We start from the raw sequence: 261,227 nt of genomic DNA on the forward strand, positions 1-261,227 counted from the left end.
AACAAATAAAAATCAGTAAGGCTGGCACTAACAAGTTTTAGCAGATTGGAGACCAAAGTTCAGACCGAAGGTTGATCAACTAGAGCCCTCAGATTGGGATTTTACATAATGTTTTATAGGCCCACACCCCTCTATTGACCACACCCCTTAATTTACACAACATCTAAGGCCAATAACAGAGTGCGACAGTTACCTGGAAAACCACACTGCCCTGACAGAAAAAGCTGGCTGACCCCAGGGTTGGACAAACACTCTGTCACACACAGTCCTCCCTTGGGGGAGGGTCACCAATCAGAGCCAAGTTTAAGGGCACATGAGTGACAATGCCATAAGAACCTCATCACTTTGTAGGACAGCTTTCTCAGCAAGTGTTGTGACAAATGCTTTTAGTCCCAGCAATCAGGAGGCAGAGGCAGGAGGATCCCTGAGTTTGAGGCCAGCCTGGTCTATAGGGTGAGTTCCAGGACAGGCAGGGCTACACAGAGAAATCCCTTCTTCTGACCCAGGCGTGGCCGTATATGCCTGTCCTCCTAGCACTCAGGACACTGAAGCAGGAAGAGCAGGGGTTCCCTGCCAGATCGGGCTCCAGAGAGACACAATTTCAAAGAAATAAAAATCACAACGATCCTTTTTAAAAAAACAAACAAATCAACACTGTCCGGCTGTGGTGCTGTCTGAATCCGTCCTCTTTAGCAGCATACTTAAAGACCCTGAGATGTTTCATCAGAGAAATTGGCTAAGTTCCACTTTAACTTCATCTTTCATTTTCTTCTGAGTATCCTCCATCTCTACCCAGCACGCATCAACAGGGCACTGCCTTGGGAAACCTACTTCAGAAGAGTTTTTTCCTTACCAATCAGGGATGGGGGGGGGGGGCTCACTGTTCCCAGCTGAGAGTTCCAGAAACACGCCGCAGGCACTTGTGAAGTCTCACAAAAGGCTTCTCAGTAGGGCAGACATGAACCTCCTCTTGGGACATTCAGCAGCATTCCATTTACACGCAGCCCAGCATACAAATCCTGCATGCAGAATTGGGCATCTGGCAGGCTCCAAAGGCCTGGGTATCAACCAGCTAAGGGAGTACTGGCAAGAGGGGGAAGAGGAGAAAAGGCTCCAAATTAGACACACTAGAACTTGAGCCCTACTTTTGGCGATCTGAGCTGCAAGGAGCCCTGTGAGGTTTAAACAAGAATGAAAGAAGGGGGTCTGGGCTTGTTCCAGACACAACGGGACCTGCATGATGGCCACTTTGGCCAGCGCTATCACATTAGCCATGCCACTCCTGGGTCTGTAACCTCTGATAGCTCCTACGGCCCACACCGGAGCTCAAACTTCCCAAACAGCCAAACAAGGGCCTCTACCATAAAGTTTTAAGACCAAGTCTCACTCTATGGCTAGCCTGGAACTCACTATGTAGACCAGGCTGGGCTCAAACTCACAGAGACCCATCTGCCTTTGTCTCCTGAGTACTGGGCTTAAAGATGTGCACCACCATGCCTGGCTACCATAGTGAATTGGTGTGTGGCACAACGCCAGTCATACAAGACCCCCCATCTTGCCCTGATCTCTGTAACTGCTCTCGCCAGTTCACCTCTCCCCCCACCAACACACACCTTGGAAACTCAGGTAAACAAGTTTCCTAGATACCAAGGCAGATATCTAGGCAAATACCAATCCACCAAATCCTCACACCAACAAGATTGCTGTTATTATTACTTCATTTTACAGGTGAGACATCAAGATCCAAGGAGGTTAAGTGACTTCCACTTCCCCCAGATTGTACAGTCTGAAGAGGCTGGGCTGAGATGGACATCCCAGCTGGATAGATGCGGTCCCTGTTCCTACTCCTCTATCCTAGAGCTTCTGGGTTCTATGCCCTGACCATTCTGATGCTTGTTTTTTTTTTTTTTTTTTTTTTTTTTTGGTTTTTCGAGACAGGGTTCCTCTGTGGCTTTGGAGCCTGCCCTGGAACTAGCTCTGTAGACCAGGCTGGTCTCGAACTCACAGAGATCCACCTGCCTCTGCCTCCTGAGTGCTGGGATTAAAGGCGTGCGCCACCACCGCCCGGCTGATGCTTGTTTTCTCTCGGTGCCATTCAGAAGGCTACAGCCACTTTCCCAACCACGTGACTTCACCAAGGCAAGTCATTCACGGGGACAACCATGCTTGGAAAAAGACGCCATGGTGGTGCTTCTAGAACTTTCTGTACCTGGCTGGCCTAGGGCAAGAGCCTCATCAGCTCCAGCACTAACGATCATCTCCAGGCTCCCTGAGCTCTGAGGACGTCATAAACACTCAATAACGTCTCATGGCTTGAGGGTCTCCTTCCAACTCATTTTCCCAGAAATCTCAGCCAACTTCTGAACCTGCTCTGGAACCTGGAACAAAAGGGGGTTGGCGGGCAGAACTTGAGGAGGAAGATAATCCAAAAATAATTGATCCCAGGTCATGGAAAGCATTTTGTTTACTGCACCAGTGACCTTCCCAATTATTGTCCGCTTAGGCTAACGTTACAGCCTGCCCTCCTCAGTGGACCGGATTGCCATGCATGAGCACACAGTCCTTACGGAGTCCTGTCCAGGCTGTCGAGTGGTAACCTTAGGTACGGAGAGCTGGAAGGCAGGCTCCGAAGGACACTGCAAGATGCATATCTACCCTATGTTCAGGTTTATTCTGTATCTTGTAGAGTCTCACCAGCAGACTATACAAGAGCAGGGTACATCATCAGACCCTGAAACTGACCCTCTCCCTTCCGTGGACCCTTGTAGCGAATCTTCATTCACGTCAAGAGACTAGGATCTGCCCACCTCACATGTGAGAAGACTAAGCTCCAGACACCCTCGTCAAGTTACAGGTACCTGGCTGCTCTTCCTATGTGAAGTAAGGGTTGGCTCGATCTCCCCTAGGTGTTTTGGGAGACTCTCCCTCACTTTATGGAGGAAGAGGTGAATCTGGCATTCTAGGCACCCTGGCTGACCCTAAAGAGCAAAGGTCATGTGAGCTCCTCACTCTTCCAGGTTTGTAGGAAGGAAGCCCTCTGGGGACAGGAAGTTAGTTGTGCTGACTCACAAGCCGAGGGAGAGTAATCCAGGAAACTTGTCACTCTGTTACCATGGCATTGGGGAGGCAGGCAACCCTTCCTCTCTTGAGGTTCACTCAGTGGGCAGTGGGGGCAGGGCACAATTAGAGCTCAGACCATGTCTCCAGGGCTCTCAGAAGTCCAGCTTCACAGCAAGAACTTAGCTACCCTCTCAAATCTGCTGCCCAGCATGGAGGCTGTCCTGGGATTCAAACGCCCCCAGTCTGCAGAGTGTAGGAGAAGCCGGCGTGGAGCCGGTGTGGAATTGAGGAGCCTACTCCACCCTGGCTGAGAAAACCAAATTCCCAGACAGTGTGGAGATGCCCACGCCCACTCAGGTTATGAGCTCCGCTCTCAGTCTTCTGAAATCCTCCGCAGTCTTTAGTGGAGGCCTGGCCCCTTGCAGAGTCAAGAATGAGGACAACAGAGTAGGAGAGTATCACCTAAAGAAGGAAAGTGTCACCTGAAGGAAGAGGACACAGTGGTGGCTCACCTCCACAGACTGTAAGACTTTCTCTTTAGCGTCCACAGAAACCTTTTGGCTTAGTTTTTCATTCCCCAGGCCTGGTGCTACCTGCCTTTGGCTGGACACTGATCACAGCACTATGGTGACAGGTGGTACATGTGCCTAAGCAAGAACTAGCTGCCTGTCTGCTGACCTCAGTCAAGTCCTGTTTACCAGACTAGCTCAGCACTCAGGAGGCAGAGGCAGGTGGATCTCTGAGCCTGCCTACAGAGCGAGTTCCAGGACAGTCAGGAATACAGAGAGAAACTCTGTCTGGAAAAGAAGAAACATTTTATCATTTTGCCTGAACCAAAAACTACAGGGCAACTCCTTTATTTTCTCCAGGACAAAGTCTTAATAAGTAGCCCTGGCTTAAAGTCACTAAGCAGAATAGGCTGGCCTTGAACTTGTGGGCAATCCTCCTGCCTCTTCCTCCTGTAATTATAGGTCTCACCCAACTCTCCCTCTTTTCACCACTAAAGGGCCCTTTAACTTCATTTTTAAAGGCAAGAGAACGACTCCCCCCACCTTGAAGACACAGTTTCTCTGTGTGGTCCTAGCTGGTCTGGAACTCAAAGAGATCTGCCTGCCTCAGCCTTCCCACCACCCAGTGGCATCAGAGGAACTTTTAAATAAGTTTTTATTTACCATTTCAGAAATCAAGGTCGAGGGACAGAAGGGTGCGATTGGCCTGAGAGTGATAAGCAGGTGGCATAGCCGGGAGGGGTATTTCCATCACTCCCTCTCCTGGCCTTTTGGCCAGGCCCAGTGCATTGAGAGCCTCTAAAGCAGTCAGGCTCACTGTTGCCCTGACCCAAGACAGGGAGAGACCCAGACACTTGCAACACTCCCTTCCCAAGAAAACACTAAGGGTGCCAGCCACTCCCTTCCTCAAGGCCAAGGTTTAGCTAATTCTCAGGAAGGGGTGGGGGTGGGAGTGCTGGTGAGGGGAGGGAGATAAACTTCGTGGATGCAGGTTGACATCACCGAAAGATAATAATGAAATTGTTATGTGGGGCCCTGCCCCAGGCAAACTCCAAGTTGTCAGGCCTGAAGGTATTCCCAGAGTGAACTTCTCAAGCTTAACTGCAGCCTCCAGGGCACCTCCAGCTGCCGCATCTTGTACCACCGTCTTCTAAGGACCGACCTTCTAATCAACCTCCTAATCAAGCGAGAGCCGTTCAAGGGGAACATGTCCCACCCTCCTCCCCCACACCCCGTGACTCAGAGACAAGTTTCTGGAGAAGAAACTGAGGATGGGGAGTGGCTGTCAAACCTTAGGCTGAGGCTCTTGGAAAATGCGGGGGAGTGTGGGGGTGTGGGGGGAGTGAGAGCTAAGAGCGTGTGGAGTATGGGGAGCGGAAAGCATTAGGAAATCCCCTCCAGTATTTGATAAAGAAGCCATGGTAATACCTTCTGGCCTTAGGTGTGTGGGAGGGCACCGCACAGGGTAGCTCTTCCTCTCCATCCCTTGACACCTGTCCTCAGTGGGTCAGACCTTTTGCATTCTCCCTGTGCCCCTGAACACATACATGCAGAACAGACTTTTTAAAACTATCAACTTCAGGAAAGGAACATTTTTTGTGCCCCTAACCTCTTTGCCGCAACACGGTACCGGTCTGAAAACACCTGTGCCTGGGTATTTCGGGTCGTCTACTTCTCCCTCACAACTCAGTACCTCTTGGCTTTCCACCGGCGCTTACAACGGCTTATCCCAGCTCTTCCCCCTCACCCCAGGCACGCCCAACCCGCTCCCAACTGTGGGCCCCGTCGGGGCTGCGGGGGGGAGCGGCCGAAGCAGGAAGAGGAGAGGAAGGCAGGGCGGCCCGAGCTCACCATGGCGAAGCCGGAGAGAAGAGCCGAGGTCCGGCTGGACGCTTTGAGTTTGGCGCGGCTTAAGTAGAGCTTGCGCCAGGACAGCGCCTGCATCGAGTGCTCGTTGAGGCTCATCACCTCGGAGTAACTCTGGCCGATCCAGTCCGGGTAGCTGACGGCGGGCGGTGGCGGCAGCGGTGGGGCCCCCGAGGGCTCCCCGTCCCCACTGCGGCGGCGACTCCGGCGGCTGCCGCTGGTGCTGCTACCGCCGCTCAAGGGAAGCTCGGGATTGCTGCTGCTCGGGGGCGGGGCAGGCTCCGGATGCATGGAGTAACTCTGCGAAGGCTCGGCTAGCGGCGGGCGCCTGCGAAGGCTGCGGCCCTGGGCCGCGCCGCACCTCCGCCTGCTCCCACTCGAGTTTGTCGCACGCGGCCGGACGGACCCGATCTAGAGGCCGAGGCCGTTGGCCACAGAAGCGCTCCGCAAGTTCCAAGCGGCAGCAACCTGAGCCTGCGCGCCGACGGGCGTCCGGTCCCAGGACGGCACGTCGGCGCGCTCCACGATTGGCCGGCCCCCCGCGATTATTTGCATACACCACACCCTCTCGGATGCCCCGCCCACAAGGAGGTGGGCGGTGTCCTGCGAGTTACGTGCCCCACGCCGCCTCCTACGGCTCCGCCCACAGCCCCTGGCGAGCCTTCCTGGAAGCGCCCCACGCTGACAGGCCTCGCTTCTCATCTCTGCAGCTGCTCCTGTGGCTTTGCTCCCGGAGCTTCTGAGTTGAGCCATTTGAGGTCACCTCTGAGCGCCTCCTGAGGCCTGTTTCCTCCTTGGAACAAGGTGGCAAAAGGTCTGTTGGAAAAAGACCAAGTGGCGGTCTAGAGTTTGGTCAGTGATTATTGAGTGCCTACTGGGTGCCAACACTGTTCCAGGCACTCAGGGCAGGCGTTAAATTTGTGATTAAGAGGGAGAAAATGTCGATCCCAGAGTGGTCATGTTGTCTGTAATCCCAGCACTGGGGAGGCTGAGGCAGGAGCATCACGAGCTTGAAGGAGCAGTGAGTGCCTGCTTCAGAACACAAGAACAAAATTCCATGCTCCCTGCAGCCAACATTCTACTAGAAGAGACGCACAAACACCAACGTGTAAATTATGGTTCAGAAGGCTGTAAATGTATAGGGAAAAATAAAAACTTTTTTTTAAAAAAGTGGATAGTAACACAGGGATAGTCCCGATTTGTTTTTGTTGTTGTTTGTTTGTTTGTTTTGTTTTGTTGAGAACTACATAGCCCTGCCTGACCTGGGACGTGTCCTATAGACCAGGCTGGATTCAAACTACACAGATCCATCTGCCCAGGGCTCCGGAGTGCTTGCATCAAATTTGTGTACTAGCCAGACGGTGGTGACACGTGCTTTTAATCCCAGCACTCAGGAGGCAGAGGCAGGTGGATCTCTGTGAGTTCAAGACCAACCTGGTCTACAGTGTGAGTTCCAGGGCAGCCAAGGCTACACAGAGAAACCCTGTCTCAAAATAAATAAACGAATAAATAAATAGATAAGTAAATAATAGTACCAAATAGTAGTACCATTCCCGGGTCTCTTCATGGGATTTTCTATTCTGTGGGGGCAGACTATAAACTCATTCACACCTCTGGGTCTCATCTGAACTGAGACTAGGGCCAGCAATGTAAAGAGTCAGGACCTAAGGAGAAAGGAAACTAAGCGCGGAGACCACGAGTCAGGGACTTCGGAATACGGGGGTTGAGGGCGGGGCTCAGGAGAGGTGAAGTACGGACTAAGGAACTCGACAATGTTAAATCCAAAGCCACTGCGTTAACAGTGGTTCCGCTGCTCTAACCCCAGAGTTCAGGATGTTTGTGTCTTGGCACACGCTCCACATTGAAGAAATATTTGTTGACTGAATACATGTGGGAAAAAGAACAAGTGACACATTGAGACCCCAGTCAAGTCCTAAGCATGTGGCACTCCAGGTCTATGGTGTGATAGTTCTTGTAAAACCACTAGAGGGCAGCCCTCCACCCAACCACATGGTACAAAGGAGAATGCGTCCAGCCAAGTTTCTAAGATTCCCCTAGGGGCTTTCTTCCCTGGTTTATAAAGACTCGGAACTCTGAGCCTGCAGTGGTATTTGCCTTTAATCTCAGCAAGACAAAGGCAGGGCAAGTGGATCTCTGTGAGTTCTAGGCCAGCCACTGCTACGTGAAAAAGACCAGCTCAATAACAAAATCAAAACGACAAAATAAGATTGAGGACTTAGAATTTGAAATCTCACCCCGCTGAGTTTGTTTTGCAGGGGGCTGGGCTTGAACTCACAGAGATCCACCTGCTTCTGCCTCCCAAGTGCTGGGATTAAAGGCGTGCACCACCACCGCCCCTCTTATGCTTATCACTCTTGATTACCATCTGCATCTGGACTCAAATATCACTTCCAAAAAGACCTCTTTCTGCCTACACAGCCTCTCACCAGGACGTGTGTGGTCGCCCTGATATCTTTCCTTGCATATTTCCGTTTGTGACAGCTTTCGTGCTGGCTCTTTCTTTTTTTTTTTCTTGTCAGCTTGAGACAAGCTAGAATCATCTGAGAAGAACAGCTCTCAATTGAGAAAATGCACCCTTCAGGTTGGCCCGTTGGCCCGTAGGCAAGTCTGTAGGACATTCTCTTGATTGATAATTGACATGGGATGGCCCAGCTGTCCCTGCTAGGTGGGTATTCCTGGTTTCTAAAGAAGGCAGGCTGAGCGCACCAGGAAGCAGTGTTCCTGTCTGGTCTCTGCTTCAGCTTCTGTCCTGACATAGAGTGACCTGGGAAGCGTAAGTCAAATTTCCTCCTGGAGTTGCTTTGGATCTTGGCCTTTATCACAGCAACACTAAGACAGCATCTGAGATTATCTAGCCGATTTGTGTATTGATCTGACCCCCGCTAAAGCGTGAGCACCCTTAGAGTGTGTGTATAGAAACAGGTTGAATGAAGTAACAAATGCCCTTGGTCTAAAGAAAACTCTGCTGAGAGAGGGGCTGAGGTCTGGAGGGAGGAGTCTGGAAACCACAAAGAGCAATGGGTTCTGGCAGAGGTGGCTGCAGAGGGGCCTTTACAGTGGAGATGTTTCCTGGTTGCCACGTGCTAACTCCCCTCCTCTCCTTATCACGCTAATTTTGAATTTGATTTTGAATCAGCCCATCTGTATAACAGAGAAAACAGCTCAGCGTGTAGTTCTGGGTTCAACCCTGGCACCAAAAAGCAAAGCAAAGAAAGAATCCAGCCGCTGACCCTGCAGGATAGAAGGGCCCATAGTAACCTTTGTCTCCCTTCCAGGATTAAGTGGGACCATGAGTGGCCACAAAGGCCACAAAGCCGTCAGGACCCATACTTCAAAAGATAAAGAACTTCAGGAACCAGCGAGAAAGCACCGTGCTAAAAGACATAAAAGTCGCCAACAGAGAACAGAGAGGATTGGAACCCAGAATCCTGATTCATCAGTTTCTCCAAGCCAGCCAGCTACTCCCTCAAGTGACTGGCCCAAGGTACACTTTCACCCTCTGGTGCCGGTATCTCAAAAAAAGCGCTAAATACAACTTTTCTTTTCCAATCAATTTTGTGCCTGACAGTGTAGAGACCTCCTGCAAGGAAAATGGCTCAATTTACTGGGACTAATGGCCATAGCCTGGGGCTGATCAAAGACTGCTGGGTGAGTAGCCTAGGTGGTAGCAACATGCTCATACCGCGGGAAAAACATTAACACCAGCACTCGGGAGGCAGAGGCAGGTGGATCTCTGAGTTCGAGGCCAGCCTGGTCTACACAGCTAGTTCCAGGACAGCCAGGGCCACACAGAGGAACCCTGAGTTGGCTCGGTGGTTAAGAGCGCTAGTAGGAGTATTGCAGTTGGTTCCCCAGAACCCACACGGTGACTCTCAACTGGCATCAGGGGATCCAACACCCTCTTCTCACTACCACAGGCGTTCCTTGTACGTGGTGCACATCCTTGCAGGCAAAACACTCCATACACATTAAAAATATATAAAGTCTTTAAAAAGAAGCCATTCTAGCTAAGCATTCAAATGTTTTGAGTCTATTACATGCTTAAATTTGGTTGTGCTTCTCTCTGCTCAGTTACAATGTGACCTTGGGCAAATTCCTCTGGGAGCTTTGGTTTAAGCAAAACTGAGATGTTAGCTCAGCTTGGTGGTTTATAACTCTGATCCTGGACCTTCACAGGCTGAGGCAGGTGTACCCTTGGTTACAGAATGAGTTCTAGGCCACCCTGGGCTACAAAGTCCTAAAAATACACAGTTAGGCTGGAAAGATAGGTCAGTGGTTAAAGGCACCCATTGTCCTTGCAGAGGACCTGGGTTCAATTCCCAGCATCCACATGATGCCTCACAATCATTTAATTCCAGTTCCAGGGCATCAGACACGTTTTTCTGACCTCCTTGGGCACTGGGCACACCTCTGATGCAAATACATACACACAAAAACACCCACACGTGAAATTAAAACACCCAGCATCTGCACATAGACATGATGAGACACAGGGAAAGACTGCTATCATCTGATGGAGTACATGCAGGACACCAAAGGCAGGGACAAAAAGGCCAAAACAGATCTTCCTCTAAAGCCTTGAGAAGGGTGTCCCTCCTGACACACTGGGGAGACTGGGTGACATCAGAGTTATATGGCTGTAGTTCTTGGCTGCCCTCTGACCTCCAGAACTGAGACAATAAATCCGTTAACTGGGTGTGGTGGGGCACCCCTGTAATCCCAGCACTTGAGAGGTTGTGGTAGGAGATAAGAGTCTGAGACCAGCCTGGGCTATATAATTAGACCCTGTCTCGAGACAATAATAAATGAACAGATCTCTGAGCTCGTAGATTGTAGTGTTTTCTTAATGTTAGCCTGAGAGATTAATCTCAGGACCCTGGAGTGGCCTAAGAGGAGACTTCAGCTGACCAGAGAGGTTGCATCCTTATTTATCAGGGGGCTGGCTGCAAGTACATTCAGAAATAAGGAAAATGGCAGACCACTGAGTGAGGTAGGGACACCTGGATTTGGACTCTGGTTTCATCGGTGCATGGCTCTGCTACTCTGGGCAAACATCCCAACCTGTCTAGGCTCCATCTGTCAAGCGGGAATCACGATGACACCAGGCAGCCAGGGTTGTTACGAGTGTTTTGTGACAGGACATTTGTCTGGCAGTCAGCACAATGCTCAATAAATGGTGGCTATTTTCCGTTTCACGGCTGTGCAGGGATCAAAGAATGAAGGCAGCTCCGCGGCACTGAATGGGCTAATCTGTATTTACCAAGGGCAGTTCATCCTGAGACTCCAAACAGGAAAAACAGGTAGCAGAATAAAGGAACAGATATGGTATGCCCTGAAGGAAGGGAAAGGAAGACACAGTTGCCACCCTCCCTCCCTCCAGGTGGTCCCCCATCCGCTCTTTTCCCTGCCTCCCATTGGTCTGGTCTGTGCAGAAAGCCTGCTGATTGAACGGCCAGAAGGATGGCTCCCAGTGATGCAGGACCAAAGCGGGATAAGAGGATGGGATGAACTTGAGGGTGCAGAGGTCCAGGCCTAGCAGTGGGCTGTGGAATTGCATTGCCCTCTGTTGCCTCAAATACCATGTGTAGAAACCAGGTATAAAGATAATATCGAGGGGCTGGAGAGATGGCTTAGTGGTTAAGAGCACTGACTGTTCTTCCAAAGGTCCTGAGTTCAATTCCTAGCAACCACATGGTGGCTCACAACCATCTGTAATGAGGTTGTGTCCTCTTCTGGCCGGCAGGCATACGTGTAGGCAGAATATTGTATACATAATAAATAAATTAATTTAAAAAAAAGATAATATCGACTCAGGTAGTTGGGTGCACAAACAGAATCCATACCAGTTTCACCCAGTGCCTGGCACACAGTAGGCAGTGCTGACAGACAAAAGGAGTAAGTAAGCTCTCTGCTCTCATAGGATGAAAAGGGAAGATGACTGTGGAGCCTGAAGTAAACTCAAGGTACAAGTCTAGCATTAGTGTGGAGATATTTTTATCCAGACACCCGTCCATCTGTCCTGGGTCCATTCTAAGCTGGTGAGTCTATCTGTCTCCTTTTAGAAATCCTGAGTCAGGCCTGACCACACCGCGTTCAGGGAGCAGGGAGCTTGGTCTCACGGCTCCTCCAGAAAGATCTGAAATCTTCTTGATTTTTCAGTTAGTGTCTTTGCCTTCAGCTGCGGTTGCCAAATTCCCCTTGCCTCCTCCAGTCTGGAGCTGGGCCATCTCCAGGATCTTTCTTTGTATAATTAAAAAGAAAAATAGAACAGTTGATGTTGCCAAACACATATTTAAAGCGACACTCTGAGCCCAGGGAGTGAAGAGTCAAAACATTTTAAGGTTTAGTTTTATAGTCTCCGTACTCCGCAGTCTACTGACCTGGGATTTCTCTGGAGCCTGGCTGCCTTTAATCCTCTGCCCTGGCTCATAAAAACCCTTTAGACTAAGGGCACTTATTTCTCAGAACTATTCCAGGCTAATCACATAAAAATACCCTGCTTCCCAGGAACACCCATCACCTGAGGAGATACTCGAACCCCTTCCTTTATGGTCTCCTTCCCTCACCATCCAGTCCATCAGAAAACCCAGCCAATTCTGGTCCTGAACATTTTCTTAAAGTCAGCTCTTTCCTCCAGCTTCCTCTTGTTCATTGTATCCAGAGTGTCATCACCAGTCACCTGGATGTCAGCTGTCCCTTGCCCAACTCTTCTGTGGCTATTTTTAAAACTCCTGGAGCCCATTCTGTCAGAGCAATCAGAAAATCTTTCTAAAAGGTACAGCTTGCCAGGCAAAACAGCATACACACCCCCTTTTTTGTGCGTATGGGAGTTTGAGACAGGGTTTTTCTGTAGCTTTGTATCCTGTCCTGAAACTTGCTCTGTAGACCAGGCTGGCCTCGAACTCAGAGATCCGCCTGCCTCTGCCTCCCAAGTGCTGGGATTAAAGGAATGTACCATCACCACCTGGCCAACACACCCCTTTAATCCTAGCGCTTGGGGGACAGAAGCAGACAAATCTCCAAATTTGAGGCTAGAATAGCCTACAAAGGGAGTTCAAGACAGCCAGGGCTACCCAGAGAAACCCTATCTCAGAGAGAGAGAGAGAGAGAGAGAGAGAGAGAGAGAGAGAGAGAGAGAGAGAGAGAGAGGAGAGAGAGAGAGAGAAGAGAGAGAGAGAAGAGAGAGAGAGAAGAGAGAGAGAAGAGAGAAGAGAGGAGAGAGGAGAGGAGAAGAGAAAAGAAAAAAAACCCTCTGTAAAGCCTTTCCCATCTAACCCATCTAAGTTCTGTTCACAGGTTCCAGGGGATGTGTATAGAGGGGGCCATTATTTAGCTCGCTACACTGTGCAAGGCAACTCAGTGGCTTTTCAGCTTCCCACTAGGGAAGCTTTATCTGATGGCATTCTATCTTCTCCCTTATGACTGGTATTCATGTCTTCATAAAAGAAGCCCCAAAGAACACTTGTCTCTTTTACTACAAGACATAGCAAGAATATGCCACCACTGAGCCAGGAAGCAGGCTGTCATCAGATACTGAATCTGATGGCTTTGTTTTGAGATAGGGCCACCTCAGGAAGCCCAGACTGGCTGCAGACTCGTAGGTAGCTGAGAATAACCTTCAATTTCTGATCTTGTCTCCACTTGTGGTGCTCGGGAGACAGAGGCAGGTGAATCTCTGAGTTTGAGGTCAGTCTGGGTTACAGAGTGAGTTCCAAGACATCCAGGGCTAGAGAGAATCCCTGTCTCAAAAAATAAAATAAATTTTTAAAAAGGTGCAGGTTCCAATATTTCAGAATCTCCCCAGGCCACGCTTCATAGTATCCCTGCATGCAGTTGCACATTTAGCAGATGCCTACTTGCTAAGCTTGGTGCAAGTGATTTATATTCAGTTAGAGGAGCATTTATTGAGTACCTGTTAGATGCTAGGTCTGAGATCCTCATGGAATGAAATGTACTTTTACCAAACGGCTACTGTGTACTCCGGTCCCCAGTCAGTATCTGGGTTTACTGTACTTCGATAAATGTCTGAAGGAAGGCTCCCTGGTCTTCCTGCTGAAATGCTCCGTAAATAAATAACTCTGACATACAAAGACAAAGCTGTAACGTGGGTGTGTTCACAGTGCAGGAGCCCCTTATCTCCTTGTACTGCCAGGTACCTTTCTCAGAGACTTATCTTCTCCCCTGGGAAACAGACCGGCTCTTTGAAGACGCAGTCAGACAGAGCCTGCTCACCTGCTTCTTGGTCTTTTGTGTCCCAGAAGGACTCTCTGCCAGTGGCCCACTTTCATCAAGGCCTGGGGTCTGATGGCTGCCACCTTCTTCCACAGGCTGTCACTACTTCATTCATCGGGCAAGAGGGTAGCAGCTGGGCTCCAAACCTGGTGCTGCTGGCAGCAAGCCGAAAGCTGTCTGCCCTGTGTCTGGCCTGACTTCCCTGCGCTGGAGGATTAAACTCTTCCTCGTTATAACCCTGTCCCTTGACTTTTGTAATGACCAGTTTAAAAGGCCACTGTGTGTGCGTGCATGCGTGCATATATGTGTGCATGTGTGCGTGTGTGGTGTGCATGTATGGGCACTTACAAGTGGAGGCCAGAGGTTCATGTCATTTATCTTGGTGGATGGCACTCTTCATTTACTGAAGCAGGGTCTCTCCCTGAACCCAGAGCTTATGATATGGCTAGTCTAGCTAGCTTGCTTGCCCCAGGGATCTAGTCTGCCTCACAAACACTTGGATTTCAGGTAATCGACTATGCCAGCAAGGCTTTTTTTTATGTGGGCACTAGGAATCTAAACTCTGGTTCTCTTACTTGCAAGGCAGGGCACCTTATCAGCTGTGCCATCTGCCAAGCCTGGGAAATTAAAATTTTTAATTAGGACTAATACATTAGGTGTACATAGAAATGGCTATGACTGACTGAAATCCTCACCACCACGGTCACAAAGCTCACAAAGCGTTGGCACCATATGAGCACCTCCCTCCTCCCATTTCCCCCGCCCCCGGTGCTCCCATTGGTACTAGAGATAGATGTGTGCTTTACACTGAATCATGCCTTTCTCTGCCTTGAGACAAGGTATCTTAGACTGGCCCGGATTCTCATCACCCCTCACCGCCCCCATCCCGTCTCTCCCTCTCTCCCTGTCTGTCTCTCTAAGGCTGTGGTGTGCACGCCTTTAATCCCAGCACTCAGAAGGCAGAGGTTAGGGCAGATCTTTGTGAGTTCCAACTCAGTTTGTTCTATATAGTGAGTTCTAGACCAACCAGGGAGACAAGATGAGAACCCTGGCTTTTTTGTTTTGATATGATTTTTTTTTCTTCTTTCCCTTCCTTCCTTCCTTCCTTCCTTTCTTTTTGGATTTTGAGACAGTATTTCTCTGTAACTTTGGAGCCTGTCCTGGAACTCACTCTCATTGACCAGGCTGGCCTTGAACTCACAGAGATCACCTGCCTCTGCCTTCTGAGTGCCGGGATTAAAGGTGTGCACCACCACCGCCCAGCCTGATTTGATTTTTCAAGACAGGGTTTCTTTGTGTAGTTTTGGCTGTTCTAGAACTAGCTCTGCACATAGAAACAGTTATGAATCAAATCCTCACCACCGGCTGAGACCCTGTCTTTAAAAAAAAATTTTTTTTGGCCTGGTGGTGGTGGCGTACGCCTCTGATCGCTGCACTTGGAAGGCAGAGGCAGGTAGATCTCTGGGATCTCTATTAGTTCAAGGCCAGCCTGGTCTACAGAGCTAGTTCCAGGATAGCCAAAGTGACACAAAGAAACCCTGTCCTGAAAAACCAAATAATAAATAAAATTTGTGGGTGTGAATGTGGGGGACCTTGCCAAGATTCCTTGTTGTGGAGGTCAGAGGACAGCTTGTGTTCCTCCTTCTACCACCTGGGTCTCAGGGATCGAGCTCAGGTCATCAGATGTGGTGGGAAATGCTCTCGGTTGCTGAGCCAGCTTGGTGGCCCTGGCCTGAAATTCTGAAGTCACCTGCATTGTCTCCCTGAGGGCACAGCTGATGCTTCTGCTGACCTGCCAAGTCTCCCTTCCTTTTATGTACAGCAAGACACACATCATGGGGTTTGAAGAGATGGCTCAGTGGTTAAGAGCACTGGCTGCTCTTCCGGAGGTCCTGAGTTCAATTTCCAACAATGGCATGGCGGCTCACAAATACAGTGGGATCTGATACTCTCTTCTGGCATAAAGTGTACATGCAGATAGAGCACTCATATACATAAAATAAATTTAAAAAATACACATAACATAAAAGGTACTTTTTAAATATTATAAGCATGCACCACCCCACCTCGCTTAACCTTTTCTTTCCTATTTATCTGTTCATCTGGTCACCTATTTATTTTTGCGACAAAGCCTCTTTCTGTAGCCTAGACTGGCTTCAAACTCATGGCGATTGTCCTGCCTGATATGGGCGTGAGTCACCTCACATGGCTAACCTTTTCTTTCTCATTTATTATTCTTAAAGACTTTTTATATATATGGGTGTTTGATTGCATGTATGTATGGGCACCACATGTATGCTTGATGCCCTTGAGGTCAAGAGGACACTGGATCCCTGAGTCTGGAGTTAGTACACAGGGCTATGAATTGCTATGTAGGACCTGAGAAGGAACTCCATCCTCTGTCAGTGTAGCAAGTGCTCTTAACTGCCAAGCCATCTCTCTCTCTCTCTTTTCTTTTCTTTTTTTTTTTTTTTTTGGTTTTTCGAGACAGGGTTTCTCTGTGGTTTCGGAGCCTGTCCTGGAACTAGCTCTTGTAGACCAGGCTGGTCTCGAACTCACAGAGATCCGCCTGCCTCTGCCTCCCAAGTGCTGGGATTAAAGGCGTGCACCACCACCGCCCGGCCTCTCTCTCTTTTCAAATGAAGAAACAAAACCCAAGCCGGGCGGTGGTGGCGCACGCCTTTAATCCCAGCACTCGGGAGGCAGAGGCAGGCGGATCTCTGTGACTTCGAGACCAGCCTGGTCTACAGAGCTAGTTCCAGGACAGGCTCCAAAACCACAGAGAAACCCTGTCTCGAAAAACAAAAAACAAACAAAAAAAAAGAAACAAAACCCACTGCTCACTTCCGCATTGCCATTCACTGTGGTCTTACCCGGAAGATGCCAGTGCAGAGCATAATTTATAAAGATAACCTTAACAATGTCTCAATTATGTTTGCTAAAAACGAAACTGCTAATCAGGATTTAGTCCTGGTCAAACTGGATCAGTGGGTTCCTTTTGAAACCAGACCTAGGGTGCCTGTAGGTAATCCCAGCATGTGGGAAGTAGAGGCTAAAGAAAATTCAAGGTCGTCATTGGCTACTTAGGGGGTTCAAGACCAGTTTCAATTACCTAGGACCTAATCTCTAATAACAGAGGCAGAGCTAACCTGGGAGAGCGCTTGCTCGTAGTGCAGAAAGGCCAGTACTGCAAATCAGGAAAGATTAATGGAAGGCAAACAAACAAAACCCTACTTTGGGGGATCACTGTCAAGCAAAGCAATAAAAATTGCCCAGCCTTGGGCATGTGTGAAAGTGAACACGATGGAGTTCTGAGATGACAGGAGAAACACTCATCGTGTTCCCTTAGGTCCTCTAAAACTATAAAACTGCTGGGACCTCTGATTATCAAGGTGTGGGACTTCCTCCTGAGTCCCAATCAACCTTCAGTTCTCCAGAATCTACAGGTACACTGGCTGGGTGTCCTCTAGCCTACCTCAGTTCTGACACTCTATGGCTGGGTGTCCTCTAGTCTACCTCAGTTCTGACACTCTATGGCTGGGGTGTCCTCTAGCCTACCTCAGTTCTGACACTCTATGGCTGGGGTGTTACTGACGGGTGGAGAGTATGCTTAAAATGGGTAAAGTCCTGGCTAAATCCATTGCACCACAAAAGAGCAAGAATAAAATCACAACAACAAAATGGGTTTGTGGTGGACTATTAGTTATCCCAGCACTTGGGCGGCAGAGCCAGGATTACTACAAGGTTGAAGTCAGACAGGTCTACGTAGCAAGTTGTAGGCCAACTTGTGTACAGAAGAGACCCGTTCTCAACCATGAAGCACAGCATACACACAATTAGACTATCTTTAGTAGTTGGAGATCACGCCAGGCCCCATTGATGAGAACCCAGACCCTGAGACTGGCCGTATGTCTGATGCTAGCTAGCGCAGAGTCCTGGACTGTTTTACTTGTGTTTCTGAAGGACTCACTGCAAACCAGGGGTTTTGTTGTTGTTTTTTTTTTTTTTTGTCTTCTGAGACAGGGTCTCTGTGTAGCCTGGCCGTCCTCAAACTCAGAGTGCTGGGAATTAGGCAGGCGTGTGCCACCACCCAGCTGCAAACCAGGATTCTTACTAATTCACCACAGCTCGGGCAACTCAGGGAGTTTGTGGTTACCAAGGGCATTACATAGATGTAGATCATTTCAAAGGAGGTTCCGGGGGCTGGAGAGATGGCTCAGAGGTTAGGAGCACTGCCTGCTCTTCCAAAGGTCCTGAGTTCAATTCCCAGCAACCACATGGTGGCTCACAACCATCTCTAATGATATCTGGTGCCCTCTTCTGGCCTGCAGGCATACACACAGACAGAATATTGTATACATAATAAATAAATAAATATTTAAAAAAAAAAAAAGGAGGTTCCGAGGCCATGGAACCTAGAGCTTAACATTCCTGTGACCACAGGATGATGCGGGTTTCACGGCACTCCATTTCCCTGAGGAGACAGTGGATGAGGTAGACAACAAATGTTCCAAAGTAATCATCACAGGACAAGGGACACAGATGAAGAGGTTGGCCTTTTTTTTTTTTTAAGATTTATTTATTTATTTATTATGTATACAATATTCTGTCTGTGTGTATGTCTGCAGGCCAGAAGAGGGCACCAGACCTCATTACAGATGGTTGTGAGCCACCATGTGGTTGCTGGGAATTGAACTCAGGACCTTTGGAAGAGCAGGCAATGCTCTTAACCACTGAGCCATCTCTCCAGCTCCCGAGGTTGGCCTTTCTTTGTTTTTGTTTTTTTGTTGTCTGAGACAGGGTTTCTCTGTGTAGCCCTGGCTGTCCTGGACCAGGCTGGCTTCAAACTCAGAGATCGGCTTGCAACTGCCTCCCAAGTGCTGGGATTAAAAGTGTGTGCCACCATTGCCCAGCCTAGGTATGACTTTCTAGTAACTTCATTTTTGGCTTGGTTTTATGATGCTGAGGATGGATCCTAGGGCCTTGAACATTGCAAGCAAGTGCTGTACCCCCTCCTAAGGCCCTCCTGGGTTTTTATGGTGATTTTATTGCATATCCATGATTGAGTAAATCACAGGTCATTGGTGATCAACTTTACCTTCAGCACAAGCCCTGTCCTGAGGTCGCAGTGGGGCTGAAAGTTCCCACCCTTTAATGCCCCTTTAGACATGCTGGTCACCTAGCTCTCATTGGGAGCTACCAGGAGGCTGCCAGGCAGCACTTAATCAACTCATTAGCATATAAAAAAGACAAATCACTTTGGAGTTTCAAAAGCTTTTTGAAGTTGTAAGCCAGGAAACTGGGATGAAGATCACACATATTTCAAAATATCACAAGTGCTAAGCTTTAAAAAATTAGAACATAAACATATGTGTATGGTCTAAAAATAATTTATCTCCATCAATCTAAAAGAAAATATTAATGGTTTGCAATAGCTCCAAGGGTGGAAACACAAGATGTCAGTCAGTGGATGAATTAGAAAATAAAATGGAGTGTACTGCTGACAGGGGGCCAAAGGGCCATGCCGGTAATCTCAGCACTTGAGAAGCTGAAGTAGTAGGATAACTACAAATTCAAAGCTACCCTGAGCTACAGAGTAAATGCAAGGCTAGCCTAGGCTATGTAGTAGAGCGAGAGAGGCTGTCTCAAAAACAGAAACCAAACCACCAAACCAACAAGACAATGGAATATTCAGCACTCGTGAGACCAAGGCAGGAGAATCAGGAGTCTCAGCTATACATTAAGACTATACTGGGGCACCAGGAGGGTGGTGGCTCACGCCTTTAATCCCAGCACTCAGAGGCAGAGGCAGGTGGATCTCTATGAGTTTGAGGCCAGCCTGGTCTACAAAAGCTAGTTCCAGGACAGGCTCTAAAGCTACAGAGAAACCCTGTCTCAAAAAACCAAAAAAAAAAAAAAAAAAAAAAAAAAAAAAAGTATATTGGGGCTAGAGAGATGGCTCAGTGGTCAAGAGGACTGGCTGCTAACACTTCCAGAGGACCTGGGTTTGATTCCCAGCACCCACACGGTGGCTCAGAATTTCTGTATCTTCAATTCTAGGTGGCCTGGTACCTTCACATAGAAATACATGTATCTAAAACCCCAATGCACATAAAATTAAAAAAAAAACTTATGGCTATACATTAAATCGTCCTCAAAAAGCAGATTTGACAGATGTTATAACTAGATGAATCTTGAAGATATGATAAATGAAATAAGCCAGACATAAAAAGATAATGTGGTTCTTATAGTCTCCAAACTAGTCAAATTTAGAGACTGAATGATGGGTACCACTGGGGATGGGGGAAGGGAGAACTTGGGATAGTTTTTGATGAATACAGAGGTAGGGCAATGGGACAAGCCTTTGCTCACGAACCAGGAGGTGAATTCTGTCTTCAAATGTCTCTGTAAATAGGACTTTCTTCAGTAACTCCCCACTGAATTACTCTCCTTCCCTGCCTCATCCCCCTTCACTCACTTCGAACCCCAAGAGCCTATGTTCTACAGTAAGGTAGGCCCGTACAAGCTTAGCGGTTTCTCCTGTTCCACAGCAAGGTAGGCTCACACAAGCTTAGCGGTTTCTCCTCTCCCCGCTTCTTTGAGATGGTCTCATGTAGTCAAGTCTGAACTTGAATTCCTGATCTTCCTTCCACCACATCTAGCATTTAGTCTGTTTTCTGCGGAACCCAGATGAAGACATGCTGGGCAGTTCACACTCTCTCCCACTGATGAGTATTTGAACGGGTTCACATTCTCTTGGGATTGCGGCAGTGGTGTTAGGGTGCACTCTTGTTTGCCAGGATTTCTCCAGAATGTAGGAGCGGAGCAGGTGGCTTGCTAGGCCCCAGGCTACATGCACGTCCAGCTTCACTGGTCACCACTCAGTTCCTAAAGTGCCAACTTAGATTTCACAGCCAACCCCATCCTCGGTTCCCTCTAGCTGGGTCTGATGGGCCCGCTCTCTGCTCTTGTGGTACAAGTGCATCCTCAGCATCTGTGAGGGAGGGCGCTTCCCCAACAAACAACTAAGCTGCTCTCTCGTCAGAGTCCAGCTCTCCACGTCAATTCCTTCAAAGTTTTCCGTTACTCTGGAAACCACAGACTGGGTCAGTCTGCCCTACATTATGTACCTGTAAGAAGCATATAGCAGCACCCCGATAGAGTGATTGCCAAACATTTGAGAGGGGCTACTCTCAATGCTCATGTTTACACACACTCCTTTGCAGTATTTAGTTTGCGATGTTCCATTGATCTATGCAACTATTAGGACCAACTGTCTTCCTGACTACATTGTAAATTCCTGAAAGCAGTAGATACACAGTAGGTAACTGATAACTGTTAAGTCATTCTTTATTCTAACTCACTTGAATTGTAACTTTTTTAGCACCTGCCACTACCACCCACCACAGGTTGGCTTGGAACTTGAATAGCTCAATGGGGCCCCAAAGTCAAGAGATCCACCTGCCTCTGCCTCCAGAGTGCTAGGATTAAAGAAGTGAGCAACCATGCCTGACATTAACATGTTTTTAAATTTTAAAGAAGATTTTATGTGTATAAATGTTTTGTTTGCATTTATGTATGTGAACCATCTGTGTGCCTGGTGCCCTGTGGCTACTAGACGAGAGTGTTAGATTCCATGGAACTGGAGAGATATCCATGAGCTGCCAGGTGGGTGCTGGGAGCCAAATCTCAGTCTGTACAAGAGCAACATGTGCTCTTAACCACTGAACCATCTTTCTAGCCACTCACATGTTGTAACCAGTAGAATTTACTAAGATTGGGATCAGTGGTAGAGCTTGCCTTGGGTTCTAGACCTAACACTGAAGGGAGTAAAAAGCCAAAACATCTATTGGGGTCAAGATAACATTACAGGGGCTGGAGAGATGGCTCAGTGGTTAAGAGCATTGCCTGCTCTTCCAAAGGTCCTGAGTTCAATTCCCAGCAACCACATGGTGGCTCACAACCATCTGTAATGAGGTCTGGTGCCCTCTTCTGGCCTGCAGACGTTCACACAGACAGAACATTGTATACATAATAAATAAATAAATAAATATTTAAAAAAAAAACAAAAAAATAAAAGATAACATTACAGACGTGGTCTGTTTCCTCAGGTACACAGATTCAGCCCAGTAAGTATTAAGGGAGTGTGCTGGACTGTGATGTGTTTTAGGTGCTAAGCAACGCGGTATTGGACTCCCAGGTCCCTTTTAGTTGGAATTTCTCTATAGTGAATAATGCTGACCAGTGTTTGTGGAGTGCTGGACACTCTGCAGCGCATCATCCACGGCTGTGGTCGGCCTGACAGTGTCTCTTGATAGCTCCTGAGTCCCCGTGTGCACAGCTGATGAACCATACAGACAGGACTTCTCAGCCAGTGTTTTCAACCTGGAATTCTCTGTTAGTTTTCAGTTAGATTCCAGAGATTTTTTTTTTTTGACATAAGGTTTTGCTATGTAGCCCAAGCTAGTCATACACTCTTTCTTTAAAATTCATTCATTTATTTTTTTTGTTTTTCAAGACAGTTTCTCTGTAGCTTTGGAGCCTGTCCTGAAACTAGCTCTTGTAGATCAGGCTGGCCTCAAACTCACAGAGATCCTCCTGACTGCCTTCTGAGTGCTGGGATTAAAGGTGTGAGCCACCACCACCCAGCTACTTTTTTATTTTTCAGTTTTTTTGTCTATTTTTATGTGAGCAGGTGTTTAGCCTGCATGAGCAGCATGTCTGAGCACCAGTGTGTGTCTGGTGTCTACAGAGACCAGAAGAGAACATCAGTTCTGTGAGTGACGGTTGTTAGCTGTGCCTCATGGGTGCTGGGAACTGAACCCTGCTCTTCTGGAAGAGGAGGCAATGCTCTTAACACTAAGCCATCCCTCCAGTTTGGAACTTAATGTAGCGCAGGCAGGACCTTAACTTGTGGCAGTCTAACTCAGCCTCCCAGGTGCTGGGATTACAGATGTGCACCCTCACATCTGCCTAACATTTAAATATTGATGACTTATCAACTATTTTTTTTTGTTTGTTTGTTTTCTTTTCCTTTTTTCCCCTGAGACAGAGGTTTCTCTATGTAGCTCTGGCTGCCCTGGAACTCAGTCTGCAGACCAGGCTGACCTCGAACTCACAGAGATACACCAGCCTCTGTTTCCCTAGTGCTGGGATTAGGGGTACACCACCACCGACTGGCTCCACTGGCCCCTTTCTTTTTTTTTTTTTCTTTTTTTTTTGGTTGAGAGAGAGGGTCTCACTGCTGGCCAGAAAGGAACTCATTTTGTCGATCAGATTAGCTTTGAATTTAAAGTGATACACCTGCTTCTGCCTCCTGAGTGGTGGGATTAAATGCCTGCTTCACCATGTCCTGCTAACTTCATTTTTTTCAACAAAATATTTAGCAATAGCCTACAATGTGCCAGATTCTGTTTGAGGAGGAGGATGACTTCTCCTCTGTTGCACTGGCATCCTAGGAGGAAAAGAAGAATTAAAGAAGCCCTGGTGAATGGTGATGCCTACTTCAGAGAAAAGAACAGAAGGCGTCAGGGAACATGGCTATGATTCCTAGGGTGATTTCGCACCCCAACAGTGCTGGTTTCCCACTGTGGAAGAGGTGATATTACTTCCTCAGGCACACCACGGTTCATATTCCGAGGAGAGAGGACCTTAAACCTTGCAAATTATTCTTCCCTGGGTTCCTGCTCTTGGCACTGACGTAGACAAAGCAAGTGTCACGCTTTCTCCCAAGAGCTTAAGATTTGGTGTTTGACATCTGGCAGACAGGTAAGCTTGCCTCATGGCACCTTGGAGTCACAGAGTTCCACTAAGTCATCGCTGCAGAGGGCAGGCATGAAGTGTGATCATGGACAACTTACAGATGGGGATCCTGCCCTACAGATCCATACTGATGAGTCAACTCCAGAGACCAGAAGCAGAACGCAAAGCTCCCCTAGAATGTTCTGCTACCATTGGCTAATTTAAAGCTAACAGCTGTCTCTGTGCCCTCCCCGTTGAGTTCCATCATGAGCTGGTAGGCCAGGCAGGGAGGGGCCAGTTACCTAGTGAGGAGCTCAGGCCTGCAGACAGTACCCACTCTTCTCTCACCCATCACCCTAGACTGGGGTTCCGGAGGAGGATGCGGGGTGCATGTCTGAAGGCTTCAGATGTACAGTGATGTTGGCGCTCTGCCCTCAGTGACCTGTGACTGCTCAGCTTCTGCCCAGTGGATCTCATCAACTGTGGTGGTAGTCTGGAATATCGAGACGGGGAGACACGGAGCACCCCCTGGCACCATCTTCCTCCAATTCTCCACTACAGCATGTTTTCGGTGTGTCAGGAAGGACCCTAAGAACTTCCATAATTCATCTCCCACTCCCCACAAAAAGGTACCCTTTAAAGTTTAGCTGAATGAGCTGAAATTTGGCATATTTCAGGGGGTTGAGAAATTTACTTCTCCATGTAACTTTATTCGTATTTTTTTTTTTTTTTTTTTTTTTTTTTTTTTTTTTGGTTTTTCGAGACAGGGTTTCTCTGTGACTTTGGAGCCTGTCCTGGAACTAGCTCTGTAGACCAGGCTGGTCTCGAACTCACAGAGATCTTTATTCATATTTTTGAGACAAGGTTTCTCAGTGTAGTCCTAGCTGTCTTGGAACTCACTCTGCACAGCAGGCTGGCCTTAAACTTAGAGAGTCACTCCCTGACAGCCCCAGTGCTGGGATTAAAGCAACACCACCACACCCAGCTCCTTGTAACTCTTTATTTTTATTTTGGTTTTTCGAGACAGGGTTTCTCTGTTGTTTTTCTGGAGCAGGCTGGCTTCGAACTCATAGAGATCAGCCTGCCTCTGCCTCCCTAGTGCTGGGATTAAAGGCGAGCAATCATGTGGTTGCTGGGAATTGAACTCAGGACCTCTGGAAGAGCAGTCAGTGCTCTTAACCACTGAGCCATCTCTCCAGCCCCCACCGGCTGAATTTTTAAAAAAGATTTGTAAATAGCCCGGCATAGTGGTACACACCTTTAATCCCAATACTTAGGAAGCAGAGACTGGAGGATCTCTGAGTTTGAGGCCAGCCTGGTCTATACAGTGAGTTCCAGGACAGCCAGGGCAATAGGGATTCTGTCTCAAGAGATTTATTTGTAGGTACTTAAAAATTATTTTTATACTTAAAAAAGGTTTATTTATTTTATATAGTGTTTTGCCTGCGTATTTGCCTGCACGGGAGAGGAAGACAACATATCTCATTATAGATAGTTATGAGCTGCCATGTGATTGCTGGGAATTGAACTCAGGACCTCTAGGAAGAACAGTCAATGCTCTTAACTCTGAGCCATCTCCCCAACCCCTCTTTTTTTATATACTTAATGTGTATGCGTGTTTTTCTTGCATGTATGCATACCTCATACGTGCTTACAGATGCTTGTGAGTCACCATGTTGGTGCTGAGGACTGAACCCAGGTTCTGTGACAAGAACAACCAGTGCTACTTTTGCTGGTAGCTTTTTTTAAAGAAAGGTTTATCTGTGTAACAGCTCTGGCTGTCATTGGAATTCCTGCTGTAGACCAGGTTGGCCTTGAACTCACAGAGATCCACCTCCCTTTCCTTCCTGAAAGCTGGGAATAAAGGTGTGTGCCCTCCCCTCCCCCCAGCTCAACAAGTTCTCTTAACCGCTGAGCCATCTTTCTAGCCCAGGTACTTTATTTTTTTTAAATATAGATTTATTTATTTAGTTATTATGTATATAATATTCTGCCTTCATGTATGCCCGCATGCCAGAAGAGGGCACCAGATCTCATTATTACAGATGGCTGTGAGCCACCATGTGGTTGCTGGGAATTGAACTCAGGACCTCTGGAAGAGCAGAGGTCCCTCCCCCCAGCTCAACAAGTTCTCTTAACCACTGAGCCATCTCTCCAGCCCCTAGCCCAAGTACTTTAAAGGGTCTAGTCTATGAACCAGATCCAAGGGGCTGAAATCAAGATCTGTTTTTGCAAGGAATTTTTACTCATAACAAGAGGCAGATATTAGACAGTTGAGTTTCTCTTGGAGTTGGAGAGAAGAGCCAACTGTCCCTTTAAGAGCATTCCATCTTCCCTAGGGGGAGCCTGTTCTCTGCCAGGAAAAGGTGGCATGGGAAGGAAGGGAGGGGAACGGAGGGTTTCCTGTAAAGGCTGCTGTGCGCGCGTATCAAGTTCATGTCTTTTGAATGATCTGTGAATTGATGTCACCTTGGAAAGGGTTAAAGTCACCGACACCACCTACAAAAGCTACTTATCCAGGGAGAGGAAGCTAAGCACTGTGGGAAGGATAGTGAGGGCACTGGGGAGAATGGTAGGGTTATGGGCTCCATTTGAGCTAGAGTTTTAAAGTAAACAGACGGAGGTGCTGTTGGAGGAGACACACAGGGATGGGGAACGCAGCCAGGTGCTTGCCCATCATGCACAAAGTCACGTTCAATCCGCGTTGAACCTGTGGTCTGTGCCGTAGGTTCAGTCCTCAGTACTAGAAAGCTTGGCACCTGGGGGAGGATCTCCCTGATCTGAAGGCAGTCTGGTGACAGCAGAGGCAGAAAGATACGTGCTACTTTTTCCATTGCCACAGGTTCAGCATTTATGGATCGGGTGATTATTGTATGCGTGTGTTATGGACAGATACTTGGACGCACACACGCACTGAGACCAGAGGAGGACATATGGTGTCCTCATCCTTCATCTCATCCTTTGAGTCAGGGTCTCTCTCTCTCTGAAGTTGAAGCTCATGTTTCCTGATAGGCTAGCAGCCAGTGAGCTGCAACAATCCTGTCTCTAGCCCTGCACAGTAGTGGTGTGTAAGATCAGGCTCAGCTTATGTAGGTGTTAGGAGTCAAAATTCATCGTTGCTCACCAAGCACTCTTAACCACTATGCCGCTTTTCCTGCCCCTATTTATTAGTTTCTTTTTTGTCCTAGGGGTTGAACACGGGAACTCATTCATCCATGCTAAGCACTTTATCTCCAACCTCAGAAAACATAAAGAATTCCACCTGGAGTTAGGTGTTAGTTTATGCTGTAGTTCTGTTATTGATGAGGCTGAGGGCAAGTGCTTCTTTCTGAGTTCAAGGATAGCTTGGTCAACATAGGTCAGCCAAAGCTATACAGGGAGGCTCTGTCTCAAAGCAACAATAAAGAACCAATGAGGGGCGCAAGATGGCTTGGCGAATAAAGATGCCTTCCACCAAGCCCGATGAGCCGATCCAAGAGAATGGGCTCCTTCCTTCGAGTCCTCTGATTTCCATGTGTGCTATGCTGCATCTGCACACACAACAAAAGCAAAGATGTAGAATAAGAAGCATAACATTAACACAAGGAGTCCCATCTGGCTGGGCCCTCGGTCTGTAATTCCAGCCGAGAATGAGGATCACAAGCTGAAGTCTAGCCTGCACAATTTAGGAAGACTGAGTTTCAAAAGAAAATGAGAAAAAGGGTTGGGGAAATAGCTTAATGATAGAGTTTGTCTAGCACTGGGATGTTGTGGGAGGTCCTCCCACTCCTCCAGCCTATAGCTGCTGAGATACCAGCCCATTGGGGCGTGGTCTCTCTCTCTTTAAAAAAGCGGCCACTTCCCTCTCCTCTCTCTCTTCACTTCCTGCTCCGATCTGTAAGTTTTTTCCCCTTTAAATAAATACCACCCTATTAATCATAATTCCAAACTGGTGTGGCATTGTTTGTGACTTATGCCTTCATTTTGGCGCCCAACGTTTGGTTTTAGAACCTCTCCTTTCCCTGCTCGGCTGCGGCCGCGAGTTCGGCTTCGTGGGAGCCCTCCCATCTTCAGTCGCCGCCTGTGTCTTGCAGCAGCGGCCTTGGCCTCCCCATGTGGATTTAAACTCCACAGGCCGGTGTAGTCTCTGTCCGCATGGTTTGCTCTTTTCTGAGTCATTTTTTTTTTAAAAGGTTTATTTATTTATTATGTACAAAGTGTTCAGCCTCCATGCCTGCAGGCCAGAAGAGGGCACCAGATCTCATTACAGATGGTTGTGAGCCACCATGTGGTTGCTGGGAATTGAACTCAGGACCTCCGGAAGAGCAATCTGTGCTCTTAACCTCTGAGCCATCTCTCCAGCCCCTCTGAGTCATTTTTAAATCTCCCTTGCAAGCACAGCTCTTAAGTGGCGCAAACCAGAGCACGCGGTTGCTGAAAGCTGCAACCCCTCAGGGTGACTCTGTCACATGGAGGCATAAGCGGCTTCCAGGTTGCTCTTCTCTACCCCTGGATTCTGGGTTTCTGGTTCCATCTCTGGAATTGATTTAATTACATTTACTTTGTTGAGAAACTTGCATTTTCCAGTTCTTAACATCTACTAAGGCACTGAAAGAGGACCCCATTTTCATCGCGACTCGGCAAACAGCGCCACCTGCTGGATAATAGGTAATATGGCAGTTTTCGTTTCTAACGCAAATTTTACTGCTTTGTTTTCACTAATACAATGGATTAGTAAATTTATATTTACTAATACAATGGATTACGTCATACAAGGTTTATATGATTATGGGGATACCTTGATTTGCTTGTTACTAGGTTTCAGTTTTCTTTTCCATATTCTATCATTAAGGAAGAATATGGCACTCCTAAGAACGATAGAATCTTTACGAACTAATAATGAACAACTAATTGACAGGATTAAAATTATTGAAAATCGGAGGTTATCTGAACAAGTGGATACTATGACAGACAAAATAGACTCCATATCCAAGGGTATTAGAAAGTTACCTGAAAGGGTTCAGGCTGTTGAATTTGACGTTCAGACTTTATCACAAAGTTTTGATAAGGTAACAGACAGAATGTACCTCCAAGATGGGAATCTACATGATATACAAGAAAAGTTTAAGGAGGACATGTTATCTTTAAAGGAAAAAATTAAAGCTTTGGAATCAGAGCTGCAGAATGGGGACCAAAAAATTGATGCCTCAGTGAAATCACTGGAAATATATACAGGTCTGGAGATTCAGGATTTAAGAGAGACAATGATAAAAAGATTTGAAAAGATTGGAGAAATTATTGCAGCTGGTGAACAGAGTAAGGAGGCACAAGGACAGGATACAATGCCTCCACCAGCTATTAGAACTGGCTTACCCAGGGTTCTAGCAACATACCCTATACTTAATTCTGACAAAGCGTCAACTTCTAAAGGCTCAAAGGGAGTCAGAGAAGCTAGATGGACGCCAATAGCAATGAATGATCTGAAAGAAATTAAGCAAGCTGTTGTTAATTTTGGCTTGCACAATGCATATGTAAAGGAAATGATAAGGACTTGGGCTTCTAATGCTAGAGCTACCCCCCATGATTTCCATCGGTTAGTGTTTGCAGTTTTAGATAATGGACCTTCCTTGATGTTTGGAATTTATTTCAGAGAAGAATCCAAACATATGGAACAGCAAGGAAGAGCAAAAGGTGTTGAGGTTTCCCAAGATCAAATTCTTGGTGCAGGAGAATATGCTGATCCACAGGTCCAAGCTCTTTATGACGATGAAGTACTGTGTCTATGTCACCAAGCAGCTTTATTTTTTTATTTTTTATTTTTATTTTTTTTGGTTTTTCGAGACAGGGTTTCTCTGTGGCTTTGGAGCCTGTCCTGGAACTAGCTCTGTAGACCAGGCTGGTCTCGAACTCACAGAGATCCACCTGCCTCTGCCTCCTGAGTGCTGGGATTAAAGGCGTGCGCCACCATCGTCCGGCTACCAAGCAGCTTTAAATGCTTGGAATAGGATACAAGATCCAGCAAAAAGGGTTGAATCATATACCAGAATTAGGCAGGGACAGAGAGAACCCCTTATTGACTTTTTGCAAAGATTAATTAAGGCTTTGGACATAGGGGTAACAGACCCAGAAGCTAGACGAATACTTCTTGAATCTCTATCTTTTGAGAATGCAAACATAGAATGCAAAAAGATAATTGGGCCTTTAAAGTCTAGATCAGCACCTATGGATGAATGGATTCAGCATACGATGAATGTTGAGACGTTTAGCTATAACGATGAATCTTGGGTAGGAGAAGCGATTTCCAAAGCAATGAGGAGACATCAAACTGCCAGGTGTTTTAATTGTGGTAAATTAGGACATTTGCAAAGGGATTGCAGGCAAAGAATTTCTAGGAATAAAATCTCTTTTGGGAATGACAAAAATAGGAGACTTCGGCCTTCAGGTCTATGTAGGAGATGCAGTAAAGGCCGGCATTGGTCCAATGAATGCAGGTCAACAACAGACAGACGGGACAATCCGATATCATCGGGAAACTCCTTGGGGGGCCTCTCGCAGGCCCCCAAGCCAACAGTGGCCCAGTCATTCCCAGTCACAGTGGAGAACGTGCCTCACCAAGAAAATTAAAAGCTCCAATTTCTGCTGTAAAAAGTAATACTGGTCTAAATGATGAATTACGTGTGGAGGATGAGTCAAAAAACCCAGTAGGACAGAGTAAACGTATATTTTGGCAGACTTCTATTAATGATCAAAGACCAAAGCTAAGAGTCTGTATAAATGGCACTTTTATTGAAAGCTTATTAGACACAGGTGCGGATGTAAGTATCATTACCCCAGAATCTTGGCATCCAAATTGGCCTCTTCAAGAGGTAGATGTTCAGTTCCTGGGAATTGAAACCCTATCTTGTGTAAAACAAAGCACAAGATGGGTTGAATGCATAGGGCCCGAAGGGCAAATAGGAAGAATAAGGCCATATATAGCCAATATTTCCATAAATTTATGGGGCCGTGACCTGCTACAGCAATGGAATACCCAGATTAACATTCCTGTAGTTCCAGGAACTCATAATTCTGGGAAGGATATGATGAGGTATTATGGAAAAAGGTCACCAGCCATTCAGGCTGTACAAGAACATACAGCAAATACCAAACCTTTAGAGGTACCAACAGCCCTACCTTTAAAATGGCTAACTGAGAAGCCAATATGGATCAAACAGTGGCCTCTAGCTGAAGATAAACTACAGGCATTGGAACAGCTCGTGCAAGAGCAACTAGATGCTCACCATATTGAAGAATCAACCAGCCCTTGGAATTCTCCTGTGTTTGTTGTAAAAAAGAAATCTGGTAAATGGAGAATGGTGACAGATCTAAGAGCTGTCAACAAAGTAATTCAACCTATGGGCCCACTACAATCTGGAATTCCTTTGCCTTCTCTGTTACCAAAAGGATGGCCTCTTATAGTTATTGATTTGAAAGATTGTTTTTTCACTATACCGGTACAAGAAAAGGATAGAGAAAAATTTGCCTTCACAGTGCCTACTTATAATAATTCTCAGCCTAATAGGAGATATCAATGGATTGTCCTCCCACAGGGTATGCTCAATAGTCCTACATTGTGCCAATATTTTGTAAGTAAGCCATTGGAAATAATTCATAAACAATTCCCCAAGTCCATAATTTATCATTACATGGATGACATCTTGTTATCTGATTCAAATAAAGATACTTTAGAAAGGATGTTTGAAGAAGAAAGTCTTGCCTAGGTGGGGATTACAAATTGCCCCTGAAAAGATTCAAAGAGGAAATTCTATTAATTACCTAGGTTACAGAATAGGGTTAGAGAAAATTAAAACGCAAAAGGCACAAATTAGGAGAGACCGGTTAAAGACTCTTAATGACTTCCAAAGATTGTTAGGAGACATTTCCAGTCTACGACCAGCTGTTGGGATAACACCTGATCTAATAGTTCATTTAAACCAAACCTTAGATGGTGATAAAGATTTGAATAGTCCAAGAAAACTGACAGCTGAAGCAGAAAAGGAACTGACAATGATTGAGGAAAAATTACAGGAGGCACATGTGGATAGGGTGAACCCAAATCTTAGCTGCATCCTAGTCATATTGCCTTCCAGAATTTCTCCTACAGGGATTCTAATGCAGAGGGAAGATATTATTTTAGAGTGGATATTTATACCTAATAAACCAAGTAAAAAATTAAAAACTTATGTGGAAAAAGTCTCTGAATTAATTATAAAAGGTAAGCTGAGACTTCGTCAACTAGCAGAAATTATAGTGCCGTTTACTACTGAAGAAATAAAAAAGTTATGGGAAGACAATGAACTGTGGCAAGGAGCTTGTGCTAATTTTTTGGGAGAAATTAATAGCAACTATCCCAAAAGTGGTAGACTTAACCTCATAAAAAGAACTTCTTGGATTCTTCCTAGAATTGTACGTGATGCTCCAATAACTGGAGCCCGTACGTTCTATACTGATGCAAATAAATCAGGGAAAGCAGGTTACAAGTCAGATGAATTGAGTAAGGTGGAACAAAGCCCTTATAATTCTGTCCAGAAGGCAGAATTATATGCCATTCTTATGGTGCTAAGGGATTTTAAAGAACCTCTTAATATAGTTACAGATTCACAATATGCAGAAAGAGTTATCTTGCATATTGAAACCGCTGAATTTATACCAGATGACACAGAGTTGACTTCATTGTTTATCCAGGTACAAGACATAATCAGGAACAGGCTTTGTCCGATGTACATAACACACATCCGGTCCCATACAGGTCTGCCTGGTCCTCTAGCCCAAGGCAATGCTGAGATTGATCAATTATTGATTGGAAGTGTGTTGCAGGCCTCAGAATTCCATAAGAAGCATCATGTCAATAGTAAAGGGCTAAAGAAAGAATTTTCCATTACTTGGCAACAAGCTAAGGACATTATAAAGAGATGTCCTACTTGGTCTTTCTATAATCAAACACTGTTGCCTGCAGGGAGTAACCCAAAGAGTACTAAGAGAAATGAAATCTGGCAGATGGATGTGTTCCACTTTATGGAATTTGGTAAATTAAAATATGTACACCATACCATAGACACGTATTCAGGTTTTCAATGGGCTACTGCCCTGAGCTCAGAAAAGGCTGATTCAGTAATCACACATTTATTGGAAGTTATGGCCATCATGGGTATACCTGCACAAATAAAGACAGATAATGGTCCAGCATATGTATCTAAGAAAATGAAATGCTTTTTTGATTATTATAATATAAAACACATTACAGGTATACCAAATAATCCTACAGGTCAGGCAGTTATAGAAAGATCAAATTGTACTATAAAGGATATGCTGAACAAACAGAAAGGGACCGAAAATACCCCCAGAAATAGATTACATAATGCTTTATTAACCTTGAATTTTCTTAATGCTAATGAGAAAGGAACAACAGCAGCAGAAAGACATTGGATAATGGAAAAGTCTGCTGAACTAAATCAACGGATTTATTTCAAAGATGTGCTGACCTCTCAATGGAAGCCAGGAGATGTGCTACGTTGGGGAAGGGGTTTTGCTCTTGTTTCCACAGGAGAAGAAAAATTGTGGATACCATCAAAATTAATAAAGTTTCGATTTGAAGAGGAGAAACCTCTTGGAAAGGAGAAATGACAACTCATCCACAATGATGATATTCATACAGGTGGTAAGAAAAACATATAGAATGGGGGCAGGGTTCTGTTCCTATCTCCACAGGAAAACACTCATCTTTGAAAAATTCAAGGGACCCTGGATGTTTGGATACTGACAGATGGAAAAATACCTGCCCAATAGGAAATATCAAGAAAACTGAATGGGTTGTGTAAGTAATATTAAACCATATTTCTAAATTTATAAAGCTGGTTTTGAAGTTGGACTCTGGCTCAGTCCCTCTCCAATTCCAAGCCTGTTAGTAAGAGAAAAACCCAGAGTTTCTGGAGTTTCTGTCTCATGTCAAGAGCCATGATATGGGATAGAAAAAATATGAGTTTAGAAAACATCTTTGCTTTTCTTCATATCTATCATACTTTACATTGAATATATCTATCATGCCTTTCAGTGAATATATACATATATGTCTATATGATTAATGTTTTAAGTTTTTCACAATGAACAATGAGTTTTTCCTGAAGTGACATTTGAAGTTTCCAGGAAGAAGATGGGGCCCCATAACAACAACTCCACCTGGTTGATATGACGTCATGATACTGATAGCACTACTACAAGACCTGCTTTGGGTACCAGCTGCACAAGACAGTTCCCACTTGGTTAGCTGAAATGGTGCACATCTTATACAACATTTTGGCCAGACCTGCAGAAAAATACTCAGAGACTATTTGCAATTTTAAAAGACATTGATCTTGAAATCTAACCATCATTTTACTTTCCCAGGATCCCCCAGAAAGAACGTCGCCCCTATGACAGCTGGAAGTAATTCTAGTGGACGATGTCCCCTCTCCCAGTAAAGTTTGCCCTTGGGTTTAGGGACATCATTTAGGGGTTGATTATAATTAGTATACGATTGAGGGTTGGGGAAGGAATTTTATAAGCTCAGGGATCATTTTGAAAAAAAAAAAGAGGGATGATGGGATAATAGATTTGTAATTGTGAGTTACTGTTTTTAGACAAATATATTGGTATAGATTCTTGTATATTGATACAAAGTTAAATTATATTGACTATTGTATGCATGCATGTTTCTACTTCTGTTTAAAACATTTTTTATGTATTGACATATATTGGATTGATATATATATAGTATATATTTATCATATTGCAGTGTACATTTCTACCTCTGATTAAGATACTTATATAATATGTGCATTGATATATATTTGATATATTGATGTATATTTGTACATTGTTTATATTGGGAGGTCATTGTCCTCATTTGTTTCACAGTCATTTATTTTCTTAGTCTTTAAGTTAGATAGATATTGAGAATTATATAGATTAATAGTCATCTAAGTTTGTCATTTATAATTAGACTAATCAGGTTCTTTAGATATATAGAGATTATACTCAGTATAGATAGATAATCTTCAACTTCTTCAAAGAGCTGTAGAAAATAGCCTTTAATCTAACTCAGAGTTTTGTGGTAGTGAGACACAATTGCTCCTGGCAACACCACTCTATTCCCGAGAGAATGTTGAGCACCAAAGACACTCCACCTGGAGCCTTTCTTTTTGGCAGAACTGGCCTTTGGGCAAAGAAATGCCCATACCTCAACGACTGACAAAGATACAGAGCGTGCATCAATAGATAAAACAGGACTATCATATCCTGCCAAGACAGGGTAAGATAGTTTTGAAAAGTTGCTTGCCTTAGAAAATGGTATGTCAGTTATGTTAGGTCTTAGCCAATGTTGGTTGCTTCAACGCTGCTAATGTGACTTTGGGTGATTGCCCAGGTAGTTAGTTGTCTCTGTGATTTGTTGCATGTTTTAGAAGTTGTTTTACTGAACTTCCTAATTACCCAGGTAACATTATTTCCCTTCTCAGATCTTCGATGGGGTTGAAGACTATATAAATGTAGTTACTTTCTCTCATGACTTGGCCAAGTTATTTATTATACAAGACCAAGCTAGTTAGAACAGGATATTTGTACTTATTGTATATAATTTCATAGTAGGTTTAGAACTCTCTTATTTAAACAAAAGAGGGAGGTGTTGCGGGAGGTCCTCCCACTCCTCTAGCCTATAGCTGCTGAGATACCAGCCCATTGGGGCGTGGTCTCTCTCCCTTTAAAAAAGCGGCCACTTCCCTCTCCTCTCTCTCTTCACTTCCTGCTCCGCTGGCGACTAGACTCCCTTCCTGGTTGCATAGAGGGCTGTTGCCTGGGACAGTGATCTGTAAGTTTTTTCCCCTTTAAATAAATACCACCCTATTAATCATAATTCCAAACTGGTGTGGCATTGTTTGTGACTTACGCCTTCACCGGGAGAACAAAAAAAATTCATAATAGGGTTTTCAAAAAAAATTTTTTCTCCTCTACCACATCTTTTCTGCCAGGTCATTATTCCCTAAACACAACTATATTGTAACAACTATTTACACAGCAATTAAGTATTAGGCATTCAAAATAATCTTGAAATAATTCAAATAATACCTGGAGGATGGGAGTTCTAAGGCAACACCACCATTATAGGACTTGAGTATCCTTGCATTTTGCTATCTGCTAGAGAAACCTCAGGACAACATAATGTGCTTAGCACTAGAAGGTGGCAGCAAATAAGATACCCAAGCAGATTCTAGTAGCCAAATGTTAGAGAGGCAGAGGCTAGCAGGATAAAATGCAGAGGGGAGGAACCAGCAGGTGTAAAGGCCTGCAGGAGACAAGAATGTTTAGTCAAAGGACTCAAAATACATAGAGCAACGAGGTCAGGCTAAGAGGGGCTATGGCTGCGGAAATAGCCACTCCATCCTTTACAGGTGACTCTCCTCTTGAACCTTAAACTTGGAAGAAACCAAAATGGTAGGGTTGTGGTACCCAGAACGTCAGTTTCATTTGAATAGCATCATTGGATGAACCCCTTTCTAACCCTGGCTCAAACAGTACCCATGAGACAAGTGTTTCTACAGCTTCCATTGTACAGGTGAGCAAACAGACTGGCCGGCACCTTGTATCTTGAGGGTTACAGTGTTCCTTTATGTAAATGCTTTTTCGTTCTAGCCTTGCCTTCGAATTGAAATAAGACACAGAAAAGCTTTGTTTCCTTGCTTTCTCTCTTTCTTTTTTAATAGAGCCACTTAGACACGAGGCATTATGAATTTGCTGGACTTGTGGCTCCCTCCAGTTCCGCCTGGACTGTTCAGGAAACCTAGGAAGGGACAATGGTTATTGCCTAAAGGGCAAGTGGCTTCACAAAATTCCCCACGTCTATTCTGGTTCTCCCTCTGGGGCAGCTCTTAGATACCATCTTCTGCCAAATAGAGTTTGCTTCTCAGAAGCTGTAAGAAGTGGGAGGTTAGGGAAAAAAAAAAAAAAACCTGTATCAACCACTGCAAAATCCCCCAGCAGCCTGAGCACAAAGGGTTTGAGTTCTGAACAAAGGGCTGGGTGAGACTGGAAAGAAAATGCTGACACATGCCCTCTCCAGCTGTGAACTGGGGGTCTGAGGGCTGCTGCAAAGGTCATCTGTCTCCACATCTCTGGGCAGGAAATGCAATTCAATCCTTCCAGTGACTGATCACTTTACAAGATTAATGGAAATGTCTCCATGGCTCTGTTCTGACAGCACAAAAAGTGAATCAAACTTCTCCCCTGGCCGCCTACTCAGCGAGGTCAGCTGATTCCTTGTCTTTAAAAGTTCAAAACTTTCCTCCAGGACGTCTTCCCTGACGTTCCTTTGATAGAAGAGATCTGCCTCCAGGGTTGGACCAAAGTCAGCACCTGGAGGTGGGCGGACTTTCTGAGGCTCTTCTGTCTTTGCTTCATCTTTCAAAATAAAAGACATGCAAAGGGTTAACTGCCAGCCTTCTTGTCCATCCCTCAAGGACTGTCAACCAGTGACAACCGAGCATGATGAAGTAATGCATGCCTTTTCATTTCCATTGGCTATCATACACGTCCATCAATCCCAAGATACAACTTTTGAAAGAATCTTTGAACTTTTATGGCTCTCTCCACAGCATTAACCCTTTAACTCACCTGTGGCCTCGAGGGTTCTTCCCATCCGTACACAGAAAGGGAAACAGGACGTAAAGCAGGATTCTATAGAGAACATTAAACTTTCCCCCAAGGATCAGGCCTGAGTCTTTGTACAGTTTTGTTTTTCCTTTTTGACTTCAATCCACAAGAGACTGAGGACTAAAAAACAAACAATCATTTTAACAGAAACAGCTCGGTCTGCTGATATAGTAAAGCAAAGTAGGTTTTAAATTCTAAAAGGGATACAAAGTAGAATAAAACTTGTCTTAGGATTTGCCAGTGCTGGCTCTTGCACACACAAGGTTTTACTGTGTTTAATTTCTCTTCCTGCTCCCTTCTATCCCCTGGCATGCTGTGGACTGAACCCAGAGCCTCTACATGCCAGCAAGCGCTCTCTATTCCTGAGCTACACCGCTAATGTGGCATCCATTTCTGAGGTTGTGCACCTCCATGGTACAGAGGTGGGAAGTCACTACAGCATCTAGAACCAAATTCAATCCTTCAGATCTGGATCAGGCACTATTCATACATATGTGTGGTTAAAGTTTCACAGGGTACCGAAGAATAACTACTTTACTCATTTTTCTTCGCCTATTGTTGTGTCTTTCCAAAGAAAATTCAATTTATATAAATGGTTACATATAGCCAGACTGTGGTGGCACACGCCTTTAATTCAAACTATTGGGAGGCAGAGGCAGGGGGAATCTCTGAGTTGGAGGTCAGCTTGGTTTACACAGTGGATTCCAGGACATCCAGGGCTACACAGAGAAACCCTGTCTTGTTAAAACAAAGAATAAGTATTGATCTTCTTTGATTTACCCAAGTAGTGATCAACATTGAGTATTCTGTATCTTATTTTTACTTAAGGATATCATCAAGTCATTCCATGTAAACATATATTTTCTTCTATTCAATGCTGACCATCAAACCAAGAGCCTCGATTTAATTTTTTTGTGTGTGTGTTTTTGACAGGTCCTGAGTTTATCCATAGGATGCAGATCATCCCTTGGACGTTCATTTTTAAGATGTGGGCAAGTGAGCCAGCCCCACCCAAACTGGTACCTGGCCAGGCTCACAGGCATAGGAGCAAATGCTTTGAAGTCTAAGGCTGCAGAATTCACACTGTACCATATGAGCTCTCCCGTATAACCATTGCTGGGATCTTTGCCTCCATGGGCTCTTCATTCATTCAATTACTGTTTTGGGATAGTTGATTACAGAGATGCTAAGTCAAATGGGACCTTGACTCATGCATAAATAGCTTGGTAGGTACTTTAAGAGCAATAGTGGCAAATACCCTAAGGCGTCATTGTTTTAAGTTTTCTGCTTGCTTGCAGCCCTGGGATTGGATCCGGGGCCTTGCACATTGTGCTAGGCAAGAGCTGTCTCACTGAGCTAGAACTCTAGCCCATTAATCTTTTTTTTTTTTTTTATTTTGAGATAGGTTTTCATTATATTGCTCAAGCATGCACTACCATGCCCGGCTTAAATATGAATATTTTTGCTACAAGTGTATTTTAATAGTAGAGTGAGTTCTTGGTTATCATTATAAGTAGCTGGGTTCTACCCCATGAGCACGTGCGTACGTGTACACACATCAGAGCAACTGTAATTGACAGCATAGGTATATAATATTCCTATCTTTTTTATGTCATAATCCCACAGGCAGGCTTACACAGTGGCCAGTCTTGTGTGCTGTGGATACAAGCTCTTGGTTCAAATCCTATAGCGAGAGTATCATTGTGGTCAAACAACTTAGCATTTCTTTGAGCCTTAGCTACAAATGGGGAGAAATTGGCTAAGATTTAAAGAGATGGCAGATAGGAAAGGCTTTGCCCACAGACACTGTAAGTTCTTAAAAGCCTGGAGCTAGAAAGCTGCGAGAGTCCAGAGGCAGGAGGCTCATGCAGAGTTTGAGATCTGCCTAGTTTACATAACAAGTTCCAGGCTATCTAGGGCTCAGGAGAGACCCTGTTTTACAAAGAGGACAGCCAATGATCTGAGAACGGTTTGTTTTTTTCTCAGTCCAGATGAGTGCTCCATCCAGAATCGCAGTCATCCTGTTAAACCATGTCTGCCTCCTCCCACCCCACAGTGTGTGTGGTGTATGCGTGAGGCTGCTCCGTCCGGGTTTTCTCTCTGTGTGTAACTGAAGCTGTTGCTTCTATGTTTTCTGTCTTTGAGCAGAGGATGGAGGGAACGACTGAATGAGTAGAACATAGACAGGCAGGATTCGACTGGGCCTTTTACAAGACCTAGCAGGAAGATACAGGAAGTCATTATTACTTTGTTTCCAGTGGGGCTGGCTTGGTTTTTCTGCATTAAAAGTTCATCTTTTCTCTTCCTGTCACCTATTCTAAGCTCCTGGGGGGACAATCAGCCAAAGTTACAGCTCAAGGGTCTGGCCCTTCCCCCTCTGGTCCAAAATAACCTCCTCTGCCACTTGGAGCGAATGCTTGGAATTCTTTCAACTGAGGACAGAGCCTTTCATCTGCCAATTACTGATAAAGAGAAAATGCAAATACGCTGGAGAAGGTGATCCATCAAGGGTCCAACGTTTACTGAGTGACCACTTAGACCCAGCAGAGGGGTAGGCATTCTGGAGGAGTCAAAGGGGAACAAACTGCCGGCTGGCCCGTTCTTTTAGGTTTGTGGTTTCCTGGAGGTCTGTAAAGGGAGGGGACTATATCAGGTGACTAGTCAACAACCCCTCCCCACTCTCTACACGCCCGGAGGTGATATGTGGACTTAACTGCTTTTATATGAAGGTGACTAACATTAAACTTTTTCCTAATGCCACTATTTTGGGGGTTTCTAGGAAGCCAAAGGGGGAGAAAGAGCCTTAGGGAGGAAGATGAAGGACGATCAAGTGTCCCATTTGACAGTTTTGCTTTAAGTCTGCACTGATTCTCAATTCAAGCCCTCCTTTAAACCAGGTTTATTTCATTGTGAAGCATAAATGAAGGTGGTGAACATTTTAAAAGGGCCAGCTGTTTGCCGGGCGGTGGTGGCACACGCCTTTAATCCCAGCCCTTGGGAGGCAGAGGCAGGTGGATCTCTATGAGTGTGAGGCCAGCCTGGTCTACAGAGAGCGAGTTCCTCCAAAGTCAAAGAAAAACCCTCTCTCAAAACCCACCCCCCAGCCGGGTGGTGGTGGCGCATACCTTTAATCCCAGCACTTTGGAGGCAGAGGCAGGTGGATCTCTGTGAGTTCCAGGACAGGCTCCAAAACCACAGAGAAACCCTGTCTCGAAAAACCAAAAAAAAAAAAAAAAAAAAAAAAAAAAACAAACCCACCCCCCAAAGGGGCAAGCTGTGGGATTGTGGGTGAATGGTTTTGCCTTTCTGATCTGTTTACAAAACAGACCTACAAGTCAAGAAGACATTTCCTTTAAAAGATTCTCAGAAGAGGGGGCAAATAAAAACGATCCATGTCATTTATTTATTTATTTACTTTTGGTGTTGAAACCAGGGCTTTATAGTTGCTAAGCCAAACTCCATCCCAGTGGTCCCAGGTTTTCAATAGAGGGTTGGTTAGAAAGACTGCCTACTGGGTGCAGCTGAAAGCTATGAAGATGTGATTTCAGTTTGGTGACAAAGTTGGAAGCTTGTTGCCTCATGCCAAGGTAAAAGATTTCTGCTGCTAACATGCGTGGATGGAATTAAACTTCAGAGACTAGCTTTGGGCACAGGCAGAAAAAGGGAAGGACATTCTAACGTGAGGGAGGGAGAAGTATATTGTCTCTGAGGGTGAGTCAGGGCTCACAGCTCAGCTCAGGTGGCAAGGCCACTTCCTCCCCACATCTGTCTGAGCTAACGCTTGTTGACACTGGGACAAGATAAAAAGAACAACTACCCAGATTCATAATTTCTTGCATCGAGGCTTCTCAATGTGCAAACTGACCTGCTTTAACTTGTGTACTGGGCAAGAAGCTGCAATCGGCACCTCCTAGGATCATCTAAGGGGTCTCGGAGTATTCCTGGTGCTATGTTATAGGCCTTGCAGGACACACAGGCTGGGTGGGAACTAAGTTTAGGGCTAGCTTTTCTCATAATTAAAATGGACCTGATTTGTCCATTTTGGTATTTACAGGATCACCCAGGTCCAATTCTGGGAGCAGTCACAAGCACTACTTAAGGTGACGGAGGAGCATGGGGGGGGTCTGATATTCTGTGCATATTCAGAGGGTGCCCCTACCTCCGCTAAGAAACAATATGGCTTAATCAGGGTGTGCTATCTCAGCAAGCCGCGAACATCCTCACCGCTTTACTATTAAATTGCCAAACAAAGAGCTTACCTTTCTCCTACATGTGAGTTGCATTACAGACGCTAACTCGGATTCTCTATTTCCCTCCTGTATATCGATTTATCTCTTCTCAGCGAGTGTAGAGACTTTTTTCTTTTCTTGCCCAACTTCTTATTTCAGGCTCTTCAACTGAGGCTGTCCGAATGAATGAATAAATGAAAGGCTGTCTTCCGGTCAGCTGCAAGCTGAAAAGGCTGTGGACTGGCTGTATTTCCTGTACCTATGCGTGTATGCCCATATTATTATTTCAGTCCGGAGAAAAGTTATGCAGTCTATACGGATACAGAGCTGCGCTAATTTCTTTCTGAGCCCCTTAGATACCTCTTCCATATGGCAGGTTCGCAAATGGATAGGGGTTTGGACAGGCTGGCCCCTCCCCCCTAGACATGCAGTATAAAAGCAAAATCAGAAAAAGAAATTATACGTACAAAATACTTTGAATTTAGGTCGCCAGCACAGGTAATAAGGTGAGGTAGACTCAGGAAGAAAGGGGAGCCGTGGGTAATCCGAGAAAGGGGGCAGGGGCAGAGGTGGGGGGTCGTTTTGGGGGGTGCCAGGCCCCGGGGGCTTTCAAGCCAGCAGGCTCGGCTAGCATTTCCGTGCCTCCCGCTGAGGCCATCCGTGCAAAGCTGCACCTCCCTCTCCACCCCCTCCTCTCTTTCCCTCCCTCCCTGCCCCGCCATCTCTGGGATGCGCCCGCCGCCTGCAACTCAACCCTCCAAAAGTCAGCTCCCGGGCGGCGGCGGCGCCTGCGTGCAGAGGCGCACTCGTGACCCAACAACAAAACAGCGATGCCAAGGCGCTAACGGCGCCGGGTGCGTCCCAGGCTCCCTTCTGGCCCCACACCTCCTACGGCTGTGGTCCCCGACACCCCCAACCCGAGCCCCCCTTCTCCCCAACTAGCCCTGCCGCAAGCTCCGAGCGCGATCTGCAACAATGTTTACGTTCCGGGGATTATGACGTCGACGCCTCCCCCCCACAACTGCTGAAAATGGTTTCCTAGGACTTTGCAAACGGATCTGCTTAAGTGTTGGTGCAAAACTTTGTAGATATCGGCTCTGGCTTGCTCTATTTATTTATTTTTTGGTTTCTTTTCTTTAGTCTTCCCTCCTCTCCCCCTCCGCCAAAATGCAGGGGGCAGGAGTGTTGACAATTAATTGGTGAACTCTCCTAAAAAAATGGAGGCAGAGAAAGACTCTGGAAGAAGATTGGTGTGTAGCTTTTTTTTTTCCCCCAAATCTGTATCTGGTATATGATCGATTATTTATTTATTTTTTTGGTTGTTTCTTGCTGCCTTTTCTTTCCTTTTCTGTATTTTGCAAGAGGACCGGAAAAAAATAATAAATTGCATGCAAAAGGAAGCAAGCAGCTTACTCCTCCAGTCTCTTGTGAGGCTCAGGGTCTCAGACACTTAAGTGGGGAGGAGGTCGCGCCGAAAGGCGTGGAGGGGGCTGAGCGGGCTTGGGGTTCGCCTGTGATCTGGGGGGTTGCGGGGCTCGGGGCTCGGGGCTGGGCGGCGGAGGGAGGAGGAAGAGGGATGCGGGGAGTGGTGGGGGAGACTCCTTAGGAAGTGAGTGTGCGCGCGCGCTTGTGGGGAGATGAGGCAGCTGCTGGTGCGTTTTGGGGTCTCTGATGGAAGCTTTGTGGTGGGCCAGCTGCCTCTCTCTCCCCAAGCTCTTAACCGTCTCCCCTCTCCTCCTCTTCTTGCACTAGCGGTCGGTCGGCGGGGGCGGCTAGGGTCTCAACCCTTCCGTTTCAGCTTTCCAGCTTTTCTGTAGCTCCGGAGCGGCTCCAGCTTTAGAAATGCCGCCGGCCCTGGGTTCCGGCTTCCCGTGTTGGCCGCTGTGGCCGCCGGGGCTGCTGTTACCGCTGAGCCGGGCGCTGCAGCGGCTTCTCTCGGGGCCTACATCTGCCCCGCCAGCTCATGCCCCGAAACCCCTTTAGGGGTTACATAACCAGGCTCCCTGTGGAGCGGGCAAAGCGCTGGACATCACTGGGGTAGGGGCAAAGGAAAGCCCCCAAATAGCATTTCCACGTCTTCAAAAGATGCAGGAAGGGAGTGCTTCGTATATAGACATTTGGGCCTTGGGGGTTTGAGCCCCTTTTTCTGCTTTTCAGCATCTTTGGCATTTGCGCAAAGTTGTTCAGATTGCAATACTGGGGTACAGTGGGCGCGCGGCTCTTGCACCTGTTTGTGGTGGGCCCAGGGTGAGAGGAGACCCCCAAGTCCTCTCAGTAATGTCCCGGGTTCTCTGGTTGGGTCCCGCAGCGTGCGATTGACCGCCAGAGATACGACGAAAACGAGGACTTGTCGGACGTGGAGGAAATCGTCAGCGTCCGTGGCTTCAGCCTGGAGGAGAAGCTACATAGCCAGCTGTACCAGGGGGACTTCGTGCATGCCATGGAGGGCAAAGGTGAGGTGCCCCCTCTCCTGGCTGCAGTCTGTGCAGAGGGCCAGCGCGCACGTGGGGAGGGAGCTGCCTGTGGCTGGGTTCGTATTTCGCGCCCGCGTCCCCCATTCCAGGGGATCCGGTGACGAAACGAGACCGAGCACTGGGGGTGGGGGGGTGGTAAGGGAAGAGGGCAAGCAGGAAGAGGGCTGGGCCTGGCGTGGGCCTAGGCCCTGATTGTACCCATCACTAACATCAGGGTGGTCATTGCCAAGGGGCTAGCCGACTGAGGGACGGGGGACAGACACTGGGACTGAGGGAGGATGTGAGCGCAGCATCCTTTCTCTCCCAAGCCGGTTGCGCTCTCTGCGCTCGCTGCCAGAGGTGCAGCGCCTGGCAGGAACCTTCTGAACGTCCTTGGGACATGGGGTGAGGGCGTATGCTTGGAACCTCCCATACAAACTCCTGTCATCCTGGACTCTGAGGGTTATGAACTGGAATGGGCTTAGGGATTGGAGATAGCAGCATCTTCGGTTAGGGTTACGCCCCTTAGTGGCTTGAGTCTGAGCCTTTGGTCCTTAGTGCCTTTCCCCCTTCGAGGGCCCTGCCCTGCGGCATGGGAGAAGGGACTAAGTGGGCTGTTGGGAGTTGTTGGCACTACACCCTCCTCCCAAGCCTGAGGCCTCTAGCGCTGAGTAGTGGGGTCTAGGTTATATATGTGATGAATTACCCGATCAGGCCTAAAATCCCTGTGCCTTGGCAGTTTGAATGAAGACTTAGGTATCTCTCTGGAAACAGGATTATTTTCCATGCCTGAGATGAGAGCTCTGTGCTCTGACCTTCCCAGTGTGGAGCAGAAGCTGGGTAGGCTCCGGTTTTGTTTTTTTTTTTTTTTTTGCAGAGTGAGGTTGAATATTTATTCAGGGGGTTATGGAGGAGGAAGGGTGAAGGGGGGCAGAGAGAGAAAGTGAGAAAGAGAGGAGAAAGAGACAGAGAAGGGGGGGAAGCAGAGAAGTGGGGAGAGAGGCAGAAGCGAAGCTGCCTCTCTGAGAGGAAGATGGAAAAGAGAGCAGGCTCCGGTTTTGGAGGGACTCCTGGCTTTGGGCTTCTCCCTCTCCTACTGACGGAGTGGGTGTGGCTGAGGATGTTTCTTAGATGTGCTGGGTGATGCTCCTGTTTGAGGCTTGGTTTTAGGAGCCCTGAACCACCCCAGCCAGCGTCCTGGGGTTCCTTTGTGGACCCTGGTCCCAGAACCTATCTTCTTGGCTTTGGGAGCAGCCCTTGCTTACCCAGGCCTTTCTGGAGTGTTTGGATTTTTTTTTTTTTTAAGTTTCCTTTCAATTACTCATTTTCCATTTTGTGTTTCCCATCCCCCTTGGAAACCCCTGTCCTCACAGTGAGCTGACAGCAGGGGCAGTGCCTCCCTCCTCCAGGTTCTGCTTGAGTGGCTGAGGCCTAGAGTTAGCCCTAGAGGAGACTGTCCCGGCTTTGCATTTTTGAAGTTTCTCTTTTGTGCTCATCGCCTCCTGGGGCTCTGGTGGAGTTAGGGAGAAGTGGGGGGAGGGAAGAAGACATTTTTTCCCCCAATAAATTTCACCCAAAAGCAGGGTGCCAGCCCCAACCGCATTTCTATTTTCTCTGTATAAATGGGATTTTAATTTTCCTTTTCTCTCTCCACTTTACTGATCTTGGCAGAGCCTATGAGAATACGGTGTGCAGGCTCTTGGTGGTCATCTGTCAGCAATCCTCCGGCCCATTTGTGGAAGCTGAAACTGTGGGGGTTGGTGGGGAGACAGGGGTATGAGGGCTGGGAACGTTCCATTAGGGAAGGATGGGAAGCATCCTTCTAGCTGCTGTCCTGGCTGCTTTCAAAGGAGAGGGCCTTAGGGTTCTGCTTGTTAATTCAGACCTGGCCCCAAAACTGGAGGGAGGAGTTGAAATGCAGAAGGAACCTTTAGCATGGATTCAAAACAGAAGCTTCTCAGACTTCTCTTCCTTTAAATCCAGAGGAATCCCCATTCACTGGGAGCCCCTGGGGATCTGAGCCTTTGGGGTCAGGGCTTTCCAGGCTCTGGGTTTTGTTCTCTCTCTTCTGAGCCTGTGGCTCTGGCCTCCTCCTCCCCCAGGGCTGCCCTGGTGAACTGTTTCACTGGGACCAAGGCTTCCATGGCTCCAGGACTGTCTTTCTCCTTTCTGACCAGCTTGGAGAGGACCTGTGTTCTTGTTGCCTTGTGTTAGCTGATTTGGGAGAAAGGAGGGTGTGTCTCAGCACCTCTCACCTCCATTGTGAGGGAGATGGTTGGGTCAGAGCCCCTGGCTTGGGAATTGATGAAGGAAAGAAATGAGGCAAAGGCTGAGGGGCTTTGGTTAGGATATTGTGGGTGGGGGCGTCTGTACCATGCAAATAGAAAACTGCCTGGTGAATTTTTTCGGGGAGTGGGGTCTTCCTGTGCTCCATCTTCACAGTTCACTAGCTCATCCCTCCTGGTTATCCAACTGAAGCAAGTATTACGACGGGCTCCAGCAGCATTTCACTATGGGAAGACAACAAAGCTGTGCCCAGTTCCCTAGTTATTTTGGCACCAAATACATAGTTTCCAGGGAAACCGGCTTTTCCCCACTCCCCTTCACTATGCAGGATATTACAATAAGATTTTCCCTGATGTTCAGCTCCAGCGAGAGCCCTCCTCCCTGCTCTCTGTGGGGCTTCAGATCCTCCCAGGTAGCACGCTTCAGTTTTGGTGTCCTCCTGTCCCAACTCTGTTTGGGACCTGTTTGTCTGTCCCTATTTCTCAACAGTAGCTGGTGAGTTTTCAGCACAGAGTTCTTGATTAAGTCTCCTCCGCTGGCCTCGGGCTGTTCATTGACAAGTTGGGACCCGTGGGGCATGCCGAGAATGAGTAGGCAGAAGAGCTGATGGAGGATACAGTTTGGCTTTGCCTTGTCTATCTTATTTCACCACAGGTTTCTTTTGTTTGTTTTATTTTTATTTTGGTTTTATCTTCTAGCTGGTACCTATATCCAGTGTATATGCCTTGTTCTTTATTTATCCCCCCTCACTGATGGGTTGTGGTTCATTTGCTCTTCAATAACTTAACCAAATAATTGTTTTTAATTCAAATATCCAAACAGATTTTAACTATGAGTACGTACAGAGAGAAGCTCTCAGGGTTCCCCTGGTTTTTCGAGACAAGGATGGACTAGGAATCAAGTAAGTTGCTAAATTAACCCCTTCTTCCCTGATCTTCCTCCTCCCTGTCAGAATTTCTAGCTTGGGATGTGTTCTCTCCTGTCTTCTCACACTTCAGCACTTCCAGAAGGACTTTTTCCTAAGACCTGAGAACAGCTTCTCCTTGTTCAAGACCTGCTTGAGGAGAAAAACTGCCAAAAAGTGATCTTTTTCAGGAGCTGGGGAGAGAGGTCCTAGGGCGTTTAAACAGTGATAGACCTCCCCCATTCCTGTCCGGTCTAGCCTGGTCATTTCAGCAGTGTTCGATCTCCCAGCCCTTTCTGGTCTAGCCTGATCCCACATAGCAACTTCTTAGTGAGCATTGTTCCTCGCCTGCTTAAATCAGAGTGAAGGTAGTAAAGGGACCGGCCACCCAGTCTGGGGCAACAGAATGCATGCTTTCTCAACATACTCCCAATATGTGTGGGAAATGGGCCTCTTTCTGTGAAGGGTGTGTGTGTTTTCTCCCCTTTCCCTGCCTGCCTCTGTCTGTCTTATGTTCTGGAGAAGAACTGCCAACATTCTGGGTTGGGGAGAGATTGAGGCAGGCTGGAAGAACAGGTTCCCCTCCTTGGGCAGGGATAGGAAAGGATAGGCTGCCTCCTCCCTCTGCAGCATCTATGACTAGGCTCGTTCATGTATGTTCCTACCAGAGGCACAAGACTTCAGCATCAACTTCACCATGCAGTCCTGGCTAGCCTGGAGCTCATTATGTAGACCAGGCTGCCTCAGACTTAGAGATCTTCCTGCCTCTTTCTGAGTGCTGGAGTTAAAGGTGTGTGATACCATGTCTGCCTTTCAGTAACTCCTTTGTTTTGTTTCTGTTTCCGAGAGGTTAGGCTGGCCTCATACTTAACCGCGTGGTTAAGGACGACCTTGAGGTCCTGTTCCTCCTGCCTTTACTCCCAAGTGCTGGGATTGTAGGCAAAGGCCACAGTCCATAAAGACATGATGTCCCCTTTTCTGACTCTGACTTGATTTATTATTTAGTTAATTTATTTATTTTTGAGATAGTTTATTGCTTTGTAGCCAAGGTTGGCTTGAAACCTTGTTTGAGTCCTCCAAATGTGTTCCCTCTGAGTATAAATGGTCTCCCCTGTTTTCCATACCATACTGTATGGAATCTTTTTTCCCTTCTGTGCAGCCCCTGGTTGTCCTCTGCCTCCCAAGTGCTGGTATTAAAGGTGTGCACCAGCATCGCCCAGCTGGAAAGTATTTTCTTTTCTTTCTTTCTTCCTTTTCTTTTTCTTTCTTTCTTTTTCGTTTTTTTTCGGACAGAGTTTTTCTGTAGCTTTGGAGCTTGTCCTGGAACTTGCTCTTGTAGATCAGGCAGGCTGGCCTTGAACTCACAGAGATCCGCCTGCCTCTGCCTCCTGAATGCTGGGGTTAAAGGCGTGCGCCACCACCGCCTGGCTGAAAGTATTTTCTAAAAGGGAAGGAGACACCCTATTAAAGCAGGTGTTTGGTCCTTGACATCTTTCTTCAGTCTTCTTGCTGTAGAGTTGGCCCATCCTTCCTGAGGCTCAGCTTTGGTCTTTCTTTTACTTTTTATTTTTTTCTTTTATTTATTATGTATACAATATTCTGTCTACATGTATGCCTGCATGCCAGAAGAGGGCACCAGATCTCATTACAGATGGTTGTGAGCCACCATGTGGTTGCTGGGAATTGAACTCAGGACCTCTGGAAGAACAGCCGGTGCTCTTAACCTCTGAGCCATCTCTCCAGCCCTAGTCTTTCTTTTATAATAGAGAGCATACTCCATGATTCTGGGCATCTTCCCTCAAGGTACCTTCCTGCTTTCCCAGGTTTCCCTCTGGGTTATCTCATTCTCAGCATAGAGCAAAGAACCCCTTTTGGAAAAATGGCTTCCCCCTGGATCCAGGGTAGAGTCTAGCTCTGTGGGTTTATTTTATCTATCCAGTTTTTAAATTTATTTTTATTTTCATTTTGTGTTCATTGGTGTTTTGCCTACATATGTCTGTGGGGGAGTGTCAGAAGCCCTGTAGTTGGAGTTGTGGGCTGTGATGTGGGTGCTAGGAATTGAACCTGGGTCCTCTGGAAGAGCAGTTGGTGCTCATAAGTGCAGAGCCATCTCTTCAGCTCCTGTTTATTTATTTTGTAACCAGATATTCATGCCTGTCTCTCTCTAGGATGCCAGACCCTGATTTCACAGTCAGAGACGTCAAACTCCTTGTGGGTAAGTGCTGCCAGTGGGGCAGAAGAAGGGAAGGGGCGGTCTTCGCTACCTGCCCATTTAGAAAGAACCTTCTCTCTGGAGGAGGTTGGAGCAGGTGTTAGCTGCAACCGTCTGATTCTGGAGAACAAGTCGGATCACAAAGTCCTGAGAAGCTGTACGGGGGGGGTGGAGGGGGTGGGGGGGGTGTTTGCCAGCACAGTTTTTATGAGGCGATCTGGACCCAGGCTCTGTCTCGGGCGTCAGCAATGCAATTTCAGATCTCCCTTTGCGTTTGTTTGTGGGTTGCTGGGTAAACACTGGGTGCTTCATGACCCCTAAAAGACTTTGATGCGTTCAAGGGGGAGGGACTGTGCTCCTGCTTCCTCAGGGTTCTGGACAGGCCAAGGGTGGGGCTTCCACTGGGTGTGCAGCAGATGACTGTTAACCCTCTGAGAGCCTGCAGAGCGCACCTGTGGCTTGGCTCTCTCAGCCTTCACCAGAGAGAAGAAAAGTCCTTCAGTACCCCACTCTTTCTAGAAAGCCGTTTCTTACCTACGTGGTAGGCTGAGACTGTAACTGACAAGGCCCCTGCCCTATTTTCTAGGACAGGAGTCTATAAAGAAGTTAACCACATGTCTTTCCAGTGATGGAAAGGACTTTGAAGAAGCAGTGCAGGGTGATGGGTCGAACGTGGTGGGGCTGTAGGCAGGGTCATCAGGGATGATTCCTGAGCTGAAGCAATCAACTCTGGGTGCCTGGAGAGCGGGCTCACTTGCCGCTCTTCCAGAAGGCTTGAGCTTGTTTCTCAGCGCTTACGTCAGGCTGCTCACAACCACCTGTAACCCAGCGCCGGTGGATTTGACACGCTCCTCTGGCCTCTGTAGGCACCAGTATACATACAGAAACACATGAATCGTGGAAAAGAATAGTCTAAGCTGTGAGATGAGCAGAGGAAAAGGCCAGGGGGACAAACTTGGCATTTCAACTTAAATGACAGAGTAGAAAGTGGTAGAAGAGCTGGCAGAGGCCCCAGGACCAGGTCATCAGGGCCCTGGTGGCCCTGGGGAAATTTGGATTTGGCTGTTGAATATGATGAGAAGCCTTGGGGAGATGAAAACTGGGGTGAGGGTGAACCTGTGACTTATTTTCTTTGGGGGTATTGGCACTTTTAAATCAATTTAATTAATCAGGTAATTAATTAATTTGTGGTTTTTAATTAATTTAATTGTGGTTTAATTAAACCAAGGCCCTCATACATGCCAGCCAAGTAAGTTTTCTACAAACTGGGTTATATTCTTTTTTTTTTGAAATTAAAATAAAATCCATGTAACCAAACGCTATTTAAAGTATACAGTTCAGTGGTTTTTTTGTTTTAATATTCATGTTTTAGAGCCGTCACCACTATCTAATTCCAGACTACCACAAACCTGTAGCTCCAAATTGTATTTTCCTTCATTTCCTTTGTATTGAATGACCACGTTTTGTCCGTTTTCCCCCCAGATGGACATTTTGCTGTTACGAATAATGCAATGAATATTTATGCACAAGGTTTTATGAGTATCAGTTTTTCTTGAGTCTTGGGAAGGAAACTGCTGAGTCTTAGGGCATCTTCGTGTGTTTTCTGTTGCTGTGACAGACTGCCCTACACCTAGCAATTTTACAGAGGAGAGGTGGCTTTGGTCCCTGGTCTTGAGACTGTCAAGTCCAACAGCATAGTGTAGAAATGCATGGTAGAAAGAGAGGGGCCAAGCAGGGGTGTGCAGAACCAAAGGAACATCTTGCTGTAGAGCACCTTGTATCATGGTACCTAATTCAGTCCCTGCAGACGTTTATCCATTCCTAAGGGGTCCACCCTGAAGACCTAAATACCTCCCAGTAGGCCTGCTTCCCACCTTCAGTACCGAGATACTGAGTTTCCAACGTGAACTCCTGGGAGTCACTCACACAAAGTATAAGGCAGCTGACTAACCGTTAACTACCAACCTGTTTGCCATCAAGTCTTTATCAGTCGGATCTGTATGAGTGTCCAGATTGCTCCTCCTCTACACTTGTGCTTATTATGGTCTGTTTTGGTTTTGTTTTTTGCTTTTGCCTCCAAGTTAGCTTTGTTTCTTGGGGTTTGTGTTTATTTGTGTTTGAAGCAGGGTCTCATGATAAAGTCCAGACTGGTCTAGATTTGCCATTCTCCTACCTCAGCCTTGTTATTACAGGTGTGTGCTACCAGACCCCATCTCTGTTTTTGATGACCACTGGCCATGCCAGTGGGTATGGACCGGAGTGACTGGATTGAAAACCACACATGTGGGAGATGAAGGCAGCTGGCTAGTGGCATGTCAGACAGTTTGGTTGGAAAAATTAGGGCCGTTGCTCTTTTAGGTTTTGAAGACTGTGTAACCAGGTTTGGTGGTCTTGAATTCACAGTGATCCTCCTGCTTTAGCCTTCCAAGTGTTGAGATTATAGACGTGTGCTACTGTCCGGCTCCAGCTTTCTTAAATAATGTTGCCCACCTGGACTCTGTAATACGCGTTCCAAGCCTTTTGTGGATGTGGTATGCTCTGCTGAGTCCAGGCTGCCTCTCTTTTCCCTTGGTCCTCGTGCATCTCCTGGTGGAAGCAGGAAGACCCCATTAGATAGTTCCAGCATCCTTGCAGACTAGAATTGTATGTTGAGCAGGAAAGCAGGGCCTGCTAACCAGCTTCCGTCTCTGTCAGTATTCTTTTCCCCCCTTTGTTTTCATTTTGAGACAAGGTCTTACCCTATAGCCCAGGCTGGTCTTCAGCTCACATTAATCTTCCTCTGCCTCCTACATGGTGGGATTATGGGTATGAGCCATCATGCCTAGCTCTCTTAGCATGTCTGGGGCCATTCTCTGCATGTATATGCTTTAGGAAGGCACGAGGAGTTTGGACACTGATGTTGGTGGCTGCAGTTCTCCTGGGCTATTACGGTTGTCCATTGTGGTCTCTGACCGCACAGGCCCTGCACGGTGGTGATAGGCGCGTTTATCATAGGTGACAGAGTTGACAGGTGTAACTCAGGCTGGCTTAAACAGAACAGAATAGCTGATTTATGTGTTAGATCTAGGCTGTAACCTTCAGGCACTTACAGACCTAGACTTCCTAAGTGTGTCCTAGAGGAAGTTGTCTCCAGAGATCACCTCTTGCCTCAGGCTCTGCGGAGGGCCCTTATCTTCAGAACCCTCTTTCTCACCCTCGCCTTTCTTTTCTCCACAGTTTCTCTTTGCTCTTTTCTTTTCCTGAGTTGTTTTGGGCAGTGCTGCTCCTTGTGAAGGTAAAGACAGAACCAGGAGCCCCAGGCTGACACTTGGCTACCTCAGGCTCCTCCTTCCTGACTGCCATGTCTCTGGAATGGCAGATAGTTCAGCACCATGCCAAACTTGAAGCTGGTAGCTCGGGACAGTAAGTAAGCCCGAGGGACGGATAAGCCTGGCAGACAGTGAGGAAACGGCAGTTCTCCAGGATGTCTCAGACAGAGATCCTTTCCTAACGTTAACTCAGGCCTTCTACTAGGAGGGCAGTGTTGGGGTGGCTCTCCCACCAACTTCAGGAGGGGGTTGGATGGATGGAGAGCAAAACACTCGCTATGGAAACATGAGGGACCCGAGGCCGCATCCCAGCACCATGTAGTGCTGAGAAGGTGTGGAACCCGTCTGTAATCCCCGGACTCAGGGGTGTTGACCATGTCAGTGCTGAGCAGGCGTGGAACCCGTCTAACACACATACACACACACACACACACACACACACACACACGCTCCCCCCCCCAAAAAAAAAGGAAGAGAAAAGCAGGTTGGGGGAGGCATGACCAGCTGTTCAGGCTGCAGCGCTGGCTGTGACCCCTCTACTGTTTTAAAATCCAGCTTTTGTCTGCTGACCATCTGCTCTCACTTGAGCCCTGTCTTTTATTTATAGAAATGGATCTCAATATGTTTTCCAGGCTGGTCTTGAACTCTTGGGCTCAAGCATTCCCCCTACCTTAGCTTTCCAAGTAACTGTGACTGGAAGCCTGTGTCACTTGCAGTGGCTTGCCTTTAAAACTAATAAAAAATAAAAAGTTTCCGTTTCTACATTATACTGTTGTTCAAATAATAAAAACCCAGAGATTGATACTGGCTCTTCCCTCTACCTCCGACTGAAAATGGGTGATCTTGCCTCCACAAATCCTCAGATTGAGACTGAGACCTACCTCTTCCTGTTTTATATTCCTCTCCAGTGCTAGGATTAAAAGCGTGCACCACTGCCCAGCCTCTGTGGCTAGCTAGTGTAGCTGCTGAGATTAAAGGTGTGTGCCACCACTGCCTGGACTGTGGGGCTGACTAGTGTGAGTACTTTGCACTGATCTTCAGGCAAGCTATATTAAAACACAAATAATATGCCACTCTATTTCCCCTCTTTTGTCTAAAATAAAAGAGACTATCACTGATAAAAGAAAAATTATATACAGTAAGTGTAACTATATAAGGAAAACTATATACAATAAGTATAGTAACTATATACAATATATACAGGCAATAAATACATCAATAATGTCTAGTCCATTTACATTTGACAAATTCAGGGAAAATACTCCATATCTATCCTGTCTTGATGAATCCAAAAGGTTGTACCTAATTCACTTTCTCTTGCAATTTGCATTATTGAATTCTTTTACACTTTTTACCTCTTTAGTGAGTTTCTTTTCTGAGTCTGGTAAACAAGGAAAACTACTATAACCATCTAGTCTTTGACTCCCCAGAGACCCGAGAAGGAAGTAATATTAACTGGGTAGCAGGAAGTGCAAACAAGCAACTTTCAAAAAATGTGAGCCATGACAGAAACAGCTGGCTACCTGACAGTCACCCAAAGTTCCTCTGCAGTGTTGGGGCATGCATCTTTGGCCGACAGGCCTAGAATATCTAACAGACTTTTCTGTGAAGCAAGGTTTTTGAAGGACTTGTCTCGCTTTGTCTGAGCAAGGTTTGACAGTCACTGTCTTTTGTAATCTTCTTGTCCCATTAGGACAGCATACTGCCAGCAGTCGAGGCAAGGGCAATTTCTTGCCCAGTGGCATATTTTTGCTACAAAGAAAGTAAACTCCATGTGGAGTTTCTTCAATGCCCATTGTCTTCTCTGAAGTAGATTGGTGCTTCCAGGAGCAGACATTGTCAGTTAAAAACAAAACAAGCAAACAAAAACTGTTATTAAAACATCTTAAATACCATATTCTATAGATCTCTGAAGTGTTTGATGATGACCTGTCTTTTAAAAATATCTGTTTGACCTTGAAAACATTCCTAATGTGACTACAAGTTCAATTATAACAGGTGACTAATTACTAACCTTCTTTTCCTTATTATCCTAAACAGTTGGTAATAATAACCTTCAAGGACTAGAAATTTGCAATTCCTTGTTAAATGAACTGTATAGGTACCATAGCTTGAACAAGAGTAGAATTGTATGTACAATATGTTCTAACAAAATTAATCTTAAATTTGTATCAATATACAAAATTTGTATACAGTATACAAAAATTAAACCCAATGTAAAACATTTAAAGCTAGTAGTTGTTTTAAAAAAAAGTAGATTCAGTAAGCTACCTTTTTATCTTATCATATCTATATATTATACTTAAGTTTCTTTAAAACTTAAAGTATAGAAATAAGGAAGTTCATATATGTTAATACTGCTGGCTGATTTTTTTTTTTTTTTTTGATTTTTTTTGAGACAGGGTTTCTTCGTAGCTTTTTGGTTCCTGTCCTGGAACTAGCTCTTGTAGACTAGGCTGGCCTCAAACTCACAGAGAGCTGCATGCCTCTGCCTCCTGAGTGCTGGGATTAAAGGCGTGCGCCACCATGGCCTGGCTTGCTGGCTAATTTTTAGCACCCAAACACATGGAGGCCTGCTTTCTTGTCTGTCTTGCCTATTTCCTTTTTTTTTTTTGGTTTTGGTTTTGGTTTTTTTGAGACAGGGTTTCTGTGTAGCTTTGGAGCCTGCACCAGGGTGGCCTCAAACTCAAAGAGATCCTGCTGTCTCCAACCTTCTGAGTGCTGGGATTAAAGATGTGTGCCGCCACCACCACCTGGCTTGCCTGTTTTCTTAGTTTGTGAATGGACTCAGACAGAGTATCCTGTTGCTTTTGGTTTCTTTTACTCAACTTTGTACTTAGGCAGTTCGTAGTATTTATTGTGTGTGATTGATTGATTTCACTGCTGTATAGGTTTCTATTCAATGATTATCTCACAGTTGATTTATTTATGCTATTGATTGAGGGCAGGCTAGTAGCTGCTCTGTTAAAGGTGGTATGTAAACCATGCGTAATGAATGACTCATGCCTACGGTCCTAGCGTTTGGAGTGTTGGTTTAGTTTTGGTCAGTGCTATTCTGGTTTTAGCTGTCCCTCATTTATAGCCAGTCTTTCCCTTCTCATTTCAGCCATGGTAGCACAGGTATGCAAGGCCTTGAACTTGGAATTCCACGTCTTTAGTCTCCTAATTACAGACTTGTGTTTGTATGCCCTGCACAACTTTTAAAATTTCCCTCGCTTGTGTCATTTTGTTTTGTTGACACAGGGGCTCCTGTAGTCTGTGCTGGCTTCACCTTCATGATGCTTCTGTTTCCGCCTCTCAGGTGCTGAGGGTATTAAACAGGTACCATGGAACCCAGGCTGTATTGTCTTTATATGTAGTTAAAACAGTGTTTTGGCTAGGTGTGATGGCACATGCCTTTAAAATCCCAGCGTTCAAGAGGTGTAGGCAGGTGGTTCTCTGAGTTCCAGCTCAGCCTGATGTACATAGTGAGTTCTAGGTCATCCAGGGCTGCAGAGTAAGACCCTGTTTAAAAAACAAAAATGGGGAGGGGAGGGTACAGTTGGTTTTATCTTGTCTTTTTTATTATTATTATTTGAGATGGGATCTTCGGATCTTGCTATATTGCTAAGGCTGTCTGCAGATTCTAGGCTCAAGTGATCCTGTCACCTCACAGGGAACTGGGACTGGAGGCACCGCCACGGAGCCCCACAGTTGTTCTTCATTTTTACAGACACTAGTTAGCTTTGCACATCAGCTCCTCTTGCATCATTTTTTTTTAAACCTTCTCCCAGGTCATGAAGATGCTCATATGTTCCTCCTCCTCCTCCTCCTCCTCCTTCTCCCTCCTCTTCTTCGCTTCTCATTGACTTTTCATTTAAATCTCAACTTCATCTGAAATTGTTTTTTTTTTTTTTTTAAATCCTTGTGGATGAAAGGTAGCCTCTCTCCAGAGCACCGCTGGCATCAGGAACCTGTGCTTTCGTGTTGGGGTCTGTTCCTTTGGCCAGTCTACACTGAAGCTTAACTGTCTTGGTAACTTTGTAAAGGACTTTGTAGTAGGCTTTTTTTTTTTTTGTCCTTTTAATTATTTTACATACACTTTATTTCTTTATTGTGTGTGTTTGGGATTGAGAATGCCCAGGGGAGTGTGTGCATGTCAGGATGACTTGCTGAATCAGTTCTTCCCTTCCACTGTGTGGGTCCTGGGGAGTGAACTAGGGCAGCAAGCTTGGTGGCAAGCCTCTCTGCTCTGAGCCATCTTGCTTACCATTGCTTATCAGCCTGTCCGTGGTTAGGTTTTTTGTTTTTGTTTTTTTCTTCTTCTTTTGCTTTTTTGGGATAAGATCTCACTTTGTGTCCAGGTTGGTCCTCAACTCAGAATCTAGTAGTTCAGGCTGACTTTGAGTTCTTGGTGATCCTCCTGCCTCAATGTAAGTGCTGAGATTACAGGAGTCTGCCGTCACACTCAGCTTATCACCCTTTGCAGTTCATAGTTTTATTTTGCATGTGAGCATCAACCCAGGGCCTCCACATGCTTGGCAACTCTCATGGTTGAGCTGTACACACCCTGACTCTATGACATTTAGAATCATCTGGTTGCAGTTTTGGCAAATCTGAGTTTGGGTGCAGTGATGTGCATTCTGTAACCCTAGCAGTGTAAGAGGCTGAGGATTGATGGAGGTAGGACTGAAAATTCCAGGTCAGGCTAGGCTAACTAAAAACAACAACAACAAAAATGGTTCTATCCAGGGAGTGGTGGTCACTCCTTTAGTCCCAGAACTCGGGAGGCAGATCTCTGAGTTTGAGGGAACTCTGGTTTACAGAGTGATTTCCAGGCCAGCCAAGGCTACACAGTGAGATCCTGCCTCAAAATAAACAAGTAGAAGAAAAGAAACACTGTTATTGTAGAGAAAAATTGGGGGCTAGAGAGACAGCTAGGTGGTTAAGAGTGCTTGCTGCTCTTGCAGAGGACCTGGGTTTGGTTCCCAGCACCTCCTTGGTTGCTCACAACCACCCACAACTCTGGTTCACAAATCTGATGCCCTCTTTTTTATCTCCAAGGCACCAGGCACACATGTGGAAAACATACATACATACATACATACATGCAGGCAAGACACAAAATAACACGAAATACACATCTAAGAGTTCCTTTAAGCAGAAATGGAAAAATGGCTTTTTATCACATTGAATTCTAATCTGTGGATGTAATATAAGTTACTTTTCTGTAACCGTGATTGAACTCTTGAGGGCACAACTCTGGGGGTGGGGGAGAGACTTAGTGTGGTTCAGTCTCCGAGGGTTCGGTCCAGGGCCACATGGACTGGTGTGTTCGGTAGAAAGTGGGTGGGGGTGGTGTATGTGTGGTTGGGAGCTTCTTCAGCGCGTGGTTGACATGAAACAGTGTATTACTGTAACAGGAAGGGGCCATGGCAACATCCAGTTCCCAAGAATGGGCTCTAGTTACCACTTCTTTCAGTCAGGCCCCCTTCCTCAGTTCTTCCTCCTCCCAGTCGTCCGTTCAGGTTTTCTGTGTATTAAATCATTCAGGCCTCCCAGCTCTCAGGATCCAGGGAGTCTGGAAACGTTCTTGCAGGCATACCCAGAGGAACCCATCTCTCACCTCCCCAATGTTTCTCAATCCAATCAAACTGACAAGGAGATTAATCATCACAATAAAAAGAAGGGATTAATCCCACAACCTACATCTCTTACTAGACTTATTCCTAGGTAATCGGCTTTTTCTTTTCTTTTCCTTTTTTTAAATTCTGTGTGTGTGTGTTGCATACACATGTGTGGATGTGAATACCCATGACTGAGTATTCGGAGGCCAGAGCAGGATGGCAGCTACTCTGTCGGGTTTTCCTTGTTAAGACAGATTCTCTTCTGAACTAGCAGCTCCCAATTTTTCTCCAGTCTGGATCAATAGCTAGTTTTCAGGATTTGCCTGTCGGTGATGAGGGCACATGTCTATGCTGACATAACTGGCTTTTCACAAGGGTGCTGGGGTTTTGAACTTAGGTCCTCGCACTTATAGAGCAAGTGTTCTTCCCCACTGAACCATCTCCTCAGTCTCTGACTGTGTGTGTGTGTGTGTGTGTGTGTGTGTATTAGGTTATTTTAAATTAGCCAGTTGTATTATCTGCATTATTGTTTCTTTTTGCAATAGACTTTTACACTGTAACCCAGGCTGGCCTTTGTCTTGTGGCAGCCTCCTGCCGCAGCCTCCTAAGTACTAGAATTGTAGGTGTGAATCCCCACGCATATCTGAGACTATCTATGGTACTTCTTCCATTTGATGCCTTTTAGTTTATTTTCTTTGTCTTGTTGACTCGGCTGGAATCTTGTCTTGGCTTTTCATTGTCTGATGACAGAAGTAAACCAGGCTCTCTTTGAAGAAAATGATTTAGTGCCGTTTCTGACACTTGGCTGCGCTCCAGTGACAGTTCTCAGCTGTGTCACCTCACGGCGCATCACAATGGCTTGAGAACATATGGGTGCAAATAATTGCACCGCCCTCCAAGGAGGTGGCGTGCTGGGTGGAGCCAGGCCAAGGCTTTTGGAAATGCCCTCTCCAAGGACTAGCCAAGATCCCAGAAGAATTAACTAGGCCCTGCCACAGGCTTTCATGTAATCAAAGCTAGCTTCCACCTCCATATGTAGTCAGGGCTGCCTTCGAACTCTTGATCCTTTTGCCACCACTTCTGGCGCTGGGATTTCAAATGTGCACTATTTCGCCTGGCTCTAAGCCTTCAAACCTTTTAACATGTTTCCGTCACCTCCCTCCATTGCCGTTGTAAGCCAAGCCTCTGACCACTTGAGACACCACAAGTGTCTGTCTGTAGGTTCACTTTTTTTTATCATGTATTTAGTTTTTGATGTGTGCCTGGGTTTCCATGTGTGCATTTGTAAGGGAACTTGGAGCCACGGCTCGCATGTGTAGTCAGAGGACATCTTGCAGGAGTTGGCTCTCCTTCCTGAGCCATGTGGACCCTAGGGATTGAACCCAGGCTGTTAGGCTTGACAGTAAGTGCTTCCATGCATTCGGCGGTTTATTTTTAAAAGCTCACTCTGGGGGGCTGGAGAGATGGCTCAGAGGTTAAGAGCATTGCCTGCTCTTCCAAAGGTCCTGAGTTCAATTCCCAGCAACCACATGGTGGCTCACAGCCATCTGTAATGGGGTCTGGTGCCCTCTTCTGGGCTGCAGGCATACACACAGACAGAATATTGTATACATAATAAATAAATAAATAAATATATTTAAAAAAAAAAGCTCACTCTGTTATTTTATTTTATACTGTGAGTATTTGCCTGCTTGTGTGTCTGCGTACCACATGCACGCCTGGTACCTGCTGAGGCCAGAAGAGAGATCCGATCCTCCGGAGCTAGAGTTACAGATAGTTGTGAGCTATTGTGTGTGTGCTGGGGATATTATTAGGATCCTTTGCAAGAGTACCAGCAAATGTTCTTCACTCCTGAGCCATCTCGCAGGGCCCCGTACCCCCTCCCAGCTGATGGTGCTGAGAATGAGATCCAGGGACATCAGGCATGCAGTTAAGTGACCCAGGGACATCAGGCATGCAGTTAAGTGACCTCTGTCACTGGATGGACCGCCTTAGCTCCCTTTGTTTCTCAGTGTTTACAAAGGACATTTTAAGGTGGGTGGAAGATAGTAAATTTTTTTATCCCGAAAAATTTTGAACTTCAGAATAAGCATTCTTCTGCATAAACATGGACACACACATACTCTGCTTTGCTGCTTGAGAACTGGTTAACATCGTGACCTGTCACTGCTAAGTACTCCAGTAGAGGTCTCCTAAGAACCCAAGCGTCCTCCTACAGGACCTGCGTAGAAGTGTCTGTCACACTCAGGAAGTTCACATTGCTATGTAATGCCACGTAGTGAATGATTTTCTTTTCTTTTCTTTTAATATTTATTTATTATGTATTCAATATTCTGTCTGTATGTAGGCCAGAAGAGGGCACCAGATCTCATTACAGATGGTTGTGAGCCACCATGTGTTTGCCTGGAATTGAACTCAGGACCTTTGGAAGAGCAGGCAATGCTCTTAACCACTGAGCCATCTCTCCAGCCCGTGAACGATTTTTTTTAGAGTGCTTTTTCTTGTTTCTTTTATTCTAGCATATGGTTAAGGTTCACACAGTGTATTTACAACTGTCCCTTAGGCTATGGGGGATTTAGCCTGTAAGTCCCAATGGTACTACCATCTGAAGATGCTGAAATCTGCATGCATGTATAAAATGATTTGGTGTTTGTGGCTAATCTATGCATATTTGCTCATATAGTTTAATGCACCCCTAAAATAATTTCATTACCTAGTACAATGTTAGTGCCATGTAAGTGGTCATGATGATACTGATAGAAAAATAAGTCTGAACACATCCAATATAGACACGCTTTATTTGCTTTATGTTATTATTTATTTATTTTGGTGCTGAGGTGTCCAACATATGGCTGCAAGCACTAGGCAAGCTGAATTCTAGCGCCAAAGCAGAAGTGTATTTGAGACAGGGTCTCTCGAAGTAGTCCAGGCTGGCCTCTCCTTCCTGGTTTCTGGGATTATAGGTATGAATTTTAAACTCATACTGTGCCTAGTCAGAATTTTTTTTAATATTTATTTATTTATTATGTATACAATATTCTGTCTGTGTGTATGCCTAAAGGCCAGAAGAGGGTACCAGACCTCATTACAGATGGTTGTGAGCCACCATGTGGTTGCTGGGAATTGAACTCAGGACCTTTGGAAGAGCAGACAATGCTCTTAACCTTGAGCCATCTCTCCAGCCCTGGTCAGAATTTTTTTTCCTGAAATGTTTTCATTCTGAGATTGGTTGAATCTGATAATATGAATCCATGATTGTTCTCAAAAGTGTGTTGATCTTTTCTAGCTAATTTCCGTCCTAGGTACTCTGGACCTTGCTGGTTCAACGAGGAATCTATTTGGAGAAGCCTCGTTTCCCCAGCACACCACACCACCATAACCTAGGGTGTTACGTGGGCTGTGGGTCTCTATCCTGGGCACTTCATTCTAGGACACTAGGCTATGTTTACATCTAGTATTTGGGTATTCAAGGAGTAAAGGGGCTGGAAAGAGAGAATCTGTAGATCAGAAAGAACTTTTACTCAAAGATATCCCCGTTTTCTGCCTTCAGAGTACTGGGATTCAAGGAATTTGATGCCACATCTGGACCCCTTCCCCTGATACCTTATCTTGGAGAGGCGATGGCTGTGGAGTTTTCTTGTATTAGCTTTTTCTCTAAAGGGATACTGGAGTCAACTGATGCTCTTTGGCCCCTTTAAAAAATTTTGCAGGAGAATTATTTCACTCAGTATTCATCGATCTAATTATGGTGATAGCCTCTTGTCGCCTACTGAATGTTTACAATATGAGTTCATTGTGTTCTCACCAGCAATTCTGTGAATTACTTGTTCTGATTCTGGGTTGGGAAGCCCCAGGCTCTGAGGGAACAACTCCTCTGCTCGTGGGCAATAGAGCCAGGTTCTGGCTCCGAGTATGGCTCCCCATTTCTCCCTGCTCACTTTGACTCATGCCTTTGTGTGCCAAGTGGTCAGACTTGGGAGATGTAGGCTCAGCTCTCAGTAGGCTGAATTTAGGGGAAAGACTACAGATCCTCTATCTTGGAATCTGAGGTGGCTGCCTTAACGTTCGATCTCTTGTGTGTTTGAGTATGTATTTATGTGTAGTATGTGTATATATGTATGTGGATACAGACTTCTATGAGGATATGAAGCCCGGAGATTGATGCTGGATGTTTTTCTCTATAGTGCTCCATTTTATTTATTCATGTTACTTTTAATTAATTAATTAATTTATTAATTGAGACAGGATTTCACTGTAGCTCTGGCTGGTCTGCAAATTATGTTGTAGTAGACTAGGCTGGCCTCAAACTCACAGTGTTCCGCCTGCTTCCACCTCCTGAATTCTGGGATTAAAGGCATGCACCACCACTGCCCGGTTATTTTTAATTCTTTAAAATGACATTTATTATTGTATGGATCAAACTCAGGCCTGGCAGAAAGCTCCTTTATATGAGCCATGTCACTAGCCATCCATTTTCTCTCTGACCCTTGTTCTCTGAACCAGGAGCTCGCCAGCTGACTAACCTGGCTCCTCTCAAGCCCCCGGAACCGCCTGTTCCCACCTTCCAGCAGGGCTTACAGCCACTCAACCCCGCCCCAGCTTTTCCATGCAGAGAGGTGGAACCCTTGTCCTTACTCTTGTCATCACCACCTCTTCAGCCCCACCTTTTACTTATTTAAAATGAAACAGTTTATTTAAGATAACGTCTCCTGTAGCCCAGGCCGGCCTTGAACTCGCTGTGTACCAGAAGATGGTTTTGAACTACTGATCCTCCTGCCTCTTATCTATCTTTCTTTTCTTTTTTCTTTTTTATTTTTTTAAAATATTTATTTATTTATTCATTATGGATACAATATTCTGTCTGTGTGTATGCCTACAGGCCAGAAGAGGGTACCAGACCTCATTACAGATGGTTGTGAGCCACCATGTGGTTGCCGGGAATTGAACTCAGGACCTTTGGAAGAACAGGCAATGCTCTTAAACCACTGAGCCATCTCTCCAGCTCTCTTTTCTTTCTTTCTTTCTTTTTTTTTTTTTGATTTTTCGAGACAGGGTTTCTCCGTAGCTTTTGGTTCCTGTCCTGGAACTAGCTCTTATAGACCAGGCTGGCCTCTAACTCACAGAGATCCGCCTGCCTCTGCCTCCCGAGTGCTGGGATTAAAGGCGTGCGCCACCACCGCCCCGCTCTCTTTTCTTTTTTAAAAAGATTTATTTATTATGTATACTGTATAGTGCCAGATTTCATTACAGATGGTTGTGAGCCACCATATGGGTGCTGGGAATTAAACCCAGGTCCTCTGAAAGAGCAGCCAGTGCTCTTAACCACTGATCCATCTCTCCAGCCCCCTATCTTTCCTTTTTTTTGAGTATTTTTCTGTAGCCCTGGCTGTCCTGGAACTCTCACTCCGCAGTCTCAAACTCACAGAGATCCATCTCTGCCTCTCAAGTGCTGGGATTAAAGGTGTGCACCACTAGGCCTATTTATTTATTTTTCAAAGATTGTCTTTTTTTTTTTTTTTTTTTTTAAGATTGTCTTACTAGCTAGGCTGACCTGGAACCCACTATGTAGACCAGGCTGGATAGAGCCCCAACAGAATCTTCTGCCTCTGTCCTCTGATGTTGTAAAAGAGCAGCGGGGCTGTGTCCCCGGCACCCGGCCGCCCACATGGCTAGCTCTAGCTTATGCCCCGAAATAATTACACCGAAACTGTATTCTTTTAAACACCGCTTGGCCCATTTCTATCTAGCTCTCGCACCTGGACTAGCCCATTTCTAATAATCTGCTGTAGCCCATGAGCTGGCTTACCAGGAATGATCTTAATCTGCATCTGCCTGGAGTGGGAGAATCATGACAACTCTCCAACTCAGCTTCTTTCTCCCAGCATTCTGTTCTGTTTACTCCACCCACCTATGTTTTAACCTATGAGGGCCAAGCAGTTTCTTTATTGCTTAACCAATGAAATCAACAGATAGAAAGATGACCCTCCTCCATCACTCTGAGTGTTGGGATCAAAGACATATTATGTCTAGCCTCCTTTTCTTTTCTTTTTTTTTCCATTTTTTAAAATAGGTGTACGGATATTTTATGTGTATATTTGTGTGCTACAATTGCAGTGCCCGAGGAGGTCAGATCTCCAGAACTGGAGGTGCCGCGGGTTGTTATCCTCCACGTGGTACTGGAAGAGCAGACAGTGCTCTTAAACTGTAAGCCATCTATCTAACTTCTTTACTTTTTTTTCTTTTTTTTTTTAAGTTTTTTCGACTAGGTTTTCTTATATTTTTGGTTGTGAGCCTAGCCTTTAACAGCTGAGCCCTTTCTCCAGCTCTGAAATAGGTTTTCTTTTTTTTTTTAATTATTATTATGTATACAATATTCTGTCTGTATGCCTGAAGGCCAGAAGAGGGCGCCAGACCTCTTTACAGATGGTTGTGAGCCACCATGTGGTTGCTGGGAATTGAACTCAGGACCTTTGGAAGAGCAGGCAATACTCTTAACCACTGAGCCATCTCTCCAGCCCCCCTGAAATAGGTTTTCTATATGTCCTGACTGTTTTGGAGCTCTCTATGTAGACCAGGCTGCCTCTGCTTCAGTGCTGGGATTAAAGGCGTGCGCCACTGTACCCGCTTCTTTCCTTACTTGACAGAGGTCTCGCTATTCATCCTAGGCTGGCCTCAAACTCAGTCCTCCTGCCTTTAGTCTCTTGATTGCTGAAATTGTCACCTGTGCACCATCCTAGGTTCAGATCTTTCAAAGCTTTGTTTGTAATTGTAGACTTTGGTCAGATGGGTAACGTCACTTCCGACCAAGCCCGATGACCAGAGTTCAATCACCAGGACCCACTTGGTGCAGACACACATGTGACACACACACGTTAGTAAGCACATCAAGAATTTTTTTGGTATAGATTTTTTATTTGTTTGTTAATTATTTTATATCCTGATATGCTGGGAATGTAAACCAAGATCATTTCGAGTACCTGGCAAATGCTTTACGATTGCCAGCACCATCTTTTTCCAGTTTTAATCTTGCTTTCACAGTTCACAGATGAGGACTGAGGACTGGCTCTCTGCCCGTTGAGTTGCTCAGATGATCTGTGGCCATCTGCTTCAGATGTGGGCTTGAATTTCGGCGCATGGAAGACGAGGCTTTTGTTCGATCCCAGAGGAAAAGTGACTTGGGTGTGGGTGTAGGTTTTGTTGGGTCCTAGCACCATTAAATTTGAGCTCAAGGCAGAAGTCAAGATAGGACAAGCAGTTGTGGAAGGTCCCAGCTGTCCACAGGACAGAAATTCAGGCCGGGGAGGGCATGAAGCAGGAGCACTCAATTGTGACCCCAAGAGAAGTTGGGATTTCAGATTCCTTCCCATCTGACAGATTTGATATGAAGTTAAATCCCTAATAATGGTCAGATTAGAGAAACGACACATACCCTCCTACTGCTTCTTAGCAGCTTGAATCACTGTCCTCCAGGGGTAGCTCCTTAAATAGTAAACACAGGTGCTTCTTGATGTACGGTGGGGTCATATACTAATAAAAGCATTGTTAGAGGAAAAACAGAGTAGACAATACATTTTCTGTGTCTGTGCTCCTAAACACTGCCTGGCAACAGCACACGGTAGGGTACCAGCCGTTCAGCGTCATGATCACAGGGCTGAGCAGGAGCCTTGGCTGGCTGTTGCTGGCCTCCAGAAATTATTGGCTTGCCTGGGAACAGATCAAAACTCAGAATTCAAAGTATTTTTTTTTCTTCTGAATGTGTTTTTCTTTTACACTATCATAGAGTAAGAAAGTCATCTAGTCACTTTAAGTTGGGGGCTGTCATTAATGGCCTTATCCACCACTGACAGAGATACTGTAAGCCAAGGATCTCTCCTATCTTTTCTGTTTCCTAGTTTTGGGAATTGAACCCAGTGTCTCAAACTGCTGGGCAAGCACTCTACCACTGAGTTATACCTCTCATGCCCATTTTGTAGAAGTCAAAACTGAGGCCCAGGGCTGGTAATACCTCAGTGATGAGTGCTTACTGTAGTAAAAGGGGGCGGCGGGGCTGCGTTCCCAGCACCCCAGCCACCTGCTCGGCTAGCTTATGCCCCGAAATAACTACACGGAAACTGTATTCTTTTAAACACTGCTTGGCCCTTTAGCTCTAGCCCTTACTGGCTAATTCTGATATCCTGATCAACCCATCTCTAATAATCTGTGAGAACCGGTCTTACCGGGAAGATTCTAGCCTAGTCCATCCTGGGTCGGAGCTTCATGGCGTGTGTCTGCCCATGGCGTCTCTCTCAGGCATCTGCTCCCGAGAGGAGAGCTGTCGAGTCTGAGCTCACTTCCTCTTCCTCCCAGCGTTCTGTTCTGTTTACTCCACCCACCTATGTTCTAACCTATGAAATGGGCCAAGGCAGTTTCTTTATTATAATTAACCAATGACCTTCCTCCATCAGCTTACCTACTGTATGTAAACCCTAACATAGCAAAACTAAGACAAAAAATTGAGGGTTCAGAGCCGTTTGTTTGCCCCTGATTGGATAACCAGTGAGTGTAAGAGCCCAGATTGCACATATCCATGTGAACACAGAGAGCTTTTTGTTTGTTTTGTTTGATTGTTTTTTTTTTAACCTTTTGAGGACAGGGTTTCATAGCCCAAGCTAGCCTTGGATTTGTGGTGGTCCTCCTGCCCCAGGCTCTGAAGTGCTGAGAATGCTGTCGTACAGTGGGTTTTCATGACCTCTGTATAGTGTTGTGGCTGGCTCTCAGGCTCCATCATCCAGAAAGCTTCCTTGTCGCTGGCTTAGGTTACTTCTCTGATTTCCTTGTGTGGTTACATTTAGATCAGATTTGTTTGTTAATCTGTCTAGGTTTGCGTTGTTGTTTTTCCTTTTTAAAAACATTTTGAAATTTATTTTGTATGTGTATGATTGTATGGTGTTCAGAGATCAAGTTTCAGGAGTCTGTTACTGCCCTTTCCATCATGTGGATTCCAGGGACAGAACTCAAGACTGGAGGTATGGTTTGATGTTTGGCAGTCAGCTCCTTTACCCGGTGAGCCTGCCTTGGACTTGGGTCTTACGCTTGCTGTCCGCGAAGGTCAGCGTCTTGAGGCACGGGCCCAGTCCTTCAGATCATTTGCAGGTGTGACGATGAGTGTCCAGAAGAGAGTTGGGCCTTTGCTTCCATCTCAGCTTCATAAATGTCTAGATCTGGGGAGACTTGTCTTGAGTCACAGTGTCTCCCTGGGCTGGCTTCCCTTTCCTACACTCTTCACTTTGGAACGGAGTCTTTGTGGGGGACCCTGGCTGTCAGGCTTACCACGTGCCTTTGGCAGTTCTGTCAGGGCAGGAGGGGAACTCGAGGTGTCACTGTTTGGAAACTGAAGCAGAGGGATGTACAAACCTGCACTTACTATCCTATCTAACTAACAATGTTACCGGTGGGAGATGGATGAGCAGGTACTTCTAGAAGCAGTGTAAAAGCCAGCTCTGAAGTCCCCTGGTGATTAATGGTGTTTTGGCACCGTGATGTAGAACATAGCTGTGTCCCTTCTAGACACTTGGGTCACTGCTTGCACAGGCTTCCTGTTAGCGTCAGGGTGACCTTAGGCAGCCTCCTCCTGGCTGTGAGCCCACTGCTCTTGGAACTGACTGATAGAGCCTGATTCAGATCAGGAGCCACAGGGCTACGGGTTTATTTCTGCAGCTGCAGTCTGTTGGATTCATGAGCAGTCCGTGAGCTGAGAGAGCCAGCGAGACCCAGAGGGAGAGAGAGGTCAGAGGAAGGCGAACATGATCTTGCTGGACTACTTAAGAAGCCCAGGCATTGCTCCCAGGCGGGGAAATTTCTGGAGATCCATTGACTGGGGACCCTGAGGTCCTATGATGTGGATCTGTCTTTCTTGGGTTCCAGCGGCGCCCTGTTCTAGTCACCTGGTTTTATCTTGCGACTGAGCCGACTTGTCTGTCTCTTTGGTGAACTGTCCTTTATAGTGCTGAGGCTCTTCCTCAGAGACCCAGTTCTTGTTTTTGAGACAGGGTCTCACTATGTAGCACATGCTGGCCTCAGACTCTCCGTCCTCCTGAATGCTGGATTATAGGTGTATACCCAGCTCAGGCAGACTGACAGGCTGTCCCCAGTGACCCCTCAAACCACATTTTACCCCTCTACTCCAACTTCCCTTAATCACACTGCTGGGAAATGAGCTGAGTAATGAAGTCTGAACGTAGCGTGTCGGCTCTAAGAGAGGTCCCACACTAATGATCCCTCTCAGAGATTTTATTTTCTAAGTGAAAGCCCAGGAATGTGGCTTGAATCCTGACTGTCTTCCTTGTCCCATACCAACATGGGCTGCTGCGGTGTTTTTGTTTGTTTTGTTTTGTTTTGTTTTGTTTTTTTGATTTATTGAGACAGGGTTTCTCTGTGGCTTTGGAGCCTGTCCTGGAACTATCTTTTGTAGACCAGGCTAGCCTCAAACTCAGAGGTCCCCCTGCCTCTGCCTCCTTAGTGCTGGGATTAAAGGCTTGCGCCACCACCGTCTAGCTGTAGCTTGTTTGTTTACTGGGGCAGGGTCTTAACTAATGTAGGCTTGGCTGTCCTGGAACTCCCTGTGTAGACCAGGCTGGTCTCTCAAACTGCCTCTGCTTCCCGAGCATTGAAATTAATGGTTCCTCTACCTCTGTATAGTTCTCCACCCCCACCCCCACCCCCGAGACAGGGTTTTTTTGTATAGCTTTGAAGTCTGTCCTGTACTCAACTTTTGTAGGCTGACCAGGCTGGCCACGAACTCACATAAATCTGCCGGCCTCTGCTTCCTGAGTGCTGGAATTAAAGGTGTGTGCCACCGCTGCCTGGCTCTCTGTGTAGTTCTAAGTAAGAAGGCTTTTATTAATTCTTTGAGAAAGTTTTTCAGGTAGAATTTCTCTTTGTAGCTCCGGCTGTCCTGAAACTCAGAGGTCTGAGTTCCTTGTTCTGCCTCCCAAGTACTTGGAGTAAAGATATACACTACCGCACCTGGCTTTGATTGTATTCGAGGCAGGGTCTATGTAGCCCTGTATTTTATTTATTTACATATTTTTTAATTTATATGTATGAGTATTTTGCCTCTGTGTATCTCTGTGCACCTTTTACATTCAGGGCCTCCACTTGGGGTCTGCAGCAGCCTCTGGGGCTGTAATGGTGATACTTTGTATCCCTGCTCCTTCTGCAATGCAATTACTGGATCCCGAGCAGAGTTAGGGTAGAGAGGTGGACAGAAGAGGAGGCTGTCTGAAGGGCAAGAGGATTTGTGGGTGCTAGTAGCGGGTTCTCTCTCAGATGGAACTCTGACAACACTGGTTCTAGGCCCTTCGACTGCTAAGAAACTAGCTTGTGTCAAGTGTGGCCTGAATCTTCAACAAAGACCAGGGATGCCCCCTGGTGGATATGCACCTTCCCAGTGCAAACACGAAGAGTTTTAGCTCGGGTCTGCTTCCTAGTATCTCGAGGGCTGCAACTAGCCACTGAAAACTGGAATGGTTGAAGGCAAGGCTAATCTTCTTCAGCCTTGGCATGTGGTAAAAATACGCAGCATTGCCGGGGCGGCTTTAGAGCCTGAGCCCTGGTGTTGCCATGAATTAGCTCCAAATCCCAGCTATGTGTACCGCTGGGCATGCTTGGGCACGTTAGTTGTCCAAGCGTGCGGTCTTTCATGCGTCCAGTAAGTATAAGTGGAGTTCTGCCTCACAGAGCAGTGGCCATGAACATGCCTGTGGAAGGGGAGTGCCTGTGGAGGGGACGTGCCTGTGGAGGGGACATGCCTGTGCTGGCCGGCTCAGCGAAGGGCAACACTGTAATTGGTAGGAAGAGCATGTTCCAGGGGACACAAGTCATCGCTCTGAGTATGGCTGTGCTCTTCCTCATTTGTAAAGCAGTTGGTCCCGCTTTCCTTCAGGGTTGCCCTGAAAACCAGACCTTGAATCCAACAGATAAGAACACCTGGGTTCTTCTGTGTGTCTGAGGAGTTATTTTTAGAGCTCGGCTTCTACTTCATGAGAGGCACTCCATCTCGCCAATACTGGCCGTTGGGCTGTTACTGGGACAGTTCTTTGCCCAGAGCTGGGCAGGAAGTGTTGAAAGTGACGAGCTGTTAAGTTGATTCCGCGTTCAGGTTCATCGAGGGCCATTTGGTGCAAGGGTCAGCAGACTTCTCGGAAAGAACCAGAAAACAAACATTCAAGGCTTTGTGAGCGATGCACTTTCTGCTGCAGGTTCTCAGCTCTGTCACCGTGGGTGATACAGAATCAGTGCCTGCTGGACGGTGCCAAACAACCTTCTTGGGAATTCCGATTCCAATCATTTTCACGATTGTGAAATAGTCTTTCTACCACTGCGTTTAGGAACATAAAAAATGTTCTTCTGGGGTGACGTTTAGAGGCGCTCAGAAATGGTCTGGCCTTTGACATACAGTCGTTGTACAGTTTCCTGCAGCACAAGCCTCAAGCAAAGCTAGATTGTCCCAAACCCTGGCAATGTTCACTTTCATACCAAGATGTTCGGGAAAACCTTGAACTTTGCGTGTTGTGTGTGCGAAGGCAGACTTTGAGCAGTCCATGGAGTTGTCCAAGCCACAAACCATGTGTTAGTTGTGTCTGGGACAGGGTCAAGTGTGCTTTCAGTATTAAGGAGCAGAAAATCGGTGTGAAAGTGTTGAAGGCACATGCAGGGTCAGAAAGGGAGAGAAACATGACACTTTCTAGAGGAATAAAGATCAAGTCTTTGCCAGAAGCCAGAGGCAGGTGGATCTCAGTGAGTTCAAGACCAGACAGAGACATCTGGTGAGACCCTGTCTCAAAAAATAAAAGAAATCAAGGATTAAAAACATGACAGGTGCCGGGCGGTGGTGGCGCACACCTTTAATCCCAGCACTCGGGAGGCAGAGGCAGGCGGATCTCTGTGAGTTCGAGGCCAGCCTGGTCTACAAGAGCTAGTTCCAGGACAGGAACCAAAAGCTACGGAGAAACCCTGTCTCGAAAAAATAAAAAAAAAAAAAAAAAAAAAAAAAAAACCTGACAGATGGGGCTGGAGAGATGGCTCAGCGGTTAAGAGCATTGCCTGCTCTTCCAAAGATCCTGAGTTCAACTCCCAGCAACCACATGGTGGCTCACAACCATCTGTAATGGTGCCCTCTTCTGGTTTTCAGGCATACACACAGAAAGAATATTGCATACATAAATAAATAAAAAATATTTTAAAAAAAAACCTGACAGGTGCTGAATTTGGCTATGCACTCCTTTAATTGCAGCATTTGGTTTTGTTTTTGGTTTTTTTTTTAAATTTATTTATTTATTATGTATACAATATTCTGTGTGTATGCCTGCAGGCCAGAAGAGGGCACCAGACCTCATTACAGATGGTTGTGAGCCACCATGTGGTTGCTGGAAATTGAACTCAGGACCTTTGGAAGAGCAGGCAATGCTCTTAACCTCTCTTAACCTCCGAGCCATCTCTCCAGCCCGTTTTTTGATTTTTTTGAGACAGGGTTTCTCTGTGGAGTCCTGGCTGTCCTGGAACTTGCTCTGTAGACCAAGCTGGCCTCGAACTCATAGAGATCCTTCTGCCTCTGCCTCCTGAGTGTTGGAATTAAAGGCATGCGCCACCACTGCTCGGCCTCATCAAGAGTTATTGCGGGGGGGGGGGGGGGGGGGGCTGGAGAGATGGCTCAGTGGTTAAGAGTACTGACTGCTCTTCCAGAGGACCCGGGTTCAATTCCCAGCACCCACATGGCAGCTCACAACTGTCTGAAGATCCAGTTGCAGGGGATCTGACACCTTCACACCAATAAACAATAAAAAAAAAATTAAAAAAAAAGAGTTGTTGCGGTCAATTTCGACTATATGGTGAATTCTGGGGCCAGACAGGATAATATATAGCAAGATCCTCTTTTTAAAAGGAACAAAGGTCAAAAAAGCAGCAGAGCCAAGCATGGTGTGCCTGTGCCGCCTCAGGAGTTGGGAGAGCATGGCAGGAGGGTTCTGAGTTCGAGATCATTCTGGGCTATGTAAGGAGATCTGTCTTCTGAAAAAACCTGCTTGTGATCTCAGCATCTGGGGGCAGGAAGATCAAGAGTTCCTTCTGGGCTGCAGTGCTGAGGCCAGCCTAAACTACAGGATTCACTGGCTCAAAACCCAAAACCAAAACCAAGCAGTCAGAAAAGCAGGCCATGGGCTGGATTGACTGCTGGCCCTGAGATGGTTGTGTGTCTCTGGATGAAGGTTGTGGTGAATAAAAGGGTTCAACTTTGGTTGTTGTTGGGGGTCTCTAAGTTTCCATGGACCATATATTTGTCACTGAGATAGTAAGGAATTAGGGTCCTTTCAGACCAGATGTTGGGGTTCCCACTGCAGTCCTGTTCTTCTCGAGTGTCACACACGGAGGCGCCTGCTTCCTTCAGGAATCACCAGGAACTTGGCAGGCTGCCTTGTGTCTGTATGCTCCCCTCCATGGTGGAAGTTCCAGAGACACCTGTTTTCCCATTTCACAGATGAGCCAAGAAAGGTCAAAGGTTTGCTTGCTGGTGGGATCCGGGTGCTCGCCTGGAGGGTCTGTCTCTGTTCAGAGCTGGTTCCCTTTTCTCTGGGCTGTTGTCAGAGGCCGAGAAGGAAGGCTGGGCTGTCCTCACCAGGAGATACTTGCTCTTTTCCTTGTGCTGCCATTCGTAGGTGACATGGCTTCCACCTCATACTTGATACTTACTCGTTGTCTAGCTTGTGATAAGCTAGGCCCCGTTCTCCAGAGTCGTGTTGTAGAACTGTGAGGTGCCAGCACCCGTGGCGCAGGGAAGACAGACAAGAAAGCAGTATAATCTCAGCTGTGGAGATCCGTGCTGGGGGTAATGAAGCATCGTTACATTCTGGACCCTGTGCCAATTATTTGAGGAATCGTATGTTTTCTTCCTCACACCCAATCTAGCAGAAGGGCTGATAAGATGAAGACTGAGGATCAAAGAAACCAAGTTATCTGTTGCCTTCACAGACTAGTGTTTTTTTCCTCCTTAGATTGATTATTTATTATTTATTTATTTATTATTGATGACGGGTCTAGACTTGCCTGGGACTCACTGAGAAAGTCATCCTGGCCTTGGACCCACGGTGCTCCTCCTGCCTTACTCAGCCTCCTGAGCGTTGGAATTACAGGTGTACAGAAGGTATCCCTGGTCTATATAATGCATGAGGCTGAAACTGGCACCTTGTATGTATTAGGCAGGCATGCTACCAATTGAGCCAGATTTCTAGTTTCAGAAATGAGACCTTGTGTGAATATGTGTGTATGCATGGGTGCCTGCCAGTCTGTCTCTCTAGGCCAGCAGACAACCTTGGGTACTTTCTGAGGAGTTAGTTATCCACCTTGCTTTTATAAGGCAGTGTTTCTCACTGACAGGCATCTCAGTGAGTGTAGGCTAAGCTGGCTGACCAGAGAGCCCCTTGCAGAGGAGTCACTTAAGACCATCGGAAAACACAGATATTTACATTATGACTCATAACAGTAGCAAAATTAGTTATAAAATGGCAATGAAAATAATTTTATGGTTGGAGGTCACCCCAGCACGAGAGGTATAGCATCAGAAATGTTGAGAACCACTACTCTCTATGCTTGCCTGCAGTCCGGTCTTACGGAGGCTTTTTCTCATCTGAGGCTCCCTCTGACTGTAGTTTGTGTCAAGTTGACATAAAACGAGCCAATACCCACAGACATTGGCTGGCTTGGAGTAGCAGTGAGGAGAGTGGCAAGCTCTGTAGGGGAAGCAGATGTTGGATGCGGCAGGGAGGGAGGGAAAAGTGCTTCTTCATGGGATCTGGAGTCCTAAGCTGGTCAGTGAACAGTCTGTACATTCTCTCCCCAGGGAGTCGCCGACTGGTGGATGTGATGGACGTGAACACCCAGAAGGGTACCGAGATGAGCATGTCCCAGTTTGTGCGTTACTACGAGACCCCAGAGGCACAGCGGGACAAACTCTACAATGTCATCAGCCTTGAGTTCAGCCACACGAAGCTGGAGCACCTGGTCAAGCGCCCCACTGTGGTATGCCAAGGCCTTCATGGCCCCTTCCTTCCTCATCTGCCACCCACTTGCTTGCCATGAGGCCTGACTCTAGGCTGCTTGCAGTTTGAGATGGAATGGATGTGAGATGGAATGGCTGGGTGGGCGTGGTTGAGGCTGGTCTCTTAGGGCATGGTGGGAAAATGCCGAAGCAGAGTTGGATCCAGGGTGGCGTGGGTGAGGCAGCCTAGCTGAAGGCACCCAGGGACTCCTCGGGTAGAGGGGTAGTTCTTTCTGGAATGTGCAGGAGACACGAGGGTGCTTACAGTTTACTGACTTTCAGGTGGACCTGGTGGACTGGGTGGACAACATGTGGCCCCAGCACCTTAAGGAAAAGCAGACGGAAGCCACAAACGCCCTTGCAGAGATGAAGTACCCCAAAGTGAAGAAGTAAGATTGCTTGGCTGGTGGTGGGACTGGGCAGGGCTGAACCCCAAACTTGTGGGTATTGGCAAGGGACTTCTTGGTCCTCTATGTGAATCTCAGTGTTGCTTCAGAGGTGAAGGATTGACCCCTGGCTGGCACACAGTGGTCACACGAGAGATGAGTCCCTGGGTGTGAACAAACCGGCCTTTGGGTGCTGTGATGGGTCAGGCGTGCCTTCCTGTTGGCCCTGGAGCTTCTCCATAGCTGCTCTGAAGGTCTAAGAGGAGTGATGGGAACTCCCTCTGTGGAATCCATGTCTGCGTATGGGTACAGTTTTCTGGTTTGGTCTGTACCCTCAACGTGACATTGTCCTGGAAGCACAGAACTCAGGCTGGGCAGTGTGTGCCTCTCACTTTAAAGATTTTGTTATTTAATATGTGTGTGTGAATGCCTGTGTGTGTGTGTGTGTGTGTGTGTGTGTGTGTGTGTGTGTGCACCACGTGTGTACCGTCGCACCAGATCACCTGGAAAGACAAGGAGTGGTGAACCTCTAATGTGGGTGCTAGGAGCTAAACCTGGCCCCACTGTGAGATTAGCCAGTGCTTTTAACCACAGAACGATCTGTCCAACCCGGTTCTCTTTTCTTTGGTGTTGAGATGTGGAACTTCTGATCCAGAAGCACCTCCCCAAACAAAGTTCAATGTCAGTCACGTGATGTGCCTTCAGTGGTGCCCTGTGGATTGGAGGGTGATCTGGGTAGGGAAGGCAACCCCAGTTGAGGGCAGAGAGAGACCTCGGTAGCTGTCACAGGACCAGCTTGTTCTGAGCCTGCTGTTCAGTATGGACAGTGGTACTTGGGGGGCCTTTCATATTCAGGGATTTTAATAATGGGCCATCTGGAGAAGGAAGTCACCTTAGATAATCCTGCCGTTTCAGACCCTCTGCTTCTGTCTCTGAAAATGGGAAGGGGATACTGGCTTCCCAGAAAGACTGGTGCTGGCAGCCTGGCTCCATTAGCATCTGTGCTTAGCTCTGCTGCCAGCCGCGCCCCCAGGAAATCTCAGCCGTGAACTCCTCATTTCCCCAGCCCTCCATTCAGCCTGTATTGAATGCAGACAGTGTGCCTGGCTTTGTAAGGCAGGCTAGTACTCTTGGCCCTGGATTTTTCAATGTTTCTCTCTCTCTCTCTCTCTCTTTCTCTCTCTCTCTCTCTCTCTCTCTCTCTCTCATTAATTCTTGGATGTTTTTCTTCCCCTCTAAACTAAAGTTCAGTGTAATCCTTGGATCTGGGCTTTATCAAAGGCAGAGAATATGGTCCAGGTGCAGAGGGAGGGAAGCAGGGCTTGTTTCCAATTCTGTTCTGTTCCGATTGAATCATAGCACAGTGTTTCAAGATGGACAGATGAAGGGGTGAACAGGACTAAAGGACCTTCATCCTCATGCAGCCTGTTTAGAGCATGTCTTGTAGCACAAGTTGCCATGTTTCTAGGTAGAGATGAATTCTTTTGAGCCCTTGTTCTCAAGGGGTCTTCTTGCAGGGCAGGAGGCATTTAACTTGGGTTTTATTTATTCTTTGTTTTGTTTGAAACAATCTCTTTACATAGTTCTGGCTGTTCTGGAACTCACTCTGTAGACCAGGCTGGCCTTGAACTGGGAGATCTACCTGCCTCTGTCTCCCATTCATCTTAATTGAAGGTATGCAGTACCATGCCTGACTACTTTTCTTTACAATTGGTTTATTACTTCTGTGGTTGTGTATGATACATGTGTGTTGGTGTGTACCACAGTGTGCCTAAGTTGGCTTTTTTTCATGGGAATTGCTCACTCACGTGGCCAGGCGTGTGGAGCAAGTGCTTTACCTATTGGGCTGCCTCTGGGTCCTAACTGGGCTTTGGCGGGCAGAGGAAATGTGATGATTGGGGAGGGATTGAGAAAAGGAAATGGTGAAGATAGAGCTGGAAGAAAGAAGCAGTGACTGTTTCCATTCATTCATTCACTCAGTATCAGGGAATGGAGCATCTTAGTGGTAAAAGCTGAGATCAGAGAAGCAGAGCAGCCAGCCACTAGTTCTTACCACTATGAAATCCTCAGACCAAAGGGGATATTCTGTCTCTACTAGTTCTGAGACTGGATGCTGTCTCTGTGAAACCTCAGACCAAATCCCTGAGCTCCTGCCTCCTCCAGCCTTATATTCCTCTCTGCGCCCAGCCATATCACTCCTGTCTCCTCCTCTAGTGCTGGGATTAAAGGCATAGGATCCCAAGTGCTGGAATCACCTTAGTGTGAGCTCTGTTTCTCTTTTAGACGGATTCAATGTCTTGTAGCCCCCAGGGTGGCCCTGAAATTATAGGGATCCGTCTGCCTCTGTCTTCTTAGTGCTGGGATTAAAGATGTGTGCGACCACTGCCTGGTCTCTGTGACTAACTAGTGGCTTAGCTCTGCACTCTGATCTTCAGGCAAGCTTTATTTGTTAGATGACAAACAAAATATCACCGCACTGACCTCTGGGGATGAGGCCACCAATCTTGGTACTGGTCTGAAATGAATCATCTGGGAAGGCTCTCTCGGTTGACCCCAGAGCTCTCAAATATAGCCAGTCTATCTTGCCAGGTCACCTCAGGGATCCCCTGTCTTGGCCCCGTGAGGTGCTAGAATTACAGTCAGGCAGCCACAACCCTGAAATTTATGTGAGTTCTGGTGATTTGAATTCCAGTCTTCGTGCTGGCCTAGCAGGTACCAACAGTCACTGAGCATCTTCCCCAGTTCTGGGGAGTGTGGTTTGAGAGGGTCTCAGTAGACAACCAGGCTTGGCTCACAGCTCATGGCCTTCGTGCCTGCACTTGCTGAGTGCCTGGAGTACCGTCAGTCTTCGTCATACGCCCCACCCCCCTTCCTTGAGATCTTCTAAGCAGAGCAGGATGGGGTGTATGCATTCATGTGGGCTTGCATTCTTGCATTCTGCTGTGTGGATTGGAGGTTTGAGGAGGCTGCTGCCTGGCCTGCATCTCAGCAGACAAGAGGGGATCGCCCCTGGGCATATATTTAGGAAGTGAAATAGATTGTACTGGGTGATGTGAATGCCTACTGAGGTCTGCCCTGCCCTTCAGAGGGCACATTACAGTCTGCACACTACGCTAAGAGTCCTCCAGATAGTAAGCCCACACACATTTAGGGGCTCTCTAGTTACGAAAAATAATAGGACATAAATGTGTGACTGTTTAGGCTCATGTATCTCAGAGGAATTGACGAGACTGTGTTTCAAATAGATTTCCAAACTCTGTCAGTGGCCATGGGAACTTGCTATAGGATTTGAACCTCGCTAGGAAGGACGGTGTCACCTTGGAGATAGTCCATTTGTTCAACTGAAAAGAAGGCTGATTTCAAATGTTCATAAGCAAGGTGAAAAAAAAAAATCTCACCATGATGGAGTCCTCTGGGACTGTGGAATGGTTCTGTGGAATTTAATTAAAATGACATTGTTTCTGGAAATCACAGTGCTTCCTTGCTGGAGGCGCCTACAGAACAGACAGCTGATGGCCCTCCTGAATGGAAGAAAGGTTTGCGCGGTGGAGGGGGACTTGTGACTAACAGTAGGCTTTTTTCCTGCCTCTAGGATTTATACCGCTTCATTGTGGTCAGAGGTTTGGGAATTTTAATAGGTTTTGGTAGAGATTCTTAAGGCAGGGGAAGGTGAATGGACCCTAGGCACACGAGGCGGAGGGAGAGGAAAGCTTTCTAGGGGGTGTTAATGTATTAGTTATAGTGCAAGAGGCCACTTTAAGCGAGCCGCGTTCCCATTATCACGGAGCACATATTGTGGTGGGGACAAACACGCCAACAAGGAAGTTGTGTAATTGAATGTGTCCCATGCGTCTCATGCGTCTCAGTGGAACCCGGGGCTGCAGGGTACAAAAGAGCGAAGTGGGTAAGCAATGAATGCCCATAGCACCTGCATCTCTGCCGTTGCCACAGCCTCCTGCTCTCCCCTGCCGAGATGCTTTGAGTGGGTAAAATTAGTCACCTTGGAAAAGTCCTGCCTGGACGGTGACAGTAGTGGGGAGTTCCCTGGCTTGGTTGCTTATTGTTGCTTAGCCATTACCCTTAACTTTAACATCCTTTGGAAAAATAAAACAAAACAAAACAAAAAACAGGATTGCGGGCTCATGTCTGCAATCCTCCCAGCACCTGAAGGGCTAAGGCAAGGGGATCACTGTGAGTTCAAGTCTAAAACAACCCCCCAATTCACCCTTCAACCCCCAAAGCTGAAGACACTAAAGGTGATATCGGGGATCTAAGAGCAGCAGCAGGGGGTTTGCTCGAGGGCTCTTCAGAGTTTATGTCAAGGCTTAGGTCTAGGTGTATTCATCTGACGGTGAGAACCAGGCTTCTTAAGTGGAGCCTCACATGGCGGCTGGTATCAGTGGACGTTGAGTTTCTCACCATGTTGACCACTCCACAGGGCTGCTTGAATGTCCTCTCGGCATGGCAGCTGGTTCCCCAGAGAGAATGGGAAGACTCAAGAGGCCATGGTGCTCTTAGGACCTGTTTACTTCTGACTTCTCTTGTATTCATTCATTAATTAGTCCAGCTCATACCCTAAGGGGGTAGAGATGGAGTTCTACTTTATTATTTATTTATTTATTTATTTTCCCTTTTTGGAAGGGTGGTGGTTTCTTTGAGACGAGATCTCATGTAGCCCAGGCTGGCCTCAATTTGCTGTGTAGCCAAAGATGACTTGAGTTTCTGATTCCCCTGCATTAACCTCAGGACTGCTGGAGTTATGTGACATGTGACCCCATGTCTTGTTTTAATTTTTTTTTAGTTTATTTTTTATTTTATGTGTGCGAGTGTTTTTCTTTCATATGTATGTATGTATATATGTACGTACTGTGTGTCCCTGCAGAGACCAAAAGAGGGTATTTGGTCTTCTGGAACTGGAGTAACAAACAGTTGTGAGCTACCATGTGTGGGCAGGGAACCAAGCCTGGGTCTTCTGCAGGAGCAGCAAGTCGCAAGTCTCCTAAGCACTGAGCAATCTCTCCAGCACTCCCAAGTCTTGTTTTTATGTGATGCTGGACTTTGAACCCAGGGCTTTATACCATCCAGGGGAACACTCTGCCAACTGAACTCCATGCCCAGATTCCCGCCCCAGCCCCAGGCATGTGTGCATGCCAGGCAAGGGCTCTCCCGTGGAGCCGCAGCCGCAGCTTAGCGCTATCCTATGAAAGGAAGAGCTTGAAAGAATTCCTGGGCATTGGAAGCCTCCACCATCCGATAGGTCTGGACATGTGTGCACTTTTTCCACTGAGGAGGATTGGGCATGGTAGCCCATTGCAGAAAGGGATTAGTGAATCTCTCACTCCTAGCTGCTGTAACAGGATTTTGGCAGTGAGTGTTACTAGTGTAATGATAGATTGTGGGGCCACAGTGAAGGAGCTCAGAATCCCAGCAAAGAGGGGCTTCAAATAAAGCATATGTTTGCAGCCCAGATGACTGCGAAGGGGCTTGGCCTCACCCACCCACACATACTCACAATTTTACAGTATGTTTTTGCTCTGCTGACTAGAAAATCTGGGGGATATTTTGGAAGGAGAAGCTGAAAACACAGGGTGACAGTTTTACTGAATGCTCAGGCGTCAGGCCAGCGTGCACTTGTCTTCGTTGGGAGACCCAGCTTGTCCTTCTGTGTGGAGGCTCTTTGCCCTGGCCTGCCTTTTCCCCCGTGCTGTGGGAAGACAGGCATCTGCATCAGATGTGAAATGTGGAGTCTGATCCTTAGGTGGGATGAGAGGTCTCACGTGTGGCCCTGGGGGTCTGAAGTTCTGTTTTCAGCCAGGCCTGCTTCACATCTGTTAGAGCCACGTGCCCCTTTCGGTCCAGATGTTTGCTGCCGTCGTAAGTGTTCACCCATGTCTTACCAGGTAGGGAAACTCACAGTCGTGGACAGAGACACCTCCCCAATGAAGAGTGCTCACACCCAAGAAAGAGAACATTCTCCGGAGCTATTCTTTTTAGCTTTCAATAGGGAAAACATAAACCTGCTAAGAAAAACAATCTAACCAGTTGCAGTCTAGGAAGGTCCAGAGAAGGAACTGCCTGGGTCATTAAACCCCTGGAAATGAGTTCAGTGTTTGCATAGTTGAAGTGGGGTGATGGGGTTGAAAGGTGGCATAGAGGCTACACTGTTTTTATAGGATCTGAATGTAACCAATGGTTACTGTCAACACTTTAGTTAGAACCTATTAACCTTGTGGCTTTCCACCATATACAATGTTTGGCCAAAGAATGAAATTTGGTTTCTGCCTCTTCAAAGTCATACCGACATCTCCTGGCTCCTCGAGGCTTTGGAGGAAGGGTGACTTTTGAGCTGAGTTGAACTCTCTTTTGCCTAAAGTTAGTGAATGACTGAAGTTGGCCTGTGACATCAAATTTTGTTGTTATTGGCCAGGTAGATCAGGATGGGACTGGGAGATTTGCCGCTTTTAGGTTAGTGTCCAGGATGAGGGGCTGTGCTTCTGAACATTGGCTTCCTCATCTGAAATGGTGGGGATGAGCTTACAATGTGTGACGTTTGGGTTGAACAATGTAGTTTCTAATTACTGGATATTTATCTAAATGAATTCCTGCAATAATATCTATGTCCGTAGGGTTACGGGGCTATTGAGGCTCAGGTAAGGGAAGAGTCTTCTAGAATGCCTAGCTAAACTTCAGCTTACCTCCTTCTAGGAAATTACTGGGGAGAGGAAAAAAGTTGCCCAAGGTCACACAGCTAGTAGGGCCAGAACCTCACCCCTCCCCATCATAGACTCTCCAGAAATCTTAGCTCTGGTCCTCCCTCCAGCTATGCCAGCCAGAGAGGGGAATAGTTAAGGCAGGTGGCTTTATTAGGTTGCCACCTGGGCAGTAAGGTGCAGAAAACCCACACCCAGTAGTCTCCAAGCTACTGCCTGGGAGCTTAGGAGTGGGCTAGGGGTCCCGCTGCACATAGCGGCGTGTGTTCTAGTGTGGCTGGTGCTCCTGTCACCGCGGCCTTTCCACCTAGCTGGCGGCCTCAGCGCCGCGCGGGTGTTCAGTTTCAGCGCTGGGATGAGCGCAGACAGCGCCTGTCTCCCCGAGGAAGGAAGGCTGCGCGAGAGGGCCCCAGCGTCCTGAGCTGGGGCCTGGCAGCGCGGCTGGCTGCGATCGCCCCACGGGTCTGGCGCGCAGTGCGTCGAGCCTCTGCGGAAGGGGGACGCCTGGGAGCCGCTCCACGGCCGCCGAGGGTAACCTCCTTTGTGGTGCGTGGGGCGGGTGTGGGTGGCCTCCTGCCCGCGGGATGCATGGCCAGCATCGCTGAACTGTTCTTTGTGTCTCCCGGGGTGGGTTGGAAGTGTGGGGTGTGTACGTTCGCGCCCGCGCGGCGCCTCTAGTCCGTCACCCGTCGCCAGCTTTCCTGAGTCTCTCCATCAGACCTTAGCCCGAGGGGATGCCACCTAGGCCACCTCTGGGAGAATTTCTGGAAGTTGGAGGGAGAAGGACGGGGTGGGGCTGCCCAGCCTCTGCAGACCCCAGGCCGCGCCCCAAAGTTGGTGAGGCAGGTGCAGTGCCCCCTTATACCTCGAGCCTTCCTCTATCCCGGGCCTCCAGCCCCTCAAGGACTGCGCTCCTCAGCTATGGATTTTCAGCAATTCTCAGCTGCTAACTTACAGGGTGCATAGAAGCCACCTGGTGTGGTGGGGGCGGGGTTGGGGTGTCGCGTCCGTGGCTGTCCAGCCTTGCCATTGCGGAAACCTGCCTGCTAGGCAGGCGGGCTGGCGGAGGGGAAAGAAAGCTTTAGCTAGCGGCTGTGGCACCAAGCCGAGCCGGGGTGCCCGTGTGACTGCGGTGTGCTTGGGAGGAGGAAGCTGTAGAGGTCAGTGCAAAGGCGTCACGCCAGAGCGAGCAGGAGCGAGGAGGAAGCCCCCTATCAGCGCGGGTGGGAGTCTTGGGGTGGCGAGCGCAGGGTTGCCTTTGAACTGCAGGGGCGGGTACACAGTCACTTCCGCGTAAGGAGAGGGTTAAGGGCTTGAGGGCTGGAATGGACACTGAAAAGACGGGTCCACATTAGAAGAGGCTGGTCTGGAAGGAAGGTTCTAACACAGTAGGTCCCTGAGGGCAGAGCAGACGCTTGGAGAACTTTCCCTGCCTACACAGCCAGAGAGAACCCTAGTTTTCTATGTGAGTGGTTGGGGCGGCGGTGGTAAGGGGGTCTGGAAGATGGGCTAAGTGGGAGTGACCCATTTGACCAAGCAGTCCCAGGGGTCCTAGAGCTGGACAAACCAAACCTGGTTCTTTCTCCCTGCTGTAGGTGCCCCGTGGGTATCCAGCTACAGGCTGAAGGAAGCCTGTCCTCTTGGCTCCACCCCGCACACTTAAATTGTTTTCTCTAGTCTGTGTTGAGCTGAGGTTAAATTGTTTTCTCTAGTCTCTGTTAATCTGAGGCCTGGAGGGGGTGGATTAAAAAAGAAGAAAAAAAAACCCTGAGAGGAAGAACTGGTTTTAGGGAAATGAGGACTAATATTTTGAAGTGGAGCTTAGAGGAAAGAGGCCAGTGTGGTCCATGAGGGTGGGGTAGGGTAGGGCTTTAGGACCCACCCCCCCATTCTTTGGAGAGAAGATCTGAGGTCTTAAGTTAGGACCTGTTTGCATCGCCTTGGGTGGGCAGGCCGGCAGGGTGTGTGTGGAGCCCCAGTCAGGACTTCAGCAGCGCTAGTGCCAGCTTCGTGACAGTCCTGGGCTGTCAACTACACCCCTCCTATGGGGTTGCTAGGCAGCGGGGCTCTGATGTACGGGGAGGCCTTCTGATTTGTCAGACTCCTGCAGACACATGGTTAAAGCTCCTTCCAGCCTATCCGGAGGAGGGACGCGGCACGCTGCCTGCATATTGCCGAGCCCCGGGTCCACCTGAACAAGGGGTGCAAAAGGCAACCAGAAGGAGGGGGCTCCTGGAGCCCTCCAACCTTCAAACCAGCCCAGCCCCACGCCCCCCATTCTCTCCACTGGGCTTGCTGCTGGCTCCTCCCTGCAGGTCCCCGCCCCATTCTATCCCTCTTCCCCAAACCACGGAAGAGCAAAGTGCAGCAGGGAAAAGAGGTCAGTGGGGTAAGCGTGTATGCGGGCCTCTGTAGGTGTCAAGATGGGTATGAGGGAGGGGAGATTGCTCTTTTGTGCCCCTTGGGGTTCTTGTGGGTAGGGGGTCAGTGGTAAAGGAGCTAACACCGTTGTTGGTCAGGCCTGAACTTGGAAGCCAGTGAGGTACCCCGCTCACTCAATCTCTGTGCACCCCTAGGGCTAGCATGTAGGGGGAGGAACGGGAGCTTGCTGTGTACCTGCCTTAAAGGCTGGACTGCCTGCCTCTTCTAGTGCTTATCAGGGACGGAGCTGCTGTGGGTTCCTTCTCGCCTTGGATACACAACCTGTGGTCCAGCTTCTATTGCCGGAGTTTTTCACCCCTCTCCAATCCCAAGACCATCTTTGAATCCTTCCACTTGCGATAAAACATCTTTGAGATAAAATTCACATATAGCTCACATAGAAAAAGTGTGCAACCCAGTGTTTTCTGGTGTGTTGACAGAAAGGTGCAACCACACAGCCAATTTTAGGTATTTTCATCCTGATGGGATGAAACCCCCACCCATGTTAGTGTCATTCCCACCCCACCCCCACCCAGCCCCTGGCCACCACTAATCTGTGTGCTTCCTCGTCGGATTTCCCTAACTTAGGGTGTTTCGTGTCTGCGGAACTGGGTGGGATTTCTAGCTTCATTGCTTACTTGGCGAGCCATTGCGTCATTTAACTTTATCTGTGTAGCCTTGTCTGCAAGAGGCTCTTCTGCAAGGGCAGGGATCGTCTGCACTCTTACCCATTTCTCAGCGCTGAGCTTCATTCCTGGGCTGGACTGCTGGTTGAATGAATGAGATGAATGGGGACTGGTAATTGGCTGACTACGCAGGTGGTTTACTACTGAATTCCAGGGGGCCCAGCTGCTACAAAGGGGGCTGGCAGCTAGGGAGAGCTGAAGTCATTGGATCTGTGAAGGAGCAGAAAGGAAGCCTTGGGATTGGGGGGGGGAGGGGTGGCGGTTAGGGGTCGAAACTGATAGTGGCCTATGGGTTGCCAGTTCTCTTGGGAACTTGAAAACCAAGACGCTGTCTCTGAGCTCTGGGTGGGTGACCCATGCTTGAGATTTGTCACCTGATCCCAGGGGCATCCCCCAGGAGGGAAACTCCACTTAGATTTTAATTTTTAAAATAAGAAGAGGAAATTCCCCATCTGCAACCTTTATAAAAGGGCATCATCGGGTCAGGTGGCTCTGAAGGGTTTGCTCGCCCTGTTATTTGGAGTTGACTTGTGCTCTCTGCCCCCACTCCTGCTTCTGTATTGCAGGTACTGTCTGATGAGTGTGAAGGGTTGTTTCACTGACTTCCACATTGACTTCGGAGGTACCTCTGTGTGGTACCATGTTTTCCGTGGTGGGAAGGTGAGTATCTCTAGCTTTCGTAAGTACTTCAGGCCGGTTTGCACCTCCTAAGACCCTCTAGCATAAATTCCTTGGCTTTGTCTCTGGGTTTTTTAACTTCAGAGTAGAGGTGGCAGTCACTGCCTGCCTCTGAGCAAGAACGTTTTGCACCAGAGATAGACATGGCTCTGAAGATGAAGTAGTGGGGTATATATTCAGGGTGCCTGTGCCAAGTCTACTTTTGTGGGCAGCATCCCTGCATGGATGTAGGTGATGCACGGGTTTCTTGAGGATGCCCATGAGGGCCTGGCTCATCTGGGTCTTCATGGACATCCATTTTAAACGACGGTGTTGGAAGAGACTCAGGGAGGAGGTCAGCCCACTTGATTCCAGATGTTTTTCCTCCAAAGTGAGCACAGGCGAAGTTTATTTATTGGGGCCATTTTATCATACATCTTAGGAAATTCCCTTCCACTTCGCTCGCTACCTCCCAGACAAGCCTGTGGCTCAGGGGAGAAACTGTTCCACCCAGCACAGGAAGCATTCCTGCCTTGGTATTTCAGCAGGAATGGGGATATCCTAAAGGCAGCCAGAACCCTCCCCAAGTAGGTGGGGCTCTTTGGGGTTTGTTCAGAGTCTGGAAGAAATCAGAGACTTCAGCCTAACTGCCTCCTTTCCCTCTCAAGATCTTCTGGCTGATCCCTCCAACCCTGCACAACTTGGCACTGTATGAGGAGTGGGTGCTGTCAGGCAAACAAAGTGACATCTTTCTGGGAGACCGCGTGGAACGATGCCAAAGAATTGAGCTGAAACAAGGCTACACATTTTTCATCCCTTCTGGTAGGTTCCTGTTGTAGTCTTGGGGTTGGTCAACCGCTGGCTCCCCCATCATTTGGAGCAGCCTCTTGCCTCCCTGTGGATTCAGCCAGGGTTGGAGGCCAAGTGAGGGCTTCTGTGGGCTTTGGGATTAGGGGAGCCATGGATAAGCCTTGAGAGTAGGTCTGGTGGAACAGAGAAAACACAGAACCTGGGTTGCCATACCTGTGGGTCGGCCTTCCGTGGCTCTTAGAGAAGCCCCGGGTCCTTTCTCTGGGGACATTTGAATGTCTATCTTGAGCCTTCCTTTAGAACAGTGGTTTTCAGACTGTGGGTCACAACCCCTTTGGGTGTCAAATGACCCTTTCATAGGGGTCACATATCAGATATCCTGCATATCAGATATCGTCAGATATTTACATTATGGTTCATAACAGTAGCAAAATTACCATTATGAAGTAGCAAAAATAATTTTATGGTTGTGGCCACCACAACATGAGAAACTATATTAAGGGGTCACAGCTTTAGGAAGGTTGGGAACCATTAGTCGAAAGATTTCTATGTGAAGATGACAGGCCCCTTAGGGACTGAAGATGAGTGCCCTACAGACGTCAGTGCAAGCTCTAGGAAAGGGTTATGAGCCCTCTTAGTTGGCACTTGGCTCTGCTGCCTCAGTTTTCTCTCCTTAAAAATGGGCCAAGTTGTATGAACTTATTAGTGAGTTCAGACCTCCTTCTTCTAGTTTCGTAGAAACAGATGAGAGAGGGCCTTTAGCTATAGACCGAGTTAACTAACAGAGGTAGCCAGTGACCTAGGAATCAGGGAGTTCTATGTGTGTAGGGGGAGGCAGAGTGTCAAGTCCACACGTGGGAGCTTGTATATTTCTTGATAATTAGACTTTGGAAGCTATGTCAACCAGAAGAAAGAGTGGCAGGAAGTGGTTGTGATAGGAGTTTAAAGGAGAATTGTGTTGGGTATCTAAGAAAGATACACTGGAGTTGGCAATGACCAGGTCAAAGAGGCTGGTTCTAATGTGCCTTGTGAGTATCAAAACCAGTGTCTAATCAGAAATAAGATCTAATACGGCGTGACACCATGGGATGAGTGCTTAGAAGCAGTATCACATGTGGGTGAGCAGGGCCTGTAGGAATACATTTTAAAGGAAGAGTGGTGCTTTAAGCTTGGTGGATTTTTATTTGTTTGCTTGTTTTGTTTTGGTTTTGGTTTTTCAAGACAGGGTTTCTCTGTGTAGTCCTGGCTGTCCAGGAACTCACTCTGTAGACCAGGCTGGCCTCAAGCTCACAGAGATCCGCCTGTCTCTGCTTCTTGAGTGCAGGGATTAAAGGAGTGCGCCGCCACCACCCTGCAAACTTTTTTTGAGTCTAAAAAAAATCTACCTCTGTCTTTATTTTTCCTACGTTGTTGCTACCAGGCAACATTAAAAGATAAAAATCACATTTTATTTCTATATTTGTTTTGTGTGTGTGTGTGTGTGTGTGTGTGTGTGTGTGTGTGTTGAGGCAGGGGGCTAGAGTTTGGAGGTCGCAGGATAGCTTGAGGGAGTTGATTTTCTCCTTCTACCATGTGACCCTAGGGATCAAACTCAGGTTCTCAGGCTTGGTGGCAAGTACCAGGCTTACCCCGTAAGCCATCTTGCTGGCCCCAAGATTTGGATTTTAAGTTTCAGGGACCTAAGTGAATACTTTCGGTTCTCTTGGGACCTGGAAACTCCAGCATCTAAACCCTCTGATCTGCAGATACACACATTTGAGTTAGTTGTATGGTAGTCTGCTTGTGTTTTGCACGGAGAGAGCCTTGAGGGAATCCAGAAGGCTTTAAGAGTGTTTCTGTGTTGGAGAATCTAGTTCTAGTTAACCCCTGACCTAGATTTTCATTTCCATGGTGATAACCATAAATTTTAATTCTTTTCTTTCTTTCTTTCTTTCTTTCTTTCTTTTTTTATCCTTTTTTAGTCAGCTTTTTTTTTTGTGTGTGTGTATTGGGATGGGGGTGTTGAGGCAGGGTCCCACATAACCTAGGTTGGCTTTGGTTTCACTATGTACCCGAGAAAGATCATCAAGTCCTGCTCCTCCTGCCTCTACTTCTGAGGTGCTAGGATCTTAGGCATGTGGGACCTTATCAAGCTTGAGACAGATTTGATATATAACACAGAATGGGCTAGGTGTCATGATCCTCTTGCCTCTGCCTCCCAAATTTTAGGACCACAGACATATACCACAATGACCAGCCTCCACAGTGAATTTGTCTGTCTGTCTGTCGATCTACGGTCTGTTGAGGAATGAACCCAGGGCCTCACAGACACTGGCTAAGTGCTCTGCCAAATGAACTGTAACACGTCAGCCCACCCTAGAAAGCTTAGACATGTTTTCTGCTGCCTTAAGCGCTGAGTGTCCGCCTCTGTCTCCCAGTAGGTCTCCAGTTCTTTGAAAGTTCATAGGAGGCTGATGGGTTAGAGTGTGTATTGCTTTTCCTTCCTGTGTCTGAGGACAGAGGAGCTATGTAAGTTCAGCGCTGGTGGCTCTTCGGTCTCTATCCCTGGACAGGCCAGGAGAACTCCCATCAAGAGCAAGATCATTGAAGAGAACCGAGAGGGAAAGATCAGAAAAGGGGGCCTCCTGGGTTTATCCTGTGGATCTGCGGGCCATCATGGAGGTACAGGAAATGGTAGCACAGGTCAGAGTGCCAGGAGCGTCTAGTGAGGAGACCACTGGGTTCACCCTGGACATTAGAGGCAAGCATGAGTGTCAAACAATAGGAAGTCAAGGGGCTGTATGAGGATGAGCCAAGGGACATCTCCTTTTCTGATGTCCTGACCGTGTGTGTGGCCTTGGCCTCCCGCTCTGGCTGCAACAGTCCAGGTGAGTTATGGGTAATAATTCTGAGCAGGAAACATTCTATGTCCACTGTTTGTTTTTGTTGTCAGTGTATAAGGGAAAACTCAAGCCTCTCTTCTCCCTATGCCCTTTTTACCAAAAATAAAGATACCTGACCAAAGGTCTGTTTCTCAATTGATAAAGTTTCAGGGGCAGGTTTAGGTACCCAGGTGTACCTAGCTTTTACACCTGCTCACCTGGCTTGTATTCTGTTGCCCCTTCCTGACCATGTGACTTTGGGAAACTTACTTTCTCACTTAACCAAACCAAACCAAACCAAACCAAACCAAACCAAACACAAACCCACCTAACCAACAAACAGCTCAACAAGCAAATATCTTCATGTGGTTGGTTGTTTGGTTGGTTGGTTGTGTGCAAGCATTTCATGTGAACCAGGCTGACTTCAGACTTGTGACAGTGGAGGGTGGTTTTGAACTCATGATCCTCTAACTCACCTCCCACATTCTGAGATTAAAGCAGTCATTTAGAGCCAGGCGGTGGTGTCACACGCCTTTAATCCCAGCACTTGGGAGGCAGAGGCAGGCGGATCTCTGTGAGTTGGAGACCAGCCTGGTCTACAAGAGCTAGTTCCAGGACAGGCTCCAAAGCTACAGAGAAACCCTGTCTCGAAACCACCCCCCTCCCCCCCCCCCCAAAAAAAAAGCACTCACTTAGCAAATGTTCTTGGAGCCAGCCTGATTGCAGGCAGTGAGGAAGGGCCTGAGGGGATGTATGATACAGCCCCTCCCTCTTGGGTGAATGTCCAGCCAGGTGGCAGTCATGTTAGGAATACCTGAAGGCTGGAAATGTCTGAGAAATATTCTGCAGTTCAGAGACTTTGGCTGATCTTAAGTATTCCCTGACCTTGCCTTGGAGCAAGAACCATCCCTTGGGAACCTGAAGCAGGGGGAAGCTAGTATGGGTGGCAATGTTACTTGTCTCAAGAGTTTTGCTGGAACCCCCCAAAAAATTAAAAGCCAGTTGTGGTGGCATGTAACTGGAAGTTTCTCTCCTGCCTGCCAGTTCCTGAAGCTTAATATTAATTATAAACTGACCTATTAGCTCAGGCTTATTAACTAATAACTCTTACAACTTAACCCATTTCTGTTATTCTGTATTTTACCACAAGGCTTGTGGCTTATTACCTCACATTTTGCTTCTCTGGTGGCTGCTGGTGTCTTCCAGACTCCACCTTCTTTTTCCCTGTGTCTTTGTTTAGCTTTCCCCCATAGCTATATTCAGTCAAAGCAATTTCTTCATTGCCTACTCTTCCAAAGGTCCTGAGTTCAATTCCTGGCAACCACATGGTGGCTCACAACCATCTGTAATGAGGTTTGGTGCCCTCTTCTGGCCTGCAGACATACACACAGACAGAACACTGTATATATAATAAATAAATAAATAGGGACTGGAGAGATGGCTCAGCGGTTAAGAGCATTGCCTGCTCTTCCAAAGGTCCTGAGTTCAATTCCCAGCAACCACATGGTGGCTCACAACCATCTGTAATGAGGTCTGGGGCCCTCTTCTGGCCTGCAGGCATACACACAGACAGAATATTGTATACTAAATAAATAAATCTCTAAAATAAATAAATAAATAAATAAATATTTTTTTATAGCAACTTCTTTATTTAACCAAGGATAATAAGACATATTCACAGCATACAGAAGGATGTCCCACATCAGTGGTGCACACCTTTAATCCCAGCACTTGTAGGTAGAGACAGGCTGATCTTTGTGAGTTTGAGGTCAGCCTGGTCTACAGAGTGAGTTCCAGGACTGTTTCACAGAGAAAGCCTGTCTCAAAAAAAAAAAAAACAAGAAAAGAGTTTTGCTTGTTTGAAGTGGCCTACATCTTTACTCGCAGTGCTTGGAGGCAGAGGCCTATGGATCTGTGAGTTCAGAGCCAGCCTGGTCTACGAATAATGGCTCTGAGTCCTTGACAGTGTAACGTGATGGGTCCTTTGGTAGTCCACCTATAAAATGGGTACAGGACCAGGGAAGAAGCAGAATGAAGGAGGTGAACTTAGCACGTGCTAGAGGGATGGGAAACTGGGCAATTGCTGCTTGGCTCTGGCGCTTCAGGACCAAGGAAGACTGGGGCCTGCCTTGTGTATCTTCCCACATTCTGAGGATGGAAGCAGTTCAGTTTCTCAGGTGAAATCTCCCCATTTTGCAGCACGAAGTAGAGCAAACTTAACATAGCCTTGGATCAGAGACAGCCTGGAATTTGCTAGTTGGCAGCCACAGTGTCCAGGGCATGGAGGTGGGCTGGTCATGGACTCTGGGATGGCGTCTCCTCGACAACTGCAGAAAGGGAGGCAGATGTGCCAAGGGGCTCATAGACTGCTTTCTGAGCACTGGGACTGTAGGTGAGACTTCTGTGCCTCTGTTTTTGGCCCCCTTGGGTCCCAGAAATCACCCTGCAGTGGGTTTTGTAGGTCACTCTGCTCCTTCCATGGCTGCATTGTCCCTAGCTGCTTGGCCTGAATATGAGGCGTTCATTGCCTTCTTATTGCTGATGGCAGATACCAGCCTCCCCTGCCCTGTTACAGACTAGGACACCAGCCTCCCAGAGTATCGTGGTGAATGAGCTGCCCTTGGAAGAATGAGTTTTGAACGCCACAGCCTCTCTTCCCCTTTCTTCCCAAGGGCATTATTGAGTCAGTGGAAGCAATTGTAAGCAGGGCTGGAAAGGAACTCAGCAGCCATTTCAATCTCAGTGAGTCTTCCTGACCCACCCGTGATGCCCTTGGGTGAGAAGGAAAGTGTGTAGAACCTTCCACAATCTCTAGATTCCCTGCCTACTTACAGTGATGTCTTCCTGTTTTCCTCTGTTCACACGTTAGGGTACTAGATGTCAGTCTGCCTGCAGGGGGAGTCTGCGTTAATCTTACTGTGGTCGCCGTCCTTTTCCAAACTGACATAAATGGCAATTGCTTGTAGCAATTGAGTTCTGGCTCACCAACTTCCACAAGGAAGGCAGTCGTCTTCAAGTGGGCACACATGGCCAAATCAGGGAGAATCTGGAACCGAGGCTCAGGCTTGGGTAGAGGGAAAGAAAGGTGGGCATGTGGAGCATAGGAACAGGACCCCTAGGCTCCAGACATCCTCAGTCCTGTCTTAGGAGGTGTTGTTTAAACATCAGTGATGGTGGTCATGGCAGCATTAGTAGACAGCATAGCTCTGCTTGGTGAAAAGCCAGAAATGTGGTTCTGCAAAGATCACCTGACAGGTGGCAGAGGCAAGAGACACCGTTTGTTGTTGTTATTTTTATTACAGTATACAGATGCTCAGTTTCTGTGTCTGTCACCTCACCACTGGGGGTTGACGTTTGGAGTAGAGACAGATGTCTAGCTAGTCAGGAAAATCCAGGTTCAGTGAGAGACCCTGCTGCCAAAAGTAAAGTGCAGAGCGCTCGAGGAGGACACTTGATGTTGGCCTCTGGCCTCCGTGGAAAAGTGCACACAGGTGCACGTGCACATACGTAAATCCATACACACGCTGCCCACCCACCCCCAGTATAGAAAAGGATGCAAATAGGACTTTATGCTGATACAGTTGCACCAAGCAGATGCAGAAGTAAGACTTTGTAGACTCCACCATTGTCTTCCCAGAGCTTAAAGGTCCAGGGTGCTTGGTGGTTTCCTCCAGTGGCACAGTGGTCACAGAGCAGCAGATGGCCTGAGCCAGAGACCTGAAAGCAAAAGCAGAGCCTCCATTCCTGTACCCCACGGTGTCCAGCTGTTGGTGACAGAGTTTGACTTTTCTCTGATAGCAGTTAGCTCTGCCCGCACTGGCAAGGAGGGCTGGTCCAGCAGTGGCCTTGGATCCTCCAGATGTCCTTCTCAGGTGGTGCAGACTGTGCGCCTGACAACTGATGTCTTAGCTCACCTGGGAAAGAGACTGGACCTGCGTGGAGCCTGGGCAGAGTTAGGTTGGGCCTTCCAGAGTTTTCCTCGCGTGAAATGGTTAAGCATACGTTAGGGAAGAGAGGCTCCAGGGTCTCTGCTTGCTCCGGTTTGTGTTCTCCCCTCTGCTGGTCCTCTTCTGTCTTCTACTCTTGAGTTTCCCCACTGGCTGTCCCTGTCATTGCCTCTGTCCTTACTTCTCACCGTATTTCTCCTTTGCTTCCTGGTGCGTTTCTACATCTGTTCCATGTCCGCTGGGACAGTGCGGAGTTGCGGGAAATGGCTGTTCTCCCTTGCCAGCTGACTTTTGTTCGTTTGTTTGTTTTTTGGCTATTATTTATTTATTTATTTTTGTGTAGCTCTGGCTGTCCTGGAACTTGACTAAGCTTGACTTGAACTCAGCGATCCCCCTGCCTCTGTCTCCTGAGCGCTGGGATTAAAGCTATGTGCCACCACTGACCTGCAGCAGCAAGGGACTCATCTCTCAGTCCGTTTGAACATCTGCAAATTAGAGTCACTATAAAGCTGTATCCCCCTAGCTCTGTGTCCAGGGGCCACATTGATATTTTCTGCACTGGCAGTGTCACCAGTCTCAATGGAGGTGTGACGTTGTTGAATAAAATCTCCACAAACCAGGCAGAGGCTAACTTTGGGGTTTAAATACTTGCAGGTGACTTTACCTCAAAACACCTTAGTTTCTTCACCTGTAAGTTGTAGTTGAAAAAGAGATTGCTTCTGTAAGAATCAATCAACTGAGACCTGGAAAGCCCTTAGAGTACACCTGGGGAAGTCACAAGTGTGACTCACACTTTTAAGAAGTTGCAGTGTGAGCCGGGCGGTGGTGGCAGAGGCAGGCAGATCTCTGTGAGTTTGAGGCCAGCCTGGTCTACAAGAGTTAGTTCCAGGACAGGCTCCAAAGCTACGGAGAAACCCTGTCTCGAAAAACTAAGAAAAAAAAAAAAGAAGTTGCAGTGTGTAGAAGGGACATCTACCATGGCTGTTAGTGCACGGGGAAGAATAGAGGGCACAAAAAAAGGCTGAAACGGGGTAGAAGCAGCCTGTGATTAAGGAGATAACTTAGACATGGGCCTTGGAAGAGTCCATGTCCCCAGGATGTGTTCTGCAGAAAAAGTGTCTGGGTTCTGTGGTCATTGCTCTGAACTGTCCCTTAGGACCCCTCCAGGGACCAGTATTCAAAGGAATAACTAGGGAAAGGCTGGGGGGCTGAGCTTGGATGCAGGGACCAGGGCATTCTGTTCCTGACAGGTATCCTGACTTGAGTCCCAGGAGGTAGGTTTGCATCAGCGTCTTCAAGGCAGGCACTTGCCTGCAGCATCCCAGACTTGAATTAACTGGGGCCTCTGGGAGCTCTGGGCTGAGTCCCTCAGGCTGCCCAGGAGCTTTGGTGTCTGAAATGCCAGGCACCGCGTGTCCTTACACATTGGTGCCCCCTCTGCCTTCCCCGCCCAGGTTGGATCCATGCAGTATACACCCCTGTGGACTCTCTGGTGTTCGGCGGGAACATCCTGCACAGCTTCAACGTGCCCATGCAGCTGCGGATCTACGAGATTGAGGACAGAACCCGGGTAAGGGCACCCTCTGCTCCGGGGCTATGCTAGTCTTTCTCAGTTCCCCACTGCTGCCCCGTCTCAAGCTGGGGCCTTGGTTCCGGTTCTGGAGGAAGCCAAGACATTCTCCAGCAGAGCCCTAAATCCCTGGAGTTTCTGTCCACCGCCAGGCCGGAGGCAGACAGAATCCTCTGTAGGGAAGTTGGGCATCATTGTGCATTCCTAAAGTCTCAGCTCTTGGGAAGTGGAGGCAGGATCCAAAGTTCAAGGCTAGCCAGGGCTACAGAGAGTGGGACCAGGCTGAGCTACATTTTATCATTAAAAACAAAGCAAAAAACAAACAAAAAGACTTTGTGGAAACTCTACCTGAGCAAGTGTGTGTATTTGTCTTGGGAGAACAGCGGGAGGTGGGAGGAACCCAGCTTTTTTTTTTTTTCTTTGCCTGTGTAGAAAGGTGTATGGATCTGAAGTTTGCAGGGGCTGGGGAGGCTTGAAAAAGAGCCAGCCTGGTCCAAGGTCATATCTTTCCTACTGAAGTCTGATGGAAAGAAGTTTTTAGTCTTGCTGCCGAGCTCAAATCCCCCTCGAAAGCTGTTTGGGGTGAGGCTTCCCTGTGACCACTTGGGCGATGTTTTCTCAGCTATCAGATTTCCCAAGATAGGGTCATATGTACCTTTTGTTCCTGGAGTTTGTTTTCTCTGAATGTCCGTGCCTGGGACTTGGCCACTTTCCTTCCATGCTACGCTTGATCACATGCACCCAGGCATTTGAGGCGGGTTCAGGGGTGAGAGTGGCTGGGAACCATCTGTAATGAGATCTGGTGCCCTCCTCTGGCCTGCACGCATACTTAGAGACAGAACACTGTATACATAATAAATAAATCTTAAAAAAAAAAAAAAAAAGGAAGGAAGGAAGAAACTGTAGCCCTGAGATGGAAAGGGCCTATTTCATATCCTCCCTCCTCTTTCCTCTTCTGTTTTTAATGTGGCTGTTTAAATATTTCTTTGAATTGAGATATAACTCACATACCGTGAAATTCACCATTGGAAATGTGAAGTTCTGTGTTCTTAGTATGTCGCCATCACCACTAAATCCAGCACATTTTCACATACACTCCAGGAACCCCTGCACCCATTAGCAGTCATTTCTTATTCCCTCTTTCTCCAACCCCGGAGATCTCTAATCTACTTTCAGTCTCTATGAATTTGCCTGTTTTAGGCATTTGTTACGAATGGAATCATGTAGTTCATGCCTTTTATACCTGAACTTTCCCACTCAGCATGATGTGCCTTTTCAAGGTCCATCCATGTTGTAGCACATGGCAGCGATCTCATAACTGAGTAGAACTCCATTGTATAAACAGAATACGTGACATTTCTACTTGGGATTTGCCTCAAGATGTGACTTTTAGACCCCGAAGAAGTATTGATGAGCAGCCAGGCAGTGGTGGTGCACACCTTGAATCCCAGCACGTGGGAGGCAGAGGCAGAGGCAAGTGGATCTCTGAGTTTGAGGCCAGCCTGGTCTACAGAACGAGTTCCATGACTGGCCCTATAGCTACTGAGAAACCCTGTCTTGAAAAACCAAGAAAAGAAAATGGTGAGCTTGGACTCTGGAGAAATCCTTCCAGCTGCTCCGATCAGAATGTATCTTTCCGGTCTTGTTTTTAGGGCTCATTTTCATGGGGTGCTACATTGGAGTTAAAGTGAGGCAGGCAGTTGAAGGGGCCCAGGGCGTGATTGTGTGTCCAGTTTGTGGATTTCCTGGCTTGCTATGCCCACTTTCACACCGTCCTGGGCCACGATCCTCTGCAGACCCTGTTTCATAGGCTCTTCTGCCTTTCTTGAAAGGTGTGCGTCCTCTGTGCTGTCCAGGGAAAAGGCACCGTCTGGGCCCAAATGGTCACTTTTCATTCTGAGTCAAGTGATGCCAATGGTTCTTTGGCCAACCCTGAGAAACAGGCCATTTGTTGTGAGCAGCAACCTGCCCGTGTGGATGGAAGGCTGGGACTCCAAAGGAGAAGTCAGGCCCAGACTTCGCAGGCAGTTCCTGAAAGCCACAGTCAGACTGGGATGTCTCAGTTTCTCTGGCACCTTGCTGGGTAGCTGTCTCCTCCCAAGGGAATCTGATTGTCCATCTTAGAACACCTACCCCCCCCGACCCCCACTGCCCGTGTTATTACCCCTAGGAACCTAGTTCCTCTCCCCAACTGGTGTCACTCAAGCAGGAGTCAGGGTAATGGACCCCCCACCCTCTACCCCCACAGCATCATTCTGTTTGCTCTGGTGAAGTATCTCATCACAGTAAGATGCCCATCGGCTCCCTCCCCCAGGGCCGCCTGTCCTTAGTCTCTGAGGGGGCACCCATCTGGCTTCTCCGAAGCAGATTGTTGGCTCTAGGGCTGGAGTAAGGATGGCTGTGGGGGGCGGGGGAGGAGGGGGACAGGCTAAGCTGGAAGCAACAGCAGGCCTTTTAATCTGCTTTGATTTCTGGTCTTTGGAGAGGGGCTTGGCTACAAGGTCCAATTGTTTCTGTCTTAGGAGCCAAAGCAGACAAAAGGCCCTAGAGAGAGTACTGGAAGCCAGATAAAATGTCAGGACTACTTGTCAGCCTGATACAGCTCAATTCCATCCATCCCTATCAGCTCCTTGAAGAAGGTTATGGCCACTTAAAAATAGTTTTTCCCAGAGTGTTCTAAAACATGGCTTTGCTTGGAAACAAACACTGGAGGTTGGCCAGAGTAAGGCCAGTGCAGGAGCCCCTCGCCCCTCAGTGTGGGTTTGACTTTAGAAAAGAGGTCTGCCTGTGTGATGCTGGGCGGGGGTCGGATGGGCTCTCTAGTCCTCCTGTGTGATGCTGGGTGGGGTCGGATGGGCTATCTAGTCCTCCTGTGTGATGCTGGGTGGGGGTCGGATGGGCTATCTAGTCCTCCTGTGTGATGCTGGGTGGGGTCGGATGGGCTATCTGGTCCTCCTGTGTGATGCTGGGCGGGGGTCGGATGGGCTCTCTAGTCCTCCTGTGTGATGCTGGGTGGGGTCGGATGGGCTATCTAGTCCTCCTGTGTGATGCTGGGTAGGCATCGGATGGGCTATCTAGTCCTCCTGTGTGATGCTGGGTGGGGTCGGATGGGCTATCTAGTCCTCCTGTGTGATGCTGGGTGGGGTCGGATGGGCTATCTAGTTCTCCTGTGTGATGCTGGGCGGGGGTCGGATGGGCTATCTAGTCCTCCTGTGTGATGCTGGGTGGGGTCGGATGGGCTATCTAGTTCTCCTGTGTGATGCTGGGTGGGGTCGGATGGGCTATCTTAGTCCTCCTGTGTGATGCTGGGTGGGGTCGGATGGGCTATCTAGTCCTCCTGTGTGATGCTGGGTGGGGTCGGATGGGCTATCTAGTCCTCCTGTGCGATGCTGGGTGGGGTCGGATGGGCTATCTAGTCCTCCTGCATGATGCTGGGCGGGGGTCGGATGGGCTATCTGGTCCTCCTGTGTGATGCTGGGTGGGGTCGGAGGGGCTATCTAGTCCTCCTGTGTGATGCTGGGTGGGGTCGGATGGGCTATCTAGTCCTCCTGTGCGATGCTGGGTGGGGTCGGATGGGCTATCTAGTCCTCCTGCATGATGCTGGGCGGGGGTCGGATGGGCTATCTGGTCCTCCTGTGTGATGCTGGGTGGGGTCGGATGGGCTATCTAGTCCTCCTGTGTGATGCTGGGTGGGGTCGGATGGGCTATCTAGTCCTCCTGTGTGATGCTGGGTGGGGGTCGGATAGGCTATCTGGTCCTGTGTGATTCTGGGTGGGGTCGGATGGGCTATCTGTTCCTCCTGTGTGATGCTGGGTGGGGTCAGATGGACTATCTAGTCCTCCTGTGTGATGCTGGGTGGGGTCAGATGGACTATCTAGTCCTCCTGTGTGATGCTGGGTGGGGGTCAGATGGACTATCTAGTCCTCCTGTGTGATGCTGGGCGGGGGTCGGATGGGCTATCTAGCCCTCAAATCCTAAGATTCTTCCACATTTGGGAAATAATTTCATTTTTCTGTGCTAGATGCTAGGTGACACTTGGCCCCCGTAAGGCAGTGCAGACAGGTCTAGGCCTCTAAGGGCTGACAGAGGACCAGTTCCTTCTGGGAATCTCCCGCTCTGAAGATCACAGGAATGGGAAGGCTAGAGCAGAACGGACTGCCGCCCTGCGAGCTTCTTAATTCTGTCACAGCAGTCGTGACATACGCCCTTCAGCTCCAGTTAGCTGTGAGGGCAGGAAGGGGTGGTCCAGATGACCACTCAGCAAACTGCTGCCTTTCTTATGCTTGTCTTTTTTTTCCCCTAATGACTCTAGTGAAAACAGCCTTCCCCGAAAAGGTAATGCCGGCACCCCTCACGTTCCCTCCCTTTTCAGCCAGTGACTCTGTTCGGAAACCCGCAAACTATTTTCCTTTCCTCTCCCCTCCCTCCTACCATTGGGTTTTTATTTTTTCCCCATTGATATTTTTTTTTCCAGGAGAAAAACAAAATTTAAGATACTTACGCCCACTCTCGCATTTTAATTTCTCAAGACCTGGGCCCTAGGTACAGAGAGAGCACCTCAACTTCCTCCAGCGTTCGCTCAATTCTTGGATGACTCAGGCCTCTGAGGAAGGGCTTGGGCCAGGCGGATGCCGCTTACTGGGCCTTTGGAAGTCCAGTTGGACCCCTGAGATCCACTGTCGAATTGTCCTCTAGACAGGGCGCAGGACCTTCTTTGTGACTGCCTTGCCCTTTGTTTTGGACAGAGGTTGGTTAACAACTCAATTTGGTGAGGCTGCAAGTTTGTCACCAAATAATATTGAGCAACCATGTGTTTAATGTTCCCAGGCTTGTGGCTGAAACCTTCTGAAGGCGGAGGGTAGAAGGCGACAACCTGTTTGTAAGTCAATTTTTGCAATTTTTTTTCTGCAATTCTCTCTTGGAAAAAAAAAAATAAATCCCCCCCCCCAAAAAAAAACCAAAACCAAACAAACAAACAAAAGACCAAACCGAGTTGAATTCCTTCATCCGTATTTGTTTCCACCCAGCTGGTTTCCCTTGGGTTCAGCAACAAAGAGGGGGAGGTTTGCCGTCCTCTCTTGAAATACAGCCCCCCCCCTCTAATTTTCCCCCTAATCTAAAAGGACTCTCTGGTGTCACAGTGCCCATCAAGGGCATAGTGGCGTGGATAGTATAAAAAAATTTAAAAAGTCAAAAGTTCCAAGTGTTCGCTCCATCAAGTCCGCTGTTGGGAGTTCTGAATGCGGGGGTCTGTTTTCCTCAGCTCGCGATTTAGGGATTGGCAATTTGTTTCAGAATATTTTGGACCAGTCTCTGGAATCGGGATGGGGCTCAGCCCCTCCTCTCAAACTCTTCATCATAGGAGGTCAAGGTCTGCTTCAAGCTCTAGAGCCCCTCTCCTGCCCAGGGGCACTAATGAGTAACCGACCAAAGGCATCCCCACATCCCAGCAGTGAAACTGGACTTCTCCGAAAATAGCTGGAGCCAAGGAAAACATTTGATACTGCTCCCAACTCCATGCATCTCCCAGAGGAGCTGAAAAGCATGCAGCAAATCATAATCTCATCCCTAAACACGTCATCCGCCAGAGGCAGGGAGGTGAAGTGGAGCTGGTTCCCAGGTGGAGGAGGGCTTGGGAGCTGAGACGTTAGCCAAAGTGGGTTGCAATGGGAGACAGGCGGGGAGGGAGGTCCTTTACAATATGGTGCTTAGAGAACACGAGATAAATACGTCTTAGGTAATGGAGGACTTGATTCTGCTCAAAGTTGGTTTTGTTTAAGAGGTACCAGGACACCGGGTCGGGTCAGCACAGAAAGGGCACGTGGGGCTAAGGGCTGCTTGCTGAAGGGTGAGAGAGGTGAGGAGCGAGTCTCTGACCTTCACAGATGCATCCTTAGAAACAGGCAGAGAAGAGTGTGTGTGTGTCGGGGGGGGGGGGGGTTGTGTAGGACCCACTGTGCAGTGCGTGGAGGAGGAGAGCGCCCCACAATGGGAGATGAAGTCACCTTGCTGCTTCCATGTCCATTCAGGTTGTAGCTTCTGGAAGGTTCCTCCATGCTGAGGTCATTGATAATGGTGTTATTCCTTCCTTCCTTTCATTGCCAGTTTCTCTAAATAGACCCTGTACTGTCACCCATCAAAATTCCCTCGCAGGCCACACATTTTACAGTTCTTAGATGCGCTGCTTCTTCCCCTGCCACCAGACCCCAGTGATGTCTCACCTTGTCACATTGGGGAATTGTGTCCCTTAGCGTCCTTAGTGGACACACAAGCAGGTATTGTAGGTGGATGTGAGGAGCAGGACACCAGATGCTCCTAAGGGGCCGGCCCACCCTTGGGAGGTAGGGAGGCTGCACCACAATTCATAGCGTCCCTCTGGTCCTAGCCTTCCTCCCAGAATTCAGGAGGCTGTGTAACAGCTGTTGAAGATAAGGACTGGGAATAGACGTTAGTTTTCCATGGTGGGGAGAAACAACAGAACCCATGCAAGAATATTCTAGAATGAGGAGCCCATGTCTGTTGTAGGGGGATCAGGCAGGGGGTTCTGTTTGCAGGTATTCACAGTGCTGGCAGCTGTCAGGGAAGAACTTTTTCTGCACACAGTGGGACCTGTTCACCTTCCAGGATGGGTATCTTAGGGACTAAGAATTGATGCCTTCTGCCGGGCAGTGGTGGTGCACGCCTTTAATCCCAGCACTCAGGAGGCAGAGGCAGGCGGATCTCTGTGAGTTCTAGGCCAGCCTGGTCTACAAGAGCTAGTGCCAGGACAGGCTCCAAAGCTACAGAGAAACCCTGTCTCGAGAAACAAAAAAAAAAAAAAAAAAAAAGAATTGATGCTTTCCATAGGCCTCTCTCCGCCTCATCCATGCATGCTGCTGGCACCTACCCCTTCCAGGCCTCCCTCTTGCTTTCCCGCCAGTGACACCTCCCATTTTTCCCTTTTGCCGTTTATGCTCCTGCTAAGATGCTAAGCTCTGCTTCAGGGACCCAGCTGCCTGCCATGTGTCTCCACCATTATTCTTAGAAACTGACCTCTTGCCTGCCTGCTCTTTGCTTCCAGGTTCAGCCCAAGTTCCGTTACCCCTTCTACTATGAAATGTGCTGGTATGTCTTGGAGAGATATGTGTACTGTGTGACCCAGCGCTCCTACCTCACTCAGGAATACCAGAGAGAATCAATGCTTATTGGTGAGTAAAGCTGCTTGCAGCCTTCAGAGCTGCCTGTCTGGCCAGTCGTGGAGCCTGCAGATTGCCCTGGGTGCCCTGGGATTCTCTGAAGCCAGAATGCTGGACAGGAAGCCTCTTAGGAAATAGCCCTGCTTGTGAGCCTCCAATCTGGAACACGGAAGCCAAGAAAAGGCACTTGCGACCCTCAGAAGAAACACAGTTGTCACGCCCTCCTATGACTGTGCATGCGTGCAGGAGCCAGCGTAGCTAAGACAGGACCATCCAACAGACAACCCAGGCTTTTTTGGTCCCTCTGTAGTTACATGACTTTTCTTACAATACCCTGAGGTGTGGTTTTTGTACCCAGAGGAGCAGACCTGTGTTACACAGCTAGTTTCCATAATCCAGACCAATTTTACCCAGAAGGGAGGGTAGCCAGGGCTGGCAACACAGGTTTGAGGGTGAAGGGGGTCTGGGATGGGGGAGGGAAAGTGCTTAGGCTCTCTGCTTCAGTGCCCTCACCTGCTGCTGGTTCTCAAAGGGACAACGCCCTCAGCCATCCCTGCATTCATAGATGCCTACCCATCTGGCCGTTAGAGGGACCCCTGGTCAGCTTGTAGGAGCCAGATCTTCTTCCCTGTGTGGGGCAGTTTCTGGGAAGATGAACTGAAGTCCATTCCTATCCCAAGACACAAACCTCATGTTCACAGCGTGCGCAGTTTCTTCCGCAGGCTCTAATTCATGGGTTTCTTCCGCAGGCTCTAATTCCCCTTCCTTCCCTCGGTCTTGGCTTTTGTGCCTTTTGTGGTATTTGGGGGGTTTGGGCCTGGACAATGGAAGTGTTTTGTTTTGTTTTTGTCTTTGTTTGGATATTGTTGTTTTGAGATAGAGCCTTGCTATGTAGTCCAGGCCGGTCTAGAAATAACTCTCTGTGTAGTCAGGCTAGCATCAAACTCTTAGTCTTCCTGCCCCACTTCTCCAGTGCAGGAATTTCAGGTATATTGCTGGTTGGTACTGAGCTGGGAACTGAACCCAGGGCTGTACATCCCAGGGATTCAATTGGGGGCCCTTTGGTCTATTCCAGGTGTGCATAGCCATCAGCTCTGACTATGCCCGTTTCCAGAAGGAGTATTTCCGTAACCTCTCACCTTTTTTTTTTTTTTTTTTTTGCTATTTTTATTTTGGTGGTCTTTGAGACACGGTCTTATTATGTAGACCAGGCCGATTAAAGGCACATGCGACCACACCTGGCCACCTCTCATCTCCTTATCTCTGCCCATCCCCAGCCCTCAACTGTCACCAGTCACCAGTCTGCTTTGTCTAGAAATCCCCCCACCTTGCTAATATTTTATACGAATAGAATCCTATCATGTCTGGTGTTTTGGACTGATCTTTTTCTACTAATTTACTTTCAAAGTTTAAAAAATTACATCTGTTGGGACTGGAGAGATGGCTTAACAGATAAGAGCACTGGCTGCTCTTCCAAAGGATACCAGTTCAATTCCCAGCGCCCATATGGCAGTTCAAACCGGCCTATAGCTCCAATTCCAAGGGATCCAATACCTTCACACAGACATATATAGAGGCAAAACCCCCAATGCACATAAAATAAAATAAACATTGAAATAAGTTTTTTAAAATTACAAAATTACATTTATTTAGTCTGCCTTTCTCCCTCTCTCCCCCCACCCTTCTGTGTAGGTGAGATCTCCCCCCCCCCCGTGTTTTCAGGTGAAAGGTCAACTTTCAGGAGTCAGTTTTCTCTACTGCTATGTAGGTGCCAGGGATTGAACTCAGGTTGTCGGGCCTGGCAGCAAGTGCCTTTACCCACTAAACCTTCTTGCCAGCACTTGACTAATTTTTTTTAATGTTTATTTATTTTAAGAGTATGTGTATGTGCCTATGGATACTGTGTGAAGTCCAGAAGAGGGCATCAGATCCTCTGGAACTGGAGTGACAGGTGGCTATGCGCTGCCATGTGGGTGATGGGAACCACAGGTCCCCTGCAAGAGCAGTGATTGTAGCTGGGCAGTGGTGGCTCACGCCTTTAATCCCAGCACTCAGGAGGCAGAGGCAGGCGGATCTCTGGGAGTTCGAGGCCAGCCTGGTCTACAAGAGCTAGTTCCAGGACAGGCACCAAAGCTACAGAGAAATCCTGTCTCGAAAAACCAAAAAAAAAAAAAAAAAAAAAAAAGTAGTGATTGTATTTAACCACTGGTCTGTCTTTTTATCTCTGCCATTGAGTGACCTGTATGTATATGATAATGTGCCAGGCTTATTATCTGTGGTAAAGCACCCTATGTGGGTGCAGAGAACTGGAAAAAGCAGAGCTGGGATTTGAACCTGTGTATGACTGACTACTGCCCTGCTATAGGCCAGGAGACCTGGACTAGACCCTTGTTCTCTACAGTAAGGGGAGTGGAATCCACAGAGCTTCCAGCAGGGGTTAAGTGATCATCATTGTATCTCACCATCTTCCCCACAGATGCCCCAAGGAAAGGCAGTGTAGACGACTTCTCATCTGATTCCTGGTTGGACATGGAGGAGGAGTCCTGTGAGCAGCAGCCCCAGGAGGAAGAGGAAAAGGAGGAGGAGGAAGAGGAGGAAAGGGACGGTGCAGATAAAACACCCAAGCCACCCTCCGATGGCCCCACCTCACCCACCAGCACCCCCTCAGAGGAACAGGAGCACACAGGGAAGAAGCCCAAAGCCCCTGCCATGAGATTCCTCAAGAGGACTTTGTCCAATGAGTCCGAGGAAAGTGTCAAGTCCACAACGATGCCCATAGACTACCCCAAGACTCCCACAGGCTCCCCTTCCACTGAGCTCTCTACCAAGTGGACCCACCTTACCGAATTTGAACTGAAGGGCCTAAAAGCCTTGGTCGAAAAACTAGAGTCGCTTCCGGAGAATAAGAAGTGTGTCCCTGAGGGCATCGAGGACCCCCAGGCCCTCCTGGAAGGTGTAAAGGTGGGCAGGGACCAAGGCTGGGCCGGGTAGGGGTAGCTAGCTCTTCTGGGGTTGGTCCAGGTGCTGGGATGGTACTTGGGCTAGGCAAACCTATCTGGGTTATGGAATCTGGAACCACTGCTGGGTGGAGGCTTGCTCTGTGAGTTACAGCAGCTTCTTCAATACTCTTTGGAATCTCGAGGCTCTCCCAAAGAAGGTTTTGTGTGTGTTGCAACAGCATTCTATTGGATTTGGGAGACAGACTTCTATCTCTTGGTGATAGAGCTTGCCATTCTGGGTTGATTCCTTAGAGTGTGAGCTGGTGACCGTCCTCCTAGCTAGTCATTGGCTATATAGTCACCACGCAGCAGCTTAGGGTTGAGAGGTTGCCATGATCTCAGCTGCATCTGCTTAGGAAGTAGGCCCAGAGGGTCAGGTAGAGCTGGGATAGGAGGATCCAGCAGAGATGCCAGAGTGCCTGCTGGGCATCCCACTGTGTAGGCACTTCTGCTAGTGCAGACTCCAAGCGCAGAATTGCTTTTGTAGCATCGCTAAGACTGCAGTTATGAATCTATAAGACTTCTCCCCTTGCTGCTCCAGCATCTGATGAGGGCAGTGGAACTTGCTGTCTGCTAGTGTTAGAAACCGAACTTACGTTTCTTCCTTGGGAATTGGTAGTTTATCTAGGCAGTATTGTGTGGCCTTGCAGGGGTTCAGACAGTCAGGGAAAAAGCTGGGGGTTGGGAGTGTGTGAAACACTGGGGCTCAATTCAGATAGCCTGTTATCATATACTGTTATCACAGGTATATGGAACCATTGAATGACAATCGCTAATCCAGGTGCTCCTCACTTACTAATTTGATTTTGTTGTCTATGGTACCAGATGGATGCAGAGCATCACACATCCTAGGCAGGTTCTTTTTGGTTCTTCAAGGCAGAGTTTCTCTGTGTAACAGTCCTGGCTGTCCTGGAACTCACTCTGTAGAACAGGCTGGCCTCGAACTCCCAGAGATCTGCCTGCCTCTGCCTCCTGAGTCCTGGGATTAAAGGCATGCGCCACTATTGCTAGGCTGGTTTTTAAATTTTTTATCCATCACAAAACAATAGTATTGAGTTCCCAAAATATTGTAAGCGGGTTAAACTCTTCGTGATGCCTTTTACTTCACTAGAATCCGTGTGTAGTAGTGTGTTGACAGGGAGTGCTCCGGCTCCTAGCCAGATTTTTCTCTTCTTGTATCTCTGCATTGACCTCCGAGGCTGCATTTGATTGCTGGTGATCAGGTCTGTCAAGGTGAGGGCGCAGAGTCCAGCACCAGTGCTGTGAGACAAGGTGCAGATGCTGAGGAACAGGACCGCTGTGGCTTGCCTGGCTGGGCTTTTATTTAGCTTTCTAGCTGAACGACGGTCTTATTCATTAGGTCTTATTTGTTACTCAATAAGAGAAGGTTGCAGAACACTAAGAAAGTCATCCTCGTCACCGCCTTGTGGACCTCTCCAGAAAGCTGATGCTGGTGGTCTTCAGAGATGTCTCTCGTTTTACTTTCATCTTTGAGACAGACCCTCCTATATCCCAGGCTAGGATAGCCTCAGAATTGTTATATAGTCCAGGAGGACCTTGAACTTCTAGCCCTCCTGCTTCTACCTCCCAAGTGTGGGAATTCAGGCTCATGCCACTGTGTTCAGTTTATGTGGTGGCAGGGAACTGAAGCCAGGGCTGTCTGCGTGTTGTGAAGGCACTCCGCCAACTGCCTGGAAATACTTCTCTTTAAATACACTGATTCTGGATAGCAGGACCAGGAAATCAGAATACAGGAGATCCTTGAGTTCAGATTTGCTCTCCACCCCTTGCCATGTGGCCCTGGGCACATCATCCTGCTTCCTATTTTCTGGTGCCTTGTAAAACAAAGATACTTCCTGGCACTCAGGAAGCAGAGGCAGGGGGATCTCTTGAGTTCAAGGCTAGCCTGGTCTATGTAATGAGTTCTAGGCCAGCCAAAGCTACATAGTGAGATGCTGTCTCAAAAAGTCAAAAACAAAACAAAGATGTCAGACATGATGTGCTTGATCTGTCTTGGGACCAGATTCTGATGTCTCTTGGTCACTCTGAAGAACTTAGGTACTTGAGTAAAAACTGATGTGGGCAGGGCTGGAGTAATGACTCCATAGTTTGGAGTTCTCCCTGCTTTCTCAAAGGACCAGAGTTGAGTTCCAGGAACCAACCTCCTGTAAGTGCGGCTCCAGAGGAACCAGCACCCTCTCCTGGCCTCATACACACATACCACACACAGACAGGATGCACAGGTAACTGAAAAATAAAACCTGGGCCAGCTAGAGTGCTCAGCTAAGTCTGATGACCTGAATATTCAATCCCTGGAACAGACATGGTAGAGAGAGAGAGAGAGAATTGACTTGACTGACTGACCTAGCCTCTGACCTCTGACCTCTACAGGTATACAATGGGATGTCTCCCCACCAATAAATATAATAAAAAAAATTTTTATTTAAACAATTTTTTTAAAGACTAAAAAGGGGTGCTAGATAAATCAGTGGTCGGGTGGTTAGGAGTACTTAACTGCTCTTGTAGAGGATTTAGGTTTGGTTCCCAGCACCCACATGGTAGCTCACAGTCTCCTGTACCTCCAGTTCCAGGGCATGGAACTCTCCCTTCTTTCCCTTTTGGGCCCCTGCATGTGCATGGTACATATAAACTTACGGACACAGAAATACATAAAATTAATAAATATGTAAATCTAAAATAACGAACTGAAACGGGATCTGGCAAGATGGCTCAATGGGCCGGGTGGTGGTGGCGCACGCCTTTAGTCCCAGCACTCGGGAGGCAGAGGCAGGCGGATCTCTGGGAGTTCGAGGCCAGCCTGGTCTACAAGAGCTAGTTCCAGGACGGGCAAACCCTGTCTCAAAAAAACAAAAAAAAAAAAACAAAAAAAAAACTTGGCTCAATGGGTAAAGGCACTTGCTGCCAAGCCTCACAATGGGAGTTAAGTCCCTGGAAGCCACTTAGTGGAGGGAGAGGACTAATTGCCCCAAAGGTATCCTCTGATCTCTGTCCTTGCACTGTGACCGTGCATGCCCCCTACAAGGTAAATAAATGTAATAAAAGCTGAAATTTTTGAAAGAGTTCAAATAGCACAATGGCAGGGGACTGGGGCACGGACTGACTTTTTTTTTTTTATTGATGGGGTTTTTTTTTAATTTATTTATTTATTGTGTATACAACATTCTGCCTCCATGTATGCCCACACACTAGAAGAGGGCACCAGATCTCATTACAGATGGTTGTGAGCCACCATGTGGTTGCTGGGAATTGAACTCATGACCTCTGGAAGAACAGCTGGTGCTCTTAACCACTGAGCCATCTCTCCAGCCCCCCGGACTGACTTTGAGGAACAGCGAGCTCCCGCTTTGGCCAGCCTCTCTTGTCCCATGATCCTTTCCTCCTCTTTTCTCACCTCTCATCTGTTTTTTAGGGAACACTTACCTCCGGCCTTTGTTTCCCCGGACTGATGTCACAGAGCACCACCTTAAGCTCAGTTGCTTAGGAGCCCGAGCAGCCTCCTTCAGGGCCTAGAGCTCTCAAGCCTGGCAGCAAGGTGTTTGCAGAGCCACACCCAGGCCTCAGGCTCTGGGACAGTGGTCGCCCTTGGCTCCTCCTCTCCTCAGGCAGCTGCTAGCTAGCAGGAGAACAGCTTGAGTTAGTGTCACTCCCAACTCAGCATGTGGTTAAGATTGATTGCCAATGGCTTTCCCCCCTCTCTGTTGTCACCGAGTGATACCAGCCATTGGATTCAGGCCAGATGAATCCAGCAGCAGCGCACATCAACGTAATTAAGTGTGTAGAAGCCATCCCCAGAGTCTCATTCTGGAGCTCTAAGTGCACATGAATTTTGGGGACACACTGATTAGCAGCAATTGTGGGGTGAAGTAATTCACCGATTGCCTAGCAAGCTGTCTCTCCTGGAAATGTCTCTATTTTAGCTAGAACTCAGGAAGAGGGCTGTGTCTCCCGGTAGAGGGGAAGATGGACGCATTGCTGTCATCCTCAATTTGGTTCTGAATGACCAGGATACAGCCCAGCATGTGGCGGGGCTGTGAAGGGTTTGGCCTAAGTAGGCAGAGAGCACCAAGGGTGTAGATGGGATGACTTTCTCAGAGTGAGCGCAGAGCATCCTAACCACTAACACGTGCTGCCATGCCCCCTTGCCGGGATCTCATGTTCTTCTGGCTGTCATCAAGTTATCATGGCATAGAAAATCACCTATCTAATCGCGTGAAATCATGGGATACAGTAGAGTTATGGGACTACTGGGGGTTATGGGGCTACCCAGGGCTGTGGGAGTGAAAGACCAAGGTGAGGTTTTCCTGTTTTGAAGTCTCTTTTTATCTCCCTTCCCCCCTTCTCCCTTCCCCCTCTTCCTTTTCTACATCTTTTTCTTTTCTCCTTTTCTTTTTTTTTGGGGGGGGGGGCACAGTCTTACCCTATAGCCCAGGCTATATGTCTATATGTAGCTTGATCTTGTTCTAATCTTGTAGCAATATTGCCTCACCCTCTCAAGTATCAGGATTATGGGTATGAAGTAACATACTGGCCAAGGTATTCTGTTTGTTTGTTATTTTTGTTTTGTTTTTATTAACAGCCAAATAGAGATCAGCTGTATTGTTCTAACATCAAACTCCAAACTTAACGGAGAAGAAAGTCCTAAATTAAGAGTGCACTGCCCAAATGAATGTCAATTCTAAATTAAAAGTGCCTTCTCAGTCAGCGCTTGGACAGTTAACCCCAGCACTTGGGAGGCAGAAATAGGTGGATCTCTGTTAGGTTGAGGCCAGCCTGGTCTACAGTGCGAGTTCCAGGACAGATATCAAAGCTTCAGAAAAACCCTGTCTCAGGAAACAAAAAACAAAACAAAACAACAACAAAAAAATGAGTTTTCCTGGGCTAGAGAGATGGCTCAGAGGTTAAGAGCACTGGATGCTAGCTGTTCTTCCAGAGGTCCTGAGTTCAATTCCCAGAAACCACATGGTGGCTCACAATCATCTATAAGGAGATCTGGTGCCCTCTTCTGGCATGCAGACAGAACACTGTATACATAATAAATTTATCTAAAAGGAAAAGCATATTGTCCAAATGGGTGTTACTTGTCTTGTGTTTTGTTTTGTTTTGTTTTTCAAGACAGGGTTTGTCTGTGGTTTTGGAGCCTGTCCTGGAACTAGCTCTGTAGACCAGGCTGGTCTCGAACTCACAGGGATCCGCCTGCCTCTGCCTCCCGGTGCTGGGATTAAAGGCGTGCGCCACCACTGCCTGGCTTGTTGCTTGTCTTTGAGGATAGTTGTGGAGTCAGGTTGCAGTCACCGCGCAGTCTGTTATGCTGGGAGGAGGTATGAGCCATGTCATGACTGACACATGGAAGACCCTAGCAAGGCCTTGAAGTGCGTAGTAAACTTGAAGTGAGTTGGTGTCATTATTATTTCAGATACCTTAGAATAAAAACAGTTTTGTTTCTAGTCAGGTCTGAGCTCACGAATCCTTGATGAGGGGAGGGGGACAGAGCCTTTTTCTCTGTAGGGGTCTTGTAGTTCTCCACTCTGGAACCTACTGTCTATCCTATCCTATCTGTCTATCTCGTGTGTGCGCGCGTGCGTGCGTGTGCACGTGTGTATGTGTGCGTGTGAGTATTGCACGAAGCTGGGTCAGGACCTTTTGCATCTTAAGCCTGTGCTCAATCAGTCCTCCACCTCCAACCCTGATGACTTTGTAAAATCACCTCTTGCTGACTTCAAAGGAACCTTTTCAGAGGAGCCAAAAGGCAGGAAGTGAGCAGCCAGGGGCTGGCTTCCAGGGCGACCACAGAATGAACTCTGTGTCCTGTGTCCCCTTGGCTGTACAGCCTCGGGAGAAAGAAGGGAGAGCAGGACTTGGGTGAAGAAGTCAGATACGCAGGCAAACCCATACCCGGTAAACATAGGTAGCCCCAGCATTCAGGGCACTTTGTTGAGACCTCTTTTCCACATAAGATTGGAAATTTCCATTTGCATGGGTTGGAGTTTAGAGTTAAAGGCTTGAACACTGTGTTCTGGGGAGGCTCACACTGGAATCTACAGCGAGATTTTTCAGGTACAGATGGAATGGAGGGAGGTCAGCGATGACCCAGATAGACCGGTACCTGGGATTCCCTCGAGCAAGCAGCTCTGACCTTGTAGACCCTCCCTTAACCTCTTGGTCCTTGCTCTTTGCTGGTGTCAGTCCCGGCCTTGTTAGTGGCGGTTTAGTCACTGCATAGAGGGGACTTCGGTGATTAGCACCCTGCCCTGGGGAGCAATGGAGCCCAAATCTCCTGGGTTAAATTCTTTGAGGGAAGCTGGCATGGAGGGAAGAAGGGCAAGGCCTAGCCAGCCTGTGGTTCCTTATGTGGGGCAGTTTCTAGGAGCGTGAGCCTCGTGGTAGCTCCATCCTTTTGCAGGAAGCCTGCCCTGGGTTTGCCAGAGCCACAGGCTTATATGGTTTAACTCCTAGGGCAGTGTGGGCGCACAGTCTTGATTCTGTGTGCTTAACAGTCCCTGGGAATGTATAAATTCAGGCAGAGCCTAAGGAATCCTGTGACATCATCCTCTCCACACAACTTTTTTCTGTCTTTTTTTAATGAGACAGAAAACTCCCATTAGGTTATGCCTCCCCTGACTTTCTTGCCTTTACAAAAGAAAATATTTCTCAACAAGACAAGGCCCATCGTGCCCCCTGGTGGCCAATCAAGTGCCAAACAGATTGGAACTTGGCTTTCTTTGGTATGTGAGTGAGGTCTAGGATACAAGAGCACCTAGGAAAACTTTAAAATTATATTCAATTAAAAAATAAAGAGCCAGGCAGTGTTGGTGCACGCCTTTAATTCCAGCACTTGGGAGGCAGAGGCAGGCGGATCTCTGAGTTTGAGTCCAGCCTGCTCTACAGATTGAATTCCAGGACAGTCAAGGCTACGCTGAGAAACCCAGTCTCAAACAAACCAACCAAATGAAAAGAATACAAAAGCAGGCAGATCTGAGAGTTCAAGGCCAGACAGAATTACAGTCATGTCTTTAAAAAACAAAACATTTTTAATTAATATACTTAACTTTTAGACAAATAGAACCTCTCAAGTCCTGTTCCCATCTCACTATAGTACATTCGACACAATCCTTAAATTGAAGGTTTTGTTATTCCCTACTATCCCAGAATCTTGTCCCTGATACCCCAACACATTTAATCTCCTCAGTTCTCTTGGCTGGACAGTTTCTCAGACTAACCTGTTTTTTATGATGTTGGCAGTTTGGGAGGAGGCTCTGGTCTGGTGTTTGGTAGCATGCCCTTCTTTGGAGGCTCCAAGCTTTCTGTCTTGAGTTCTATCTTCTGGAAGGTTTCTATAGTTAGTCATTATGTGGAGCTTTGGCCATGCGACAGTGTGTTCATTGCTCTTCTTACTGCTTCCATGGAATACCTGGCAGGAGCAGCTCAAAGGAGAACTGTTGTGCTTTATAGTTTCTTTTTTGTTTGTTTGGTTTTTGATTTTTTCCAAGACAGGGTTTCTCTAGCCTCGATGCCTGTCTTGAAACTCACTCTGTACACCAGGCTGGCCCTGCCTCCCGAGTGCTGGGATTAAAGTTGTGTCTTATACTTTGAGAAGCAGTCAGTCCTCGGTGGCAAGGGACCATGATGGAAGCCGTTGGCATAGCTTATTATGGCTGGGCAGCAGTCAGGACTCGGGGAGAGCACAAGCAGGAAATTGTGCTCGCTTGTAACCCTCCAACCCCACCCCTGTCGGCCTATCTTTGCCATGTAGCCTTTCTGTCTAAAAGGTTTTGTAATCCCAAATTGTCAGTAGCTGGGGATAAAGTGTTGACATGCAGGAGCCTGTAGGAGACGTTGCTCTTTTAAACCATAACATAGTCAAGATGTTTTTTTTTTTTGTTGTTGTTGTTGTTGTTGTTGGTTTGTTTTGTTTTTTGAGACAGCTTTTCTTTTCTATGTAGCTTTAGCTGTCCTAGAACTAACTCTGTAGCCCAGGCTAGCCTCAAACTCACAGAGATCTGTCTGGCTCTGCCTCCCAAATGCTGGAACTCAAGGCGTGAACCACTGCTACCCAGCTCAGTCAAGGTATCTTATAAATAGCAAGCACCGCTGAATCGGATGTCCCTGGGCAGAGAATGAAAGGCAGGCAGGCAGTCGGCTTGAGCTGCTGTTTGCTGCCTCCCACGGGGAATGGAGAAACTGCTGTGCCATCTCTGAGAACCAGTCAGCCAACTGATGACCAAGAAAGTAGGGCAATAATTAGAGTCAGAAGTGGCTTAGATTCCTGTCTGGTCATATAGATCAGAGAAAATGCCTTAAAATCATCTTCAGAGCCGGGCGGTGGTGGCGCACGCCTTTAATCCCAGCACTCGGGAGGCAGAGGCAGGCGGATCTCTGTGAGTTCGAGACCAGCCTGGTCTACAGAGCTAGTTCCAGGACAGGCTCCAAAGCCACAGAGAAACCCTGTCTCGAAAAACAAACAAACAAAAACAAACAAACAAAAAAGCCCTCTTCCTCCCCATTTTTGTTCTTTTCTTGATTTTTCCCCCCAAGGTAGGATCTCCTGTAGCCCAGGGTGGTCTCAAAGTCACAGCGTGCAGAGAATGACCTTGAACTCCTGAATCCCAGCAAGTGCTGGGATCGCAGGCACGGACCCCTTGCCTGGCTGGCTTTTATTTCTATCTTTGAGAGCATAGTTGATTTCCTAGTTAGCAGGGGTCTAAACTGCTCAGACCCCTGCTTCTCTGGCTAAGAAGTGGGACTGTGATGGAGAAAGGCTGAACAGTTAGGAATGTCTGCTGCCGGAGTTTGCTGCAGAAGCACAAGGAACAGAACTGGGAGCCCAGCATAGCTGGGCATGGTCCTACACAAGCCTGGAATCCCAGGGCCGAGGTGGGCAGTGACAGGATCCCTCGGACTTGCCGGTGCCCTGCCTAGCCCCCAAGAGGTTCTGGCCTCAAAGGACTGAGGAGGAGAGAGACAGTGGACGGCCCTTCTCTGGCTTCTGAATTCTCTGTGGAGAACACACATGTGAGCGTACAGTACAGACACGAAGTAACTGTGTGTGTCTGTGATGCTGTGGACAGTGGTGCATGCCTGTAACCCCAGCACTCTGGAGGCGGAGGCAGGAGGATCTCTGTAGGTTCCAGGCCAGCCGGAGCTACAAAGTGAAATCCTGTCTCAAAGATTTGGGAAGAGGAGTGTTGTATGTTCTGAGTCAATAAGAAATCTGGTAACTTGGTTTCTAGAGAGTGGAGATGGTGACAGGCAGCGATTTCATTATTCATTTTTTCTTTCTTTCTTTCTGAGAAAGCTTGCAAGCCTTCGAGGGGTTAGTTTTACCTCCTTAGAGATTTCCCCTTCACCCCCAGTTAATACGGATCCTTTGTTTGGCCACAGAACGTACTGAAGGAACATGTGGATGACGACCCTAGCCTGGCCATCACTGGGGTCCCCGTGGTCAGCTGGCCAAAGAAGACTCCAAAGGTAAGAGGCAGATTGTGCATAGGTGGGAATAGGTGGGAGACCACTTCTCATCGCTCTCCCGGTAGCCTACGTGTTGGGAGTCTAGAGCTGTTTTTTACTGGCTCCTGGGAGATCTATCCCCCCAGGTTCCCTGCAAATGCTTTCCTTTGTAAAGGGGTCCCTGACCTAGCTATGGAAACTGCAAGCAGCGGCCCCTGGTGGCTACCTGTAAACTGCGGAAGGGAGGCTTGCTCTTCTGTCAGGTGGTTTGTCTCAAATGTCCCTGTCTTTCGCTTTGTTCTCTCCCTGACCCTCCACAGACTGATTCCCTCCCTTTTAGCGTGACTTCTCTGGTTTCATAAAACGAATCAGCATTTAACGTGAAAATGTCTGAGGCTCTGGAGATGAGTTAGTAGACAAAGGGCTTGTGGTGGGTGGGACAGGCAGGAAGGTTTCTGGAGACCATGCACGGCTTCACTCCATCCCCTCTCCACCTGCATTCCGCTTCACAGTCGAGATGCACGAGCTGTGTATATTTCCTCATTAGTAGGCCGGCCCTGGGATGGTTCCGAGGACTCAGTGTCATTATGCACCTAAATCTCCCAGAACAAGAGCTGGCCCACAATCAGCAACCTCTAAATCAGCGTTTTCAACATTCCTAATACTATGACCCTTGAATATAAGACTCATGTCTTAGTGACCCCCACCCATAAAATTATTTTTGTTGCTACTTCACTATTGTAATTTTGCTACTCTTTGAGTCGTAATGTAAATATCTGGTGTGTAAGGTGGTCTTAGGTGTTATGGTTTAAGTTAAATGCTGCAGGTCCACAAGCAGCAGTGGGCAGCAGTTCTGAGACCACGGCAGACCACGGAGGTAACCTGGGTCCCAGGCAGGGAGCCAGAGCTATTTCCTGAGTGGCCCGAAGGCCATGAGGGGCAGAGGAGCCCAGGTAGGGAGCTGAATAGCAGGTGTGAGACCAAGAGCAGTAAGTCCCAGGAGGAGCCCCAGCCCTGGTGGGTAAAAGACAGATGGATAGGCACGCTATGCAGAGTAAGGTTGGATATTTATTTAGTGGGTTATGGAAGGGAAGGGAAAAAGGGAAAGGGAGAAGAAGAGCAAAGAGAGGGAGAGGGAGAGAGAGAGAGAGAGCGCCAGAGAAGGGTGGAGGAGAGGAGCCATAGCAGCAGCTACCTCCTTGGAGAGAGACTCAGGAAAGTAGATCTTCCTGCCTCAGTGGGGGTGTGGGTGGGCAGGGCTTGTCTCTTAAAGGGACAGAACAGACCTTTACATTAGGTACCACATCATCCAACCACTGCCCTAAATGATACCTACTGTTGCTCCTGGTGACACACACTCCATGAGTTAAGGCAGAAGGAAGCAGACCTGGACTACATGGCTAGTTCAAGGCCAGCTAGAGCAATACAGCGACCCTATTTCAATAAATTAAGCTCTGGAGATTTGGCTCAGTGTCAGAACATTTGGTGTCAGAAGAAAAACTCTGTGTAAGGGTTGGCTCCCCAGCTGCAAGCCAAAAGCAGAGGTTACCTGAGCTCTGGGTGTAGCTTGGTGGTAGAGTGCCTGCTTACGCCTGCTTAGCACGCATGAGGCCTTAGCTTTCCTCCCCAATGAAGCGTTGCTATCAGGTAATTCCAAAGGGTGCTCTGCTCATTTCTGACTTTGTTTTCCATTATCAATGACCCTGAGAAGAACTTTCTAGACCTCTAGGCATTGTCACCAGCCACATAGCATCGGCATTTGAAACATGGCTTGCCCACATGGAAAGGTGCTGTATGTGTAGGTATGCAGCAGATTACAAAGGCAGTCCAAGAAAAATGTTATTAATTTCCATACTGTTGAAATTAATGTTGCTTCATTGTATAAAGAAATGCCCAGTAAAATCTGAACGTCAGATGAACAACAAATTCTTCATCTAGGTGTGATCCCCCAGTGTTATATGAAATATATTTATGTCCAAAAGATCATGCTCATCTGAAGTTTAGTCTAGGCAAAATGTATTTTTAGTTGATAGATCTGGCAAAACTAGTTAAAATGACAATTTTTTTTTCTGAGATGGCAGTGTAACTGGATGGATTATTAAGGTTTATTAAGGGTAATTTATTAAGGGCTTGTGTGTTTGTAACAGGGGCTTACTCTGTACGCCAGGCTACCCTAGAGTTTACTTCTTCGTGCTAGCCTCAAACTCACAGCGATCCTCCTGCCGCAGTCTCCCCAGTATTAGGGCTGCAGGCACGTGCCACCATGTATGGCTCACTTTATTTATTTTTTACACTTGAAATTGTAGCTGCAAAACAGTAGTTCCACAGCTGTCACCCCGGCACCTAGGCGATAGAGGCAGAAGCATCCGGAATTTGAAGCCAGCTGCTGTCACCTAGCAGTTTGAGGTCAGCCTGGGCTGCGAGAGACCCTGACTCAGCTGAGGTTACTGTTAAGTGGAAGTAAATTCGAGGTTTGAACTCCAGTACAGAGAAAAATAACTCAGAAGTACATCTGTGGCTCATTACTTCTTCCTGTTGAAGGGTGCTATTACTGACAATTCTTTTCACATTGTCTGATTATTGCCCAAGAGTCCTTTTCCAAATGTAAGATTTTTTGAGCTATCCATTACTTATTTGAAACTCAAAGGTTATTGAATTTCCTAAAACTCCTACTTGGTAGGAAATACGTAGGGGTATAGGACATACTCTGTATCAGTCCACAAGCTCTTGTAGACAGGGTCCTGGAGCTGCTCGCTGGGCCTGGGCTTGTGTGGCTCCAAACAGCAAAGCAAGGCTCTGCTGTAGCCCTTGTCCCCGGCTAGCTGACCACGCAGCTTGTGAGCCTGCTTCTATCATGCGTTTCTGTGAGAACTCAGTTAAATGCGGCAGAGGGAAGCGGGGAGGGCAGCGCCACACTTAAGCATTTCCTGGCGAGTAGGGTTAAAAAGTTAACAGGAAAGGAAGGAATGGCTGAACGACTGGCTGCCTGGGCCACACCGGGTCCCTGGGTTCCCAGGTTTGCCCCCAGCTTCCTTCCAATTTGATGCGCGTGGGGTCGAAAGATCAAGGGTGCTCACTGAGGCCACCAGGATGCAAGGCGGGGTCTGCTCTGGGTCCAGTTACCCTACAAGTAATTAATGCTCAGGGGTGATTAGCTAGAAATGCTTTGCTCTCCACCTCCCTTCAGGAGAACAAAGCCCCTTTCTGGAACTAATTAGGTACTGTGAGGTCCTTTTTGGTGGGGTGCCCTTCAATGCCAGGATTCCATTTATCACCATCCATCACTGCTCCCCCAATTGACTGTTTCCATGAGTGACATTGATCTTATTTTGATCTGTCTACACCTTGGCTGCTTCCTTTTATAGCCAGATGGTGGGATTTTGGGGTCCTGTCTGTACCCTGGAGGCAAGGCGGTAGGGTGGGGGTGCTATATTTCTTTGAAGCCCAGCCTCTGACCTTGGCCTTATTACTCACCAAGCAGACACTTAAAGCCACTGGCTTGCCTGATACATTCTCAAAGGAAACAACCCAAAGAGGAGACTGAGGCACAGCTGAATTCCACCCCTTTATGGGGGGGTGGGTTTTTCTGTGTAGCCCCGACTGTCCTGACACTTGCTCTGTAGATTGACTGGTCTGGCCTAGAACTCAGAGATCTGCCTGCCTCTGCCTAAAGGTGGGAGCCACCACTGTCCTGCAGCTTCTTATTCTTCTTTCTAGTGGCCAAACCAGACACCCTTTGAGTTTTTTTTCCCCAGGCGACTTTCTCTGTGGCTTTGGAGCCTGCCCTGAACTCACTCTGTAGACCAGGCTGGCCTTGAACTCAGAGAAACACCAGGAACTACCTGCCTTTGCCTCCCAAGTGCAGGTATTAAAGTCGTGAGGCACCATGCTCTCCAGGGACCTTACAGGATTGTTGCAGGATGTGAGAGGAAGTGACACAGGTTCCATGTCACCTGTGGTTTTACTTTCTCTTCCCCTTCCTCTGCATTTGAGCGGTTAGGTTAGATGCTAGAGGCCTGATCTGGGTCCTTCAGGTGTGACGTGCAGTCTGACCCTGAAAGGCCGGATCATTCGGTCAAAGGGCCGAGGGCTTCCTGTGTTGTACTAGAGTTACAGAGTAATTAAATGAATGGAATATGGCTGATGGGGGTGAGGTGAAGCTGCTGGGAGCAATGGTTGTTCATTATTGGCTTCTGGTCAGGGCTCTGGACTTCCTGGAGAGGCAGTGTGGTCAAATGAGGGCCAGTCCGTAGGCTGGGAACATCAGCTTCGTCTGGGAATCTTGTTAGAAGGTAGCAGGACTAGCCTGGGCTCCATAGCAAGTTCACAGTGACCTACCCTGAGGTACAGAGCCAAACCTCATCTCAAAAGAAGTAAGATTGCTGGGGTGAAGGAGTTTCCTGCCGTATCCGGCAACCCGAGTTTGGTGCTCAGAACCCACATGGTGGAAGGGAGAACTCCTGCGAGTTGTCTTCTGACACAAACACTCTCTGTCTCTTTCTCTCCCTGTGTCTGTCTGTCTTTCTCTGTCTCTCTGTCTCTCCCTCTCTCACCCCCCTTCTCTCTCTCTCATACACACACACAAATGAGACAATTTATTTTTCTTGGGTTTTTTTTTTTGTTCCTTCCCCAAGACAGGGTTTTCTGTGTAACAGTCTTACCTGTCCTGGAACTAGCTCTGTAGATTAGGCTGGTCTCACAGAGATCCGTCTGTCTCTGCCTCCCAAGTGCTGGGATTAAAGGCGTGCGCCACCACCCATGGCACAAACAACTATTTTTAAGGACTATCTTGGGTCCTGCCCTTGACGTTGAGCGCTCAGTGGGCTCCCGATGAGCCCCAGGAATTCCTGCTTCTGAAAACTTCCAAGTGCACAAGCATGTGCTTTAAGGCCAAAGTCATTGACACCACCTGGCTCTGCCACTGACTAGCTGTGCACTCCTGGTTAAGCCTAAACCTCAGTTTATCCATCTGTAAAAGGGGCTAGCAGGTTGCTTCTGCTAGCAAGGTCTCTATGAGACGCCATCTGTAAAATACCTTTATTACTAGTAAAACCATGTGTGGCGGTGCACACAGGTGGTATGTGATGTCCTTGGGAGGTGGAGGAGGGAACCATTGGGAGTTTAGAAGCTATATAGTAAGTTTAAGGCCAGCCACAAACAAATAAAACAACAGGGACAGAAAACCCTCTGTATTAGGCCATTGGTCAAGGGTAGCAATTCTACAGAGTTGTGGTGTGTAATACTTGACACCCTGAACCAGTCCACCCACAGGCTGATGATTCTCTCATAGCAGACAGCTGCACACACCCGCAGTGCTAGCATTCCTGGGCTCATTCAGAAGGATGAGTTTAAAGGCAGTCTAAGCTACCCAGTAAGAGAGTCGCCCAAGAATCCAGGAAAGAAAAAACAGAGGACCCAGAGGAGGCGTGGCAAGATTACCTGTCCTTGAATCGGCTGGGGAAGTCCTTGTGGCTTTTCTGAAGTGTGTGTGTGTGTGTGTGTGTGTGCGCGCGCGCGTATGCGCGCGCGCGCGCGCTTATCTGTCCCGTAAGCACGGACAGGAGAAACAGGCTGGTTTAAGAAACTGTCCTCTTTTATCCCTCCCTTTTGCCCCCTATCAGGAACAGCTCCAGGCTCTCTAGCATAGTGTTGCTATTTCTTTAGAATGTGCCCCTGGGGCCTGCAGGCAGCCAAGACTCCCAGGCCACTAGGTCAAGGACTGAGGAGAGGGTTTCAAAGGCTAAGCCCCTTGCGGTCTTCTAGGAGTTAGAAGGACCTTGTGAAAGCCCCAGGAAGCAGCGACCCTCTGGCAGGCACTGGGCTGCTCGCTCCTGTCGTTGGATGAGGAGCCCAGACAGGCAGAGAGAGCAAGGTGCTTAGCTGGTTGAGTCCTTGCTGAGCAAGCGTGCGGACCAAACTTATTCTCTAGAAGCCATGAAGAAGGCTGTGCACGGTATATGCATGGGATTCCAGCACTGGTCTGCTTCCCAAAGCCAAAACACATGAAAGCCGGGGGCTCCAGGGGGGAGAGTGTAAAATGAAGCGGGGAGCAGTTGATGGAAGCATTTAATGTTTAGCCCTGGCTCCCACACCGCGACAAAACTTTACCTGGGGAGACACAACAGACAGGTCTACTCATCCCAGATGGGGAGCCCACAGCAGACCAAAATCTTTCCAGGGGCCTCAGTTGGTCTAAGCCTCTTCCAGGCAGCTGGTTTGTTCTGGTCTGAGAGTCTTCCTTGCAGCTTGACTTGTCTGTGAGCCTTTCTTCTGAGGGGACTCTCAGCTTTTATTGCTGACTCTGGCAGGGAGGGGCCTACTGAACCTGGTTAGTTTCAGAGACTTCCTGAAGCTTTTTTTGAGTCATTTACTGATGGGGAACCTCTGTCAGCCAATGACCTTTAAGAGGTTGGACTTTTCTTTCCTGTTCAGTGAGTTTGCCCAGTATAATGAAGAAAATATGAACGAATCTTTGGTGTTAGCTTGGGGTTCTCTGACCCACGCCGTCACCCCAACAGTTTAACTTCCTGTTTAAGGAGTTTTCTGCACAACGGGGTGGATTCTTTTTTGTGTGTTTATTTTTTTCCTTATATGTACATGCACTGCCCTTGGAGGCCAGAAGAGGGCATTACATCCCCAGGATTGAAATTACAGCCAATTGTGAGCCACTGTGTGGGTGCTGGCAGTTGAATCCAGGTCCCCTGCAACAGCAACCAGTGCTCACTGAGCCATCTCTTTAGTCCCTGGGATGGGGTGTTTTAATCTCTGGGAAGCCAGCCTCTATTCAGAAAACCTGCCAAGCAACACTCCATCTCCTCCCTCCCTCCCTCCCTCCCTCCCTCCCTCCCTCCCTCCAGCCCCCTCCTCGACAATGGTCCCTGAGCCTTGGCGTGGTTGACTATAGACCTATGGCTAATAAACAGGCCACCAGGTCACAGTACTAGTCACCTGTTCTCAGGCGCTTCCCAGTGATTATGAGTTGAGGTGACCTGTAGCTACACACCCTTTCAGAAGGCCGTTTGATAAGCGCCTCACACCCAAATCACTTCAGGAGGAGTCTTTCTCCTGGCTTACACAGGCTTGACACATCCTGCCTGGCGTGTTGGTGTTTTAGCACACAGGGTCCATAGCCAAGCAGAAATAGCGGCAGTTTTTCCACCAGCTGCCAGCCTGGCCCCTCCTGGCACTGGGAAAGCCAGCCATCAGGGTGGGAGTTTCCAGTTCGGGCCCAGGTTATTTTCTTCTTGCCCCACAGTCAGAGCCCGCACATGCAGTAACGTTAGCCATAAGGTTGCGTCATCTGGTTCTGGCATACAGCCAGCAGCAGTAGCAGTAGCTTTTATGGTTTGTGGGGCCTGGGGGGGGGGCTTCTCTGGCTGACAACACAGTGGAAAACAGCTCACCCCTGGCACTGGTGTTTTTATCCAATAACCTTATAGCCTCTGAGAGTGTCTTGTCCTACCACTGTAGGGTACCATTTAGATTTAAACTGGTGAGCTGTTGTTTAATAACCCATTTTTTTTTCTTTCAATTAACCCAGCCTCAGCTGGGTTGTAAGGTTGTAAGGTGAAAGTACCTGGTTGTCTTCAGCCCCGTTCTGTACATTAATGTCCGTGTCACCCATACCTAACACTGGGTAGGGTGAGACCCTTCATGGTGCCTTCCCCTGCTGCTCGCTGTGTGGAAGTGCTTGTGAGAGGCCTGTGGTTATGTCCACATGGGTGAGGGTGTATCTGCACCCCTCACTCATTGGTGCAGGTCCTATAAAGTCTGTCTGTCTGTCTCTCGTGGGACATGTCTGTGTCCCTTCAGAGCGTCCGTTTGTCGAGGCTGTAACCATAAACAGGCCTCAGATGTTTAATGTTTCTGTTTATGATTTTATTGGTGTTTTGCCATGGACTTCAGGTCCCCTGGAACTGGAGTTACAGTTGTGAGCTGCCGTGTGGGTTCTGGAAAGTGAACCCAGATCCTCTGGAAGAGCAGTCAGTGCTCTTAACCTCTGAGCCATCTCTCCAGCCCCAGGCCTCAGATGTTTTGACAGCATAGAAAATATGAGAACATTTTACAGAATGCCAGGCCTCAGCTACTTTCCGACCCGTGTTGGGTCCCCTATTATGGATCTTTATGTGGGCCCAGTGGGTAGCGCCCCAAGGGTACCTGTGGTGCAATGACCCACATCTCGGTGAGGGCATCTGCTTTCTGATTTCCTTGTACTTGGTGAGCTGTGGGCTGCCACAAGGAAAGCTACCACGAGTTCCCACTGAACTCTGCTATGTTATTGTCCACATCTGCTGTCCCCATAGTGTCTGATTCAGCATCTGCTAGTCCTCCTTTCCCAGTGGGGCCATCCATAAAGCGAGACCTCTGTATACAACCCGCATGTTGGTGCAGACTGTCCCAGACCACGTCTCGTGAGTTTCTGCTGTCCACACTGCTCTTCTCTCAGGTCCACATGGTATCTGTGTTCATGTGTACTATATAGTTACCTATTCTTGTTTGGTGTGTCTGCAGCACCATCTGTGTTGTGGGCATCGCCATGGGTGGCTGGCATCCCTGCCAGTACGTTAACCGGCTTAGCTGTTGGTTCCATTACTGGGGGATTCTGGGTGGCTTTAAAGAGCATTGGTCCTAGGAGAGCCCGCATGGCGTTAGTGATGAGGCTGGGAGACACTGTGCCTCTTTGTAAGGATGTACGCCACCTTTGCAGAGTGTGATTCCATGCCACACCAGGAAGGGGATCGGCCGGGAGGCCTTCAGTCCAGCCCGTTATTATGAAGATGTTTTCACAGTCACTGGGGTGGTAATAGATCCCACCTGTTGCCACACTTTATCTACTGCTAGCAGTTGCTGTTCTGGTGCTGTGCACCCAGCTTCTGTTCCTTTCCGTTTTGAGACCAAACCTCTTCTGGAACCGTTTGCTCGGCTTGGTGATATCTAATAGGAAGGGATGCTGGGGTAATGGGGTACACAGCTGTTGAGCCTGTCCCAAAGCCTCTCGAGCCTTTCTGTCCCAATCCCAGGTAATACCTTTCTTTATCAAGTTATGCAGAGGGTGAGTTGCTTGGGCAAGATGTGATATGAAAATCTGCCGATATCCCAAGACCCCCGCCCCCGCCATGCCTGTAGCATCTTTACATTGACAGGCATAGGCTGTTGGGATTCTGCCAATAACACTTCTAGGTATCATATGCGTTTTCCAGACCATAATACCCCCAAGATTTTACAGCTTGTGCCTGGCCCAAGCTTGCATCTTCTGCGGATTGATCTCCATCCTCGTTCCCTTAGATGCATTTTCTAGATCTGCAAAACACTCAGGTTAGCATTATACCACCTTTACCATGAAACCTTTTTTACAGAGGGTGGATGGGACAAGGAAGTGCGAGTCTCAGGCCACCACCCCATGACAAATAGTGTGGCTGTGGATGTAACCCTGCAGAAGTACTCCGGGTGTCTACTGCTGACTATTCCTCATGAATGGGACCCAGCAGCCAAAGAAACACTAAAACATGCATTAGCAAGGCCTAAACCAGTGTGGAAAGACCCCAGTGCTTGTACTGGTTGTTACAGCAATGTGGAGGAGGGGGCGGTGGGCACTATCTTATTACCTCTCTGTAACCCACAGCCTTTCTCCAGGAGCCATCTGGTTTTTCACAGGCATTTTGGACTGTTGAAAGGACTCTGAGCTGAATGAATAATCTCACCCCTTTCTAATTCTCTAACGGTTTCCGTAGTTTGATCGTGGTCCCCGGGCAATCTGTATTGCTTGACGTCCACTGCCCTATACAGAGGAGCGCATCTGTAGGTCTCCATCATGCCTGCTCACGCACCAGTAGCGCCATTGTGTGAGAAACCCCCTAACAATGGCACGCGGGGTGTGGCCCAGTAATCTGACCCCCTCCCCCAGAAGGTTTTCTTGCAGTGGAGAAATATACACCAAGTGGTCTTGGGGGGAATAGCAATCTACACCAAGAACCAGCTTAATCCTTCTTACCTGGACTGTCTTATCTCCACATCCACCTACTGTTGCCAACTGACACTGGTGCTTTTGGGGTGGCCATGAATTAAGGTTCACTCAGCTCTAGTATCCATCCTTGTGACCCTTCTTCCATAAGAGGTGCCATGGGGGAATCACCTGTACCTCCCTATCTTTTCTTTTCCTTTTTTTTTTTGCACCCCAGCTTGGTATGAGTCCAGCTACGTTTCAGGCGACTCGGATAGGTCTCACTCGTTGACTCTTCTCATCTCTTCCCGCGTGCTTCAGCTGCCTGCAGGCTGGAGTGCTCGGATCGCAGAGGGAACTGCTATACAACACTGTGCCTGTGACTAAGTGTGTTCTGCACATGTGCACCTGTGAACAAGTGTGTATCCTCACCACAGAAACTGAGGGAGAGACGAGGTTAAGCGTGACATACAGTGTGCAGTGTGAAACTCCTGATGGAATTCCAAAGACTCCCTAAGTAGCGGTTAGGTTTTGTTTTGGATGCCAGGTTGGAGCCTGGCAGGTCTTAAGAGGGTATTAATAACAAAAAAACTTCTGATTGGAAGTTCCAAAAAGGTTCTCTGTATTCCAAAAAATATTGTGTGTAACATCAGCAATGGCAAAAGCCAGTTGGAAGAAAATGGTTGGTGGTCAAAGATTGCCCTGTTATTCGTTTCCAGTGACGAAGTCCCAAGATAATTAACTTCAAAGACAGGCAAGGTTTGGTTTAAAGGTTTAGGGTTGGGGCTGGAGAGATGGCTCAGTGGTTAAGAGCATGGCGTGCTCTTCCAAAGGACCTGAGTTCGATTCCCAGCAACCACATGGTGGCTCATAACCATCTGTAATGAGGTCTGGTGTCCTCTTCTGGCCTACAGACATATATGCAAACAGAATAGTGTGTCCATAATAATAATAATAAAAAAAAAGGTTTAGGGTTTCCAGGCCCCTGGTTAGGCTGTCTGTGTTTGTTGAGGCAGGACATCATGGTGGGAACACAGATGGGACAAAGCCATTCACATCATGACCATAAATGAGAGGGGTGGAAAGGAGCCTGAGGTCTTAACCACCCCTGCAAAGGCATACGGAAGTGACCAGGGGACCCTCCTCCCTCTCCTCCCACCCATGACTTTTAGATGGCATCTTGATATATAGCCCAGGCTATCCTTGAACTATTATTATTTCTTGAACTCTTTATTTCTTGTTTTTCACTTCTATTTTTATTTGATGTGTATGAGTGTCTTGCCTGCGTGGATGTCTATGCACCCTGTGTGTGCAGTGTGCCTTCTGTGGTCAGAAGAGTGTGTTGTACCCCTGAAACTGGAGTTACAGATGGTTGTAAGCTACCATGCGGGTGCTTGAATTTAAACCTGCCCCCCCCCCCCCAAAAAAAAAAAGAGCAACAAGTGCTCTTACTTGCTGAACCATCTCCAGCAGCACCAACACCCTAGGCTGGCCTTGAACTCACAGTAATCCTTCTGCATTAATCTACCTGCTGTGACGCCCCCATGCCTGGCTTAGGCCTCAATCACCTCCTCCTAGTGCCAAACTGGGAGTGGGTCCTTGAAGCATGGTTTTTGTAGGCATTCAAGTTTCAAGAGTTAGGAGTGAGGGGGCTGGAGAGATGGCTCAGTGGTTCAGAGGACTGGCTACTCTTCTACAGGTTGTGAGTTCAATTCCCAGCAACCACATGGTGGGTCACAATCATCTGTAATGAGATCTGGCGCCCTCTTCTGACATGTCAGCATACATGGAGGCAGAATGTTGTATACATAATAAACAAATCTTTAAAAAAAAAGAGTTAGGAGTGAGAACCCAGGTCTCTAACTGGGTATGTAGTCTTATATTAGATTATATCTCCTTATATCTCCTGGTGAGTCTTGGTAGCAGGAACTCCATCACTGCTGCTGTGAACTTTGCAATTGTGTGTGTGTGTGTGTGTGTGTGTGTGTGTGTGTAAGAGAAAAAGACTGACTAGTTTTCACTGCGGACTTTTGTAGGTTAAATGTTCAACGTATGAATATCCCATTGAGGCAAACAAACATTGGTTTATTTTCAAATTTAATCAAGTCTTATTCATGGGCTTTTGTATTTGTGGAATTTGTTATCAACTTGTCTACAGCCTGCAAAGCAATATTTACAGGGCTCACCTGGTACTTTGCAGAACACATGGACAGCATGGAGGACCGTGCTCAGGCCCACTGATGTCTTGTAGGGTTTTATCTCTCAAATGAAAGCCAGTGTCTGTATTGTTTAAGTTGCCACGAGCACAGCACTGCAATGCTGTCGCTGTTTTGGAGCACAGGTTGTGACGTGCAGAGAAAATAAGTGTCAGATGAGCTTCCTTCGGGCCCTGGATTCAGTGGTAATGAGTCAACCATATATATTAACCGAGAGGCCTTTAAACAAAAGTACACTTAAACAGAGTTTAAATATATTGATTAATTGATTGAGTGGGAAAGATGTGATCAGAGGTTGGAAGGTACTTAGCCCCGTTTCTCCCCTGGGAATTTTGGTGGTTCTTGATCAGTTTTCTTCCTCCTGTTTGTTGGACAGTGAGCAGGTGACTTGCACTGTACAGGCCATCAGATGTAGAAAAGCAGCTTTATTCTTTGTCTTCTTGAAGTCTGTAGGTTGTAGCAGACACAAATGAATATTCGCTTAGCCAGTCGGGTTAGTGCCATGTGCTGTGGGTAATGTGGGTAATGGTGGGAGGAACTGGTGTTGACTGGGGGGGTACCTGGAAATGAGAGGCTTGTGTCTGAGGGTGACTGTGACATAGGTGGGTCTGGGGGAGCTAATGAATATTGGAGGTCATGGAGAAGATTTAGATTGGATGCTGAAAGTCTGAGGGAATCCGTGAAAGGGTTCTCTTTGGGGAGGCAGAGGCAGGTGGATCTCTGTGAGTTTGAGGCCAGTCTGGTCTACAAGAGTGAGTTCCAGGACAGGCTCCAAAGCTACAGAGAAACCCTGTCTCGGAAAAACAAAAAAACAAAAAAAGAAAGAAAAAAAGAAAGGGTTCTCTTTGGAGGGATGGGTTTTGTGAATTGGAATGAAATATATGTTGCACGAAAGTTTACATCCTGGGCGTGGGTAGATGGCTCAGTTGGTAAAGTGCTTGTCATGCAACCATGGGGACCTGAGTTTCCATCATCACTGCCAGTTCAAGAGGGGGAGATGCAGCTCATACCTGTATTCCCAGCACTGGCTAGGCCGAGACAGGCAGATTCCTGGGGTTTGTGGTCTAGCCCATTCAACCAGATCAGTGAGCTTCTGGTTCAGTAAGAGACCCTGTCTCAAAAAAACACTAACAGGTGAAGGACAAGTGAGGCTGTCCTCCGGCTTGTGCACGCTATGTACATGCGTGCGCACACACACACAGACATGTTGTCATTTCCGTTTTCTGTGTGTGCCGGGGAATGACCCCAGGGCTCTGTGCCTGACAAGCATGGACACTCTCCTTTAAGTTTGCAGTTGGCAGTAAGTGCACTCACAGTGTTGTCCCTCCGTGACCACCGTCTACCTCTGTGACATGTCGTCCTCATAGATAGAAACCCTGCACTGTGACAGCTTCCCTGCCACTCCTCCTCACTCAGGCTTGAGTTGGGGTGTCAGAGCTGCACTCGGGAGGCAGAGCTTTGTGGGTTCGAGATCAGCCTGGTTTGCAGAGCGAGTTCTAGAACATTCAGGGCTACCCAGAGAAACCCTGTCTCAAAAAAAAAAAAGAAGAAGAAGAAGAAGAAGAAGAAGAAGAAGAAGAAGAAGAAGAAGAAGTTGGGGCACCAGGAAGCAAGCTGGTAGGTGGGAGGGTGTGGATAAAAGCCTAACCATGTCAGTTAAAAGGCCAGGCTGTAGCTGTATTTTTCTTCTTCCCTTCCCTCCCCTCCCCTCCCCTCCCCTCCCTCCCTCCCTCCTTCCCTCCTTCCATCCTTCCTTCCCTTCCTTCCTTCCTTCCTTCCTTCCTTCCTTCTTTTGGTGTGGGGGAGGGCTTTCCAAGACAAGGTTTCTCTCTGTGTAGCCCTAATTGTCCTGGAACTCACTCTGTAGACCAGGCTGGCCTCAAATTCACAGAGATTCGCCTGCCTCTCGAGTGCTGGGGTTAAAGCTGTGCCTCCACTACACCTCATCACAGGTCTGTTTTCAAGGTCAAAGCCCCCTGGATGATGAGGAGCTGGTGTTGTTGGGGCAGAGCAGTGTCAGAGGCGACTGTCAGGAATTCTATTCACCAAGGCAGGAAGACTTCGGGTCCATGCCTTGCTTCTCCCTGGAAGCTGGACCACAGTGGTTTCCAGCATCCTGAACTTGACTTGGCCCTTTGCATCCATCCAGTCACAGTTTCTCTGCACTCCAATCTGTCTCACTCAACTTTCTCCATTCCACTCTCTTGTTAGTTCACCAGGGCCACAGTAACAGACTACCATGGGCTCTGGCTTAAATAACAGCAATTCAGTATCATTTCTGGAGGCCTGGGGCACCGCCAGTAGCTCGCTGGTCTGGGAAGCTCTCATTGGTTTCATCTTCATCCCATTTCAGTGGAACCATGTCCCTCCATGCTTTCCACGTTCTTGCCTACCTCCATCTTTGGCGCTTTCCCATATACAAATCTCTGCAGTTCACCCCGCTTAACTCCCCCCTTCAGCAGAGGGCTTGCTGAGCTGAATGTCCCCTGGTCATACTCCCAGCCTTTCTAGATCACCGGAGGGCTCCCCTGTCCTCAGGTTTGTTACTAGGCTCAGTGAGTTGAAAGCATCCATAGGAAATGGGAAGGTTTTGGAACACCAAGCTAGGGATATTCATTTTCCCAGCTTTCTCCTTGTGGGATCATAGTTGTTGACTGACTGTAGCCCATGAAGGCTACACTGTCTACTACAGTCCTTTTGAACTCCTGTCTGGTAACCGTTCCATTCATGTTTATCCTACCAAGGTCATGATGGACAGTCTACATTTTTGTATGACTAGCTGGTTTGTGTTGAGACAGCATCTCACTCGGTAGTGTAGGCTGAACTTGCTATGTGGCTGGGCTAGCCTCAGACTTACAGCAGGCCTCTGCTTCCATTAGCCTTTCGACACAGGGATTATTTTATTAGTTTTCTCTTCGTCTATTATTTGATTTTTTTTTTTTTTTTTGAGATTGGGTCTCTCTACATAACCCTAGTTGCCCTAGAACACACTGTGTAGACCAGGCTAGCCGCAAACTCACAAGGACCTGCCTACCTCTGCCTCCCAAGCACTGACATTAGTGGAATTCATCACTGTGTCTGATTCATCCGTTTTGTATCTGGTGAATCCATGTTTTTCCCCAGGTACCAAAAGCCTGGGAAGTAATTGTTGAATGAAAGAACTCAATAGCAAAAGTTCCAGAAATGTCTAAAGATACAGTTTTAACCATGTATTTTCATCTCTTTGCTCTCTTTGCCCTGCTCCCAGATGCTTGAGTTTTATGGTGACCTAAGGGACTTCTGTCTCGTGCTTTCGTGTCTCAGTCCTGGTGTGTTGCTAAAAGAACACTATTTGAAGGGAAGGAAGAGGGCTCCAAGGCTCTCTTGTCTCCTTTGTCCCTCAGATTGAGCAATCCTTCATCATCCTCAGCCTGGGGAGATCTTGCCACGCTGGCATTTGTCAGCATTTATTTGTGTCCTTTAGAAACGTGTTATTGGTGTTATGGTAAAAATAAAACACAGCAGATCCCCGAGTGGCCCATGGGTCCCAGGCAGGGAGCCACGTGGCGGGTAAGAGATAGAGAGGATTGGCACGCCATGCAGACTGAGGTTGGGTATTTATTTAGTGAGTTATCGAAGAGAAGGGGAAAGGGGAGAGGGAGGGAGAAGGGGGATGAAGGGAGAGGGGAGAGAGGAGCCATGGCGGCAGCTACCTCTTAAGGAAAGAGACAGAAAGGAAGGACTCAGGCTGGAAGCAGAAGGAAGATCTGCTTGCCTCAGCAAACAGGGGAGGGGACAGAGAGGGAGCGGGCAGGGCTTGTCTCTTAAAGGGACAGGACAGACCATTACAGTTAGGACCATAAGACAGCACTAAGCTGAAATAACCTGCAATTAAAGTTTGTAGCCAAGGTTTTCCCTCTGAGCCAGGCTGTGTTAATAGCGCTGAACACGCTCTTGGAAAGCAGTTGATATTAAGGGCTGGTGCCTTTGGTGAAGGCATTAGAAAGTCTGGCAGGCACTAAGTGATCTTTTGTCCATTGCTGCTGTTCTATTTCCAGAACAATGACCAATCTTTGACACTTCTGTCATCAGATGCCATCATATATTGCCAGTGAGTTTTCCTTCCCATCTCCCCTCCCTCCTCCTCTGCCCTCTTCCTTCTCTTCTTTTTCTTCTGCCTTTCTAATTTGTCATTGTTAGGAATGTTTAGCTATACAACACCTTTGCCTTTAGATAACTCATCCTCCCAGTTTAGAAAACCGAGGAAAAAACTCGGCAAGATGGGATTAAAACAGGTAAAATTTATTTGATTCTTTTTTAAATAAAGACTTGCACTTTCTTTTTTATTAATTTATTTTTTTATTTCATGTGCAGTGGTGTTTTGCCTGCATATAGTTGTCAGATCCCCTGAAACAGGAGTTACAGACAGTTATGAGCTTCCATATCAGTGCTGGGAACTGAACCCTGGTCCTCTGAAAGAGCAGTCAGTGCTCTTACTAAGCCATCTCCTTAGCCCAATTTATTTGATTCTTGTTGCTGAGTTGGATGCTGAGTGTTTCTGATTGGGGTGAGGGAACCCTGAGTTGCATGCATGGAAAGTTGGTGAGGGTTGGACACAAGAGTGTAGCCAGCAAATCCAAATAGTAAGTGGGAAGCCCAGGAGGTTCAGAGCAATGAAGTGAGTCTCTGTTTAAAAAAAAGAAAAGAAAAGAAAGAAGCTTACTGTGTATCATAAACTGTCCCCTGTCTAACTTCCAAATGCTGGAATCAAAATCCTGTGCCACCATTAACTTACTGACTAGGTCATTTCATTTAAGATTAGTCCAACTTTCCTTTTTAGGCAGAATTCCACAGGGTGTATCTATACCACATTTTTATTTTTTGTGTGTGTATTTTTGTTAAATTTTTTTTAAAGATTTATTTATTATGTACACAGTGTTCAGCCTCCATGTATGCTTGAAGGCCAGAAGAGGGCGCCAGGTCTCATTACAGATGGTTGTGAGCCACCACGTGGGTTGCTGGGAATTGAACTCAGGACCTTCAGAAGAGCAGTTGGTGCTCTTAACCACTGAGCCATCTTCAGCCCCCTGTTAAATTTTTTTTCCCATGATATTTATTGAGCTCTACATTTTTCTGTTCCCCTCCTTGCCTCTCCCCTCCCCTTTTCAATCCTCCCCCAAGGTCCCCATGCTTCCAATTTACTCAGGAGATCTTGTCTTTTTCTACTTCCCATATAGATTAGATCTATGTAAGTCTCTCTTGGGGTCCTCATTGTTGTTTAAATTCTCTGGGACTGTGGTTTGTAGGCTGGCTTTCTTTGCTTTATGTTTAAAGACCACCTATAAGTGAATACATGTGATAATTGTCTTTCTGTGTCTGGGTTACCTCACTCAAAATAATGTTTTCTAGTTCCATCCATTTTCCTGCAAAATTCAAGCTGTTGTTATTTTTTTCTGCTGTGTAGTACTCCATTGCGTAAATGTACCACATTTTTAAAAAATATTTATTTTATTTATTTATTTATTATGTATACAATATTCTGTCTGCGTGTATGCCTGAAGGCCAGAAGAGGGCACCAGGCAGATGGTTGTGAGCCACCATGTGGTTGCTGGGAATTGAACTCAGGACCTTTGGAAGAGCCATCTCTCCAGCCCCCACATTTTTTTTTTTTTTTATCCATTCTTCGGTCAAGGGGCATTTAGGTTGTTTCCAGGTTCTGGCTATGACAAAGAAAGCTGCTATGAACATGGTTGAGCACATGTCCTTGTGGCACGATTGAGCATCCTTTGGATATATACCTAAAAGTGTATACCACATTTTTATACACAACATTTTGCTTACCTATTTGTCAAAGGACACTTGTCTTTCTTTTACCATTATAGTTTTTTGTTTTGTTTTGTTTTTAAATATTTATTTATTTATTATGTATACAGTATTCTGTCTGTGTGTATGCCTGAAGGCAAGAAGAGGGCACCAGACCTCATTACAGATGGTTGTGAGCCACCATGTGGTTGCTGGGAATTGAACTCAGGACCTTTGGAAGAGCAGGCAATGTTCTTAACCACTGAGCCATCTCTCCAGCCCTTGTTTTGTTTTTTGAGACAGGGTTTTTCTGTAGCTTTGGTTCCTGTCCTGGAACTAGCTCTTATAGACCAGGCTGGCCTTGAACTCACAAAGATCCACTTATTTCTGCCTCTGGGAGTGCTGGGATTAAAGGTGTGCACCACCACCATACTTTTTTAGAAGATTGTGTGTGTGTGTGTGTGTGTGTGTGTGTGTGTATTTCAAATTATTTATTCATTTTTAATGTGTATGACTTGTGTCTGCATGTGTTATGGGTATCCAAGGAGGTCAGAAGAGGGCCTCTGATCCCCTAGGACTAGGGTTAAAGACAGTTGTAAGCCAACATGTGGTGCTATAAACCTAAATGTCTTTTACAGGCCAATAAGATGATTCAGTGGGCGGGGTGGTGGTGGTGCACGCCTTTAACCCCAGTACTTGAGACAGGCCGATCTGTGAGTTCCTAGGCCAGCCTGGTTTATAGAGCTAGTTCCAGGACAGGCTCCAAAACTACACAGAGAAACCCTGTCTTGAAAAACAAAAAACAAACAAAATGGTTCAGTGGTTATAGGCACCTGCTGCCAAGACTGACCCCTTGGGTGTCCTCTGTGAGACCTGTATGGTAGGAGGGTACTGACCGCCCACTGTCCTCTCATCTTCACACTGTGGCATACTTGTACCTACATACAGGCACAATAAATCAATTTAATGCCAATTACACGATCCACTCTTTATCTTAGAACAAACTTGTTGACATTACCATCGTCACTTTGAATCATCTCGATTATCATATTCTGTCTCCATCAAAATGGTACGGGGCGGGGGGGGGGGGGGGGGGGAACTCATGGTAAACAGCAGTTCTGGGTTGCAAAAGAGGATTTGTTCCTGCACTTGTCTTTACGTCTTTGTCCACTGGCTCAGTCACTGTTAAAGTACTTTGTTGGCTCATGTACCTGTAATCTCCTATGTAGGAGGCTGAGACAGGAGGATTGCTATGAATCCCAGGCTGGCCTGATTACAGTGGTAAAGCCCTGTCTCATAAGCTTGGCTGGGAGGGGGGAGATCAAAAGCCCAGTGTATTGGTACACTACACGCCAACTTTAATCTCAACCATGGGGCAATGGCAGAAGGATTTCTAAGTACCAGGATAGCCAGGGCTACATAGTGATTGTTATGCTAAGCCTGATAGAGGGTCCCCCATAGAGTCTGCACTCATATGTAAAAGCAAAGAGCCTTTATTCAAGCTTAAGCTTGGATTCTCCAACTGCTCAGACAACCTTGGTTGAGAGTAGAAAGTGCCCAGCCCAGTTGGGATAGGACTTTTTATCATAGTGGAGATTGAGGACCCTGATTGGCTGACGTTTATTTGTCTAGGGGTCTTAGTAAAATATGTAAATCCTGGACTCAGGAATGTCTGGAGATTTATCTAATCTTATCTAATGGTTGGAATGTCAGGTACTTCCCTTTAGATGCTGGCCCTTCCTGGGTGGTGTCAGTTTAACAGGTTTTCCTGGAACCAGGTGCCTCCTGCCAGGGTTGCTATGTGACCTGGACCCCACAGTGAGAACCCTTTTTAAAAGAAAGGAAAGAAAGCCCGGCCGGTGGTGGCGCACGCCTTTAATCCCAGCACTTGGGAGGCAGAGGCTGGTGGATCTCTGAGTTCCGAGGCCATCCTGGTCTTTAGAGTTAGTTCCAGGACAGCCAGGACTACAGAGAAATCCCGTCTCGAAAAACAAACAAAAATCACAAACATTCTTGACTACTGTAGCCCAGTTAATGCTGGCATTCTGCATTCTATGCCTGTAGAGTCCCTCCCTCAGTTTTAACTGGGGCGGGGGTTCGAGTTGAGTATGTACACTCACTCTGTTGAGATCAAATCACAGTAGATAGAATACTCTGCTAACTTCCGCCTCCAGCCCCTAGGAAAACCTGCTTCTCTGATCCAAATTGCATGAACTTATATTTAATATTCATGGGGCTTGGTAGGGAGATAAATGACTCTTCAGCGTGCAAGAATCTGAGGCAGGAGGGTTTAAGTGCTTAAGTTCAGGGCTAGTGAGGTGGCTCAGTAGGTAAAGATGACTGACTGCCTTCAAGCTGGGTCTTTAATCCCAGCACTCGGGAGGCAGAGGCAGGCCGATTCCCCAGTTGAAGGCTAACCTTCAACTTTTCCAAACCCTGTTTCCAAAAAAAAAAAAAAAACCAAAAAAACAACAACAACAACAACAAAAAAAAAAAACGAAAACTAAACAAAGTGGGGGGTGTCGGCCTTCAAGCCTACAGCCTGAATTTGATCCCCGTGCCTCAGTTCCACCCTGTAGAACCTTACCCCCACAGTCTGCCCTATTACCTCCTCCAGGGATGCACAGTTGAAGGTCCATGACCCCATACCACACATTAGTAAAATGTAACAAAAATTTCAAAGAGAGCAAGTGTAAGATCAGCCTGAACTAAGTAGCAAGTTCCAGGGCACCCTGAGCTATAGAGTGAAACCCTGTTTCTAAAAGGAAGAAAAAAAAGTAGGCCTGGAGGTGGTGGCGCACGCCTTTAATCCCAGCACTCGGGAGGCAGGTGGATCTCTGGGAGTTCGAGGCCAGCCTGGTCTACAAGAGCTAGTTCCAGGACAGGCACCAAAGCTACAGAGAAACCCTGTCTCGAAAAACCAAATAAATAAATAAAAAAAAATAAAAGTAAAAAAAATAAAAAATAAAATAAAAGGAAGAAAAGTAACTTTAAATTTCCTATATGTGTTTTGCCTGCCTGTATGTTGGTGTACAGTGTGCATTCCTGATGCCTGTGGAGGCCGGAAGAGGAGCATTGGATCCCCTGGAATAATCCCCATTACAGGCGCTTTTGAGAGATGCCATATGGGTTCTGGGAAGTGGACTCATGTGTTTCATAAGGGCAGCCAGTGTTCTTTTTGTTTTGTTTGTTTTTTGAGACAGGGTTTTTCTGTGTATCTTTGTCTCTCCTGGAACTTGCTTTGTAGATCAGGCTGACCTCGAACTCCCAGGGATTCACCTGCCTCAACCCAGCACTTGGGATTAAAGGTGTGTGTGAGCCACTACATCTGGCTCACCTAGTGCCCTTAACCACTGAACCATCTCTCCAGCCCCCAAAAGTGACTTTTAAAGTCAGGACCAGTTTTTTGATTGGGATAGATGATGGGAAACCATCTCTTAGGTGCTAGTCATCCATTAAATTAAATTAATTGTTTAAACATCTTTTTACATAGTCTCAAATCTTTCAGTACATGTAAACATTTATAGGTTGCTTTTGTTAAAGAGGCACACTTAGGAAAGGAACCTTCATTTAAAAGAAAGCTCAGCCGGGCAGTGGTGGCGCACGTCTTTAATCCCAGCACTCGGGAGGCAGAGGCAGGCGGATCTCTGGGAGTTCGAGGCCAGCCTGGTCTACAAGAGCTAGTTCCAGGACAGGAACCAAAAGCTACGGAGAAACCCTGTCTCGAAAAATCAAAAAAAAAAAGAAAGCTCAGTCTATTGAGAGAGCATACCCATATGATAAATATATGTGGTTTTTAAATGTTATGGAATGTGTCTTAAAAAGCAATTACGTACCATTAGTAATTTCTTTTTTTCTTTTTCTTTTTTCTTTTTTCTTTTTTTTTTTTTTTTTTTTTTGGTTTTTGAGACAGGGTTTCTCTCTGTAGCTTTGGTGCCTGTCCTGGAACTAGCTCTTGTGACCAGGCTGGCCTCGAACTCCCAGAGATCCGCCTGCCTCTGCCTCCCGAGTGCTGGGATTAAAGGCATATGCCACCACCGCCTGGCCCATTAGTAATTTCTTTAACTGGAATTACTGCAGCCTTGATTTGTCAAAATGATGATCTTCTAACCAGTTTTGCCAGGTAATCCTAGACTCCTATTTGGTATGTGACAAGATTCGTAAATGTCTTTTATTCCCCTTAAATATTAAGAATGACTCTCAGATACTTTTTGCTAGGCAGGCATGGTGCTACAAGCTTGTAATTCTGGTACTGGGATAGCTCAGGCAAGAGGATCATTTGAGGCTAGCCTAGGTAACATAGCAAACCATTTTGCTTTTACCACTTAGCGAGGCAAGGATTATTGCGGAGAGGCAAATAGTATAAAAAATAGTAAAACGAGTGAAGCATACGTTCTTCATTGCTGCTGGACATTAATGCCATCGTGCATCGGGATGACCCCTGAGGACAAGCTCTGTCTTTTCTGTTTGTCCTACCAGGCATGTGCACAGTGGTGTTCATTGGCTTAGGAGGCTATCAGCAACTCAGTGCAATTGGCCCCCCCAAAGACTCCGTACTCTTTTCCTGTACTGGGTTTGTGAAAAATATTCCTAAGCTTTAGCTGTGGCCTTTGGGATATGGACATAAAGAAAGGGGCCTTACACCGGGGAGGACTGTTTCTCCCTTAGATGTAACCAGAGTCCTGGTGAAAGGTGGATACATCCCCGGTCTCACTTCCCTCTGCCCATCTCCAGAAGTGGGCAAGTTGAGGATGAGAATGGAAATGGGGCTCGCAGTATGGCGAGTGTCTGAATACTTAGTTAGCGGGAGTGAGACCCTGGGTTCTATCTTGGAGAATAATGACCATGTAACGAAAGAGGGGCACTTTGGGTTGTTTATTTATTTATTGCTGTTTGCTCCTTTAATTCATTAGTAAACAAACCCATTGATATTAGTTGAAGTTGAGGTTGGAGAGATGGCTCAGCGGTTACGAGCACTGGCTACTGTTCCAGAGGTCCTGAGTTCAATTCCCAGCACCCACATGGAGGCTCATGACCATCTACAATGGAATCTGATGCCTTCTTCTGGCACACAGGTGCACGTGCAGAGCACTCATAAATAAAATTTTAAAAAATTTAAAAAATATTAGTTGAAGTTGTAAGTAAGTCATGGAGCCTTAAGACTGTATAAAAGGAAGCGGGGAGGGCTGAAGAGATGGCTCAGTGGTTAAGAGCGCTGACTGCTCTTCCAGACGACCCACGTTTAATTCCCAGCACCCACGTAGCAGCTCACAACTGTCTATAACTCTAGTTCCAGGGGACCTGACATCCTCACACAGACATACATGCAGCCAAAACACCAATGCACATAAAATAAATAAAAATAAACAAGTTATTTTAAAAAAGGAAGCAAGGACTGTTAAAGAAAACCCTGTCTTGGAAAACCAAAATGAATGAATGAATGAGAGATGAGACTTCGGTTTATAGGTGCTGGGAGTAGATGGAAAGACATAAGACTGGACCAGAGTACAGCTCCTTCATAGAGTGTGTGCTTAGCTATTGTGCACGAACCAAGCCACATAAAATACAGTAAAATGACAGACTGGGCCCGTAAGAAGAGCACTGTGCACTTAAAGCTCTGTGATCTCAGAAATGTCTACGTGCAGGATTGCTGGACTGAGCCGTGTGAGAACGGTGCAGGTGACATCCCATCACTATCCCTGTGTTTGTTACTGTTGTGTCTTGGGACAGGATCGCATGTAACCCAGGCTGGCCTGGAACTCTCTAGATAGCTTCTATGGCCCCAGATGCTCTCAGTCCTTCTTCCTCAGCCTCCCAGGTGATGGGGCTGTTGGTATAAATTACCATCTTCTCCTTCCACCGTTTACTATTTTAATTATTTTTTAAAAGTTTCTAATTTCTTTTTATTTGAGACAAGTCTCACTATATATCTCTGGCTGGCCTAAAAACCAGGCTGATATAAAACTCACAGAAATCCACCTGCCTCTGCCTGCAGTGCTAGGATTAAAAGAATGATCAACAGTGCCCAGTTGATACGTACTTTTAATTTTCAATACGAGCTCTTGTTAATTTGTTCAGGTTTTTCTTGAAGGTAGCCAAGGCTGACCTTGAGTTTGTTATCCTCCTGACTCAGCCTCCCAAGTGGCTGGGATTCTTGGCATACATCACCAAGCTCAATTTAAATTGATATATTCTACACACACATTTCCGTAGCTTGCTCTATAAAGAACAGTTACAAATCTTAGATGTGCAGGCCCTGCCTTTGCATTGTATTCTAGGTTGTAGGTATATTGTCATTCATCTATGGCCGCCTCCACTTTTGATGTTTCTTCTTCTCTTTTTATTTTAGCACATTGCCTTTTCCCCACCCCAGGATGAGTCTAAATCTGGGCAGACCCAGGGAACATTCCTGAGGTCTCAAGATCTGATTAGTACCAATAGGATGATAGGATATTCAGTGACACCCAAAGAGAAAGAGAGAAAAGGAGTGGCTCCTATGACCTTGGAGGACTTGGCATCCAGGTGTTTTTTTTCTTTCTTTCTTTTTTTTTCCCCCCTCATGACATGGTGAAAGCTCTGGCTCCTCCTGACTCAGGGCAAGCATCAAATGGCTGAATGGGATCAGCTTTGAGAACTTTTGAAGACCAGATCTGGCTATGTAGAGCAAGGAGAGTGTTCAGTTCTTCAAAGTCAAGTAAGGAACGGCCAAAGCTCAGTGGAAGCAATACAGTTTAAGACAGCAATTCTGCTGGGTAAGGGATGTCATCATGTCTACAGTCTACAGTCTGGAACCCTATCAACACAGAGCAGATGTTGGATTATTGCACCAGTTAGTGAAAGGAAGCTTGGTTGAGAGAGATAGAAGCCCTTGAACTACCAAGAGAGGCTCTCCTGAGAGGCTTGGATTGTGGCTGGCAGGTCCTTCTGTTTAGAAGCTAGCCCAGCCCAGGAATTACTTGATTTTGGTCTCCCCTGGTAAGATCAGACATCAGGATGGCTTTGTTGACTACACCTGCCCTCCTTAGTTTTGCATGTAACCTCAGAGTTCACAATTTATAAAAATCTAGCAGGATTGGGTTGCATTGATGACCCTGGAATTCTTGAACTTTAGAGGCTGAGGTAGCAGGATTGTTGTGAGTTTGAGACCAACCTGGGCTAAGTTGCAAGTGCTTGTGCAAGCCAAGAAAAGGACTTCATCTCACAACAAAACAAAAAAAGAGTGTTCTTTTCTCAGCATATCAGGTGGACCATGACAAACCAGTCTTTTTGTTTGTGTCTGAGACAGGACCTTACTATGTAGTCCTGACTGGGCTGGCCTCAAACTCACAAGAGTTCCTCCTCTGCCTTCTGAGTGTTAAACTGAAAGACATGGCCACCAAAACTGGAAATGAAAACCAGTTTGTTGTGACTTTTGCATCTTCTTCCTTGGCCCAGGATCAAGTTGGAATGAAATCCTTTCTCTTCCTAGCAGAATCTCACCTCAGCTTCTTTAGCTACGCCTTGGGGCACAACTTGTGGGACAGTGAACAGTGCCTATTCTGTGGCCTTAAATGAGATCTTAGCACGCTCAGCCCAGCGCTCGCGTGGGGACTTTCTCCAGACAATCTTAGTTTAGATAAGGGATTCTCCAACCCTCATTCAGCTCCCATGTACTCCCCTGCCAAGGCCCCTTCAGGCTCTGAACCAGTGTGATGAAAGGAATGATTTTGGTGTTCCCTGCAGCTCTGTGGTCAGCCCCCTTTCCTTTCTCTTTGTTGACCATGGTTAGAGAACTCTGTCGTTTTACTGAGAGTCCTCATAGGAAATCAACCCGAAGACAGTTCTATTAAATGGACTTAACAGAGACCTGTGAGGAGGGGGGGGGGGGTCCCATTGCTAGGCTACTCCTGATGTATTATGCAGTTTGGATGTCTCTGACCTTGCAGGTATGACCAGTGGCAGAGAAGGTTGGGCCTGTGCATCCTGGACAAGCACACTGTGGCACTCAAGTGCTCCTCAGACCTATAGTTACCATCCTTCCCCCGAACCCTTCTAATTTCTTTACCCAGCTTCTTCCTGGGTGGAGCATTTCCTAAGAGCTCATACATGGGCAGCTTTGTGGGTGGAGGGAAGTGTGCATGGGGGGGGGTCACTTTTTGCATTTTTTTGTAACCTTGGACTGTGAAAAATACAAAACGGAAGAGGAAACTAAGTGAAGATGTGTTCACTAAAGAGCAAGTCAGCTGGGAGTTTTTCCGTAGTGTCGGTGGTGTATGAATTTCAGAGACTATTGAAATCCCTAGAGTGAAAATGACATCCCACTTATCCTGCTGACTCCGCTAGGAGCCTCGTGAGTTTTAATTTATAAGGTCTTCACCACACATCCTGCCTTCATGGACAGCCCAGGCCATAACAAGCTTGCCTGTCCCTCCTGTGGATATTCTGGCCTAGATGAGAGTAAGCAGTTGGATGCCCATGACATGTTGGTTATCTGACTTTGCTGTTATTGGATATTCTTGAGAAAGCCTCTCAGTAAATCCTTCCTGTTATATAGATGGGGCGACAGCAAGTCCAGGTGTCCGTAGTGCCATCTTGAATGGGTGTGTGGCGTGTGCATCACACTATCCGGCTAAGTTATCCTCTGTGCTGGTTTGTGTTCCAGTAATTTTGGTGTCTGTAATAACATTGGTCATCTGATCTAAAAGTCACTAACGGATCTTTCAGGGGAAGGGTTGTTGACATAAGTGCCGGTAGACTTTCTGTTGGAATAAGATTTCCTGCCGTGTTGGACGAATCCTTCACCGGCCAATCTTCCTGGCCAGTCTCGTCGGATTACTGAGCTCTGAGAACTGCAATAGCACCTGTAACCTCTCTGAGGTCAGGTTCCTGGCACTGGAGTGGTGCTTCCCTCCAAGAGGCTGGCGTGCCCACCTCAGGGCCGATTCTGGGGCATTTTCTCTGACAGCTCTTAGGCGGCCGGAGCCTGCACCACCTCAAATTTGACGCTAACTTTCAACCTGAAAAGGCAAACGGAAGAGCAGAGAGGACAGTGTCTAGGCTGCGGCTCCTCCAGCGACCAGGGAGCTGGCCCCAGCTCTACCCGAGCCCGGCAGGCCTGCGGGCTCTGAGTAGGGGGCCTCTGCGACTCGCGGGCATCAGATCCCGATCTCCCAGCGAGCTCGGGCAGATCTGCTGCAGGAGACCTGGGGACCCGTGCCTGGCGTCGCACGTAGGGCGGGCCCCAGGGGCCGGTGCACCCGGTGCACCGGGACTCAGAGACACCCCTGCGGACCACACAAAAGACCCCACCCCAGGCCGGCTGTGCATTTCCTGTGGTAGCGGCGGCGGAGGCGCCCTGAGAGCCACCTCTGTGCTTCCCGCAGCGCACGGATCCGGCCGGGCGGGGCGCTGGGCACGCCCCCACGCAGCCCGAGTCCCCGCGCTACGCGCCCCGCGGCAGCCCTCCGCGGGCCCGCCCCCGTGTCACCACAGGCCGGGCTCCCTTTGTGTGCGGGCCGAGCGCCGCGGCCGCGCCATTGGCCCGCCCGCCCGGGGGGCCAGCCCCTTCCTGGCTCGCCTCATGCATATGCATGAGCACCGGCCCCGCCCCGCCCCCTCCCGCGCGGGCGTGCGAGGCGCGCGGCGGCTGTGGCTCCCTCGCCGCGCGGGAGCCCGAGCGCTAGCCAGGGCGAGCCGAGCCTGCTCCCTGCGGGCGGCGGCGGCGCTCCAGCCATGTCAGCGCGCTCGAGTCTGGGCCCACCATGAGCCATGGCCATGTCCGTGAGCGCCGAGGACGACGACTATGAATCGGAGCCCGACCAGGTCGGCGGCCCGGGGTGGGGCTGAGGGAGGGACCCGCGGCGCGACCCGGCGAGCTCCTGCCTGACGCGCTGAGGCGGCTGAGGCGGCCGCGACGCCGCGCTGAGGAGAAAGTTTGGCGGCCGCGGCCGGTGGGCCCGGGGCGGGCGCGGGCAGGGGGCGTGTGCGGCGGGACGCGGCGCCGCGGACAATGTGGGCCTGCGGGCCTGGCCGTCGGGTGGCGCGGGCCCGGGCCCCGCGGGTGAGTTGCGGGGCGCGCCGCGCCCTCCTCGGCTCGGCAACCCGCGGCCCACGCGTTTGCGGGGCTCCGCGGGCCCCGCGGCGCCGGCGCCCCGCCACCTCCCGCGGTCGAAGTTGCACCGGGACCGGCGTCCTCGGGGCCGGAGGACGCCCGCGGCCCGTGGGCCGACGGCCCGAGCTTTTGTCTGGTCGCCGCGCGCTCGCCCGCCGTGGGCAGCCGAGACAGGAAGGGGTGCGAGCCGTGGCAGGCGCGGGCCATCCGGAACCCGGCGGGCGAGAGCTCTCGGCCTCGGCGGCCGGCCGCGCAGCAGCCCCTCTCCCCGAGCGGAGGGAGCGGGGAGAATTGTGCGTGGAAAACAAAGCTCGGGGCGTGTTGACCGCGAAGATTCGCCCCAAGGCTCGCGTTGAGCATAGCGGGGAAGAAAGTTGAAGTGCTGCTGCTCTTAGCCCGAGCCCAGAGCCGCCGTGCGAACGAGATAGCGTCTGCTGCAGCCCGGCCGCCAGGTAGACACGTCCACGGACGCGGGACCGGGTGGGTCACCTTATCCTGCGGGCTCCGCGGGCCCCGGGGAGCCAGGTGCCTGTTTCTAGCGCTGCTCGCCTCTCCTCGGTGAGGTGAGGATGTTCAAGCGAACACACCGGACCCCCCCCCCACACACACACACACCCGGAGGAAGTAAGCAGAAGGGCTCCCTTGAGTCGCCGCGAGCCTGCCGGTCCGCAGTTTCCTTTACCAGGGCTCAGTGTTGGGTTTCCTGGTCCTGCTGCCCGCTCCTCGGCGTGCCCACCCTCCGGATGAACCCAGGCACCCTCGAGAGGGTTGGGTCTGGAGGTCTGGCCCGCCTGCCCCTCGGGCAGCGCTCCCTGCGTGTGGAAAGCTCTCAGGATCATGGTCCATCATCCCTGCCTCTACTCATGGTTCAATTCAGGTCTGCCAAGAGTTTACGGTTACCATGGCATCAGAACATCATAGTATCCGATGGTGTCTTAGCAGCTTTGGGCCATCTGGGTTGGGTTCCTGTTAGCTGCTGTGTCCCAGGGTCCTTGACAGGATAAGAAGTCTCCGAGCGTTTGTGTTTGCTTCGGTTCCTGGGACAGCGGCTCGCCACCTTATTGTTGCAGTGCTGTCCAGGGCGGCCCCTAACTTGGAGCAGTTCTACTGCCTCGGCCTCCCGAGTTCTGAGTCAGCACAGCCAGCTTGTCTCTGGGCTGAAGAGCACATTTTGAGGCGCTGCCCTTTCTGGGGGAGACTGCTGTTAGGAAGGGGCCTAGTCTTGTAGCCAGGTAGTGTTTCCTCTTTGCATGGGCCAAGCTGGGGACAGCCCTTCTGGAGCAGTTAGCAAGAGAAGCTCTCTGCGGGCTTCCATTAGTGCAGGATTTCCCCTTTCATATTTACTAGGCAGACAACATTCTAAGCCGAGGCTTCCAGCAGCCGTGGTTTTCTCACAGTCCTTGCAGAGTTGCTGTCAGCCCAGACACTGTGCATTTTGCAGGTACTTCAGGCTGTGGCTCAGTCCACTTTGCCCTCCTTACCATCACATTTTTTCATCACTTTTGTCCCCGCTGGGATTTTTTTTGTTTGTTTGTTTTGTTTTGTTTTTTCGAGACAGGGCTTCTCTGTGGCTTTGGAGCCTGTCCTGGAACTAGCTCTGTAGACCAGGCTGGTCTCGAACTCACAGAGATCCGCCTGCCTCTGCCTCCCGAGTGCTGGGATTAAAGGCGTGCGCCACCACCACCCAGCTAATTTTTGTTTGTTTAATTTTGGTTTTTCAAACAGGGTTTCCTCTGTGTAGCCCTGGCTGGCTTGGAACTTGCTCTGTAGACCAGCCTGGCCTTGAACTTAAAGAGATCTGCCTACCTCTGCCTCCCAAGTGCTGGGAGTCCAGGTGTATGCCACTACTACCCGGCTTCAAAGTTTTTTTGTTTTTTGTTTTTTGCATCAGCATCTCCTCTTAATATATCCCAGGTTCTTGAATTTTTTATTCTCCTGCTTAAGTCTCCTGAGTACTGATATTATGCCAGTAAACTTGGCATTATAGTTTTTTTTTTTTTTTTTCGAAATAGGGTTTCTCTGTGGCTTTGGAGCCTGTCCTGGAACTAGCTCTGTAGAGCAGTCTGGTCTCGAACTCACGGAGATCCGCCTGCTTCTGCCTCTGCCTCCCGAGTGCTGGGATTAAAGGCGTGCGCCACCACCGCCCGGCCGCATTATAGTTTCTTAAGATGAAATTTTTTTTTTAAATTGTTTATTGTGTGTGCATGCATGTTTGTATATGCATATGTTCATATGCCATGATATTCTTGGGTGTGTGTGTAGAGTTCAGAGGACAAACTGGGATTTTTTTTTCCTAGGGATTAAGCCCAGGTCACTAGGCTTAGCAAGCACCTTCACTCATCGAGCCATCTTGCTAACCCTTAAATAGTGAAATTTCAGTCTTTTTCTGTTTTTCTCTTCGACTCTCTGCCTCCCCTTCCCACCTTTTTTTCTTGTCCTCCAATTCTACTGGTAGCCAGGAATGCCCTTGAGGTTCCTCTCAGTTCACCTCCCAAATGTTTGTTTGTGTATTTTTTTTTTTTGTTTGGTTTTTCGAGACAGGGTTTCTCTGTGGCTTTGGAGCCTGTCCTGGAACTAGCTCTGTAGACCAGGCTGGTCTCGAACTCACAGGGATCCGCCTGCCTCTGCCTCCCGAGTGCTGGGATTAAAGGCGTGCGCCACCATCGCCCGGCTTGTGTATTTTTCCAGACAGAGTTTCTCCTTAGCTTTTGGTTCCTGTCCTGGAACTAGCTCTTGTAGACCAGGCTGGCCTCTGCCTCCCTAGTGCTGGGATTAAAGGCGTGCGCCACCACCGCCCGGCCCAAATGTTTAATTTATAGGAGTGGGCTACTACACCATACCCAGCTCATAGTGAAATCGCAAGGCAGGTCCCTGAACCTATCTGAAGATGTATGGGAAAATTTGGCAACTTTGTGATTAGGTTTGTTTTTCTAGGGAAAGTTCTTAGCTTCCTTGGGTTCTCCAGAGGTCCCTCCATCCCCTGGGTGTTTTTATCTTCTTACCCTCAGTACATAAACAAACCCAGAACCTTCCTTAACGCCTGCAGGTATGATGTGTTCCAGGACTCACAACACTGGTCATACCTATTTGTGTGTGTGTGGAGGGGATGCATGTCCATTATGCTTGAGGAATTTGATGTCAGCTTGGCTGTGTTGTACAGGGGGATAACGTTGGTGGGAAGCTTAGACCTGTCCTCCTAACCTAGCTTTGGGAATTGAACTTAGATTCTTGGACTTAGTGGGCAGGTTCTCTACCATTGAGCTACCCAGTCTTCCCTTAGTTCCAGGACAGGCTCCAAAACCACAGAGAAACACTGTCTCGAAAAACCAAAAAAAAAAAATATATATATATATATATATATGTCTGTTCTGTGTGTACATACATATATGGCCATACTTTCCATGTGCAAGGAGTGGGTTCTATTGGGATCAAACTAAGAATATCAGGCATGGTGGCAGGTGTCTTCAGCCACTAAGCCATCTTGGCCACTTCCTCTACTTTTTAAATCCTTTTTTTTTTTTGGTTTATTTAGTGTTCTGCCTCGATGTAACTTGAATGCCAGGAGAGGGAGCCAGATCTATCTCATTATAGATGGTTGTGAGCCACAATGTGGTTGCTGAGAATTGAACTCAGGACCTCTGGAAGAGCAGCCAGTGCTCTTAACCTCTGAGCCATCTCTCCAGCTCCTTCCTCTACTTTTATTTCACTTTTCTTTATTACTCCTTTTTCCTTTCTTTTTTCTTTTCTTTTTTTTCTTTTTTCTTTTCCTTTCCAAACAGGTTTTTTCTGTGTAACAGTCCTAGCTGTCCTGGAACTCCCTCTGTAAACCAGGCTGGCCTCAGAATTCAGAGATCGCCAGCCTCTGCCTCCTGAGTGCTGGGATTAAAGGCGGGTACCACCACTGAACAGTTTACTGTTTTCTTTTTACTTTTTGAGACAATCTCACTGAGTTTCTCAGGTTGGCCTTCAACTTACTCTGTTTGATCTTCCTACCTCAGCCTTCCAAGTAGCTGTGAGCCCACTAGACCTGTAAAGCTGTCTTAATTGTAGAAACATTTAGCTACATTTTATTGTGTCTTCTGACTTGACTACCTTTTTTTTTTCACCCCCTCCTTCAAGGCAGGGTTTCTCTCTGTAACTCTGGCTGTCTTGGAACTTATTGTAAACTCAGATCAGCTTACCTCTGCCTCCTGTATGCAGGTCAAAGGTGTGCGCCACTACTGCCCATTAAAAATTTTTTTCTAGGGGCTGGAGAGATGGCTCAGCGGTTAAGAGCATTGCCTGCTCTTCCAAAGGTCATGAGTTCAATTCCCAGCAACCACATGGTGGCTCACAACCATCTGTAATGAGGTTTGGTCTCTTCTTGCAGACACACACACAGACAGAATATTGTATGCATAATAAATAAATATTTAAAAAAAATTTTTTTTCTAAAGTGCATTGGTGTTTTGCCTGCATGTATGTCTTTATGAGGGTGTCAGGTGCCCTGGAACTGGAGTTATAGACAGTTGTGAACTGCCATGTAGGTACTGGAAATTGAATCCAGGTCCATCTTCCCACTGTAGAAACTCTTGACCATTTGTTTCTTGAGACTTCCCTGGCTCTTGATGAGAGCAACTTTCTCCTGCTTTTCCTGTCATCCTGGCATTCCTGGAGGGATCAGTCTTGGTTGGGGTCACTTTAATATTTTCAGTTTTAGGATTGCTATCAAAGACTTTTCCTTCTGGCTGCCCTCTCAACCTCACCATCCCTGATGCAATCCCTGGTACAACTTTAGCCCTTACATGATGTTGGTTCCTGATGTGTATCTTTGCTTTGGTTTGTTCCCTAGGTCTTGCAAATTGTTTCCTCCACTTCTTTGACTTCCTTGCTCTGCCTGTTGCTCAGGCCAGACAGAAATTCACCCTGCCTGCACTCCTATATTCTACCCATTACCAGGATCCGGAATTGTCCCCTGCTGTTATCATGTGCTGATTTTGTTCATACCCTCAAATTTTGTCTTGCTTACTGCCCATGAAATCTCATTCCCTATATTATTGCCAGAGCACAGTCCTGCTGCCCCTGTGTGTGAAGTCCCATAAGTACAGGGTGTGTTTCCTAACTGTGGCCTAGGAGGCCTTGCAGATTAGGTTCCTTCTACCTCGGAGCTCCTTTCCAGAAGTTTTGCTGAGCTTTTTGTAGTTCTTGGATGTATCATGTATTTTCACATCTCTTTTTTTCCTTCCTTCTGCCTACACTGTCCACTCCCTAACCCCATCCTCAGCACTGTCCTGTGGAGTCCTCTTCTCCCTCTACTGCCGTTGGAATCACGTTTGCTTTGGTCTGGGTTGGTCTTTCCGACCTGCCTTTTCTGGAAGATGAGGCATCTCTTCTGGGTTTGCATACCAGAATCTAGGCTTTAGAGCTACTTCCTAGGCTCATAGCTTAGTTTTCTCATTTATCGGCACTATGACAGTGGGCAGGTTACTTAACTGCACTGTCTAGAGTTTGCTTATTTGTAAATGGACACAATTCCTACTTTATAATAAGCTATTGATACAAATATATTAAAAAGTGACTAGCACTTGAGAGTTAGCTTTTGTAGTATCATCATGTTAATTTACGTGGTTTCTGTATTTCTCCTTCCAGACTGTAATGTCTTTACGAGTAGGCTACACAGCTTACTCATCTCAGTAGTCCCAGAGTTTAGCATTGAATCTGGTTCATAATTTACAGCCAGAAAACACTTGGGTGGGTGGATGAGTGGGTGAATATGTGAATGAGGGGGTTAATGAATGAATCCCCAGAGCACATGGCAGACTCTTAATGCTAGTGATGCTGAGCATCTTGTCCTTGTTTGTTGGTCATTTGTGTGTTTTGTATTTTTTAAGAGATAGCTATTAGCCGGGCGGTGGTGGCGCACGCCTTTAATCCCAGCACTCGGGAGGCAGAGGCAGGCGGATCTCTGTGAGTTCGAGACCAGCCTGGTCTACAAGAGCTAGTTCCAGGACAGGCTCCAAAACCACAGAGAAACCCTGTCTCGAAAAACCAAAAAAAAAAAAAAAGATAGCTATTAAAATTGTTTTACCTGCACATGTGTCTGTTCACTGTGTACATTCAATGCCCATAGAGGCCAGAAGAGGGCATCAAATTCCCTGGAACTAGAGTTACAGGTGATTAAGTCACTTGTGGGTACAGAGAATTGAACCCAACTCCTGGAAGAGCAGGCAGTGCTCTTAACCACTGAGTTACCTCTCTAGTTCTCTTTTGGCCCAGATTTAAGTTGACATTTTTGTCTTTTTATCATTGAGTTGTTAAGAATTCTTTATTCTATATCCTAGCCACTCCCCCCCCCCTTTTTAAATATTTATTCATTATTTATACAATATTCTGTGTGTATGTCTGCAGGCCAGAAGAGGGCATCAGACCTCATTACAGATGGTTGTGAGCCACCATGTGGTTGCTGGAAATTGAACTCAGGACCTTTGGAAGAGCAGGCAATGCTCTTAACCACTGAGCCATCTCTCCAGCCCCCCCCCCCCCTTTTGTTTTTGGCTTTTTCTCTGTAACTTTGGAGTCTGTCCTGGAACTAGCTCTTGTAGATCAGGCTGGCCTCAGATTCACAGAGATCTGCCTGCCTCTGCCTCCCGAGTGCTGGGATTAAAGGCGTGTGTCACCACCGCCCGGCTGTCTTCATTCTTTTGCTTGTGGATTTCCACTTTTTTCAGCATAATTTGTTGAAAAAAAAATTCTTTTCCCCAACTGAATTTTTTTTGGTACCCTTGTTGAAAACCATTTGGTTAAAAAAAAATTCATTTCTAGACCCTTAGTTCTTTCCCATAATCTCTAGTTCTTATGCCAGCATTGCACCTTATTGACTGCCCTTTTGTAATAAGTTTTGGAACCACAAACTCCAAAACCTTCCACTTTATGTTGTTTCTTCCTACTTCTTTTTTTTTTTTTTTTTTTTGGTTCTGAGGATCAAACTCGAGTCTTCTGCATGCTAAGCATACAGCTGAGTTCTTAGCTTTGACTTTCATCATTTTTAAAAAAAACATTTGTGTGTATGTGTGTCACATAGATGTGCGATTAGTGAGATTCTACCCATAAACTTTCTGGAAGATGAACCTGGTAGATCGGAGATACTCATTAAATATTTAGAATAACATAACATTTCCTTTATGGTCGTGGTGGGACACCTTTAATCCCAACACTCAAGAGGAAGAGGCAGGCATATTGCTACAAGTTTGAGGCCTGCCAGGGCTGCATAGTGAGACCTTTCCTTTTAAGGGAGATGCTTTTGAATTGGTCTTGGGGAAAGAACCCTTTAAAGTATATATATATATATATATATATATATTAGAACATATATATACATATATATAAAGAACCCTTTAAAGTATATATATAATGAATAAAGTATATATATATATACTTTAAAGGGTTCTTTATATATATATGTATGTATATATATATATATATATATATATATGTTCTAGTTTTTATAACCTTTTGTTTGATTGATTGGTTGGTTGGTTGGTTTAGAGACAGAGTTTCTTTGTGTAGCCTTGGCTGTCCTGGAACTAGCTCTGTAGACCAGGTTAGCCTTGAACTCATGGAGATCCTGCTTATCCTCCCAGGAGTGCTGGGACTGGACTAAAAGTTCGCACCACTACCACCCAGCTATAAATGCTCCCCCTTTTTTTCTCTTTTAATGAATTAAAAATGTGGGTCTTGGGCTGATTACATCAACAAGTAGAGCTGGGAATATAGTTCAGTTTCTAGAGTGCTTACCTAGCATGCACTGAGCCCTAGGCTCCATCCCCAGCCCTGCATACGCCAGAGATGGTGGTACATGCCTGTAATCTCAGCACTCAAGAGGTGAAGGCAAGAGGATCAGGGGTTTAAAGTCACCCTTGGCTGCCTGATAATTAGGGCCAGCCTGGGAATTTAAATAAAAAGACTAGTAAATGATCTTGAAGCTGGCATGCTCCATGTGGTGGAATAAAGGATAATGTGGAGTTTAGAGCTGGTGTTGGAAGCTTTGGGGACTACACAGAGGATAATGAGAAAAGCTTCATGGCAAAATGAGGTGACTTTGGCTAATTCATCTTCCTTTTTTGTCTTCACACTTGTCTAGAATCTGTTCCTGTGGGGGTTTTCTGCTTGGTTCTTCAGAGTTCTAGTTGGATGTTTTGTTTGTTCCTCTTTCTTTTGAGACAGTGCCTCTCTGTATGACCCTGTCTCGGGACTTTCTTTGTAGATTAGGCTAGACTTACTAGAGTGCTGAGGTGAAAGGTATGCACCACTGTGCCTAGATCTAGTTGGCTTTTTAGTTGGGTTTTGTTGTTGTTGTTTTGGTTTGGTTTGGTTTGGTTTGATTTTTCAAGACAAACTTTCTCTGTTTAGCAGTCCTGGCTGTCTGGAACTCGCTCCGTAGGCTAGGCTGTCCTCACTCTCTGAGATCCACCTGCCTCTGCCTCCTGAGTGCGAAGATTAAAGGTGTGCACCACCACAACGGGTATAGTTGGTTTCCTTTTAACATGCCAGCTGGTAACCATAGCCAAGGCCTTTCTCTAGCTAGATTTACAGAGAGGTCCTGGGAAACAATTTCTTTGAAGGTTTCTGTCATTTGCTCTGTCATTTTCCAGTATGTCTCTGCTAGTTAGGTCTAGGTCGGTTCACTTTGTTGAGGTAGGAAATAATGCTTTGGAAAGTAAGGGAACGTAAGCTCCTCTGGCCTTTGGCATTCAACATAACTTTGGACTGAATTTCTTTAGTTTTGTTTTCATAAAAGAGACCAGTCTATAGAATTTCCTGTAACAAAATAAGCCCTCCTCCTTGGTTTTTCCCTTGGAGTTGGATGGCGTGCTACCCCTCTCTATACTTAACCAGAGGCTCCCAGTGACTCGTGCCACTGCCATGTTTGTCAGAGTTTGATGAGTGAGCTGTGAGGACACTGGCCCCTGGTAGAAGGTAGGTACAGTGTGTTGTAAGGAGAAGACTTCCTCTGGGCTCTACTTTTGACAGCATTGCTGGTTTTTAGGTAGCTCTCTTGTTGCTGTTTGGGCAGTTGCTGAGTTTTCAGAACTCAGGCCCATAGTCTGTGTGTGCCATTCTCAAATTCACAAACTCTTGGACTCTGGTTGTGATATACTTACTTGATTGCAGACCTAACTTGCCTTGACATATGCTGTATAAAGGCTGTTGTGTTCCATTAAAGATAGTAGAACTGGTCTTAAGTGTGTTTGGGGGAAGCCCAAACTCACTTCAAGAAAAAGGAGGGTCTGTGGAAGCCTCTACTACTTGAAGGAAGAGTGACTAGTGGGTGGGTAGCCCTCTAGACTGTGTCCTGCTCATCCTTGTTCCTCCTATCATAGGGGAGATGAGGGTGCATGGGCCAGAAACCCTGTGAGAGCAAATTGGTGTTGAGCAGATAAGAGTGGGAGTGTCACAGGCCTTTTCTCTTAGCGATTGAGCCTGTAGAGGCGTGACAACTAACTTGAATGTTACAGACGGCTAGGAAAGTATGCTTGAGAGAAGATCGTAACTGATGATGTGGCGTTGTTCAAGGAGAAAGGTAGACTTCTTTTCTTTCTAATGTGGGCGGGCACCCTAGAAAGCCCCTGAAGTCAGAGGTCCCTGGAAGCTAGCAAGCTTCACAGTAACGACTCTGCAGGCCTGTGGATTAGGATTATTAGCAAACTATCAAAGTTTACTGAGAATAAGCAGTTGCCTAAAAAGTGACTTTAAACATTAGGTGGCAGTTAAGCTAGTGCCCTCCCTAGCAGAGGGACTAAACTTGTCCCAGTAAACTCATGCTCCAAAAGGTTCTAATGCTGTGACCCTTTAATACAGTTCCTCATGTTGTGGTGGCCCCCAACCATAAAATTATTTTTGTAGCTACTTCATAACTAATTTTGTTACTGTTATGGATCATAATGTAAAGATCTGTATTTTCTGATGATCTTAGGCAACCCTTGTAAAAGGGTTGTTCGGCCCCCAGGTTAGAACCACTGCTTTAGACAGTACTCTCTCTTCCATGATGTCCTTCCTGTCTCAGAGCCTTGGTGCACAGTGGCCCCAGTAGTTGTCATCCCCCCCCCCCCCTTTGGAGACAGGGTTTCTCTGTAGCTTTGGAGCCTGTCCTGGAACTAGCTCTGGCCTGTCCTGGACCAGGCTGGCCTTGAACTCAGAGAGATCTGCCTGTCTCTGCCCCCAAGTGCTGGTATTAAAGGTGTGTGCCACCACCGCCCAGCAAACTTTTCTACATAGGTCTTTAATGTTTTTTTTTTTTTTTGGTGTTGTTGTTTTGGGTTTTTTTTTGGGGGGGGTGCTTTTGTTTTTTTTGTTTTTTTTCTTGAGACAGGGCTTCTCCCAGTAGTTGTCTTGTCAGGTCCACCATGCATCGTAGATTTGCAGGAGGCTCTAGGGTGGGGACTAGAGGCAAGAACTATAGCTGTTGAATGGTGCTTTATTTTTATTTGATCTATTTTTCCCAGTCGAAAGGAAGAATACTTAAGCCCAGTTAGGAAAGGGCCTCTGAAGTATAGGGTCCTCTTCAGGGTGCTGCCCAATTCTCTTTGCGTGTCTGGGTGCAGGGAATCTATGTAATGGCCATATAGTGTTGCATGGGATCCCTGTGATGTCAGCAGCTCTTCTGTGCCTTGTCTCAGAGCTTGAGATAAACACTCTCATGAGTACTGGGCCCTTGAGCTTCCCCCAAAAGTGAATTGGTCCTATGTAATGTGTTTCTGATGTTCTGGTGTTCTGGCACAGGTATCAGAAGCAGACAGTGGCCCAGTGTGCCCCTTTCTCAGGAAGTGTCACTTAACTTTGGGCAGGAGGATGTTAGAGCAGCCATCAGGGTCTAAAAGGTCTGAGGCCAGGGTGGCTGCCAGCACAGCTCGGATGTTTTCTATAGTAGTTAAGTTACCCTAAAGCTGTGCTAGTAGAGGGCTTAAAACTATAGGCTTCATAGTTTTGGAGAACAGAAGTCCAAGATCAAATTTTCTCCAGAGGTTCAAGTTGAGGATCCTTCTTTGCTTCTGGCATCTGATGTTGGTCTGTAGTCTTTGGATGCCAGTCAGGTGGCACTTTCCCCGTGTCTCCATATGTATTCCTACTGTACATGTTTGCCTATGTCCGAGTTTCCCCCTTTCAAAAAGTTACCTGTCATAAAATTTAACTTGACTTGCTCTCCTTTAACCTAGTTGTCCTGAATCCCATCTCTGCTGTACCAAGATTGCCACCTTAAGCATCTCTTGCTTGGGTATACAGCTCAACCTGAAGCTCTCTCCTAGGTGCTTGACTATTCCTGAAGCCTCCCATTTCATTTGTTCTATCTATTCTCCACCAGAACCGGGTGGTGGGTCGGCCTAAGGGCAAGTTGGGCCCAGCCTCAGCGGTGAAGTTGGCTGCCAACCGAACAACAGCAGGAGCTCGCAGGCGCCGGACGCGATGCCGCAAGTGCGAGGCCTGCCTGCGGACGGAGTGCGGAGAGTGTCATTTTTGCAAGGATATGAAGAAATTCGGAGGCCCTGGGCGCATGAAGCAGAGCTGCATCATGCGGCAGTGCATCGCGGTGAGTGCATGGGATGCATGGGTAGGGGCTCTTCTTGCAGGATGCTGAGCTTCCCTGTGTAGTGACGAGGCAAGCAGACTTGCTTTTCTTCCCGCCCGGCTCCCACACGGCTAGCTTAGCCCCGGAAATAATAACATGGAAACTGTATTCTTTTAAACACTGCTTGGCCCATTAGTTTCAGCCTCTTATTGGCTAATTCTCTCATCTTGCTTTAACCCATATTTAGTAATCTGTGTAGCACCACAAGGTGGTGGCTTACTGGGAAAGATTCAGCATGTCTGACCTGGCTGCTGGCTCCATGGCATCTGCCTCACTGCCTTCTTCCTCCCAGCATTCTGTTCTGTCTACTCCGCCCACCTAATTTTCTGCCCTATTAAAAGGCCAAGGCAGTCTCTTTATTATCCAATGAAAGTATACATAGACAGAAGACCCTCCTCCATCATCTCTGCTTCGTGCTTGCTGGTCTGTCTTGCCCTAAAGGAGCTCCTTGTGGGATATAAGGGGTTTTAGGTGATGCTCTTCTCAGCTACCCTTGGTTGTACCGGGGTAGGGTATCCTTGCCATGTGTCAGGCTCCTGTTTGTCAACTGGTGGTCTGTAATTCTTTTTCCCTTGTTGAAATGGCTGAATACTTTATTAAAGAGGTCTGGGGAGCCTGTCTTGACATGAATCCTGTTGCCAGCGTTTATGGTACAGTTCATATGATTCTGGTCCTTTCTTTCCTGTTTTTTCTTTATTGTTAGAAGTTTGGATGGGAGGTCAGTTTTGTCCTAGAGGAGGAGGAATGAGACATGGCATGGGAGATCTGGGCCCATGGAGAACTTGGCCAGCCTCTCATACACCTCACACTTCTTTGGCAACCTGACACAGTCCTAGAGTTCAATTTTAGTTCCCTCCATCACACACTCTCAGAATTTGCCTTCCCTGAGCCCCACTCCCTGGGGGCCCAGTGGTCTTCCTCCAGCCCCATTAAAAAGCTAGCTTAGCTGGAGTAACCAGATTCCTCAACCCTGGTGAACTGGTCCCTAAGTCCAGCATGGTATTAGGTTAGTGAGCTTTTTCTCCCTGAATGCTGCTGCTCCCACTCCCAGGCCCTGGGCACCTTCCCCTTTTCCCTACACTCATACTGGCATATGAGCACACTTCCTAAAAACCACAACATTTTCAGTTTCTAAGAGTTGCACCACTGTAGATAGCATGTGTGTGTGAACGTGGACAGTGGACAGTGTCATTTTATGAGTAGTTTATTTTACTTAGCATAATATGCTCAAAGATACAGTTTTCATGCATGACAGAATTGTTTTAATTTAAAAGTTTTGTATGTTTGAGCCAGGTGATGGTGGCACACACCTAGCACCAAGAAGCAGAGAGGCAGGTGGATCTCTGAGGTTGAGGACAGCCTGGTTTGTAGAGTGAGTTCTAGGATAGGCTCCAAAGCTACACAGAGAAACCCTGTCTTGACCCCACTCCCCCCCTCAAAAAAAAAAAAAAAAGAAAAGAAAATTTGTATGTCTGTTTATTGTGCCATGTGTTGCTTTGTAGCTCTACTGGCATCAAACTCTGACAGTCCTCTTGCACCAGCCTCCCACATGCTGGGATGGGTGTGTGCTACCACACCTGGCTCAGAAATTTGTTAATGTTGAGTAATATTGGATTTATGCATGATTATATTAGATGTATATCATACCTTTTTCTTTTCTGAGTGTGGCTATATTAGTTGTTTCTACCTCTTGCCTCTTGTGAATAACATTGCAATAAACATGAATACTTTGAACACCTTTTCTGTCCTCTGGGCAGAAGTGGAACTGTTGGATCATAATTCTGTTTTTATTCTTTGAGTAATTTCCACAGTGGTGATACAATTTCACATTGCACGAGAAGTACAGAGATTCCATTTCTCAACATCTTAGGCCATATTATTTTCTTGCTTTAATAGTATTTCCCTAATAATGATTGATGTTGAACACCTTTTTTATTTTATTTATTTATTCATTCATTTATTAATTATGTATACAATATTCTGTGTTGTATACAATATTCTGTCTGTGTGTGTGCCTGCTGGCCAGAAGAGGGCATCAGACCCCCTTACAGATGGTTGTGAGCCACCATGTGGTTGCTGGGAATTGAACTCAGGACCCCTGGAAGAACAGGCAATGCTCTTAACCTCTGAGCCATCTTTCCAGCCCCCTATTGAACACCTTTTTATGTACACATTAGCCATTTGGGTTTTTTTTAATATTTATTTATTATGTATACAATATTCTGTCTGTGTGTATGCCTGAAGGCCAGAAGAGGGCACCAGACCCCCTTACAGATGGTTGTGAGCCACCATGTGGTTGCTGGGAATTGAACTCAGCAGTACCTTTGGAAAAGCAGGCAATGCTCTTAACCTCTGAGCCATCTCTCCAGCCCCACATTAGCCATTTGTATATCTTCTTTCAAGACCTTTGCCCATCTTTAAGTTAATTTTTTTTTATTTTGGTCTTTTGATCTTTTTATGAGTTGTAGAAGTTCTTTATATATTCTGCATATTATTCCTCAAAATCAAATGCAAGTTCTTTTGTTGTTGTTGTTTGTTTTAGGTTTATTTACTTTTGTCTTAGATGCATGACTCTTGCCAGCATGTATATACACCATATGCATGCATTGTGTAGTGTTTTATCTGTGTGTATGTGTGTGTGTGTGCACCACTGTATATGCCTGATGAAAGAAGTATCAGGTCCTCTGGGACTGGAGTTACAGGCAGTTGTGAACCACCAAATAAACAGGTGCCAGGAACTGAACCTGTATCATACCTTTAATTAATCTTAGCACTCAGAAGATAGGCAGATCTTTTGAGTTCCAGGCCAGCCAGGTCTATGTAGAGTTCCAGGTCAGTCAGAACTATATAGAGACACCCTTCTTAGGGGGTGTGGGGAGGAAGCCTTTGTGAAATAACAGAAGGTTGTGGAATGAGGAGATGTTGGCCGCCTTGGTATTTGGGAAAACAAAAACAAAAAACAGCTCACTGAAACTCAAGGAAATGTTGTGTTCCAGCATTATCTGAAACAGCAAAGGCTGGTTTTTGGAGGACAAGAAAAGGCAGTAAGGACCTTGATGAGGTGAACAAGGTTGGGGAAACTGCACAGGAAACTGTCAACCTTGGAGGGGGTTAGGGCATCATCTAAAACAAGGAGTTCAGCCATGTATGTCATCAGTAGAATAGGGGATGTCTTGGTGGAAACAGTCCATGGAAGCAAAAGGAAGGTCTGAGGGTAAAGACTGATTTTTGAGGCACCAGAGGTGAAGCGACTTAGAGATTCTTGCATGGAGATGAGCTTGGGAAGCAACAATGTCTGTGTGAGATGCCACGTAGAGACAGGGAGCCTAAGGAGGTAGACTTTATACATCAAGAGAAGAAGGGCTGGAAAAGGGGGCAAGCATATGGATCACAGGCAGTTAAAGGGGAAGGGTTAGAGGAAGGCTAACCCTCAGAGGATTGACAAAAGTGTGAAGCCAGCCTGTCTGAATACAGCAGTTGCCAAATCAGTCTGGACTACAGAATGCAGTGTCTTTGGGGGGAAAATGTTTAGCTAATTTAAGCTATGTGGGGATAGAAAAATGGAGCAGAGTCTCTACTAACAAGACTGTAAATAAGGAGGCACCTTGTTAGGCATCTGTAGAGATCACATGGGTTTCCTGTATCTTTCTACTTGTGCAAAGGTGGGTCACTTCCAGTTGTCCCAAGGTCTAGGTGACATTGTTCCCAAAACCAGCAGTTTCCACAGACTCCTTAAAATTGTGGATTGTTTTTTGTTTGTTTTTAAGATAAGGTCTTTCTGTGTAACATTGAATGGGCTCAAACTCATTGCAACTCACCTGCCTCTGAGTTCTGGGAATAAAGGTGTTGTGTCACCATTCCCAGCCTCACAAAGACTTTCTGATTTATCTATGGAATGTATATTTCCCAGCTTATATTGCGGTAAGGACCTCAAATAAATTGAAGCAGTTTAATTAAAACTGGTGGTACTAGCCCGGTGGAGGCGGCCCACGCCTTTAATCCAGCCAGCATTCAGGAGGCACAGGCAGGCAAATCTCTGTGAGTTCAAGGCCAACCTGGTCTATGGAGTGAGTTCCAGGACAGCCAGGGCAACACAGAGAAACCCTGTCTCTAAAGTCAAACCAAAACAAGAAAATGATGGTACTTCCCCTGTGTACTAGGCATTAATTAGCACAAAAAGACTGAAAATCTATTTGCCTTGGCCCCTGATCTCACTGTGTATCATCATGTATAATAGCAATTCTCAAATCATATGATCTTAAGAAATTATAAAGACCCCAGAAAACTGTTTATCTGCTATTTGTTTACTAGTATTATATGGGAAAATACAATTGCAAAATAATGTTTTAAGTTCATTTTAAATTAAGCATATTCACAAATGACATGTTTTTATGAGAGCTAATTCTATTTTCAAAAATAAAAATAATTAGGGGCTGGAGAGATGGCTCAAAGGTTAAGAGCATTGCCTGTGCTTCCAAAGGTCCTGAGTTCAATTCCCAGCAACCACATGGTGGCTCACAACCATCTGTAATGGGGTCTGGTGCCCTCTTCTGGCCAGCAGGCATACACACAGACAGAATATTGTATACATAAAAAATAAATATTTAAAAAAAAATAAAAATAATTAGGGGAAAGAATGACACTATTGCATGTTTCTATACATCTCTTGTATCTGGCTCATTGTGGCTTTTATTTTCATATCTGCTTCTTCTATATACCACCTGTTATATTTTCTTTTGGGTGGAGGATTAAGAAAATTCAGCCTCCAACAGATAGTTGAACAAGGGAGGAACATAACTTCAAGCCTTCAGAGTCCCATAGGTGGCACCTTTTATTTATAGTTTAGTTTGTTTATTGTTTTTTTGAGACCGGGTTTCTTTGTATAGTCCTGGAATTAGCTCTGATCTCGAACTCACAGCAAACTTCCTGCCTCTGCTTCCTCAGAGTTGGGACTAAAGGCATGGGCCCCTACTATCCTTAGGCAGCTTCTTTAAGTTAATTGCAAAATGGAATCTGAAACAGTATCAGTCAGATTTTTATACTGTTACACTAAAAGTTGTCTTGCCCTCGCTCCGCAGTTATGTTGTAACATTACACACTGTCTATTGAGGCCTAGTTTCCTAAGGATTGCAGCATACTCTGAACATACACAAATGAATCACATTTGATAGTAAATGTTGCCATCATTCTGATAGAACCTGTTCTTGGCCATGGAACAAGGTGAAGGAAAACCTCATTTGCTTTTAGATTCTTGAATTTTGTCATTTGTACCAATTGACAGTGTGTTTTCTTTTTGTAAATGACAGGATTATGTAGGTCTTCAAGAAAATGTAACAGCAGCTAATGGTTTTTCTACTTTTTAAAATAAAAATTATGTTCTAAGCCAGACATGGTAGCTCACACCAGTTATCCCAGTAAAGGGGAGGATGAAGCAGGTAGGTCATGAGTTTCCAGTTAGCCTGGGCTGCAGGGTAACTCTAGATAGTGAAACCCTGACGATGGATGGATGGATGGATGGATGGATGGATGGGTGGGTGGATGAACAAAATGATGTTCTGTGGAGAACGTGGTGGTCAGTTGAGCTCACACATTAGTCACATGTACGCTTCCTGTAATAACAATCCCTCAGCATGGGGAAGTACTTTGTGCATACTTCCTGTGTGAAAAGGATGTGTGTTCAAGGGTTGAGGTTTTCATGAAGTTAATAATCAAAGGCATGAAGCGGAATTGGTAATCTTCCAGTGTGCATGTGGTCCTGAGTGACTGGTTGCCTTGATGACAGGATCTGGCCTCTAGTCCTGAGGACTCTCAACAGTTTCACCCACCCATGCTTTTGAACCTTTACTTCAGAAGGTAAATCGTGTCTTGCCCTTATTTAAGATAGGTATGACCCCACATTCCTCTTTTGAAGTCTTGTAAACAGAGGCATGTGGATTATGCCCTGATACCAATGGTAAGATGAACTTCAGCCCCTCTGTGGACATACTTCTTTCTGATCTTTTCCAAGTGGGAAGCCTTGTCTGACACTTAAATTTGTGTATATAAACAGAATATGTTCTTCATGTTGTCTGTCTGCTTCCACCAAAAGATACGATCAGGGTGCAAGAGATTTTGATCTGTCTTATTTATTGTTATATTCTTAGTTCTTGTAGATTACCTGGCACATAGAGGTACTAATAATATGTAAACAGGTAAATAAATTCGCTTGGATCGGCTTTCTGATTCATGACAGGCCTAGGAGAACTTTTGCCTAGTCTCCACTAGGGACTGTGTTCACTCCCTGCTGACTTCAGTGTTTCTTGGGTCCTCAGCCAGTGCTGCCCCACACCGCCGTGTGCCTTGTGTGTGGCGAGGCAGGGAAGGAGGACACAGTGGAAGAGGAAGAAGGCAAGTTTAACCTCATGCTTATGGAGTGCTCCATCTGCAACGAGATCATCCACCCTGGATGCCTTAAGGTAAGCTCTAAGGGCCCTGAACACCCCTGCTTCTCCCCATGCTTTAGGGCCCAATGGTTATGATGTGGCAGCTAGTCCCTAGAGACTGCTGCTTAGGTCATGAGGATATACAGGTGTCATGCTGAATTCCTAGAGGACCCTCACTTCTAGAGCATTCTGTGTAGGTGATAAGTCCAGGACAGGAAGAGTTTTGGGCAGTATCCTAAGTGAATAAATTCAGTTTATTTAGAATAATCAGTACCTCAGAACTCCAGCAGGATCCAAAGTATCTCAGCAGATAGAAATTAAGGATCCTGACTTCTGGCTTTTGAGAGAAAAGGGTCTGAGCCAAGGAGGCCAGGTGGTTTCTCACCTGTACCTCTGCAACAGGAACCGGTTCCTGTGATATGCTAGGACAGGACTGCCTTCTGGGTGACCTTTGTGCCAGCCTGGCTCAGGCGGCTGGTTTCACCTTGGAAAGGAAGAAACCACTCTATGGTGGTACATGTCTCTATCCCAGAATGCATCCATATCTGTGGGCTGTAAGGGATGAGGGCCTTTGTTTTTGGCCCTTATTCCCTCATCACACCCACCTGATAGCTTTGGAAGCCAGCCTCTCCTGGTAGTTACTGCTTCTCTTTTTCTCCTGTGCTCAGCAAAAGTAAATAACACAATCACATGGTAGAGCCTTTCTTTTGGCTAGATACAAGATGGACAGCCTGGTCTACAAGAGCTAGTGCCAGGACAGGCTCCAAAGCTACAGAGAAACCCTGTCTCGAAAAAACTAAAAAAAAAAAAAAGATGGACACAGCTTTGGGGGAGGGGTGTGAATGCTGAGGCAGACCTTGTATCTTTGTGGACCCTCTTGGCACTGTTCCCTGCCCACTGAGTCCTATCCTGTCCTTTCAGATTAAGGAGTCAGAGGGTGTGGTCAACGATGAGCTTCCCAATTGCTGGGAGTGTCCGAAGTGTAACCACGCTGGCAAGACCGGGAAAGTGAGTGCGGACTCCAAGTCCCTGGTTGGGTCGGGTTGGCAGAAAGGGACGGGCTGGGCCTTGCCAGCCTTGTCCCCAGTTGTCAGTCAGGTGGGGCGCGGCGGGCTGCGAGAGGAAGAGCAAGTTCAAAGATATACAGTTGGATTGTTCTTCTCTCTTTTTGGCCTACAACAAGCAAAAGCGTGGCCCTGGCTTTAAGTATGCCTCCAACCTGCCTGGCTCCTTGCTCAAGGAGCAGAAGATGAACCGGGACAACAAGGAAGGGCAGGAGCCTGTCAAGCGGAGGAGTGAGTGTGAAGAGGCTCCCCGACGCAGGTCAGATGAGCACCCTAAAAAGGTGCCTGCAGATAGCATCCTACGCCGAAAGTCTGATGATGTACACCTAAGGAGGAAACGGAAATATGAGAAGCCCCAAGAGCTGAGTGGACGCAAGCGAGTATGAACTGGGAAGCCCTGGGCAGCAGCAGAAGGGTGGTGTGGCTGTTCTTAAGTATGGGGTGGAGGCGGGGGACCAGGGAAGGTTAATGGGTAGAACTCGGGATCCTGGCCTCTTAAGAGCTGCCCTGAGCAGGTCACCCAAATCCTGAGAGCCTGGCCCAAAAGAAAGAAACAAGCAAAGTCACTCCTCTTCCCACCCCCTTTAGGCCTCGACGCTTCAAACGTCCCCCGGTTCTTCCTCTCACCTCTCGCCGAGGCCCCCTCTAGGCAGCAGTCTCAGCCCTTGGTGGAGATCCAGTCTCACTTACTTCCAGCAGCAGGTGCTCCCACGCCCCGCCCTCCTGAGGCCCTGGGGACTTGCAAGTCCAGGCTGTTCTCCTCTCCACCCCTCAGAACCCCTGGTCCATTGGTACAGATACTCCTGTGGCCTGGGCTCAAATCGGCAGTGGGCCAGCTCTGTGAGGTTGAGAAGTCTCTGTTGGTTGGGGAAGCTGCAGCTGGGAAGATCCTGGTGACTGCTCTGCTAATGGGCCTTGCCTTTAGTAGCCACAAGGTGGTATCTGGAGAAGCTCCTGGCAGGGCTTGGCTAGGGATGCCTTCTGCCTGCTCTCCAGCTGCCCTGGGCTTTCTTCGCAGTAGCTGCTGTTAATGAGCAACTGCTGTCTCTGGTCTGTCTCAGGTGGGAGGTGGGTGGGAACAGTTTACTGTCCTCCTTCATTTCTACTATTCTCTGGGAAGTCAGCAGGCAGAACTATCTATGCTGTCTGTTAGTAAGATATGAAGGACATGGCTTTGCGGGGAAGATGTCCTAGCCCTTGCTGAAGAGACCGGGCTCTCAGTGTGGTGGGGTGTAAAGGGGATGATGTTCCTCCAGTCCAGGAGCAAGGAACAAACTCTGTATCCTTTCTTCCTTATGGCAGCTAAAACCTGGCAAAGAAGATAAGCTTTTCAGGAAAAAGGTACCATCTTCCCCCTCCCTCATGAACCTGCAGCCCACTTTTCAGCTTTCAGAGCTATAGGCAACACTCCCAATGGCCCTTGTGTATCCCATGATTGGGTTGAAAAGTCTGGGGTGGGTGCTATCCCAAACTTCATGGGTTATCACAGGCCACCCATCCTTACCCTTCCCTCTCTCCTGCAGCGGCGGTCCTGGAAGAACGCTGAGGATCGGTTGGCACTGACCAACAAACCCCTTCGGCGCTTCAAGCAGGAACCAGAGGACGATCTGCCTGAGGCACCTCCTAAGGCCCGGGAGAGTGACCAGTCACGGTCCAGCTCACCCACCGCTGGGCCCAGCACTGAAGGGGCTGAAGGCCCAGAAGAGAAGAAAAAGGTGAAGATGCGCCTGAAACGGCGGCTTCCTAACAAGGAGCTGAGCAAAGAGCTAAGCAAGGAGCTCAACCACGAGATCCAAAAAACAGAGAGTACCTTGGCCCACGAGACCCACCAGCCCATCAAGTCAGAGCCTGAAAGTGAGAACGAGGAGCCAAAGAGGCCCCTAAGCCACTGCGAGCGCCCCCACCGCTTCAGCAAGGGGCTCAACGGCACCCCTCGGGAGCTACGGCACCCACTGGGACCTGGCCTGCGCAGCCCCCCTCGTGTTACATCCCGGCCCCCACCCTCTGCGTCCTCACCTAAGTGCATCCAGGTGGAGCGTCATGTGATCCGGCCACCACCCATCAGCCCTCCACCTGACTCGCTGCCCCTTGACGATGGAGCAGCCCATGTCATGCACAGGGAGGTGTGGATGGCAGTCTTCAGCTACCTCAGCCACCAAAACCTGTGTGTCTGCATGCGGGTCTGCAGAACCTGGAACCGCTGGTGAGGGACAGCCCTGTGTAGGTAGGGCTCAGGATAGTCCATGGCAGCATATATTGCTTGAGTTGCTTATAGAGATTAGTTAGTTTCCTGTTAAAGGTGTAGTCTCAGGAAGGGAGGTGCCCATTTGCTTTTTTTTGTTTGTTTGTTTTTTTGTTTTGTTTTTTGTTTTGTTTTTGGATTTTTCGAGACAGGGTTTCTCCGTAGCTTTTGGTTCCTGTCCTGGAACTAGCTCTTCTAGACCAAACTGGCCTCTATCTCACAGAGATTCGCCTGCCTCTGCCTCCCGAGTGCTGGGATTAAAGGCGTGCGCCACCACTGCCCGGCTCCCATTTGCTTTTCTTATATGAAAAACTAAAGATCACATAGAATTCCTTTCCTAGATTTAGCTGAAGTTGAATATGAGTGACCAATACTAATTCCGGCTTGGTATTTTCCATATCAGTTTTAGTTGCATTTCTGACCCTCCCTCATGAATAAGAGGATCCAGTGCCTCCACAGGAATTATTAGAAGGTGTAGTAAGGTCAAGAAATATTTTATGAAGAGTACTTGCTGGCATCTTCTGTGTAAGCATGTGGCCACGGTAGATGCTAATTAGGTGGAAGAGGACTGAATCTTAAAGGAACTTCCTCCTTGAGATGGCACTTGGGGAAGAGTTATTATAGCCAAGCAGGGGTTCTCCAGGTAAGCTAGTAACTATGATGATGTGTTCCTTGCCTGGCCTGGCTCTCAGGTGCTGCGATAAGCGGTTGTGGACCCGCATTGACCTGAACCACTGCAAGTCCATCACGCCCCTGATGCTGAGTGGCATCATCCGGCGACAGCCTGTCTCCCTTGACCTCAGCTGGACCAATATCTCCAAGAAGCAACTGAGTTGGCTCATCAACCGGTTGCCTGGTAAGCTTTTGTTAAGTATTCCAAATGTGCAGTAATGATAGCTGGATTGTGTCACTTGACTCATTCCCACTTATTTCCTAGGGCTCCGGGACTTGGTGCTGTCAGGCTGCTCATGGATTGCTGTCTCAGCCCTCTGTAGCTCCAGTTGTCCATTGCTCCGGACCCTGGATGTCCAGTGGGTAGAAGGACTAAAGGATGCCCAGATGCGGGATCTCCTGTCCCCACCCACAGACAACAGGCCAGGTGAGTTGTCAGGCTACCCTAGCAGTCTGTCTCATGGAGATGGCGTGGCCAAGATACCCTGTTCTGGTTTTGAATACATTACCCTCTCTCAGCCCCCTCCTTCCATGTGGTTTATGCATCATCAGCTTTATTCTTTGCTGGAAGACATAGGTTAGAGTTCTTTGTGTGCTTTGGGTATGAGGATTTTAAGGAAAGGCAAAATCTCCTCTGCTTATATGGTCTCCAGTCTTTCTTTGTTAACTTAATCTTCAGTGGTTTTAACCTTCTCTTCTGAGGCATCATGATTAGGGTGGTTGAGTGAGAACTCCAAAGAATAATATGTTCCTAGGCCAGATGCCTGAGTCTCTCTCTCTCTCTCTGTCTGTCTGTCTGTCTGTCTCTCACACACACCAAAGCTTAAATGATAAATATATGAGGTGGGATAACCACAGACAAGGGTAGTGAGCTAGAATGAAAAATATTTTCACCAACTATAGCTTGAAGACAGATCCTACAACCATGTTTATTCTGATTTTTCTAGAGATTCTAGAAATACAAATTCTGATTTTTAATGCTGAAATTCTGGTTTGGGGTAGGATACGCGTCATGAGTATGAAATGAAAGGTTACACCTACCCAGCAAGTGGTGTAACAGCATTTGCTATTTTAGAGTATTAGTAGCAGAACTTGAACTTGATTTCCTGTTCAGAGTGATGGATTGCCTTTCTCCTATCTGCCCCAACAGGTCAGATGGACAATCGGAGCAAGCTCCGGAACATTGTAGAACTGCGCCTCGCTGGCCTGGACATCACAGATGCCTCCCTGCGGCTCATTATCCGCCATATGCCCCTGCTCTCCAAGCTCCACCTCAGTTACTGTAACCACGTCACTGACCATTCCATCAACCTGCTCACTGCAGTTGGCACTACCACCCGAGACTCTCTGACAGAGATCAACCTATCAGGTGAGGTGGGCCCTACCCTATACCTATGGGAAGTCCTGGCATCTGTGGGACAGCTAGGCGTTGGTGGTGCACACCTTTAATCCCAGCACTCAGGAGACAAAGGCAGGTGGATCTCTGCGACTTCGAGGCCGAGCCTGGTGTACAGACGAGTTCCAGGACAGGCAGGCTAAACAGAGAAACCCTGTCTGAAAAACCAAACAAATCTAATGCCGTCTAGTCACAGTACTTGGAAATATAAGTGAATGAGACCACCAAGTCTAAAGAAGTTATTATTAAAATTGAAATAATTTCTATCAAAAAATAGAGCTAACTCAGTGATAGTATCTAACAGTGGTTTCTGATCTACTGTCTAAAGACATCTCCTGGATTCTAAGAGAAAATCTCATGCCTGCAGCCAGAGTGTGAGCAGTAGCCACTAAATGCAGGGTTCGCTAATGGACTAGCATAGACTGTTATTTCTGTCTGTGTTGCCATGTCTTGTATGTGCCCCTTATGAGCTTCCTATTAAGGAGCCCGTTAGAAGTGAAATCTCTACAGATAGTTCACTGTTTATGTTTGTCAAATACTGCAGAATTCTCATTCCTTCCATTGTTCTTTGGCTAGAGTTGGTCCTGAAAGATTTGGACCTTGGTTCACTTACAGTAAGGTGGACAGTGGCAAAGATACTTGTTCTTAATTCAGTTAACAGTATTTTCTGGTTGCCTAAAATAGTCTGTGAGACAAAAGACCAAAAACAACAACAACAACAACAAAAACCCATAAGTAAAACAGAGAAAGTCACTCTTCCTCAAGAAATGGATACCCTCACCTCACTAAAATGCATTTTGACACAGCTGCATTATGTTCTGTTAGGACTCCCATTCCATTGTTTTACCTGTCTTTACATCCATATCCACACCAGCTGGGGTGGGAAGTTTAGACAGTGTGGGATCATTCTGTGCCTAGGGTGCTCAGAAGGTAATCCCTCCTTGCTCTGAAGGTTTGGTAGCAGGAACTGTGCCACTAACAGGGAAAGAACGGTGCTGATGTGAGTGAGCCTTGAGATTTAAGGTTTGTAGAGCTGCTGGCATCTGGTTCTAAGCACTTATAATAAATCTTTCCTATGTTATGGTTGTAACGGATGTGCAGTGCAGTTCAGGAATGTGTGGGAGGGTATGTGTAGATCCTGCTACGTTTTAATTTTCTATAATAACACACTGAGATCATCTTTTTATCTCAGTACACATTTCTCTCTTTCTTGAGAATGTATCATAGCCCAAAATACCCAGAAGATGGAGACAGTAATGATCTAAATTTCATTGCTTTACTACACTGCATGTTCAAGGCCATTCCGGGGCACGAGAACCTATCACAAAACAAAAAGTTAAGCCATGTCTCTATACGTAATCTCTTCTTGTTTCATACTGACCTCCTATTAGTGTAACTGAATTCATGAAAAATTAAGTGCCAAATGATGCCCATGATCATCTGACTGGAGGATATGGCACCCAGTTGTCATCCTAGACATATATATCAGGTGCTCAGGCAGATCTGGCCTTTCTCTGGTCCATACCCCCTTGGGCAATCCCTAGACCTGATCTCTTGTCCAGGTTTTATATCCACATGTTGCTAAATAGCGGACATGTGCTGCCATTTCTGTTCAGATTATGTCTGATACAACATAAGAATTCATTGCTGTTCTATCCTCGTGTTACTGTGACTCCACTTGTTTTAAGTTGGTAATATTGACCTTATGATCTTGTACATTTTGGTCACTAATTAAGCCAAATAATGTATTGTGAGTACACTTCTTATTCTGCATGACTTTTGCTAGTTAATAATTGTCTTTCTGGTTTTGTTTAGCTCTGAAGCAAACTGTACAGCAAAACTGAATATTCCCTTACAAACTTAACTAGTCACACAGCTAGTTGTTTCTACAGGACAGTACTTTCATCCCTGGCCTCTTTTTTTTTTTTTTCCTTTCTTTTCCCTTCTCTTCTGTCAGAATTCGTGTTCCCATTTGAATTTGCTGTCTTTACTTTACTACTACACTGCTGCTATTTAGGGACCTCACCTACCACCATCTTGTTCTTGTTTTGGATGCCTTCCTTCCTGGGTTCCATACTGTCCTTGTCAGCCTCTTGTTGGGTGAAGTACAGGAAACATTTTGTGTGTATTCACTATTAGTTGATTGTTAGTTGAGTATAAACCCCTATTTTGTAAGCCCTGTTGTTTCAGGAAATGAAAGATTTTCTCCCCCGGCTTCCAACTTCCAGAAGTAGGAAGTGAAAATAAATTTAGTATTTTATCCATTAATGATCTTTCCTCCCAGTTTTGTAGAAATTGTCTTTGTCTCTAATTATGTGTGTGTGTGTGTGTGTGTGTGTGTGTGTGAGAGAGAGAGAGAGAGAGAGAGAGAACGAGAACGTTGGGTCCCTTGAGCTGTGGAGGTGAGTCACGAGAGAGAGAGAGAGAGAGAGAGAGAGAGAGAGAGAGAGAGAGAGAGAACAAGAACGTTGGGTCCCTTGAGCTGTGGAGGTGAGTCACCAGGGCCGATGTAAGAACAGTACACACACACACACACTCTTAATTGCTGAGCCTTCTCTCCTCCAACACTTCAATTATTTGTGTGTGTATGTATCTGTGTGACATCAGGGAAAGTTTTTAAATCTAGCCTCATGAAGACTTTTCTCCTGTTTTTGTATATGCTATATGATGGTGGTAGATTCATTTTCATTCTTTTGCATGTAGGCACATAATTTTCCCAGCACCATTTGTTGAAATGACTATTTCCTCATTGAAATGTACTTGATGCCCTTGTCAAAAATCATTTGAGGACCCACAAAATGACACATACTGCAAGCCTGGGGACTCATTTTATCCCTCAGGTACCATATGCTAGGGACCAGAGAACTGATTCTCACAAGTGCACCACACACAGAGACACTTTTTAAAATTGTTTAAACTAATTTAACCAACCAGAAGTGGTGGTGCACACCTTTAATTCTAGCACTTGTGAATTTGAGGCTATGCGGTCTACATAGTTTCAGGATAGCCAGGGCTTTGTAGAGAGACCTTGTCTCCAATAAAATAATTATAATTCTGTTACATGACTTATAATTATGTGATAATTACATATTTTACATGTATATTAATATAAAATTGTTATTATGTGAGATTAACTTAACCACTTAACAGAATTTTTTGCCCTGATCCTATTCTCTTGGTTGAATCTTGGGGTCGGTATCATAATTTGGGATCTTCTAACTTTTCAGACTACTTGGAGTCCATTGCTAATTTTTGCAAAACCACTGGGATTTCACCTCATTGACAGTGGTAATATCCTAATATTTTAAGTTGTTTATAACTTTTTAAGTTTATTTTGGTAGGTTTTTTTTATCATTTTCAATAGATAAGTCTTACTCCTCCCTTTAGGTGCTATTATTTTAGAAATGGAACTGGGTTTTGTGAATTTATTTTCTCTTTTCTTTTGGATTTTCAAGACAGGGTTTCTCTGTGTAGCTTTGGAGCGTGTCCTGGAACTAGCTCTGAAGACTTTGAACTCAGAGATCCGCCTGCCTGTGCCTCCCAAGTACTGGGATTAAAGGTGCGAGCCACCACCATACCACCCAAATTAGAATTGTTTTTCTCACCCAAATGTTTTTCTAACTTTCCTAAAATATTTTAAATAAAAAAGGGTTTTTTTTTTTTTTCTCCGAGACAGGGTTTCTCTGTGGCTTTGGAGCCTGTCCTGGAACTAGCTCTGTAGACCAGGCTGGTCTCGAACTCACAGAGATCCGCCTGCCTCTGCCTCCTGAGTGCTGGGATTAAAGGCGTGCGCCACCGCCGCCCGGCTAAAAAAGGGTTTTTGTTTTATTGTTCTGATAGTTGGACCCTTTAAATACTTCACTTTCTGAATTTTACTTTTTTAAAATCAACTTCATGTTTATTAAAAACTGCACCATTTTTTTCTGTTAACCTTTTCATTCTTTTCTGTTTAAAAAAAAATAGCCAAGTAAAACCATCTTTAATTTATTGTGAGTAGGGTTTCTCTTCCAATTTCATATTTTGAATTCTTTGTCTGGTTTATTTGTTGCATACATGTATGTTATGTGCATCGTGTGTGCGCCTAATGCCTGAAGAAGTCAAAAAAAATCCTTTGAAAGTGGTGTTATAGATGGCTGTGTGTTCTTGGAACTTAACCTTGGTCCTCTTAACCACTGAGCCATCGCCACAGCCCCCATTTTATAATGTAAACATTTCAGATATATAAAAGAATAGCAAACAGTATGGTGAACATACCTGTTTTGTATTAGTCATTTATAACAGTGAGACCTCGTAGATGTTTCCCTAGGATGAAAATCCTATTTACAGCCGGGCGGTGGTGGAGCACGCCTTTAATCCCAGCACTTGGGAGGCAGAGGCAGGCGGATCTCTGAGTTCGAGACCAGCCTGGTCTACAAGAGCTAGTTCCAGGATAGGCTCCAAAACCACAGAGAAACCCTGTCTCGAAAAACAAAACAAAAACAACAACAACAACAAAAAATCCTATTTACATTACTGTAATAGTGCTGTCACACCTAAATTAAGGATTGAAAAGAACCAGAGTACTTTTTTTTTTAAAGACATTTATTTATTATGTGTACAATGTTGCTTGCTCGCCAGAAGAGGGCTTCATAGAGGGTTGTGAGCCATAATGTGGTTTCCGGGGAATTGAACTCAGGTCCTCTGGAAGAGCAGTCAGTGCTCTGAACCATCTCTCCAACCCCCCTCCCCCCCCCCCCAGTACTCTTTTACTCTTCAGTGAGACTGCAGATGAGAAAACTGACAAAAAAGATGTTTCTAAATATAACCTCTCCCTCTTTCCAAGAGCCCTTTACTCTAATTGGCCCCTCAGATGTTCCCCTAAGATGAAGAGGTTATTGGGGGGAAAAACCACAATTCTGTAATTTTTTCATTTTTCACTGCTACATAAGAGGCCCCATGTTGACTAGCCCCTTTCCTGTTATCAGTAATCCTTGATAAGGAATCAGGAATGGAGCACAGTGATAAGTCACCTGCTTATCACATAACAAGGCCCTGCCTGGATTCTATCCCAAGACCACAAACACAGAATTCCACAGTTGCTTTTAGAAGACAAGAGAAACTTACAACCATTGGCTTCTAAAAAGTCTTCTATTCCTTATATTACTTGAAGTTCATGGTATTATTTGGCTTGTTCTCCATCCAATTTTTTGTTTCCTGTGAATTCCAGGTTAAGGTCATAAATTTGATAAATTTAAACCTTTTTTGGTAAAAAAAAAAATTCCCTGTAATAATTGTACTTTGTCTCCCTGCTATGAAAAAAACAATTGTGATGGTCTCTAGGTGAGTTCAATAGCATGGAAATGGTTACAGAGTAAATGTACAGGACAGAATGGCTCCCTCTTGTTTCCCTACCATCCTAGGAACCTTTTGAGGATATACATAGACCCTTCCAACAAAATTCTCCTTTTAACAAAATGTTCATTTCTATCTCTGGAGCATATCTCATTGCCCTCAAGCTCCTGCACTGCTGTCTCACTGCTGTCACCAACTCTGGGGGAGTTGACTGTTAGCGAGCTGTGTTCTATCTCTACTATTTATATAGGGCCTTGGTCTGTGTCTTCTGTCCCTTTATATGATTCTTCTTCTCTGCAGACTGCAATAAGGTCACTGACCAGTGCCTGTCCTTCTTCAAACGCTGTGGAAATATTTGTCATATTGACCTGAGGTATTGCAAGCAAGTCACCAAGGAAGGCTGTGAGCAGTTCATAGCCGAAATGTCTGTGAGTGTTCAATTTGGGCAAGTTGAAGAGAAACTTCTTCAAAAACTAAGTTAGTTCCAGGACAAGCATGTAAATATGGAGGGTTGGGGAAATACAGCCGGGGAGGGGAAAAGACTACAAACACAAGTGGGCTTATATTCCCTTTGGAATTCGGAACAAAAGACCACAGGACACAGTTCTGTTTCACAAGTCTTGCCAAGGGAGAAGCCGTTCAACTACCCATTTGGGGGATGAGTGAGCCAGATGTTTGCCTCTGCTCTTTCTGCACCGTGACTGCACTGCTTTCTGGACCATTTCTAAAGCGGCCTTTAGAAGACATTCCAGTTGGAAAGGAAGATGAGCTTTGGAGAAATTCTCTTAGAATTCTCTTAGAAGCCTGAGCTTAGTGCTTTTGTTGATAGCTTTGTTTGGGGCACCCTGTTCCTTGAAATGCCAAGGCTTCTGGTGTCAACATAAAGTGGACCACACACACCATCCACAGACATCTTGACACGTTTTGTTTAGTTGGTTTTGTTACATCTTACATTATGCAGAACTATTTTTGTATAAATTGTTTAAAAATTATTTATGTAAAATTTGAATGCATACCAGTGTTTTTATTGTTTAGATTGCCAACTTTCCTTCAGGTAGGGAGAACTTAACCTGTACTTCATCAACATAAAGAGCCCATCTACAGATGTGCCCAGGTGTGACAGGGCTACGACCTTCCACTTAAAAGCATGTTTAACTGGATGTTGAGAGCCTATTTTGTATGTCAAGAAGTTACACAAGCATGTTGTGGATAAGTGTATAGTCCAGGTAAAACACTTTGCCAAGTTTCAATAGAGAGTTTACCTTTTCCTAAAAATTTTACAATTCAGATTTCAGCCTTTACACTCAGGAGGGTTTTGCTCCAAGCATGAGCTCTTGTATTCTATCTACATAGGTCTCATTTATACCAGGAATCAAGTAGAATAAATGTGCCCATAGCCTTCCTTTCCTTTGAAGTGTTCAGTTCTCACTGAAGTTGGTAACCAGGTTATTTTCTAGTTGTCAATTCTGCATCCGTAAGTGCCATTGTTGTATGGTGGTGTTTCCTAGACTTTCCCTGATGCAGTTTTACCTTTGTTGGATTTGTATAATAAACAATTGTTTAAAAAAAATCCACTCTTGGTGTTTGAGAGTTTGTTTTTATGAGAGGGCTAAAAAAATCTACTTTGAATGGCCAGGGTAAATAGACCGCAAACGAATTTATCGGTCATCTGAGAAATGCAACAACCCTGAGACACGACATTTGTTTCTGACCAATAAAGGTAATGGGGAAACAACTGTGCTGCAGTTTTGGCCACTTGTGGATATTAGGAGTAATGACTCATATGTCTGAATGTCTCCTACCACACCTGTACAAAAAGTAATTTCCATGCATGGCCACTGTCTCTCTTACTCTTCTATTGCTGTGATAAAATACTGTGACCAAGGCAACTGACAAGAGAAGCTGAATTGAGCTTATGGTCAGAGGGTTAGAATTTATGGTGATGGGCCATAGAGGGAGAGAGATAGAGGTAAGCGGCTAAGGCAGCAGCTGAGAGCTCTTATCTTGATCAATCCACAAGTGGGAGGCAGAGGCAACTGGGAATGAATCTTTTGTTAATCTCCTCCAATAAGATCACACCTCCTAATCCTTCCCAAACAGTTCCAAAGCTATTTAACATTCTTTCCTGGAAGTTATCCAGATGTAGAGGGCAGTACCCCCAACCTTCCTGGAAAAAGGTTGCATTCTGTGCAATGACCTTGGGCCTGGGGGCTAGAAAACTAAAACATTAGAATTTGGAGTCAGTTCTGACTTGATGTTCATGTATAGAAATGAAAAGATGGGTAAAATAAAGACCTTGGCACTGCAAGCCCTTCCTGCCAATGCCCTGGTTTTAAAAGAACTCATCTAAAACATCTGCCTCTTATTTAAATCCAAACACCTTTTTTGTGACTCAAATTCTAGCAACACTGGCTTCTACGTTTAACTCGGGAATAACACAGAATTAAGACTTGTTAACACTGTTGTTTACTTGTAAAAAGGTAGTTTGTCTTCACTGGCCTTGAAGGTATGTTACATAAATTTAAAGGCCATTTCTGTGGTAATTTTAGATCTTTGAACCTCCAAGTAACAGCTGCATCCTGATGTTTAGAAAAGCCATCTTCATAAGGTGGTAATGCCTTTAATCCCAGGACTCCAAAGTGAGTTCCAGGAAGGCCAGAGCTACACAGAGAAATCCTGTCTTTAAACAAACCAAAAAACGAAGGGAAGAGAAAGAAAGAAAGAAAAAGCCATCTTCCATGCTTTTGTACCCTGTAAAGGTTTGCCACTCATTGGTTTAATAAAATGTTGATTGGCCAGTAGAGTAGAATTCTGGAAACAGGAACGGTAGAGAGTCAACATCCAGACAAAGGAAACAAAATGAGAATGAGAAAAGGTACCAAGTCACATAGCTAAACATAGATAAGAATTGTGGACTAATTTAAGTTGTAGAACTACTTAATAAGCCTGAGCTAACAGGCCAAACAGTTTATAATTAATATAAGCCTCCGTCTGTTTCTTTGGGACTAAAATGGCCGTGGGACAGGTGGGACAGAAACTTCTATCAAAAAATGGCGCTCAACATTCAGCAACTATATCCACATAAAACCTAAGAGAGCTTGGGAAGGGATTTTAACTGTACACACAAGTACAGTTAAGCATGGCTTCTTGGTAGCTGGATTTTCATGGATGGGCTCTGCTAGAGACAAGCAGAGGCGCAGCTCCTTTAAGAGCGGCTTCCAGATTCAGTGTTAGTGGCCAAAACTTTACAGCTCTTTTGAAAGGTCCTGCCACCACACACTTAAATGGTGTTTATGTGCAGTCAGCAGCATGCTGCTTAGTGGTGGCATGGACATGGCTCCTGCCAAAACCTCTGCCATGAAGCTAGACTATATCAGAAAGCTAAGGAATGTGGCAGAGTAAACCACCAACACCACAGCTTTAATCCTAGCCATGCTGTTTACCAGATTAAAGACTCGTGTGCTCAGAAAAAGAGCTATAAAGAGATTCAGATGGGTTAAAAACACACACACAAACCTAAATGGTTTACAGTGTGTTTAAAAACATACATAGGCTTGGGAAAGAAAAAGGATAAAGTCCTTAAAGACAAATAGAGTAGCTGGGTGTGGTGGCGCACACCTTTAATCCCAGCACTTGGGAGGCAGAGGCAGGCGGACCTGAGTTTGAGGCCAGACTGATCTACAGACTTGAGTTCTAGGGAACATCCAGGGGTACACAGAGAAACTGTCTTGAAAAAACAAAAATCAAAAAATAAAAAATGCCACGTAAAGATGGAAAATATGGGGCTGGAAAGATGGCTCTTCCAGAGGACCTGGGTTCAATTCCCACATGGCAGCTCAAAACTGTCTGAAGATCCAGGGGATCTGACACTTCACACCAATGCACATAAAATAAAAGTTAAATGAACCATAAATTTATTTATTTATTTCTTTGGTTTTTCGAGACAGGGTTTCTCTGTAGCTTTGGTGCCTGTCCTGGAACTAGCTCTTGTAGACCAGGCTGGCCTCGAAATCCCAGAGATCCGCCTGCCTCTGCCTCCTGAGTGCTGGGATTAAAGGCGTGTGCCACCACTGCCCAGCTCATAAAAATATTTTTAAAAAGATGGAAAATATGCAGAGAATCTGGATGCTGTATGTTATCGTGTTGTCTTTGAATTGTTTCATTGCTAAGGAGCAACAGCTGCTAAAGACATTTGATTATAAATGCTGCTGGGTTAATCCAACCTAAATATTTTGAAAATGCCTTGACTTCAAAATTTAAGTCAAAAGATTACTTTGGTCAGAGAAACCCTGTCTCGAAAAAATCAAAAAAAAAAAAAAGATTACTTTGGTGAAGAGATTTTGATTTTATTTCCACAGGAAATGAGAGGCTGTGCATTCATTCTGAGTTAAGAAAAAATCAGGTTTGATTATAGAAGAACCCCTGAAAAATCTGATAGGAACAGATAGCTTAGATGATCCAGTGTCTCAGAGCACCTTTGCTGCAATTTCCTCTGAGTTCTACATCCAGAACAGCTATAAGGTGACTGGTCAAGGTGATCCAGCCTCACAGAATACTCCAGTCAGAATTTGACTATAATCCTAAATTTTCTTTGGGCTCCTATAAGATTATCAGTGCCCCCAATCAGCAGAAAGTAGCATAGAAAACTGCCCATGTTTCCAAAAAATAAATTATTTGGATGTTTGTCTCTTTTTTTAAGAGTGTTGGTTACGGGCTGGAGAGATGGTTCAGTGGTTAAGAGCACTGGTTGCTCTTCCAAAGGTCCTGAGTTCAATTCCCTCACAACCATCTGTAATAAGGTCTGGTGCCCTCTTCTGGCCTGCAGACATATACACAGGCAGAATATTGTATCCATAATAAATAAATAAATAAATAAATAAGAGTGTTGGTTACAAGTTGATATGGTCAGAAAAAAAGTTAAACAAGATTAGATTCAGAGTTCTTCTTGAAACAGATTTGTCACACATATTGGTTAATAAAATACTGATTGGTCAATAGCCAGGCGGGAAGTATAGCTGGGGCGGTGGAGCAACCAGACTAGGAGAATTATGGGAAGAGGAAAGCCAGACACAGAGGGTGCAAGATGAGGATGTCTTACTGAAAAAAGGTACCAAGCCAGGGCTGGAGAGATGGCTCAGAGGATAAGAGCACTGGTTGCTCTTCCAGAGGTCCCGAGTTCAATTCCCAGCAACCACATGGTGGCTCACAACCATCTGTAATGAGATCTGGTGCCTTCCTTGCCAGCAGTACATTGTGTGCTTAATAAATAAATCTTTTTTTTTTTTAAAAAGGTACCAAGCCATATGGTTAAACATAGACAAGAATTAGGGTTAATTTAAGTTGTAAGAGTTAGTTAATAATAGGCCTGAGCTAATAGGCCAAGCAGTTTATAATTAGTATAAGCCTCTGTGTGTTTCTTTGGGACTGAATGGTTACAGGACAGGGCAGGACAGAAACTTCTGTCTATACATCTTTCCCTCTAAGAACTGCTTTCATAGTTATCCCCACCCCCACCCCCCAAACAGTTCTTGCTAAGAATCTGACTTCACACCACATGCACATAGCAGAACAACATGATATAGTTCCAGACTAGTACACAGGTCACAGTCAGCATCCCCCAAGGAGTACTGAACCATCAAAGAAGATTATATCCCAATCTCTAGATTTTTGTTATTACATTTATTTATATATATGATATGCATGCACCCTGGCTCACATATGGAGGAAGTAGATTCTCTCCTTTCACCAAGAAACTTGAACTCTGGTCATGAGGGTCATGCCAAGTGCCTTTACCTACTGAGCCATTTCAACAGCCCTCTATAGTTTTAGAGAAGCTTTAGATGAAGCCAGTGTAAACCATATGCTGTAAACAGGTGATCCACAGCTGTTAAAGTAATGCAAGGACCATAGCCTTGTGAATATACTTGCTATGGTCAATCTGAACTGGTAGACCAGAAAGTGAGGACCCTGATGTTTGTGGAAGATACCATGGTGCCTCAAATTACATTCTTTGCTACTATGAAGACAAGAATAAGGAGATCTCATTCTATTCTGCTGTGAACCTTTAGCACTTTATCCATTAGCAGTATGTTATGGACATGGCATGCCAGTTAAAATATGCAGCTTCCAGAAGAAATGTTTACCCTCCTCCCCCCCCCCAAAAAAAAGAAACCAAAGTAAGCAGTCATCCCTGGTGTTCACCATGGACTGGCTCCAAGACCCCTGTCCCACAGATGGGAAAATCCACACATGCTTAATGCTTAAGTCACGTGCATAGTATAGTATTAAATACCTTGTGCACATAATCCTGTGCATTTCACATCATACCCAGATGATTTACAATACCTCATTCAATGTAAAGTAAGGTGAACTGACAGTTCTCAACTCAACCAAAAGCAAACCCTGACTTAAGCTGGCCCTAGAAGATCCTTTCTGCATAAGCTATTGATCTCAAGTTCTCATTTGCTATGTGGACTCTTAAAGGGCTGAAAAAGGAAACCTTAGTGTTAGAGTTAGATTGGAAATCTGTTGTCTGTCCCTTCCCCCATCCCAGTGCTGTGAGGTAACACGGGGCTTACTGATAACAGTATTATCTCTAGCCATGGCTACACCCTCGGTACTATATATATACATACTCCTTAGCTGAGATTTTAGACAAAGCTATTGACTTCTCAAAGACTGGCTTCTCCATCCATGTGTGCCAGTATCTATTTTAGACTGATGGTAGGGACTGAGAAAACCATAAAGCATCTAGAACAATACCTTGTCACAGTAAACATGACTATGGTAAGTAAGCAGCAAAGATGTCTCTGAAGGCGTCCACATCTCTTCTGAAGAGAGGTGCTAAACCAGGATGCTGATGTCTGTTCATGCTATTTGCAAATAAGTTTGAAACTTAGGGAGACAATATAAACTACAGCAGCCTTTTAATCTAATTTTATTTCTGAAGTTGAAATTACTAGCAGGTAGCACTAAAAATACACCTTCACTATACAAAACAATGTAAACTGATTACATGTTAATAAAGAATTTAGCACACACACACACACTTCTAAGATAAGAAGCTAGATGCAGCCCTTGCTATTAAAAGCTGTACCTGAACAAAAATGGACATATTTATCTGAGGTCCTGGCAGTTGACTAAAGAATGTCAATTGTCTCCCAATTATGTTTAAATGCAGAGATAGCAACAATGTGGAAACTTACATTCATCAAATATTAGCATTTAAAATATATATGACTAATAAAGCGAACACTCAGAGCAGCCACTGCTCAGTGTAGTCCACACTAGCCCACTTGTGAACAATGAGTTCATTTCTAAGAGAGCATAAGTTTCAAACACAGGATAAAGGGGAAATTAAGAGACAGGCCTCCATAGAGCAAGAGCAAATAACCACACTAACAGTCTGACCTCAGCAACTAGTGCCCAGGGGAAACAAGTGATAAAACCCAGCAGAAAGCTGGGAAAGCCATGTGTCCACAGGCATAGGCCTGTCTTAGGATGAACTTTCTGTCCCCAGTCAGTAATGAAAATAATTTTTAAAAATAGTCTCTGCCTTGGAACAGTAAGTTTCCAGTCCTTTATGCACTCAGATGTTTGGGATAGAATCACGGGCGTGTCCCACTGCGAGGGGCCTCAATCTCATGACTTGAAAACATGCACAGCACGCACCACATACTGTCGACAGATGGGACACTCACTCATGCGCTTGCCACACTTGGTGCAGGTGACCATGTGCCCACATTCCAGCAGGACACAGTCAATGACTGCATCCATGCAGATTCGGCACAGGCTGTCGTCTTCCTCATCCTGAAGCTGCATCCGCTCACCGTCTGAAAAGAATAGAGAGCTAGGGCTCTGGAAGTGGCCACTGGCCTTGTTCCCCTACCCATGGTCAAGCAGCCATCTTCTGAGGAACAACCACAGGCCCAGTACCACCCCAGTGCTATACTGAAAGTAGTCTCTTAACCTCCCTACACTTCTTATACTAGATGTGATATGTATCTCAGATTTCTGGAAGAAATATGTGGCTTAGGACCAGCTAAAACATATTCCATAAATGTTGGCTACTTATTAGGAAAAAGAAATAGGGGCTAGGGATGTAGCTCAGTTGGTAGAGTACCTGCCAGCTTGTGTGAAGTCTTGGCTTTGATTGCTAAGCACTGTATAAGCCAGGCACAACAGTATATGCTTGTAATCCTAGCACTTGGAAAGGTAGAGGCAAGAGGATCAGAGGTTCAAGGTCCTCTTTAACTACAGAGTGAATTTGAGACCAGCCTGAGTTACAGGAGACCTTGTCTCAAGTGAAAAAACAAAACAAACAAACAAAAGCAACCTATCAACCCATATCCCTCAATAAGCCACTCAGTAGTCAGGCTACAAGTAGAAGTTTACAGCTGGATGTTTCAGCTGTATGGCCATGAAGATGGGACAGTTGCATTTCAGTAAAAGGAACTTTATTCCACAAATAATAAGAAAAACTAGATTCAACAAATGATTGTCTAGCTTACCTGGTAACAGCTGTCTCAAAGCCCATGTAATGTAGGACTATTTAGCAGCTCAATAAACTGGCTTACATAACTAACCCAGGGACTAAAAAGATACATTTGCTTTTCTAAAATACCAATCGATTTATTCATTTAATTTTAGGTGTTATAGGTGTTTTGCCTGCATTTATGTCTGTGTATCACTTAAATGCCTGGTTCCCATAGAAACCAGAAGAGGAACAGGGTCCCCTAAATTGAAATAACAGAGTTGGGAGTCTCTATGTAGGCACTGAGAATTGACCTGAGTACTCTAGAAGAAGAGCCAGCAGTTTTTAACTACTAAGCCATCTCCCTAGCCCCAAATCTTTTTTTTAATGGTTTCTGTTTTAATAATTTAATTTTTAATTTTTTGTGTGCTGGTGTTGTGGCAGGCATGCACGTCTGTTACAGACAGCGGTGAGTTGCATGTGAGTGTGTGAATTGAACACAGGTCTTCAGGAAGAGCAGCCAGTGCTCTCAACCACTGAGTCATTTCTCCATCCCAGTGATTTTTATTTTTGAGATAGGGTCTGACAGCTAGGTACCCTCCTGGTTTGGCTTCCTGAGTACTGGGATCACAGGCATGCACTGCCATGCTAGCTAAATCTGACTTAACTATGGCAACAAACAACCCAGTTTTTAAAGCCCAAGAAAGAATACTCAGGATAAAAAGGAAAATTAAACCTACATGACTTTTGGTTTTCTTCATTCTCTTTGTACAACCGGTTGACTTTTTCTACCAGCTCCCATTTTTCACAACAGCCAGAATAGTTGACAAAGTTCCGAGCCAGGATCTCCTTCAGCTGGCGCACACTCATCCCTTCTACCTCTTCAAGGCTTGACAGGTCGGACAGCGAGGCTCTCACTTTCTTCTTAGAGAGTCCTGGGTTCTGAAATCAGAACATCTGTTACCTTTGTCTCCACATGTTCAGATGCCTCTCCTATTTTGGTCCAAATGGCTCTGGATGCTCTCCCCAGACTCCTCAGTTCCCTGAGGTGATGTAATATAGTGTTCTACAGCTGAACTAGAAAAAAATGGCCTGTGCTGATCTAGAGGAAGTCTAGCATCTTCCCTTTCTGCCAATGCATTTATCAGGAAATGCAGTTTTAAAAGAGTTTTACCTGTTCCTCCAAGTTTTCTTCTTGTTCATCATCATCATCTTCTTCTTCATTGTCATCATCTTCATCTTCATCATCTTCATCATCATCATCATCATCATCTGTGTTGGCTGAAGCTATTTCACTTTGTACCTATATGCATGACAAATCCAACTGATTACTAATCAGGCTTCTCTAATTTTTACTTCTCTCTAGAGAAAAACTATCCACTGATCTTCCTCAAGATTACCTTAGAGCCGGGCGATGGTGGCTCACACCTTTAATCCCAGCACTCAGGAGGCAGAGGCAGGCGGATCTCTGTTAGTTCGAGACCAGCCTGGTCTACAGAGCTAGTTCCAGGACAGGCTCCAAAGCCACAAAGAAACCCTGTCTCGAAAAACCAAAAAAAAAAAAAAAAAGATTACCTTAGAGCCAGGTCAGCAGAGCAAGCAGAACATTCCTTTAATCCCAGCACTCGGGAGGCAGAGGCAGGCAAATCTCTGTGAGTTCAGTGCCAGCCTGGTCTACAGAGTTAGTTTCAGGACAACCAGGACTGTTACACAAAGAAACCATGTCTCAAAAAACAAAACAAAAATCCTTGATAAACCGGCTAATGGTGACACACAACTTTAATCCTAGTACTTAGAAGGCAGAGGCAGGTGGATCTCTGAGTTCAAGGCTAGCCTAATCTACAAAATGAGTCCAAGACAGCCAGGGCTACACAGAGAAACCCTGTCTCAGAAAAAAAAAAAATTCTCAATAATCCACAGTTTTCCTTAGAAAAACAAAAATTCTTTCTATTTTGTATTATATACTTTCTTTCATATATTCTCCTTTGGGGCTGGAGAGATACAGTTTTTTTTTAAAGGGAAAGTCTAGCCTGTGCTAGAATTAACTCATTTCCTTCCTGCCTCCACATTCCAAATGCTGGAACTGTAGATGTATACCATTACTCTTTGACCACAGCATATAATAGCTAGGTTGGTTCCAATATCACACATTTCACCCTACAGGCACTACATTACAGCACTGTGCCACCTACCTCTCCCCCAAATGGGGTCATATATCCCAAAAGTGGTACAAGTCAGATATATCTTCATATAATTATGCAAGTTCTCATTTGAGAAAAATCATAAAACTTTGGTCCTTGTCTTATGAATTTTTGGATAACAGCGAAATCAATCTTCCGGTCTCTGTCCTTTAAGTTGTTTTAGCTTTTGGTTTTCAGATGGAGTTTCCCTAGGTAGCTCTGGCTGTCCTGGATCTCACTCTGTAGACCAGGCTGGCCTTGAAATCACAGAGATAGGTTGTGGTATAGTACTTTAACTAGGGAAAGATGTGTTACATTTGTTTATGCTGGTTTTTTTTTGTTTTGTTTTTCAAGACAGGGTTTCTCTGTAGCTTTGGTTCCTGTCCTGGAACTAGCTCTTGTAGACCAGGCTGGCCTCGAACTCACAGAAATCCACTTGCCTCTGCCTCCCATGTGCAGGGATTAAAAGCATGCGCCACCATTGCCTGGCTTGCTTTGACTGTCTAAGGCACCTGATTGGTCTAATAAAAAGCTGAACGGCCAGTAGGAAGGCAGCAGAAGGATAGACAGGGCTGACAGGAAGAGAGATTTAGTAGGAGGAAGAACCTGGGCTTGAGAAGAGAATGAGGGAGCCGCCAGGGGCAAACCAGGCAGACTCTGAGGAGGACAGACAGGATGAAAGAAAGCTTTTTAGCCCTGAGGCAAAACATAGATGAAGAGAAACAGGTTAAGTTAAAAGAGCTAGTGGGACAAGCACAAGATAAGGCTGAGCATTTCAGACTCATTTATATACAACAAACCGTGAGTTGCAGCCTTGCATGTTATCCAACTAGGAGGCTCAAGAACATTATTAGGATAGTATTTTTATTTATTTTTTTATTTTATTTATGTTTTATGTATGAGTGCTCTGCATGACAGATGAGGGCATCATATCCTATTATAGATGGTTGTAAACCACAATGTGGTTGCTGGGAATTGAACTCAGGACCTCAGCCAGTGCTCTTAATTGCTGAGCCATTTCTCCAGCCCAAGATAGTATTCTAATTATACTAAATAAGTACATTTATTTTTGTTATTTAAATTAGGTAATTTTGTAATAGGAGATATAGCATAGTTAAGAGTACTTGCTTAAACTGTGTAATGGTGGTATAGGTCTTTGATCCCAGAATTAAAGAGGCAGAGGCAAGTGGATCTCTGTGAGTTCAAAGCCAGCCTGGTCTACAGAGTGAGTTCCAGGACAGCCTGGGCTACACAGAGAAACCCTGTCTGGAAAAATTAACAAGAGTGCTTGCTTAGTACGAATAAACTCTTGGGTTCAATCCCCAGCACGACCTAACTCAGGTTATAATGATGCACATTTTTGACCCCAGCACTCAAGGGGTGGAGCTGGGAAAACCAGAAGTTCAAAGTCAGGGGTGGGTTGGGGAATAAAGCTCAGATAATTAAAATGCTTGCTGTACAAGGACCCGAGTTCGGGTTCCCAGCACTCACACAAAGACAAGGTGAAGAGCACATGTTTCCATGCCAGCACTAGAGACAGTAATGGAAGCTTCCCTGAGGCTTTATGGCCAGATTGCTAGCGGGATCAGTGACTCCAGGTCAGTAAGGGCCCAATCTCACAGATTAAGGTAGAGAACAACTGAGCAAGCAAGACTACATACACATACACACATGAACAGTTCCTCCTCAGCCACAGAGGGAGCTTGAGGCAAACCTGAGGTAGAGACCTTGTCTCAAAATAAGTAAATAAGAGCAAGTCAGAACAATTTCCCTTCATCAAGGTCAACGATTATTGATTGTTTCTATAGTCACTGACACTTTAGTTACTAATCCAACAGTTAACTATACAACTTCTATATCTATACAAGACAGGAAACTGAGGACAAGAAACTCATGAGCTACTTCAGACTACACATCAGGCAGACAAGCACTGCAGCCCTGGGGATGGAATCTCTGCCATTCATCTAAAGTCACCCAGCACGGTTGATCCCTAGCACACATGGGCAAGAGTGAACACACCAGGCCCTTGGGGTCATCAATGACACCATCCTACCTGTGCCAGAACTTCTGATCTGAAGGTCCCATCTCTGTCCATGAGCTCACCCTGGAAGGAGGACACAGTAGCAGAGGGGGCTGTATAATTTGAAAAAAACGACTGTGTAAAAAAACTAGAAGTCTGGGACCGTGAGGAATTCAGGCTGCTTGAGTCCAGGTCACCCCCTGAAGCTAGTCCACGATGGCACAGTACTAGATCTACCAAGTCTTCCTTCTCCCGACAAGTGTCAGTCGGTATGTTTCTGAGGAGGAGATACTGCCGTAGGTCCTTCACTTTCAGCCGCATCAACTGAGGGCGCTGGAAGGCTGTCTCCTGCAGTAGGTGACAAGTAGAACATCTGCGGAGGTTTCCGTGGGAAACTGAGCAAAAGGAGCAGAAGTCCTTCTTGCAGTCACAGCAGACGTGCTGAAGACAGAACAGACGACACCATCACATATAAGCCACTGTGAAAACACCCTCTTCTTAGGCTTGTCTTAAAACTGAAACCTGGTTCATGTGCAGTCCCCACCATACCAGCCTATTTTCATAAAACCAGTCACCACTAGGGCAGCTTAGAGCCACAAAACTTCAAATACAGCACTTTAAGAAAAATATACGCTCTTGTGTTAATAAATTAAAACATTTCCACCCCTTGGCACAAACATGTAATTAGCAGAACTGAGCTGAGTTGAACCACATGGAACAGAAAGCACAGCCACAAAGCTCTTTTCCTGGTCTTTTCCTATGTGGATAATTTCCTCAGCAAAGAGGAGGAAAAAAGCTTAATATAAAAAGAAAGGAAACTGACCTCTCCAACTTAACCCAAGGACACAGAAGATGCCACTAGTACAGAAATCTGTAGCAACGTGACCCTAATTACAATCTAAGCCCTCTTACACTCAGATGTGTCCACTCCTGCTCAGTGTACGGCTCCCACAAGCCAACACTCTCCTTTATGTACTTCAAGGGATTATACAGATCAGACTGCATGACCGTGAAAGTAAAAGTTGTAACCTAAGTGCTTTATGTAAAATCTCCACAAACATTAGTTTATTCATTGCCACTCCCACCCCTAAAACAGGTTTTTTCGCTGTACTCAAACTGGCCTAGGACACTCTACTCTAAGTAGCCTCACCTGGCCTTGAATTTACAGCAATGACCCTATCTTAGCCTCTTCAGTTCTGAGATGACAGGTAAATTTCAATCACACCCAGCTTCCTTATTTAAAAGTTAAGAATACTGGAGCTAGAGATGGCTCAGTGCTTAAAAGCATTGCTTATCTAGAAGATCCAAGTTTAGTTCTCAGCAACCATGTCTGATAGCTCACAAATGCTACTATAGCTCCAGTTCCAGGGTATCTCCCGCTTTCTGGCCTCCTCAGACATCCACATACATGCAGTATCCACTCACAAAGTCACAAACACATAGCCATAACAAAGAGGAAGGAAGAAAGCAAACAAAGAAACAAAAAAAAGAAACAAAGTAACAAAGATGGTCAGGGAACTCATGCATGGTTCAAAGGTTAAGAGTTCTTCCTGCAGCCCTGCAGAGGTGTCACAAATCTTTAATCCCAGCCCTGAAAGAGAGACAGGCAGATCTCTGTGAGTTTGAGGCCAGCCTGGCCTAGAGCAAGTTCCAGGACAAGTTCCAAAGCTACACACAGAAACCCTGTTTCAACAGAGTTCTTCCTGCTCTTCCAAAAGACCTGTATTTGGCTCCCAGCACCCATATTGGGCAGCCTTTTAAGCCCAGCACTCCGGAGGCAGAGGCAAGCAGATCTCTGTGAGTTTGGGACCAGTCTGGTCTACAGATCAAGTTCCAGGACAGGCTCCAAAGCTACAGAGAAACTCTGTCTCAAAAAAAAAAAAAAAAACAAAAAAACAAAAAAGAATATGGTCAGGCGCTGGAGAGATGGCGCAGTGGTTAAGAACATTGTCTGATCTTCCAGAGACCCCAGGTTCAATTCCCAGCACCTACATGGTAGCTCACAACTGTCTTTGACTCCAGTTCCAGAGATCCAACACTCTCACACAGATATATATGAAGGCAAAAACACCAATGCATATAAAATAAAAATAAACTTTAAATAGGGGGAAAAAAAGAATATGATTGGAGTTTTTCCTATTGCGTTGCCTTGTCCAGCTTTGATGAGGGTATGTGCCTAGTCTTATTGTAACTTGTTGTGCTGTGTTTGGTTGATAACCCCTTGGAGTCAGTCAGTCCTGATCTTTTCTGAAGGGAAAGGGAGGAAGAGTAGATCTGGGAGAAAGGGAGGTGTAGGGGAGGAACTGGGAAAGAGGGAGGGGAAACTGTGGTCAGGATACAAGAGAAGAATAAATAGAGATGGTAGCTAGACAGACAAAGAGAAAGGGACAAAGAGACAGACAGACAGACAGAGTGTGTGGTCAGGAGATAGGAAGAATGTCTCATGCTGTAATCTAATACTTGGCAGAGGCAGAAGGACAGCTGGGCGTTTAAATGAGTATCATCAGGAATGAAGTAAAGATCCACACACCAAAGGCAAACCAGCAAAAACTGATCAGAAAATATGAGAACTAGAATCTTACTGCATAGATTTCCAAGTGGATTATCTATTCAACATAACTTACAACCAAGAATTATGATCTGTGTCTTGTTTATTTCCCCATGTGTTATTTGTAAGCAACATTTCGTCCAACTCACCTTCTTTCTAAAGACTGAAAATGAAAGCCCACACGCTTTGCAAACTATATTGGGCCCTTCAGTAGCTGCTGGTGGATAGGTGGGAAAGTCAGAGCTTGGTGTAAATCTGAATGGGCCGGTGCTTCCTGGAAATCCCGTCTGCTGACCTCTGACAGCTCCAGTTCCCATGACTTCATTTAGCAGCCCACAGCATGAAGCCCACATAGAAGTAGCACCCGCCTGAAAAAAACCACAAATGCATAGTTTTTTTTTTTTTTTTTTTTTGGTTTTTCGAGACAGGGTTTCTCTGTAGCTTTGGAGCCTGTCCTGGAACTCCCTTTGTAGACCAGGCTGGCCTCGAACTCACAGAGATCCGCCTGCCTCTGCCTCCCGAGTGCTGGGATTATAGGCGTGCACCACCACCGCCCGGCTACACAAATGCATAGTTTAAAACCAAGCAGAGGAGCTAGAGAGATGGCTCAAAGGTTAAGGACACTGGCTGCTGTTCTTCCACAGGACCCAGGTTTGAGTCCCAGTACCCACATGTTGGCTCGTACTATCTATAATTCTGGTCCCAGAGGATCTGATGCTCTCTTCTGGCTTTGTAGGGCACCAGGCACACACGAGATACACAGATATATATGCAAGCACAACATCCAAACGCCTTTAATCCCAGCACTCAGGAGGCAACGGCAGGTGAATGTCTGTGAGTTCGGGGCCAGCCTGGTCTACACAGTGAGTGCCAGGACAGGATCCAAAACTACACAAAGAAACCCTGCTTTGAAAAATTTAAAGAAAAAAAAAAGGAAAATAAATAAATAAATAAATAAGATAAGCCAGAAGTGATGGTGCATGCCTTTAATTCCAGCACTCAGAAGGCAGAAGCAGGCAGATCTCTGAGTTAGAGGCCAGCCTGGTCTAGGAAGTGAATTACAGGACAAAGACAAAGACCCTGTCTCAAAAGTTAATAAATAAAATAAAACCAAGTGAATGTGGGCTGTCACTTTTCAGAGGTAAGTTTGCCTTAAGTAACCTTGAGATTACAAGGTAACTGTCTCCAATCTATCATCCCCAACACAGTGCTAAATAAGCTTCAAATTCAGGAGCAAGTAGGGGTAAATATTCCAAAAAGCACTTTATTTCCAAGCATCCCTAAGAAGAGACATTCACGTTACCAAAACTGCAAGTCATTGTGAAAGACAATTTTCTGATATTTCCAAACCAAAAAAAAAAAAAAAAAAAAAAATGCATGACAAAAAGAAAAAAAAAGTTGAAGCCAGGCAGTGGAGGTGTATGCCTTTAATCCCAGCACTCTGGAGGCAGAGGCGGGTGGGTCTACACAGTGATTTCCAGGACAGTCTGGCTACAAAGAGAAACTCAGCCTCGAAGGAAAAAATAAAGAAAAACCTGAAACAGTGTCTAGAGGCCCAGGACTCAGATTTGCAATCCTCCCCACCTCAGGTTTCTATATGCCACTATAATGACTCTATGTCAGTCAAGTATGTCCTATATAATGTTGGAGACATGCTAATCCCCTTTAAATGTCAGCTTTTATATGAAATTTAAAGTCCTACAGTGTCTGAGTACTTCCCCTGTTAACTTGGAATATGTACTAGATACTACAGGCCTATTTCTCCACCTACTATTTAACAGAAAGATAAGATATAAAACCATACTCTCATTAACCCTACTGTCTCACTGTTTATTGAGTATAATATGCTAGTTTTTTATCGTTAAACAGCACAGGGAAGGAGGTTGGAGGTTAAGAACACTAGCTGTTCTTCCTGAGTTCAATTCCCAGCAACCACATGGTGGCTCACAACCATCTGTAATGAGATCTGGTGCTCTCTTCTGGCCTGCAGGCATACATGCAAGCAGAACACCATATACGTAATTAATAAATATATCTTTAAAAAAAAACAAAAACAAAAACTGAAGAATGTCAAATGAATATATTCTTTATAAAGAATGTGGGAAATAAAGTAGAATTCAAAAAGGAAGATAAATGCATGAGATACTTTCAAATCTGGAGAGCTGCTGGTGTGTGTGGTGGTGCTTACTTTTAATCCCAGCTCTCCGGTAGATTTCTGGGGGTTCAAGGCCTGGTCTCCATAGCAAGTTCCAAGCAAGACAGCTAGAACTACATTAAGGGACCCTATTAAAAAAAAATAAAAAACAAAACCCCTAGAGAGCTTTATTTGGCATTTGATTGCTTTTTGTCATTGCTTAAGATGGAACCCAGGACCTCATGCATGCTGAGTGTACTCTTGACACTGAGTTACATTATTAGAGGAAAGCAATCTAGTCCCATTCCTTCATGTTTCTATGGAAGAGCAGGAATTTCCTTTGCAGTCTCTAGAAAGAAAATAATCAAAAGAACACTAAGAGCTGAGGAGACAGCTCAGGTGGTAAAATGCTTGCCTATGAGCACAACACAAAAACCTATTTTCTACCCCAAGAACCCCCCCCCCCCCGTGCACGCCCACACACACAAACAAAAGCCCATGTGAGGATATAAGGACACAAACCCATAATCTCAGCAACTGGGAGGTGGAGGCGAGAGGATTGGAAGCTCAAAGTCATTCTTAGCTATAGTAAACTGAGACCAGCTTGGGTTACAGGAGGCACTGTCTCAAAATATTAAGTAAGTAACTCGACTATATAGTCAAAAAGCTGAGCATTTGGTGAATCTATATCCCAGCCTTAGGAAGGAGACAGGCAGATCCTTGAGGCTTGCTGGCCCCCAGGCTTCTTGGCAATTTCCAGGTCACAAAGTGTCTTAGTCACTGTTCTACTGCTGTGAAGAGACACCATGACAACACTTATGGAAGAAAGCGTTTAACTGAGGGCTTGCTTATAGTTTCAGACAGTCCATTATCATCATGGTCCATAGCAGATAGAGACTCTCAACTTGGGAGGGTTTTTGAAACCCTAAAGCCCACCCCCATTGACACATTTCCTTCAAAGCCCACACCTCCTAATCCTTTCAAATAGTGACTAAGCACTCAAATATATGAGCCTATGTGGGTTACAACAGGAACAACCCCCAAAGTTCCCTCTAGCCTATACACACGTATACACTCACATAAACACACATGCAGAGAAGACTTTTAGCTTTCTTTAAACACTTCATTATAAAAAACAAAATAGTCCCATGGCTTCCCAGTCAAAAATCTATTGCTGTCACCCTACTTAGTACAATGCAGATCCATATTACTACTTCCAGCCACAAACTTCAGGAGAAGGGAAGAAAACAGTGAAAAGGCTAGGTTGTAGCCTCATTAGGATCTGTGAAGTTTGGTCAAACACAGCCAATGAGATATAACCCTGGGGGCTCAGAGGTTAAGAGCACTGGCTGTTCTTCCAGAGGGCCTGAATTCAATTCCCAGCAACCACATGGTGGCTCACAACCATGTCTAATGAGATCTGATGCCCTCTTCTGGCCTACAGACATACATGCAGGCAGAACACCGTATTAATAAATAAATCTTTTTTTTTTTTTTTTTTGGTTTTTCGAGACAGGGTTTCTCTGTGGTTTTGGAGCCTGTCCTGGAACTAGCTCTTGTAGACCAGTAAATAAATCTTTTTTAAAAAGGAAAGAAAATAGCTTTTGCATTAAGCGAACACTCTTGGCAGCACAGGAAGGGTAGAGCCCACAATGCTCCCTTCTCTAAGAATAGCACCTGCATGCTTCCAACCTATTTGACAGTTCAAGAGTTCAAAGGGGGCTGTATGCACTCACTAGTCCTGTCTAGGGTATCCATCATTCCCACCCAGAGAACACGAAAAACGTAACTTCCACTTCTATATGAAGCCCTGTGTCTTCTGACACCCCAGAACTGAAGTGATTTCTTTAGTAATATGACCTCCCCTGTACTTGGGAACAGGCGGTTTTAGTTCCAGACCTCTGAGGCTGTACCATCATATGCTAAGTAATTGCCTCGGGCTGTGAAACTGACCCAGACTATGGTTCTCTGCATGTTAGACTCACCACAAAGCCTTAAAAATTATTCATGCCTGAAGACCTAAGCTTATCCCTAGGGTCCCCATGAGAACCACCTTCCCCAAAGTGTCCTCCAAATGCCACACAAGGGCTGTGGAATACACATGCACAAATAAACAAACATGAAATTTTAAAGGTTTTTAAATAGGGGGCCCTCTGATTTTGCTACTCTAGAGTACAGTTTGGGCAACAAAATTTGTTCTTTAATTCCCAAGTAATTCTGATATATAGTCAATGTTTACAAGGTCAAGGCTTTCTGGGTCTGAGTGAAGATTCCTTCTTCCTGCTCAAACAATTTTGGCTAGAAACGCCTGGGTAATGCCACACCCATGTGCTCACCCAAGACTTCTCTGTTTCTTTGTTGTCAAGGGTGTGCCTCTACTTACCCACTTCCCTTTACAGCTCCCCAGTACTTTCAGAAAGTATTAGGTAGCTATATTAGAATGGCTTAGCTGAGGTTCTGTCAATTTAATCTGATTCTCAAATTAGTTCCCTTTACTGAAATTTAGTGATTTCTTTCATTTTACTTACTCTCTGTTCCCAACTGTTTTGTTTTGCTTTTCTTTTTCAAGACACAATCTTTCTACATAGTCCTGTTTGTTGTCAGTCTGTAGATCAGTCTGGCCTTGAACGCTGATTCTTCTGCCACTACCTCCTGAGTGCTGAAATAAAAATTGCATGCCATCATGCTGGAGCTACTTTTATGTCCTCCTGAACTTCCTGTTTTCTTGTGTGAAATCTCTAACCCCAGGAAAACTGGCACTGATGGTCTAGTCTGTCAAAAACAGGCACTGTTAAAAATTTTTTGGTAGCCTTTGATCCCAGCACTCGGGAGGCAGAGGCAGGAGGATCTCTGTGAGTTCAAGTCCAGCCTGGTCTACAAGGAGAGGTCCAGGACAGGCAGGGTTACACAGAGAAACATTGTCTCGAAAAACAAAACAAAATTATTTTTTGGTCAGCAAGATGGCTCAGAGGATAAAAGCATTTGCCACACAAGCTTGATACCCTGAGTTTTAGCCCCTAAACCCACATAAAGGTGGAAGGAGAAAATCAGCTCCACAAAGGTTGTCCTCTCATCTCCGTATTCTGGCCAGGGTGGCTTCATGGGCATTCCCTCCTAGCTCCCATAAGCACAATAATAGTAAAGTTAAAAAAAACAAATGAGGGGCTGGAGAGATGGCTCAGAGGTTAAGAACGCTGACTGCTCTTCCAGAGGTCCTGAGTTCAATTCCCAGCAACGACATGGTGGCTCACAACCTTCTATAATAAGATCTGATGCCTCCTTCTGGACTGCAGGCAATCATACAGTACTGAACACTATAAATAATAAATAAATCTTTAAAAACCCAACATCTTTTATCCTTCACTTTCAATTAGAAGAATTTCAAGATGGCTCAGTGATTAGAAGAATCTGAAAGTTCTTCCATATAACATAGTGAGCTCCAAGTCTACATAGTGAGACCCAGTCTCCCAACAGACAGACAGACAGATGTGTGTGTGTTACAGATGGTTGTTCAAGTATTCTGAATGTTTCTAAGAACATTCTAAGAATGGACTCAGCCCTCCCTCTTCCAGTGCCAGTTTTCAAATAATCTCAATGTATGTCTTGTGTGTATATACATGATGTAAAATACACTTAGAATCCCTGAAGCAGGGAAAAGTTTCAAAATACTCAAAAGTTCCCAGCACTTGGGAGGCAGAGGCTGGGCAGATCTCTGTGAGTTCAAGGTCAGCCTGGGCTACAGAGTGAGTTCCAGGACAGGCTCCAAAAGTACAGAGAAATCCTGCCTCGAAAAACTAATAAAAGGGGCTGGAGAGATGGCTCCGCAGTTATAAGCACTGACTGCTCTTTCAGAGGACTGGGGTTGAATTCCCAGGACCCACATGGCAGCTCATAAGTGTGTGTAAATCCAGTCCCTGAGCGATCTGAAACCTTCACACCATTGCACATAAAATAAAGTTTCAAAAAAAAAAGGGGGGGGGGAACAAATTAAAAAAATACTCAAAGGTCACAATAAATTTTGACTCTTTTGTTTTTGTTTTTCAAGACAGGGTTTCTCTGTGTAGGTTTGGCTCTCCTAGACTAGGCTGGCCTCAAACTCACACCTGGCTCAAATTTTGGCTCTTATACCACAGACCAGCTCAAATTTTTGTTCTTATACTATATACTGTAATCTCTTTTAATGATTCCATTAAATACAATATTAACCAGCCAGATTAGAGAATGCGGTTTCTATGATGATTAAATTAAAGAGAGGGGTGGGGAAAAGGCAATGAACAGAGGATGAAGTTGTTGCTGGGTATAAAAACTAAATGATTTAAGTCATTTACTTCAGTTAAATATATAGTAGAAATTCTAAGAGTCTACTGTGCTGCCAAATGGAATATAATAACATTGTCCTTGCTGGGTGGTGGTGGCGCACACATTTAATCCCAGCACTCAGGAGGCAGAGGTAGACAAATCTCTGTGAGTTTGAAGCCAGCCTGGTCTACAGAGTGAATTCCAGGACAGCCAGACACCATTTTGAAAAACCAAAATAAATAAATAATAAAATAAAGTATTCTAAGTTGCAGTGATATTTTGTAACTACACTGGAAAGTAAAAAAAATAATAATAATGCTCACGGGGGTTGATGGCTCAGTGGTTAAAAGCACTAGCTGCCCTTCCAGAGACCAACTTTGATTCACAGCACCCACATAGTGTCTCACAACTATTAACACCAGTCCCAGGGGTCTGACATCCTCTTCAGACTCCATGAGTATCAGGCATACTCATGGTGCAGACATATATGCATTCATACCTATAGAACAAAATTTAAAAATTTAACAGAACAAAAACCTTAGAGGCTAGAATGATGGCTTAGCAGTTAAGAACACTCACTGCTCCTACAGAGGACACAGGTTGGGTTCCTAGCACCTACAAGGTATCTCACAACCATTGGTAACTCCAGTTCAGGAGATCTAATACCACCATCCGACCTTTGAGAGCACCAGGCATACAGATGGTGCACATACATATATACAGACAGACAAAACACTCATACACATAAACCTAAGAACATTTTAAAACTCTCACAGTATATTCACCCTTAAAGTTAGTTCCAATACTTCCTACTCCAGACCACACATTTGCAATCCAAGCACTCAGGCAGATCACTCACCAGTTCAAGGATAGCCTACATATTCAGTTCCAGGGCAATCAGAGATACACATTAAGTACACAGTAAGACCCTGTCTCAAAACAAAGTTACCTATTTCAAAAATCTTCCTTGTTCCAGCAGCAAGGGGCTTGTTGTTTTGAAATCAAATCACATGTTGTACCAGCTGGAACTCTCAATTGTCCTGACTCCAGCCTCTACCTCGCAAATGCTGGGATTACAGGTAAGCAACAATGAAAGCATCATTATTTTCCTTGCTTCTGAGGGTTGGTTACATACACACACCTTACATTATTGTGGTTTGTATTGTAGCTACTTGGGATCTGTCTGGGTTTTGTTGTTGTTTGGTTTTTGAAGAAAGGACTTCTAAGTGGTGGCCTCAAACTTGCAGCAATCCTCCTGCTTCCGCCTCCTAAACATTGATAACAGGCCTGTGCCCCTGTGCCTACCTTGTCTCCTTTAATTGGCAAACTCCTTCCTAAAGAGGGGGATTATATTCTCAGTTACCTCTACTCCCTCTTGACTAATACAAAGAAGAAACTGGACAAACAGTTGCTGAATTACTCTAGCCACTTGACACTCTTTCAATCGTCCACAGTAAATCTTAAACTCTTTGTGAAGGTCGAGTTAATCTAGCAGCCCAAAGCCAACAACACTTCTTCGATGAGATGAATACAACCGTCTCTGTAGGGAGCGGTATCATCACCTCTTGGTTTGATTTGGGCAAATGAATCAATACCTAAATTGACTGTTGTACACAGACTCTTTAGAACTCTCTGTGATGAAGTTGAGAAAAATCATCTCCCCAAAGTAGGCCAGAATCACGCACACACCCCCTCCCCTTTTCTGAAACTTCTATCAGTGATGCTCCCACGCTCTCACTCCCACCAGGGAGAAAGGCTGTCAAATTACTTGCTGCGTACCTAGTGGCGATGCAGACGCAGCTAGCGCTCTAGGTCACTGCCACCGCGGAAGAACTCCTCTGCGGGGCGGACCCCAACTCCTGGCCTCTCTAGCCTCATCACTCCTCGCACCGCTCTCTGCCTTCTGTCTCGTGATGCCCCCCACATCTGGGTTAGCTCAAGGACTCGAGGAGGCAGAGGGCACGGCCGTGGGCAGAAGCACCGAGGCCTGAGGAGAGCTCTAGCGGTTTGAAAAGCTCGGGACCCCGAGAAAAGCACGGGGTCGGGGAACAGGGCCCAGCGGGCTGAGCCCTCAGGGCCACTCGCCTCCTCCTTGGCCAGGCCGCCGGGGGGCGCTGTGGGAGCTCGGGCGGATCCGCTAGCTCGGCCTCCCCGGCAGGAACCGGTCGGGGCGCCCCCCGCAGTGGTGGTCTCTCAGGAAGCCGCCGGGAAACCTGGGCGACGGAGTAAAAGGAGACGCTCCGGGCGCACAGGAGAGGCGAGGAGGGCCTCCCGGCTCCACCAGCCCCTCACCTTCATGGCCGCGACCGCCTCGGCTCGGTCGGCTCTACCCGGGAACTCAGCACCATAGCAGCCTCCTCACACAACGGACCTCCTTCCTTCTAAGGCGGCGAATGCTGCTCCTCCCGAGGCCGACTGAGCGTCCCGACGTAAGGGGCGTGGCCACGTCCGGCTCACGCCCCGGGAAGACGCCGAGCGGCGGCGGACAAAGCTCACCAATCCGAAGCAGTTCTTCGGGGGGCCGGTCACCAGAGCCAATGAAAAATTGTAGGGAAGGGGCGGGGCCTCGGGCGCAGCCTCGGGAGCGAAGAGGGGCAGGGCAGGGCAGGGCTGGGCGGGGTCCGACGCTTCGGCTCTCCGAGGGGAAGCTCTCGAGACTGAATTGGCTTCCCACTTCCGTGCCTTAATTCCCCTACGGAGACAGAAAAGAGTGTGATGAGGTGGGAGAAGCGGTTGGTTTGGAGTATTTTGTTCTCACCTGCCGAGCAGGCCCTCGGGGCTTACCCCATTCTCCGAATGTTTTAGATTCCCACATTGCGAGAATCTCTGGTCTCGAGGAGAGGCGTAGGAAGAACCACTAATGAGGTTTATTGAATTAAATTCCCATTGTTCCCATTGCTCTTTTATTTGTCGTTGTTTAGCGTGTGTGTGTGGGGGGGGGGGTAAAACAGAGAACAGAGTTTCCATGACTGTCCTATGAAGACCAGGCTGGCCTCAAACTCAAAGGAGCCGCTTGCCTCTGTCTCCAAGTGCCACCACACCTAAGACCAATTGACCTTTGAAATGTTCAACATGACCCAACTCCTAACCCTTTGAAGGAATTCACATGATCCTTTCTAATTGACGTGGGAGGCAGGGAAACAAGTGGCAAATAGTATCAATTTCCTCAACCTCACTGGGTTAAGGCTTTAAATAGTTAGTTTTCCTACACTTCTTTCTCTCACTTCAAAATAATAACTGAAACTTTGCCGGGTGGCAGTGACGCACGCCTTTAATCCTTTAATATGGGAGCAGAGGCAGGCAGATCTCTGTAAGTTTGAGGCCAGCCTGGTCTACAAGATCGAGTTCCAGAACAGGCTCCAAAGCTACAGAGAAACCCTGTCTCAAAAGAGAGAGAGAGAGAGAGACAGAGAGAGAGAGAGAGAGAGAGACAGAGAGAGAGAGACAGAGAGAGACAGAAAAGAGAAAAAGAAAAGAAAAAAACTGACACCTTAGATTTGAAGATGTTAATTCCTTCTTAGTAAAGACCCAGGCAGTTCCACTCCTCGAGACAGGGTTTTTTTGTGTCCTGGGACTATCCTGGAACTCGCTCAGTAGAGCAGGCTGGCCTGAACTCACACAGATTCACCTGCTTCTGCCTCCTGAGCCCTGAGATTAAACGTGTGCCACCACCACTGCCTGGTCACTATTACTTGAAAAAAAAAAAAAAAAGACAACAACAAACTCACTTTAAAATTCTTTACCTTGTGTATCTATGCACCATATGTGTGCTGTGACCAAAAGTCAGAAGATGTTGGCTCCCCTGGAACTGAATTACAGGTGGTTGTGAATCATTATGTGAGTGCTAGGAACCACACCCAGTTCCTCTGCAAAAGTAACAATGCAAATGCCCTGCACTTGGGAGACAGAGGCAGGTGGATCTCTGTGAGTTCAAAGCCAGCCTGGTCTACAGAGCTAGTTCCAGGACAGAACAGGTTTCAAAGCTGCAGAGAAACCCTATGCGGGGAGGGATAAAAGGGTAACAACACTCTTAACCACTGAGCTATCTCTCCAGCCCCTGTCTATTCCTTTTTTAAAAAAACAAACAAAAGACTTTATTTATTATATATGCAGGCCAGAAGAGGGCACCAGATCTCATTACAGACGGTTGTGAGCCATCATGTGGTTGCTGGGAATTGAACTCAGGACCTCTGGAAGAACAGTCAATGCTCTTAACCTCTGAGCCTTCTCTCCAGCCCCCCTGTCTATTCCTTTTTAACAGATCTGCTTAGATGTACTCTTTGGCAGAACACTCATGCAGCTGGACACCGTGGCACAGGCCTTTAATCCCTGGACTGGGGAAGTAGAGGCAAGCGAATTTCTTCAAGGGTTAGTGAGTAAATATCAAAATATTCTGGCTGTCTCGGAAATGCAAATAAAACCACAGACATCACTCCTACTCAGATGCTGGAAAGAGCAAAACGCGTGTAAACCTTGTTGAAGATGAGGAAGCCTCACTGGTGGTCGGAATGTGACATGAGAAGGCTGCTGGGCAGAATTCTGGCAATCATATAAGGACGTGCAACATAAAGTTACCTATGGCCACAGAGAAACTTAGAGCAGGATTCACAGCAGCTGAAATGGGGAGGCCGCACAAATGCCCGACGCTGAATGAATGTAGAAACGCATAGTTTTCTTCTTTTTGAGAGAGGGCTGACCCCCTGGATACAACAGAATGTTTTCTGGCTTGACTAACATGCATGAGGCCCTAGGTTCAATCCCTAATGCTGCCAATGGAAAAGATAAAATCATTTACAAAATATGTCTGAGTCATCAAAATGACTCAGTATGTAAAGTACTGTGGGCAAAGTCTGAGGAACTCAGCTTAATCCCCAGGATGCATTTAGGGTGGAAGAGAGAATCAGCTCCACAGAGTTGGCTTCTGACCTCCACATGGATGTTGGGTACAACGATCATATACTTTCCACCCCCCCATCCCTGTCTTTCTCTCCATCTCTCTCCCTCTGTCTCTCTCTCCCCCTCTCCTCTCCCCTCCCCTACTCTCCTCCTTTCTCTCTCTATCCTCTCTCTCTCACACACACACACAACATAACAAATAAAATTCAGGGGCTGTCTAGATAGTTCAGTGGGCAAAGGTATTTGCACTCAAACTTGATGAACTAAGTTCCAGCCCTGGATTCGATATGATGGAAGAAGAAAACCAACTTCCCCAAGTTGTCCTCTGACCTCCATACAGGAACCAGAATATGTGCAGTGTGTTCATGCATGTGTGTGCACACACATACACAGGCACGCGCAAACACACTCACACACACTAAATGTAACTTTATTTATTTATTTATTTATTTTTTTGGTTTTTCGAGACAGGGTTTCTCTGTGGTTTTGGAGCCTGTCCTGGAACTAGCTCTTGTAGACCAGGCTGGTCTCGAACTCACAGAGATCCGCCTGCCTCTGCCTCCCAAGTGCTGGGATTAAAGGCGTGCGCCACCACCACCCGGCTAAATGTAACTTTAAAAAGTAAAAAAAGAAAAAGCAAAAATAAATGTCCAGAATGTGTATCACATATTAAATGTTCAGAATAGTAAATTCTCGGAGAAAGGGGTGACCCCCAGGGACGAAGGAGTTGAGAATGATGAAGTGGCTGCTATTGAGCATGCAGTTCCTTTTTGCCATGGAGTATTGTTTTCTACTGGTGATAGGGATCAAATCCAGAGCACTCCGCCTGTGTTCTGTCACTGAGGTCTGCCTCAGACACACTCTGGAGGATGCAAAGGTTTAAAACTGGCTCAGATGGCAGTGGCCACGGGAATAGAGTCTGCATGAGTAGATGATTCCTAACTACCTGGAGTTGAGACTTGAGATACTTCGTATTTTTTTTTATTTAGTTTTGTATTTTGAGATTGATTTTATTTTATGTGTATGGGTGTTTTTCCTGCCTCTATAGACATACTTGCACTGCTTGTGTGCCTAGTGTCTGAGGGGACCGAAAGAAGGTGTCAGATCTCCTGGAACCAGAGTTCAAAATGTCTGTGATCCACCATGTGGGAGCTGGGAATCAAACCTGGGTCCTCTGGAGTGTTCCTAACCACTGAACAATCTCTCTAATCTGTTATTTTTGAGATATCGTCTTGTCGTGTAACTCTAGCTGGTTTAGAACTCACTATGTAAACCGGGCATGGTGGCACACGTCTTTAATCCCAGCACTTAGGAGGCAGAGGGAGGCAGGTCTCTGTGAGTTCAAGGCCAGCCTAGTCTACAAAGCAAGTTTTTTTTTTTTTTTTTTTGGTTTTTCGAGACAGGGTTTCCCTGTGGTTTTGGAGCCTGTCCTGGAACTAGCTCTTGTAGACCAGGCTGGTCTCGAACTCACAGAGATCCACCTGCCTCTGCCTCCCGAGTGCTGGGATTAAAGGCGTGCGCCACCACCGCCCGGCTTACAAAGCAAGTTCTAAGACAGTCAGAACTGTTATATAGAGAGATCCTGTCTTGAAAGACAAAAACAAAAAACAAAAAGAACTCACTATATAGGTAAGGAGACTTTGAAATCTGGATTCTCTTGCTTCCACTCCCCCAGTGTTAGAATTACGGTGATTGGCTTCTACTACTGGCCTTTGAAACTTGACACTTTCGGTAAAGGAGATTTGATGTGTGATGGAATGTTGCTTCACTTCATTTCATTTTCCACGTAAAAACGTTCTTCTTTCCACTGTGTGCTAATTGTACCAATTATAGTTTGAGAAAATGTGGTTTCCTAACTTACAATAAACTACCACTTTGTATTTCAGAGATAAAAAGAATTGCCAAGACACATGAGATAATTTATTGTAGCTCAATTACTTGTTTATTGTATAGTGGGAGTGTTCTCTGGGCATCTGGGTAGGTTTTTGTTTTTGTTTGTTTTGACTGGGGGATGAAACAGGGTCCTTCGTAGCCTAGGCTGGAGATACACAGCTGAGGCTGTATTGAACTCCTAGAGCCTCATGCCTCCACCCCCCACTTCTGGGATCTCAGACATTTTTATTTATTTTTGCCTTAAATTAAATCTCTTCTAATATAAATAAAAATATAACTGCAATATATGGCTACCTACAATGTATCAATATATGCATAAAGGAAAAAGTCATATCCTTTTCTACACATACATGTTTATTTACATTTTATTTATTTGATGTACTTGTGTGTGCTTGTGTCTGCATGTATCAGAGTTCATGTAATAGGGTTGGAACATAGGCAGGCAGGCAGACACAGCAGCAGGCACCTCAAGCCCTGAGACATCTTTCCAGCCCAATCTTTTTTAAATTACACTTATCTGTCTGTCCGTCTGTCTGTCTATCTATCTATCTATCTATCTATCTATCTATCTTTGGGGGTAGGTGGGACACACTCAAGACACAGGACACTTGTAGAGGTCAGAGGACAACTTGTGGGAAGCAGACAGCCTCATTCCTGTCGTGTGCATCCTAGGGATGAAAACTCAAATCTTCAGGCTCCATGCCAAGCGCTCTCACCAACACATAAAATGTTATCTGAAATAGAATCTTTTGATGTGGCCCAAGCTGGCTCTAACTCATAGCAATTCTCCTGCCTCAGCCTCCTTAGTGATGAGATCACAAGTATGAACCACCACATCCGTCTACATGAAAAGTTCTTCTTCTGAGTTTATAAAGTGCTGAAAGTCAATTGACTTGGGGATGCAGTGGCGTGTGCCTGTGGTTAGAGCTGAGGTGAGAGGAGCCCAGGGATCTGGGGGTCTGAGGACAGCCTGGGGACATGCAGGGAACCCTGTCTCCAAACAGAAAACCATCTGAACCCTCTCTCACACGGAAGAAGAAACAAAATGACATGATCTAAACCTGTTTTAGTTACTAAATAACCTATATCTTTCAATCATGTGTACTTGTAAGACAACAGGGTAGAAAGATAGTTATTTTTAGTCTATCTCTTCACCATTTTAAGAACATTAACTCATAGCCCAGGCATGGTTGTGCACACCTTAGATCCCAGGACTCAGGATGCAGAGGCAGGGGGATCTCTGAGTTTGAAGCAGTCTAGTCTATATAGTGAGTTCTAGGGCAACCGGAGCTGAGATCCTGTCCAAAAAAGAAAGTAATTCATGTGTGGAAGGCAAAATGAGTAGTTTTTCAAAGTCATTTAGCAACTTGCTAGACTAGTCTTATTTTGGAAAAATTCAAACTCATATGAGATAAAGAGTATCACTCAGTAATGGAGCAGATGGATTTCTTTTTTTTTAATTTATTTAATGTTATGTGCATTGGTGTGAGGGTGTCAGATCCCCTGGAATTTGAGTTACAGACAGTTGTAAGCTGCCATGTGGGTGCTAGGAATTGAACCTGGGTCCTCTGGATGAACAGCCAGTGCTTTTAACTGCTGAGCCATTTCTCCAGGCCAAGATGGATTTCTTTAAGTTCATGGTCAGCCTGGTCTACATAGTGAGTTCCAGACTAGCCATGTAGATAGACAAACAGACAGAAAGGAAGAAAGAAAGATGGATGATAGATAGATACATACATACATACATATATACACACAAATACATCATACATGCACACATACATGATATGTAGATAGGTAGATAGATAGAGAGATACAGACAGAATAGAGAGTCCCTATGTTACTTCACCCAGTTTTAATGGTTCTCTGCATTCTTGCTTTTTTTTTTTTTTGAGACAGGGTTTCACTGTGTAGTCCTGGCTGCCCTGAAACTCACTCTGTAGACCAGGCTAGCCTGAACTCATGGAAACACCTGCCTCTGCCTCCCGAGTGCTGGGATTAAAGGTGTGCACCATGAACGTCCAGCTCCATTCTTTCATTCTTACCTGTAGTACTTGCCTCGCTCTATCCACCCCCCCCCCATCCAGTTAACCGAGTTAAACTGAGTGTTAGATTGGTGAATGTGAAAATGTGTGAGAATCCAACCAAGTTTGCTGTGTTAATAAAAGTGTTCTGGGTCATTTTCATGATGATAACCAAGACAAGGTGATCCATCTTCTTCAGAGTCACTGTTTAAATTTCATGATTTAAAAGATGGTTTTCAGGGCTGGGGATGTGGCTTGGTTGGTAGAGTGCTGTCTACCATGTAGGAAACACTACTTTAGATCCCCAACACTGCCTAAAACCAAGTGTGGAGATGTAGGCCTGTAATCCCTGCACGGGGGGTGGGGGGGGGAGGCAGGAGGAGCATAAATTCAAGGTCATTCTTGGCTACACAGTGAATTAATTGAAGGCCAGCCTGGCATACATGAGACAACTTCTCAAAAAAGAAAGAAAATCAGAAGCAAAAACAAAGAAATCCTTGTTTAACCCAAGTTTGCAAGTGACAATGTTATAAATGGATAGATAACAAAAATGTACTCAGTGGGAGCCAGCATCATGGCTCAGGGGAAAAAGTGCTTGCTGCCCAGTCTGGTTACCTGAACTCAATGTCTGGCATCCATGTGTTGGAAGGTGAGAACCACCTCACAGAAATTGTCCTCTGACCTCCACACGCATGCAGTGGCATGTGCACTCCCATTCTCCCTCTCTTACACACACATGTGCACGCACACACACACTGATAATAAAATAATGTAATCAAAAGAGTACAAGAGGGGGCTGGAGAAATGGCTCAGTGGTTAAGAGCATTGCCTGCTCTTCCAAAGGTCCTGAGTTCAATTCCCGGCAACCACATGGTGGCTCACAACCATCCGGAATGAGGTCTGGTGCACTCTGCTGGCCTGCAGGCATGCACACAGACAGAATATTGTATACTAAATAAATAAATAAATAAAAAAGAGTACAAGAGAGACTGGAACGAGGGGTTCATCTCAAGGGGTAGGACGACGAGAGAAGATAACAAGATAACAGGAGGGAATCTGATCAAAGTGTATTACACATGTCCACAGTTATGCAAGAGTAAATAAAATGTTGATTTTATGAAAAAAAGAAGTTCTCCATCTGTGAAACGGAGGCCGTGATTGCCAACTGGTACCTTGAGCCTTAAAACTTTGCTGAGTAGGTGAAAACTACTGACAGCGGAACGGAAGAGAGGCAGAACTTTAGTGGTTTTCCAGAGTCAAAGGGGAGGTTTTACAGGTGCCCCGCCCCACCCTCCCTACTAGGCAAACCCGGCACAGGACTTTCTTCTTGTCATAGCTTGGGAAACTGAGTCAGTCCTGAACTCCCTTGCCTGAGGCTGAGTGTAAACCGATGAAAGTCAGAATCATGCCAGCCCGTGCAGGGTCATGTTCTCTGGTGTTTCTGTTCTTCTAGTAAAGAGACAGATCTTGTAAAACAAGTTCATTCCTGTTCGGGAATCTCCATTCACACAAGAGGGGTGTCTGGAGATGTGAGCACGCCACAGTATTGGGAGGTAATTTGCCTCTGATGCAGGTGGCTACTTTACTTTCCCCGTGGACTTTCTAGCTCATTCTCCTCATATGGAGCACTCTCAAGTGCCAAACCCTAAACAAAGGGACACAGTTTTTCTTCTTGTGGAGCTTAAAAGCCACAACGAATGTCGATGCGTCAGAACTGCTGTGTTGATTTCTTACGGCTGCTGAATTGAATGCCTACAAGTCTGGTGGCTTGAATAACAGAAATAGATTCTCTCACAGCATAGAGACCAAAAGTCTGACATCACTTATTAGCAGAACCATGGTTCGAATGTGTTACCTTTGAACTCGTGGTTCCCAGCTGCAGGTGCTGTTTTGGGAGACTGTGGAACCATCTGGACATGGCCGACTTAGGCTGCAGGAGTTGGCCTGGAGAGCTATGGCTAGATCCCAGTTCTGCTCACTTCTCTGCCTTCTAGTCTGTTAGGATGTGAGGAAGCCATGCCCCCAAGTTCCTGCTGCTAGGGATGATGCCACCTTCTGTTACGCCTTCATCACCATGAGGGACTGTTTCTGCTCTAATTGGAGACGTGAGCCCTTTCCCTCTTAGGTTATTTGGTGACAGCAACATAGAACTAGCACGGCGATGGGACAATCTTTTATCTCTGTCTTCACCTGACATCGTGCCCACCACACACTCCAGAATGACCCCATATTTTACCATCAATGTTGCTTCTTCAAAGTAAACTCATGTTAACAGGCTCTGGGTGAATGTGTAGTTTTAGAACTCACTATATGGCCTCAAGTCCACGGATTGCTCATGGCAATCCACCTGCCTCAGTGTCCCATTTGGTTGGATATTTACTTCAAAAGCTCTAAAGTTCTGAGTTCATTCTACACACACACACACACACACACACACACACACACACAGAGAGAGAGAGAGAGAGAGAGAGAGAGAGAGAGAGAGAGAATGAAATATTTTTTAAAAGAGGCTGGGCTTGTATCTCTGTGAGAGAGTGTTCGTCTGTCTAGCGTGAGGACTACACCCCACCAGCAGTTGGTGACAGTCAAGATGAAACTCTGGAATTGTCATTGGTTTGAAAGTCAGCCTTTTGAACAGCACACAACATGCCAGTTTCCCCCTGAATTGAATCATATTTTATGACTTCATTATTCCAAGTTGTTTCTAAGTATATGCCAGAGTAGCATTCGCTAGCTAAGGAAATGCTAAAATATAACATTTCCGACGCTCACCAATGAACAGGGCTGATAGACCTCAATTGTCCTACTTAGCCTAAGCTTCCAGGGCTCACAACCTATCAAAGGAAAGCAAGCCAGCTCCCTCCGCACGCCTGAGAAGCGCTGGGAGGATCAAGAAGATGATGAAAGGGACGAAGCCTCTTTCTAAAGATCATAGACAGCACATCGTTAGAGCCCTCATTATGTGTGCTGCCAAGTGACTCACAGAGGGCATGGGCTCAGACCCTGCCTTTCCCTGCTAACAGTTTACAACCCAGGCAGACAGACAGGCTGACGCTCACACTCGTTTACAGACCAGCCAGACACACACAGTGCAGCACGACCATCAAGTCAACGGATGTTTGAGTGAGGCAAACATTGAGATGGGGACATCCAGATGCCTGAAATAAAAATAGGTGAACATCCCACTTCTGGGCTAAGGTAAACCGATGGGACAGAAGTTTACCCACCATCGCATCCATTGGCAAGAATAAACACAAGACTCAAAATTGCTCTAAAAAATACCAACCTTTTATTTACCCTCATTCTGAACGCTTACATCTGCTAGGGTCCTTGGCTTTTGTGCATGTGTATGTGATGGGAGGGGGACTCATTGAATCCACAGTCCTCCTGCCTCAACCTCCTAAAGGCTGGGATTGTAGGAGTGGAGGCCATGTCTGGAGGGTCACAATAATTGAAACAATTGGGGCTGGAGAAATGGCTCAGCGGTTAAGGGCACCTGATACTTCTCAGCAGCCAGATGGCTTACAACCACATGTAAGTCCAGTTCCAAAGGATGTGATATCCTCTTCTGACCTCCATGGGCACCAGGCACACACATGGTACATAGCTATTTTGGCAAAAAATTCATAAATGTAAAATAAATGTTATTTATTTATTTATTTAGTTAGTTAGTTAGTTAGTTTGTTTGTTTTGAGACAAAGTTTCTGTGTATAGCCCTGGCTCTTCTGGAACTCACTATGTAGACCAGGCTGGCCTCAAACTCAAAGAGATCCACCTGCCTCTGCCTCTTGGGTGGTGGCATTAAAGGTATGCACCACCATTGCTCAGCAAATAAATATATCTTTAAAAAATAATAATTGTAGGGGGCTGGAGAGATGGCTCAGCGGTTAAGAGCATTGCCTGCTCTTCCAAAGGTCCTGAATTCCCAGCAACCACACGGTGGCTCACAACCATCTGTAATGAGGTCTGGTGCTCTCTTCTGGCCTGCAGGCATACACACAGACAGAATATTGTATACATAATAAATAAATATTAAAAAAATAATTGTAGCAATCTCTGTTAAAGTCTCTAGTTACAGACCATGGTTTTGTGTGATATTTCTGAACACATGTCTGTAATTGCCTTTGCTAAAATAAAACTGCTTTTTCTTCTGAACACCATTGGCACGATCCCTGAAAGAGCTCTTTTGGCCTTGAATCGAAGATGTTTTTGTTTCAACTAACTCAATTCTATTTAATTCTTATCCCTTGTCATTTGAATTAGGACTCAGAATGGTTGGTCTTTTTTTTTTGGATAGCTAATTATTTTGATCATTTCGACACTTGAGAAAAACACTTTCTAGGGGCTGTGGGTACAACTCAATGGTATAGGACTAGCCTAGTAAAATGCAAAGATTTGGGTTCTCTATAAATAAATAAATGGAATGAAAGAAAAGAGAGAAGGAGGAAGCACAACGCTCCAGTATGGAGAACCTGTGGTTTAAAGTTCTCCTAGCAAGTCAAGGTCCCTTCAAGCATGTAGCCTATCAGAATCAAGGTTGGCCCGGGCTATAAGAGACAGTCTCATAAAACAAAAATTGGGCTTCAAAAATGTCTCAGTCAGTGAAAGTGTTTGCCGATTGACTATGAGGGCCAGGGTGGAATTCTCAGCACCCACATAAAAGGTGGATATGGCAGTTTGCGCCTATAACCCCAGTGCTAGGGAAGTGGGGACAGGACAGGAGACTCCCCAGGACATGGTGGCCAGCCAGTCTACCTGAATCTGCGAGTTCCAAGAAATGGCTCAGTAGGTAAAAACGCTTGGCTCACAAACATGAGGACCTGAGTTAAAGTCCTCAGGACCAACATTAAAAAGTCAGTGTGGGCCGGGCGGTGGTGGCGCACGCCTTTAATCCCAGGCAGAGGCAGGCGGATCTCGGTGAGTTTCAAGGCCAGCCTGGTCTATAAGAGCTAGTTCCAGGACAGGAACCAAAAAGCTACGGAGAAACCCTGTCTCGAAAATTAAAAAAAAAAAAAAAAAGTCAGTGTGGTCACAGGAGAGTCTGTGATTCTGATGCTAGAATGGACTGAGACCAAAGGACTTGCTGGCTTCCAGCCTCACTCCAGGTCCAGAGAGAGGCCCTGCCTCAAGGTAAAACAATGGAGAGTTATAGAGGGAAAATACTTGACACCCTCTTTCCTCCATGAGCACACAGTGCACACATCCACCTACACATATGCCCCCACAAATATGCTTGTGAATGCAATAATAATAATATAGTGGAGAGCAACCGGAAGATATCAGGTATCAAATTCTGGCCCCCACATGCATGCATAACTACACCCAAACAAACTTGTACACAAGTATACACACACACACACACACACAAACATGTACACAAGCATGTATCTACACACACAAAATTGATACAAATCTGAGTTAAATTTTATAATTTTTTACTTTTTATCTGTTGATAGTGAAGATCAGACTTAGAGTTAGGATACATTAGTTTTAAAAAAGAGGAGAAAATGAACAGTGTGGTACATGCCAATAATCCCAGAATTTTGCAGTTTTGGGGTAGGAGGGTTGGGAGTTCAAGGCCAGCCTGGACTATGTATTGAGGTTGCCTCTAAAAACAAAGGAAATAAAAATAAGGCTGAGGGATATACTGAAGAAGAGACTGGGAGAAGTATTGATTAAGAGCTCTGACTGCACTTCCAGAGCACCTGGGTTCCGTTCCCAGCTCTGATGTGAGTGGCTCACAACGACCAGCTCTGGTGAATCTCACACCTTCCTCTGGCCTCCAGGAGCCCTACATACACAGAAACAGACATACGCGTAGGCAAAGCACCCATACACATAAAATAAAAATAAATGAATCTCTGAAAATGGAAAAACAGCTGGGTGTGGTGGTGTACGCCTTTAATCCCAGCACTCAGAAGGCGGAGGCAGGCTGAGCTCTGTGAGTTCAAGGTCAGCCTGGTCTACAGAGTTAGCTCCAGCACGGCTGGGACTGTTACACAGAGACACCCTATCTCAAAAAGTCAATAAGCGGGGGATCTCTGTGCATTTCAGGCCAGTCTGGTCTAAGGAGTGAGATCCGGGACAGCCAGGGCTCCACAGGGAGACCGTGTCTCGAAAAACTGGAGGGGGGAGAGTAATTTAGTTTCCTGCCCTTCCCCCCTTCCCATAAACGATGTTTTTCAGTGTCTTGTAACTGAGAGGGGGTAAACAGCCAGGTCTGTGTGGAAACACTGGCATGCCGCTATTCTTACCCAGTCTATAAGGCAGTGTTCACCAAATCCTTTTTCTTTTTTCTCTTTCTTTTTTTTTTAGATTTATTTATTAATTAATTATGTATACAATGTTCTGTCTGCATGTATGACTGCAGGCCAGAAGAGGGCACCAGATCTCATTACTGGTGGTTGTGAGCCACCAAGTGATTGCTGGGAATTGAACTCAGGACCTCTGGAAGAGCAGCCAGTGCTCTTAACCTCTTAGCCACCTCTCCAGTCCCCCACCAAATTGTTTTTCATGACCAAGAATAAAAATACAGGGATAGTTCAGCTGAAAGAAATAGTTTTTAAAAAGATTTATTCAGGACAGGTGGTGGTGGTGCATGCCTTTAATCCCAGCACTTGGGAGGCAGAGGCAAGCAAATCTCTGTGAGTTCGAGGCCAGCGTGGTCTACAAAGCGAGTTCCAGAACAAGCTCCAAAGCTACAGAGAAACCCTGCCTTGAGAAAACCAAAACAAAAGCTTTATTTATTTATTTATTTATTTATTTATTTTTGGTTTTTTGAGGCAGGGTTTCTCTGTGGTTTTTTGTAGCCTGTCCTGGAACTAGCTCTTGTAGACCAGGCTGGTCTCGAGCTCATAGAGATCCGCCTGCCTCTGCCTCCCAAGTGCTGGGATTAAAGGTGTGCGCCACCACCACCCGGCTTCAAAAGCTTTATGTTGTATAGTGTTCTGACTACGTGTATGCTTGCAGGCTACGAGAGAGCGCCAAATCTCATTACAGATGGTTGTGAGCCACCAGTTGGTTGCTCGAAATTGAACTCAGTACCCCTGCAAGAGCAGTCAGTGCTTTTAATCTCTGAGAAATCTCTTCAGCCCTGAAATGCTTTTTAAGAGACTTAATTTATTTTTAAATATTTTAAATATTTTTAACAGACTTAATTCATTTTATTTTTCTTGTATAGATAAAATGTCTAGACAGTGGTGGCACACACCTTTAATCCCAGCACTTGGGAGGCAGAGGCAGGCAGATCTCTATGAACTCGAGGCCAGCCTGGTCTACAGAGCTAGTTCCAGGACAGCCAGAGTTGTTGTATAAAGATCTGGTGTGGGTTTTCACAAGATGGTCAGCGAATTCCTGACTTGGTGAACACAGTCTCTTTCCAGAGGTCTGGGAGTCAGGGAGCTGTAGGTCTTGGAGATGGTGTCAAAGGTGGCTTTGGCAATGTTGCCAGGGATGGCAGTGCAGCCCCTGGCTGATGTGTAGCAGTCACCAATACAGGTCATTAGAGAAAGCTTCGTGGGCACAGGCGCAGAGGTGCTGCCAGTGCCTCTGGGACAGAAATGGGGTGCATTAGCACAGAGCCACAGCAGCCTGTCACTTTTCATGGAACAGTGTGGGGCTTGCCAATCTTGTTCCCCCAGTAACCTCTCCACACAGGGATAATGGAGAGTGATGGCCGCTTGGATGGCAGTGGATACCTCCTTGGAGCCCTTAACACAGAAACCAACATGACCATTGTAGTCCCCAACAGCGACAAGAGCCTTGTACCGAATCTGATTCTGCACTGGAATGAGCTTTAGAATCTCATCCTTTAGGGATGCACCCAGGAAAAATCAATAATCTCGGATTCCTTAATGGGCAATGAGGTCGATCTCCTCCAGGGACTGCTCTTCATGTCCTTAACCAGACATCTCAGCTCAGTGACAGGGATCCACTCCTTGACCTGGCACCTCCACGAGCCCCACAGCCTTGACCATGACCACAATGATAATCTCAGTCCCTAAGTTTGCTGATGAATCCTCCACAGAAGTCTCCATGAGAGCCTAATCCTGGGCTTCCGGTACCTCCCACTGCACCAGGGTCATCTGCCATTTGGTGTTTTCCCAGAGAAGAAGCTGAAGTATTTTTGATGACATTGTTCATGTGTGTGTTCATCAACATAGGGAGTATGAACGGTATGCATAAGTACACGTAAACATACATATACACATATGTATTATATGTACACACACGTATACACATATTTATATCTATGTATACATACTAAATGCCATTCTTCCTTGGATATAGCTCAGGGGTAGAGTGCCTACCTAGTCTAGATGAAGTCCTAGGATCAATTCCTGGTAACGACAAAAAATAATTCTTTTATTAATGAATTCTCCACACAAATTAGATAAAATACCTCTCAAAGACTTTGAAGAGGGCTGGAGAGATGGCTCAGTGGTTAAGAGCATTGCCTGCTCTTCCAAAGGTCCTGAGTTCAATTCCCAGCAACCACATGGTGGCTCACAACCATCTGTAATAAGGTCTGGTGCTCTCTTCTGAAGTGCATACACACAGATAGACTATTGTATACATAATAAATAATAAATATTAAAAAAAAAGACTTTGAAGAGCCAGAGAGTTAAACAGTTTCCCTGGCAATTTAATTGATTTGTGGTAGGAGAGCACTAAGAGACTGAAATTAGGGGCTGGAGAGATGTCTCGGCAGCTGAGAGCACTGGCTGCTCTTCTGGGGGTCCCCGGATCAGTTTTCAGCACCCACACAGCAGTTCACAACTTTCTCTAACTTAGACAGAGGATCTGATGCCCTTTTCTGGTCTCCCTGGGCACCAGGTATGCAGGTGGTGCACAGAAGTACAGGCAATCGCTTATAGAGATAAATAAAAGAAACCTTTTAAAAAAAACAGAAAGACACTTAAGGATTGAAAAATGTCCAGTTTTAACATTAAATAAAGAACACCCAGTGACTTCAGAACCTGTGAGAAGCAAGGGTTCTGGTGCTTTTCCTGGGAGACATGAAACTGTTTTAGTAAATTTGGCCTGACAAGAACTGATTAGCCGGACATGATGGTACATGCCTCTCATCTCAGCAGGAGGCAGGTAGAGGCAGGTGGTCTACAAAGTAACTGAGCTCTAGGACAGCCAGGCTGCACAGAGAAACCTGTCAAAAAATGAACTGGTTAAACAGTCCTCAAAATTAGGCTTTATGGGACCGAGAGATGGCTCAGCAGTTAAGAGCACTGGCTGTTCTTCCAGAGGACCATGGGTTCAGTTCCCAGGATCACATGGCAGCTCACACCTTTCTATAATTCCAGTTCCAGGGGATCTGATACCCTCACATAGACATACCTATGGGCAAAACACCAATGCACATAGAAGAAAAATAGGATTTACACTAAGGACCCAGTATAACCTGACTTTTTTATTATTATTATTAAAAATTTCTGCCTCCTCCCCACCTCCGTCTCCCATTTCCCTCCCCCTCCCCTGCTCCACTCCCCCTCCCTCTCCAGCCCGAAGAGCAGTCAGGGTTCCCTGTCCTGTGGGAAGTCCAAGGTCCTCCCCCCTCCATCCAGGTCTAGGAAGGTGAGCATCCAAACAGCCTAGGCTCCCACAAAGCCAGTACGTGCAGTAGGATCAAAACCCAGTGCCATTGTTCTTGGCTTCTCAGCAGCCCTCATTGTCCGCCATGTTCAGAGAGTCCAGTTTTATCCCATGCTTTTTTAGACCCAGGCCAGCTGGCCTTGGTGAGTTCCCAATAGATCAGCCCCATTGTCTCAGTGTGTGGGTGCACCCCTCGCGGTCCTGACTTCCTTGCTCATGTTCTCCCTCTTTCTGCTCCTCATTTGGACCATGGAAGCGCAGTCCGGTGCTCCAATGTGGGTCTCTATCTCTATCTCCTTTGATTGCCAGATGAAGGTTCTATGATGATATGCAAGATATTCATCAGTATGACTATAGGGTAGGGCCATTTCAGGCTCCCTTTCCTCAACTGCCCAAGGAACTAGCGATTTCTCAGGAAATTCGGGATCAACCTACCCCAGGACCCAGCAATACCACTCTTGGGAATATACCCAAGAGATGCCCTATCATATTACAAAAGCATTTGTTCAACTATGTTCATAGCAGCATTATTTGTAATAGCCAGAACCTGGAAACAGCCTAGATGCCATTCAATGGAAGAATGGATAAAGAAAGTGTGGAATATATACATATTAGAGTATTACTCAGTGGTAAAAAACAATGACATCTTGAATTTTGCATGCAAATGGATGGAAATAGAAAACACTATCCTGAGTGAGGTAAGCCAGACCCAAAAAGATGAACATGGGATGTACTCACTCATAATTGGTTTCTAGCCATAAATAAAGGACAGTGAGCCTATAATTCATGATCCTAAAGAAGCTAAATAAGAAGGTGAACCCAAAGAAAAACACATAGTTATCCTCCTGGATATTGTAAGTAGACAAGATTGCTGGGCAAAAAACTGGGAACTGGGGGTGGGGTGGGATGGGGGAAAGGGGAGATGAGGAGAGAAGAGTGAGAAGGGGAGGGTGGGAAGAACCTGGGGGAATGGGATGGTTGGGATAAAGGAAGGGTAGATATGGGAGCAGGGAAGTATATATCTTAATTAAGGGAGCCAATTTTAGAGTTGGCAAGAGACTTGACCCTAGAGGGGTTCCCAGGTGTCCAGGGAGATGTCCCCTGACTTTTAATAAAAATAGGGGTGTTTTAGTTAACTAATTAGTTTGAGCTATTTAACTTTATTTATTTATTTATTGAGACAGGATTTCTCTTTGTATCTTTGGCTGTCCTGGAACTCACTTTGTAGACCAGGCTGGCCTTGAACTCACTGAGATCCACCTGCCTTTGCCTCCTGAGTGCTGGGATTAAAGGTATATGCCACCATACCTGGATAATTTTTAAAAATTTTTAACTGTATTTAACTCAAATGCAGATATTCAACATAAGCCACTAGTAGGGCTCAGATTTATTCATTTAAAAACAAAATTATGGGAAATGAAACAAGATAATCTTTCAGTTTTCAAAGCTTTAAGGAAAGGCTCATGAATAGGGCCATAAAGGATCCGTGTAACCAGCCCCAGTCTCTCACTACCACTAGTTTACACCCATACTGTAATCTTTTTTATAATGATAAACTGATTGGCCCATTAGCTCAGGCTTCTTATTAACTCTTGTAAATTACATTATCCCATTATTCTTATCTATGTTAGCCACATGACTCAGTACCTTTTTCAGCGGGGCAGGTCACATCCTGCTTCTTCGGTGTCTAGACAGGATTGGGGAAAGAGCTTCCTTCTTCCCAGAATACTCCTGTTCTCATTGCCCTGCCTCTACTTCCTGTCTGGTTGCCCTGCCTATACTTCCTGCCTGCCTACTGGCCAATCATTGTTTATTTAAAACATAATTGACAGAATACAGAATTGTCCTGCACCATTTCCATCCCCCCTCTTTTTTTTTTTTTTTAATAAAACAAGAGCAGCAATAGTCCATATTTTGGGAATGTGGGTATAGTTTTCCAGGCTACTTCCTGCTGGTTTGGGCGCTGATAATCTTATGGGAACCTAAAGAAAATTTAGAATTATGATCAAGTTCTGCCTGGAGCATCCTGTGAGTCTTGATCATTTCAGGCAGCAGTCTTTTTTTTTTTTATTTATTAAAGATTTCTGCCTCCTCCCCTCCACCACCTCCCATTTCCCTCCCCCTCCCCCAATCAAGTCCCCCTCCCTCGTCAGCCCAAAGAGCAATCAGGGTTCCCTGCCCAGTGGGAAGTCCAAGGACCACCCACCTCCATCCAGGTCTAGTAAGGTGAGCATCCAAACTGCCTAGTCTCCCACAAAGCCAGTACGTGCAGTAGGATCAAAACCCAGTGCCATTGTTCTTGACTTCTCAGCAGTCCTCATTGTCTGCTGTGTTCAGAGAGTCCGGTTTTATCCCAGGCTTTTTCAGACCCAGGCCAGCTGGTCTTGGTGAGTTCCCGATAGAACATCCCCATTGTCTCAGTGTGTGAGTGCACCCCTCGCGGTCCTGAGTTCCTTGCTTGTGCTCTCTCTCCTTCTGCTCCTGATTTGGACCTTGGGATTTCTGTCTGGTGCTCCAATGTGGGTGTCTGTCTCTGTCTCCTTTCATTGCCTGATGAAGGTTAATATCCAGGAGGTCAGGCAGCAGTCTTAAATCTGTTCTGGATGTAGAACTCAGACATCCAGGCCATCTGTTCCTACTGGAGATTTCTCAGGTGGTCTTCCTTGACCAAACTGTAATCTTAATATATGTTCCTAAATTAAGATTTACAGTACAAATTTTCTAGTATAACCATTTATTTTTTTAAAATATTTATTTATTTATTTATTATGTATGCAATATTCTGTCTGTGTGCATGTCTGCAGGCCAGAAGAGGGCACCAGACCTCTTTACAGATGGTTGTGAGCCACCATGTGGTTGTCGGGAATTGAACTCAGGACCTTTGGAAGAGCAGCCAATGTTCTTAACCACTGAGCCATCTCTCCAGCCCCTAGTATGAGCATTTAAAAATGGTTAGCATCAGTCTTGGTGGTGATGGCAACACGCCTCTAATTCCAGCACTCAGGAGACAAAGGCAGGTAGATCTCTGTGAGTTGGAGGCCAGCCTGGTTTACAGAGCCTAGTTCCAGGATAGGCTGCAAAGCTATAGAGAAACCCTGTTTCAAAAAAACAACCAAAACCAAAACAAATCAAAACAAAAAAAAATGCTTAGTATCAGATTGCTTCCTAAAAATGCCAAATAAATCATAGTAACTTCAATATACATTTGTTCTTAAAGCAAGGGGCCACCATTTGTAGAAAGCAATATTTAGCCTCCAGATCTTCCCAGAAATGGCACATGTCCACTCAAGGGCCTGTGCATGCTCATGCTTCCATGTGGACTATCTAGCCTGATGTGCATAGAAGCAAGCACAGCAAATTTGAAGATTAATAGTGTAATTAGTTTTCAAAAATTAGGCATTACTGTGTACTCACAGTAAATAGAAATAGGGGTCATTTTTTTTTTTGGTTTGTTTTGTTTTTCAAGACAGGATTTCTCTGTGTATCAGCCCTGGCTGTCCTGGAACTCGCTTTGTAGATCAAGCTGGCCCCAGAAATCCAACTGCCTCTGCCTCCCTAGTACTGGGGTTAAAGGTTTGTGTAAATGGAGACTGTTCTTTCATTTCCTGGTTGCCCAGATCCAAATAATCACACAGAAACTATATTAATCACAACACTGCTTGGCCAATAGCTTAGGCGTACTCCTAGCTAGCTCTTATATCCTAAATTAACTCATTTTTATTAATCTGTGTATGACCACAAGGCTGTGGCCTACTAGTAATTTTCTGGCATCTTCTTCCTTTGGCAGCTACATGGCGTCTCTCTGATCTCACCTACTTTCTCTATATATCTCGGTTTGGATTTCCCACCTGACTTTGCTCTGCTAAGCCATTGGTTGAAACAGCTTTATTCATCAACCAAAAAAAGAACACATGTACAGAAGGAATCCTATATCATCTCCTCCTTTCTGTCTAAATAAAAAGGAAGATTTTTACTTTTACATAGTAAAATTACATATAACAAAACAGGTATCAAGCAAGAATTACAGTTACAATATTTATATCTACTCTATCTTTTATCATAACTAAGGAAAACTATAACTATCTAGTCTTCAACTCTATCAAAGACCCCAGAAGGATATATTATCTAAGAAAACAGGAAGTGCATTGTAAACAACTTCCAAAGTTCTAAAAATGACAGAGACATCCCACTGCTTGCAGTCACCCAACGTTCTTCTGTAACTTTGATCTTCTGTAACAAAGATCTTCTGCATCCATCTTCAGCCTACAGGTCCATAATATTTGGCAGACCTTTCAGTAAGCAGGAAATTTGAAGATCTGTTCTGCCTTGTACTGGCAAAGTACATCAGTTGCTTTCTTCTGTGTCCAGCAGAATGTCTGGCAGTTTCTTTCATGAAGCAGGAACCCTGAAGGGCTATTTCATCTTCTTTTGGAAAATTGAGCAGTCATTTTCTGTGGGTCCTGCATGTCTAGTTTATACAGCATACCATCAAGCAGTCCAAGCAACAGCAGTTTCTTGCCCAAATGGGTAGCCTTGTAAAATTGAAGGCGAATTCCATATCGAGTTTCTTCAATGCCTATCAACCTCTCTGAAGTAATTGGTGCTGCCAGAAGCAGACATGTCTCACTGTTGAGAAAAGTCTAAGTTCTTAAAACCTTTTAAATGCCGTATTTGGTGGGCCTTTGAAGTGTTGAAGATTATCTATCTGAAATATATCTCTGTATATCTAGAAAACCTAACAAACATGACTACAAGTTTGACTACTATAAATGACTATTAATCTGTAATTGTTAATTATATATTACATTTTTAAATGAGCTGTATAAATATAATACCTTAAAGAAGAGCAGAAATACATATACACAGTATAACAAAATCAACCTCAAATTTGTATCAATAGACCAAGATCCATACCAATGCAAAGTATTTATCTCTATATCATATCCCCCTTATATTTTTAATTTTTTTTAGAAACCGACTTTGACCATTAATCATTTATAACCAACCCTTTCAAAATGAAAGTAAACATTTATAAACAATCATTTTGGGAATTTGGGTGTTTTCTCCAGACTGCTTCCTGATGTTTTTTGGGTGAAGTATTTTTAGGATACATGGAAACCTTTCTGGGTGGTCTTGTTCCATGAAACAATATTAACTTGGAAGGAATTCATAGGTTCTCATCTTCTGTGGAAACAAAAGCAGAATCTCTTTTCCAAAGTAACATATCCTTAGACTCAAATTTTAAAGTCAAGATACCTTTAAAATATATGTGTTGGTTTAGCTTAGCAGCTCCCAGAATCAAATGTCTCTCTGCAGTCAAAAAATTCAAAGAAAACACAATAATATACATAATACAGACTTTCTGTGTATATTCCATCTTTACATGGCTTATTTATTTTTTACTCCTTTAATCTATGACTGTCTGTACTCTTTTATAGTATATTACTTTTACTGTCTCTCTAAAGACTTTGTTTTGTTTTTTAAAAATATTTCCTTGGGGGCTGGAGAGATGGCTCAGAGGTTAAGAGCATTGCCTGCTCTTCCAAAGGTCCTGAGTTCAATTCCCAGCAACCACATGGTGGCTCACAACCATCTGTAATGAGGTCTGGTGCCCTCTCCTGGCCTGCAGGCATACACAAAGATAGAATATTGCATACATAATAAATAAATAAATAAATATTTCCTTTTATAACTGTCTATACTCTTTTTCTTCTCTCTCCCAAGTATATGTACATTTTTAAAACACACTATGACCCATTCAGAAGTTTATTTCTGTCTGAATCTGTCTTTATAGCATATCTGTAATCATTTTCTGACCAGGAGAGCTTGTAAAATTGTAAACAGCTTGGTCACAGTGGCCCTGGATGCTGGCTCTTGATATAGCAGAGGTAGTGGAGGTACGTGTGAGTCATGCTTACTGCCCCAGCTCCAGGGACACAGCGGGTGGGTCTATGTCGCCATTAAGCAACTTATAGCATTCTGGTTACAAAACATAAGTGCTCTATAGAAGGACCTCCAAAAGCCGGGCGGTGGTGGCACACGCCTTTAATCCCAGCACTCGGGAGGCAGAGGCAGGCGGATCTCTGTGAGTTCAAGACCAGCCTGGTCTACAAGAGCTAGTTCCAGGACAGGCTCCAAAACCACAGAGAAACCCTGTCTCGAAAAACCAAAAAAAAAAAAGGACCTCCAAAAAGAGCCAGAACCATCTGTGCCAGCAGCCCAAACCAGGAAGCCGTCTCTTAAAGGAATCGCAGTTTTTGCTGATAATGCCAAGTCAGGAAGCCTTTTCTTAAAGGAGATGCAAAGTCTTTTAAGAAACAGAGCCACCTGAGAAAATGCTGCTACCAAGAAGCCATGCTTGACTCTGTTCTTTTGTGTCTAGAATTTCTTCCCAAGTTCTCTCAGGTTTTATGTGGATGCAGTTGCTCACATTGGTGCCATTTGTTAAAGAAGACGGCTCCTTTGTTTCTGGCAGCCCAGACCCAAATAATCACACAAAAACTATATTAATTACCACACCTTTTGGCCAATAACTTGGGTGCATTCCTAGGTAGCTCTTACATCTCCAGTTAACCCATTTCTATTAATCTGTGTATCTCCGCGAAACTGTTGCCTACTGGTAAGTTTCCAGTGTCTTCCTCCTTTGGCAGTCACATGGCGTCTCCCTGACTCCATCTACTCTCTCTATAACTGTATTCAAATTTCCCGCCTCACTTTGCTCTGCTAAGTCATTGACTGAAACAGCTTTATTCAGCAACCAATAAAAGCAACGCATATACAGAAGGACATCCCACATCAGGTTTGTACTACTACTACTTGGGTTCTCCAGAAGAGCAACTAGTGCTTTTAACTGCTCAGTCATTTCTCCATCCCCTAGTTGATTTTTATTTTTTTTATTATTTTTTCCCTAGTTGATTTTAATGTTTTATTTTCTGTGTGTATGTATGTGTGTGCCCATGCCATGGCATATACATGCAGTCAGAGGACAGCTCAACGAGATTGATTTTTTTCTTTCACCATGTGGATCCCAAGGACCAAACTCAAGTCTTCAGGTTTGGCTAAAAATACCTTTATCCATGGAGCAATCTTGCCGACCCAGTCTGTTGTTGTTTTTGTTTGTTTTCTTGAAAGAGTCTCACTATGTAGCCTCAGCTGGCTATTTTTTGTTTGCTTGTTTTCTTTTGCTTTTAATGGTGATCCTAGGCGTCCAGCACAGATACTCAGGCTTAGAAGGCAAACACTTGCAAGCAAACTATCTCCCAGTTCTACATATTGTTAAACAATAAAGTTTTGTCTGTTACAAAAAGTTTAGGCATACTCTATTACCCTTTGTTTCTTCCTACAGGCTCTTTTGAGTGTTTTTTTCTTCCACCCACAAGAAACAGAGAGTTATAAAATGTTACAGTCTTACAAGAGCTGGCTAAGATAACTACGCTTCCAATGTTCTTAGATAGTAAGTAAACTATCTTGAGTGAAGAAGAAGGTGGAAGAGAGAGAAAATACACAAAAAAGTCAAACATCCTTATGTTTTAACCCTGTCATTACGGTCTTAGGTATAAAAGGCATTTACTCCTCTGAAGATCTGGGGGAGATTGCAAACAGAGCTAGTTTTTATTTTCATGGAGGTATAGCAAGTCAGACCCATTTGTCACAACATTACCCCAAAAGGCCTTCATCAAGATGGACGTAGACTATCTGGTCTAACAGTCAGGGAGCTAAAATAAACCAGAGAAAATAGAACAGAAAGGTACCTTTAAATCAGAGCCCACACAGGCTATAACTCCATGCCATATCGCAAAGCAAAGTATAATAAAAGGAACTTTTTAAAAGTTTTTGAAACTTTAAGAAAAGTAATTTTCTTTACTTCTATTGGAAAATGCCAGCAAGCCAAATATTGAGCATAAGTCAGCATACCAGCCAAGAGTGCAACAGGCGAGTATAGCTGGTGCTTCCCCCATGCCTGTAGTTCTGAGACAGATTGCTACCAGTTTACTAGAGCCTAGGTCATATAGTGAGACTTCATTTCCAGACAAAAGGAAAGAGAACAAAGAAATCGATGAGTATAAAATACAGTCATGGCCATGAAAATTACAGAAAGTGAATTGTCGCCGAGCGATGGTGGTGCACGCCTTTAATCCCAGCACTCAGGAGGCAGAGGCAGGCAGATCTCTGTGAGTTCGAGCCCAGCCTGGTCTACAGAGCTAGTTCCAGGACAGGCTCCAAAGCCACAGAGAAACCCTGTATCGAAAAACCTAAAAAAAAAAAAAAAAAAAGAAAAAAGAAAGTGAATTGTCTCGCTGACTGGCACTGTGAGATATAGAAAGTGGGTACAAGCAAGCAAGTGGATTTTGCATTAGAAATTAATCAATGTGTCTATCACTCCCTCCAGCTGCATTAGTGAGCTCTAATTTGGAAGGAGAAAAAGCAATGAGAAATTCCTTCTCCAAGGAATGAGGTCAACCGAGTTGGAGAAGCTGGTCTGGTACTTTGGGTATGGAAATGCTTGGCCATGCTCTTCAGGTTAATGGTCGTTTGCCGAGTAATTCAGTCAGTTACCCAGACATTTCCATATTGATTAAGCTATGAGACTCCGTGTGAGAGTTAAGATTTGTTCAATAGGAGATATTTTCTTCCTCCTCAGCCAAACACTTTTCTCTGTGTTGTGTGGCAGCAGTTCAGAGACATTGGACATTTTTCTCAATTGTTTGCTGCTTTATTTCCTTGAGAGATAATCTGCTAATGTTTTGGAAACTTGATGGCAGCAAGCTCCTATCTGACCTTCTCAACGCTGGGATTATAGGCAGGAACAGCCATGTCTAGCTGTTCCAGTTGTATGGATACCCAGGATATGGATACATGAACATGTCTTTATGCTTACATAGCAAGTACCATTATTCCACAAGTTCTATGTTACTATTTATTTATTTGTTTTTTTCCTTTAAAAAAAAGATTTTATTATGTATACAGTGTTCTACCTACATGTACTACTGCTCACCAGAAGAGGGCGTTATAGATGGTTGTGAGCCACCATGTGGTTTTTGGATATTGAACTCAGGACTCCTGGAAGAGCAGCCAGTACTCTTAACCTCTGAGCCATCTCTCCAGCCCCTACCTGCTCTTTTCTTTTCTTTTCTTTTCTTTTCTTTTCCTTCTTCTTCTTCTTCTTCTTCTTCTTCTTCTTCTTCTTCTTCTTCTTCTTCTTCTTCTTTTTTGAGACAGGGTTTCTCTGTGCATAGTCCTGAGTGTCCTGGAATTCTCTCTGTAGACCAGCCTGGTCTCAGACTCACAGAGATCCTCCTGCCTCTGCCTTCCAAGTGCTGGGGTTAAAGTTGCATGACACCTCTACCTGGCCCTGTGTTGTTTTGTTTTAAATTAAAAGGGCATTCATGTATGCGCACAAAACAGGTTTACTTATTACATATTTGTCTTGTTCCAATTATCCACATCTCACACGCTGTTTTAGCGGCTGTCACTTTGGGAAGGTTTAGGTTTGATTAGCAGCAGGTAAAAGAGCTCTCTGTGACTGCTGGCTCTCCCATCTGGAACGGGAGGGAGCTGCAGATGTTACTCTGGAGAGCTACTGTCTGATGAGCAGAGGGAAAGCAGGTGTAGCTCTGCTCTGGGTGTACAGTGTTCTGAGACACATGAATCGTGCATCTGATTTCCTACTTCAAAAACTAACTTCAAAGTCTACTGGTTTTCAGTTCCTTCTTTTTGTTCGTTTGCTTGTTTTTTGAGACAGAGATTCGCCCATCTCTATCTCCCGAGTGCTGGGATTTAAGACGTACACTATCACTGCCCACTTATTTTCTGTATATGAGAGTTTTGCCTGCAAGTACATCTGTGCACCTCTTGCTTGCCAGATGCCTAAGGAGATCAGAAGAGGACTTCGGAGCTCCTGGAACTAGAGTTACAGATGTTTGTAAGCCACCTTTGTGGGTGCTGGGGCCTGAACTTGTATCCTCTGCAAAAGCAGCACGTGCTTTGTAGTGCTAAGTCATTGCTCCAGCCCTATTTTTCTTTTTAATTTTTTATCTTGTGTGTGTGTTTGTGTCGGTGGTTCTTAACCTGTGGGTTGGGAACCCTAGGGGATTGAACAACCTTTCCACAGGGGTTGCCTAAGACCATAGGAAAACACAGATATTTACCTTATAATTCACAACAGTAGCACAATTACAGTTATAAAGTAGCAAAATAATTTTATGGTTGGGGGTTCGACAACATGAGGCACTGGATCAAAAGGTGGCAGAAGGCTGAGAAGCGCTGATCTATGTAAAGTGTGTGCATGTGTGCAGTGCCAGAGGGCATCAAAGGGAGCCAGAGCTCCTGGAGCTGGGGAAGAGACTTGGGAGGTACCCGATGTGGGTACTGGGGCCCAATCTCCAGCTCTCTGGAAGAGCAGTAAGTGCTCTTAGCCCCTGGGCAATCTTTCCAACACCTACATCACTTAGTAAACAAACAGGATGGACAAAACAAAGAAGACAGACCCTGTCTGGGCTTGCATGTAGCAGAAGGTGAATGGTAGGTGCATTTTGTTTGTTTCAAGAGATATATAAAACAACTAAGAATGGCAAATAATTAATAGTAATTTTATTTAAAAATATCTATTTATGTGCTCGCTTCGGCAGCACATATACTAAAATTGGAACGATACAGAGAAGATTAGCATGGCCCCTGCGCAAGGATGACACGCAAATTCGTGAAGCGTTCCATATTTTAAAGCCCCCTTTGGCTATCCTAATTAATATGTCCAATAAAAATTAAACACTAATTTCTAACACGGAATTTCCCTTTCTACCTTTATAATTTGTCATTTTTCTGTCTCTATCTAGAGGCAGTCCTTTGTCCCCTTCGGGGACAAATACCCCTTTCCCTCTCTCTTGTTCCTGTCCCCTTCTCCCTTGTGTCTTTGTCTCTAATTCCCTGCCCTCTGTCCCACGGGGCAAATAAATCTTTATGCTGAGAAAAAAAAAACAGAAAAAAAATCTATTTATTTTTATTTTATTTGTATAAGTATTTTGCCTGGATGTATATTGTGTTCTACATGCGTGTCTGGTGCCTTCAGAGGCCAGAAGAGTGACAGGCCATAAGAGCTAATAAGAAGCCTGAGCTAATGGGCCAATCAGTTTATAACTAATATAGACCTCTGTGTGATTTCTTTGGGACTGGATGGCTGACGGCTGTGGGACCAGGCAGAGTAGAAACCTTGGTCAACAGGAGGGGTTCGTTTAAGAAAATACCTAACACTCATAACATCTGGGCCATCTCTCCAGCCCTGATAATATAATTTAAGCTCTAGAGAACTAAGTGTCTTGAGATAGATATAGAAAAATAGAAGGGGCACTGTAAAAGGTCAGACTGAAAATATTGCAGGCTGGGGTTTGATCTTGAGGGGTGTCATGCACCAGACTTTGGACTTTGTAGTTAATTATGTAGGAAACAGATACCGCAAGGAGGTGATCTGACCTTCTGTTTCACTGAGGGTGTGGCACTTACAAACTGACCTAGATGTCTGCAAATGGCATTTGTGAGATGTTGAAAAAACATTGATTTTTGTTCGTTAAAAACAGAATAAGGCCAGGTATGGTGGCCCACGATCTTAATCCTAGCAATAGGAAGGCAGAGGCAGATTCTACAAACTGCATAGTGCCATCCTATATATTAAAAAAGTAAAAATTAATATAATGAATGAGTGAAAATAATTTTTTTTAAAGATTTATTTATTATGTATACAACTTTCTGCCTCCACACGCCAGAGGGCGCCAGATCTCTTTACAGATGGTTTGGAGCCACCATGTGGTTGCTGGGAATTGAACTCAGGATCTCTGGAAGAGCAGACAGTGCTCTTAACCACTGAGCCATCTCTCCAGCCCCGTGAAAAGAATTTTTTAAAAGCAGGGTCTTCCTATGCAGCCCTGGCTGGCCTGGAACTGGCTTTGTAGAACAGGCTGGTCTCAAACTTTCAGAGATCCACCTGCCACTGCCTGTGCCTCCTGAGTGCTGGTATAAAAGTTAGGGCCCACAACATTCAGTTTGAAAATATAATTTAAAGGTCCCAATTTAATTTTATTGGTTTTTAACACAATCATTTAAAAATGTCATTTGGGCAGGGTAGAGCTTTCGAATCATCGTAGCTACTGTGGTAGCCGTCGACGAGTAGGAAGGTTTGAGGCCAGGTTGAGCTTCTGTCTCAAAAAGGGGCGGGGCTTAGCTTCAGGTCTTTGTTAGAGTTTCCCTAGCATGGACGAGGCCTCGCGCTTGACCTCTAGTACAGCAAAAGGAAAAAATGCAATATGACCTATTTTCAAATTATATGAATGCACGTGCAGCCTGCTCCCTTTGTTGCTGACCGCAAGCATTGTCTCTTCCTTTTTACCGGATCCCTGTCCACGTCGACTAGGAACCTGTTCACCTTGGTTGAGCGTTTCCGTAGGGAACCGATTTCTGGTAACACTACGTTTGTCCCACCCCCTTCTGGATATTTTGATTGGCTGTAAGTCTACTTTCTGGTCTCTGATTGGTCGAAGGCCTCCCAGGCCCAGAGCACCGCTTCTGCGGGCAACAGTCCGGGGCGGGCGAGGTGCCGGGCGGGTGCAGTCATGGTGTAAGGCGGCTCGTGGGCGCGGCGCGCGGCAGGCCTTGAAGGCCTGTCATTGCCAGCGTCCACGAGAGCCACTACTTCGGAACGATGATGACCAACGGGGTAGTGCACGCCAACTTGTTTGGCATTAAGGACTGGGTGACGCCCTATAAGATCGCGGTCCTGGTGCTGCTGAACGAGATGAGCCGCACGGGAGAAGGCGCCGTCAGCCTCGTGGAGCGGCGGAAGCTCAACCAGCTGCTCCTGCCACTGCTGCAGGTGAGAGGCGTCCATCCTCTCCCGCCCGTTTCCGCGCGCCGACTGTCGGCCCCGCCCTAGGCCTGGGGGCGGGGAAGGTGCAGTCGTGGGCCTTCCTTCGGGCCGGGGTTCACCTGCAGCTCTGCTCTGGGGAACCTGGAAACGTTCCGGGGATGCTTCTCGCTAACGCTAATTGAGCACCTGCAATGGGCAGGCGCTTTCCATGCATTCTTTTTGCAGGCCTCATTGGCCCCTGTATTACCTGAGTGACTAGGGGGAGGCCTTCTGGAAAGCGGGGTACACATAATCTTGAGCTCTGGAGAACAAGGATAGGAATTGCAGATGCTCTTCCCTCTAAAGGACTGTAGTAAATAGAACCATGACATATCAGTGTTGCTCAAACTTATATGTGGTGGGTACTGGAGATGGTTTTATTTTGCAGACTTAGATTGTAGCTCCACTGACTGGAGAGAGTTCATCAAACCCTTTTGAGGCTTGACTTTCTCTCTGTAATGTGAGAAAGATGGTAGACACAATTGGCATTCATTTTAAAAGACTTACTTATTTTATATGTATGAATGTTTTGCCTGCCTCTGTGTATAGTGTGCTGCGTGCCCATATAGAAATCAGAAGGTGTGGTTTTCCTTGGAACTGAAGTTGCAGATGGTTGTGAGCCACCATGTGGGTGCTGGGAATTGAACTAAGGTCCTCTGTAAGATCAGTCAGTACTCCTAACCACTGAGCCATCTCTTCAGACCTAATTGGCATTTATAAGGGTTTCCATAATTTGTAACTCTCAGCTGTATTCATATTTCTAGTATTATAAGGGCATATTATCTCAAAAACCATAATACTGGGGGCTGGAGAGATGGCTCAGTGGTTAAGAGCATTGCCTGCTCTTCCAAAGGTCCTGAGTTCAATTCCCAGCAACCACATGGTGGCTCACAACCATCTGTAATGAGGTCTGGTCCCTCTTCTGGCCTGCAGGCATACACACAGATAGAATACTGTATACATAATAAATAAATAAATATTTTTAAAAAAAGCCATAATACTAAAATTTAGTAACTAAAAAAGAAATAGTGGTTTTAATAGCTTAACTCTTACCTGCCTGCCAGTTTTTTTTTTTTTTTTTTAAAAAAAGGTGGGTTGTTTTTTTCTTTTTTTGCCGTTTGGAATTCTTTTTGATTCTTTGCCCAGACACCTACTAAGGTTTTTTTAATTAATTAATTAATTTTTAAATTAATTAATTAATTTATTAAAGATTTCTGTCTCCTCCCTGCCACCGCCTCCCATTTCCCTTCCCCTCCCCCAATCAAGTCCCCCTCCTTCCTCAGCCCAAAGAGCTATCAGGGTTCCCTGCCCAGTGGGAAGTCCAAGGACCACCCACCTCCATCCAGGTCTAGTAAGGTGAGCATCCAAACTGCCTAGTCTCCCACAAAGCCAGTACGTGCAGTAGGATCAAAACCCAGTGCCATTGTTCTTGACTTCTCAGCAGTCCTCATTGTCCGCTATGTTCAGAGAGTCCGGTTTTATCCCAGGCTTTTTCAGACCCAGGCCAGCTGGTCTTGGTGAGTTCCCGATAGAACATCCCCATTGTCTCAGTGTGTGAGTGCACCCCTCGCGGTCCTGAGTTCCTTGCTTGTGCTCTCTCTCCTTCTGCTCCTGATTTGGACCTTGAGATTTCTGTCCGATGCTCCAATGTGGGTGTCTGTCTCTGTCTCCTTTCATTGCCTGATGAAGGTTAATATTCAGGAGGATGCCTATATGTTTTTCTTTGGGTTCTGACACCTACTAGTTTTAAAGTTTACACAGAATTAATCTAATAACATTCCAGTAGACTTTAATGCCTTTACTTACCATTTGACTTTCCCAATTCGTGTTTAATCTTTCCACTAATCCACAAAGTTTGTTGTAAAAACATCCAAATAGAATAAAAATTAATGTAGTTGCCAGGCAGGCATGATGGTGCAGGTCATTAACCCCAGCACTCGGGAGGCAGAGGCAGGCTGATCTCTGTGAGTTCAAGGCCGGCCTGGTCTACAAAGTAAATTCTAGGGCTGTTAAACAGAGAAACTCTTGTCTTGAAAACAAAACAAAAACAAAACAAAATGAAAAAACCCAAAGGCAACTAATGGAGTGAAAGGCAGCCCCCATGCTGTCCAGTTTTCTTTCTTTTTTTTTTTCCCAGGGAGTTTCAATATTAATCCATGTTATTGTTGAGTAGCAGTTTGAAAAGGGCTTAAACACTGCTAACTTTCTAAAACGGCTGCAGTGTGTCATGGTTTGAGCTCATCTAGGTTGTAACCATGATAGCTAAGGTTGCTATTTAACTAATGAAGGAAACGGGCTCAGAGCAGGCACGGTGTTGCGTGTTTCCAGAGTGCTGAAGGAAGGAGAGCCATGTCCTATAAATCCTGTTTATTCTTTCTAAAACAGTCCACAAATGTGAAGTAGTTCTTGGTGTTGTAGGTCGTCAGGAAAACCCTGATTCTGTATTTCTTGTTTGGAATGATCCATGAATGACTGTTTGCAGTTCTTTGGCCATTATCTCTAACCTTCCTGTTTCTCCTTTATGCAGGGCCCAGATATTACACTGTCAAAGTTATACAAGCTGATTGAAGAATCGTGTCCTCAGCTGGCAAATTCCGTGCAGATCAGGTAGACGGTCTTTCTACAAGGGGGTGGTGAAAATTGTAAAGGAGTGGGTGGAAGTTAGGACTTTTAACAAGATAGAGTTAGGGGCTGGGGGTGTGGCTTCGTCAGCAAAGTGCTTCCCTCCCATGCACAAAACCTGGTTCTAGCCCCAGCAGTAGACTAGGCGAGCAGTACGAGGCTGTGCCCAGCAATGGGAGGTAGAGGCAGGAAGAACAGAAGTTCAAAGTTTTCCTTGGCTGTAAAGCAAATTGGAAGCCAGCGGGATCCATGGCGAACTAAAGTTATACTTATTTGAGGGATTGTTTTCCTTAGTACCTTTATTTAAATTTTTTTTTTTTTTTTTTTTTGTTTTTCGAGACAGGGTTTCCCTGTGGTTTTGGAGCCTGTCCCGGAACTAGCTCTTGTAGACCAGGCTGGTCTCGAACTCACAGAGATCCGCCTGCCTCTGCCTCCCGAGTGCTGGGATTAAAGGCGTGCGCCACCACCGCCCGGCTATTTAAATTTTTTTAAGTGGATAGCATTAGACATAAAGTTTATATATTCTTTCCCTCCAGATGTATTATTTTTTATGGAATTACCTCCTTTTGTTTTAGATAATTCCATTTTTACTTTGACAAATGTTATGACCAGGAAGAGAGCAATGTATGATACTCTGGAGAAATATGGGAGTGACCTTTTAAGTGGAATATAAAGTTTGTTTTACAAGTCGCAGCTTTATACAAACCGTGAAATAACTTTGAAATCAGAACTGTTATAGGTAATTCAGGAATATGGAACATGGAAGATGTTCAACGGGCCTTCCTAAAACATGCATCCCAATTTTCTCATTCAGAATCAAACTGATGGCTGAAGGCGAATTGAAGGATATGGAACAATTTTTTGATGACCTTTCAGATTCTTTTTCTGGAACTGAACCAGAGGTTCACAAAACAAGTGTAGTAGGTATGAAACTTCTCAGAGGAGCAGAGAGCGCTGTCATTGAAGTGAGCAGCTTTCTGAGGGGCTTCTGTCATTCCTTTGGTGTACATGAACAAGCAGAATAGGGTATTGCTATCTTATGGTTTGTATTTGCTGTCTTACTGTTTTGATCCATATTTAACCATAATTTATGGAGAAGCTCCTCTGTTTTATCTGTAATAGTTAGTCTGGTTCTGGGGTCTTTAGGGTTTCCCAGCTCTTTCCACAGTCCTGCGGACCACTTGCCTGTGTGGTGCAACTGTAAGTGAGGGTCACCAGCCAAACCTAGGAAGCGAGGTAAGTAAAAAATACACTATTACTTTAGTATCTGCAGTACGTGCATACATGGCGTTTCTTTGATGCTTTTTCTACTAACTGTACCCATGTCCCTCCCCTCTGACTCCGTTGCATGGTTGTTTTTATGTTACTCGAATCAGTTGTTTATTGATTTCCTGTTTCCCAGGTCCTGGATATACGAGGTAGATATAGATTTTTGTCTCACAGAGACTATGTTATGCTGGGAGGAGGGGTGGCATATGGTTAAAAGTTAATCAGTAAATAAGCTAATTTAAACACTTCTTGAGTTTCGATTAGAATCAAATAGAGTAAATATCATGGCTTTAGAGAGTTTGAATAGCTGTGAAGAAAATAGAGGCCTGAAAGGATGGAGATGGGAGGGGCCTGAGCTCTGAACGGAAAGCATGAGGGAGGAACACTCCAGGAGGAGGGGCAGCATCTGCAGGCGCTTTGGATTCTTCCGAGAAAGAATTGGGCCCATAGTCGTTGCCTTGTCCTAGGATGTCAGCTAACGCCTTTATCTTGTCTGTGGTCTTCTTTTGTAGGTCTGTTTCTGCGTCACATGATCTTGGCCTACAGTAAGCTTTCTTTCAGTCAAGTGTTTAAGCTGTACACTGCCCTTCAACAGTACTTCCAGAATGGAGAGAAGAAGACAGTGGAAGATGCTGAGATGGACAGGGAGGATGCAGAGCGACAGATGGAAAAGGAGGAGCTCGATGTGTCTGTAAGGTAGGTCAGGTTTTCCTGTTGTGGCACAGCTTCACTGAAAGTGCTCGGGTTTGCTTTGCTTCAGGCTGGCTGTCCCTTTTCCGTCCCTGGGGATCCAGGTTGACTCACAGACTGCTCCAAGGCTTCATACCCTATGGTTTGGAGTTGGCTGGTGGGAAATCCAAGTGGACAGTCCACGGGTAGAAAGAGTGAGGTCAAGGTGTGGTTTCAGTGGCTCCCTTCCTTTGGGCTTATGGCAGTGGCTATAGGGGCACAGTTTCTGTCAGGTGATCCTCTTTACTTTTAGAATGTGGTGACTAGGAGGAGGTATTAGCAGGCATGGTGTAAAGGTGGCCCATTGTGATCTGCCCTGGGAATTGTCTTTCTCTTCCAGCTTCTCTGAGCCCTGGTTCTCAGATTTCTAAGTTTGAGCATGCAGTTCTTTCCTGTGGGGACAGCTACACTAATAAGCAATAGCACCAATCTTCAGAATGAGGGAACTTTTGACTGTTCATGAGAATCTCCTGAGGGCCGCCGAAAACACAGGCATTCTCCACACATACACATCTCTGTATAAAATGTTTTAAAATTAGCTTACAGTCCAGTGGCTTTCCATAAGTTTTCCTGTTCTTTGGACATCTGCTCTACACTGAGCTTAGACTCATCCCTGTCTGTCCTCAAACAGGAACACATATATACATATCACATACACACTCTCACACACATTGTTCCAGGTCGGGTATGATGGTGTAAGACTTTTTATCCCAAAGCTCAGGAGGCAGAGGCAGGAAGATCTCTATTAGAGGCCAGCCTGATCTACAGAGTTAGTTTTAAGACAGACAGGACTACATAGAGAGACTCTCTCAAAGGAAAAAGAAAGAAATTTACAAAAAAAAAAATACATTTATACATACATTCACACGTGTGTGTGTGTGTGTGTGTAGTTTTGTGTATTTCTTGACTCATTTGATTATTTGAAGCTTTTTGTTCTGTTTTTGTTGGGGATTGGGTCCAGGGCCTGTGCTGCTCTTTGGGTGCTCTACCATTGAGCTTTTTCTTCAGTTACTGTTTTAGAATGGTTAATTGAAGCCCTTTCTTGACTTTTGAAAAGGAAAATTTTAATTTTGTGTGTGTGTTGTGTGTGCAGTTTCTTTTTTCTTTCAGTGGGTGGCTAGAATCCACAACCTCATGCATGCTAGACAAGTAGCTACCCGACCCTTTTTTTTTATTTGTTTGTTTTTTGAGACAGGGTTTCTCTGTGGTTTTGGAGCCTGTCCTGGAACTATCTCTTGTAGACCAGGCTGGTCTCGAACTCACAGAGATCCGCCTGCCTCTGCCTCCTGAGTGCTGGGATTAAAGGCGTGCGCCACCACCGCCCAGCTCCGACCCTTTTTTTAAAAAAAAAAAAAATTTTATTTAGCTTTTATTTTATGTGCATTGGTGTGAAGGTGTCAGGTCTCCTGGAACTGGAGTTACAGACTGTTAGGAGCTGCCATTTGGGTGCTGGGAATTGAACCTGGGTCCTCTGGAAGAGCAGTCAGTGATTTTAGCTGCTGAGTCATATCTCCAACCCCTACCCTTGCCCCTTTTATGATTTTATTTTATTACATTGCAAGAAAAACTCCCCTTTCTTGTAGTTATTGGGGTGCTTTTAGCTTTCTACAGGGAAATTATTTTTCTTGTAAATTAGTATTAAATCTGAAAAAGGGGGAAACTAGCACATGAGGTAATTGTGTGCTTTGTAAGTCCCCCCACCTGACAGCCAGGTTCTCCTGTTTGAAGGGTAACCCCACTGATAGTCCAGACTGTCTGTCCTTAAACTCCAGACAATTCTGCATCAGCCTTCAGCTGTGGGTAACCCCACTGATAGTCCAGACTGTCCTTAAACTCCAGACTGTCCTGCATCAGCCTTCAGGTGTGGAGATTGCAAATGTGGGCCAGTGCTGCCCGCTCCAGTTAACTTAGGAAAGGGATGGCTGAGGATGTAACCCAGTGGAATAGAACTTGCCTTCTGAGACTCCAGGTTTAACCTTCTGTGCCTAAGAAACAAACACATTTGGAAGTTGAACTGTTCAGTTATTAAATGTTTCTCAAATGTTTTAAGACTGCAGTAGCAGAACAGGCAGCTGAAATTTAGCTTGGTGTTTGGTTCATCTTTTGTCTCAGCAGCAGCATTCATGCTGTGCAGAAGGAATGCCCGCCTGGAGAATTACACCATGTGAGCTTCCTCTGGAGAGCCTTGGGCTGCAAGAGACTTGTACTGTTTCTTTCCTGGGTTTGTGGGAGGTCCTAACATCTGAGGAAATTCTCATGTTTCTTTTCTTGGTGGTAACTTAATACCAATTTCCCAAACTCACTTATTCCATAAGAGTTTACTGAGTGTTTCCTGCATGCCAGGCACTATGTTCATTTTCAAAGAGGAGAAAATCCCCATGTTCCTGTCATTAGGTAGGGATGGACAGATGATGGAGAGGTGACTAAAGTTAAACTAACTTTGATAAATTTTCAAGAGAGTCACTGTGGTAAAAAATGAAACAGACACCATGTTTGGTGGTGTGCATAATGCTCACTGGGGAGAGAATAGGAATGGATCAAGGAGGCAGGATTATGAGTTCCAGATCTGCCTACGCTGAGTTCCAGGATAGCTTAGGCTATTTAGTAAGACCCTGTGTGCTTTTTCTTTTGTTTTATTTTTCTTTTTTTGACAGTGTTTCTCTGTGTGGTCCTGGCTGCCCTGGAGCTCACTGTAGACTAGGCTAGCCTTGATCTCAGAGATCCCCCTGTTTCTGCCTCCTGAGTGCTGGGATTAAAGGCGTGTGCCACCACCGCCTGGCAAGACTCTATTTTAAAGAAAGAAAGACTGGGGCATAAATTAGAGAGTCCTAGGAGTAGGGAGCTGTGGTATTCTGAAGGTTCACTCATGTTGTATATATGCCGGCAGAGTCTGGAAGAGAGCCTCTGAAACTGGGGCTTCAGATAGTTCTGAGCTGCCATCTAGGTGCTGGGAATCAAACTTGGGTCTTCTGCAGAACAACACTTGCTCCAAACACTGATCAATCTCTGCAGCCTGAGAATCTCCTGTTTTTAAAAGGCTGAATAATAATTGTATGCGTACACCCCATGTTGCTTATCTACAGTTTGTCAGTGGATAATTGAGTTTCTTTTATGTTTCAGCTGTTGTAATGCAATCTGAACCTAGATCTGTAGGTGTGTGTGAGTCCCTGCTTTTCATTACGTTCTGATGTTTGATTTTTTTTTAATGTGTAGTCCACTGATCTTGAACTTGCCACTTCCTGTCTCAGCCTCATTAAGTAGTTGAATTATAGGAGTGCATTGCCATAATTGACTTTGTACTTTTAAAGAATTTATATGATTTGTAAATGTTATCTCTTTTACTCATGTGTGATTCTTTGCTATTATTTTATTTATTTATTTATTTATTTATTTATTTATTTATTTGCTTTCATTTTCCAGAGAAGAGGAAGTATCTTGCAGTGGTCCTCTGTCCCAAAAACAAGCAGAATTTTTTCTTTCTCAGCAGGTATGTTAATTATGTAACTTAGGAGCTTTTTTCCTTTTAATAAGTCCTATGGTGTCCTGTCCATGTGAAGTTAGGGAGTTTATATTGCAGGAGTTTAGTGCCTGCTCCTCTTGTCTGTCTTACTGGTGACGTCCGTGTGCTGTGTCACTCTGTTCTTTTTTTTTTTTTTATTTATTTCTTGAACACTGGTGTTTTGCCTGTATATACTCTGTGTGAGGGTGTTGGATCCCCTAGAACTAGAATTACAGACAGTTGTGAGCTGCCATGTGGGTGGTAGGAATTGAACCCAGGTCCCCTGGAAGAGCAGCCAATGTTCTTAAACTGCTGAGCCATCTCTCCAGCCCCACTCTGTTGTTCTTTTAATGTTAAAATGCAGGCTCATTTGATGACAGTGTGTGACCAACAACCCATACCCTAGTAATTTAGTTTGGCTTTTTTCTTTTTTGCAGTTATGTATTTACTTGTAGTATTGAGGGGATGGAACCCAGTGTCCTGTGCTCACTAGACAAGCACTAAAGCAATCTGTTATATCCCCACTTAACATGTTTTCCCCATGTACACATGTCTGCTGTGTTGGTATGTGTATGGGTCTGCATGTGCACGTGCATCTCCCTCAGTTGTTCTCCGCCCTATTCATTGAGGCAGGAGTTCCCAGTTGAATCCACACTTGCCAGCTCACTCTGAGAATCCCTCTCTGCCCGTCTCACACTGGGATTATAGAGGGCAGCGCACAACCCCTCACCTTGTCTTTTTGACATTTTCAAACATAAATGTAAAGAAAAGTGCAGGGACAAAGTAGCTCAGTGTGTAAAGGTGCCTGTCACCAAGGTCTGGAACTTAGCATGGCAGAAAGAGAGAAGCAGCCTCCCACACATTGTCACCTGACCTCCACACACACCCCACCGATTGCTTTTTGTTAGTCTGAGATAGGATTTCATGCTGTAGCTCAGGCTAACCTCAAACTGTTGACAGTCTTCCTGCTTTGGTCTTCAAGTAGTCGGATTGTAATCTTGAGCCCCCCGTGCAGCAAAAGTGTGGGATAGTAAATGCCCATACAACCACTCCCCGTGTTCTACAATCACACTGTGCTCTGTAAGATGTTTAATACATGCTCTAGCCAGATAAAATGGGATTTTATGTTTTGGAGCAGGGCTAGGCTTTCACTGTGTAGCCTATACTGTTTTCTGACTTAAGCTCCTAAATGCTGGGATTAAGGCATGCACCACCACTACCCAGCCATCATCTTTTTTAAATTAAAAACATAATCAAGTGTATATTTGTGTCTGTGTGTGGGTATGTGCACATGGATGTAGTGCCCTCAGAGGCCAGAAGGAAGCAGGTGGATGGGAGCTGCCCGATGTGGGTGTTTGGCACTGTACTTTGGTCTTCTGGAAGAGCAGCTAGCGCTCTTAACAACTTAACCATCTCTTCAGGCAATTGTTTTATTTCTTAATGTTTTTCACGTTCCAGATCTTGGTATATGTTGCTCCAGATATGTCTTTTTACAGCTTTGAGCCATAGATTTTCATTATTGTGCTAACATAAACTAAATATTTTCTCCTGTGTTATTTTTAATACAAATAGAATTTTAATTTTCTTTGTCCTGTTTTTCTTTGTTTTGTTCATAAAATTTACTGCCTGCAAAAAAGATGTAGTATTTGGATTTTGGCCTAATGTGGTGGTATATGCCTTCAGTCTCACCACTGTAGAGACAGATGCAGGCAGATCTCTGTCAATTCCAGGATAGCCTGGTCTGGAATAATTGAGTTAGCCCTGCAGGTGACTTTCACATAGAATTCCTTAACTACGGAGCGTGGGTTTCATAACTAAGTACTAGTATTTGTCTCCTCACACCCGGTGCCCTGCAGATGAATTAAAGGGTTAAATGTAATGGGTAACGCTATAATTAGACCAGAGGGAGCTACATATTAAGTTTTAACTGTCTCTGGTGGGGAAAGCCTTTATGAACATAAAAGCTCTGGAAGAAACCATGTAGGAGATACTTGGTTTTTCAGCATAGAACTTAAGGTCTGCATGTCATCATCACATTCTCTACCTTAATTAGAAGGCAAACAACAAGACGGGCAGTATTTGTAATAAATGTGAGTGAAAGAGTTAACCATGTTACAGTAGAAATTCTTTTCAAAGACCTTTTGATGATGAGACAAAGTTTATGATATATTATTATGTGGAAAGAAGAACTGGACGGGCCTGGAGAGACAGTGGTTAAGAGCACTGGCTGCCCTTCCAGAGTCTAGACCCAGGTTGGGTTCCTAACACACCCACATGGAGGCTCAAAACCGGCTTTAACTCTGGTTCCAGGGGATCTGTTGCCCTCTTCTGGCCTGCATGGGCACTGCATATACGTAGTATACAAACATACCTCTAGGCAAAATACCCAAACACAAAATAAAAATAAATAAATAAAAACCTCTTTTTTAAGAAAAAAATAAAATTATTTTATCTTCTTAGATTTTTTGTTTTATTATTGTGTGGATGTTTTGCTTGCATGCATGTATGGAAACTGCGTGCATGCAGTGCCTGTGAAGGCCAGAAGAGGGTGGTAGATTCCCCTGGAACTCCAATTTATGGTTGATTGTGAGCTGACTGATGGGTGCTGAAAATTAAACCTGGCTCTTGGAAAAGCAGTCAGTGCTCTTAACCACTGAGCAACATTCCTCCTGTCCCTGCCCTTTTATTAATTTTTCCCTCTGAGATAGGGTCTCACTGTGTAGGTCTGACTGGCCTCAAACTGGCAAGGATTCTCCTGCATCTTGAATACTGTGATTACAGGCATGAACTGCCATGATTTTCTTACCTCAGTATGTGTCCCAGAAACTCTTGATCCTTCTGTAACTGCCACCCAAGTGCTAAGATTGCATGGTTAGGCCAATATACCAACTTCATACACATATGTGGAGAGAAAAAATAGGAGGGTAAAGTACCTTACTATAACCAGGTATGGTGATCCTCCAGTAATCCCAGCTGTTACTGAGGCGGTTAATGAGGCAGGAGGATTGGAAGATTAAGGCCAAATCCATTCAAGAAAAAAAAAGTATGGCCGGGCGGTGGTGGCGCACGCCTTTAATCCCAGCACTTGGGAGGCAGAGACAGGCGGATCTCTGTGAGTTCGAGACCAGCCTGGTCTACAAGAGCTAGTTCCAGGACAGGCTCCAAAGCCACAGAGAAACCCTGTCTCGAAAAACCAAAAAAAAAGAAAAGAAAAAAAGTATGCTAAAGTATTCATAATCTTCTAGCTGATAGTATTACTAGCTTCTTATTTCTTTTGTAGCCATTTCATATTTTATGGCAGTTTTTGTAATAATTAAAAAGAATTAAAAATGGAATGTCCATGAGTTTGAGGCCAGCCTGATCTACATAGTTAAGTCAGTCAGGGACACAGAGACCATCTCAAGAAAAGGGGGTTTAATTGGAAATTATTGTTGCTTTCCTATGGTCACAGAAGGATCGCTAGTTAGAGGTCAGCATGGACTACACAGCATGTTACCAAAAAAGAACCAAAATAACTACTATTTAGAGAAAAAGTCGCCTATATAAAATTTGAATGTACTGCCTGTATAACCCGTTAAGTATAAACATTTAATAGGGCTTTATTATTTAATATAAATAGTTAAGTATAAAACATTTAATAGTGCCGGGCGGTGGTGGCGCACGCCTTTAATCCCAGCACTCGGGAGGCAGAGGCAGGCGGATCTCTGTGAGTTCGAGACCAGCCTGGTCTACAAGAGCTAGTTCCAGGACAGGCTCCAAAACCACAGAGAAACCCTGTCTTGAAAAAAAACAAAAAAAAAACAAACAAACAAAAAAAACATTTAATAGTGCATTGATGCTCTCCTTTAATCCCAGCACTTGACAGGCAAATGAGGTAGATCTCTTGAGTTGAGACCAGTATGGTCTACTTATTAGTCTGGCCAGAGATGGGTACATAGCAAAATTGTCTTTAAAAAAATTAACTTGTAGCTGTTTTTTGTTTTGTTTGTTTTGTTTTGTTTTGTGCTACTCCAAAGAAATATGCAGCATAGACTACTGTCAGCTAAAGAGGGGTTTGTTTTGGCTCATAGATCAAGATATATTTAAGTCCAAGATTGATTGGCCCTGTTGTGTGTGTGAGTTGTTTTGTTTTGTTGTAGAGAAACCACTGCAGGGTTTCTCTGTAGCTTTGGTTTTTGGTGCTTGTCTTGGAACTCACTATGTAGACCAAGCTGGCCTCGAACTCACAGAGATCTCCCTACTTCTCCCTCCCAAGTGCTGGGATTAAAGGCGTGCTCCACCACTGCTTGGCTTGGTTTGGCTTCTGAGAGTCACACACTTTAGTGGGAAATGCTTGTCAAAACAAATGGACCCATCTCTAGCTGTGCCCCAGTGAGACTGAGGGATGTGCGTCCTAGGGGTACCTTTGAGGCCATAACCCTACTGGCCTAATTCCTACCACTAGGTGCTGTTTTTGTTGTTGTTGATGTTTTGTTTTGTTTTAGGAATCCTTACATAACTCTTTGAGAATCCCTTTAATGATTTTCCAGTGATTTTTAAAAGAACTCTCAAATTCCCGTAGGGCCCTTCATGATTTGAGTGGTTATTATGATCTGTTAGTTGGTTTTGATTGTTTTGGGATGCGTGTGTGTTTAAGACTCTACCTCTTAAAGGTCCCCAGCACTTCTCAGTACTGCCAAATTGGGGGCCAATGTGGGCTCTTTTGGGGCACCCATGCCGCAGTAGCATGCTCTATGTAGTTGCCGAGTCTACCCATGTGAAATAGCTAGGTGTAGGGCAGTACAGCGGATACTGTAAGGTGCTTTACATGTCCTAGAGAGAAGGATAAACACACAATCTGTCTGGAAAGAGTTCACGGCCTTGGGAGGGCTCAAGGGACATTTACACATAGTCTGGCAGCTGCCACAGGAAGGGGGAGTGCGGAGGACTCATGGGAGCATGTGCAGCTATCGAGCTCTTGCCTAGCCTAGGTGATAGAAAGTGGTTGGTTTGCTGGGCCTGGAAGGAGCATGTGGGTGAGGAGTGCTGGCCCAGAGGCTTGTGTCCACGAGAGGGAATAGTGGTGTGTGTGCTGGGGCGGTCAGTGCGTTTAGAAAGAGGATGTGCTGAGACTGATGGAGCGAACTTACTCTGTGATTTCCAGTGTGCCGTTCTTCTCTTTCTAATCTGTTGTCATTTTGATTTTCAGGCTGCTTTGTTGAAGAATGATGAGACTAAAGCCCTCACCCCAGCTGCCCTGCAGAAAGAATTGAACAACTTGTTAAAATTTAATCCTGACTTTGCTGAAGCAGTGAGTTTTTTCCAGAATTTGTTGTTGGGTTGCGATGAAAGGCCACTGCTGTTTGTCATCTGTGGGCTGTTGCAACCCTAGTATCTTGAATCCCTCGTTTTTCCTATGAAGGTTAAAGTGAACTCTGGCTTCCATGCAACTGTTAATTCTTTCTTCTTTTAGCATTACCTCAGCTACTTAAACAACCTCCGTGTTCAAGATGTTTTCAGTTCAACACACAGCCTTCTTCATTATTTTGACCGCCTGATTCTCACTGGAGCCGAGGGCAAAAGTAATGGGGAAGAGGGCTATGGCCGGAGCCTGAGATACGCCGCTCTGAACCTGGCTGCCCTGCACTGCCGCTTTGGTCACTAGTAAGTTCATAGACTTCTGTCCATGCGGACGTGGAAGACGAGCTCCTCAGTGTTAACCGAAAAGTGTTTTAAAAAACAATCCACCTTTTGCCAGGGTTGGTGGTGATGCACTCCGGAGCAGAGGCACTTACATTTCTGAGTTTGAGACTAGCCTGGTCTACATAGTGAGTTCCACGCCAAGCTAGAGCTATGTAGTGAGACCCTATCTCAAAAATGAACAAAACCACTCTTGAGGCATGGTGGCACATGCCTGTAATCCCAGCATTCAGGAGTTTGAGGTAAGAAGACAGCTGCAAGATCAAGGACAGCCTGGACTACATAGAAGACCCTGTAACAAAACAAGCAATTTTATTTTTAAAATGTAGAAAGAAACTAATTTGAGATTTTTCTAGATTTGTTTCTATCTTCCAGAGTGAACAAGTTAATGAAAATTTTCCTTCGTAGTATGCCCCCTGGTGTCACTTTCTAGTGTTGCATGTTTTAATGCCTAGGCCTAGTTTGTCTTTTTACTTCGAAGAACAACACAGCCATTTAGGGATGAGGAAACTGGGTTATTAGGCCAAAGGTTCCCAAAAGGATTTTTGGATGTAATGACAGTGCTGCAGAAGCTATTTTCAGTACTTAAAAAGCTAAAGGAAAGTTGTCTGCTAGTAGACGCCTGCATAGCTTGCTGGAGTTCTGTGTGCTTTGCATGAGTTCAGGCAGCCATGAGGTAAAACTGGTTGATTTTGTTATGGTATATACCTGGCTTTATTGTTTATTTTGTTTTGTGGAAAATACATGAGAACTTGTAGTCAGGGCAAGTGTGTGGCATTTTCCTGTTAGAAAAGGTCATGTAAGAAGGGCTTTATGCACGTGTGGCTGCTAAAACAGTGGAAGCTGGTGGGTGCGAATTACCAGACAGTTTGAGAAGAGCACACTCTGAACACTCTCAGAAACATTGTGGTGCGCAGGTCTAGAGCGGGATGTCCTCAAGGACAGTGGTTATGTGAGACTCCATAATATCTTATGGTAATTAACTCCTTTTTCTGCTTTAATAACCTCTGCATTGAGCGTGTTTTTTGTTTGTGTGATTGGTTGATTTTATTTATTTATTTATTTATTTTTTGGTTTTTCGAGACAGGGTTTCTCTGTGGTTTTGGAGTCTGTCCTGGAACAAGTGGTTGATTTTTTTTTTTTTTTAAACTCCTCTTGGGGTGCTGGATATGGGACCCAACCCTGTAACTGTTTACCACTGAGCAACAGCTCCAGCCCCAAAGACCTTTCTCTTTTTTTAATAGGGTTTCATGTTTTTCAGCTGCCCTCCAACCTGCTACATAGCTAAGAGTGACATTGAACTTTAATCCTCCTGCCTCTCCTAATGCTGGGATTTCGGATGTAGAGCAGCACACCTGCTTATGTGGTGGTAGAGACTGAACCCTGAATTAGGCGCACACTTTGCTGACAGTTATATCCCTAGCCCCATAATGTTGGATATTTCTTTATCATACACTTCATACTAGGCACCATGTGTGTGTCAGGAATAGAGAAGTGAAAATAGGAAACACTAATGTGAAGTTTCCCGTGCAGAGGGAGATGGCGGTATAGAATGTAACAGTAGTGTTTTGGCTAGCACTAGACCAGGATGGGAACTGTGGTGATGGAGTTGCCCTTGCTGGAAGAAGGAACATTCTTACTCCAGGTGTGTGCCAAGGTCACAGGTTAGTCCTGCTTACAGCCTGCTGACCTGAGAGTGGAACAGATTTAGGGCAGCCAAGTGGCCAGTGCCTGTGTTCGGAGGAAATGGTTGCATCAGTGAGAAGGGTCCACGACTTATGGTTTGTCTGCGCGATATGCATCTGTATATTAGGAGAAATAGTAGGTGACAGAGATCAGCATTGGGTCCTGGAAACTCCAGCATTCACTGAGCAGTGTAGGAGGCCATTGCTTCTGTCTTAGAAAACTAAGTTGGCAACCCCGTACACCCCAGGTGTGGAACCCGCTTGCCTCTTGCTAGATTTTAGACTTTTTGAAACAGTCTCATGTAGCCTAGCCTGGTCACAGGCCTGGCACTGTCAGGTTCTTTTACTGAAAATGTTTGCTTGACTTTCTTGAAGTTTCTGTGTTGGCAGTTGCTAGTCCTGCTGTATAGTTCTTTCAAGCTCGTGTTTCCTAAGCTTAGCACTGTATGACCAATCTGTTGTTGTTTAATGGAATGATATTAACTGAGAACTCTGTGTGTGTGTTTCCTGTTCTCAAGTAGCTCATGATCTACATTCTGCTCAGCATGGAAAGCAGTTTGAAAGAAATGCAAAACAGGTTAAAAAAAAACTGTCTGGCTTCTCTATTTGGACAGGCAGTCAAGAAAAAAACCCAGGATCACTTAGTTAAATCTCACCCATGCAGCTGTTGCTAGTGTTGGAAGAAAATTCACTGTGTACCTTTTCCTTAAACAAGTGGCTTCCAAGAATTTTTGGTTCTCACATTGAGGTGCCAGTGGCAACATTAGTGAGTTTTTCATCCTGTCATTTGCTGTTGGGAAATTCAGAGTGGAAGGCATGGCCTGTGCCATTAGGAGGTTTGTGTAGTGGTTAATAAAATTAACACAGATTAAGAAAGCAACATGCAGTAGTATTTAATGGAGCAATGCAAAATGTGATGTTTTTTAGAGGGTTTTTTTTTTTTAAACAATGCAGAAAAGAACTTTTCATTAGGTAAAATATTGGTCTTTTCCTTGCTGTTCTCTTGGCAGTGAACAACTGGCACAAACATTTTAGAAGCAGCAAGGAAAGCCATTCCCTTTACTAGACATTCTCTCAGGAAGGACCTGTCCCTGCCTCCACAGTGGATGCTTCCTGCTCCTGGGGCTGGGGCAGCCACTGAGAAAACAGTCCATAAATAGCCACAGTTGCTGGAGAGCCTGCACACGGACAACTGCGTGCAGATGACTTCCTGCTACTGACGCTTGCATGTTTGTGATTGCTAATGGGATATTAATGTTTAGTCTGTCATTAGTCAACAGGCAGAGCTCGCCCTGCAGGAGGCAATTAGGATTGCCCAGGAGTCCAACGATCACGTGTGTCTGCAGCACTGTTTGGTGAGGCCGTCCTCTGGTCTTGGGATTTTGCTCACGGGTTGAGTTGGCCTCCTGGAGGCCCAGTTTGAATCAGGTTGTTTTACAGTGGAGCAAAGGTCCTTAGCAGTGAGGGGAAACTACTTAGGTGGACACAGAATTCACAACGGGCCCCCATAGTCATTTGCCTTTCTTAATTCATGGCATTCGTTCTGCTTTGAGTGCTTCTTATCTGTAAACTCACCATGAAAAAACGAGTTAAGTCTTGCATAGATATTGGCATTAGTGAAACAAGATACTATGCCTAATAATTTGGTGAAATATTGGTGTATTAAAGCATAATCACCAAGTATATAGAGTCCTAAGACACTTAACGACCACCTGTGACTCTCGTCTCAGTTAAATGCCAGATGGGAGCCTTGTGCTTCTTTCTGAAATGCCTACCACTTGCTGGAGAGATACAGTGGGCCACTGGCTTGTTTATCTCAGTCTGGCTTTGGTAAAGGTTTTAATGTTCCTGACAGGTTTCATTAACACTCAGACAAATTCACAAGAGGCAGTATTTTAGGGGGTTCATTTTGTCCCTTTTAAATGCCTTATGTCCACATTGATGTTCACTGGAACATCCACCATTGCCATTGTTATGACACATTTTGATGGTTATCTCTTGCCAGAGCTGGCTTTATGTGCTGGGGCAGAAGAGAGCCGATAGCTATGTTCTGCTGGAACATTCTGTGAAGAAAGCAGTACATTTTGGGTTACCGGTAAGGCTCATCTTTCTGTGAGATTGTTAGAATAAATGGTGTGGAGTCTCTTCTTCCGCCCACCTTTGTCGTGGCCCAGCATAGACTTAGCGTGGGTATTTCAACGTGTGGTTTCGTTCTTGGTTGCTTCCTATGACTTTAATTATTAATCACACCACTAAATTCTTTTGGGCAGGTTTCTCTCTATTCCCTTTGTCCTAACAACATCTGTGAGAGCTCCACTTACTGATTTGATAAGAGATCTTTGTTTAGTTTTAGTTTATTGAGCAACAGTTAGAAAAATTATAGGAAAGACTTTTCTTCTTTCTTAGTGCTGGGAATACAACCCATGACCTCACACATGCTAGGCTAGGCAAGCGCTTTACCACTGAGCTACATCCCCAGCTCTGGGAAGGCTTAATTTTAAGCCAGGGACTGGCAAACTACAGCCTGTGTTTCAAATCTGGTACTCTGCCTGTGCATGAACTTCGAGCAAAGAAAGGTTTACATGTTTAGATGGATGGGTCAGGAGAACAGCCACAGTAAGCAGAGACCAAATGTGGCCTGGAAACTGGAATCTGCTCTGACCCTTGTCAGATCGTTTGCTGGTCCTTGTTTTAAACAATAAGCAAAGCCTGCTGGGAAGATGTTTTCATTGTAGCCTTAGTGACACAGACTAGGCAGAGGGCGGGGTCTATGTGTAGAGAATAGGAATGACTTTGGGGTCTAGACCGCCGATGGAGGAGCGTTGTTCTGTCTGGGCATCTGCTGGATCCGTGGCCATAGACCATGAGATTGAGAGCAGTTTGATGTACACCTGTTCCGTCTGTGACCATAGACCATGAGATTGAGAGCAGTTTGATGTACACCTGTTCCGTCTGTGACCATAGACCATGAGATTGAGAGCAGTTTGATGTACACCTGTTCCGTCTGTGACCATAGACCATGAGATTGAGAGCAGTTTGATGTACACCTGTTCCGTCTGTGACCATAGACCATGAGATTGAGAGCAGTTTGATGTACACCTGTTCCGTCTGTGCATTACCTGTGTGATCTCTTTGGGGAAAGGAAACATACATGGACAGAATTGAAGTGGCTCTTTAGAGACGACTTAATATACTCTTGTTACAGATTTAGCCTTTTTTAGTTAAACTTTGCCCTTGAAGATTATTCCAGAAGTTAAGATGATAACTTGTTGCTCATGACAGGCATCCTTTTTATTTTTGATCTCCTGTTATCTAATGTGCCTGGCACTGTTTGATCTATTATCTCATTGTAATCCTTACCACAATTCTTTATGATAGGTTTGATGCCCATTTTACAGATGAGGAAGCTGAGGCTTAGCTAAGAAGCTAAGTGACTGGCCCTAAGTCAACAGTAAGTAGCAGAGGCAGTGTCTAAGTCCAGGTTACCTAATGCCGAAGCCCTGGCTCTTTGCCACGTACCCTCTGCTTCTCTTTCAGCCCTAGAGTTTCAGGAACACGTCTCTCATGGGTCAGGGTTCAGGTCAGGCCATAGGAACTTTCCTTTAAGTAGAGCTGTCACTGTGCATGTGCTGAAATGTGAAATCCACCACATTTCTGAAGAGCAAAACAAATTCTGCCATGTAATCTCTATCTTGGGTCGTGGGTATATCTGTCCCCTTAGTACCTCGCCTCCCTGGGAATACAGTCCCTTGTTCAACAGAGAGCTTTTGCTGGGAAGACGGCCAACAAACTGATGGACGCCCTAAAGGACTCCGACCTCCTGCACTGGAAACACAGCCTGTCGGAGCTTATCGATATCAGCATTGCACAGAAAACGGCCATCTGGAGGCTGTACGGCCGCAGGTAGGTCTCCAGGCAGACTGCCAGAGCCGCGGAGGTGTGGAGCCTGTAGAGACAAGCAGGGGCTGTCAGACTGGGCCTGTGCAAGGTTGTCCCCTTCGGAAGTTGTTCGAGGAGGGGATTAGAGAAAATGCTTCGTCATCTGGAGACATTTTGTAGTCTGCACGAACTTGGCAAAGTCCTCCCCATATACACGGTTTACTCTTCCCGGCTGCTCTGTGTATAACCGGTGGGTGATCTCTCATCTGGTTTGCACATTTGATCTCAAAATCCTGAGTGTAATTGACCAGTGACCAGCTGGGGCTCAAACCTAGATCACCTGACCTGGAGCTGAGCCTCCCCCTCCCCGTGTTCGCATGCTGCATGGCCTCCTTGTGCAAGTTCAGCATCCCTTCCCCATAACTGCTTGTGTAGACAAGATTGCTTCTCTGTTGAGGTGTTTTCTCTGGGATATCTCCAGCCTCTCTGTTTTCCACGTAGCCACCTGTAGTTTGGAAGTAAACTTCTGAACCAGAGTTTCTCTGGAGCCCTGTCTCAATCTCATGCATCCCCTAGACATTCTGTTGTTTCTAGGAATTCAGTAATGAAAGGAAGCGCCTCTTTACCAGTCTTGTTTTTGTATTTCAGATAATTTTTTGGCACGGTGTGCTCTGAAACAGCTGCCGACACTGGCCACTGCCTGCATTGCCAGAGCAGCCGGTGCCAGGATGGCATCGGGTCTGAATTTACCCGTGAAACCTAATTAACATCCTGTGACCTCAGGGAACATCGTGGATGGGGAGGTGGGGGTGGGGATCTGGGTGCTGAGTGCTCCCAGGTGTGCTGACCTACTCTGCGTCTCCTTGGGGACTGCATACCCAGGATACTTCTGTTCTCCTCGGCCTGAAGGCTGGAGAGCTGGCATGGGGAGAAATTGCTTCCACACATCCAGAGCCGCAAGAGTTAACTTTCTTGTGTCTCCACTGAGGATAACTGTAGGGTATGGCTCAGGGGCAGCCTGGGTCTGCTGCCTAAAGGGAAACTTGTCCCCTCTCCTCACCCAGCACCATGGCACTACAGCAAGCCCAGATGTTGCTGAGCATGAATAGTCTGGAGTCGGTGAATGCGGGCGTGCAGCAGAACAACACTGAGTCCTTTGCTGTCGCTCTCTGCCATCTTGCAGAGCTACATGCAGAACAGGTAGGTCTGCTGTGTTAGTTTGTGCTTTGTTGCTGTGGCAAAATTCCTGAGAAAACCAGCTTGAAAGGAGGCACAGTCCATTAGATCAGGTGCACGTGGTGATAAAGATCTGTTTACCTCGTCCCAACGTCGCCTCCAAGGGTGTGGCCCAAATGTTAATTGAAAGGGTGGCACCATCTCCTAGTGGGCTTTTGAGGAACATTTCAAATCCAGCTGCAGCACAGGTGGACTGACTGGTTTTGCTCTAGGGCACTTCTTTCCTTTAGTGCTTGAGAAAAGCACTGGCTGTGTGTTGGATGAGTCTGTTTGGTGCAGTTGTTGAAGAATGAAGTTCCCTGCGGAGATGGTCTGAATGTGGAATGTGTAAAAAATTGTCAAAGGTTTTGACATCAGTGAAGAGAATATAAGGTTGGCTACTTGTGTTTAAGAAACAGAATAGGCTGGGTGTGGTGGCCCATGCCTTTATTCTCATCACTGGGCAAGCAGAGGCAAGTGGATCTCTGTGAATCTGAGGCCAATCTTGTCTGCATAGTGAGTTCCAGGGCAACCAGGGTTATGTAGAGACCCTGTCTCAAAAACAAGAACAACAAAAACAAAAAAGAAACAGAATAAAAGAGATGGAAGCTGAATGCAGCAGAGGTGTCGGTGTGTGTCTGTGTGTACGCGCGCGTACAGAAAAGAGAGAAAGGGGAGTATGGTAATGCAGCCGGAACAGTTAGCCAATGTCACTCTCTTGTTCTGTGCCAACAAGCCTGTGTTCAGTGTTGTCTGTGTGTTATCTTGCAAAATCCTTTGAGAGCCTCAAGAATATGAGGTCCAGGCAATTTAAATATCTACCCACCAGTACATGTCAGTTCTGTTTCTAACCCATGTTTGGCTGACCCAAAGTACAGTAGGAGTTGCTTGTGACCTTGGCTTGTGTGGTGCATAATTGTACATAATTCTCTTTGTAGGAGGTTAAATCAAGTCCTAATGCTTCAGGAGGAGATTGCAGCCCGGGCCTTACAAAGCGAGCTGCAGTTTGAGCAGGCCTCCTTTATGTCACTATTCCTCTTCAGCCTTTGTGGTCTCCATCGTTGTGATGTAGTCCCAGCCTATACAGTAAAGATCTCTCCCACTTTAGTTTAGCATCTTCTAGCCCTTCCTTAAACACAGGTTTGAGGTTAGGCTCTGATGGGTTCTGTCTGTCCCCATTGGTTTTTGTCTTCTTGTGTTGCCTGGGAAGTTGCACTCACCCTTTCCCAAGCCAAAGGGTAAACCATCTGTGTTTACTCTGCTTTCTTCCAGGAATTTGATATGTTTAATCTTCCTAGGTTTCTTCTTCCCTTTTACTGGTGCCAGAGCTTCATCTCATTCCTCGGGTGCTGTCTCTACATTGTCTTTTGAGACAGGGTTTCTCACTAGCCTGGGCCAGCAAGTCCTGAGAATCTGCCTGATTTGTTTCTCTAGTGCTGGGATTACAAATTTATAGTACCATGTCCAGTTTTCTAATTTTCTTAATTTTTTGGGACTAAACTCAGATACTCATGCTTTAGTGTAAGCATTCAATCCCTGGCCTGTCTCCCAGCCCTGCTTATGTAGTTCAGAGCTAACTTTAAATTGTTCTCTCGCCTTTGCCTCCTGGGCTTGCATCCAAGACTGCAGGAACTGCCTAGCATCTTCCTTTCCTCCTGACCCCGTGGTTAAGTGGCCAGTAAAGAATGAGCTCCAGGAACCTGTGCGACTTTTTTGTCATTGGTTTTGTTGGTTTTCTGTTTTTTGAGACAGGTTAGTTACTCTGTGTAGCCCTGGCTGTCCTGGAACTCACTCTGTAGACCAGGCTGGCCTCGAATTCACAGAGATCCACCTGCTTCTGCCTCCCAAGTGCTGGGATCAGAGGTATGCCCTACCACTGTCCAGCTCTGTGGGACTTTTTGAAGTGACAGTGTTGCCACTGAGCTTAACCTTAGATGGTTTACTTTTCTCCCTCTCCCCCTCCCTCTCATGCTACTCCAGACTTGAGGTTCTCCTGCCTCATCTTGAGTTGCTGGAGTCGCAGGTGTCCACCACCATGCTCAGCTGCTGTGGATGTGTAGACTAGTTCTTTCTCATTCTACTGAATTTGTGTGCTGCTTTACAGAAAGTGTAGTCCTGGTGTGATTCTTCTCACCTTTGGACTTTCTGCATGGCCTTTGTTGGAGTTTTGTGACTCCCCTCTCCCCATAAAGCTTTGAAAAGTCTTAATAATCCTGCCCCTTTGGACTTGTATAATAGTTTTACCTTCCTTCCGTTTTCCTTTTTAGTCTTTTGTGATCCCACCATTACTTGCCAAGATGTGTTGGGAGCTTTTAATGACTGCTAGAACGATGGCAGCTTACTCGTTCTGTAGCTGCTTTAGCAAGACCTTTGATTTTAGAGTATCTGCCTCATGTGTTTTCTGTGCTGAGAACTGCCGGGCGTTTAATGGCACTGGTTGGGCTGGCCACCTGTGGAAAGGCAGGCTTGTCTCAGCCTTGGTTGATTCTTTTACTCCCTTTGTCTCTGCTTCTGAAACTGGTTTCCAAACGAACTGGCTGTTGCACTGTGCTTGCTGGGGTGGCAGGACTGGGTGAGCATGGGGAGGCCTTTGTGACCTCCTGCAATCCAGAGGGACAGACTAAACTCTTTCCCAAGGTCTTCCTGAGAGACCGGGGTCATCACGTACCGTTCCTTTCTGAGCCTCAGAAATGGTAGATGCATCTGAGCTATTTCTTAGAGGGAGATGACTGCAGTGTGTACAAAGTTCTCTTTACTTGGTCTGAAGGTTGGACAGCCCATCTCAATACCAGCCCAGCTCTCTGTGGCATTCATGAAAACAGTAGGCAGAATTGGCCTGTAAAAATCTTGAAAGAAAAATGATTGTTGCTATAGTTCATTGTGGGTTTCACTTCAAATTAAAGCTCAGTTGTGTGATAGCTCTACCCAGTTCACCCCTTGGTGGAAAGATAAGAGCAACTTGAAAATTCGTGACTAAAAAAGACAGCACCCTACAGTATACATGTCTGTAAGAACGGTGTGAGTGGGTTCATAGAAGAACATGGACGTCAAAACAAAAAAGAGAAAACTCAGTTTTGTTGAAATTAAATTAAGACCACTGTAGCTCATTGAGGTGGCTCAGTGGGTAAAGGCCTTGCTGCCACGCCTGCCAACCTGAGCTTGATCCTTGGAGCTCACATGGTGGAAAAAGAGGACCAGCTTCTCCTGATTTTCCTCTGACCTGCACACTAAATAAATAATGTCAAATAGCTGGGCAGTGGTGGTACACACCTTTAATCCCAGTACTCAGGAGGCAAAAGCAGGCGGATCTCTGTGAATTTGAGACCACCATGGTCTACAGAGCGAGTTCCAGGACATGCTCCAAAAACTACAGAGAAACTCTGTCTTGAAAAACCATTAAAAGAAGGAGAAAGAAAGGAAAATGGTAATATAGATTTAATATGTATTATCACTGGAAAGATCTGGAACTCAAAAAATATTTGTTTTGCCAGATGTGGAGGAGCACACCTTTAATTCCAGCACTTGGGAGGTGAAGCAGTAGGCAGACGTAGACAGATCTCTGTTCTTCTAAGGCCAGCCTACATACTGTGTTCCAGGCTAACCAGGGCTATATAGTGAGGTCCAATTAAAAACAAAAACAAAAACAAACTAAACCCCACAACATTGGGATTTCTAACCATGCAGTTAGTATTGTACATATTTGACAAATTTATTATGCATAGTTATTTTGGGTTCTTCTATTTTTGGGGGGGGGGTTCTTCTATTTTTTTTATATTTAGGTATAAAAGAGACTTGGAAGGAAATATACCAAGCAGGTCTGTGATTGTCTTTGAGATGGATTATAAGTAACTGGGTTTTGGGGCTGGAGGAAGTGGCTCAGCTGTTAAGAGCACTGACTGCTCTTCCGGAGGGCCCAGGTTCAATTCCCAGCACTCACATGATAGCTCACAACGATCTGTAAATCCAGGATCCAACACCCTTGCAATGACATACATGCAGGAAAACCACTAATGTGTACAAAATAAAAATAAATTATTAAAAAAGAATTCTAAAAAAAATAAGTAACAGGGTTTTTTGAGATGAATATTACTTCTTGTGACCCTGGCTGCCCTGGAGCTCACCAGGTAGGAAAACCTGGCCTGGAACTCAAAACTGTTGTTTTGACTCTGCCTCCTAAGTTCTGGCATTGCATCCATGAGCCTCCAGGCCTACTATAATTGGTCTCATTTTAAGTTTTTGTTTTTCCTCCTAGAAAGAACTTTCCTTGCCTGTCTTCAAAATAGCTTTTAAGTCAGGCATAGTGGTATACTCCTATAGTTTTGGCACTTGGGAGGTAGAGGCAGGAAGAACAGAGTTCATGGCCAGGCTTAACAACATATTGCCTTCTAGGCCAGTCTAGATTACAATGAGACCCTGTCTTTTTTGTTTTTGTTTTTGTTTTGTTAAGACAGAATTTCTCTGTATAACAGCTCTGACTACCCTAGAACTCAATCTGTGGACCAGGCTAGCCTTGAACTTCTAAATATCTGCCTGCCTCTATCTCTCGAGTGCTGAGATTAAAGGCCTGTGCCACCACTGCCAGCTGAGACCCTGTCTTCTTCAACATGAGGCTAAGTGTAGACATTTCTTGAATGGATTTTGTTCTGTGGTATAGCTAACACCTGTGTAAATTGTGTCTGTATGTATTTGAACCCAGTTGTGTGCAGAGTTTGATAATTATATTTACAGAAAGCAGTTTTTACAATTAAAGTTCACATTTTAACAAGGAAAAAAAAGATTTAAGAGAAAGTGTGAAATTCATTAGAATGTATAGAAAAGAGATAACTTACTGTGACATGCAGCCCTCTGTGAGTATTCTAGCTTGCTGATGAAGATCAGGTAGATCACGTGAACCTGTTGGGCGTGTGAGCAGGTATAACTTTGGTTCTGGTATGTTAATCAAATCACGCTTTTCTTGTAGGGTTGTTTCGCTGCTGCTGCTGAAGTATTAAAGCATTTGAGGGAGCGATTTCCACCCAACAGTCAGCATGCCCAGGTAATCTGCCTTTTGTGCCAATGGGTTTACTTCTGAAAAGAATGCTTTTACATTCAGTGGTGGCACACGCCTTCAATTCCAGCACTCAGGAGGCAGAGGCAGGTGGATCTCTATGAGTTGGAGGACAGCCTGGTCTAAAACAGTTCTGGGGACAGGCTCCAAAGCTACAACCCTGTCTTGAAAACAACAAGCAACAAAAAAAAACCCAAACAAACAAAAGCACGTGGGGGGGGGGGGCGGACGGCATTTTAGAGTCTTCCCTCAGAAAAATATTAAGCTACAAAGGAAATTGTTGTTCTTGCACAGGACCTGAGTTTAGCTGCCAACTCCCATGTCAGGCAGCTCACAATCACTTATAACTACAGCTCTAGGGGATCTGATAACCTCTTCAATACTCTGCAGGCACTAGTACCCGCATGTTAATATCCACACACAGACACATAAATACATTAAAAAAGAAAACAAAACAAGTGGGGAGTATATGTTGTCGTTTACTCTTTATTCTTTGGGGGACCCGCCACCCAACTCCCAAGTAAATCACACTCAGAGGCTTATTCTTCCTTATAAATGCCCATCCTTAGCTTTTCTTAACTTCAATTATCCCTTCTATCTTTTTTCCCTGGGATTTTGCCTTTTTCTTTTTCTGTATACTCTTCTTTACTTCTCTGTGTCTTGCTGGGTGGCTGGTCCCTAAAGTCTTCTTTTGCTCCTCCATCCTCTTTTCTCTCTTCTACTTCTATTTATTCTCTCTGCCTGCCAACTGCCCCCTCCCATTCCTTCTGCCTTGCTGTTGACTGTTGAGCTCTTTATTAGCCCTATCAGGTGTTTTAGACAGGCGAAGTAAACGCAGCTCATGGAGCTAAACAACTGTAACGTAAAGAATGCAGCACATCTTTGCATCACTAAACAAGTGTTCCACAGCACAAACAAATGAAACCCGTCCTCAAATAATATTCCACAACAGGATGTCTTTTCTCACACTAATGGGAGGCAGAGACAGGCAGATCTCTGATAATGAAGCCAGCCTGGTCCATGTAATGAGTTCCGTGTCATCCAGGGATACATAGTGAGCCCTGCCTCAAAAAACAAAGCAAACCAAGCTCAGGCCAGGGATGTGACTCAGTTGGTAGTGTGCTTGCCTAGCTCACACAAAGCTTGAGTTCTATCCCTGGCACCACATAAATTGAATGGGATGGTAGATGCCTATAAGTCCAATATTCAGGAGCTGGAGGCAGGATGGACTATCAGAAGTTTAAAATCATGGGCTGGGGACGTAAGCTCAGTGACAGAACCCTTGCTTAGCATCTTCAATGCCCTGGTTCAATCACCAGTACCAAACAGACACACACAGAGACTCACATGTTCACAAGCAGGTTCTAGCAAGATATCTCAGTGGTTATAAGAACACTTACTTGTGCCGGGCGATGGTGGTGCACGCCTTTAATCCCAGCACTCGGGAGGCAGAGGCAGGTGGATCTCTGTGAGTTCGAGACCAGCCTGGTCTACAGAGCTAGTTCCAGGACAGGCTCCAAAGCCACAGAGAAACCCTGTCTCTAAAAACCAAAAAAAAAAAAAAAAAAAAAAAAAGAACACTTACTTGTGTTGTAAAAGACCTGGGTTTAGTTCCGTCATCTATATGGCAGCTCACAACTTCTGAGACTATAGCTCCAGAGGATTCAGCACCCTCTTCTGGCCTCCAAGGGTGCTAGCTGTGCAAGTGGGGCACTTACATATATAAAGGCAAAACTCTCATACACAAACTAAAAATAAATATTTTAAAAGTTCAAAGTCATCCAGGACTGTATGTACATTTTGAAGCTAGCCTGCAACACATGAGACTCTGTCTCAAAATTAGAAACCAAACAACCCTATTCTGTATATTGTTTAAGGGTATTATAAAAGTATAGGAAACATGAATGGGAATGGCAGACAACAGATCAAGTGCCTAGTATGGAAAACAGGAGGGAAATAGAATTTGCTGAGAACTTCAGTAGAATTTAAGACCATTAAGACCATTGTGCCTTTACAAAGCACAATGAGCTGATAAAATGGACATGTGTTTTGTGTGTGTTTGTTCTTCACAGCAACATCTGCATGGTTCAGGCTGGCCTTGGACTCTTGATCCCCTGCCTGCTTCCACAAGTGCTGGAATTGCAAGTGTTTCCCACCACTGAATGTGGGCTTCTCTTTGCTTTTTTTTTTTACTTGCTTGTAACATTAGATAGATAGATAGATAGATAGATAGATAGATAGATAGATAGATGATAGATAGATGATAGATAGATGATAGATAGATTAGATAGATAGATAGATAGATAGATAACCTCAAATGAAAATGCATGTATGTGAATTGTTAGGATGTTTGCTAAACAAACCAATATACTTTGATATTGCCATTGAACAATAATGTGAATATTTTTCTTTTTGTCTTTAATTCTTTTTTCTTATTAGTTATGGATGCTGTGTGATCAAAAAATACAGTTTGACAGGGCAATGAATGATGGCAAATTCCATTTGGCTGATTCACTCGTTACAGGAATCACAGCGCTTAATGGCATAGAAGGTGTATACAGGTGAGAAAGCTGTCGCCACAAAACCTGGAGCGGATTCCAGGTCTTCTGCAAGAGAAACAAGTGCTTTTCAATGCCGAGCCTCTCCAGAATGTTTTTAATAGCTTTATATTCACTGTGCTTTTGTGTGCGCATTAATTTGCTTTCAGCTTTAACTGAAAAAGTCAAGGCTTTTTTTCTGTTTCATTTAGGAAATAAGAAAATAGATAATCAGTAGCTAGGTCTGTTAGCACATGCCTTGAATCCCAGTGCTAAGGAGGCAGAGGCAGATGGATCCCTGGGAGTTCTAGGACATTCTGGTTTATATAATGAGTTTCAGGATAGTCAGAGTGCACACATTAAGATTATAGAACAAATTTTAGGAGTTAGTTCTTTTCTTCCACTATGTGGGTCCCAGGGATTGAACTCAGGTCACCGGACTTGAAGAGAAGTGCCTTTGCCTCTTCAACTTTCTTGCTGGTCCAGTTAGACTTCTCTTCTGTGCATATGCATATCCATGCATCAGCTGATTTTCTGAGGCAGGGTCTCTTGCTGGCCTCGGATTTGCTGAGTAGCTGAGGATGTCTTTGAGTTCATCCTCTTGTCTCTGATCTGTTAAGATCACAGTCGGTGGTAGCAGCTACTGTTGCTCCTTTTCAGTTTCTACCTCCTCCTCCTCTTCTTCCTTTTCTTTTAACAAAATTAAATCAGGCAGTTTTCCCCTTTAGAGGTTAGCAGTCTTGCTGAGGAAATAGAGCCTTGATCCCAAAATGGTTATACTTGAAGCGCTTGCAGACATCTGCATAACCACCCCTGTTCGTTTGGTTGTTTCAGAAAAGCTGTTGTAATGCAGGCTCAGAACCAGATGACAGAGGCACACAAACTTCTACAGAAGCTGCTGACATACTGTCAGAAACTAAAGAACACAGAGATGGTGATCAGGTAAGTAGTCTCTCAGGTGTCTTACTGGTGGGGTGTGTGGCGGTGGATCTTTTCATCCCATTTTCCTTTCTGTGGTCAGCGTCCTCCTGTCAGTGGCAGAGCTGTATTGGCGATCTTCCTCTCCGACCATTGCCATGCCTGTGCTCCTGGAGGCTCTAGCCCTCTCCAAAGAATACCGGTTGCAGTACTTGGCCTCTGAAACTGTGCTCAACTTGGCTTATGCCCAGGTAAGCCAGTTTGGTTTTTCCTGTAGGGGACTGTGGAATGAGGGTGTGTTACATTTATGTGTATTTGTATATGTTTATGTATGTGGGGTGTGTGTGTGTGTACATGTAAGTGCCAAAGTCGGCCTTAAATGTCATTTATTAAGAGCTGGCCACCTGTGGGGGGGCGACAATGTTTAGCTTTATATCAATAGTGCAACATTATATGTACTTTTTTGAGGCAGGGGTTGAGACAGCATTTCTCTGCATAGCTCTGGCTGTCCTCAAACTCACTCTGTAGACCAGGCTGGCCTGGAACTCACAGAGATCTGCCTGCCTCTGTCTTCCAAGTATTAGGATTAAAGGCATGTGCCACTGCCGCCCAGTTTATATGTATGTTATTTTTTTTTAATATTTATTTATTTACTTATTATGTATACAATATTCTGTCTGTATGCCTGAAGGCCAGATGAGGGCGCCAGACATCTTTACAGATGGTTGTGAGCCACCATGTGGTTGCTGGGAATTGAACTCAGGACCTTTGGAAGAGCAGGCAATGCTCTTAACCACTGAGCCATCTCTCCAGCCCCATGTATGTTATTTTTTAAGATCCGGTCTCTGTAACCCAGGCAAGCCTCAAACATATGGCACTCCTGCCTTGGTCTCGCTAGTCTGGGGACTAGGTATCCATCGCCAAGTCCTTCTCTATGATGTTTAGATTATTCTGAATGTACAGTTCCTTCCCTCCTCTCTGGTGCTGGGGATCAAATTAGGAAGTAAGAGTCATCACAGGCTTCTCCCAACATGTCTGTCATTACTAAGTCTTTTTGTAAAGATAAAACTTTAAACCCCAGCTAGGTGGTGCCTGCCTGTAATCTCATCACTAGGTGGTGCCTGCCTGTAATCTCATCACTTAGAGGCAGGTTGGAGAACGACTGCGCCTGCGTTTATGACGCCTGCCCAGGCTACACAGGGAGTTGCGGTTCAGCCTCGTCTACAATAGTAAGGTCTTATCATAAACAAAAGAAACCCAAATAAGGCAGTACAAAAAGGAAGGACTAGGACAAAGCTTTCTATAATCTGAATGACCACTGCTGGATTTCTCGTAGAAATCATTTTGTGTGCCTGTACTCTCTAGTAGTGTGCTGTTTAGGATGAGGTAGCCTGTGTCATGGAGAAGATAAGTCAGATAACCATTCAGGAGAAAACACCCAGAACCTAGGCCTTCTTGGTAGTGGACACAGCACATTTCTCTTTCAGCTCATCCTTGGAATCCCAGAACAAGCTTTAACCCTTCTCCACATGGCCATCGAGCCCATCCTGGCTGATGGGGCTATCCTGGATAAAGGCCGTGCCATGTTCTTAGTGTCCAAGTGCCAAGTGGCTTCAGCAGCTTCCTATGATCCAGTGAAGAGAGCAGAAGGTAGGAGCTGTATGAAGGTTGTTGGGTTGGTCAGCAGTTGCACCTGCCTGCTGCCATTTCACCAGCCCTGGCATTCTAATTATTGTAAAATTTGTTTATTTTATGTGTACATGTATTTATATGTATGTACCACATGTATTCCTGGTGCCATGAATCCCCTGGAACTGGAGTTACAAACAGGTGTGAGCTGCCTTGTGGGTTCTGGGGATTGAACCTGGGTCCTTTGAACCGTCTCTCCAGTCCAGCATGCTAATTTTTAATGTTAAAAGAAATCAAGCAAAACTTTGCATAGTATGGTGTTTTTCCATATTTTAATGAGTGGAACGTATAAGAATACCTACTATAGGGGGCTGGAGAGATGGCTCAGTGGTTAAGAGCATTGACTGCTCTTCCAGAGGTCCTGAGTTCAATTCCCAGCAACCATATGGTGGCTCACAACCACCAGTAATAAGATCTGGTGCCAACTTCTGTCTGCAGGGATACATGCAGGCAGACCATTGTATACATAATAAATAAATCTTTAAAAAAAAAAGAATACCTACTATATGGTGACTCTAAATAGCAAATTTTGAAAATTGAAATTGTTAAATGTTGATTTCCCTCCCATTCTCTCCCCCACACCCACCCCACCCCAATTATCAGCTCTGGAGGCTGCAATCGAGAACCTCAATGAAGCCAAGAACTACTTCGCAAAGGTCGACTGTAGAGAGCGAATCAGGGATGTTGCTTACTTCCAGGCTAGACTGTACCATGCCCTGGGCAAGACCCAGGAGAGGAACCGGTGTGCCATGATTTTCCGGCAGCTGCATCAGGAGTTGCCCTCCCATGGGGTGCCCTTGATTAACCATCTCTAGAAATGACTCCCTGCTGGCTGTTGTGTGGCTATCGTCACACTCTGGGCTTATTCATGTCCCTCCCTGTCCTTAAGTAGTGATTGTTACATGTTATCTTGCCAATAAACTGTTTTGGTCCATTTGTCTGAAGTGTTTTTCTGGGTTGAACTGCCAGTATCTTTGTAAGAACTGTGTGTATCCTCTCAAGAAATCTGCTTATATGGGGCTTGGTGGCACAGGCTTTGATCCCAGCACTCGGGAGGTAGAAGCAGGCTGATCTACATGGTCTGCATAGGGAGGTCAAGGCTAGCCAGTGCTACAGAAAGAAGGCAAGTGTGAGGACCTAAGTTTGGAGTCCAGACGCACATAAAAGTGGGGGAGGCATGGCTGCTGTCTGCTATCCCAGCACTCAGGAGACGGGATTGCCCAAGCAGGCTGGCTAGTGAGAATAGCAGAGTCGGGGAGAGAACCTGAGGCTCAGTCAAATGGAGACTGATGGAGAGGAAACCTAGCCTCAGTCCCCTCCCCTCCCCTCCCCTCAGATATGCACACAGGCACATGAGCCCTCGTGTGGCCACAAGGTTGCTTTAAAAAGAATGTTTAGGGCTGGCAAAAATGTGTCATTGGGTAGGATGTGTCATAGGAGCTTGCCACACAGATCAGACACCTGAATTGTATGCCCTCAACCCATATAAAAGATGGAAGGAGCCGGTTGTGGTGGCGCACACCGGTAGGATTTGCTGAAGGAGGCAGAGGCAGGAGGATCACGAGTTCGAGGCCAGCCTGGGCTACACATTTAAAAAAAAAAGATGGAAGGAGAAAACCAACTCCATAGAGGTGTCCTTTGGCTGCCATGTATGTGCCTGCATGTTCTAACACACGTCACACACATCCCTGATAAAAAGGTCTTCTAGTTTGTTGTGGTTTTTGTTAGTTTTTTCCAGTGTAGAGAATCTAACCTAGGACCTGGCACATGCTGGGCAAGTGCTCTGCCACCCAGCTATATCCCAGCCCTCAGCAGGCTTTCACAAGGCTTGGGTTTGCTTCTGCAGCTTCCCTTTCTGCCACCCCGGGCCAGTTCTTGTGTTTGGTGTTCAAAACAGGGTTTCTCGTGGAGCCTTGGCTGTCCTGGAACTCGCTCTGTAGACCAGGCTGACCTCAAACTTAGAGATCCTCCTGCCACTGCCTCCTGAGTGCTGTGATTAAAGGTGTGTGCCACCATCACTGCCTGGCCAGGAGAAGGTATCTTTATTTATTTTATGATATTAAAACCAATAGCATATTTTGCAACCAATTATTTTTTTTTGTTCTACATGCATGTGCTTTTCTGTATGGAAATGAGAAGTTATGGTAATTCTTAAGACATTCTTAGAAATTCAGAAGAAAATAATTATAGAGGAGAGGGTCTGAGGCTTGGAAGGACCTAGAAGCTGTCAAACACTGGTTTACGTCGCCAACCCTACAGTTAAGCAGAGACATCTATCGTCTGTTCCTGTGTTCATGAATTTCCTCTTATTGACACAGGGAAATGCCTGCATTTCAAGGCCAAAGCAGCCCACACCCAAACAGCTCTCAAAGCCACAAGGAACCAACCAAATTTTGCAGCTTCTGTCATTGGCTCTTTCTCTGTTAAATTTAAACTTCCTAATGAGAAACAGTTTCTCTCTGAGGCAGTGAAAAACAACTCCATCCGCCAGAGAGCGTTTGCTGGGCAAAGACAGCTGCTTTGGAAATGGGCTCCGGGTAGACTCAGAGATACTAATTGGAGTGTTGATGTTTGAAAATCTTTCCTTTAGTTTCTGTGGAAGTTGTATTTATAGAAATGAAATCACAATAATGGCTGTGTAGTAGAAAAAAAAGCCAGAAACGATAGTGAGTTGTTTATTTTATTTTATTTTATTTTTTTTTGGTTTTTTGAAACAGGGTTTCACTGTAGTTTTGGTTCCTGTCCTGGAACTAGCTCTTGTAGACCAGGCTGGTCTCGAACTCACAGAGATCCTCCTGCCTCTGCCTCCCAAGTGCTGGGATTAAAGGCGTGCACCACCACTGCTCTGCTCTTGGTTTGTTTTTCTTAGACATGGCTCAGGCTGACCTCAGACCCGGATCTTGCTACCTCAGTCTCCCTGGAGTGCTAGGTAAATGGGTGTCTGATTCCTGTTTGTGAGGTGGGAAGGCAGTGCTGGGGTGATGCAGCGCCTTACACGTGCTCCACCACCAGCCCTGTTACTAGCCATTGTGTAGCTGACTCCATCCCATCAACATAAAAACTCAGGGCTGTCAGGATGAATCAGCAACTGACTGGAATTTGTAGGGCTGCGTGAAAAGTAAAAATGAGAGGTTTCTTGTATAAAAATCCCTGGTGTTATGCTGTAGCTCAGTAGTGCATGAGGATCTGGGATTTATCTCCAGTGCCCTTTCTCCTAAAAAAAAAAAAAAAAAAAAAAAAATCCTGTAAAAGATAAAAAAAAAAAAATGGGGGCTGGAGAGATGGCTCAGTGGTTAAGAGTATTGCCTGCTCTTCCAAAGGTCCTGAGTTCAATTCCCAGCAACCACATGGTGGCTCACAACCATCTGTAATGAGGTCTGGTGCCCTCTTCTGGCCTGCAGACATACACACAGACAGAATATTGTATACATAATAAATAAATAAATAGAATTTTTAAAGAAATCCCTTAAAAAAAGAAAAATGGCAACAGTAGTCCTTGGTTTTTTGAGACAATGTCTCACTCTATAGCCCTTGCCAGCCTAGAACTTACTGTGTAGACCAGGCTGGCCTCAAACAACAGAGATCTGCCTGCCTCTGCCTCCCGAGTGCTGGGGAAAAGGCGTGCACCGCCACCACCACCCGTTGCACTGCTACATCTTAGATCTGAGGCCTTTCTGAGCACAGCCAGGTCTGCCTTCACCCACAAGGTCACCTGTCTGGCTGACTTCATCTTGGCAAGGAAGAAGTCCCCGAATCCAAAGCTAGCGAGCAACCTGTTGTTCCCAGCTGTCTGTGACTCAGCCTCCTAAGCTGGTCTCCAGGAGGAGATAGTAAGTCGAATGGAAGAGTGACCCCAAAACACAGAACTCTCTGGGTGATAGTTAACCAATGAAGTGTGTGGTGGAAGGGAGTTGGTACTTAATGCTCTATATAATGGCATGATTCCAGGGGTTTCACATCAAAGGTCTCAGAACGGGTTGTCTGGTTAAATGGAAAGGGGGTCTGGTGAGAAAGGAATTAAAGTTTTATAGTCATTATCATTTATGTCTCTTCCACAGGCCTTCAGAAACTGTCCTCAAAGGAAAGGGGAACCCGAGTGGGCACTCTACTTAGCAGATTTGGTGGTGTGCTTCTTGACCTGAACGAGAATGGGTAACATTTACAGAGTGGTTAAGAGCACTTGCTCTTCCAGAGGACCCAAGTTCAGTTCCTAGCTCCCCCAATATTAGGCAGCCCACAACTGCATTTAACTATAGCTCCAGGGAATACAAGGGTGCCTTTTAGGCATCTGCACACATGTGACACAGATATATAAATAAAAATATTTTTTTTAAATTTTGAGACAGAGTCTCTCTCAGGTTTTTTGAAACTGGGTCTCTCTGTGTAATAGCCTTGACTGTACTGGAACTCACTTTGTAAACCAGGCTGGCCTCAAACCCACAGAGATCTGCCTGCCTCTGCCTCCCAAGTGCTGGGCTTAAAGGTGTATGCCATCACTGCCTGGCACAACAGTCTTAAAAACTGGGCAATAGCATTAATTCAGTTTAACAGATAAAATTAGGATGTAGGGAGATGAAATCACTTGCCCAAGGTCACACAACTAGCAAGTTGTAGAACTGGGATCCTAACCTCTCTACATTACCCAGATCCGACTATTCTGGAAGGTCCTGTGTTTCTGTGAGCACATTTCCTGTCTGTTGACTAATAGTGTCATTTGTCTAGTAGCCAGCATGTACTAGACACCACTAAAAACTTTAAACACCATCTCCAACACTTTAACCCTTTAACCAACGAGAAAACCAGATTCCTGACACTGTGGCCTGTGTCACCCCTGGTAAGGACCTGGTAAGCCTGGCAAGGTAAGGACCAGACAGAAGACTTAGTCCTTGGTGTGGCAACCTCTACTGCCTGATGCTTTTCCTCTGTCCCCAGGCAGTCTTTGCCTTCATCTGTATGCCTGGACTATTTCTACTTGTTTGGAGTATTCAATCGTGTCCTGGCATTTTGCTTCTTGAAAATATGTGTGTGGATAGATGAAGAGCTCTCTCATAAACCCTGACATCTTTTATGATGCCATTTGTATTGCCGTCTTAAAAACCTATCATTTCACTGCCTGTGGAGGGTAGCTTTTCAGGCTCTCTTTAGCTGTTCTGTTGAAGATAACCTAATGAATCAACTTCATTGGTGATATTAATCCCGCTCTCTTGTTCTAGATATTCAAGGCTACGTGGCAGAACATTCCCATGAACAACGTGAGTAGAACACAGGCTACCTCAGGAAGGAGGGGCAAAACCTTGAAAGGACATTGTGAAGCCATCCTCATGGGAGAGAAAACGATAGTCTTAGATTTCCATGCCTCCCCCCTCTACAGGGTTTGAGTTTTCTTTAAAAAATAAGACTCAGATGCTGTGTTTACTTATTTTCCTGGCGATCTGTGTTGTCAGGACAACAAGATCTGTTTGCCTAGAATAGGATTTTCTGATGTTCTTGGAGGGGGGATGAAAGCGCAAAGCTAACTCTTGTTTTCGTATCTGTAGGAAGAAAATGGTTTTCTTGTGTGGGATGGCTCCTAGCACAAGAGGAGCTGAATGGCAACGACAGGCAATTACAGTGTTCTGCACTTTGTTCTAATTTGCTTTAATAAGAAAGGCACATAAATTGATGGGATTTTTAGCACCGTGCTAAGCATATCGGTAGTTAGCTTCAGTGAGCGCTTGCGTGCTAGGCACTGAGCTAGTATCTTCACACACATTATATTGTATTGAAACCTCAGACCAAGTCTGTCAGCTCTGTACTATTATTGTCCCTATCTGACAACTGATGAAACCAAACAGAGAGATCAGATCAATGGCCCAAGCTTACAGACCTGGTCATTAGTGGCTGCGAGGCTTGACTGAAGTCCGTCTTATTCCAGAGCCATTGCCTTTCAACCTCTGTGCTGAGTTATGCAAATATTCTGCATGTGATATCTGCCTGGGCTGCAGGAATTTACAGTTCAAGGGTCAGACAAACAGATGAGTGAAGCCGGGCGGTGGTGGTGCACATCTTTAATCCCAGCACTCGGGAGGCAGAGACAGGCGGATCTCTGTGAGTTCTAGGCCAACCTGGTCTACAGCGTGAGTTCCGGGACAGCCAGGGCTACACAGAGAAACCCTGTCTTGAAAAACCAAACCAAACAAACGATAAAAAACACAAGTGGGGCTCAGATCATATAGTTAAGCGGTAAAGTGTTTACCTAGCATGTGCAAGACCCATGGTTTGATTCCCCAGCACCACAAAGCAAAACCATAAATGAAGAAGAAAAGAATAAAGACAAGGAGGTTGGCTGAGCATCAAATGATATAACTGCCCTTAGATATCAGAAGAGGGAGTCAGATGTCAGATCCTCTGGAACTGGAGTTACAGACAGTTGTGAGCCATTATGGGGTGCTGGGAACCAAACCCAGGGATTCTGCCAGAGCAGAGAGCTCTTAACTCCTTGGATGTATCTCCAGTCCTTGTACGGACATTTTAAACCTTTCTTTAGCGCTTAAGTTTTCTTTTGGGAGGTGAGTTTCAAGACAAGTTTTCTCTGTAGCTTTGGAACCTGTCCTGGAACTCACTCTGTAGACCAGCCTGGCCTTGAACTCACAGAGATCCACCTGCCTCTGCCTCCCAAGTGCTGAGATTAAAGATGTGTGCCACCACTGTCCGGCAAGCATTTAAATTTATACTGAATTTCTACCTGCGTTATCTACATTGTTATAATAAAACATGGGCAATTTAGTAAAACATGACATAGTCATACAGAATTGTTCATTTAAACAAATAACAGGAAAGAACACCAGGGTCTATTTTTAATTACTCTAGGAAAACAG

General features: G+C 45.8%; 4 protein-coding genes, 1 long non-coding RNA gene and 1 other non-coding gene across 17 annotated transcripts in view; 3 read left to right on the top strand and 3 right to left on the bottom strand.

Annotated features, from left to right (window-relative positions):
* The window catches only part of Orai1 (ORAI calcium release-activated calcium modulator 1), a 13,928-nt gene extending 7,979 nt beyond the window's left edge, over positions 1–5,949 (bottom strand). Inside the window, exon 1 of the mRNA XM_041649343.1 lies at positions 5,421–5,949. Coding sequence (XP_041505277.1) covers positions 5,421–5,726 — 306 coding nt within the window. The 5' untranslated portion in view covers positions 5,727–5,949. The remainder of the gene's footprint in view (positions 1–5,420) is intronic.
* A 29,403-nt stretch (positions 5,950–35,352) lies between these two features.
* Positions 35,353–42,148, bottom strand: LOC121445911. The gene is made up of 4 exons (XR_005974025.1): positions 41,824–42,148; positions 41,387–41,530; positions 37,089–37,247; positions 35,353–36,875 (listed from the first exon to the last, which is right to left on the bottom strand). It is a non-coding gene; the product is annotated as an uncharacterized LOC121445911 (long non-coding RNA).
* A 136-nt stretch (positions 42,149–42,284) lies between these two features.
* Kdm2b (lysine demethylase 2B) lies at positions 42,285–172,201 on the top strand. 10 transcript variants are annotated; one of them, XM_041648076.1, is made up of 23 exons: positions 42,285–42,606; positions 43,665–43,809; positions 46,918–46,996; positions 49,168–49,214; positions 73,997–74,175; positions 74,477–74,583; positions 84,964–85,057; positions 85,723–85,876; positions 94,127–94,242; positions 101,303–101,429; positions 103,894–104,378; positions 113,816–113,902; positions 153,247–153,471; positions 159,822–159,965; positions 160,854–160,940; positions 161,104–161,376; positions 161,585–161,698; positions 162,299–162,337; positions 162,520–163,199; positions 163,931–164,094; positions 164,176–164,337; positions 165,061–165,279; positions 170,938–172,201. In XM_041648076.1, the coding sequence occupies exons 1-23, from the start codon at positions 42,574–42,576 to the stop codon at positions 171,117–171,119; spliced, it is 3,942 nt and encodes a 1,313-aa protein (XP_041504010.1). In that variant the 5' UTR covers positions 42,285–42,573; the 3' UTR covers positions 171,120–172,201. The 10 variants fall into 10 exon arrangements, with proteins under 10 accessions (XP_041504010.1, XP_041504011.1, XP_041504013.1 ...); XM_041648077.1 differs by having other exon boundaries at positions 161,116–161,376; XM_041648078.1 differs by lacking the exon at positions 42,285–42,606 and adding an exon at positions 42,994–43,008 and having other exon boundaries at positions 161,116–161,376.
* A 5,357-nt stretch (positions 172,202–177,558) lies between these two features.
* Rnf34 (ring finger protein 34) lies at positions 177,559–194,718 on the bottom strand. Of its 2 annotated transcripts, none has more exons than XM_041645767.1 (6): positions 194,584–194,718; positions 186,008–186,226; positions 183,344–183,751; positions 180,285–180,413; positions 179,851–180,052; positions 177,559–178,469 (listed from the first exon to the last, which is right to left on the bottom strand). In XM_041645767.1, exons 1-6 carry the CDS (start codon positions 194,587–194,589, stop codon positions 178,279–178,281), a joined length of 1,155 nt encoding a protein of 384 aa, XP_041501701.1. In that variant the 5' UTR covers positions 194,590–194,718; the 3' UTR covers positions 177,559–178,278. The 2 variants fall into 2 exon arrangements, with proteins under 2 accessions (XP_041501701.1, XP_041501707.1); XM_041645773.1 differs by lacking the exon at positions 194,584–194,718 and adding an exon at positions 194,071–194,577.
* A 26,604-nt stretch (positions 194,719–221,322) lies between these two features.
* LOC121446652 lies at positions 221,323–221,429 on the top strand. Its single transcript, XR_005974087.1, has one exon. It is a non-coding gene; the product is annotated as a U6 spliceosomal RNA (small nuclear RNA).
* A 1,828-nt stretch (positions 221,430–223,257) lies between these two features.
* Anapc5 (anaphase promoting complex subunit 5) lies at positions 223,258–255,304 on the top strand. Of its 2 annotated transcripts, none has more exons than XM_041648208.1 (17): positions 223,258–223,569; positions 226,130–226,209; positions 227,039–227,148; positions 228,006–228,189; positions 231,643–231,709; positions 236,910–237,011; positions 237,174–237,364; positions 240,359–240,440; positions 241,091–241,180; positions 242,807–242,988; positions 244,029–244,164; positions 249,140–249,214; positions 251,666–251,787; positions 252,598–252,705; positions 252,785–252,932; positions 254,169–254,331; positions 254,974–255,304. In XM_041648208.1, the coding sequence occupies exons 1-17, from the start codon at positions 223,399–223,401 to the stop codon at positions 255,183–255,185; spliced, it is 2,223 nt and encodes a 740-aa protein (XP_041504142.1). In that variant the 5' UTR covers positions 223,258–223,398; the 3' UTR covers positions 255,186–255,304. The 2 variants fall into 2 exon arrangements, with proteins under 2 accessions (XP_041504142.1, XP_041504143.1); XM_041648209.1 differs by having other exon boundaries at positions 242,846–242,988.
* The last annotated feature ends 5,923 nt before the right edge of the window (positions 255,305–261,227 follow it).

The sequence above is a fragment of the Microtus oregoni genome, unplaced genomic scaffold (assembly GCF_018167655.1).
Source record: "Microtus oregoni isolate MIOR12 unplaced genomic scaffold, Mior012 000003F_ref0000135, whole genome shotgun sequence".
NCBI lineage: Eukaryota > Metazoa > Chordata > Mammalia > Rodentia > Cricetidae > Microtus > Microtus oregoni.

Excerpts from the sequence above, each read along its gene's own strand:
- Anapc5 (XM_041648208.1), top strand. The coding sequence starts at position 223,399 with ATGATGACCAACGGGGTAGTGCACGCCAACTTGTTTGGCATTAAGGAC. Across the intron at positions 226,210-227,038 it reads GCAAATTCCGTGCAGATCAG|AATCAAACTGATGGCTGAAG; the intron begins GTAGACGGTCTT and ends TTTCTCATTCAG. Across the intron at positions 249,215-251,665 it reads CCAACAGTCAGCATGCCCAG|TTATGGATGCTGTGTGATCA; the intron begins GTAATCTGCCTT and ends TTTTCTTATTAG.
- Kdm2b (XM_041648076.1), top strand. The coding sequence starts at position 42,574 with ATGGAGGCAGAGAAAGACTCTGGAAGAAGATTG. Across the intron at positions 74,176-74,476 it reads TGGTCAAGCGCCCCACTGTG|GTGGACCTGGTGGACTGGGT; the intron begins GTATGCCAAGGC and ends ACTGACTTTCAG. Across the intron at positions 85,058-85,722 it reads ATGTTTTCCGTGGTGGGAAG|ATCTTCTGGCTGATCCCTCC; the intron begins GTGAGTATCTCT and ends TTCCCTCTCAAG.
- Rnf34 (XM_041645767.1), bottom strand. Across the intron at positions 183,752-186,007 it reads TTTCAGTCTTTAGAAAGAAG|CACGTCTGCTGTGACTGCAA; the intron begins GTGAGTTGGACG and ends TTCTGTCTTCAG. Across the intron at positions 178,470-179,850 it reads TGAAGAAAACCAAAAGTCAT|ACGGTGAGCGGATGCAGCTT; the intron begins GTAGGTTTAATT and ends TATTCTTTTCAG.